Genomic DNA, 244,015 nt, shown 5'->3' on the forward strand with positions numbered 1-244,015 from the left:
TGTATGAACACTGTTACATTCACAACCCATCCCATTGCAATGACATACAGGGTAACTTTAATGTTTTAGTAGCTTGAGTATAGGGCTAACTGAAGACAATGGAGTAATTAGCCAGCACAAACAAGATCTGCCCCACAGAACAAGGTCCTGACCCACAGTCAGCTAATAGAGGCAGTGTGCAGCCGATAGTGGCTTTTATTCTCGCTGTATTTTGGCTTGTGTTGTGCATGGCCGGTTCCCTTCTGAAATAGTGTTGTTATCAAGAAACAACTTGAGTGTGTGAATTCGAATAGCAATTTTCCACACCATCAAATATTGCAAGCTCTGTATTTATCCCTGGTCTAATTTACTAAAGCATTTAGTACATGCCAGGCCTTCGAAGCTGCCGCATGCCTGGGGTAGTGAAACTGCCTCATTAACATGCTTCAATCACTGACTGTATGTGTGAAATCACATTCACAACTATGTACATACCTGTAGGTTGTATGCATGCACATAGGAGGAGTGTCATTAGAAGGCTTCAGTCGGTTTGTCACAGATTTATTCGTGTACCTGTTGCAGCTGACAGAAACACTGGGATTGCTGGATATCATTCAATAACACAGCGACTGCCAGAGGTGCCAAGCAGGGTCTGGAGCCAGCCTCCATCTCCGCTCCGCATGAGTGCCCTACTGAGGAGTGCTGGATTTGGGGGCTGAACTAAAGCCAAGCCCTGCCAGTTCATCATCTGCCCACGCTGAGGATCCATTTGAGGGCAGGGATGGAATTCCCTTGAAGTCAAATCGCAGGCTGACCGGCCCAGATGGAACCTGCTCTTTTATGCTGATGTGGAACTTCCCCTGCCTGAATTCCATTATTCTCCCTTATAACACCATGACAACTTCCACATTTTTGGTTTATATTATTGTCATATTAAACCTATAGTTTAAAGTAACTTTAAAGTTGTAGAAAGTCTATTATAATATAAGTTATCTGCAGTTCTAAAAGTGGATATGGACAAATGCTAGATTTGATCATTAATTTATTGAAGTTAAATGATCCAATATTACATATCTTTAAGGCTTAAGGTTTCCCAAACAGTGATCATGCCTAGGTTTGAACTACACAGCATTTTGAAAACATATTTTCTATTAAAAATAAAATTTGTTCTAGGACCAGGTTTAATGAACACAAAAACTCATAGTAATTTAACTTCTAAACAACTGAAGGCCATTCACACATTGATAATGTTAATGTTCATAAGTTCATGAATCCACTATCAAGAGAACACCAGACAACAATGGTATGCATGGTAGAGTTACAAGGAGAAATCTGCTTCTATCCAAAAATAACCTTGTTGCTTATCTGCATTTTGCTTAAGCACGGACAGGTCAAGTTGACTACTGGAATTCATTTGTGGACGGATGCATCCACAATATAACAATATAGCATTAAGTTTGGAGAAAGGAAGGCATTGCATTCCAGCATTAAAATCCTATCCTATCTGTAAAATATGAGTGGTTTGTGCCTGTTTGGCTGTATGTGGGCCTGGATGGCCACTTACAAATTCAAAATTATACTAGCAAATTCTGAAGGAAATTGTCAGGACAGAAGTTTAAATGGACTACACAAACTGTATGGATGCACTAAATTTATGATTTAAATTAATTTGTTTCTAAACCTTTGGTTCTCCTTATCTTTTAGTTCAAATTAAAACAGAAATATAGAAAATTCTACAGTCTTTGCAAACTTTCAAGCACCTTAAAAATACAGTGTGTTTAAAAGGTCGGTGGTCTATAAAAATATATAAAAGTATATTTAAATTTATGTGTGTAATAGATTTTTGGTGGCACAGAGTTCAATTAGCCTATTCTTCAGCTACTTAGCCACACAGCTAAAGTGTTAAATTAGACAAGCATACTTCAGACTGAGTGTGTCTTGGTTCAGTAGCTACATTTGTGGTAAAGAGGGAGATGACATACTAGTGACTTTCAAAAGATTAGAATATCATGAAAAGTTACTTTATTTCAGTAATTCAGTTCAAAATGTAAAACTCATATATTATATAGATATATATTACACAGAGAGTAAGCCTTTAAGCGTTTATTTATTTTATTATTGATTATTATGGCTTACAGCCAATGAAAACCCAAAAATCAGTGTTTTAGAAAATTTGAATATTATATAAGACCAATTGGTACTTTTGGTGGTGTGACAAATCCTGCTGGAAAATGAAATCCACATCTCCATAAAAGTTGTCAGCAGAGGGAAGCATGAAGCATATAGTAGCTCCTTAATTTCCACTCACGCACTGTTGTGTTGTGCGTCAAAATTGAATTACTGTGCATAGTAGTGGAAAAAAGAGCTATTTTAGTAAACGTGAGGTGACGAACAGGACTAAAATTACCGGAGGACCACGAAGTTTAGCGAAAAACAGGTATTTCATCCTGTAATTTAGGACGTCTGAGAAAAACACGTACATGCTCGTTCTGGAGGGGAATAAAATCACAGAGGACCCCCCCATAGAAAAAAAATACCCCATGACCTCCTGAGAAACTAATCCCATCCAGACAGGGCTTTAATACTTGTCTGGAAAACAAACTCTTAATTTCTGGTTGAAACATTCCTTTAAACTTCCACTCCCAAATTAATCCCCCACACACACAGACAGAGCGTGTTGTGGGTGTCAGGACTAGGGTATTAATCCCAGTATCCCAGTCGTGAAACTGAAATGGGAGAGAGAGAGAGTAATCATTATTTCCTCAGTGAGCGGCTGCTCCTTCAGCGTGCTCCGCGCGTCCAGCGTTTCCCGCGTAATGGAGTATCCGTGCTGAGAGCCGTACTGCGCCACGGCAGAGCCCCGCCGCTCCTCCCCCTCTGGCCTCACTGGGCGGAGGCTCCGCCCCCACGAAGCGGATCCGCGCGGCCGTCACGCGAGCGGCCCGCCCCCCCCGCCCGGCAGTCACGCCGAGGCCCCGCCCCTCCCTGCCCCGCTCACAAACAGCAGCAGAGTCGGAGAGTAAATAGAGAAAAGCCCCAAGATGGCGGAGTCGCTGAGCTTCATTCACTTCGGCGCTGCGACCAAAAGCCCGCTGCCCAAGCCTAAAGAACCGAAAGGGTCGTCCGAGAACCGGCCGCAGTCCTCCCGGGACCACCATCCCCCGCCGCCTAAGAAAGTTCGCAGCGACGAGAAGAGCCTTAAACCCAAGAAAGTGAACGGAGAAGGCGGAGGAGGAGGCGGCGCGGCGGACAAGCAGCAGAGTTATGGCAGCCCGACAACATGGAGCTTCACTCCCGTCAAGACCAGCAGCAGCAGCCCCGCGGCGCCCGTCCAGCCCCCGCTGCACAAGGTCTTCAAACAGAGCGCCTTCCTCGCCTCCCCGCCGAAACCCAAGAAGCTGAAGGAGAAGAGGGATAAGGAGAAGGAGCGGGAGAAGGAGAAGAGGAAGCACAAGCTGCCCGCGGAGAGCAGCGCTAGCGGCGGGCTCGGCGGCGCGGGGATGAAGAAGGAGAACGGGGAGGTGAAGTTGGTGCAGAAAGGTAAGCTAAATAACGCAGTTCCGCGCTTTTTAAACCAAATGTATCCCTTTATAGACCGGTTTACACACCGGAAATGCCCCTTTCAGGTTATTAAAGTGGAGTTTGGTGTGGAGTGGGCGTGTGTATCTGTGAATTTCTCTCTGAAAGTGTTGTGAGAAACATTCAGCCGCTAGCTAACCGAGCTAACTAGCTTCTCAGGCTAGCAGCGCGGCTAGCATCTGAGCTAAAGCTAACGGGTAGTTTCCCTCGTTTCACCAGAGAGTGAGAGAGTGTGAGGAGGCTGGACTGTTCAGAGCTGTTCACAATAAAAGTGAAAACATGTGGACCACGTTACTAACTAGTGTGGAGCTGAAATGACCAGTTTCTGAAACATTTTAGCCTAAAATATTAGAAGTGTAATAATTCCTTGCTAGATTAACTCAGTGCTTAAAAAACTCAATACGTGTGTGCAGGTAATTAACCTAGTGTATTTTTTTTCTTTTTTTGAAATATAGTTTCAGACAAATTCACTAGTAATAACTAGTTTACAGATTAATAAACTAGTTACCAGAATCACATACAGCTCTGAAAAAATATCAGACCACTTAAAATTGAGTTCCTTTGATTTTACCAAATTGAAAACCTCTGGAATATAATTAGAAGAAAGATGGATGATCACAAGCCATCAAACCAAGATGAACTTCCCCCAGGAGTGGGATAAAGGTGGAGGACAACATGCCAAGATGCACGAAAACCGTGATAAAAAAAAAATCACCAAATATTGATCTCAGAACTTTTAAAAACGTTTCGAATATGAACTTGTTTTCTTTGCTTTGTTTATGGTCTGAAAGATCTGCATCTATTTTGTTATTTTAGCACTTTTTCGTTTTCTGCAAATAAATGCTCTAAAGGATAATATTTTGTCCGTAGTTTATAGAATAAAACAACAATGTTCATTTTACGCAAACATATATCTATAAATAGCAAAATCAGAGAAACTGATTCAGAAGCTCTTCATTTTTTCCACAGCTGTATACTTAATATAATTTGACTAGTCATATGTTCTTATTGGTTCTCAAGGAAGTTAACACTCATTTATCCAAAATTAAATTTTATCAGTCCAGTCACATAAGGTTATTTCTAATTAGGGCTGGCAGGTTAATCAAATTAATCTGATCAATAGAAATACTGTTTTAATGTGATTTACAAAATGGGATTTTCATATTTTGCACTTTTCCATTTATTTAAGTGAAATACAACAAGGTTAAGTTTTCACCGTATTTAATATTTTAAAGGGGGCTGTTAACTGTAAAAACTATAATATTTTTAAATATATAGGAAACAGCAGGCAGCACATGGCTTTAAATGGTACTGTCTGTTTACAAATAAAATATCAGAAGTTATGTAAGAACTAAACATTGTAATAAAAAAGTATTTAGTGATTACATGTGCCGCTGGACCTTTTACTAATAAACATGTACACTGTAAAACATTTTAAGTTGGTTAAACTCAGCAACATAAGTTCCACTGCTGCCTTAAAAAGCTGAGTTAACTCAACTTGATAAACATTTGTATGAACTCAAGATGTTAAGTTAAACAAGATGTTCAAATACTCATTACTTATTGTTTCAACTTGATGCACTGAGTTAAAACAACTCAAGTGTTTAATTTGTCCTTTTTTAAAAAATGTTCTGTTTAGTCAAATAAACTAACAATTCAGCTTTATTTTAACACACACTTTCAAGTTAGTAAAACTTCAGTAATATTCACACAACTTATTATTTTAAGTTAACCATAAGTATTAGAAACATTTTTAACATTATTATTTAACTGCCAATACTGACAGTATATTGCTGGGGCAGAATTAGAGTAAACTCAGTAAAGAGTGAACTCTGTAGCTCAAAGCCAGCATACTGTGATCACTACAAACACAACAAAGTTAATGTGCTCTTACAGCTCTACAACACTGAGGCCTGGCAATCAACACATATATTATATTACTGCACGCCCAGGATCAGGTAGCTTTGTACAACAGACAACACAAAGATGGTAAGTAAGGGAGAGACCACACCCAATATGCAAATATTGGCCTGGCAATCAACGTATATATTATAATTCGTGCACGCCCAGAATAAGGTAGCTTTGGGCAACAGACAACACAAAGATGGTAAGTAAGGGAGCGGCTACACCCAATATGCAGATATATGGTACCAGGAACCAATAGGAAAGCTGCATGAACCAACACTGTAGAAAGAGCTAAAAGTTGGTTGAAATCACATTTTTTCATTGGCTCAACAAACCTTTTTAAGTTTTCCAGTTGAAAACAATGGAGTTGTACTGGCCGGTGAGTTCACTCAACTTAATAACATTAGTTCTTCTGACTAAAACACAGAATTACTTTTTGGAGTGTTGGTGACTCACGCAGCTGAAAGTAGTCCCCTTTAGTTTTTTGCTCCTTGTTATTATTAACTGCTATGCGTCGGTTAAAAAGTGTTTAGCCCAATGCGCCCACGGTTTTAAAGTTGTAAAAAGTACTCCAGTCTTTTCTAACTTGCTGCCTATCACTCTACCTCTCTGCATTTTCAAATCTTCACACTTTCATTTTTTTTAACCAATAACTTAAAAACGTAAGTTGAATAAACTTGGGTAAATTTGAATAACTCACAGGAAGTTAAGACAATATGTTATTTTAAGTTATTTTTATGTAAAACAAAGGAACTTGAGTTCAATATACTAAACTTGTCATGGCAATTGGAATTGAAGAGAACAAATAAGTTCACATAACTTAATGTGGCTGTAATGTTTTACAGTGTAATGAATGATAGAAATGAGGGTGAAAGTACACGTAAATCAGCGGTAACAGTCAGAATTACATTAAGGATGTGTGATCCTGGTAATGACTTAAATAATCTGTAGTCTAATGATATTATTATTATTATTATTATTATTATTAAAAGCATTCATAGCTAAACTCTAAAATTATAGTTTCATAAAAGCTTAGGTTATTACCACTAATATCTTTATGGGACTTCTGTCACTTGTCATTTGTGGCTAAAACGATTTCTTTTAACATTGTAACTACACAGCACATTTGCAAGTGTTAATTCAACACTGTTAATGGTAAATGACCACTGAGTGCTACGTTTTAACAAACACAGCGTTAACATAAGGTGTTGAATTAACAAGTTTGGTTGAATAACTGATAAAACACAAAAGCACACATAACAACGTGACTCCTCTCACAACTGAATTACTTTCAGACTTCTGCAGCAGTTCAGTGCACTATTAGGATAAATACATGCACAAATTGTATGAATTTTAAGTATTAAGAATGTCTCTGGGTGTCAGCAATATTATATCCCACAACAGTTTGCGTTGTTTGCCTAAAGCTTTCTTTACTACATCAGTATGACTAATGTGACCTCACATTAAGATATGATTTAATGTGTGCTAAGAACGCTGGTATGCTTGTAATGGATAGTAATGAGAAAATTTTTGGTCTTTTGACACTTTTTTGCTACAAATATTTTATTAACTTTGTAATGTCTGTGCTACACTTAACTTTTCCCACATCTCACAATAATACAAGCTATTACATATGTCCTTAAGGATACAAAAGGAGAAAAAAATACTGTTCTTCTGCTATATCTTATAATCTTTCCATTATAAAATGCAGTGTGAGGTTAAATAAAGGTAAGGTAAATGAAGTGTAAGATTGTAAGGTTCAAGTGAAGTAGGAAAATCCTCACTGTAAAGTTACTACATGTTCTGTACCAAAAAGAGCAGATTATTGGCAGCGTTAATAATGACTAAACAGAGCAAAACAATCTTGTTTAACACATTAATAAAGAGACAAATATGATCATTGAAAGTGTGCAAACCACAAATCCAACACGCTATGCTATCTTATTACTTACACTCATGGAATTTTCAAAATTTCAGTATTGAAGAGATCTTGGAATTGTGATACTTTTTTAATCCACACAGAAAAACTTACATGTTGTTGTTGTTCTTCTAATGAGAGCCTTACAGTGACCCTACATGCCTCACCACACTCTTAATTATGGAAATGTGTGTTGTCTGATTATCATGAGACCATGTGTTTTGTCAGACGATCAGTTGTGGCAGTCTGTTCAGTAGTAACAATAACTTAATTACTGTATAAACATCCTGCATTATGTCAGCATGAATGGCACATTCTTTCCTTTATATGATCATACGTTTTACAGAGTGATTATAAACTTGACTTCTACAACAAAGTGGGAAAAAAACTGAAAACAATTTAGTTAAATACAGGCTTAAATTGTACAGGTTTTCACCATCAGTATCTCTTATTTCCAAATTTCACAAAGTTTACAATACAGGTGCTGGTCAACGAATTAGAATAATTTGAAATAGTGCAATCATGAAATTCTTTGAATGCATTTTTTGTGCAGGAAGCAAATCAGGTGTTCACCGCACCTGTCCTACTCGTTAGACTAATCACAGAACTCGTTACCTGGAAAAAAATTTGCTCAGCTGAGCTTTCCAAAAGGCCCATTTAGGCCATTTAACTGTGACACTGTTGTTTTATTGAATTAGAATAATGGAGAAACCGTTTCATTGAATTAGAATAAATGCTCGAATTTTTGTTTTCTGTGAAGAGTGTTCACTGTGCAGTATAAAGTCAGGGTTGAGTAGAATTTCTAAGTTGTAAAATCAATCATGGGTAAGCAGCGCGACCTCTCAACCGGAATAGTGGCTCAAATTCAAGCCCTTCGCCAACAAGGCTTGACCCAAACTAAAATTGCTGAGCAGCTCGGCATCAGCCAGTCTTCCGTCTGCAAAGCTCTCAAGAAAAACTGCAGCAAGCGCACCAACTGTTCCGGCGTCCGAAAAACTTCTGCTCGCGACAACAAGCAGCTGAGAAAGATCGCAGTCAGCAACCGGTTCAAGTCCACTTCCGAGCTCACCGACTTGTGGAACAAGCAGACCGGCGCTGACGTCTCCAGATCAACCACTTACCGTCGTCTGCGCGAACTCGGCTTCAAATCTCGCGTTCCAGCAGTAAAACCGATGCTGAACAAGAAACAAATGGAGAAACGGCTGAAGTGGGCCAAAGAACACGGCGAGTGGACTGTTGAAGACTGGCAGAAAGTGGTCTTCAGTGACGAATCACGCTTCTGCATCTCCTTCGGTGACCAAGGTCCTCGTGTCTGGCGTCGTGGTGGCGAAACCTACAACCACGAGTGCGTGAAAAGATCCGTCAAGTTTCCCCAGAGTGTTATGGTCTGGGGATGCATGTCCGCTCGAGGTGTAGGGAAACTCTGCTTCCTCAAGAAGACTGTCAATGCTGCCGTATATCAAGATGTTCTGGAAACGTTCCTAATTCCAACTGTTGAGGAACAGTTCGGCGAAGAAGACTTCATATTTCAACAGGATCTTGCACCGGCTCATGCGGCAAAGTCGACCAAAGATTGGTTCACTAAAAAACAGCTTGAAGTTTTGGCATGGCCGGCCAACTCGCCTGACCTCAATGTCATTGAAAACCTTTGGGCCATCGTCAAGCGGAAAATTCGCGACAGAAAGCGTACTACGCTGGACCAACTGAAGCAGAACATCGCCACTGCCTGGGAAGCTGCGAGTGCGGAAACGTGCGACAAGCCGGTCAAATCGATGCCGCGGAGACTTCAGGCAGTCATACAAGCCAAGGGGGCAGCCACAAAATACTGAGAAAGTGATGATTGTAATTATAATAAAAATTATTCTAATTCAATGAAACGGTTTCTCCATTATTCTAATTCAATAAAACAACAGTGTCACAGTTAAATGGCCTAAATGGGCCTTTTGGAAAGCTCAGCTGAGCAAATTTTTTTCCAGGTAACGAGTTCTGTGATTAGTCTAACGAGTAGGACAGGTGCGGTGAACACCTGATTTGCTTTCTGCACAAAAAATGCATTCAAAGAATTTCATGATTGCACTATTTCAAATTATTCTAATTCGTTGACCAGCACCTGTAAATAGCCCTCAGCTCTTTCAGTATGTGCCTTACTCATTCTATAAGTACATCACTTCCACCTCACATAAACTCTGCTGACACTGCCAGGAGAAGCTGTATAGCCTAAATCTCCACTGTAACAAGCAGATAGACTGAAACACTAACATGTTAAACTACCAGTTAAAGTCACTGAATCCATTCAGTCTGACAGTCTATATCTGCCCGTTGAAACCTGTTTAGACTTATTATTAAGAGTTAAGCAGGCAGTAATGTGCACAGTCGGATTTCATGTATCTATTCACCGTCAACAATAATAATAGATGTGATGTGCATAAATGTTTGAATGTGCGCATGCCTGCAGTTTCAGGGAAAGATTTGCTCAAATAATAAACAGATCAACTTGTAACAGTAACTGTTTTTATGTGTTGATAAATTGGCCCAGAATGTATCGCTAAAAGATTATCAGTTATTTCATTTATCCATAAGTTGATAATGTAATTGCACCATGCCTCGGTTCAGAGCACTTTTATTTATGTACACTATTATATACTTACATTTACGTATCTGAACCTTTAAGACCTGATCTATGCAAAAAATGTATTGCCTTTTTGGAAATATGAGACTTTGTAGCAAAATATTTTAATTTCACTGTGGCTTCTCATTTTGCTCAACAATTTGGGACTTTGTTACATTCCAAGGTTTGTTGTTATTCAGTAATTACATGGTAGATGCAAACCTATGAAGTAATGCTTTCTTAGGGGTGCTGGTGTCCTAATTAAGAAAAGCCTCAAATAAAATGTTATTTTTTTATATTAAAGTATTGTGTGGTAATAGTCATACGAGTGCTGTAAGATAAGTTATATTTTGTAACAGCACCAGCACAGAACAGTCAAACTTTGGAAAAAAAAGTTAGTTTTTAAATAAATTGACCGACCTTATATATAAATTTAGTTATTTAATACCAGATATTTATATTTTGAGTAATCTTGTCCAATTTTTTAGCATGCCGGTCTGGGCAATGCTGTATATTCTGATAAAGTATTAACAAAACAAATTAACATAACAAATGAAACATTTTTAGTGTTGTTCTAGATTTTTACCCAGTGTTGAGTAGACTGAATGTTTGTTATACCTAAATGTGTTTTCTGTCAACCCAGACACTTATATTGCTGAATTAATTTGATTATATAATTTACTTCAATAAAGAGTGTCTGCACAACAATTAAAGTGGAAGCTGATTTATGTCAACACTTTGTGGATTTTACCCGTCTGACCGTGTTGTAACATGTTTTTCCCCTTTTTATATCATGAGCATACTGCTTTCCACTGTACAACGCTCTGACTGTGTGCGCTTTTTTCAGGGCTGTAAAATGATCTGTGCAGCTTCTTTCATCTTGCAGTCGTGTTTGTCATAGTGTCTACTTTGCAGGAAGCTTATCAAGCAGCTGTTCTGTAACACAGGTTTATGTCATGCTTTACAGCTTGTAGTTTACAGCTGCTGACTTACTGCCTTACCACCAAAGCTTAAAATGGTAATTAACACATGATTGATTGTGGTTAACACTGCTCCCTAACTGATCTTTTAATTTTTTTTTTTATGGAAATTAATTTAAAAAGTGAAGATATTTCACATTTTCTTGCAGACGCTCTCTTAACCCGAAAAGGACAGGATATTATCTAAGAATGTACGTAATACTGTAAAATATTTACACACACATACATAAGAATTTCCCCAGCTACTCACACGAGTCTAGATTTCTAAATTCAGGGCTAAAACTTTTTTTTACAACCTCCCAATATATATATATATAATTTTTACAATTACTGTTGTATTTTATTTTTGGATTTTTCTACAGTCATTATGTCATCATTTTGTAATTTCTTTAATATATGCCCCTCCTCTTACAGCGTTACCAGCATGAATAGACATGACTTATAAACAGACACTGCACTAAGCATTAGGAGTGCTCCCAGTCATATTTCAACCAAACTTCTCATAACCAGTTTCACCACACACAGATTGGCCATTCTGAAAGCTTCCAAAAGTTCTTTAATCTCGTCCCATGCGCTATTTTTACCGACCCCTGGGCAGTGGGACTACATTAGTCTGGAGCCTTGTAAAGGGTTTTCAGAGTGATGCCAGAGGTGGGCAATATGACAAAAATATGTATTGTGACAGTTTCTCAATGTCAAAGTATTTGTTTCAAATGACATTTGATAAGTTTTGTTAGAGAAACAAAAGTTGGTAATGCTAGAATTTAAAAATCATATCAAAACCTGAATTTGCTGGGATTTTCTTTATTTACAGTAAAGCAAGCAGTTTGTCAGTGTTCTGCAAGCACTCAAACAATATCTTACAAGGGTAGGATACTAGGAATACAACAAGAGGAATACTATGGGGAATAACGTGCATGTAGTTATACCAAAACATCATGGAACAAAAATATATTTGGCTCAGTGTATACAGTTGCATAAGAAAGTAGAGTTGCACGGTGTACCGAAGGTTCGATTCTTTTTCGATACTACGTCATCACAAACGATTCGGTTCTTTAGCGTTCGATGCTTTCGATACTGTATATAGCCCAGTCACTAGCTTCAAATGAGTCAAATTAGTAGGCGCGATTTGATTCAGTTCATAAGAAAACTGATTCACACCGCAGCAGTCGGTGTGGCAGTATTCAGATAAACTTAGTGTTCTGAACAAATGAATCGATTCACGCGCAAGCCAGCAGAGCAGCAGCGAGTGTAGAATGGCGACGGCTAAAATAACAGATGTCTCTCGTCCGCGACTTGTGGACAAAACGGGCGCGAGGAGTGAAGTGTGGGAAAATAGTCTGAGATGTAGGCATCTGTTTTTTATTTATATTTTTATTTTTAAATAAAATAACGAAAACTGAAAGTGAAACTAAACTACTTTATTAGCGCTGTTTTCACTCCCGCAGTTGTACAGCGGGGGGTGTTGTGCCGATTCTGTCCGCGAAGCGGGAGTCGGATTCAGTAGCGGATTCGGCACAAGGGCGGCGGCACCTCGCGGTCCGCGGTGTTAGTTGTAAGCGCTCGCGCTAGCCGCAAAATACGACAGAAAACACTGAGGGAGCTGCAGAATTATGTATGGGACTAGAATATGAGCACGAGGAGATCAAAGAGAACCTTTACCTGTGAGTAGCTCACATCAGAACACGCAAATCTCTCTCTCTCTCACTCTCGCTCTCTCACTCTCTCACTCTTTCTCTGCGTCTCTCTCTCGCACGTGAACGCCTCCGCGTTTGACCTGCAGCACTGTCTTTAGCTGTTCTTAAAAATCATTTTAATTAAATAATAGTTCTATGCTTCTATGTTACAGTGTTATTTAACATAATAGCAGACAAGCACCCTGATCTCTACAAAGAGCTGCGAAGTCGACAGGTTAGTGGAGTTAGTCAAGATACACTCTGTCTGTAGCTTTACTAAGATTTACTAGCGACTGCTAGTAAATCACGTTAACATGGAGAGGAGTGTGCAGGAGTTTTGTTTTGGACCCGTGGTTTTCTCTATTTCTCCATTATCCCATTGGCTGTGAAACATGAACTCAAGATGTTCACGTTTTCGCGTTTCCATCGCAAATCTGTGGTCAGGCACGTAGCCTGCTTGATCGTTACACTGAACATGGGCTTATTAAAAACGGTAAACGGTTGATTAATAAAACGGAGCAGTGAGTGTTAAAATGAACATAACATTGTAATGTTCTTCTTGTCTCTTTATTTTCCTTATTCAGAACTTAACTTCTGTCCGCCCGTCAGGTTCACATAGTCAGGCTACCATTACCTCTGGTTTTAGTTTTAGTTTTTAGGAAGTGTTTAGATAATTATGTTATAGTTAAGGTTATAATAACGAAACTTGTTTTTTGTACAAATGTTTCATTTTAGAATAAAAACGTTTGCACCGATTGTTCAGTGTTCAATCCAGTTCAGTCAAAAATAAACATTTTATGTTCAGATATTTTTATTGTTTTTTTTTCTTCCAAGTATCGTTTTGGTATCGAGAATCGTGATACTACAGTTGGTATCGGTATCGAAGTCAAAATTTTGGTATCGTGACAACCCTATAAGAAAGTGTGCATGTCCTCTGGAAGCCTTAAGGTGTAGGTTTTTGGATTTGCATGGTATTGTGGGAACTGTAGTTGTTCAAGAGTATTGCAGATAGTGATGTTTAGGTTAACTAAGAGGTGAAATGACTTTGAATGTTACCAGTTGTTTGTTATAATTACTCAGGAAAACAAAAAATGTGCCAGATGATCAGATATATTATTCAGAAAAATAAGCAGGGGAAAAGATTTTGGTCTCTACAGGTAAACCAGTACTTAAGTAAAAAAACAGCGTTATTTATGAGTTGGTATTGACAAACTGTGTTTCGGAAGTAGTAACTAATGAGTTTCTAAATTTTTAGCTCCTCAAACTTCTCATCCACTCTAAAGTGGTCAGATAAGGCAGGTAATGGAGCAAACAAGTAGACAACAAATGAATGATTTATTTTTATGGTTTGTGGGTCTGTCTAATTCCAGCTGATTTCTTATAGAATCTTGGTCTTACGTTTAAAAACACATGTTGGTCCATCTGTTTATAAAACTTGTTTTTACAAGAAACTTTGGTGCTTCGGAGGTTACAGTATTGAATCAGCTCCACTTTTTAAAAAATGTTTTTTAAAAAGTGTCTGGGTACGGCACAGATGTTGAAAGCATGTTTATCTGTCCCATACTTGCAGGTGTGGAGTTCAGAATGTTTAACACATAATCCAAAGAAAAAAAATACTCATCTGTGAAATAAGAACTGTATCTGTAACTTTCAATGCATATAATGTACACAGAGCTGAGCATGTGCATCAAGGCAAATCAATTGTTCACAAAGTTTCCAACTAACTAGTGTAAACAAACAACACGTTGATACCGTGGAACTCAGCTCTTCATAGCTACTCTATTGCAGTGTGACTTTAATTTTATACATAGAGATACTGTATGCAAAAGTCTTAGTGTTTGAATAAATAAGACACTAATGCTCTTTTTTTCCACTAACTAAACTGAATTTGTTACTTGTTAAGGGGTACTTTATGTTGGATTGAAGGAGGTGAACTGAGTAGGTGGAGTATAACAATGGAAAAAAGGGTTCTTGTAAATACATGTAAAAAATGGAAATATTTAATTGTGACTAAATTCAGCTAAATTTAGTTCCTTTCTCTGTTCCAGATCACATCATCAAAGATAAACTGAAGGAAAGAGATCGGGATAAAGAGAGAGACCGAGAGAGGGAAAAGAAGAAGGAAAGGGATAAAGAGAAAGATAAAGACCAGGAAAAAGAGAAGGAAAAGGAGAAGGAGAAGAAGAAACACAAATTGGTGAATGAGATCAAACGAGAAAATGGAGAAGTCAAGTTGTTGCAGAAAGGTGAGTGATGCCACTCTTTCTACTCATTACTTGATACAACTCCTTTAATACAAGCCACAGTACAGAACAGCGGTCTGCAGTACCAGATTACCTGTATCAGACAGAGCGATGTTTTGCTTGTGCAGAACAGCTTACTGAAGAATCATACCAGCATTTGTGATGTAATTTATTTCTGTTGTAATCAAGTGTAATCTCCCCGACTGTTTTTCGTGCTGTAAGTGGTTCGTTAAAGTATTAGCAATTTCAGACCATTAGAGTTTTTGGCATTTATGAAAGAAAAATGATAACTGTAGTTGTTTTGATGGATTGATGAAATTACCTGAATGGGTTTTATTTTAAGAGTGAATATTTCTATGTTTAGTCAGAGCGCTTTCTGGGACAACTTTTAAATTTGTCACACTGAAATATTGTGATTCAGCAGAACACTTTTAGAATATCCTGGCACAGATCCTCAGTGTTTTCTTCAGGCACTGCACACCAGTCTCTAAGAAAGTAGACAAAAACAAGTTGTGGTAGTACACAGATTAGCTAATTTAGCTAATTGTGAGAATTATTAATAATTAAAGTAATGAAGTTGGTTTATAACATGCTTATTTTGTTTTTATTTCATCTGCTAAAAAAGCTTACAAGTCAATTTGTTTATAAACTAAAAAACTAATTGTCGTGTTGCACAGACAAACTGTAAAAACTACAGGAAACCACCGAATGCTATCAGCATTATGGCATTATTTTTTACTTCAGTCATTTTTTAAACTTTCAATAGTGTGTAATATTATCACTAATATCACTTCTACTCTGTATTTTATTTTTTTCTGAGCTCTTTTTATTGCATTAGATTGACCCTCATGCAGTAGTATTAAATGATAGCTAGACCGTTTATATATTAAACATTTTTTATTACATAAAATCTTAGAATCCTTGTAGAACTCTGTTAACTTATAACAGCGACACCGGCACCTCTAACATTGCTAATCTGATCTTGGCACACCTCTAACTTCACTATGTAACTCTGGTGAAGTTACCAGGACAGAACTTGTGAGCACAGTGTTACCCAAATCATAATTGAATCACTATTAATCTACCCTCTGAGTCCACATGCTTCTTTCAGTGAATCTGCTGCTTATCTCCTGACTGTAAAGGGGGGCCCAGCATCAAGAACAATGAGTTCTCCATAAAACCGTTATGTATTTTACTCTCTAAGTAGCTTGCTACGTAATATTTGCTCCTGTAGAATCTGTTCCTGTGTGCTGGAAGATGAGATTGAGCACCTTTTTCTTCTGTAAAAGTCATAATGTTACTATGAGAAGTTTTCCAGGAAACAGTGAAGTTTTATGGAGTGTGTTAAAAGGGGGGCATTTTAAGGAGTACTAAGCAGTTTCTCTGGGCATGATGGCCCATCCAAAAACCTGAAACAAGAAACACGTCTCTGTATGTCTGTGTCTGAGGTACAGCAATTACTAGGACTTAACACTCACTAAATGTTTACATCGCTGAGCTTATGTTGAGTATGGTTTACGTATTAGATGGTAATCTGCTAGTACCAGGAGTAATGTTGTAGCTGGCTCTGAGGGCCTGCTGTCACACGTGCAAATGGGTTCCTTAAATAATCTCAGAAGTGTGGCCTTTGTTTTTTTTTGTAAAAGATTTATATAGGTTGATTTGGATGCTTACCCTACATGTTGAGTCCAAGCAATTTGAACAGTGACCTAGCTCAAGTCATGACCAGAAACTGAATGACAGTTTAGACCTGAGCTTGCTGGTTATTTTGTGATTATTTTGCATTGGAGATGAAACGAGGGCGATCAGCACAAATCAGCTGTGATGATGCAGTTATGGAGGCCTAGCAATTTTTCAGGGTTTGTTTTACAGTAATCTATTGCCACAAATTTCAAGGCACTTTATTGTTGACTTGTGTGCTGGCTTACTCAGTATTTGTTTTCATATCAATTTGGAGGCCATGTCTCTCCGGATGGATCTTTTTATTTTCCCCTGTTGTGTTCATGTACATGAATTGGGTCTGAAGCAGCGTGACGGGAGCATTTTCAGCGTTCTGTGAGTGCGCTTTTGTTTACGTCTGTGTGTGGGAGCGAGAGACAGAGAGGGAGAGAGAAGTTACAAGTGGAAATTGTCTTTGTAAATTAAATTCCTGTTTAGTAGCTCTCTTATGAGAGTGCACTAGCTCTGTTGTAACTGCATTGTTTCTGTGTTGGATCTCTGGTTTCGTTTTTGAAGGCGTGAGTTTGGAGAGTTCAGCATTTGGAGGATTTTGCTTTGCAGGGCTTCATGGTTGTGTAATTTTGCAACACTAGGTTCTTGATTATCTACTACTACATCCTGTCAGTTAGTTAAACGTACATTTTTTACTGAAATACTAAGTAAAATTACTTGTAAATTAACATCTTACTTGACCTCTTCATGATTGATCATTTGTAGTAGGGCTGTGTATTGTCAAGAATCTGGTGTTTTGATGCACATTGCAATACAAGGGGTCTGGTTCAATTAATTGGAATACTGTAATCAATTGCAATTTATTAAAATACAATTTTAAACAAAACTAGCATTGTATTAAAACACATAAAATTAACAAATTCTGACAAAAATAAAGTTAACTCTTTATGCAATCTTAACAGAGGGATCTGAAGAAAGCATGCATAACAGTAAGCAGTGGGGATTTAAACACACTACAAAATGAGCCACTGTTTAGCCCAGTCTTTACATGTGAACTGTAAACTAAAAACAATACTGTGTTTTTGAGAATTGACAAGTTATTGTAAAACATCACAATACTTCAGTACATTTATGTTTACTTACTTTTTAGGTGGATTTTTTTTTCTACAGTTTATAATCTAAATGCCAGGGCCCGCTAATTCTTGCTTAAAGGGTTTCACATGAAAACTGAGGAATAACAAAAAAGTCTTATGATCAAACACCTGCAATGGTACACACAAATAAATAACAGATTATTAAAGTGGCATAGTGCAAAGCATTGTACAATTAAATTGTCGTAATGTTGATAACTATGTTAACCAGATTTTTCTAATTGTTCCATGTGAGCTTGTATACAGCTTTTTGATTGGAGGCACTGTTTTTGTATTAACATTTCTAGAATTATTTTTTTAGTTTTTAAGAGTCCAATAACAGCACGCACATTTGGTGTGCTTCTGCTCGATCAGTACGCACAGTTTTGGAAAGTTTATCTCAGGGCAGGCCCCTGAAAACAAACTCACCTTTAATTTGACCCTCTTTTATTTGCCTTTTTTATCTCTTGTTACGTGCGTTCAGTGTCATTCATTTTCTTTCAAGTCCAAGACCTAGAGTTTGACTTGCCTGACTGCCACCAAACTGCTTGTGCACCAGGGCAGATCCCCATGTTTTAAGCCAAAGCTATTCTGACTATTTCGTGTTTTTTTTTTTTCTGTAAATGCACATTATTATTATTATTATTATTATTATTATTATTATTATTATTATTATTATTATTATTATTAAAAAAAAATAGATGCCAGTCTTTTACATAAATATATTATTTAATATATTATATAATATATTATTATATGTTTATTTATTAAGTATTAATGTGACGTGCAAAAAGAATGTCTTACTTTTTTTTACTTATATTTAAGATGTATTCATGTCAAATTCAGAATATAAATGTGAAATGTTGAGTGATTAAAAAAAAAATCTAAGATTGCAGACCATTGTACAAACCTCTAATCTCCTGTTAAAAGGACCTGTCCATTAACTGTAATCATAGAGTAAAAACACACAGTAGACCTTCATCAGCAATAGTTTCTAGGAATCGTTGTGTGTGTGTATGGCTGTGTCCTGTGGAAGCCTCCTCTCTCCTCAAATCCTCCAAGGGCATTTAAAGATTTTTTTATTTTTATTTTTATTTATTTAGCCTTTATTTAACCAGGTCGGTCCCATTGAGACACAATGATCTCTTTTTCAAGGGAAGCCTGGCCAAGACAGCAGCCTAAACATCAGTTTCAACATTTAAAACAGACAGTTCACAGTTAAGCCATAAAACAAAGAATCAAACAACAAGGAATCAAACAGTAATATACAATATACAGTCTGGATGGGTCAATATGATTGAATAACAGGACCTTCACACAAAACATGAACAGAAACAATAAGAGGCTGATTCCAGGTTTCTTACAAAATTTCTAAATGTTCTAAGGGAAATAAGTTCCTTCAGTTTCAGAGTACTCTGCAATGAATTCCAGGCAGCAGGTGCAGAATGCATAAAGGAGCGTTTGCCGAATTCAGTGCGAACTTTGGGAACATTGAGGAGATAGCAATCATTTGAGCGTAAAGAATAAGTACTCTGGACTCTCGAAATGTAACCACTTACATATTGAGGGAGTTTGTGATTCTGGGTGACGAGCTGAAGGACTGAGAGGAGAGGACTTGAGGAGGCCATAGAGACCTGAAACACAGAGCTTTAGACAATCATAATTTATTGCAAAGGAACAGAGTTTACAGTGGTGCTCTCTTTTAGTGTAGAGAAGTTCATGAAAAGTGCTTTCTAAGCTTGTTGAAGTCTTATCTGTCGGAAAAGCTGTAGCACGCTGTTTGTAGACTTTGGTCTGTTTAGTTCCTGTTAACTGAAATTCTGCCTCAGGCTTGAGCATATTGATGTGGACAAAGAAGGTGTGTTTGAAATCTGTTTGGTGGTGATGCAAAAGGCAAAATTGACCGTATAGTTTCTTCGTGTCTCAGCTGGATGTACAGAAAGCACAGATTATTAAAAATGAGATGTTTGTTTGCTGTGTAATGAAGATGAAATTATTTATGCTATTTTTCAGCTTTTTTAAGCAATAAAGTGTTTTTCTATACAGCTCTGTAACCTCTGTTTAAAATAAATAGCTAGCCTTGCAGAGTCAGTGAAAATGAGTACTCATAGTTGTGCAAAAGTGCATTCAGGTAGATTCCCTCAGCACAAGTAAAGGTGAATTTTTGTGTTATGAGGCTGTTAGTGGTCAGCCTCCCCCACATTTTACAGGATAATAGTATAAAGTAGAGATCTGCACTCCTGTGGAACTCACATGACCCGTCAGAATATCTTGCGGGACCACATATACATGTAGAAAAATCCGCAAATAAATGAATAAAAAATCAAGAAAATTATAATAATCACGCAATGATTTTAATGCATAACCAACAGAAGGAAAACAACTAATCAATCAGTAAGATTAATAATAATGCATATATTTATTAATTTCATTGAATTCAATTTTATATATTTATATTTAATTCCTGAATTAATTCCTTTATCCAGTGTACAGGCCTAAATCCACATCTAATACAAGATTCTTGATCTGATTTTAATCAGTGCATAAATCTTGATCAGTGCATTCAGTACTGAGAATAACTCAAAGAACTGTAGTTCTGAACTTGATGTGTATAACAGACGCACGATTGACATGATTTTTGTGCAACTTTTAAATTACAGGCTAATGAACAAAACCTGCAAATCAATGTTTTCAGTCTGTTTGTAATTTGATTACCGATATTAGGATTACGAATTATAATATAAATGTTTGGGAACCCCAGTTCAAATAACACATGTTGGTCATTTTCATGTGTAAAAAAAAATCCCTACATCCTCCACAAATAAAACGATTCTCCATATTTTAATGCACAAATATTGTTTGTCAGCAAAAAATGACATACCTTTAAATTTGGCATCGGCAAATCTAATGAACTGATAGTTGATGAAATACTTATTAAACTTAAGACGAGCAGAATATACAGGTGACTTATTTGGAATACTGAATACTTGCATTTTATTCATTTTCCTACAGTCCTCTTTCATTCTGTGATATTTTTTTCTGGTTCTCTATATTATATGTGTATCAGTGTATTAAAAAAATCCCTGTTTACTGTCTATATGAACAGAGATGGGTTGAGTGCATGCTTGTCATTTTAACAATAATGAATAGGAATAATGAAAGGTGTACTGCTAGTGTTTTGGGGCAAAACGAGTGAGCTGCTCTTTGGAGTGGGAAGAGCAAAAGCAATAAAAGTAAATTGTCTGTAGTTGTCTTTTGTTGCCGAGATATTTAAACAGGTGTTGACCTTGAGGCCTTCTCTTGGTCTTATTGTGTTTTCCACAGCAAGCATGTGATTTTAATGCTGTATGGATTTATGATGGGCTAGGGCTGGACAAAATGGACAAAATTAGTATCACTATATATTACCTCCTTGTGGTCGATACAGTATAATACCGGTATTTATATGAAAATTTATAAAAGCCACTGAAATACTGCCAAGAGTGCCCACAACAGATGTCGGTGCATTAATTAACAGTACTTACAAGAGTAATAATAATTGTTAAATGGCTCAACTGATTGTTAATAGACATTAGTTAGAACATTATTAAACATTGCGGCATTTTATTGTGTAAAAATATTGTACATTTTAATGAATTAGGACATTATTTAAGACATTTGTCATGATTAATAATTAATGGTGTTTAAGTGGTGTTTATGATTAAGGTTCTTTGATTGCTATACTTAACTAGAGGCACTGTAATCTGCGTTTTTCTATGAGCAGTCTTAAGCTATAATGCTAGTCTGCACATTAGCTTGGCTAAGATTAGATCAGCAGGCGTATCAGAGCCTGTGTGCTCTTTTGGATGAGAGACAGCGTGATGAGTTATGCTGTCCATCAGTTAAAATTACAGTTTCAGATGTGTGTTTTTTGCCCAGAGCTGGAAAAGAAAATGCACTCTGAAGTGGAGGGGTAGTTTTCCAGTTAACTGTAGTGTCACTGCTTCCCTCAGAACAGATCTGGAAGTGTTGCGTTTCTCTCCGCGGTCTTCCGGCAGAGGTCAGGTTCTCTTTAGTGTTCACATGCACCTTTTGTGTGTAACGTGGCTCTTTATGAGCTGTGTCTGTTTAAGCGATCGTCTGGTCTGCTGTCCCAGTTGTGAATAGGGCTAATAGGGGGATGGGTGCTGTAGAGGGCAGGATTAGCAGCTATCGCTTTGTAAAACAACCAACCATCTCTTTCTCTCCCTCCCTCTCTCTCTCTCCATTTCAAGGCTGGATGATTACAATTATTGTAGTGGCTAATTAGATGTCTGTCATTTCCATAGTTATAGTAATACATGGCTCAATGGCTGTTCAGCTCATTTTTGTGTAAAAACACAATTTTATTTTCTTATAAATTGTAAAAGTTTTTTTGGAGGTCAGCTTGTACTTTGAATGAACATTATTTATTATATTAAGCACATTTGGGAGGCACCGATGTGGGAGTTAATGAACATTTAAATAACACCTAGAAACTAGGACTGCATCTTGCTGGATCAGCATTTCAGTTATTATAATTTTTTTTTATGAGAAGACTTTCTTACAATAAATGGACATAACCTCAATAATTGCATTTATCAAAAAGAACCCATTATTGTGCATGGGCTGGTATGTCGAAATTCTTTTGTCTAATTTTTTATTATCATACCGTATCAGAGGAACTAATTGGTAAAAATTAGGGTTGCTGCGGTAACCTTTTTCACGGTATACCATGGTATTAAAATGCACGGTTATCATACCGTGTGTGTTTGTTTATTACCGGTAAAACACAAGCCAGCGGAGAAACTCACCCGCGCATGCGCAACTCTGCTCCGCTTCAGCTCCTCAGCACACAGCGGTGAGAACGGCAGAAAGTGCGTCAGACTAAACAAATCTCCGTCCGCCTAAAAAAAGGCTAAACTAAAATCAGCAGTGTGGGACTATTTCGGATACCTGCCGAACGCACCCGAGGATGGTTATCCATTTTGTAATCAATGTGGCCGTAAAGTCACAGCTAAAGGTGGACATACGTCAAACCTGTTCTCCCATCTCCAAGAACACCACCCCGCTCTGCAGCTTAAAGTATGTGTTTAGTTTATAATTTTAATCTGAACCTAAATAAAACCTCTTTGTAGTCGTGCACAACCCATGCGGTAAGCGCCCGCAAAAGCTCTGAGTTATCCGAAATTTGGGCACGCAGGTACAGGCGTGAAGTGCGTGCTACGATAGATTCACGTGTCCGTGTAAAGGTCCTGGCTGGACTGGATGTGAAAGACGCCATTCATTTACATGCGTTCGTTTTCAAATTCTGACGTGCCTGTTTTTCATATGTTAAAACCAGACTCGGTGTGAAAGCTTTAAAATAGAAATCTCTATTGTGAGGATCATGTCAGAAATAAATCCCCTTTTTCTGCAGTATCTGGTTATAAACCAACTTGGCAGTAAAACGGACGTTTGCAACAGTTGTTGATCAGACACTGACCCAGGCTCAGTTTATCAGATATCAAATCATTTAAACTTAAATAATTGTACTGATTATTTTAAAAACAGGATCTTTACTTCTTAGAGGACATGTAATGTGTGTAACGTGTGTGTATGTGTGTATATATATATATATATATATATATATTATATATATTTTTTTATATACACTCTTAATGCCCTTAAGAGTAGTGGAAAAAAACTAATTTCCTTCACCTGATGGTGTACAGCTTATTTTTTTAAGGAGACATTAAAATTATAATTGTTCCAGGTTTCTACAATAAATAGTTAATTGAACAAAAAACTTTGTTGTAATTTATTTAAGGGTCAGTTTAATAATATATGTAACAAACTGTGATACCGTGATAAACGTGATACCGCGGTATTTTCTGAGACGGTTATCATACCGTGAAAATCTCATACCGTTGCAACCCTAGTAAAAATACAAATTTTTTTTTTATCACTGTTATGCTTAGTTTAATATAAACTTTTATTTTGTATTGTAATGTCTGAATATTCTTTAAGCACCAGTCTAAAAAAACTTTGTTAAATTTAAATCAGTAGTGTCCCTGTACCTGCTTTTATTGATTCTAAGAACAGGGTCCCAGTAGCTTTTTTTTATTTATTATTTTTTTTAAATAGATATAACAGCTTTTGCTGGTTACCTGAGCAACCATTGTGCTTCTAATGATGCTGATACAAGAGCTACTGTTAACATTGAGAAGTTAAAAACAAACCCTGTCTTTGTCTGATCATTCACTTATTGTAAGCCAAAAACACACAGAATTAGCAGTAAAGAGAGCTAAGTACTTTTTATCATGCTTGACGCAGCTACTTAAGTCTCCTTAAATGTTCTTACAATGATGATAATGTTTATCACAATTTTTGGGACAGTATATTGCCACAAAAAGTTACTGTAAAAGGCCTAGTAAATTTTATCTTTTATCTATTATTTTATTATCATTTTTTACACAATTTTCAGCAGTTTCCTTACTAAATGTAGGTGCAGAAAGAAAGTGGTTTAAATTTGTGGTAATAAAAAAAGACCAACACATGTAGCCCATTTACACCTTGTCACTTTTGATTATTTTGAGTATCAGAATTACACCCGAATGCGAGTGGGCACACACCCAAAATGCATTTAAGCCAGATACAAACCTGATGGCTCAAACCAATTTAGCAGACAATTAAGCCACATGCAGCATTCTTCTCTCCAATTATTCGTCATCCATAATTGCAAAGTTAGTGTACACCGCGCTTTTCTTGCCGGCATGGTGTGCCGAAGTGTTTTCTTCCTCTTTAGTTGCATGGCGGTATAAACATTTTTTGAGGCAGCGACCAGCTTCAGCACAGGAAGATGCTGAACCTACTAACAAGTAGATTTGCATATTCTGTCCCACACACTTACTACACTTACTAACTTACTACCAAGTGCAAATGCAAGTGTTTAAAATCTTACCAGGAAGCAATCCAGACACTAGTCACATGACCTGTCTGTGAACAAGATCGAATTGTCAGTCATCCATAATTAAAGCATCTTATGTTAAATGAATGTAACCCCTGAGAACATTTTTTTACTGGCTGACTGAAAAAAGGTTGTTTTGTTTGCTTTGAATCATGTTTGAGAGTTATGCTATTGGACAAATTGTCTTTTTGTCTTCTGAATTTCTGTTTGTACTCTGCTATTTTTGTGCCTCAACAGATCATGTAGGTCTTTGTTTGCATAGATATATAGCCTTAACTATTATTACTCAGACTCAGAAAGGCTAATCAGATGCCAGTCTGTTTGTGTGTGCTTGATTAATCATGTCTGATTTAAGTGATAATGGCATAGAAAATAATTAATGCTTTGTTGTTGTCTATCTCTGGCCCTGTCTGCCCTGAGGGTTTTCTTGTTGGTAGAAAGGAGCCTGAAGTCGCACACTTAGTAGAGGAGAAAGAGATTTTAGAATTCCCAGCATGATCATAGTTTATGTATCTTTCTGTAAATACAGACTGTTTTTACACATCTATCTCTTCTGGAGATTCAGGTGGTCACCTGGCAGGTGTGATGACACTCCTTTTTTATTTTTGATTATATATTATTACATTAATTGTTCTGGTTTAAATATGAAATAGTCAATACCTTGTTTTTTTTTTTTGTAATTCTTTGCTGTTTGTGTTATTGTTAAATGTAGAGCAACAGGAAAATCATTTCTGGAAGCAGAAAGTAGGCCATGTTCTTGGATACTGTTTGCTGGAGTCTGTGCTGGGCTGTTCACATGATTGCATACGCGTACAGTTGTGAGAAACTGTAGATTAACCCTTTAGAAGGGTCTGTGTTTCTACAAAAGTGAATCTCAGATTAAGATAAAATAATTTTAAATCTTAAGGTTTTTTGCAGCTGTTAGGTGAATTTGGCAGTTTGCCTGGATGCTTCTTTTCAGGCTGTTGCTAAATCTAGTTAAAAAATCAGCTTGAATTCATTCATCTCCGAAAATGGGCCGAGCATGTTTATCTGATATCAGACTGTATATCAGATATTGTATATCTTTGAAAAATATATACTTGTCAGGGTTACCTCCTTCAATGCAGATTACCTCCTATCAGTCTGAATGGGTGAGGTTAAAATGCTTTATAGACCAAGAAGGTAGATTCATGCAGAATCCAAACATTGTTTCACTCATGGTTTGATTATATTTTAAAAACCTTTCATGCTGAAATACATATTGCATATTCACTGTATGCACAGATTTGTTTTTCTATGTTTTACACTCCATTGTGCTTCATTTTCTTTCTAGGTGAAACAGAGAAACCGAAGGTGAACTCGGAGGAGCTGTTGCTTAAGAAGGTGAAGAAAAAAAAGAAAAAGAAACACAAAGAAGGGGAGAAACGGAAGCGTCCCAAGATGTACAGCAAGTCCAGCCAGACGCTGTGTTCGGCCCTGCTGAGTCCGGACCTTCCGGGCCTGCTGTCCAAATCTGAGGCAGAATTTAAATCCCCTCTTCCTGTCTCTGATGCCCTCTCGCTCTCCTCCTCTTCTGTCAGTGCCAAGCAGGACAAGAACTGCTGTTCCGTGTCCAGTACGGGGTCCGGGGACACCGGCGCTACGCAAGCTTCCCAGTTGCACTCCAGGTTGCCAGGGCTGGACGGCCTGGAGTTTGGCCGCTTCGTTCACGTGGAGCAGCAGCCAAACGGTGGTGCTCTGGTGCTGCACGCGTACATCCGGGAGCTGTCTGTCCTGTCTCCAGAGGAGATGCAGAGGTTTGCGCAGGAGTTTGTAACGTTATCGTTCTGCGAAGACGAGAATGGTGCAGCGCACTACGTCATGGGCATCATCCATGGAGCCGCTTCCTACCTCCCTGACTTCCTGGATTATTTCTCCTTAAAGTTCCCCAGCTCACCTGTCAAAATGGAGATCTTGGGGAAGAAGGACATCGAGACAACTACTATGGCAAACTTCAATGCTCAGGTGAGGCAGCGGCTCTAGTTTTGTCTCATTTTAATCTCAGAATCGACACCGACGCCAACAGCATGTTAAAAAAAGAGTTTTCAGTATTCAGATCAGTGGTCTTTGATATGACTCAAGGCTTGGTTGCCGTTAAATTCTTTGCTGAATGGCTTACTTGATTTTGAGAACAACCTCATAATTGTCAGTTTCACTATCAGGGAAAGTCTCTGTGCAGAATGGGAGGTAGATAAATTTTCTTTTCTTTTAACTGAAATCTAATCTGTAGCTCTTGTACAGAGAACAGAGTGGGCAAAGTGCCGTATAATCAAATACCACTAGTTTCCCAGGACTGCTGACTTTGCCTCATATAGCCAAAAATGCTGGGATTCTCTTTAAGGTGGAAATATATGGTGTAATGCATTTTTTAATCAAGTTCAAAAAGTGCAAAGACCTAGACTTAAACCTACTTAAATATGATTGTACTTTTCAAACATTCGCAGTGTGTGGTCCAGTCTTTCAACCATCAACATGTATTTATTTGTCTGAGGAAGCTCATCTTGCCTTTTTGAACAGCTGCCAAAAGATTTTTGATCATGTTCTAGTGAGGTGTAGTTGTGAGCCTTTTGTGTCAATTTAGCAGCAGATCAGATAATCAAACAGCCCAGGCCAGTTTTTGGAGTAAACAATTAAAGCAGGTGCCACTGATTAAATTAGTAATCATTTGTATCATTTGTAATTACAGGACCAGGGTTTATTGTCTGTGATAAATTTAATTTAAAAATGTAGATTCAGCGAGTCGAGTACTATTTACTTCCCACACTCAATTTAGAAATACTAGGTGGACAACTATCTTCACTTGTCTTGAATAGGGAAAACAGCTTTAAATATGTATGATTAGTAGTTTCACAAGAATATATAATTAATATTAAAATACTGAGAACAGTATTTTCTCTCATTTTTTTCCTTATCAGCTGCAGCAGGTCTTAACTCTCCAACCACTCACCAGCAGATAGACATCAATAGCTTTTCATATCAGAGCTCTGTTCTACGTAGAATGCCGGCAGAGAGAGAGAATAAACACCAGGTTCAACTTTATATTTACATTTTACTCACATAAATGAAAAGTAATAAAGCATTCACCATCGCTTATCATGTTTGGTAGCTGTTAACTCAGTTTCCTACATCTTCACAAACTGGCTGTTTGCCAGCTCAAAGATATGAACTCTACAGGGCTAGGAAAGTAACTTGAGTGGAGCTTACCTAGTCTTTGCATTAAGCGTAATGAGTTTTACATTAAATTGCAAATTTAGTTTTCTGTAAAAACCTGTAGCCCTGCATTTACATAAAGTTTTAAAGTTGTGTTATGGACGTTTCATTAAATTCTGAAGCGGCAGCAGAAATATTATTTCACATTATACAGCTCTGCAGATTTTCTTTTTATTTTACCGAATTGAGAATCTCTTGAATATAATCAAGAGGAAGGTCCAACAAGCCAAGCTGAACTGCTTGAACTTGGTTTCTTTGGATTATTTGAGGTTTGAAAGCTCTGCATCTTTTTTTATTTCAGCCATTTCTCATTTACTGCAAATAAATGCTCCAAAGATAATAATTTTTTTGTTTGAATTTTTAAGAATTGTTTTCTCTAGTTTATAGAATAAAACAACAATGTTCATTTTACTCAAACATAAACCTATAAATAGTTTAATCAGAGAAACTCATTCAGAAACTGAAGTGATCTCTTAATTTTTTCCAGAGCTGTTTGTATGAGAAAAAATATATAGGAGTCTGTGTCCCCTAAATTTGTACTAGATGGTCATTAATGTTAACTAGCCTGTTACTTTCATTTTCCTTTACTGGGATCAGTACTGCTTACAGGAGCTTTACTGCCTAAAATGCACTGTAACAGTTGTGGTGCAGACTGTCAATTATATATGTACATATTTAGCACTGCTTAAAGATAAACTGCTACACTGTGGAGCGAATGCAAGATTTACACCGGAAATCCTTCCAAATTGCCAGTTATTTACTTATTTATCTGAAGTAAAAAAAAAAACTTAAATGTGTCTCAGTGAAAGTCTTACATTTAATGTTTTTATACAAACACGCATACAAACAAAACCCAGTTTGCATCATTGCTTCATTTATCCTTATATGAAAAAGGCAAATAAATACAGATGCTTAAGCACTATAATGTACTTCACAATTCAGTTTCATTTGGAGTGTTGAAGTTTTCCAGCTGCAGATTTGGGTTAAAATTGTCTGCGGCTTCCTGTCCTCTTGACCTCCATGCTGAGAGCGGACTTACCGTATTTTTCGGACTATAAGGCGCACCGTATTATAAGGCGCACGATGAGTGAACGGTCTATTTTTAGTGTTAGTCCATACACAAGGCGCACTGGATTATAAGGCGCACTAAATGAAACTTTATTTATATCAGTAACAATAACTCTGAGCAATAAATCCTTCACAATATCTGTGAAAAATAACAACATCTCTGAGCAATAAATCAACAAGCACAGCAAGTACGTATTACTCCGCGACGCTCCTGACAACGGTAGCCGCAACGCTCCGACAGACCATAATATTATGTTGAAGCACAGCAAGTACGTATTACTCCGCGACGCTCCTGACAACGGTAGCCGCAACGCTCCGACAGACCATAATATTATGTTGAAGCACAGCAAGTACGTATTACTCCGCGACGCTCCTGACAACGGTAGCCGCAACGCTCCGACAGACCATAATATTATGTTGAAGCACAGCAAGTACGTATTACTCCGCGACGCTCCTGACAACGGTAGCCGCAACGCTCCGACAGACCATAATATTATGTTGAAGCACAGCAAGTACCGCATTACTCCGCGAGGCTTCTGACTATAATAGCGTGTTGTGCCGAATTCGGTGAATAAAACGGTTTTAAAACAGAGATAAAGATTGGATAAGTTTCATTTCTGGATGAAGTGATTTCCAGCGCTGTTTGGATATAACTGTGGATTACAGGAGACTGGATTGATGGATTCTCTTTAGTCTGGACGCGTTTTGAAGGTAGGACCTGTGGCTGAGCGCGGGTGTGTGTTCGGGGGGTGGCGGCAGTGACCGGAGGTTACCCCAGGACAAAAGGAGAGCCTTTTATTACTGGAAACATGCGCTCTGACGCAGCTCTAATTCATGAAACATACATCCTACAGTAAAAGCACAGTTCTGGAATCCGGAGAGCCAGACGGTTCGAATGGTGTATGACATGACCGCATTCGATGAAATATGGACGAACGATAAACGCAAATATGAGAGTTATGAATTATTAAAATCATAACCAAGGCATATTTCGCCCTAAATGTTTATTTTCTGAAAGGATATTCCGCTAAATAGGCTAAATAGCTCAAAAGCAGAGATTCTAAGCTTTACAATGGTATATTGGATGTCTATATTGAACCTGTAACTGTTCATAACTATTCAGAAACACAGCCAGTTATGAAATATTAAATATTTCTGGCCCGCCGGTGGGCCAGCGCGTGTTAAGAGCTTAACTTTACTTAGAAGTGGGCGCTAGTTTGTGCTATTACCCCAGAACGGGTGGAAAGGAAAGTTTACCGGCACCTTGTTCTGGCCACGGAGCTACAGTGGAAACTAGCTACCCTGAGCCACAGCCGAGAGGCAGTACGGCAGTCAAAGGTAACCGCGCGCTAGCCCAAGAGGGGGGTCTTTTTCTGGCGTGGGTGAGGAATTCTGCACAACAGAGCGCCGTGTACCACATAAAAATCGAGGTCAGTAAACACAAGCAAAATCCATACACAAGGCGCACTGCATTATAAGGCGCAATGACGATTTTTGGGAAAAAATAAGTATTTTAAGTGCGCCTTATAGCCTGAAAAATACGGTAAATATTGATCAGGAGAATCCCTCTCGCTTCTGCCCTGCCACCCTCTGCTGTAAAACAGCACTCTCTCAAATACAGACAGTGTACAGTGAGTCCAATCTTATCCTCATACATTAGCTCTTTCCCTGTAGTTCCATACCCACACACCAGCCCCCCCACTCTGTGTCATTAATAGAAACTTGACCTCCATAAAACGCCAGACCAGCAGGATCTCGCTGCTCCAAGCAGATACTCCTGTGTATGTTTTTACATCTGTGTATTTGTAATTGAGTTTCTCTTAGCAGTTAATTAGCTGTTAATCTCTTAACAGTTAATTACAGTTATAGGCCGAACATAGAATACCGAACACGCTTATTTGCAGGCTTTCATTAAAGTTGCCACCATTAAATTGTATAGTCAAAAATTTATTTTTTTATTTGTTTGGTTTGCAAACAAAAAATAATTAGAAATCAACTATTTGAAAATGTTTTATTCGTCACATATAATATACATTATTTTAGTATTTTTGCATCCTTGATGTATACAAGCAAGTAATACTTAAGCAATATTACACGTTAAAGCATTAGAATTAATACAATAATTACATTAGTTTTATTAAAATTACATCCATGTAGTGTTTGCAAAAAAAAAAAAAAAAAAAAGACACATGTTGTTTATCTACTCCAGCAGGCTCCTATAGCATTGAGTGAAAAAAAAAATTAATACGAATTTACAGGGAATCTCCTTCACCCATGGCACCCATGGTTTGCCCAGGTGCTTTACTACTACATTACATTTACTTTACATTGCCCAGGTGCTTTACTACCACAGCTTTGGTTGACTTACTGCCCAACACTAGGGCATAGCAACTGCACTTATGTATAATAATATAGACTAATTGATTAATAAATTTGTTGCCAACTATTTTAATAATTGGTTTAATCAATTTGTTGTTGCTGTCCTAATTGTGTTTAATAATTTTACAGAAAACTGGGAAATTGGGAACGTGCCAATAATTTGCAAATATATTAGATATTAAAGTAGATCACAGGAATTACCTGTAAAAGACAAGACAACATTTTGTAGCAGAATTTATTTATATAAGTAAGAAAAGCTTCATGATTCACTCTGGGTACTTAGACAAGGCTGATATATTTTTGCTGGCAAATATGTAAAAAAAATGATTGTATCTTATGTATGTATGTCGCAATATTGAGCACAGTGTTTGCCCAACAGAACTGCTGATTTGCTAAACGTGTTTGTACTGTGAGTGTGATTGTGTGTGTGTGAGTGTGTGTAATTGTGTGTGTGGAGCTCATGCTCAAACGATGTAAAGCATCAGTGGATGAGTCAGCCTGCTAAGCATTTATAGCCTGGACACGACTCCAGTGATGTCATCCGGTAGCTTTGATAGTGCAGTAGCTTTGACAGTCCGACAGTGCCTTTAACTCTCGACTCGCACCGTCTGACCCTCAAGTGTGACCACACAGAGAGAGCTGCATGGTAGGAAAGCCGTGATTTTGATTCAGAAATTGTGCAGAGAGTAGACGTGTTTTAATTTTTGTTCAGATCTGTAAGCAAATGCTTTGTTAGGTCAGGTCTTCTGGAAGTTATCCCGCTCAATGATGTATTAAATGCTGCATAGATGAATGGGTAAGTGGGTGAAACGGCTCCCCCGGCAAATCTAATAATGATGCTGTGAGGTGCAACGTGTCAGTTTTGTACACGAAGGCGTTCATGCACAGCAGTGGGCTTAGGCATGAGTGTGAAAAGCGCCTCCCGTGCTGCCTGTAGAGACGTGATTCCTGACAGCCCAGAGAATAGGAATACATAACGCAGGCCTTTAGTCTAAATAGCACACGTGCCACAGTGCTGCACAGCTGTAATTCTGATCTGATCAACTGAGACAAAAACTGTCTGACTGATAGCTGTAAAATTGGTTTAGTTTGGTCATTAGCAGGATTTACAGTGTTTGTGTATTACAGTGAATGCGTTCTCTCTCACTCTCGTTTTCGCTGTCTTTGCCTCAAGTTCATACGTCCACAAAACCCGGGAAATCTGTGTTGTTTCCTAGCAACGCTTGTTTTTATCCCTGAAAATGGAGAGAGTTGGAGAGGGGGTGGGAGAGAGGAAGTGAGAAGAAACATGTGAAAATGCAGTGTTTTGAAGTTAAGCAGATGATGGCCAGACCTCTTCTTTTCTCTAAACCACACAATTTCCTTACGTTTTTTATTGCTGCATAAACAGGGAGTCTCTCTCTCTCTCTCTTTTTCTGTTATAGTGTGATTCTAAGGCTCTGAGCTTATGGTTATTCTCTCGCTGTCCTGCTTCCTAACACCGAACATCTGAATTATGAAGTGACTGGAGTAAAACAGGCGCACCAGATCATTCCCAGTCTTATCCTCCTTCTGAAACATTATTTACCAAAGGGTAGCATTCATTCTAGCCAACACAATATTCACATGCCTTTGTGGACCTGCTCTATTCTTTGGAATGTTGTGTTAATAAAAATTAAAAATAAATGAAATAGCTCTTGACTTTGAGATAATTTGTAGAGTTCAAATGGCTTAATTACTAGCAGAAGAAATGTCCATTAGCTGTTGTTTTCCCACTGGTTTATTGTGTTTTTGAATGTAGTTGGAATAATTCCTACAAGGCATATTATAGATTTTTTCATGCAAATTATAAACAAGTCTAACTAAATGATGCCGTAAAATTAGGGGTGTGACGAGACTCTAATATCACGAGACGAGACAAGACGCAATACAGGGTTCATGAGAACAAGGCGAGACGAGATTTAAAAATAATTTTTTTAAGAAAACGTCAAAAATGAAAAATGGCTTGAAAACTAGATTTTTACTTGACAAAATCATATAACGCAAACTTAACAGACTGGTTTCTCTCACTTTCTCTCACTCTCACATTATTCAGTTGTTTGAACTGAATAATAATAATAATAATAATATTAATAATAAAAATAATAAATGCGTTTCTGGACAGATTTTGTATACATTCCTCTCCTGTCTCTCTGTCGTGCTCGGCGTGACTTTAGTTTCCGCCCGTTCTCGGGCTCCCTATCTTCTTATAAAAGCGTTTTTTCATGGCCGCGTCCCAATTCAACAGCCGGAGCAGCGGGACCGCGACCCTGACAACCCGGGTTCGATCCCGCGTGAGGAGCGGTGTGTTTATTTATTTATTTTTCCCTTACCGCCTGCACAGATCTGATTGACTGAAGAGAGCGTTTGGTGACCCCACATGTGATTGGTCTGTGAGTTTACTTTGCCGCAAAGCGTGTATACAATTAAATTCTTCTCAGTAGGTTTGGGTCCGCATTGGACAACGTTTGGGTCCGGAGCCGGACCGTGGTCCACCCATTAGAGACCTCTTTTCTACGCAAATGCCAGAATTTTCCTCTTCTGCTGAGAGCTGCTCTCACTGCTCAGCCACCACACTCGCTGCTACTGGGTTGCCAGATCCCTCTTAAAAAGTCCACACTAAACTGTTTTTTTTTCCCTGCGAGACAGGTTTAAGCTTGAGAAATATCGTCATGTTTTAATCTCACGAGATCTCATCACACCCCTGCGTAAAATAGTGCCATTTAGCAAACTAAGGTGTTTGCAAGTAACATCTCCCTTACACTCTCTCAATTCCCTGCCAGGACAGGATGTAATTATGCTAATGGTTTATAGTCCACTATAAAACTTTGCAGGTAAAAGATGGCAGAATATTTATTGAGGGCAGCAGTTATCAAGAATTTTCTTTTTTTAAGAGCAAGAAACAGTTAAGTTTCACTCTAATGACTCATCGTGTAGTGTGCATGCACACACACAGTAACTAGGAAGTATTCAGCTATATTAAAGAGGCACTAAAACCTAAACAATATTTTTTTCATTAATAGCTGAAATGTGTTTCTCTAAAGTTGTGAAACGTTCCAGTCCTGCTTACATTTTCTAACATCCTTTATTGCTGTCGTATCTGCCTCTGGAGCGCCCTTGCAGGTTCAGCTGTGCTATAGGCGTGAATGATGTTTCTGTGTACTTTGGTACATGGACACTCACAATATGCAAATCAGTCAATATTCTGGTGATGAGCTACCTTGTACTGCTTTGTGCAGTGTCTGGAGGCTGGAGATTACAGGTAGAGCTGAGTATGGGGGTGAACGGGGGGCCTTTGGCACCAGGTGTGACAACATGGCAGAGTACTTGTCAATATGGGCACATTGCTAGCTCAAATGTATTTTAGGTTATACTATTTATGTAATGTATAATGCACATTTTATGTATTATATATTATTCCCAAGGAACAGCCAAAAAGCATTTTCAATGTGTCTCCAAAGTCGTGTAGAAGCTTGCTTATGTTTTAGTGTGAGGTATTTCAAATTTTTGACTGTTTTTCCATTAAACATGAATGAATGGAGGAGCAGGTGCAGAAAGAAACTAAGATTAACAGGTGCATTCATGTCTTCCCTGATAACCACAATAGGTTATATATTACTATGGGAGCACAACAGATGTACACATCATGTTTGTGGCTTTTACTGATCAATAAGGGCACTTGATCAACTTGTTGCCCAATTTAACTAGCTGTTTGAAAGTTTTTTTTTTATAAGATTAAGTTTTTCAAACAGTCTCCTAATCTTGCCTATATTTGGGTAGTGCAATAACATGGTTGATGTGGGCAGTACATATAATGTAATTGTTGATCAGAATTCTTTTATGCTAGTGCTACAAGTTAAGTTGGTATATGCACATCTGACCAGTCACACTGTATAGTATGACAATACTTGTGTGTAAAATATTTCATTGTTAAACTGGCAGCATTAAAAATGTAAAAATGTGATTATATTAAAAAAAACATGAATATTCAAAAGCTCAAGCTAGGAAAAAAATGAGTAAACAAAAATGACATGTTGTGTACAAATGTTTTTTTTTTAATGTTGTATCTAGTCCCTACATGTAGCTCTCTAATGTTGTAGCAGAAAATGGCCTCTAGCACAGTCTTCTTTTCAGCGCCAGGCTTTATGCATTGCCTGAGGTGTTAATCAGAGTCACTGTGGCAATACTGCGTTCCAGTTAATGCTGTGATTTCTGTAGGAGTCAGTGTTGGGACGCTTTCAGAGGGAAACATCTGGCCTTGTTTACTAACCATCATATCAGTAACTGAGTGCAGCAGGAAGATGACAAGTATTGTGTTAGAAACCAGCTGACGAATCGGGCAGCAGGTGGCTGCCGCCATTCAGGTTTAATAATAAAATTTATATATTGGACATTAAAGGTCTCATTCCATCGTTTTTTCATTCATTTTATAATGTCTAGTTTTTTGTTAAAGGTACTTCAGTGTTTCTGTTCAGCCCTGCTTTGGTGAACTAAATTACAGGTGTCCGAAAAAAGAAAGGATTTCGGTTCTTGCTCATACATAATCACACATGCAAACATATCGCCTCTGATTGGCTAATAGCACCTCATCAGAGAACGCGACCTGCTATCTCCGCAACATTGATAACATTTCGCTCACCTCGCAATTAGCGACTCTCCCTACTTGTGGATTTGTGCTACCTTGTCAAACTGTGCGTCCCTAGTGTTTATTTAAGGTCTCTGTAAAATGCGTAAACCACTGGAGATCCGATTTAAACCTATAGTTAATTACATAAGATACATAACTAGCTGCTGCAAACAGAGCTGTAAGCTCTTTAGCTGACAGTGTTGACCTGGTTTAGCTCTATCTGTGGGCGGTCTCAATCCAAGGTGGGCGAGTTGACGTACACGCCATACTTTTTCAGAGTATTTTCTTTAACTGAACAGGCGGGGTTGAAAAACAGTTTCAAATGTAGCATGCATACAACTCGGAGTGACCTATAGTATTTCACAAAGAACAAGAAAAAATGGATTTTAGTGGAAGGAGACCTTTAAGATATGAAATTAAGTGTGTGTTGGAACAGTTGGCCTGTGTGTACTATAGCAAAGTTCAGTTGCACCTCTGATGTTCACAGTCCAGTGTTTACAGTGTTAGGCTAGCATTTCCTGTTTCAAACTAAAGAAGCAAACATATTGTCTGATAAATTGCATCTAAAGCTTATTTTTATTTGTTACTATTTACATCAAGCTTTAAGCCTTGGCGGGGTTAGTGTTTGAGTATTTGCACATTTTTATTCCTAGCCATATAGAGGTGCATTCCAGTGGCCAAAGTTGTTCCTTACGAAGGGGAATTTATTGAAAATTGGGTTGTTAAAAGGGTAATGTCAAGGAAAGGAAAATGTCTAGTTCAAAGGAAACTCCATAGGCTGTAGTGAATAACAGCGTATCAGTTTTCAGGAAGACCAGCATGAAACTTTTTCATTCATTACTCACATGGTGTGGTTTGCCTAAAGAGACCCCTCATTCCTCACCTTTCACTACTTAGGATATTTTGTTAAACTAAAAGCTGCACATTTTTACATAATGACATTTAATGAAGGAAAAAAGAGCCATTTGTTGTGTGCGTTTGTCTCGCTCTGAATATCCAAGATAACACCAAGCTATCAATGAGTTGTATTCATATTTTATAGCATTTTGACTTGGGCAGAATCAGCAAACAGGCTGCATTCCAAGACAACCCTTCATATGCTAAATGTGCAACAAACACAGGAAAAGGAGGAGAAATCGGACAGCACTTGTATAATGTCCAGTGTGTTTATTAAACTCTCAGAGGAAACACAAATGTTCGGCCCTCAGGCTTTCCTCAGCCTGCTGACAATCTGCCAGCCAGCATTGCTAAATCGACCAAACAGGTGTATACCTCTGACCCGCCTGGCAGCATCATCAAAAAGTCTCAAGTGTAATCAATCATCCTATAAAAAAACATATTCAGAAATATAGTAAAGTAATTTACAAAATATCAAACCCACAACCCTTTTCAGTAGTTTTTTTTTCACACAAAAAAATCCAAAAACATTTATAAAATTATCAGCCACTTTGCAAATAAACTCCAATCCAAACGCAAAAATGCTGTGGTTTTGTGCCGAGCGAGAGCCATTAAGAGGCCATTGGGTAAAAAAAAAAAACATTTATTGCTTGAAAACTTTCTCCATGTAGTGTATCACAGTAGCTGCCAAGGCTCTGCAGTCAGCACAAGGCGTATGTGAGCTGATGTAGAGGAACCGAGTCGCTGCGCTTTCCTCTGAGTGCACTGGTTACCAGACAATGCTGCATCAGCAGCAGTTCGAAAAGAGGCAGTGTCTGACTTCACATGTATCAGAGGAGGCATGTGCTATTCTTTACCCTCCTTGTGCATCACCTGTGATGGGGGATATACAACTGTCCATTGAGGGAGGGTTGATTTACCTAAAGCTGGTTTTGTATCTATAAGTAGAAGCAATAGGAATGATTCAAGCAAAGAAGAAATAAAGACAATGTACTCCATCTTGTCTCCATCTGGAGAATGCACATGGTGCCATATGCCCAGAATGGTGTTTTTTTTTTCTTTTCTTTATCTGTTCATAATCAAGCCAATCAGACTGAGTTCCAAAAATACATTCTCACACAGTCGATAGCGTTCATGAAAATACTTTGTCCATGTGTTTCACCCAAATTGATTATTTCACAATGCCCATACCTGTATAAGGAAGGACCTCTGGCCTGTATGTTGAATGTGCTGCAAGGTGAATTATTGGCAGTTGGAGCAAGGCTTGATAATTCGATGCCAGATGAAAAGTCAAAAGTTTACATACACTAAAATATTTGTTAATTAGAAACACACCTGCGGACATATTTTAAGGCACACCTGAAACATACTGCTTCTTTGTGTAAGGTCATGGGAAAGAGAATTGGAAGAGAATTGTGGGCTTGCACAAGTCTGGTTCATCCTTGGGTGCAATTTCAAGATGCCTGAAGGTGCCTCTTTTTTCTGTACAAACAATTATACACAAGTACAAACAAGTTGAAATTGTCCAGCCATCATACTGCTCAGGAAGTAGATGGATACTGTGTCCCAGAGATTAATTTTGGGCTGAAATTTGCACAAAAGGTAAAGACCTTGTGAAGATGCTGCTGAAGCTGGTAAGAGTGTGTCATTATCCACTGTGAAACGAGTACTGTATCGACATGGGCTGAAAGGCCACACTGCCAGGAAGAAGTTATCACAACAAAAAAATATAATTAAAAGCCAGATTAATGTTTGCAGATGCACACAGGAACAAAGACCTTCATTTTTAGGAGACATGTCCTGTGGTCTGACAAAACTAAAATTGAACTGTTTGGTCATGATAACCATTGTTATGTTTTTGTATGAAAAATGGAGAAGCTTACAAGCCTGAGAATACCATCCCAATTGTGAAACATGGGGGTGGCAGCATCATGTGGGGTTGTTTTGCTGCAGGAGGGACTGGTGCATTTTACAAAATAGATAGCATCATGAAGAAAGAACATTATTTGGGAATACTGAAGAAACCTCTCAAAACATCAGCCTCATTTCCATGGGAAAGCTTGGGTGGAAATGGGTCTTCCAAATGGACAATTACGTGAAACATACTGCCAAACTGGTTACAAAGTGGCTTGATGACAACAGAGTCTTGTTTTGGAGTGGCCACCACAAAGCCCCGATCTCAATCCTATTGAAAATTGATAAGCGAAGCTGAAAAGGCAGGTGCGAGCATTAGGGGTGTCACGATTCTCTAAATCCTCGATTCGATTTCATTTTCGATTTGAGGGTCACGATTCGATTCGATTCTCGATTTTCTTGTTTTTTTTTCTTGTTATTATTTTATGCCTCATAAAATTTAAATAATATATTTATTATTATTATTATTATTATTATAAATATTATAAATATTATTATTATTATTTATTAAGATATATATGGTAATGCCATCTAGTGACTTTTTTTGGTAGCAACAGTGTGCACTATTAAAACAAGCAGTTTATCAGAGCTGTGTGTGGATGGCTGGTGAAACTGCTCATTACATGAAGCTGCAGTTCTTCATCCAACCACTAGCAGCAGCAGCACAAGCCCCGCTCTCTTCACTCAGTCACTACTTCAGTACAGCCCAGCCACGGGCTACAGAGCTCAGCCAGTCCGTTTTTACTGTTTCTGTAAACAAATAAAGGTTTTAACCACACTAACCGGATAATACAGCTCACTACAGTTCATCTTTCAGCCCAAGCAGCTAACAGCAGCAGGTTAGAACAGCCGACACGGAGGCACTGCTCGGATTACATTATAAACAGGTCAGTTAGCGCGCTGCTAACCTCAGGATGTTTATAACTACGGAGTTTAGTGGACACACCACGGCCGCCAGGTAAGTCTTTTAAAGGCTACTGAAGACTATTAAAGGCTATTAGAGTGTAACCCCTGGCTCCCAGGGGTTACAAGAGGTTATTGAAAGCATTATTGGGGGGCAGAAATCAGTACAGGCTGGTTAGATAAGTGATGTGGGTATTGTCTTATAAATATTTACACATAACTTATATCTCTCCTGAAAAGCTTTTATTTTAGTCAGAAACACGCTTGTGTTTACTTTATCTGAGAGAAAGATGTTTTTTTAATTCAATGGAAAGCAACAGGTGTAGTCAATTATAAGTTTAAGATTTTTAATCCACCTCACTGTGATCTATAGTCAGTGTTCTCAAGTCACACTGACACACGCATTTCAGCGAGTTCACACGCTCTCACCTGCGCGCACCCACCCCTCCGTTAGATACAGATACAAAACCTGCGCGCCCAACCCCCGCCCCCCCCTCCCCCGTTGGACAGATAAAAACAGTGATCACACTCCCGCCGACTGCGCTCATGCAGTGGCTATGCGCGCCCAACCCCCGCCCCCCCTCCCCCGTTGGACAGATAAAAACAGTGATCACACTCCCGCCGACTGCGCTCATGCAGTGGCTATCTCTATTTAAATGAATAGGATGCGCTGTGTTGGTGCCGCGCCATTTGCGTAGCGCGCTGCGCTATTTGCGTAGCGCGCGCGGGAGGGATCGTCGATCCTCTTTTTGACTTCGATACTCGAGATCGTGACCTCATTTCGATTCGATTTCGATAAAATATCGAGATCGTGACACCCCTAGCGAGCATGGCGACCTATGAACAAAGCTCAGTTACACCAGTTCTGTCAGGAGGAATGAGCCCAAATTCCTGCCATTTAATTATACAGCTCTGGAACAAATTAAGAGATCACTTCAGTTTCTGAATCAGTTTATCTGATTTTGCTATTTATAGGTATATGTTTGAGTAAAATGAGCATTGTTGTTTTATTTTATGAACTATAAACAACATTTATTCCACTTCCAAATAATTGTCATTTAGAGCTTTTATTTGCAGAAAATGAAAAATGGCTGAAATAACATAAGAGATGCAGAGCTTTCAAACCTCAAATAATGCAAAGGAAACAAGTTCATATTCATAAGTGTTTAAAGTTTAGAAATCAATATTTGCTGGAATAACCCTGGATTTTAGTCACAGTTTTTGTGCATCTTGGCTTTTTCCTCCACCAGTCTTACACACTGCTTTTGGATAACTTTATGCCAAAATGTATGGCACAAATCATACTCACAAGTATATGGTTACTCTGCGCTATTGGAAAAATTACCCCTTTCATAAGAAAGTTATTAAATTAAATATAATTAAATTGTTATGACAACTTTTTTATAAAAGAATTGCTGAGTAACCATATACTTGTGAGTATGATTTTTGCCATAAGTAAGCAGACTTAATGCTCAGTGTGTGTGATGCAAGACACATTTACATTAAAATTATTTTCTACAATGTGATATATGTACTTTTACTGCACTTTATTTAGCCTAACTGGACGTTTTTAAATCGATATTTATTAATTAAGCAAAATTCACATTAAACAGTGGTTGTAGCTTGGTGTCTTGTAGCGTAGCGTAGTGTGTGTCTGTGAAGCCTCTTCAGTGGATGCCATCTCCCCAGTTGCTTTTATTTTTATGAGTTTGCATATTCTGAACTGGGTTGTTCACGGCTTCCACCTGCCATGTAAGTTACCATATAAGCTGACGTGATCTACAGCCCTCTCGTCCTCAGCGGTAGAAAAATGCGTTTACACACACACACACACACACACACACACCTCTGTGATGGCGCTGCTGGCTGTAAATATGTAAGCTGTGCCTGTGGAAAGAAGACAGGATTACTGGCTCAGCAAGATGAGGAACAAGAGGAGGAAGGCGAAAGGGGGGAACGGAGAGGTTGAGACGGAGGGAGGGAGCGAGAGAATGAGAGCAGTGGAGTACAAAGAGGCGTCGCTCCCCTGGGAGAAGCCGCTTGCAGCTCAGAAAGAGAGAGAGAGAGAGAGGGATTCTGACCTTGAAAAGCAGTGTGCAAAACATGTCCTTCTGGTTTAGCAAGCTTTGCACGCACATGTGCACACACACAAAAGCTTTGGTTTATGGAGGTGATCTCAGCAGCAGCTTGGGAGCATTCTCTTACTCTTTGATGATTGCTCATTATCTTACTTTTTCTCACTGTCTCTTTCTGTGAGTGGATTATGATTTGTGTATTTCATTAATAAGGTCAATCAAATTCATTGATTTTAGTTCAGTCAGTGGCTTTTTCATTTCCTTCAAAGCCTACCAGAATTGTACAGTAGTTTTTAGAACAGTTAGGTACCTAGAAATGGGCTAGATGGTTATAATGGGTGCATGAGTGTGGCTGGTAGTAAAGTGAAATCGTCAGAATTTAAATGTAATAGCTTTATTTAACAATGAAAAATATCATCAGAAATGTTATCAGCAGATAAATGTTTAATACAGTGATTTCTAGATCTGATATGTCATTGATATTTTAAGATTTAAGTTTATTGAACAGCAGAATGTGATCTCTTCTGATGTCCTTCTGATCCAAGTAGATTTACTTCTAAATATTTGTGGTGTCTGCTTAAGTATCCGCAGATGCTCAATATAGGCAAAAGTGTTGGGGCACATGCATAGTCATAGTTTTTTTTTTTTTTTTTTTCGAAAATTAAGGGCATTTATCCTGCTATTGTTGGAGTACAAGTCTATACTCTCCAAAAAAGGCTTTCTATTAGATTATGCTGTGAGGATTTTATTGCGTTCCCTAACTCATCCCAACATATTAAATGGAGCACCATCATTCTAGAGAAACAGTTGTTTTTTTTCATACGTTTGAAAATGGTTCCAGCTTAATTTGCAAGTGTTTTGTAAAGGGCAGGAGCAGCATAACTGTTTCAGTTGATCACTCTCTTTAGATTTTTAAACCTTCCTTCTCAAAGGGATAAAGTTTTCCTCTGGAAAGTTATGCCAGACATTTCTGATGAGTGCTCTGGGCTGCATTTCAATGAGCTCCAACACTAGCAACAGCATTTTCAGCAGCAGATTTTCAGTGTATTCATTGTGGGCAGTTTCTGTGGCTGGGGTTTCTTTCAGAAGTCTGCTTATGTGTTAGTGTGTATGTATGTGGGTGATGGGCATTTATTGGTAACATGCTCAGGCATTATTGTGGATTACAAGTTCAGTGGTTTCCAGTAGACACTTTTTATAAATGTAGTGCAGGACTGTGTTGCCCAGTACACTATATATTGTCCCCATTACTGAAAGCAAATTTGGTCAGTGTGAGTCAAATATCAGGATAATTGGAAAACTAACAATGCTCCAAAAGATATCAGATGACCAAGGTCAATCCAGATTCCAGTTTGAGCCATGTTAGTTTTACACATTCTACAAATATGTGTTAAATATATGAGTCAGTCATCAGTCTAGAACTTCTAAACTAACTAATTTTTTAGCACATGGGTGGATTTCTACTTTGTAGGGCTGCAGCTATCACCCTTTTTTTCTTGTCTTTTCCCTCACCGCTTGCCAACTAAAAACCTCGGTCTCTTCTTCCTTTTTTGTGAGTTGGTGATGTAACACAGAAAATTACTCTATCAATTTTGTGAATCGAGTAACCGTTTTACCCCTACTACATTGGCTTAAATGGTGTTCTGCAGCCCTGGTTTGAGGTCTCTAATACCATCTAGCAATTGAATAGAGAACAGCAGCGTCTGCCTGCAGCAACTCTCAAAATAATAATGATGCTTACACTGTCTTAGTTTATTTATTTATGTACTTATTAATTATTAATTCATTTAAGCTTCATGACGAACACATTTTTTGTTTGTTTGCTTTAACCAACTTTGGATGTGTTTGTGCATCCCTGTTTAATCAGCTCATTATTAGACTGGGATGTTCAGGAGGGTCCTCTAGGATGGGGATTGGGGAGCTGTAGTTAATGCAGATGATGCTTGAAATGCATTGTTTATTTTTATATTCAACCTATAATCTGATCCCTTGGATCTATATATGATAATTGGCTTATCTTCTGTGTTGCTCAGTGTTTTACTTTATATGCACAGGCAGTTCAAGTCCATATGGTGTCTGTGTGTGGTCTTGTCATTCCAGGTCAGCCTGCTCAAGCCTATATGTAGTGTTCTGATGTGTGAAGTCAGTCATCTAAGAACACAGTAAGGAATTGGCATGTTTCAGAGAGCGTGCAGGGCCCCACAAGTAACCTGTGTATTCATCTGATTGTGTTATCAGTGCAGTGGAGCTACAGTCTTCAGCGCTCTCATGTTCAGTTTACATTTATTGAAGTGCTTGGCTGAGTTGAGCTTTGTTGATTTTATAGTTCTCAAAAATGGCCTTTCATACAGTGTCGCTTGTTACTACAAAAGAGCTTCTTTAATGAGCTGAGTCTCGTCGTCTTCTGTCGATGTCAGTCTACAGCTTCACTTGCTCATCGCAGCTCTTCCTGTTCAGAGCTCAGCGAGGGGGATGTATGTGTAGCTGCTGCAAAACAGCGTCTTTTGTTCTGGTTCACTACCAAATTACAGATCTGGGAGCTGCAGTGTGAAATTTGATAATCTTTAAAATGCGTGAAAGCCGACCCGCCTAGACAGTGTGCTGGCCTGCCGAGCTTTAAGATTAGAGGCACTCACACATGCAGTGCTTACCCAGCTGAAAGTAAAGGCTTTTAAATAAAAAGGAACAAAGAAATAAAATCATAATATGAGCAGACTTTTCTCACAATGGTTACAAAAGCATTACTAATAATAGCACTCTTATATTTAGGCCATTTTTATTTATTTATTTATTATTATTATTATTATTATTATTTTTTTTATCAGTTAGGCCTTCCACTAAGTACATTTATCAATTTATCATACAATCATTGTTGCTAACCACAATATTGGTCAAAATAAGGAGTGCCCATCAACGTGAATGCCCACCTGAAACAATAATGCTAATTATTTGATTTGTATGTTGTTTATTTAGGATATTTCAAATTGTTCTAATTAAAGTCTTTGGATATGTGCATGAAATGGCCTCAGAATGCCAATATCGCTTAGCTCAGTTACTACAGGAACAATACATTGTACAAACAAGACCAGTTATTGTGGCGGGACTAGTTTTAGTTTTAGTTTTAGTTCAGTAATTTCTAACTAGTCACACATAAACAGTTGCTGTTTTGTTAGCAGGTATGTAAACAGGAAACCAAAACAATTGTCTTAAAAGATCTTCACTAGAAGTGTTTGGCATAAGACTATGTACTTGTTAACTAGTTGTTATGTCAGAGATATTTTTAATACTGACACATCTAAAACACTGAAGCTAACACTAGGGTTATTTTTATATTTGGCCTGAATCAAGGCACCTTGGTAGCAGTATAATTCAGTCAATATTATTATAGTACTGACCTAACTAATGATAATTATCGCACACGAACACATCCGGCTCTCATAAACTTAAAGGGTCAAATGTATTAGAGACAATAATTTTATGTGTAATAAGATACTTACTTGTCTTTAAGATGGCTTTTAAGTGACTGTAAATCACTGCAAAATTGAATTTATATAGTGTTACTTTAAAATCTATATTTTTGTTGTGTTCATTCCTTAATTTACTAGTTTTTAATTGATAGCAGTTAAAAGTTTAAAAGAATTGTTCCTTTTTCTGTGAAATTTATAGTTTAGAAAAAGAAGCAATAAAATATTTATGCAATAAGAGGTTTTGTTTAAATTATGGTGGACAAAAATGGATAACTAAAAATGAATTACCAAAAATTACATATTACTCATATTTCAATCAGCAGTAGCAGTGGTGGTGATTTTTTTTATATGGAAGAGACTGTCATTTAAATATTGACAACATGGTTAAACATTAATTAATCTTAAAGGCCCTGTCCCACTGCGATTGCGTCTAAATATCCACTAAAGTGGACGCAGTTTAGTGGATATTTAGTGGATATTTAGACGCAATATGGACGTAGTTTAGTGGATATTTGGACGGCACCGTCCAAGTGGATGTAGTTTAGACGTTGCCGTCCACTTTAGACGCAAAAGTGGTTTTGGTACCTCCCAAAATTTTCGGAATAGACGGCGACTCATATGGACGTAATTTAGTGGATATTTAGACGCAGTACGGACGTATTTTAGTGGATATTTGGACGGCACGTACAGGTGGACGTCGACGTCCATAAAAATATTTTTTGCCGCCTCCTCCTCCTCCCGGTCTGGTCCAGCACATGGAGGAGTATGTTCTGCTGCTGCACCATCACTGCAAGGAATCTGTGGTCCATGGTTGTGTAGAAGAGAATAGATGTGCTCTCTCTTGTAGCTCAAGAAGAAATGATGATTCACTAGAAAAAACAACCATATATAATCTGTGCGGATTGGTGCTGGCTGTTTTTCTGTCATGCTGAGCAAATTATGTAAATAAGCATCTAACTAATTACTGCCCTCTAGTGAGGACTGTTCATCTTCAGTAGATAATACCTCCCTACTGTACTACTGCACTGCTCTCCATTTCCAACCCTGCAGTTCCTCTGCTTTTTCCCATATGATTTCACTGCTTTATTTTGCCATGGGTCTTCAGCTGAACTACTTGAATAATCACTGTTCAAGTTGGAGAGGCCCTAAACAGTGTAGTACAGGCCAGGGCTAAATGAGGACTCAGACAAACACTGTCTAAGTGAAGTCTCTTCAGAGGAATTTAGCTAGTGTTCCTTGAGCACTCTAACTGGACAGAATATATCCAGTGATGCTTTTTATTTATTGATTAACTTGTAAGGATAGGAAATTATTTTATGGTGTAAAGATCTGAAGGGTTTGGGAATATAGGAACTGAAAACTGAAAATCCAAAACACAAAATCCAAAAAAGTACATTTTTAATTCATGAGGACAAAAAAACAGAACTGATCTAAAATAGAAGCATATGGTGTTATTAGCTGTCATCAAGACTCATCATATTTGCCTGTAAATTATTGGCTTCTGTTTGCATGCAAGTCCTTCTGTTTTGTGGGATTGGGGCACGGCCTGGGTGTTTGCAAAGCCAATGGAAAAAATAATAAAGGCTGCAAAAGAGAGAATATTTTGCCATAGTAAGTGTGATTTTCAGTATTAACTTAAGTCAGTTTTTCAGACATTCTAGACAAATTTTAGACAAAAAATTTAGTTTGTCCTTAGAATGTTTTTTTCTGATTTTAATCAAATATAGTTTTTTCTATAGTTTTCTATAGTGTTTGTTTTTTCCATGTAGCTTCTAAGTTATCATCTAATCAAGATACATTCCAGATACAAAACTAGTAATATGAAGTGACCGGGTATAAATGGGGTCTACTGTAATTGCAGAGGTTTTTATTAATAGAGGCAGCTCTCAGATTTCAGTTCCTTGTGGTGGGCTTTGGTTTTTATTAAGGCTGATAATTGGCAAGAACTTTGCAATGCGATGTGATATATATTGTGATGCGGGTGTTATGATTCAATATATTGCAGTATATGGCGATACTGTAAGCATGGCGATATTTTGCGATTGTTAAAATTGATTATATCAGTATTTTCTTACACTCCTTGTTAGTAGAGATGTATTAATTTGGAAAATTCTGGGCTGTTGCTCATTACACGTATGTATATCAACCAATACAGATGCAGAGATAAATCTGATATCATTGTGCATCCCTACTTTTTAGATAGGTTGAAATTGTTCCAGCTTTACTGTTTGTTGTATTATTTTTTTTCAGTGCCGTGCCCTACTGTTGAGTTAAATTCTACAGTCCTTCTAGACACTCGGTTCACTCAGTGAACCTCATTGCATGTTCCTAGCTCTTGTAGCGATTTTTCAGCTTGGTATAGTTACTTCGCTTGCACAGATCTCCACAGTGAAGAGGGAGCTCACCTACTTGCCCATTGACCCATCTGTACTATTCACACAGCCAGCTGACTGTGTTGTTGCTATTTGTTAAAGAATGGGATTTTATTTGTAAACACATGCCATTAGGGGTGAAACAAATCCTCGAGTAATTCAAATTACTTGATTAAAAAATTGATTGATTAATTTTCTCTGACTCAAGGAATTGTTTAATTAATTTTAAAACGCAGAGCGCAGAATTTAAGATAAGATAAGATAAGATAAGATAATCCTTTATTAATCCCGCAATGGGGAAATTTACAATGTTACAGCAGTACAGAGGAAAGGACAGAGAAACAGGCCAGGAAAAAAAAGATATATAAAAACAAATAATGATAAATCTATATATACAAAAACAATTACAGGAAATATATAAAAGCTACTTTAAAAAAAATTATATATAGTAAAGGAAATATATATATATATATACATCTAGTGCATAGAGATATAATTATGGTAGGGTGTGACCAGTATTATTGCACAAAGAGTAGCAGTAAATAAATATCAAATAAATAGTAGATAAAAAGGTGAGAGAAATATTGCACGTTAAACATATTGCACAGATGGTGAAGGTAGATAAGGTGACATGTAGTGAGGTAGATATTGCACACGGTAAGCATTACAGCTATACTGAGTAGTATGTAAGTTTGTATGAAGTACTGAGATAAAAAACTAGTGTTTAGTTTGAGTGTGGTGTGTTGTAAAGTCTGATGGCGTGTGGAAGGAAGGACCTGCGGTATCTCTCCTTCACACAGCGCGGGTGCAGCAGCCGGACACTGAAGGAGCTGCTCAGTGCTTTCAGAGAGTGGTGCATGGGGTGAGACAGGTTCTTCAGCATGTTCTTAAGCTTAGTCCTCATTCTCCTGTCTCCCACCACCTCCACTGGGTCCAGAGGACACCCCAGGACAGAGCTGGACTTCCTGATGATTCTGTTCAGTCTCTTCCTGTCGGTGGTGGAGATGCTGCTGCCCCAGCAGACCACTCCATAAAAGATGGCTGATGCCACCACAGCATCAAAGAAGGTCATCAGGAGTTTCCCCTGCACGCCAAAGGACCGGAGTCTCCTCAGGAGAGGCAGTCTGCTCTGACCTTTCCTGTAGAGAGCAGCCGTGTTGTCGGTCCAGTCCAGCTTGTTGTTGAGGTGGACACCCAGGTACTTGTAGGACCTCACTATCTCAATATCCGTACCCTGGATGTTCAAAGGCACCGGAGGAGAGTGCTTGGTCCTGCGGAAGTCCACCACCAGCTCTTTGGTTTTTCCTGCGTTGATCTGCAGGCAGTTCCTCTGGCACCATTTCACAAAGTCCTGCGTCAGTTCTCTGTACTCCTGGTCATCTCCATCACTGATGAGTCCAACGATAGCAGAGTCGTCTGAGAACTTTTGCAGGTGGCAGCTGGCAGAGCTGTACTTGAAGTCCGCAGTGTAGAGGGTGAACAAGAAAGGAGCAAGAACTGTTCCCTGTGGAGCCCCCGTGCTGCAGATGACCACGTCAGACTGACAGCCCTGCGTCCTCACATACTGCGGTCTGTGTGTAAGGTAGTCCAGAATCCAGGTAGTGAGGTGATGGTCCAATCCTGTGACCTCCAGCTTGTCCTTCAGGAGCATGGGTTGGATGGTATTGAAAGCACTGGAGAAATCAAAGAACATGATTCTCACAGTACTCCCAGCATTCTCCAGGTGGGACAGAGATCTGTGTACCAGATGGATGATGGCATCCTCCACTCCAATGCCAGGTTGATAGGCAAACTGAAGTGGGTCCATTGATGAACTCACCAGGGGGCGAAGGTGGATGAGGAGCAGTCTCTCCAGGGTCTTCATCAGGTGAGATGTGAGTGCCACCGGCCTGTAGCTGTTGAGGTCTTTGGGGTGTGGGGTCTTCGGAATGGGTACCACACAGGATGTTTTCCACAGCTGTGGAACCCTCCCTAGCCTCAAGCTAAGGTTAAAAAGGTACTGGGTCACAGAGCACAACTCGTTGGCACAGGTCTTCAGAACTCTTGAGCTGATGCCATCCGGACCCGCAGCCTTTCTGACCTTGATCTTCTTTAGTGCACATCTCACCTGGGATGTTGTGAGTGTAAGACTGGAGTGGGGGGGCTGAGTGCTGTAGCGTATGTCAGCAGAAGGTCCATTTGGTGGTGACTTTGGGTTGAGAGAGGGAGTGGTGGGTGTAGAGCAGCATGCTGGTAGTGCCAGACGGGGAGATTTCTGCAGTGATGTTTGTGCAGTGGGTGAGTGATCAAACCTGTTGAAGAACAGGCTCGAACTTTTAATGTGAAATAGCACGCTTAACGTTATGTCACACTCGCACAGGAATCAGATGGAGGAGGCAGAGGTTTTTGGTGTGGAGAGCAGGTAAATTTAACTGTGGAGCGCTGATTATTATTAGTACTGTCTAATGTGTGTGGTTAGTTTATTACAACAGAGACAAGTTCTCCACTTAATACAGGCTTTATGTAATCAGTAAACACAGCGCAGTGGAGTTTATAAATAAATACATGTTAAAGTTACTCTGGCCGGAATGCACGGCCATGAACTTACTGTATTATGTCATTTAGTCTTATTTATTTAAATTAATTAGATCTGAGTAGTGTCAAATGTAAATAAATAAATAAATAAATAAACATTTTTCCACAGGTTTTTCTGAAAACATCCAAGAAGGAGAATCCACTGACTTGATTGCAGCGAGCTTATCCAACACTGGCAGCTCTGCCGTCTTTGCTGTTGAAAAGCAAAGATGCACAACATAAAGCCAATGTTTATGCCTTTACTATTGATTATTGCCCTATATTTAATACTTAGAAGAAATCCTAAGTTGAAATAATTTAACTTAATTTATTAAATTATTAATTATTAAATTATTACTTGGTATTTGTCTATTTTGTGTTTTATTTATTTCTATTTGTGTTTGCAATATGGAAATGTATGTTGTGAATTTAAAAATTAAACCAATTGGTCTTTAATTATTAAGTAAAATTTATCTTTTATGAAATCTCCTATTTTATCTTTTATCCGATTGCTCGATGAATCGAATACATTTTTCAGGAGAGTACTAAATTACTAAAATAATCGATAGCTGCAGCCCTACATGCCAGTATTAGCGTTGCGAGAAAGAGTTCTAGGCTCATTAGGCTCATTACACTACCACCCTTACCTGTTTTCTAATGCAGATGATAAACTCAACATGCACTAATCAGGTGACTACAATGCTCCACTCACACACAGCCATGCTCTTACTTTTGCTTTGTGTGGTTTGAGTAATTGTCATGTCTAAGAATAACTAGAAAGTGATCACCTTTTAAGTTAAGACTGCTGCAGTGAGTGTCGTTCAGTCCAGCTGGGAGTTAAGCTGCTTTGTCTGCGAGCAGCATGCTCTGAATTTGACTCTGAAGCACTCCCAGTGGCTCTCTGCAACTGCTGTTCAGTTTCACAAACACACAAACACTGAGACGCGGCCCACTGATGTCTACTTTTTGTCAAGTGAACACACACACACACACACACACACACACACACACTTGCTTTTGCTTGCTCTCTCTCTCTCTCTCTATGGCTCCATAGTGGTGACTCAGCCCCAGAAATGGAACAGAGTGACCAGGCCACTGGTCTAGAATTCACACACAAACACACAGTGATCATCACACACTCAGAAACACACACACACACAAACACACACAGATGGACGCCTGCCCATATCCTGCCTCATGCTGGTGTCTTGGTCCCTCAGCACAGGAAAAAAAAGCAGTAAGCCGTAGCGGACGCCACTCTTCCTCTGGGAAAAGTAGAAAAAAACTGTGACGCACATGGGCACAAATGCATGCATGATATTTTAATATACTGTTTCTACGCCTTCTGTGAATACAAATTATATGTACATTTTTGTAGCTGTTTGTTTTTTTATGCTGGTGTGAAGCAAGAACCTTTAAGTATTTCATATGGTTAAACTTTTAAATACTTTGTGTACTCATATTAATTGCATATAATAATAAGTATAGATGGACTGATCACTGTTTTTGGGGATGATATCTGTGTTGCAACTGATCAGCAGTATCACTGATTTGGGGATCTGGGTGCTACATTGACCTTTACATGTTAGCTTGTTAATCGATCATCGTGCAGGGCTTCTGTAATATTCTGTATTTTTACTTTTTTTTTCTTAATATTTGAAGTTCACTAAGGCTTTCCCCATCACTTGCAAAGCTCCTGACACTAGGAGGGTGAGGACAAGTGCATGCCTTCTCTGATACATATGTTGTCAGCCATTGTCTTTTTGTTTTTGAACTGCTGCCAGTGCAGCATCACATGGCAGCCAGTTTTCCTTAGAGGAAAGAGCCAAACCATAGCTCTAATAAAATTAGCTAACAGACACCTGAGTTATCTTGAGAGAGCAGCATCTACCCACCCAGAAAGAGCATAGCCAGTCATGCTCTCTCATTCCTGCCATCGTTGCTTCAACTGCAGAGAGAAGCAAACAAACAAACGCAAAGTATAAAAACATACAGGAGTGTTAAAACAATCACACAGGCTATGCTGTAGACAACGCTTTGTCTGAGTCTACATTGAAACATGCTTTGCTTTTTGGAATTAACCACATTTAAAGAATCTGTTGATTTCTGAACATTTGTAAATTCCTGTAGCTCAGTTTTGATAGTTATATGTGCTAGCTCTGCAGATACCCACTGTCTTTTGCACTCTTTGGAGTGATATCTGGTTAGTAGTGTATATAATGATTTAATCATACATGGAGATGATTTCTATTCTGGCGGGGTTTTTAAGTGTGAGAGTTTAGTGTTTCCATCTAGTGGTTGATTAGGGAACTACTAAAAGAGGAACATCACAGAAATGCTGCAGTAACTCACAAAATATGGATCACATGACCTTACCAGTTTTCGAAATTGATCGGCTTCATTATCTGCTGATCTCCAATTGAATATTTGGGCGGAAAATCAGCCAATACTGATGACTTTTTGCTTAATTATTTAATTGTGATAATTTTTTTATATTGTGGAAAATCAGGATTCAAAATAAGATTTCTAGTAACTTTATTAATATCATTAGGACAGAAAACAAGCACGGAAACTGTTAAGACTACAATAATTAACACTGACCTAAAGTCCTTGAGATTAACAAAACCCCACAGCTCTGACAAATCACACGCCCCTGTGATGGTGGCTCTGAGTGACTTGAATTTGGTGGGCTTTAAAATTATAATTTGAAAGAGTTTATAGCAATAATGAGAAAAAACCTGTCGCAGCTGCTGCCCATTTACAACGTAAGGACATAGGAAACAGATTGGGGCAGCAGGACTGGAAAGACCATGCCATAGCTCAGATTTTCAGCTCTGTTTTCAGTGTTTGCATTCAGGGAGGAAGTTAATAAATTAATGAATGACGAATTTACACGTTTTACACACAACCACTCATACTCAGCACTCCACACAGAGGTGAGAAGCGGCAGCCAATAGAGCACAGCGTACTCTCAACCAAAAACAACCGTCCACCTGGAGCACTGCATTGCACAACAGAGTGCCAGTCCATATCTGTGCACACAGTCATATATACATTTCATACACACAATCCTATACAATACACATACCTACAGATAAATGCATACATATACAAATCAATTTAGAGTATTTAATTTTTATGAAAAAACACAACAAAAGTTATGTGGTATGTGTGCGTTGTCTATCTTGTGTACCTTGTTTGTGTAATGTGTAAATTGCTACATTCTCATAACAGGTCACAACGGTTTGTCATGCAGTGCTATTAAACAAATCCAAGATTTGTGAAGCGTTACACATTTTATTATCCTGGGCAATCAGTTATTTTTTTTCTAATGAACTAATACTTAATATGAAGTATTAATTCTGATTGTTAGGAAAATATTTAACAATAAATCATTCTTCCTATTTATTTACCCAATATAGGTCTGTTATGTTGAGTTTTATTTCATTTTATTTACATTTGTCAGCTGTTTATTTAAAAATATCTATTAATATTTATTGCTGATGTATTGTAGTGTGTCAATTCCAAATAGGTAAAGAATAAGTGGGAGTGATACAGCTTTAGTAGTGCTAATTCCTCTTCTGTGTGACCTCTTGAGTCAGTGGATCAGATGAGCGAGAGGACTTAGCATTCTGAGGATCGACCCAGAAAGCCGTCTGAGCGCGGGCAGCCGACTTCAGACACACATTAGTCATCCTGAGTGAGCTGTGGTGTTTGTAGATGTTTGTGGAGACATTTGACAGATTTTGATTTTTTAATTTTTTCATAAATGACATCAAGCTGAGCTCTGACACAGACATACTGAGTTCTCGTGCTCGTGCTCATGTGTGCGGCAGACGTGCAGGAAATTTGCGCATTGTTGTGGTAGGAGGGGAAAGAGAGACAGAGGGAGGCTGTATTTGGCCTGCCTCTGGGGAATTAGCAGCAGGCAGGCAGTAATATCTCACACAGCAGCGTTTGATCTGTCTGTTGCCTGGAAAAGGCTTCTGTAGATCATAGTTTCACATAACCTCTCTCTCTTTCTCTCTCTCTCTCTCTCTTTCTCTCATGCATGCACACACTCTCATTCTCTTTAGCACACACACACACACACAGAATGTTTAACATAATTATCATGCTATAAAATGGGTCCACTGTTTCTAGTACACTCGATACTTCTGTTCTGACTGTGTGTTCTCTCTGTTCTTGTTGGCTCTAGGTAAAGAGAACATATTCTCATGGGACGTACCGCGCCGGAGCCATGCGCCAGATCAGTCTGGTGGGGGCTGTGGACGAGGAAGTGGGGGACTACTTCCCAGAATTCCTCACCATGTTACAGCAGTCCCCCTTCCTGGAAGTGAGTACAGTACACGTTTTTATTCACAATTATTCCTTAAGGAATCATGGATTTTAAAATTCAGGCTCAGGAAAACCACTGAAATCTAGCTGATACAATATTGATTAGTTTAAATTATTACAAACTAGCATAACCATCCCATGTTAAGAAAAAAAATGCACATTCAACGTTCTGAGTTGGTAATTATTAACTTTTTACCTTGATATCACATATTGATTTATAAATGTAAACTGCTAAGAAAGATATTTTATTGAGTTTTTTTCTATTTTTATTCATTTTAGAGACCAATTAATTGCATGAATTTGTGTTTGTGTAGCGTACATTGCCATGGGGAACATTTTCAAGTCTGAAACACATAAGTCCAACAGACAGCGATGACGGGCCCATCATGTGGGTTCGACCTGGAGAGCAGATGATTCCGGTCACTGACATGCCAAAGTCTCCCTTCAAAAGGAAAAGGTAACATTCTTTCTCTACATCTTATCAGTCTGTTTTTACCAACCTTAAAAAAGGTACAATACTTCACACATTGTTGTCCTTTAAAAATGTAATGCATTTTAATTGAAGTTTGGAGGGTGATTTTGACCCTTTTGATTTTCTTTTCTTTTTATAAACAACCAAGTGTATTTACATTTTTGTTTACATTTTGGTGTGGCTTGGCTTCATCCAAATATAAAAAAGTGTTAGTGAAAAATTGTAAATGAGGTCAAAGGGTGCTTTATCTCCTGGAATAAAAAGCTAATTTCAGCTTTGTTTTTCATGTGTGTGTACAGTGTAGAACACAAATCTCTCTCTCTGAGAACCGGAGAGCTCCTCTTGAAAACCTAAATCTCACTGAGATCTCAGTTTATCCTGAACAAAGCTAACAAATCGAAACAAACATGGCAGAGACAGATTACTTATGTAGCAGCACAAAGTTAAAGACTGCAGGGTTTTGTACATTTGTGTTTTATAAATGTTTTTGTTAATGTTTTCCATTTAGTTCAGCTTTTTGAACATTCGTGCATATTATTAACATTGTGTTTCCAATGTTTCACATGTTTTAATTCATTCATTCGATCATCCATGTCTGAATAGTAAGCAGATAACAGGGGCTAAGTTTAGGATGACTATGCCCCCCCACAGTTCTTAAGCAATCTGAGAAGAAAATAATTTAAGACCAGTTTAAAAACAGGCATTCTTTTGTCAGGACAAGGGAATTAGCCTTGAATTCAACCAGATATTCCAGCAGTGTGTGGCTGCCATTATTAAACCAAAACTGTTGATATCGGAGAAAAACATATGGCAGTAGTTTTTGCAGCTGTACTCTGGGAGTTGTTTTTCCCCATCAAGGCTAAATCATTACAGTGTCAGTAGCAGTGGGGTGTGATACAGAGTGTGTGAGAGTGTGTTGGTTAGCAGGTAGTGACAGGGATGAGTGTCGGATCACTGCTCTCTCTTCAGGTTGATGACAGCTTAAGCCCTGACCTTCTTTCTTACTGTGCAACCATCCTATGCTCTGACCTGCTCCCTCCCACCTCCCCAAATATCTTTTTAAGTCTTATTATATTAGACTTGATTTTGTATTTACTCTTTCTTTCTCTTACTCTTTAAGACGTAGTTATACCATCATGTTGCACAACACAGGCTGAAAGGCTTATTTTGGACACACACACATACGCACACATATGTATAGTAGCAGTCAAAAGTTTGGTCACTCCTTCTCATTCAGTGTTTTACTTTATTCTGGCATCCACAATCCCTTATTTAATCCTAATTGAGATGAGTGATGAGCTGGACCATTAGCATTTGCGGCTAACAGCGCTACACTGAGTAACCCTGAGTGTTCCACTAAACCAGGGTGAGCTAGCGATTCATCTCACGTAGCTTGTTTTAACACAGTGAACGTGGAGGCTACAGTCTGATATAGTCTGGAAATCTGAACAGCAAAAGGGCTAGCGCTGTAGTTGGTGGCTAATGCTAATGCTTCTCCAGCAGTGCTATCCAGGGTTAGCTGCAGGCTACAGGCTGAAATACTCACATCTGTACGTGAAGAACTAGTGCTTTGCACGGTTAGCAACTAATGCTAATACTGCTGGAGAACTAAACTGAAACTCCTGTTTTTTTGTTTTTTTTATAATACTAATTCCTGTATGTGTTCCTGTATAGCTTGAATTTCTTCAATATTAAATTTACAGTAAAAAATCATAAAAAATGATACACACAATGAGAAGAGGTGTGTCCAAACTTTTAACTGGTTCTGTATCTACATTATCCTGCCAAAAGTGTCCGATCTCCTGCTTTGCGAGGCTTGGATGCAGCTGCTCAGCCATGGAAACCTACTCCTTGAAGGACACATACAATTTGGAGGTCTGTAGTGATTAAGTGTCCAAAAAGATGGTGATCTCTGCTCACTATGCGCCTCAGTATACGCTGAGCCCGCTCCGTCGTTTTACGTTGACAGAGCGAGTTGCTTTCATTCCCAGTCGCTTTCACTTTGTTATAATAACACAGTTTAAGTAGTATGTAGTAGTGAGGAAATTTCAGGACTGGATCTGTTCTTTTATAAGCGTTTGTAGAAACCGTCTGCATGCCTAGGTGCTTGGTTTTATGTGGCCGTTAAAGTGATTCGAATAAATAATATGGAAGTGAAAATGAACAATTGAAATGACATTGAATGAGAAGGTGTATCCAAACTTTTGACTGGTACTTTATCATACGTAAGCAGATCAGATCTGTCTCAGAATTGTGTGGTTGTCTGTGTGCGAGAGTTTACACTAGCAGCAGGAGCAGCAACCTTAGTGTGAAAAATGCTGATGCTTGTGTTTGAGACTATACACTTATTTCCTGTTTTTTTTTCTCCTATTCACTCTTCTGTATTATCCTCCACTAAACATAAGGTGATATTTCATCTGCTGCTGTGCTATACACACACATACACACACACACACACTTCTTCTTGCTATTTAAGGTGTTGCCTCTGTTCGGTGGTTCCCCGAGGGTGTGAAGTTTTGCAGTTTGTGCCACAGTGAAAGCACAGACACACACACACTCACACCAACTCACACAAACACTGTTTCAGAGAAAGAGTGTTCAGAGTGTTGTGGAACTCTTGCTGTCCTGTGCTGGATGGAGGCTGAGGGGGAGTCCACTTTGACCATAGTCAGCTTATCAAGCTTTCAGCTCCAGAGTGGAAAGTTATATGATAAAACTGGGACCACGGGTCTCAGCGCTGATAAATCCAGCATGCCTACACCTGCACATTACCGCACACACACCTCCAACAAGCCTATACACACACAATGCGTGATTTATTAATGTAAGATAAGACTCTTCCTCCTTTTTCCCTCTTGTCCGTTTTGTGGTAATCCCCTCTTCCTGTGGTTTGGAGCACATGTGTTTAGAATCGGGCTCACAGCCGTGAATGAATGTTGTCTCCATCAAAATTCTGCTCTCGGTGTGTGAAAAACACAAAAATTATTGCAGTTGTAGATTAGTGTAACAATCTGCTCAGCAACATGATTACTTATACTGATTTAAAGTAAAATAGCATTTAAATGATGAACGGCCATATGCTTTATGCTGCACATTGCAGCCATCATCTGCACACTTCGCAGCTTGAATTGGGAACGTCAGTTTGTTTTCGTTATCGTAACAACAGGAAAAATACTTGTGCAGCTCTAAGCGTGAAAAAGACATGAAGTAATTATCTTAAATAATCATAGGTGCTTTTTTAGTTGTAACGTGAAAGAAACCAGTTAGTGTGCCACTTGCTATTTCCGTTAAGAGCCAGGTGCACTTTGACTTTGGCTGTGTTTCTGTGAGCGGGTCATTTATGAAAACAAAAATGTTATTTTATTCTGTTTACCGTATTTTTCGGACTATAAGGCGCACTTAAAAACTTTTAATTTTCACAAAAATTGACAGTGCGTCTTATAATACGGTGCGCCTTTTGTATGGATTTTACTCGTCAGGTTGTAAGGAGCAGTAAACACACACTCCGTGCAGCGTTATAGAGAGTTTCAGTGCTATACAGAGTCCAGAGCCGTGCAGCTCCGAGGCTGAGCAGCAATAGCATTAGCTAGATGCTAACCGCTAAGCTAGCTAGCTTATTCACTGAGATCAGTATTATCTAAATTTTACTCGTCAGGTTGTAAGGAGCAGTAAACACACACTCCGTGCAGCGTTATACAGAGTTTCAGTGCTATACAGAGTCCAGAGCCGTGCAGCTCCGAGGCTGGAGCAGCAAATAGCATTAGCTAGCTTATTCACTGTTCAGAGATCAGTATTATCTAAATTTTACCCGTCAGGTGTAAGGAGCAGTAAACACACACTCCGGTGCAGAGCCGTGCCGCTCCGAGGCTGGAGCAGCAATAGCATTAGCTAGATGCTAACCGCTTAGCTAGCTAGCTTTTTCACTGTTCAGAGATCAGTATTTTCTAAATTTAGCACTTTTAATACTGCTGGAGCAGTATTATTAGAGTTAGATGCTAATCGCTAAGCGTTCACCGTTCAGAGGTGAGTTATCGGCCTGTAAGTCTGTGCTGCTTTGCCTGGCTAGCATTAGCTAGATGCTAAGCGCTAACTCTCTCAGAGGTGAGTTTTATCAGCCTGTAATCTGCTTGTTTACCGTGTTAAAACAAGCTACGGGGGACGAATCGCTAGCTAATATCTCACTGTCTTACCAGAACACGCAGGATTACTCAGTGTAACGCTGTCGTTTAAGTTTGGGTTAACTTTACTAGTTTAGGTGACTAGCTAGCGTGCTAGCAGATAGCTATGCTAACGCTGGTGCAGCAAGCCTTAGTGGACATCTGGAAATCTAAGCTTACTGTAAATAAACTGAAGCACGTTACTCACCCAAATAAACAGTTTTCAGGAGAGGAATCTGTGTAGATTAATATCCAGCACTCGTTTGACTTTGAAAGAGCTAGATTTGTATACTGAGACGCTCCACCGGCAAGCGACCACCCCCGGTGGGGGAAGGGAAACATGGCGCCACCCCTGTTCACTTTGATATTGGCACCCTTTCTAGTGTCACTTAACGCGCCTTATAATGCGATGCGCCCTATGTATGGATAAATAGCAGAAAATAGGCGTTCTTTGATAGTGCGTCTTATAATACGGTGCGCCTTATAGTCCGAAAAATACGGTAGTTTAAAAGTTGGGTTTGTGCACTTCTGCATGTCCTTGTGTATGTAACGAGTAGGGGTGTACACACATTCAGCGTGCACTGCGCAGCTGCGTTGCCAAGCTGGAAGTGAACATCTTGACAGTTGACTGTTGTCTAGGTTCAAATTAGTCAGTCGCATATGTGATTTACCTGATCGCACCTTACTTCCAGAGAACCACACCCGTCAGTGTAGATGTATTCAAAAGCGCCTTTGGAATTTAAACAACGCATGGCATGAAAATAGACTAACGTTCTGCAGTAGTAAGATTATGAAGGGCATGTAAATCTCAGTTTTACATTCCTAATGCTTGCTTGGGATACCGTAGCAGCTTCCTAACAAATTACTCTGATCACATGCACCATCCTTGCAACTGCTTGAAATACTATAGCAATAAAATTGGCATGCTATGAATCTAGCATACACTTCGCAACATCAGAGCAGCATCAGAGCAACATCAGAGCAACATTATGCAGTGTCATAGCAACTTTTATAGCTACCACCTAGGATAACATAACAGCCACATAGGATAACATAACAACCACCTAGCAACTAGGATCTAAGATATCAAAAACATAGCAATAACATAATAACCACCTGGCATATGACAGAAACCTCTCAGCAACCATACTAAAAAATACCATAGCAACTATGGCCAAAGTCAAGTATACTCACCTCTGAACAGAAAAAGAGCTAGCGCTGCGGTTAGCGGCTAATGCTAATGCTGCTCCAGCAGTGCTAGCCGGGGTTAGCAGTAGTCTAGGAGGCCACAAATACTCTCCTCTGAACTGTTAAAACCTTGCGTTTAGCGGCCAATGCTAATACTGCTGGAGAGATAACTCAAACTCCTGTATAACGCTAATAAGAGTGGTTTTACTGATAGAAATAATTGCAGTGTTTATTTACATAATCAGATACTTCAATAAGTTAGATTAAATGATTAAGATAGTGAGAGTAGTTTAACTGCACTTGTTGTGGTGTCTGTATTCAGTGGGTTTTTGTTCACGGCTCTCGAAAGTTCAGTATAAGCAGGACAGGAGATTAGACAGCTGCTGTGTTGAGCATGGCTTTACTAATCATTACTCGTAATGAGCTTCATCACTGTATGTGAAGTTGCTGACTGAGGGCTCGGGCTGACTCTGTGGAATCCTCCGTTTCCTCTGAGGCCGTTTATTGACTCGTTCACTCACTCGCTCTGGTCACACTTCACTCTGCTGTTCCCACACTAACACTGGAAGCAGCAGTGTCTGATCCACCATCATCACACACGCTTCTGCTCAAGCTGTGTCTGTGTGTGCACGTGTGTGAGTAGATACCTCTATCTGCACAGTAAAGTGTGTGTGTGTGTGTGTGTGTGTGTGTGTGTGTGTGTGTGTCAGGGCTTTGCATTCATTACTTTATCATGGTATGCAGCTCTCCTCTGTGCTGCATACTAAGTAGGCCTGCTCTACTGTAGCCCCTCCTCTGTTTCACTGAGTGTGTTTGAAATATATGGTAAAGGCTCACGCTCACACCACTTCAGCACTGTTTCACAGTATCACCAGCACTGAATCACGATAGGGCATTATCATGCCGTCAGTGTTCTCCCACAGTCAGTAGGTCAGCTTGGCGGAAGGAATATTATTGCCTAAACATTGTGCAAATAAAGGCTGTGCTACCATACTTACCCTTACTAAAATCATTTTCAGTCTAATATTAATTTACTAGTTCAAATAAAGCATTGACTGTATGGAAATAATCTGGTTGAAATATAATATAATAAGCAGTATAATGATATTTATTGATATTGTGATTAAATCACAGAATGCCACAAAATGCTGTTCTGAGTAAATCAGGGATAGTATCAGTAATTCGAGAACACTGACTAGCCACATTTTTTATTACAAAGAGAGCAGCATTCTCAGACTTGACAAAAAAAATGCAATCCTGAAACACGAGCAGTCTGTCCATGACAGGGTTTTGCAGCAGAGAAGTGGAGCCGAGTTTTGTCGATGGGAAATTAGACACAGTATCACACTTTACTTAATAAGAAGAGAAACTGAAGGTATCCTAGTAATTTGGAGAATGGTACAGAGCGCAGTAAAGAAATGAGCAGGAGTATTAATATTTAAGCAATGTCTCTGATTTTGCTATTTATAGGTTTATGTTTGAGTAAAATTAACATTGTTTTATTCTATAAACTATGGACAACATTTCTCCCAAATTTTAAATAAAAATTTGCAGAAAATGAGAAATGACTAAAATAACAAAAAACAAGTTTGTATTCATAAAGATTTAAGAGTTCAGAAATCAATATTTGGTGGAATAACCCTGGATTTTAATCACAGTTTCCTTGGCATGTTCTCCTCCACCAGTCTTACACACTGCTTCTGGATAGCTTTATGCCACTCCTGGTGCAAAAATTCAGGCAATTTAGCTTGGTTTGATGGCTTGTGATCATCTTCCTCATGAGGTTTCATTTTGGTAAAATAAAAAAAAACTTTTAAGGGGTCTCTTATTTTTCTGAAAGCTGTATATATTCCTTTTCTCTTTTCTTAAACTGTGGGTTATATTGGACTGAACAGTGTTTGTTGTAGATAATTTGATTGGTGTAGAGCATTGCATAAAACTTTATATATATATATATATATATATATATATATATATATATATATATATATATATATATATATATATATATATATATATATTATTTGGCATGAACTTAAAATGTCAAATAATATATTTAGTTTTGCATCATTTATTGTGAAAATTAAAAGTTGTAATATGTATAACATTCGACCTAGTTTATTTACATGAATAAATGTGTATATATATTTTATAATATTCAGTCAAAAATGTTGATTCATTTTATCAATTCATAGAAAAAAAAAAGTTAAAATAGCGAAAATGCATCAGTGCCAGTTTTTTTTTAAGGAACAGAATAGCTTTATTTGTAGCTTTATGTAATAATTGCTGTATTTGCTTCTTTGTACTGCTGCATATTTTGTTCACATTATGCTGTTACTGTACACTAAAGTTTTTAGTATTTATATAGTTGTTCTGAATGTTTTAGAATCCCTTGCTCTCTCACTTTCTATCTCTCGCTGTCTCTCGCTCTCTGTGTGGACTCTCTAATGTAAATATCAGTGTTTAAAGCCCATAATTATATTCTGTTTTTAAAGGTCAACCAATGAAATCAAGAACCTGCAGTACCTACCTCGAGCGAGTGAGCCACGTGAGATGCTGTTTGAGGACCGGACACGTGCACACGCTGACCACATCGGCCAGGGCTTCGAGAGACAGACCACTGCCGCTGTAGGAGTGCTGAAAGCTGTGCGCTGTGGAGAGAGGTGGGTTTACCTGCACGTTTTCTGCTTATGTGTGTGATTTTATGAAATCCTGTTTGGATGACCCTGGTTAATAGAAAGCATGCAAATACGGATGTAATTTTGACATTTACTGACTAGGCAAATGTGCTGACAAATGTGTGTCTGTGTGTGTGCAGTGCGGAGCCTCCTCGCATTACCAAAGATGTGGTCTGCTTCCACGCTGCGGATTTCCCCGAAGTTGTGCAGCGATTACAACTGGACCTGCATGAACCGCCTCTGTCTCAGGTGAGCTCTGCTGTCCTCGGCCTTGCTGAATGCTGACTTTAACAGACTAAATTTAATTCTTCTTTGGATTTACATGTGGGCCGTGTCCAGTCGTTAAAAAACATATCCATAACTTTTTCATAAATGAGAAAAAATTATTTCTGGAGGTTTTAAAAACGGGGTAGTGATTAAAGCAGTGCAATCAGGGAAATACTCACCTTGAAAGATCAGCTTTCAGAGGACACAGTGCTGCTTGTAGTATTCAGCGGACATATTGCCTTACAGCAGAGTAACCTGGCATCGTTTTAGGAATCAATGCAGTATCAAATTCAGTCCCTGTTGCTAGCTGTTGCTAGCTGGAGATCAGATTCCCAAGTTCTTAAATGTGAGTCTCTTTTCTAAACCAAAAAACAGAGGGCTCATCCGGTTTAACTGCTAATATAAGGTTTGCTATTAGACTGTACAATATGAGTACAATATTGGCAAGTGCAGAAGGAGCTGTTCTTAGGTAGGCTTCCTTTGTATCCTGAATAACCGGAAATCCATAGATTTGTTTTCCAGTTATGTAATTACCTGAAAAATGGTAACACTGCTAAAAATGAATATTGAAGTTTTACAGCAAGATCTGCATTCTAGGAAAAGAAGTTGTTGCATAGAGTACTGATGTAATAGTACATCATAGTTTAAACTGAGAAGCGTTTAGTAATGCATTCAGTGGGCCTCATTCCCCAATACCAATTAGAAATCTTGAGAAAAGTCTTAACAAAAAGTCATTTCATACTGCAGAATTATTCTTAGCTCTAAATAATAAAAGCAACATTTAATAAATGTAAAAATCTTTGTTAAAACAAATAGGGTTTTAACAAGACATTTCTTAAAAATGGTTTGTCCCATATTATGGATTTCTTCTTCTTAATAAGAGAGGGTAGCCTGCAAGCACTTTATTAAAGTGAATTAATTGTATACACACTGTATAGCTGTGCATTTAACATTGACAAAAAAATATGTCTATCATTGCTTCTAAAATCAGCAAAATGTAGTTTGACCTGCAGTGCCCAAACTCATACACATAATACTCTTTGGATCTAAAGTCTAAAGACTTCAAGTCCTGATTTATTCTGGTGAGTCATTGCTGGCATTGCCGTTTACTCCAAGATTAGGCTTAGTGTGTGTCCGGGAAATCGGCAGATAGTATTGAAAACAGCTTATTCTGAATCACATATCAAGTCATATTCAAGTAAATCAAGCCCAATCACACACTGGAATGATGTTTATTAAAAAAGTATATATATATATATTATATTTTATTATTAGCTATTTAAACAGTATGTAAATATAATTATTCATGTTGTTGTTTGTAATCACATTAAATATGTATCTAAAAATATATAATACCTTGGATATCTTAATAAAACATCTGAATGGATAGAGCTGTGAGATCTGCACGTACTTCAGGATCTTTGGTCAGGCACATCTTGGTTGCGAACACTGACCCATGCTGGACGGATGGAGAACTGTACTGGAGTACTGTATTTTATGCTGAAAGCCCGGGGGTAGGGACTGATCTCTCAAATCTCTCTCTCATTAGCCCAGATGGACTGTTGTTTGGGGAAGGTTTAAAGAGCAGCTATGCAATGAGTACTCTCACCAACAGGGCAAATACTTTTAAATGCTGTGCAAAGAGGGACTGGCTATAGTTGAGCCTGTTAGATTGAACAGGTTTTGTAAACACTGGGGGCATCTGATGACCTTTTATGACCAAATTACAGTAACATTTGCTCTTCTCTTTGCTTTTAATAACATGGCATTTGTATTTAATTATGTTATATAAAATGACATTGGCTTGCAATATGATATAATGAGGCAGATAAGCCTAGTCTTGGACTAAACAGCATTTTGAATGAAGATTTTTAATTTATTGGTAAATTAGTCTAAAATTAATCTTAAATGCTGGGAATGTCTGGGAAATTATCTCATTATCTGTTCAATTTTAACTTGCCATTTTACTTGAGTGTAAAAGTGTATATATCGGTTTATTGCAGTAAAAATATATTGTCTAGTATTATGGGCAGCAACATAAAATCACAACATCATTCCTATGGTTTCTTAAATCTTTGTAACAAAATACCTGATTTAATAATTAATGGGGGCAGAGGCATTCCCACTAGCACGTCAACCACTCCTCCACTGCAAATTTGCTATTTTTTGTTATTCATTTACAGCTTCTCTGCAGAGGCAATATGCATGTATGTATCGGTGTGTATATGCATGCTGTTAGTGGGATGAAATATTGTACTTTTACGTACAGATACAGGTCACTAATGCTATGTTTACACAGCAGGTAAAAGTGGCACAATCACAGGTATTTGTGTGGCTGTGTAAATGCAAACGCAAAAAAAACATTGAATCTGAGATTTCCAATTCCGATTTAGGTCTTTAATATATGGTATTGACATCTAATATATATCCAATTTGCCGATATACAACAGAAGCAGTGAGTTGAGGTTTTTCAGTGGCAGGAAGAACGATGCTGATGTCTCTTCTAAACATTTTAGAAAGCTTGCGTCCTAGGTGTGTTCTCAGTAAATTACAGATTGCGGTTGCAGCCTCAAGGGAATACAAAATTTATAATAATAATAATAATAATAAAAATAAATAAATCAATAAATAAAAACCAGTCCATGCCTGTCTAACATGTCATTGTTTCACCGAGCTTGAGCAAATTCTCAGTAATAAGCCCAGCAGCAGCCTGAACTAGCTACTGAGATTCTGACATGGATTAAAGTGAAACTTTACATGAAGCTTTGTTTTGACCTGCATGTGCATCATTAAAGGCTAATTTATGTCTGCTTCAGACCTATATGCCATAGCCAATGCATCGCCGCGTAGCTTACGGCATAACTCAACGTGCACCTTCCTGTGATTGGTCCGCCAGGCCTCGCTTTTCCACCTTCACGGTTTAAACTACAGAGCACAGCAGAGCCGCTGATTGTGTAAACAGCTTTAAATACACAAGATTTGGTCACAAAAAAACTAAAAGGACGCATCTGTATTGTGTCCTAATAAAATTTTCACTACATGCATTTACATGCAATTATTACTAGTGTCTCAGTTGTACCTGAAGGGGTTATGGGCGTTGAATGCATCTTGAAAAGATGGATGTGTTTACATTGCTATAACATGTAGCTAAAATTCGTCTCAGATCACCTCCTGACATGTTTACATGTTTATGTTGCTCAGCCAGATATAATCCTGATACTCAACACTCAAGTGACCAGGTGTAAAAGAACACAGGAGTGGCCTGTGTTTGTATCTGTATGAAATGTAAACAAATCCACCCCACAGGTTTCCTTCACAGAGATGCTATAAATGAGGTCTTACATTTAAGAATGTGTCTGTTGTATTGAATTGTATAATGAAGCTTGTAGTTCTGAAATAGCTTTGCTCTAAATAGCTAGAAAAACAATTTGGAAAATGAGCTGCAAAGGGTTAGTTGTTGAAGTCAATGAGCTGAATAATTCTGCAGCCTTTACCTCTGTGTTTTTGTCTCAGAATGCAGCAGAATTTACATCTTAGTGTTAATCTAAGTGTTCTCCTCGGAGCACTGTTGCTGCAGAGATGGCCCAGGAGTTTTCTTGTCTACATGAAAGAGGCCAATAAAAGCTGACACAGCTCACATATTCCTCAGTGTCTGCTTGTTACTGTGAAATATCAAATGACAGACATTGCTAGACTTTCAGGAAAAAGGTACATATCTGTCACTGGGTCGTTCTTGATGGTTATGTAACTGAAGGGTGTTGTACCTTTAATGGTATATTTAAACTCTGGAGAACATAAAGGCAACCTACATTACCCTTTAAGCACAACAGGGGTGCTTAGTAAGTATTGACTGTAGAAGTTATGTCAGCAGTATATATGATCCCGTTATTAAGGAAGGTGTACAAATACCATAGCTGTGCTGAGTGTATGTGAGTAATTTTCACACAGCAAATCAGGTGTTGCATAACATCACATAACTAATAGCTCTGTGTGTCTGTGCTGTCCTCAGTGTGTGCAGTGGGTGGATGACGCGAAGCTGAATCAGCTGAGGCGAGAAGGGATCCGCTACGCTCGCATCCAGCTTTACGACAACGACATTTACTACATCCCCCGGAGCGTGGTCCATCAGTTCAAGACCGTCTCAGCCGTCTGCAGCCTGGCGTGGCACGTCCGGTTGAGGCAGTACCACACTGGCGCTGAGGGTGAGAAGCCAGAGGAGGAAGCTGAGGACAAAAAGCCCTCCTGTATCAAACAGGAGCCCCCCTGCGAGACCCCAAGCGCACCCACAGCTTCATTCGCCTCCACTGATGTTAAGCCGCCCAGAGATGTGCCCCACTTGCCCCAGATTAAAGTAGAGGAGGCGGAGCCCCTGCCAGAGCGGACGGCCAAAGCCCCCAGCAGCTCCAGCGCTCCGCCACCTGTGGCCCAGGCAGCCGTCTCAGAGAGCCGACCCAAAGCACACCATCATCATTCAGAATGTGGAAGCACTCCTGCACTCTCTCTCACGGCCAGGCCGTCACCCAGCCTGACTGCAGCGACACCCAAACACACGCACCACTCTGGGTCAACCAAACACGCTCACACATCAACGCCATCCAAACACACACACACCTCCTCTTCGTCAACCAAACACACACATCACTCGCACTCCAGCTCATCGTCCAAACACGGCCACTCTTCTTCTTCCACGCCCAAATCATGCCATTCAACGATGACTCCAACCAAACACGCGCACGCTACCAACACAACCAAACACACGCACACAACCCCGACAACCAAACACACGCATTCCCCCAACCCTAAGCCCAGCTCTGGACATTCGGACAGTCGGACCGCGCCTCCCCAGCACCAAGTGCTGCCTCAGGCCGTCCTGCCTCAGTCTCAATCCCAGCAACTGCCCCATCCCCAGCAGCAGCAGCAACAGCTGCACCACCAGCCCCAGCCTCGGCCGGACAGAGGCCCGGACTCTCTTCACCCAAAGCCTGCCGTCACGCCGCAGGACACGCGGCCACACCATCCACTCAACCCCCTCCTGCATGAACAGCAGAAAGACTTTTTATACTGATTTGTACATAACTGTTTTTAAAGAAATGGCTTTTCTGTTCTCTCTTTTTTTATTTTATTTTAAGGTATTCGGTTGACTTTCTGTTTGTATCAATCCGATGAGGCGAAGAGAAAAGAAACGACAAGTGTGATGCCAACAGCAGCAGAGTGTGTGTGGTGGAAGGCAGCAGTGTGGCAGACCTCCGTCAGGGCGCGAGTGCGGCTCGCTCCCTCTCCCTAACGTTACCGATGGAATACATAGCAAATGTAGCGCGTAACATTCCTCAGTGCCTGCCTGTAACTGTGAACTATCAAAGCACTTAGGGCCAGCTGCACTGCTACCCTGCAGGTCGGAAAAAACAAAATAAAACTCCCACAAACAGGTCCTTAAATAATATATTTTTAAGTTGTAGGCTATAGTTGTATTAGAGCTGACATGAACATATATATTTTTAAGATGAGATGAGGCAGAATTCTTTTAATGACTCCAGGCTTTTCCATAGAGCTTATTTATATCAAGGTTGGTTTTTTTGTTCCATTTTTATTGTCAGCACTGTAGTGTATATAACGTTTTTCTAAGAAAATGTGTAGTTTGATTTATATCTAATTAAGAACCTCGTAATAAAAAGTTCTTGATATTGGATATTGTCGTCATGTAAACAAGGGCTACACTGAACGATCATGTGCGTAAATCAGACTGGCTCGGTGTAAGGTGGGCGGCCCTGACCCACCGGCACGCTTCCACTTTCATGATTAATCCAGAAATGTTTCCACAGTTACTCTGTGTAGAATTTAAGACAACTATGTTTGGAGATGACTGAAGATTAAAAGCATAGGATCACTGAGCAGTGTGTTTCATCATTGTGTGCTGTGTGAACTGTTCCATTACTTTTTGCAGTTTTCTCTCCCCTCTCCAGAACACATGTTGGGTTCTTAAAGTGTGCATCTGTAGTTTATGAACAGGAGCCACAAGAACTGAATGCAAGTTAGCCTCAGTGTTAAGTTGTTGAATGATGTTAAAAGACTTGCTTGTGTGGTATCTGCCTTGGTTTAGCTGCTCAATCTTGTTTTGTAATTTTATTAAGATAGCAGTGGATAGAGTGTAAGGAATGCGGTAGAATGTTGTTTTGTTCGGTTATGAAGCTCTCCGTTAAACATGCATGAGTATCGAACAGTACATTCCGCTGCAAATAAAATTCTCTTTTAGATAATAGTGATTATACTGCACAAAGCCTAAAACTGGGAACAGAGCATTCATCCACTGAAAACAGCTACTCGTTACTTTAAAATGTTAGTTGTCATTTCACTAGAAACCATTTAGTACATGCTCGTTTGGAAATACAATAAAATACAATAGGTCCCTCTCAGTTGCATATTCATGCCGCATTAGCCAATAAAAGAAAACCGAATTCATGGCCTCGCCCACCTTGGCTTGGACTGCCCATTACAAAGCCATGGATGGAGTATCTCATTTCTGTTAGCCAATCAGAGGCAAGATATTTGCATGTCTTAAATAAACATGAGTAGGAGCCGAAATCCTTTAGATTTCTTACATTTTTTTAAACTTTAGCTTGTTAGAATACTTTTAATTACTTTGGGTTATTACCATTTATTTTAACTTTGGGTTGCTAGAATTTTTATTTACTTTGGGTTGCTTAAAAATGATAGATTTTTGGTTGCCAGAATTTTTTTTACCTTGGGGTTGCTAAAAATGTATTAACTTTGGGTTGCTAGAATTTTTTTTTATTTGTGGCTAACATAGTTATAAAAAATATTGTGTAAAATTGTTAATGCTCTACTAAAAATGGAAACAACATTAAGGCACACTTTTTTTAGACCTTTTTTTAGTAGTAGTTTAGTAGTATTAAAATTCATTTTAAAATCTAATTAGCTAACAAGCTAGTTAGCTGTGGAGTAGTAAAAATTTTAATAATCTACAAATTCATCTGAACAAGGAAAAGACCAGGTTACAGTAAGTGTTCAAACGGTTTTAGAAGTTATACTGTATATAGAACCACTGTATTTGCGGAAGAACGTTTTATGAGCCATTTGCAGTGTAAAGTTATACTTTTAATCTCTAGTTAAAGTTAGCAAACTTGGCTAACTAACACACCGACGAGGTCAAGTGTAGCTCAGTGGCTTAGTTTGGCGGGGAGGGGTGTGTGTAACTGTGTGTGTGTTTTCTGGGTATTTTAGTGATTTTAGAGTTGTGTGTGCTTCTGTCCAGTCAGTAGTCTGTGATAATTAAACATGAATCTGCTGGAACGGAATGAGCTGGTGCTGCAGTAGAGGCGCAGACACGGTCAGGAGTGAGGTGAATAATGAGGCTTGTCTGGGAGTTGGGGTCTCTCAGCTATACTTAGCGTGGCCGGAGGTGGATTAGTAGAGTTATATAACCCGCCGCCACCCACACCGTGCAGTGTGATAGCAGTGATGTGTATCAGCAGTACTGCTGTGTAAGCTTTTATTAGTGAGTCTGGGTGAGACAGTGAGGGAGGGGCTGTTTGAGTCTGGATTATTTTTTAGAAACTGATACATGCATCTGTTTTGCCATCAGCCTAAACAACCATTGCAGACCATTGAAAAATAAACAAGAGGCCAAATCAGTGATGCAATACTATTATACCACTTAAAGAAATGTACATGACACACTGTATTTTACAATTATTTACCTTTTCCTATATTTGAAAGATTAATGAACAAAATAACCAATTTTAGCACATGAGCTTAGAAATAAAGAGTTCTTTGACTTTATTTAATTTTATTTCATATGTTTAGTAGTTGTCAACATTTGTACATGCAGTTAATCTTGAAACTTGAATACTAATACTGTTCAACACCAGCATTTAAAAAAAATGTAATCATGGTTTTATCCATGATTTAGTCATAGAATATTGTTGTGATTTAATACAATTATATTTTTTAGGAATTTGCACCAATAATACAAATCTAAGTGTGTAACACTTAACTATTTTATTCACATTAAAAACAGATATGAAAAGCTTATTCTTATGGGGAAAAAAGGTGATTAATCATATTTTTCTATCGACTGACACCACTAATTATAACACAAGAAATGTATATGACACTGTATGTCTCACATAGTTTCCTTTTCCTTTATACTTTAATACTAATTTAATAGATAAAAATAATCAATTTTAGTACATTAAACAAAATTCTAATTTAAAAAGCATCAAAACTACCCTGAGATATTATAATAGAGTAAAACTACCCTGATATATTATATTACAGTAAATAAAAGGAACTAGTCAGCCAGGTAAAAACAAAAAAAAAATGTATTCTTGATTTTATCCACGATTTAGTCACAGAATATTGTTGTGATTAATACAATTATATTTTTAAGAAATTGGCACCAGTAATACAGTAATACAAATCTAAGTGTTTCTAACAGTGACTCTTTTATTCACATTTAAATACCCATTATCAAAAGCTTATTCTAAAGAAAGAAAAGTGTGATAATCAGATTTTTTTTTATCGATTGACACCACTAATTATAACACAAGAAATGTATATGACACACTGTAGGTCTCACATAGTTTCCTTTTCCTTTATACTTTTATACTAATTTAATAGATAAAAATAATTAATTTTAGTACATTAAACAATATTCTAGTTTAAAAAGCATCAATTATATTTACAATAATACAAATCTAAGTGTTTCTAACACTGAGTCTTTTATTCACATTTAAATACACATTATCAAAAGAAAAGTGTGATTAATCAGAATGAATCATAGAATTTTATTGTGATTAATTTGATAGTTTATTTAAATCAATTGACAACAATATATATATATATATATATATATATATATATATATATATATATATATATATATATATATATATATATATATATATTATAACACAAGAAATGTACGACACTATATATGTCTCATTTACCTTTTCCTATCTAAATTTAATAATAATTTAATGGACAAAAAATAATCAATTGTATTACTTCAACTAATCATAGGCTTATAAATAGTGGTGTTTGTTAGACTTAATTAAAACCTATTTTTATATGTTTATATAGCTACAACCATCTAGAAAACTTTCTAAAATCTTACTATAATAACTTTAGTAGATTTATTTTATTTAACATTTCACTCACCTCACTAATTCCACTGCACCATCTCTTATTTTTCTCTAATTACGGTATTTTATTGGGCTCCGAGCTGGATTTCTGATCTGAATGATCCACAGATCACCCTCACAGATCACTAACACTCCTGCACTAGTCGTTGTGCGGCTGTTGTATAATGCTGTGTTCTCAGGTGTTCTCTCAGGTGTGATGGTGCTGCTGCAGTGCTGTTGCTGGTAGTAGGATGCCATCTACCCGCAGGCAGCGGTATTACAGCTGATCTGCTGCAGGAGATCAACACTCACAGTATGTGTACTGTTCTCGCTACGTGTTTTATACACTTAGTATGTTAACGCAGTTAAACAGCCAACCAAACTCATTTTCACGGAAGCCAGGAAGCGAGCGTCTGCTGCTTTATCTTCAAGCGTGACATGAAAATTCAAGTGTAAAAATGCAAAAAAAAATACACAGAAATAAATGGCTGTAAAACACTTGCAATCCTAACATTAGCCGCGAACTCGCGGTAATAAAATAACGCTACGCGTAACTGCATGTCTACTTATTTATCTCAACTGGGCTTATAAACAATTTAACTTACGACTGTTGTTTTCGAGGGCACGAGAAAGGTGCAAGGTTTTCACATTAGCTTCTGCTGCTCTGTGCAGTGATTTTTTTTACTCTAGTTCCTCCCTTCCCATAATACACAGCATGAGCCTGTATGTCAAAATAAGAGTGCTATTGCTGATGTATTAATTACAACTACTAATGAAGTTCAGTCTTATTTTTACTGGCCGAAATTAGAGGGCAGAACAGTATTTATGTGATTAAATTCTGCATCATTCATTATCTGAGTCAGGTGAGTACTAGCAGGGAAACACACACACACACACACAATTAATGTAGAATGATGTGTATGTCTGGACATTTAAATACAAATTTGTACAAGTGTATGAGATAAAAAATAAAATAAAACAGGCTTTTGCATCATACAGTACCAGTCAAAATAACTTTGGACATACCTCTTCTCATTCGATGTATTAAATTATAAATTAAATATTCAAGACATTAAAGCTATACAGGAACACGTGTAAATATCTTCTAAATAAAAACAGAATAGTTTTTTTTTATTTAGATTCTTCTAAGTAGCACATTAAGCTTTGAGGACAAATCTGTTTTTTTTTCTCTCAGTATCTTCATGAAAAAAGTCACCTGGAATAGTTTTCTCAGTGTCTTGAAGAAGTTCCTGGAGGTGCTGAACAATAGTTACTGCTAGACCTGTCACAATTACATTTCAGGACGAAACCCTTTGCTCTGATTACTGCTTTGCACACCCTTGGCATTCTGTCAATTAGCTTCAAGAGGTGATTTTCTTGCTTTATCAGGGACCATCAGGCAAGAACCAATCAGCTAACTAAAGAAAAATGAGTGACCATCATTACTTTAAGAAATGAAGCTCAGTCAGTCTGTAAAATTGCAAAAACTTTAAATGTGTCCCCAAGTGGAGTCGCAAAAACCATCAAGCACTACAATGAAACTGGCACACGAGGACCGACCCAGGAAAGGAAGACCAAGAGTCACCTTATGGCGAAAAGCAATACAGCTGTGCCTTGAATACATTTGTGGTGTATTTCATTAAATTCTGGCACTAATTCAGCGTTTGGTTTTGAAAATGCAAATTAGTGTGCGTTGCTTTTCAATAAAGAGATTTACTGCAATGAAATGTAATGTAATAGTAGTTTTGCATTTCATTTTGGCACTTATTCTGCATGTTAGTGAAAAGGAAAAGCAATGTATTTTTTGGATTGCTTTTACATTTTTCCACCCTAGTGTTTGCTTTATAATTTGGCACTAATTCCTCTCCATAGAACTGTGCCTGTGGTCTTTCATTTCCTCACTGTGTTCCTCACAGTGGGAACTGACAGCTGAAATCTCTGAGATAGCTTTGTTTCGATGCTCCCATGTAGCCACTCTTCAGAGAAGATGCAAAGAGGAGAAAAACATGGCAATTGGCCATCAAACAAAAATTGGCTTACCAATAATAATTAGTGCTATATGTATTCAAATCACTAAAATGACAAGGGTGCCCAAATTGATGCACCTGCCTAATTTTGTTTAAAGAATTATTGCACACTTACTGCAAATCCTATAAACTTTATTTCACTTCTCAAATACCACTGTGTATATCTGCTATATTATATTTAACTGAAATTACTGATCCAAATAAGCAATTATTTTAAAGGAAAAATATCCGGGTTTTATCTCAACAGCTCTCATCAGTTGAATGAATGAGCCAATGACACAAGAGAGTAGCTCTTATGTCAGCGCCATCAGCAGCACAATGGATGCTCAGCTAAACAGTAAAAGCTGCTACAGACAGAAAAAGGTTGCGGGACCTACCAGACACCTTGTTTTTAGAATGGATTAATGTACAGTAGCTTTGAAGAAACGGTAGCAGAAACATACTGATGGTATTTATTCGAATATTTTGCTCTCTTCCCACTCAGGAACATTACTTAACATTGCTTGCTGGTGATGCAAATCTCTATCAAAGCTTGTCCCAGCAGTAAGCAGCCATGAGCTCCTCTAAGCAGCTGCCAACCACTGTGAAAATGAAAATACCAGGTGCCCACAAATTAACAGAATGCATTACAAAGATATCAATGTGTTTTTTTTTAGACAGCTGTTAATGATACAACTGAGAAACTGAGAAACGGCAGTTAACAGGAAAGGTGGATGTGATTTGTGGTCTGATACGCCAAAAACAACACTCCAACAGAACTGCTCATAACATTGCTGGGAAGTCAATTAAAACCAGTTTGACGGCAGAAGATTCTGCCGAAGTCTGACAGATGAATTCGATTCTGAGTGATCAGTGTTTTGGTATGACCTATCTGGAAGAGTCATCAGAAGAAATTATTTTGCCATTCTCTTTAACCCAAAAAAGATCATGGGGACGTACAGTCTGTGTTAGAGACTCTATAAAAGCTGTTTAAAGTTCCTCCCAGCACCTTATCTTTAACTCATGAAGTCTCAATAAATGACATAATGAACATCCTGAGAGCATCTCAGAATAGTGTGTGAATCTGTCGTCAGATAAAAACTAGCACTTTTTAAAGTGTATTGTCTGCTTCTTAGAGTCTGTTTCAATCATTTTAACAATTCAAATGCTTTAAGCCTCCTCTTATGTTACGGGTCAAATTGACCCATCTTGAAGTTTGAAGATCTAGGAGAAATAGTTAAAAGTAGTTTTTTAGTATGATCTTCTTCTGCTTGCCTTAATTAGTGTAATCGACATATAGTATGAAAATAGTTCATCTCACGTATTTGCAACCCCCTCCTGCAAAACCAAAATTAAAACAAAATTGCAATGTTACGTTTCAATGTTATGTAAAACTACTGTTTTATATGTTGGTCTAAAAAAGGTTGAACATGTATTTTTTTTATGAAAAACGAGTGAATTATCCTAACTGAACCATTACCACAGGTAAGGAAAACTACTGCACTTAATATGAATTATATTCATAACAATTAGCAATGGAGTTAGTAATTAAATATTCACACTGCTTGTTAGGATTTAATCAGATATCTTTTGGATTATTAAACAGGAGACGGGTCAATATGACCCTCAATATGACACCATTGCTGGTTCTGACAAATAAACATAATAGGAGGGTTAATAAAATGTTTTAAATTAAAAAAAAAAAATTCACTATTTCTAGAACAAATGGTTAAAATCTAGTTTTAAAATCGTTGTCATTTATGTTACATCAGGATTTTACTCTATAATATATTAACAGTCTTGTGCTCTCTTTTTTATAATAATACGAAAAAAAAAACATGAATAAGCTGCATAGTAAATTGAACTGATGTAACAGTTTTGGATTTTGTATCAATATTCAGAACTGGTCTACTTGGTCTCTTGGTTTAATGGCTGTGTTTATTTGCTTTAGCCTAAACAATTATTACCCTATTTATTTTATTGATTGATTTAGAACATGTCAGTGTGTCTTTGCTATCGTACCAACGGGAAAAGTACACTCTGTGTGGCTCAAAACAGCAAAAGGCATGAACTAATCATCAAACCTGTTCAGTTTTACCGTTCAGAGGTTTCATAAAAAAGAATGGTCCAAAATACCTTCAACCTGAAGCCAGACTCTAATTGGAAGCTATAGGAGGCATTTAGAGGCTTTTATATCTGCAAAAGGAGGATCTACTAAATATTGATGTAATTTTTTGTTGGGGTGCCCAAAAATATGTGCCTGTCTAATTTTGTTTAAAGAATTATTGCACTTTTTCTGTAAATCCTATGAACTTTATTTCACTTTTTAAATATCACTGTGTTTATCTGCTATATGATATATGTATCTGAAATTGCTGATCTGAACAAACAATGATTTATAAAGGAAAATCATGAAAATGATCAGTGGTGCCCAATTTTTTTTTCATACTACTGAATAAAATACAACTATTTATTTGTGGGCAGTGGTAGCTTAGGGGTTAGAGTAGAAGGCCATCAATGACAAGGTTTTGGGTTCGATATCTGGGTTTGGCAGGCTGCCACTTTTGGGCCCTTGAGTATAGCCCTTAACCCTTACTGCTTCCTGGGAACCCCAGGCATGGCTGCCCACCACTCCGGGATAATACAATAAAAATATTTAATTGCGTATGCGTTTAAAAAAATAATAAACACTACCATTGTTTGGGGAAATAAAAAAAAAAAATAGAATCAGAACAGAATAGCAACTGTTCATTTTTACCAAACCCTAAGAGTAACAAATGTCAAAAACAATTTTAAAAATTCTCTCGAGTTTATTAACTCCTTTATTTACACATTCAAACAGCTGCAAACTAAGAACGCAGAATAACTTACAAAGTGCATGCTCTATACACCAATATAAAAAAAGTGTGTGCAAAGTAAGGAAATGTCCTGTGGAATGATGGCACAGCATACAGGGAATCAACAATCAGCAATAAATAGACTGAACAGTTCATACAAAGCTTATGTACAGTTTAAATGAATAGTACTTTACAGAAAGACACACAAAACTCACTATTATCCAGCAAGTTTGAACAGCTTAAATATATAATGCGATGTTTGCCTATCATCTTCCTGCAGAGCCAACCCAAATCTCACATTCCTGAAGAAGAACACTGGAAAATAACAAGAATACAGGTGAAATGTGGTGATCTAAATCAAGTTCACCATCCTGGAACAAATGATCAAACTGGTGGTGATCAGTTTTATTAAGACCCTGTTTTGTCATGAATTTGCAGGAAAGGAAATGATAACCATATGATTTATGGAGCAGATGTACAGTTTTATTTTCACTTTACCAAAACAAGTGATAGGTTTAAACATTTTGGCAAATAAACTCTTATTCCCAGTCAAACACAAATACCAACAATAATACTGTATGGTATTATGATTCCATGTGCAATCTAAAAATGATCGCATTACGACTGGAAATCAGAAGTGAAATAATCTGGATGATTCTGCAGTTAAATGAGGTTTCTTGTATGATGCTTTACACTATATGATTTGGTCTCCTGTACAAAACCACAAGGTCAAACCAAAATTTAATTGTGAACCAAACTATGGTGCACTATTACACTATTAGCAGTAAATCAACATGTTAGTCAGATATTCACTGCTTATTATGTTTATGCAACATCAAAACACTGAGACAGATACACTGTAGTTTACCTCTTTTGGCTATAAAGCCTTAACAGGATCCTTTGTGACATAGAAATAAACAGAAATTTGGAATATATATATATATATATATATATAGCCACCTGGATTGGTCAGGTCTAGGTTCAGCAAAAGTATGTGCTGAAAGAATGAGGTCTGCTGACTACCTGGATATACTGAATATAGACCAGGTTATTCCATCAATGGATTTTTTTCTTCCTGATGGCATGGGTATAATCCAAGATGACAATGTCAGGATTCATGGAGCTGGAATTGTGAAAGAGTGATTCAGGGAGCATGAGATCATCATTTTCTCACATGGATTGTTCACCACAGAGTCCAGACCTTAACCTCATTGAGAATCTTCAGGATGTTTTGGAGAAGGCCTTGTGCAGCGGTCAGACTCTACCATCATCAATGCTGCAAGATCTTGGAGAAAAATTTATAAAACACTGGACTGAAATAAATCTTGTGACATTGCAGAAGCTTATTGAAATAATGCCACAGCAAATGCATCCTGCAATCAAAGCTAATAATATATATTTTTTGGTGGTGACTTTTTTAGCCAGGTAGTGTAGTTTGCTACAAATCTAAGCTGGACTAAACTCTAATTTGGTCACTTTGATGGGCACCCCCTCAAATAAATGCATTCCTCTTCTTTAAGTTGCACCCACTGCCGACATATGTGTGCAAATTTGTAGCAGATTTACTGTCTTCTCTAGACCGTAGAGACGGTCGTCTACCAAAAGCTAGAATAAACAAAAGCAAGAAAAGGGGTTTTATTCTATTGCCATTAGAATAAAACCCTTTGTAGCAGATAATCCTGCCTAGACAGACTAATAGGTCCTAGACTAATAGGAGGCAACATCTGCTTGGGAAATCAAACAAAAATGAACCTAGATAAAATTACAGACGTCCCCAATGTAAATGGAAATAAAGCTCCTCCAAAAGATAGGCCTTAAGTTATTCCATTTTCATGTCTGTTAAAAAGGCATGAGTTATAAAGGTGCTCCACAAATCTGGTCCCCATTAACACACTACAGACATTACCCCTTCAGTATACCAGACCTCCCAAGAATTAAGCCAGCTAAGCACCTACTTCAGGATCTTCAGATAGCACACAGTCTTAGACATATGAGTCGATGTGCAATCTGAAGATCACATCCTGAATATCCTGTTAAACTGACAACTTTAAAAAACAGCCAGCAGAGTGAAATGAACCTGTCAAACAGGACAGGAGAATTAAACGAGCTTCTTATAGAAGCCAGCCATTTTCTTCTGATCAATCAGTCACACAGACAGGAGACGAGAGGCGAGAACAGATTCACCTGCCTTCTTTCTGTGAGCAATGTCTCCCTGTCTTTAATTCCACAGTCAAACTGTCCCAAATCCATCACTGTGGTATCAATGATGGAACTCATTGGTGGAAAGAAAAAAAATAATACTCAGTTCATCTGAGTCCTGTATGGTCTAAGAAACACAAACTGGTCAAGTGCACGTCTGTTTGATGTCTGTACCATATTTTTTTTATCAGCTTCTCTCATAGGAGAACCATGAAGTTGCCATGTTAGCTTAATGCAAACAGCATGCTTCTGGTACAGTATATTCTACTGCAGTGGTTCTCAAACTTTTACACGCAATATGCAATGCCATAATACCCAAATGTTTTTGAATCGGCATTAATAGCAGAATAATTAATCAACAGTTAAAAGGGAAATACTATAGTAAATTTAGTACTATATAGTATAGTAGTATCTCAAATTTGCCAATTGCAAAGCAGGCAAGGCTACCACAGTAGCCCGAGCAGGTAGTACTTGGACACGCTACATTGCTCATGAATGATACAAGTATTCCAAGTTTAAAAACCACTGGTCCACTGAATAAAGAGTGTTAAATCTGATTTGATTTGATCATATGTTGGTTGGTTGCCACAGAAGCTATACATGCATTACTTCACAATAGAAAGGGGAAAAGCTGAACTTAAACTGTGAAGCTTACATTACATAATTACAACCAGCTCCCAAACAATAACACTGTACTAACTTCACTGCACATTTTTAGTATTACTAGTCTAAGAGAGGAATGCAATCTGTTTGTTGATTCTTTGAATTACTAGTACTCTAACCTGTTTAACACATACTGTAACTAATCAGCCAATAGGCTCCTTCAGTCATTTTCATTGACAATTTTAGTAAAGTGCTCACTGTAAACCTACAACATACACAGTGAAAATAATGTTCCCTAGTTGTCAGTGAAAAGCAAATAAACATGAACATGTCATGCACTAGCAAAACGCCATTCCATTTTTGCTCTTGGTGCAAATATAGTAAATGCACTTGGATGTGGACAAAAACAACCACGCAGAGACACTTGAGACCTCAATCGACCTCTGGAAAGCTAAATGGCTTTTATATCTAGGTTTAACCAGGTATATTGTCTAGATAATTACTACAGCAGCTATGAACAAAAGTCATTTCCACTGTTGCATCGTACTATATTGCACTACAATACGTGCTAGCCCAGAACACGGGACCTTCCTCCTGTATTTACTCTCTTGCTCCCATTCCAGACACATCTGACCATCATTAACTGATTATGATTAAAGAAAACAAATTGTGTCACATGCCCAGAAATCTGAGTTCACTCAGATTAGAAGCTGCATACAAATGTGGCTTGAATCTGATTAGTACACATTATAAATCATGTTGATTTTTACATCCAGACTGTCCTGCTACCAGCTATCAACTTTTCCAAATCTACATTAGCTTTGGACATCAAATATGATTACTGTGCACATGTACATCATCTAGCTTTCTGGCAAACCACTGCTCACTGCTCTCCCCAAGAATCAGTCCCTGCGCTGAGGAAAGATGTTAGCCCCCAGCTCCACCATTGCCCCGGTCAGCATGGTCCACAAGGGGATGCAGATGTAGATCAGGCGTAGGTTTGTGAGGTTCTCCAGCCGGGCACACAGCGTGACACAGAAGCCAAGCTTCAGAAGCAGAGCCATCAGGTACCACGCCTTCCTGCGCAGGCCAGGAGCCCCCTGACGCAGGTCATGACCTGCCCTGCACCGGCCGGCCATCTTCACCCCCAGCATGAGGAGGAGAATGCTGTCGAAGATCCACACAGGGAGGAAGATGAGGAACCAGTTCCAGGTCACCTTCCCATCCAGCTTCAGGACTAGCATGGTGAGGAAGACTAGTGTGAAGAGCCAGGTGAGGAGAACACGCTGGGCCAAGGACATCTTCACTGCTTAAACGTGCACACCTGCACTAAACACACACACACACACAAAGACATTTTAACTTATTCAGATGGAATGAGGATACCTAGATAATACACTACTTTTTTGGAAGATACATTGTTCCAAATAATGACTATTGTTTTATTCTTAGTCTGCTTTATGCTACTGATCAGATGATATTTATATTAATAACACTACGATTACAACTTTACAACTTTAAAAAAATCAAAAAACTTACTATTAGAAATAGTCCGATTTTGGAATTGGAATCTAAACATTTTTAAGTAATAAGTAAAACATGTTTAAACATATGTTTAAACTGTTGACATGTATTGTGTGACAATGTGATTAATTAGGGCCTGTTGTATTGGTGTGTTTGTTGTGCTCTTGTATAGGTAATGTTAGTGTGTGTTTGATGCTCTATAGTAAAGAGGGTTGTGTGTGATGCTCTAATGTAAAGAGGGTGTTGTGTGTGATGCTCTAATGTAAAGAGGTGTTGTGTGTGATGCTCTAATGTAAAGAGGTGTTGTGTGTGATGCTCTAATGTAAAGAGGGTGGTTTGTGTGTGATGCTCTAATGTAAAGAGGGTGTTTTGTGTGATGCTCTAATGTAAAGAGGGTGGTTTGTGTGTGATGCTCTAATGTAAAGAGGGTGTTGTGTGTGATGCTCTAATGTAAAGAGGGTGTTGTGTGTGATGCTCTAATGTAAAGAGGGTGGTGTGTGTAATGCTCTAATGTAAAGAGGGTGTTGTGTGTAATGCTCTAATGTAAAGAGGTGTTGTGTGTGTGATGCTCTAATGTAAAGAGGGTGGTTTGTGTGTGATGCTCTAATGTAAAGAGGGTGGTTTGTGTGTGATGCTCTAATGTAAAGAGGGTGTTGTGTGTGATGCTCTAATGTAAAAAGGGTGTTGTGTGTGATGCTCTAATGTAAAGAGGGTGTTGTGTGTAATGCTCTAATGTAAAGAGGGTGTTGTGTGTGATGTTCTAATGTAAAGAGGGTGGTGTGTGTGATGTTCTAATGTAAAGAGGGTGTTGTGTGTGATGCTCTAATGTAAAGAGGGTGGTTTGTGTGTGATGCTCTAATGTAAAGAGGGTGGTGTGTGTGATGTTCTAATGTAAAGAGGGTGTTGTGTGTGATGCTCTAATGTAAAGAGGGTGGTTTGTGTGTGATGCTCTAATGTAAAGAGGGTGGTGTGTGTGTTGGTGTGTGATGGTCTATCGTAGGGTGGTTTGTGTGTTGGTGTGTGATGGTCTATCGTAGGGTGGTTTGTGTGATGGTGTGTGATGGTCTATTGTAGGGTGGTTTGTGTGTTGGTCTATTGTAGGGTGGTTTGTGTGTTGGTGTGTGATGGTCTATCGTAGGGTGGTTTGTGTGATGGTGTGTGATGGTCTATCGTAGGTTGGTTTGTGTGATGGTGTGTGATGGTCTATTGTAGGGTGGTTTGTGTGTTGGTGTGTGTGATGGTCTATTGTAGGGTGGTTAGTGTGTTGGTGTGTGATGGTCTATTGTAGGTTGGTTTGTGTGATGGTGTGTGATGGTCTATTGTAGGGTGGTTTGTGTGTTGGTGTGTGATGGTCTATTGTAGGGTGGTTAGTGTGTTGGTGTGTGTGATGGTCTATTGTAGGGTGGTTAGTGTGTTGGTGTGTGATGGTCTATTGTAGGTTGGTTTGTGTGATGGTGTGTGATGGTCTATTGTAGGTTGGTTTGTGTGATGGTGTGTGATGGTCTATTGTAGGGTGGTTTGTGTGTTGGTCTATTGTAGGGTGGTTTGTGTGTTGGTGTGTGATGGTCTATCGTAGGGTGGTTTGTGTGATGGTGTGTGATGGTCTATTGTAGGGTGGTTTGTGTGTTGGTGTGTGATGGTCTATCGTAGGTTGGTTTGTGTGATGGTGTGTGATGGTCTATCGTAGGTTGGTTTGTGTGATGGTGTGTGATGGTCTATTGTAGGGTGGTTTGTGTGTTGGTGTGTGTGATGGTCTATTGTAGGGTGGTTAGTGTGTTGGTGTGTGATGGTCTATTGTAGGTTGGTTTGTGTGATGGTGTGTGATGGTCTATTGTAGGGTGGTTTGTGTGTTGGTGTGTGATGGTCTATTGTAGGGTGGTTAGTGTGTTGGTGTGTGATGGTCTATTGTAGGGTGGTTAGTGTGTTGGTGTGTGATGGTCTATTGTAGGTTGGTTTGTGTGATGGTGTGTGATGGTCTATTGTAGGTTGGTTTGTGTGATGGTGTGTGATGGTCTATTGTAGGGTGGTTTGTGTGATGGTGTGTGATGGTCTATTGTAGGGTGGTTTGTGTGTTGGTGTGTGATGGTCTATCGTAGGTTGGTTTGTGTGATGGTGTGTGATGGTCTATCGTAGGTTGGTTTGTGTGATGGTGTGTGATGGTCTATTGTAGGGTGGTTTGTGTGTTGGTGTGTGTGATGGTCTATTGTAGGGTGGTTAGTGTGTTGGTGTGTGATGGTCTATTGTAGGGTGGTTTGTGTGTTGGTGTGTGATGGTCTATTGTAGGGTGGTTTGTGTGTTGGTGTGTGATGGTCTATTGTAGGGTGGTTTGTGTGTGATGGTCTATTGTAGGGTGGTTTGTGTGTGATGGTCTATTGTAGGGTGGTTTGTGTGTTGGTGTGTGATGGTCTATTGTAGGGTGGTTTGTGTGTTGGTGTGTGATGGTCTATTGTAGGGTGGTTTGTGTGTTGGTGTGTGATGATCTATTGTAGGGTGTTGTGCTGACAGACCGTTAGTCGGTCAGGTCTGTGTGTGTGTGTGTGTGTGTGTGTGTGTGTGTACCTGGTCGCTGCTCGCTCGGGCTCAGTAGCGCTGCTGCTGCTGCAGTGTGTGTAGAGTCTGGGCTGAGGCTGTAGTGAGACGCGGCGGGTGAGGGTAGTGAATGGTGAGCGGTGTGAGGAACTGATACATGTTTATTCCTCACCATTTCAGGGGGGTTTATCTCCTCACATCTACCCACACAAGAACCGCTACAGCGCTGTTGTTGTATTTCCGGGTAACAAGTTGAATTTTCTACCGTCTGAACTGGATTATAAGCGCACACGCATTTTGTGTAGCGCTTTGCTCTGTGTCGTAAGGAACATTACTTTAAATACACTGCCTGATCAAAAGAAATCCCACACACTCAAATATTAGTTTGGACTGCATTTAGCTCTTTTACAATCTGAATTCTAACATTGCTGTACCTAGACCTGACCAGCTGCAGCAACCCCAGATCATAGCACTGCCCTCACAGGTCTGTACAGTAGGCATGATTAGGCCTATAGTGCATGATTAGGTCCATCACTTTATCCACTTTTCTTACCCTGATGCTCCCATCAATTTAAAACAAGGTAAATTTGGACTTATCAGACCACATAACCTTCTTCCATTGATCCAGATCAAGTCCAATTGACTCAAGCATATTAAAGCTGTTTATGCTGGTCAGCCTCACTCTTCGCATTGCAACTTTTACTATTAACATATCTCTGAGATCAAGTCTTGTTTCTCTAGGATTTGATTTTATCAAACAATTTTTTTTCAGCTTACGTTCTGAAGAGTAACTGTTTAGTATACCTTGGGTGTATTGACAAATATCTTTCAGTTATGATTACTTAACTTAGTATCTATAATTACATAATCATTGTGTGAAACCTTGTATTTTATATGCATTAACCAATACTCACATTGTATTTGATCATTTTTATTACTCACAGTGTATTTTACACGCATTTATATAGAAGATTAACCAATAATCACAATATATTCTTTACATATATAGTAAAACATTGTTTGATCAGGCATGTGACTAACACAGACATTATTATGACAAATTAACCCACATGATACATAAGGCATTTACTAACACAAAGGATTTATTGTATGGCGGACTAACCACGCGTTACTAACACATTAACATATAACATATGAAATCTATTGTGTGACTTGCGTAGCTCATGCTTGAAGCATTTCGTTCACTGCATGACCCTAACTAACGGCCATCAATCATCGGCTGGTACACTCTGTGTGATTTCGACTGGTACGCTCGGTACGGGGCTAAATTGCTACAGAAGAGGCTCTTAGATCAAAGCGGCCTTTTGGTGAGTGAGTGCCTCCCTAAAAACTGCTGCTTCAAAGCGGGGGGTGATGCACACTCACACAGATAGTGCCACGTTGTTCCATTCTGGAAGAACACAGTCAAGGTCAGACACTAGTGGTCCGGTCAGACACGTGAAACTTGAGTACTAACACGTGAAATTATGCATATTAACATGAGCTAATCGTTAGCAATGCCTCATCAGCAGGTTTCACGTCATTTGGGGTATAAAACATGGAGTCAGATCAGAGGGGGTCAGAACTTATACTGGAACGGCTGTTAGACGGTCTTTCATGTGTGGGTGCTCCTGAATATTCAGTACTTTGTAATAAATACTTGGTTTGCTTTCAACTTCACTCCACCTGTCTGCGACTCTCTATCAAACGAACACGTAGGGGAGTTGTACCCCGGATGAGGGGTGGGTGTAAACCCACCTTTCATTTCTTTTCTACAACAGTTCCTTCCTCAAAGATGATCCATCCACTTAAGCAATAATACACAAGATATATTGGCACTGCTGTGCTGTGGTCGTGCAGCCTCATGCCGTATTATTAAAAGATTTGGAGTTAAAGAAGATGAGAAAATACGATCTGTTTGGTTATAAACACAACAAACATGAGTTAAAATAGTTCCATTGCTGCTCTGTTTGTAGCTGCGCTGTTTGGCTTGCAAGCGCTGCATTGTTGCTAGGTTACCTGTATGCGACGAAGTAATACATGGAGAGCTTCGGTTACAGTGCATTACCAGGTGATAATGGCACTCATAGAATGCCTCTCAGCCAATCAAATGCAGGGTCAGAACTAACTGTGGTCTAATTTTTCATAATGCATTGGACAGTTCTTAACCTGATTTTTTTAGTCTTATTAATATCCTTAGATGTTGTTTTTGCTTTATGCATGACAATAATTTGCCCCTTCTTAAACAGATCAATAGATTATCTTTTCCACGCTAAAACCCATGCAGTAACTATCCAATAAGGAGGAGGCTTATAACCTTTTTTTTTTGTTAAACGCAGTTGGAAATATATAATATGTGAAGTGTCTCAAAATGACTAACAACCCTTGGAATGTTGTAAGTTGATGATTATGATTATCAAACCAACAGCAATCAAATCAGATTGATTTATATACCTTAAGTAGCATTATAGATCCAAAAAGCAGCACCACCATTTATTATAACAGAACAATTCAGCAGTCATAATTAGTAGCTGTAGTGGATACAGTATTTAGCTAGTGGTTTCTATGTGATTTGGGACGCGACCCATCATGTTTTTTTTGTTTTTTTTTTACCAAGGGGAATTCCAGTCTTGGTTTTCTCCTCCTTCTATGAACTATATGGAGATGTGGTCTCAGGCAGTCTGTCATTAAACTGAAGTGTGCTGTGTTTGAGCGGAGTGCGCTCGAGTTCCTGCAGTAACACAGCGGGTCTGCGGGCTGAGGGTGAGGAGAGTGAGTGCGCGTATACTCGGAGGGTGTGGGTAAGGAGAGGAGAGTCTGGAGCCGCTGCTGCCGCTGCTGCTGTAGTTCTACAGTGAGCGGACTGGAGGTCAGTCTGTAGAAGAAAAGGAAAGCAGCCCAGCTCCAGAAACCCCGCACACACACACCAGCATCTCCACACACACACACACACACCGCGCTGCAGAGAGAGAGGAGCGGTGTGGGGCTGATTCCCAGAGATCTGAAGGCCGGCGTTAAGCTGTTGATATAGAGGTAAGTTACGTGTGGGCTCTTGATGTAGACATCCCCCGTTTTCTTCCTTCAGTTAGCCCCCCCTCTATCTCTCTCTCTCTATCTCCCTCTCTATCTCTATCTCTTCTGCTCCTCCAGCAGGACTCTGAGCTCTCCCATACACACCAGCTCTGTTTCTCTTTCCTCTGCGTGTGAGTGTTTGATTGTGTAGCGTTAATGTTTACCAATATGCCCTGTCTCATGGAAACATGGTCCAAAATAAAGCTCCCTATTGGTCCCTTAAAAGGCTGCTGTAGTTAAATAACTAGCTTCCTGTTCAGAGAGCTCGACAGCTGTGAGTGAGTGAGTGAGTGAGTGAGTGTGAGTGAGTGAAAGGTGCTACAGATTTGTTTTGGCTTTGTATGGCAGCTGCTCCCCCACTGCAGCAGTAGCAGCCCTCCAACAAAACAGCTTAGCTAACGCTAGCTAACTAGCATAGGTGCTTGTGATGGTTTAAATATGCTCAATATTAGCTCATTAGCTAATCTAGCTAATGAACTAGTTACTAACATCAGCTTCAGGTAGTTGAGTAGCTATACATATTCTATATATTGTAATTGTTGGACTCTATCATGCTCTGTATTCTTTTTTTTTTTTAGCTATTATTAATTGTTTTTTAACTACATAACATAATTATGTGACTGCAAGATGGTTATGGTCATTTTCAAACAAACAAATAAAGATAAAAAATGTAAAGCTAAAGGTATGTTTAAAAAAAATAGCCTCTATATATAGCTCTGAAACCAGTTCAGTTTCTGATTTTGCTTTTTATTGGTATTTATGTTTTGAGTAAAATAAACATTGTTGTTCTATTCTATAAACTACAGACTACATTTCTCCCAAATTTCAAAGAAAAATATTGGCATTTAAAGCATTTATTTGCAAAAAATAAGAAATGGCTGACCTCAAATAATGCAAAGAAAACAGAGTTAAGAATATTTGGTGCAATAACCCTGATTTTTAATCACAGTTTTCATGCATCTTGACATGTTCTCCTCCACCAGTCTTACACACTGCTTTTGGATAACTTTATTCCACTCCTGGTGCAAAAATACAAGCAGTTCAGCTTGGTTTGATGGCTTGTGATCATCCATCCTCCTCTTGAAAATTCAGAGGTTTTTAATTTTGTAAAATCAAAGAAACTCATCATGTTAACGTGGTCACTTTTTTTTAGCTGTATATATACATATATAAACATACAATTTTTGAATATACTGATAAATTCCTTTAAAGTTATAGCTAACCCTTATTATATTTAGAGGTTTGTTTTTGTAAAGGCAGTGGTCTGTCTTGGCCCCCAGTAAGTTATAATAAGCTTAAAATAACAGCATTTACTGTTGGAGTAACTGCACATTTGTAAACTTTCATAGTTATGCAAAAAATGCAGTATTACATGCAAGCAGGGAAGCATAATAATGGCACTCCAGTCAACATTTTCTGAATCAATACATAGTATAGTTAGGGCAGGACAGTATGGCCAAAGAAAATTACAATATATTTCTTAATTTTGGTTGATATATAATTCAATATGATTCCAGTATTGATTAGAACTATTGATTATTGATAGGTAAAAAAATATATCAAGATAATTAAAGACCATTTATTGTGTTTTGTTAAGCAGGCAATATAGCAGATTCTACTATTCAAAGAGTTTGATAAATAGCACACTGATTTGTTTGACATTTTTTCAGCACATCATAAAAGTAAACAGGATTTTTTACACTCTCTGTGATTAAAAAAGCATAAAAATATTGTCGCTACAATAAAATATCAATATATTGCCCTGCTCTAGATATAGTCTTATTATACACTTGCCAATGCCAATATTGTCAGTACAGTATCAGTATTGATGCAACAGGCTACTGAGCACTACTATAAATCCTACATGTGCCAAACTACCAATAGTATTCCCTATTAAACTAAACCATTTAGCCAAGTTAGAATTCGTGACAGACCATCTGCTAAAAAATATAAAGTGTGAACTACAGTCTGACTGCAGAAACCACAGACGCTTTCACTTTTAGCGAAGTGCTGTTAAAGTTAGTGCTGGACGATATGGCCAAAATTTATATCACGATATATTCCTTAAATTTCGGTCGATACGATATAATTTCGATATCGATAAATACTTTGAAGGCCTCAGAAAAAGAATCCCTGCAATCTCTGCAGCTTGCACTGCAAATTTAAATTATTATTTAACTGTGTATTTGCACTTTTTGTATCAATCTATCTAATGAAAATCTGTACCTACTACTGTATGAAAATGTTTTTAAGTCTTTGAAACCTCCTTTCACAAAAACTTTAATACTTTAGAAATAAAAGTAGTCAAAATAAATCAATGCTCAATTTTATTTGCATATAGCAAAATAATAACATGACATCCCTGTCAAACATAAGCCTATATAACTATTACAAATAAAAATAACTTTAAATGACAACAGAGGCAGAGCTTCTTATTCATTGTAAACAAATTTAACAGATTAAAACAAAAGTGTTTTAACTAGGATATATAATACAAGAAGCCTTTATATACATAAAAGCAACAAGATTTTCCCGTCAAATAAACAAACCTATAGGATTTTTCAACTATAAATAACTTAGTGACAACATAATCTATTAAAGTGCTTCAGCCAGAATACAAGAGGTATTCAACATGATATCAACGGCAAATAAACAAACCTAAAGGATTCATAAACTTTAAATAACTTAGTTTCAACATAATCTATTAAAGTGCTTCAGTCAGTATAAGGAAAATATTGTATGTAGTGAAGATGCTTGAGGTGGTGGAACAGATTAGATGTATTAACGTTACGCTGCTTGTCGGCTCCACTCACCGGCACAATTTGCAGCAAAGCGGCAAGCGAGCGGAGCCGCGGATGAGCGAGCGGAGGCGCGGATGAGCGAGCGGACCCGCGGCTGGGCGAGCGGAGCCGCGGATGAGCGAGCGGAGGCGCGGATGAGCGAGCGGACCCGCGGCTGGGCCAGCGGAGCCGCGGATGAGCGAGCGGACGCGCGAATGGGCGAGCGAAACAGCGGCTGACCGAACCGAGTCTACCATAGCCTTGGATCCGCTCGTCCCGGCTCCGTTTCGAGACATTTTAGATGCGTAGCGGAGCGGACCTGAACCTAACCTAGCCTAGCCTAGCCTAGCCATTTTAACCTAGCCTAGCCTATCTGGCTACGTGCCTGTGTGATTGCGTCATCACGCACTGAGGTAGCACAGCTATGGGGGCTGAATATGTTTGGCTCTGCGGCGAGCTGACGCCAGTAAAAAACGCCTGTCCGTGACAGATTCTGTACATAATACATATCGATATACCACAAAAGTGATATCACCGTTATTGAAACATTTCTTATCGCGATAAATACCGATATTGAATTATTGTCCAGGCCTAGTTAAAGTAGTTCAAATTTGCACTATTTTCCTTTTTCGCACAAACATATTCTGAGGTTTTCATCTTTAGGTTAGCTCTGGACCTAAGTCGAGGTCACTGGAGGCTTGGGTGCCAGATTTCTATAACCTGTTAGTTACGTAATTCTAGTTTAAGCACCAGTTATAGAAGCAAACAGAACACTGCCTTCAGGGCAGCTTTTAGATCCACCCAGCTTTGTACATTTGGTAGTTCACTGTTTAGATTGCACTAAAGTACAACACTAGGTGTACAAAAGTAAAGCATGGGTTACGCCCGTATAAGATGTTGTAGGACGTCAGTTTGACAGTTTACACTTTCTCTTTGAGAACCTTCAGTTTGAATCTGCCTACTTCCTTGTCTGAATTTTTATACTAGCCTAGTCTATATTGCCTTAAACAGCTTAAAATAAAAAAATATATATAAATATAAATAAAATACAATATATGTAACTATGTTTTGTTATCTCAAATTATTATTATTATTATTTATTTTTGAAAAGTAGTTTGTGACTATTTGTGGGATTTTTCTTTTTTGGTTAGTTTTCTTTTCAATTGCATGTGTGCTATACCTTCTTATAATAATAAATAATAATAATAAAAAATTATAATATATAAAAAGACAGTACCTACAATGTATAGCACACACATTGGTGTCTGTAAATCCTGCATCTGTTACTGCAGATCTCAGTGCAGGCTCTTGCAGGACTGTAAATGTGCTTGGTTGCTCTGTTGGTCTAGGTCTCTTATTAGCATTTTTTTTTTTTGACCATTGTGGACAGACCATCGTTTGCACTGCTGCATAATTCTAGGTGTGGTAGACACATAACATGTTTTGAGTATAAGAAGGGAACTAGTGCTAGGCAATATGGACAAAATAAAAAGATTTCACAATATATTTCTTCATTTTTGTTGATACGATATAATTTCAGGATGGATATGAACAGTGTAAACGCCACAGCCTTTGATGTAGGTAATCACATGCTGATAGAATTGGGTGAAGTAGTTAAAAATATTATTTCACAATATTTATGGACATTTCCATGATGCACAGTATTTATCGTCTTTTGTCGATAAATACTTCAGATTCTGCTGTTTTGCTCTCTTATGTATAGTACAGATATTTTTTATTGAATTTTTACTGCACATTGTTCAATTGAACAGGATTTTATACACTGTCTTTAATTAAATGCACAGTTGGGTCAGTGTTCTTTTAAGCAAAAAAAAAAAGCATCTTGTCGATATGATAAGAAAATGTTTTACAATACGAAAAATATTGATATATTGCCCAGCTCTAAAGGCAACAGCTTATTTTACTTCTACTCATACATATATATCTGATGTTTACTTTACTTCAAGGCTGCTTTGGGGTCATTATCACCACCATATATTAGTAAACATTGATCTGCTGTCATTGCAGGACGTACTGTGTTGCCCAGCATTACGGCATGTCTGGGCACTTGGCCGGCGTCTGGCTGTCAGGTTTTGATGTTGCATGCTCTGTCTCTCTCTCTCTCTCTCTCTCTCTCTCTCTCTGGCTCACTCAAGCTGAGCTGTCCAGTCCCAAACAGACAAAACCGTGATTGTCGCTCAGGCGGCCAGCCACTGTCCTCCAACTGCTGTAGGTTACATCATCTTCCTCTGATCCAGTTCTGTGTGCAGACCTTCATCCTTCCCTAGTCTGTTTCCAGTGTCTCGCAATGATGTAATCTGCGCAGCGGCTGAAGACGCATGGTGGGTTTCGACCTTGACACGGCCATCCTGCTGTGTTCAGAGCGGTGAATCTCACGGTTCTGCTCTTATTACAGCTGCCTGTTAATCTGAATTACTGGCATCGTTCACCCACCCTCGCTATAAATGTTCGTCTATCGGTGTGTTCATTTCAGGATTCATGTAGTGGAGTGTTTATTATTGTGCTCGAGTGGTTTCACCTTGAAAAATGTCACAGGAGTGTGTAATGCGGCTGTGCCAGAGCTGGGTGGACTTGAAGGCTGCCTTGAGGGCACTGTCACCTAGAAAGTGAAATTAAGTGAGCACTTCAGTTTCTGAATAAATTTTATGATTTTGCTATTTATAGGTGTATGTTTGAGTAAAATGGAAGTTGTTTTATTCTATAAACTACTGACAATATTTTTCCCACATTTCTAATAAAAATATTGCCATTGTCATTTCATGCATCTTGGCATGTTCTCCTCCACCAGTCTTACACACTGCTTTTGGATAACTTTTGGATATTCCACTCCTGGTGCAAAGATTCAAGCAGTTCAGCTTGGTTTGATGGCTTTTAATCAATTATTTTCCTCTTGATTATATTTCAGAGGAATAAAGTTTCTTTGATTGGGTAAAATCAAAGAAACCTATTATTTTTAGTGGCCTCTTACTTTTTTCCAGAGCTGTACATAAGACCAACAATGCACAGGAATTCTTTAAGAGGCACATGTGACTGAGCATAATGCAGACTTTGTTGTCTTTTTTGGTGGCTTTGCCAGAAAAATGGGACATTTTGTTGCCAAGCTTGAGCAAAGCAAGTACTCAATATGTCAGATTTTCCAGAATGTCTAGAGAACACAGCCGTGTCATTTATTGGGCAGTTTTTCCCACTATTAACTGTGGAGGCACAAGTTTGACATTTGATGTTATTCAGAACTGATTATTACATAAAAAAGAATGTGCACTAGCCAGATGTGCTTTCTGTTCTAAATTAGAGCTTAGCGTTGGCGTTATGAAATGTCAGGTAGTAGAATGTTGCATCTCTCAGCATCATTGGTTTGTCAGAATTCTTGGTTCTAAAAAAAAAAATAACTGTCATGCAACCAGAGCCCTTGCTGCATTCAATAAAAAAAGATTTTTTCTTTCCCAATTTTCTCCCAATTTAGCTAAGCCAATTGTCCCATTCAGCGGCTAATCAGCTGTATATCCCCTATCAGTATTGATGCCAAAATTGTGCATGCCTCTTCTGATACATGTGAAGTCAGCCACCACCTTTTTTTTAAACTCCTACTGATGCAGCATTGCCGAGTAGCATCACAGCACACTCGGAAGAAAGGGCTGATGGCAGGCTGCATGATCGGGATTCAAACCAACAATCTCCCGATCATTGTGGCACCACTCAGTCCCCTACATTTAACTAATCTTGACTGGTAACCTAGCTGCTAATCTATAGGCAATAACAAACCTTTTTTGTAGCAAATAACTGTGTAGAAGAAAAAAAGAACAACTGAAGTGATGCATCAAGGCTCAAAACTGATTTTACCACATTCAAAATGCATCCTTTAGGAAAGAGATTTTCTCATCTTTAAATCTTTAAATCTAAAGCTAACTGAAGCAGCACTCTAAAATAAAAAAATAGATGTGTTTACGAGAGATGTGCTAATTGTTTTTTTTTTTTTTTTTTTAGGTAAAATAATCTCTATAGGCTGTCCTGTGACTATTCATAGTGTACTGTGCAAACTTTGAACAGTCATATGACATGCACTATAACAGTAAATATACAGGGTATATTTACTAAACTGTTCCATATACTATATGTGCAGTTGTGTGTTTGTGTGTATGGTCAGTAATATGCTTATGCATTACATAAACAGTAATGTGAAATATACACTATATGGACATATTTTACTGTGACATATACACTGCACATATGACAGTGCTGTGTAAGGCTGCACAGTTTGTCATTTAAGCATTGTCGGTTCAACAGTGGTCACTATTAGTTTTTCTGTTTTTGGGGCGGTCCTGATGAGAGCCAATTTCATCATTGTGTTTTTGATGATCTTTGAGACTGCACTTGTTCTTGATTTTTTTTTTTTTGACTAACAGCTGTCAACTGAAAGCTGATCATTCCAGGTGACACTACCTTATAAAGCTGACTGAGAAAATGCCAAGTTGTGTAAAGCTGTCATATAAGCCAGGTGTGCTACTTTGAAAAATCTAAAATTGTTGTAGTATTAATCTACAATTCAGAATACTGAATATAAGGTATGTGCAAACTTCTGTCTGGTACTGTATATTATATTAAATAGAACAGTGATGCACACTGTTTTAGACTGTATTGTATTGTAAACTATATTGAACAGTACAGTAGGGGTGGGCGATATGGCTCTCATGGTATTTTCACGATAACAATACTTTTGGTGATTAGACAAAACACAGAATTAGAAAAATTATTTAGAATTTTATTATTGCATGCAATATGATATTGTTAACTGAGATATTAATTTTTTTTTTTATCAGATTTGTAACAGAATAAATAATACTGGACAGATGTAATCTGTCTATAGCAGATATATAATGGGAAATGAGAACAGTGTGAATTTTTATTTTGCTGAAAACGGCAAAAAAGTAGTACCCTGATGTGACAATTAGGGGTGGGTGATATGGCACGATATTTCGGGGTATAATATCGTTCACGATATAAATTTTTTTTGGTGATATTATCGTGTACGATACGATATGGCACACCCCTACAGTACAGTTCTGTATATCATACTGAACAGTATGGGGATGTGTGTACAATGGACTGTACTGATGTGGATGTACATGTGTAATAGCCACTACTAATTCAGGTTGCTCTGTACGTATAGGTGTGTAATTGTAGATGCATACATTCTCCTGTCCCCAAGGCTGCATGAACGCCATCACTACTAGCTAGCAACCAGGAACCTCAGCATCAACCCACATCAACTGCCAGTTTTCAGCCTGCTCTCGTTGTGTGTTTAGAGTGCAGCTTGTGATGGATGAGCCATCAGTGGTTATTTCTGGCTGCGGTTCTTTGCATAACCTGCACTATTTGTCCTCCCCTCTCAGGCTTCTCTCTTAAACGATTCAGAGCTGAAAAGGTCACTCTATCCTTTTATCTTTGGCCTCTCGAAACCTCCCGCTCACCTGCAGCTGCTGCTCTGTTTAGAGGTAATTCTGCAAGTTCTCTGTATCTCTGCTCTGCTTGGCAGAGCGGCCTTGAAGAGGAGGACCTGAGTGTTTTTCTCCTCGTGGCATTTCAGCGAGGCTGCCTCTTTGTTTGGAGTTTTCAGCAGGGCATTATAGAGTGCCTGTGCAGTGTTTATCTTTGAGATAAGAAAAGCACCGTTAGCTGTGGGCGCTTCCTGCCTTTCTTTCCTTTCAGCTTGTAAATGGAAGTTGCATAGAGCTCGGACAGTTACTACCTGTGACTTTTGAATAATCAGAATCGAGTACAGGCACAAAAGCTGGTACTGGACCTTGGCTATTATTAGCTATTTTATGTAGTATTTCAAGCATTCTTGAAAAACAAAATTATAGTGTAATGCAATTGTCTGTTTATATTCATTTTGACTTTGTGTTTCTTTGGAAATATGTTTAATGTAATACATCAGTAGATTTATTATCAGAGATGTCTAAAGTACTAAAGACCCAGGCTTGCGTGAAAGTACATGTTCTTGACGTAAAAATCGCACAAATTGCCATGGGACACATTGCCATGAATCAAATATCTATCTTATTTCAGTGCCATATATTAAAGTGGCCCATATTGGAATTGAAAATATCAGATTTAAACTGTTTTTTGCTGTTTACTCCTGTATATAATGTAACAATTTTTGGGCCACTTTTACCTGCTGTGTGAACATAGTCTTAGTTGATCTATTCTGGACACTCTTAAGAGTTTTAAATTAGAACAAACCCATGAATGGTTTTCTTAAGGATGCATGATCTAAATCATGGTAACATTAAGTTAATATAGCTTGTGGAGTCATGTAATATATTTTTCTGGGAAACTTTCACAGTGGTTTTGTTTGAAAGAGGTGCAGCGCATCATTAAAGTAGAGGCTGGGGCCTGAAAATAAAATGTCACAAGACTCACATTCACATCCACAGGGTACTTCCTAACTGAATTTGCACCACAATAATATTGTTTCATTGGAATAATTCTGCACATGAAAATAGCTTGTTTCCGTATATGCTATTGCCCTATAGGAGAAGTACATTGTACACAATTATACAGTGAGAGATGTCAGTGTTATACATTATACAGTGAGACATGGAGTCCACAAGACTTTGGAAGATGTCTTATGATACCCGGCACAAATACTTAGCATCATGTAGTTTGATTTAGTTTTTGTCTGTGTTTCTTTGGTATCATGATGGTGCAAAATAAATATATGCCTTGCGTGGCTCGAAACACGTAAAAGGCATGTACTAATTTTTAATTAATTCATTATGGGTGTGTTTTGGGGTGTAACGTGAAATAAACCAATCAGTGTGTCACTTGCCATGCCCTTTAAGAGACAGGTGCACTCTGACTTTGGCATGTTTGTATCTTAACAGCTCGGCACATTTGCGTATCAGCAGAGGGTACTGATATGCGCGTTTATGCTCTAAAGGTACGCCATCAACTTTTTTAAGGAAACAGCAATGCTATTTTATTCTTTATTCTGTTTATTGTTGAGGTAAAAGCCGGTTTTGCGCTCTACAGCGTGCATGCCGCATCTATAAGAATGAACTCTGATGACTGACTGTTGTCTAGGTTCATTTCACCTGTGTTTTCCACTGCCAAAATAGCAATAGGCCAGAAATACCTGAACACACTTCACTTCCAGAACACCACACCCATCGGTAGATGGATAGATTTATTGCTAAAATCTGACGCCTAAAATCTGATTGCTAAAAATAGACTGTTAATGACTTATAAGATAGCAAAGAGCATCATGACGCGCCTTGTGCAGGGTGTATGATAGGGCTCATTAAATGTTATATGCTGCAAGGTTGGAGTTCCATGGATTGCATTAATGAGCCTTGGGGAAGCCATTGTTGTGTTACTGGTTACTGGTTAAACTTTCTTGGAGCATCTTTGGCCAATACTGACCACTGTATATCAGGAATCACTGCATGACCTGATGTTTTTGGGGATGCTTTGATCCTCCAGTCATCTAGCCCTCTTAATCTGGTCTTTGTAAAAGAGGCGCTTTGCCCATTTTTCTGCTTCCAACACATTGTTCTATACTTGATACCAAATAAATAGGACCCACACCTTGACAGGTGTCTTCCGAACCATAAATCAATGTTATTCACGTTACCATTGTTGTTAAGGCTGACTGGTGGAAACCTACACTACAACTGGCTGAAATTCTGTATGTTTGTTTGTAATCATTTTTGTATATTTATTTAAGTTATAGGATGATAATGAAATGATAGTGATTTAAATTTGTTTTTAAGGCTGTTGCTCACACAGGTCTAGGTCAGCTGCACTCAGCTGTATGCTACTCACATACTCACGCTCTTCCCTGATTAAACATCAAACAGTTCAGATTCTCATCAGAGCAAAGCCAAATTACGTTCGTTTTTGGACCCTGGAGGACGGCTCTTGTGAATTGTGTGATCTACTAATGAAGGTTTGCTTTGAGAAGCATGCTTGGCTGCAGGTGTTCAGAGGAACAGAGAGTTGAGTGTCTGCATCTGTGTTTGTGTGCGTGCGTGTGTGTGCGTGTGGGTTCATGTGCAGTTTGCACTGGGCTAAGATTAAGACATTCATAAATGCTATGAAAGTGCTGGATAATTATAACAGCCTAATTGAAAAATGAAACGCACCAAAAGCTTGCTTCTAAAACCTGCCACAGGAATCCTGTCTTGCTATAACTTACAGTTAAGCATGTAAAAAATCCTGAACTCAAGTACTATAGTGGGAAAGGCTAGCACATGCTTTTTTTTTCTCTGTTAAGTAATAATTCTGTTACTGTGGGTGTCAGCCAATGTACACTCATGCTGGCTAACCTCCTACCCATTTCAAAGGAGTGGGGGCAACTATGCTCTCTGGGTCACAACAAAGCTGTGCCATCACCAAGAATCGATCTCAGAGTGATGTCTTGGCTTGTTTGCACATTTTGTTGTTTGTCTTTTCATTAGAATTGCTGCCAGCTGTGTCATTTACTCTAGCTGCCTCATCACAATGAACAATAATACAGGAGAGGGAGTGCTATAACGTGTAATATTAGGGCCAGTATTAAGAAAAAATAAAAAAGATAACCTTTTGGAGGCTTTATGTTAGTAAAATGAATTGTTAGTATAGAGTCTATTTATAGATGAAATCCCAGTCTACAAAAAAAGAGTCAGTGAGCTTGTCTGAAATTGAATTTGACCATTCACATTCATGTCACATACCCTCAAATCTAAAATCTATCTGAGCTAGGACCACATATGAAAGTGACTTAAATCTAATTTTAAAAAAGATTGAATTTTAACATGTCCCCACAGGCCTAAAAAAAGTACAGATCCTTGTGTCATTAAAGCACAAAAATGAGTTTTAAGTTAACTTGCGTACAAAATGCTTTGAGTGGAAATGAGCAGTGATGAAAATAGTTTATCCTGTTGGAAACCTTTATACAGACACACAATGCACCCACAGTGTCCTTTTTTGCAGACTTAGGTTCTTGTAAGGATGAACAGAGTAATTGGGAGAGTTTTGTATGCATCTGCAGGCTTCTGTCTTAATCAAAATTTACTTCGGCTGTGTTTAGGCACTACAAGCGGGTATTACGAGTGCAAATTTGTAATTTACTTATAGCAAATACACCGACAAGAAAATCAGTGTGCTGCCTGATTTCTTCTCTGACAAATTAGATGCAAAGTCGGCTGCAATCAGATGTAAATACTTACTTGTGGGAAGAAACTTTATGTAATGTGATGTAATTTCATTTGTATGGGCTAGAGTGTTTCACAATACCAAGAATTTAAAGAAATGACTCCGATCGAGATGCTGTGTTCTTCCTGTTTTATTACATTACATTATCGTATTGTAGAGTATAAAATCCATCTTTCACTATTATCTAAAGCTAGCCAGATTAGCTAAAGCCACCACATCTATTCTGGGTTTCGGGGCAGATCAAAAACGCATAGGGGACTTTTGGTCGCTCTTGGTAAAGACGTTCTGGAATTATTGGAATTTAGGAACTTGGGCAGCAGAATAACACAAGATATTAAGAAATGGCCCTGGTTTCAGTCAATAAGATGCAAGGCTGAAAAATATAAGACTGCTGATGCTATTGTTTTGTTAGGTCTTCTTTTTAATCTCCCAAGAACCTGAAAAAGTCTGTAATGAATGGAATGGAAATCTTCCATTTATTGAAGATGCTTTGTTTTGTGGGGGGTTACTAAATGGTGCGCCTTTGTTCCATCCAGCTGCACTGATAGAGCCGGGATGCGGGGTGCAGTTTTGCTGAGTAAGCTGGAGAAGGGTCTGGCAGTGTCGGGGGAGGGGGCTTGAGTTGAAGTCGTATTTCATGCTGGCATCAGGCTCTAGCAGTGAACATAATGAACATTATGAGGTGGTTGCAGAATCTCACGCCAGGAATTGGTGAATCTGTGAAAGCAGCCAAGAAAAGCTTAAACCGGCGCCTCACTTCATAGCTTCTCGCGGCTGTTTCCTTTTTAGCACGGTGCGCTTCTCTTTTCCACTTCCTAATACGTTCACGCAGACACAGACTCACAGATGCAGAGAATAAGAGGAAAAGAGAGAAAGAGGGAGAGAAAGAGAGAACAAGGGGGGAAAATGCAGTATCTGTTTCCCTGGTAGACACACAAACACAATATATTTTTACTGCTTCTAAAAAAAAAGACACATGAGCAAGTCACTGTGTGGTTTGTGCAGCTCTGGGCTGCGATATATTTATGTCTGTTTGTTTGTGAAAGCTGCAATCTAAAGCACTAAAGCTCTTTTTGATGATCTCCACATATGCAGTATACACTCCTGACGCCACTAATCAACATGTTTTTCTTGCTTGTTTTTTGCACAAATCACTCTTTCACGCAAAAGCCTGAAACATTTTATAAGGATACATTCTTCCACATATAAATGAGACAAATTAAATATAAATGACACAATCTGATTTCAGTCCACTTCAAAATGACATTTGGATCTGATTTGAAATTTAATTTCATGTGGTTTTGGCTGTTTAGACCATTAAAAATCAATCTGTATTAGGGGTGTGACGAGACACACATCTTTTCTTTTTTCTTTTTCAAAATGCAGAACTGTAGATGAGTTTTTAAAATATTTGGTAAGTAATCATCTTGTAATATAAGTTTTTTACTATGATTAAGAGTTATATATGGTTTATCGTATGCAATAAAAGACAGGATGGTATACAAATGCTGCAGCTGGTTTTATCATAAACTTAATTGGATGATCTAACATCATTCATCTCTCACAGTTAACGAAATACAGTACAATGTTTTAAAGTCAGCATATACAGACAGATAGATAGATAGATAGATAGATAGATAGATAGATAGATAGATAGATAGATAGATAGATAGATAGACAGACAGACAGACAGACAGACAGACAGATAGATAGATACTTTATCGATCCCCGAGGGGAAATTCTACAGAGAGGCAGGTATGTGTGTGTGGGCTCACTCAAGCACTGTTTGCTGCCCAAAATGATCAAACATTTGTTTTGAATACCTGTGCAAGAGTCTAGAGAGACACATTTAACACCTGACGATACGATATTGCGCTGTTTTTATCTTGCGAGATCTTGTTGCATCTTGTCACACCCCTAATCTGGATGAAATTTAGATATCCCAAAACATCTGATTTGACATGAAAGTATAAACATACCTTAAAATCTTAGAAAACAACATAGAATGACTGGCTAAAATATTGGTGATGTTCACTCTTATGTAAACAACAAACAGTCAGATTAACACATTTGAAAGAAACAAAAAATAAAACGAATACGTAATTATGGTTACAGGCCTATTTACATTTTCAGACACTGTCTCCCTTTAAATAACTGTTCTATTTAGACTTCTTCCCAGAAACAGTTTAATCTTCACACTTCACATTTTCCACTGCCTGTAGAGCGGACCTGTCCTGCTGACCCCTTCGCCCTCCTGCCTGCTGGGCTCTGTGTTTGTGAAAAGGTGACTGCTGAGCTGGAAATAGCACACTCCTCTGAGCAGTCAGACTAGTCGTTTGTAGATTTGTTGCATTGAGAGCTTCCAGCTACACAGTGAACCAGCTAGTCGCTCAGTGTGAAATCATTCCTACTGCTCCATCACGTCTTCTTCCATTTCTTGCCTCATTCTGTTACATGGAAAGAACTTTGTGGATGTCTTTTATCCAGCACACTCAAGAAGTCTCAGTCTGGCCAGTGACGCAGGTAACCCTGTAACATGCGGAGTAGTCACATCCTTAGAGCTGGTCTGATCATATTATCCATATTTTGTTGCTGAGTTGCTGAAGTGTTAAAAGTGAGGTTAAAAGACACTGCAGTTCATAGTTAAATTGACGGACCTGACTCACGGCTGCAGAAACTCATTAAAGCCAGTGTAGAAATCGCTGTGCCAAATTGAGAAAAAAAATGCAGAGAAAAACAGTCATACTATTCAGTTCTGTTCATATCTGTAAGCTTTCAGAGTATTTGCTCAAATACAGATTAAATTATCTCAAAGTACACACAGATTAATGTTTAAATATTTAAATATTAATAAACAGTGCCCAAGACCATTTAGGTAGTTTTTTTTTTTGTTTTAATTGGCATATAAAAAAAATGGCCAATATTTTTGTTGATAATGAAAATTGATTATAGTGGTTTTCATTACAACACCCAATCCTACAGAGTTAATAACCCCTGTAACTATGCTGTACTGTCTGTAACTATATATGCTCTGTCCTAATTCCTTGAGATAAATTGCTGTGGAGCTGCACGTAACCACTCAAAGAGCCAAATAAGTATTTAGAGTAGGTATGTAGTGTGTTAAAATGCATTTTTTCTTGCATACAGAACGCGAACTACGGCTGCAACAATTAGTCAGATTAATGGACTTCGTTTATTATAAACATTATTCGACTCCAAATTTTCGCTTATACCCCTTAAGCATTTTCATATTTTATCATCTTACAACCACAAACTTAAATGTTTTTATAAACTTTAGTTCAATAAAAATATGAAAAGTGTGCCTGTAATAGTACTTACTCAATACTTTTTGCTGTAGTTACAGCTGTAAGCTGTAAGAAAAACATCACCACAGCATGATACTACCATCACCGTGTTTCACAGTGAGAATGGTGTGTTCAGGATGATTTAGATTGCATTTAGGCCAGAAAGTTCATCTTTGGTCTCATCTGACCACAGCACCTTCTTCCAAGTTTGTTGCGTCTCCTACATCCGCTTGTGGGATGTTTTTCTTCTTGCGATTCTTCCATAAAGGCCAGATTTGTGGACTGCACAATCTTTAATCTGAGCTGTGGATTTCTGCAGCTCCTTCAGAGTGACCATGGGCCTCTTTGCTGCTTTTCTGATATGTTTTTATAACCTAATCCTGCTTTAAACCCTGCTCCCCAACTTTATCTCTGAACTGTCTGGTGAGTTTTTTTTGGTCTTCATGATGTTGTTTATTCACTGGTGTTCTCTAATAAAGCACTGAGGCCTTCACAGAACAGTCATATTTATACTGAGACTAAATTACACACAGCTGAACTCTAAGTGACTTCTGAAGGCAACTGATTGTACTGGATTGTATTTAGGGGTTTCAGAGTAAAAGGGGCTGAATACTTTTGTCATGTTACACTTTTCAGATTTTTATTTGATTTAAATCTTGTAAACCATGTATCACTTTAGTTTCACCTCACAATTGTGTACTACTTTGTGTTTGTCTTTTGCAAGCCACTCTACATATGTGCTGTTACAAGTGAACTGCTAGAGGATTTCTCAGGAACAGTAGGAAGATGTAAGTAATTAGAAATGAATCGAAACTGACATTCAGACACTCTAACCGATATAATCTTGCATAATCACTAAAATGAAAAACCGGTACTGTACTGCCTGTAACTATATCTGTGCTCTCCTAGCTCCTTGAGATGTATTGCTGTGGAGCTGCACGTAACCACTCACTGAAGTGTAGGAAATCTGACACTTCGTTCTAAACTAAACATGGATATATAAATGTACTGTACACCACTGTAATTGATGATGATAATGTGTCTATGAAATGACATGATAGAATGCAGTTTGTTTTAGATTACATTCTGAGTTACTGTAAGAAATATGCATGAATTTGCTGAACAAAGGCAGGTCTGTGATCTACAAACAGTAAATGTATGCAGCGTGCAGCATGCTTCAAATATTCGATTTGTCCTGACAAAAGTGCATTCGGTCTCATTCAAAGGTTTAGTGTAGAGCTCTCTGGCAGCAGAGACTAAACACACACTGTGACTGTCTGCCTGCGCCAAAAAATAGTGCTTGAAAATAGATTATTTTCTTATGATTCCTGCTGCAAGTGTTCCTTTTAACTTATTGTCCACATACATAGTTGGGCATGGGTATAATTATACTGATCTAAAGCCCTATTCAGACAGAATTAGTTCTATAGGAGAAGGTGGAGTGGAGTAATGTATCTTTGGCTACTTGTTGTCTCTGTTGTTTCTAAAAACAATAATTGGCTGCCATTGCTTACAACTTGAAAACAAAAATAGAAAGAAGTAATAAGTCACAGTAATAATTAAATTTTAGTCAGAAAATAAAGACTGATCTTAAGAGTCCTTTGGCATGTCTTCTGGGTTGGACTGTTGACCTGAGGTTTTAGGTTTGCCACAGATTTGAGTATCTTAGTATCTGACCCACATATGACGAAAACAAATGTCTGATTGAGCATTGCCAAGCTTGATAAAAAAAATGCATATTCCACAGGATATAAAGGAATAATCATAAAAGACAGCAGTGCGACTGAAATATGGAGAATAGACAGAATATTTTACACAGCACAATGAGTGTTTTCTTTAACAGAGAAAACTAGGAGTGGGCAATTTGGCCCTAAAATAATATCACAATATTTCAGGGTATTTTTGCAATAACAATGTTCTTGGCGATTTGACCAAACAAGTCATTAAAAATATATATATATCTGAAGAGAACACTACTGCAAAAAATTGATATATTATCGAATATGATATGGCACACCCCAAATTGACTTCTGTTATAGTCTAGTGAACATCTCAATGATCCAACATGTCAGGTTACTAATAATGCACAGATTTAATCTTTCTCTAGAAGATATAAAATGGGGAAATGAGAACAGTGTACATTTTCTTTTTGCCCATATGGGCTTTAATAAAAAGTTAAAATAAACATTATATACTATAGTTAATGATAGTGCTATACAATATGACACACTGCTAGAGAAAGCATTGCTGAGCAAATTTATGACTGGAATAACACTGCTGAGGTAAATGTATTGTGCTTTGTTGGTATGTGTGATGGAATGTTAAAAAAAAGCTTCAATTAATATCGTTGAATAGTAGTTTTAGGATTTTTTTTTTAAACTTAAGAAAAAATAGATTATAGATATAGCCTATAATTATTATAAACTATAATTTATAGTTAAGTGGCAAAATAAATGAAAACCTGTGAATTCTTAAATCTTAAAGTAAGTAAAAAGGGTAAAAAGGGCCAAACTATCAGTTCTAATGACCGTACTAATAATTACTCAGGCACTTGGAAGTTCAGTTTGTTGTAGTTCAATAAATGTCCTTTCAAACCAGTTTCATGAACCTGAGTGCATGAACACTGAGGGCATTAAATGTTTGGGTGGAAAATAGGAACCAAAACTAGGGAGTGCAAACACAGTTTCCTGTTCGGTACTAAAACTGGTATAGGCCTGAAAATCACTATGTAGAACAGGTCAGTTTCAGTGAGGTGGTGCATTATTGATGGACACAATGTTTTCTGGTTCATAGCCAGGTAGTATGTCTATTTTTCACGTTGCAGTGTGTGTGTGTGTGTGTGTGTGTGTTTGTGAGGAGGCTGAGTGGGTCTATACGTCTGGAGAGATGGATGTGTGGTTTGTGCAGGGTAGCTCAGTTGTGTTTACCTGCAGTTCTGATGTCTGTATGTAACGTTAGCTGAGTGTTTCTGAGAGCCAGCAGTGCTGAGGATCTGGTGACCTTTTACCAAGCAAGGGAATCACCCTCAGAGTGTGTGATGGAAACACACGATCCCACTCCCACACACCGTTCACGCTTGATGAGTGCAGGATACCCTCTACCATCCCACTCAACACCCCTCCCCTGAACCCTTGGGTGAGAATCAGGTGTCCTCATCATCTCTCCTCTCGTCTCACTCTTAATGCACACAAATACATACACACACGCACACACACAAACACACACAGGTACAGGTACAGGTACACACACATGCACATTCTGATACTCTGAGAACTATACTGCAGTGTGACTGAAAGTGATCTGTCTTCATTAAAATGGAAGTATGTGCATTGTGCTGTGTAGTATCAGTAAAAGTGCGGTTGACATTATTCCACATTGACTGACTGGATCTTCACCTCTATTAAAGTAACACAACACTACTAAAGTAAATTAGTGTTAATAATATCTTAACTGCTATAGAGAGAGTACTCTCTCTACGCGATGCTTGCTTAACCACTTACATTTCTGCCAAAATGCTTTTGAAAAAACCTCAGAATTATTTATTTTCAATTTAATTCAATTCAACCTTTTTGACATTATATCAATTTCGGGTTATGCAGTACAACAAAAAACTATTAGGCTAAATCTCCAGTACAATAATAAAGGAAACATGTGAGACAGTAGTGCAAAGACAATAGACAAAACACTACACAAGACAAGGTGCACAGACAATGAGTACAATAGACTATATATATATACACACTATACAAAAACTATACACAAAGGCAAATGTTTGCATGAAGCTGTGCAAGCTAAAGTTAATTTATTAATAAATAAACTATACTGAATTTGTATTCCAGCAATTATTAAGTTTTTTTTTTATTGAGTGTTGCTTACTAATGTCATAGTACAGTAGTTTTTGTTTTATCATCATCTCATAATTTAAGTAATACTTAAGCTAAAACATTTTCAGATAATTACATTATCAACTTATCTTACAAAACATGGACATGACCCCATTAATATTTGATGATTTTGTATATGTGTATATTAGTATGTTAATATGCAGCTTTGGGAAAAAAATAAGAGATCACGTCAGTTTCTCTGATTTTGTTATTTCTATATGTTTGATGTTTGCGTAAAATGAACGTTGTTATTTTATTTTATAATAACTTTGACATTTTGACATTTTGTCCATAAAAAATGTTATCGTGACAGGCCTAGTGTTGATGATGCATCATATTTAAGCTGTTAACACTTTTTTTGCAGTTTGTTTTTCAAAAGAAAAAAGATAACCTATATATTTAGGTGCCAGAAGATAAATTAGAAATGTATTGCGTGCAGTTTGCAGTGTAAAGGCAGATATAATTTATTTACCAAAAAGCCATCTATATTGTATATCTTAGCTGTGGACAGTATTATTTTACACTGATGTGAATTTGAATACATATTTTCTTTTGCAACTGTAAAATATTCTAAATAAACAAAAAGTAAAATAATGTACGGGTCTTTCAGAATATTACTCAGGCTATTTAGCTTGAGTTGTTTGAATACACTTCTAGAAAGGGGACATATGTGTAAATTAAAAAAATATTCCTTTGTGTCCCTTAAAAGCACACGTTTTCGAGTTCTTGCCCATCATGCGCAGTATTTGACAGCGGTATTATCCTAGCTGAAGCCCAAACCTCCGCACAGTGTGTGAACAAACAGATAGTGCTGCTTATACTGAAAGAATAAGGTATTGTTTTTTCTATCCTTTTTTTCTATTCTCTTTTTGTGTGGCTCACTAAGCATCTCCTAATGCAGAGGAGGCTTACAGCATCCCTCCTCTGCCTGGTGCACTGTGCACTCAGTGAAGCATTTCATAATGGCTGTTTATGTAATGTTTATTTCTTCTGTTATGTAACAAACACCCCCCCATCCCCACCCCCGTGTGTTAATCCTGACAGTTCACATTCACTGCCCTCTCTTTCTCTCTCTCTCTCTTCTCTCTCTCCCTTCTCTCTCTCTCTCTCTCTCTCTCTCTCTCTCTCTTTTCTCTCTCTAGGATTATTAGGTAAGCAGTAATCCAGGTTAGTCTGTCAGTATGTTTTGCCTGCCAAGCGGTTTATCTATCTGTCTGCGAGCATTTCAGTACTGCTGTCTAATCTAACAGGAGATGATTCAGGCTCTGCCAGTGTAGAACGAGAGCCAAAGTGAAGCAAAATGTACCGATATGGAAAGTCTAGACTTGCAGACCGCTATTGTACGTGTCTGTACAATAGCAAAACAACACAACATTTATTCACTATCACACTTGTGTTGCATTCAGATAGAATTTGACCTTCCCCTTCAACCCATTGTGCAGTAAACCCCTTGAATTTTTAGACATTTTGTCACCATACACCTTTCGATTCATTTCTGATTACTTAGTCTTACTGTTTACACTCTACTACTCTAGCCATTCACTTGTAAGAGCACATTTTTTGTTGTTGTTTGTAGCCGATGTGTAATGATGATACGTGTATTCTTTACGAACTGTTATGGTACGGGGGTCATGGTTTGGTACGCACAAATGCACGCAGAATACACGGTACACAGGCAATCTATAGGAGACTTGTGGAAGTTCAGCTCTGACTGGAAGATGGAACACACAAGCAGAGAGTGCAAAAATGCAGATTATTCAAACTGTTGACTCAGTAATAAATGAGAGGCTATACAGAATGCCCAGCTTCTTTATTTTTTCCACCAAACAAACTAAAAACATGCCGCAAACGTACCAAACCATGGGATTTATACTGAGGTGTGAACTGAACCGTGAATTTTCCTAACTGTTAACCTCTAGCCAATAGCCTTCTGATTCGTTTACTAGGAGATGGCTTAAATGTGAAATGTGGAAAATGCCTTTTGGAAACATGAAACTAAAGGGGCAAGCCTGGATGTGAATCTCCTTTTTCCCTTCCCTAAACCTTGTAAAGTCTTCCAGCTTACCAGAAAAGCCATTTAGAATAATTGGTCTCATGGGGAGCAGTAGGTTGTGTGCCTCAGGTGTGCTGAGCACTTGTGCTGACTCACGCAGAGTTCAGAGGCAGTGATCTGCCGTGACTCGGCGGAGGCTACAGGAAAATGTGCACAAAATGAGTGATGTGGTTTAGCAGTGTGGGTTTTGACTCAGATATCACAAACTAAAGCAACCAATACGGCTGCTTCCTTCTTCTTCTGATGTGGAAACATAATCTGAAAAGTATTCATTCCATATTGGTTTTGATTTTGCACTGAAGCCTAACAACATATGGGTATCTCTGCTGCCATAAAGGACTATGATGCTAACCTGTTTCACTTTAAGCATAAAAAAAAAAAATACGGAAATGCAGAAAATAGCATAGCTGCGCTTATCACCTGGATCAAGATTACACAAATTGTTTCCTTATTCCTTATTTCCTTGTTCAGGAAGTTGTAAGCATTTGTATAGTGGAGGGAAACTCTGTGATCATCTATTTTAAGAACTTTATCTGTTTTTTTAAAGGAAACGAACCTGTCCTCTACAAACCTGTCCTTTTGTCTCGGACCTAACCTCATTTGGAATCATTTCTCACTGAGAGGCAGACTCTGAAATTATTGTAGAGACTGGAAGAGTCTGAGGTAACATTTATTAGAAACTAAAACTTGACCTTCAGTAATCAGTGTTATTAAGAGCACAATGTTCTGTTCTGGGATTCCTGGGCTACAGCCCTGAACATAATGTTTGTAGCAAAACCACACATTTTTTAGTTCATCAACTTTTCACTGTTTACACTTAATATATTAGCATTTACAGACCCACCCTTAATCCCTCCCTGCAGGCTGCACTACCCCTCAAAGTCTTCTTTGTGGAGATGACAACTACATGCAGCACTATAGCAAAGAGTATATAAGGCTATAGAAGGCGAGAGATGGAGTATAGAAGGCTACAGAAGGCGAGAGATGGAGTATAGAAGGCTATAGGAGGCAAGAGATGGAGTATAGAAGGCTATAGAAGGCAAGAAATGGAGTGTAGAAGGCTATAGAAGACAAGAGATGGGATATAGAAGGCTATAGAAGACAAGAGATGGAGTATAGAAGGCTATAGAAGACAAGAGACCTACAAGATGTGTGTTTTTTGGGACACAGCCATCTTCCCTACACCTTTGACTAGTGCTCGCCTACTAAATGCCTTGGTGTTGACTCTGTCCCTTATTAACTAATAAACTAAACCAGCTAGCATCTAAACAAAAAACAGAAGACAGCTAGAAGTGTGACCCACTAGGACGTGGCACCTGTTGATTAGTAACCTGCACAAGATAATAAATACAGAGCAAAGCAAACTAACAGTGGGACACATGTTTAAAAGTTTCAACTCTCATTAGCTTGCATATTTTCAATGCGTTCCCCATTAGCATGCCAGCTATCAAGACATAGAACATTTTAATGTGTCCGCTGCTAGCTTGTTTTGCTCTGTAAATCTAGGTAGCATGCAGGCGAAAACAGTTGCTCATTATCCAGTAGACTACACAAGCTGGAAGTGGGTCATATTTCTTGCAGTGGAATACATCTCAGCCAACTTGCTAGTCTGGTTTTTAGGGGGAGTTATCACAGTGCACAGAGTCAAGAGTTTCCTTCTCTCTCTCTCTTTCTCTTTTTCTTTTACTAATTGATCCTGAGAGCTGTTCAGATCATATTTGTGACTTAAGGATAACAGAATCTCTGTGTAAGTCTCCTTGTTTACAGGACACTGCAGTTCCTCATCAGAATGAACTACGGATTTTTTGCCTTAAACTTAATTATTTGTAGAAGGACCAGAGTGAAGATGTATAACACCACTAACTGGACTCCCCTCTTAAGAGTGCATCATTTAGCGTGGTCTTATCATAACAGCTTTAGTCTAGTTATAATTATTGTTGTGTTACATGGATATGATTGTACTTATGTTCACATAGAACTGCCATAGTACAATTATACAAGTGCGTGCACTTTATTCTTTATCTCTCATCGTGATAACTTTGGATTTAAAACGACTGCAAATAAGCAAGTATATCTATATTATTTGAAAACTTATATTTCAGCTCGTAAAGCAGTGCTGGATGAGAAATGAGGATGAGGATAATGTGTCAATGTTTTTGGGTATAATGGCTGTCAGACTTAAGAGTGTAATAATGTGGTATAATATTGTGATATTGCAACCCAAACATTTTTTCACTACTTTAAAATTAACCACTGATCTAGGGTTGGGCGGTATTGAAATTTTTCATACCGCCATACCGTCGTCAGATTATACGGTATTACCGGCGGGGAGGGGGGGGGTATTTTTATGGATATTATTTTATTTTTGTACCCGTGTGTACAGTATTTCGTTTTGATTTTTTGGAATTCGTTAGATTATATTTCCTTTAGCATTTTGATCTTAGTTTAGTTAATTATTTTTTTCATTTCATATCCATTTTTCAGTTTTTATTAAATGCTGTTATTAGCTTAGCTTCTAGCTTGTTGCTGCCTTCTATCTTATTTAGCATACAGAAATACTCACTGGTCTTGAATGTTGAATGAATGTTGATTTACTCATTTAATAGCTGTATCTAACTATTTTAAGCCAGACAGGCACTGTGTGATTTTTTTAATGGGTGTGGAGAGCTCATTCACATGTTTGAATGGTTTGTCCTGTAGGAAAATGCACGCGATTTATCTGCTGAAACTGCAGTCTGACTGGCAGGCTGAGAAACTGCAGGTCATGCAGCCCGTAGGCAGTAGAAGAAGCGCGAAGTAGGCACACATTAATCCACCGGCGGAGCTTTAAACGCGCGGATGAGCTCGCGTTTAAGCTCGGGATCAGGCAGACAATCTAAACTCTAGTATGCAGAACTATATTACTATTGTTATTAATTTTCCATTCTTTTAAATAGCAGGATACTTTGATTTTTATTTCTCTGCCCGGACCCGACCCGGCCAGAGGAAAGTAATGGAAAATCTCGGGTCGAGTCCAGGCTCCAGGAAATAGTAGTGATCTAATTTTTAATACTATTTTTATTTTATATAAAGCTATGGCCTGTTAATCACCATATACCTAAGTAACAAATTATTATTTTAAACGAAAACGAACGAAATAACGAAAACTGAAAGTGAAAGTTCTCCTTGACTGAAACTAATAAAAACGGTAATTGAAAGAAAAAATTAAAACGAACTGAAATTGCAGATTGAATACCCTCATTTTCGTGTTTGTTAATTTATTTATAAGTGCTGTTTCCACTACAACAGTTTAACAGCGGGTGGTGTTGTGCCGTTTCTGCTCCCAAAGGGATTCTGGGGGTCAGATTTCAGCGCGCCTCGCGGTCCGCGGAATTACTTACAGCGCCCGAGCTAGCTGCGAAATAATGACAGAAAACCCTGAGTAAACTGTAGAATTCGGTATGGGATTAGAATATGCGCGCGAAGGAGATAAAAAAAGAAGAGAAATAGAGACACAGGAGATGAGGAATATTTGAGAATCAGCTGTAACTTTACCTGTGAGTAACTCACACTGAACACCCCACGCTGCAGGATAAACTGATAAATCTGATCATTTCGGTGGTTGGTTGTTTTTTTGTTGTGGTTTTATTGCCTCTCCAGCACAAATGTGGCTATTTGTGGCGATAATTTCAGTGAAAATTAGTGAATCCTGTAGAGTTTATTGAGTTTTTTGCTGTATGATCTCCTCAGTGAGAATCCCTAACCCATAACCAATCAGTGAGCTCCAACTGCTTACCCCTCCCACTGCTCTTTCATAGTGGATGGGCGGAATGTCTTAAACGTCCTGTTTTTCAAAGTACAGATTTGGAACGTCACGTGATTAATATACCGTCACTATTTTACAGTACCGTCACCATATTTATATACCGTGGTATACCGAAATACCGTCATACCGCCCAACCCTACACTGATCCACAACCTACTAAGGCACAGACTTATCAATGCAGCGCTGGTCTTATTAGTGGATTATGTAACAACATACCCAGTGTTCACATATCAGAAGAATATTGATTCATGGACTGACAGTGTGGTCTTCATTAAAGCACATGATCAGAAGTTAACTGGATTTTCTGTCCTGCAGAAGTGAGCTATGCATGAAGTAAACTATAACAGACAAAGTAGAATTTAGCAATCTCATTATCGTACAAATACAATCTAGCAGGCCCATTCAAGTGAGTGTGGCACATTTTGCCTGACACGTTTGACACTGATCTGGACATGCTAACCATAATCATCTCCTCCTGCCCCTCCCTCTCCTCCTCCTAGCTTTCCTTCACAATCCTCAGCTCAGCATTAGAATAGGAGGATGAAAAAGAGAGGGAAAGACATGGAGATTAAGTGATTTGGTGGGCTTTTGTTTTGGAGCCGTCTGTCCGCTCTGTTAGAGTGAAGAGTGAGCTGTGGTGTAAGGCACCAAAAATAGCCTAACCACCCCTTGATGTATACACACACACACACACACGCACACACACACTCTCACACTCACAGAGCTGAGGATGGTGGGGGATGGGAGGGTTATTTTGAGCCAAATCGGCCGCCACATTCCCAGTGACGTAGTTTTAGAAATGTTGCTATGGCTGGGTTTGTGTGCCTTGACCCACATTATCTCTCTCGCTACTGTGTGAGTGAGTGAGTGTGTGTGAGTGTGTATACACTGAGGTCTCTCTGTAAAGGTCCTGAGGGTACTAGTCACCTTGGCAGGGGTGTGTGAATGTTTGTCTGTGTGTGTGTTTACATGTTGGTGCAAGACGATAGTACAGGTGAAACTTGTGTGCTGAAATCTTGCAGTGATGTGGTAATACCGTATTAGGAATACTGAGGTCACAAGCACACAACGTCTGTAATAAAAAAAAATATATATATATATATATATATTTAATGCAGTGCTATTCTTGGATTTTTTTTCAGCGGCAGTAGCAGTCCCATATTTCCTAATGGCAGAGAAAACACAAATAAATATGTTCATCACTTATTAGTCATAGTATAAGTTTACTTAGTGTACTACCCTTTTACAAACTGGCTGTTTTGGATCTGAAAACTGTGAGCTGTACAGGACTAGGACAGTAATGCTTACTAAGTGAACTTTGCGTGAAAGTTAGCATTTGCTTGTTATCAACAAATTGACGTTTCTTTAATGTAATATTTAAAAAATGCTGTGTTGTGTATGTTTATGTGTGGTGCCAGTTTCTGCCGTTTTCTATAAAAGTTAATCCTTTTGCAAAGTTTTTTTTTTTTTTTGCAATTCCATGGCATTTATTAAAATTTTAAAGCAATGGCAACAATAATTTTTCAGAAATCACTGTGATCTGGTATCCATACTATGCTAAATAGATAGATATTGCTCTGAAAGCAACATTAAAGGTTTGTTAAGTTACAGTTACTTATATGGCCATGGATGCACAGATATTTGCATGTATATACAGTGGGGAGAACAAGTATTTGATGCACTGCTGATTTTTCAGGTTTTCCCACTTGCAAAGCATGTGGAAGACTGTAATTTTTATCATAGGTACTCTTCAACTGTGAGTGATGGAATCTAAAACAAAAATCCAGAAAAATACATTGTATGATTTTTAAATAATTAATTTCCATTTTATTGTGGGAAATAAGTATTTGATACACCAGAAAAAGAAACTTAATATTTGGTACAGAAACCTTTGTTTGCAATTACAGAGATGAGACGTTTCCTGTAGTTCTTGACAAGGTTTGCACACACTGCAGCAGGGATTTTGGCCCACTCCTCCATACAGATCTTCTCCAGAGCCTTCAGGTTTCGTGGCTGTCGCTGGGCCACACGGACTTTAAGCTCCCTCCAAAGATTTTCTATTGGATTCAGGTCTGGAGACTGGCTAGGCCACTCCAGGACCTTAAGATGTTTCCTACGGAGCCACTCTTTAGTTGCCCTGGCTGTGTGTTTTGGGTCGTTATCATGCTGGAAGACCCAGCCACGACCCATCTTCAGTGCTCTTACTGAGGGAAGGAGGTTGTTGGCCAAAATCTCACGATACATGGCCCCATCCATCCTTCCCACAATATGGTGCAGTCGTCCTGTCCCCTTTGCAGAAAAGCATCCCCAAAGAATGATGTTTCCACCGCCATGCTTCGCGGTTGGGATGGTGTTCTTGGGGTTGTACTCATCATTCTTCTTCCTCCAAACATGACGAGTGGAGTTTAAACCAAAAAGTTCTATTTTTGTCTCATCAGACCACATGACCTTCTCCCATTCCACCTCTGGATCATTCAGATGGTCATTTGCAAACTTCAGACGGGCTTTGACATGCGTTGGCTTGAGGAAGGGCACCTTGCGTGCACTGCAGGATTTTAATCCTTGACGTCGTAGAGTGTTACTGATTGTTTTCTTTGAGACTGTGGTCCCAGCTCTATTCAGGTCATTGACCAGGTCCTGCCGTGTAATTCTGGGCTCATTCCTCACCTTCCTCAAGATCATTGATGCTCCACGAGGTGAGATCTTGCATGGCGCCCCAGACCGAGGGAGATTATCAGTTATTTTGCATTTCTTCCATTTTCTAATAATTGCACCAACAGTTGTTGCCTTGTGCAGGTCTACAATTTTATCCCTGATGTCCTTACACAGCTCTCTGGTCTTGGGCATTGTGGAGATGCTGGAGTCTGACTGATTGAGTGTGTGGACAGGTGTCTTTTATACAGGTAACGAGTTCAAACAGGTGCAGTTAATACAGGTAATGAGTGGAGAACAGGAGGGCTTCTTAAAGAAGAAGTAACATGTCTGTGAGAGCCAAAATTCTTACTGGTTGATAGATGATCAAATACTTATTTCCCACAATAAAATGGAAATTAATTATTTAAAAATCATACAATGTATTTTTCTGGATTTTTGTTTTAGATTCCATCACTCACAGTTGAAGAGTACCTATGATAAAAATTACATGCTTTGCAAGTGGGAAAACCTGAAAAATCAGCAGTGTATCAAATACTTGTTCTCCCCACTGTATGGTTGTAGACACAAATAAAATTAGTGCAAAAATGACACTAAACATAGTTTTTTTTAAATATATATATTTGTTGACAAAAAGTAAGTGCACATTTAACAGTATAAGTTCCTGAAAGTCATTATTACATTATACATCTTGAAGTGTCATTATTAGGCACTCCCTTGTTTTAATTGGGTCTTTAAAATGATAAAATTATGGTATTTGCGGAGCATTTTTGTACATGTCCAGTGCAATTGTTTAAACAAAAGATTTTTGAGGACCATAAATATAGAATTATTTAGACTCACCAGGCTGCTAAAGGCTATCAAATATTTCTAAAGAATTAAGCCTCCTCAGGTTCACTGTGAGACAGGTGATATGCAAATGGGGGCAATTCAGTTCTGCTGTTACTCTGTCAAGTATTGGTTAACCTGCAAAAATCACTGCAAAGATGTGGCACAAAAAAGCCAGACCAGAAGCCAGATTGTCTGAGACAGATTGAAAAAACAAAAACTGCATTACTTAAGAACCTCATTCACACTTTCAAACATGGGGGTGATAGTATCATGGTGTGGGTTTGTTTTTCTGCCCTGCCTTCACTTGCCATTATAAATAGATTTACAATTCTCTTGTAAAGAAGACCATTTCAGGGTGAACTTGCAATTATATTAGTCATTCAATCAGGAGAATTTTAAGATTACTAAAATAAGTCTAGCTCTTAAACTAAATGTGTTGGAAATACTTTATATAAATATTAGATGCTGATCAGATCATAATTCTGGTTAAATTTGTTTAGAGATACAGGGTTTTGAAACTCATTGTGCATAAAATTAGGGTATGTGTGTGTAAGTAATTTAGTTGATGGTCTGTTTACCTGGCTTTAATCCTCAGATGATTGTTCTATGTGTAAAGCCAGTTATTCCAGCTCTGTATTTTGATAATTTCTGCACTGACTGTTCTTGAATGCAGAGCAGACTGTGCTGATTCCTGTACTGTACCTGTGTCTCCACTGTGGATTGGTTTGTACACTGTGTACTGTACCTCACAACTACTGCAGGATAATATTTTGTATGGTAAGCTCTACACTACAGCTGGTGAATTTGTAAGCAATGGACTGGATTTTACAAGTTGTGTTTTAAATTTCACAGCACATGAAATATGACTGATTTACAGCAAAACATGTTTTTACAGAAACAGGCATTGGGGGAAAACTGCTGACATTACCATGCAGCTCCAAAAAAATTAATGACCAGGCATAACTGTTATTTTAATAATGTTTATATGCATTTAATCAGATTTACTTTCATGCTTGCACAACAAGTTGAGAACATGGACATTCTTATTGCGTTGCTGCCATTTTTTTTAGACCTTCTCGACCAACATGTGTTTAAACATTGTTATTTTTAGCTTGTGCTGCTAAAGAACAATGCATTTGGTGTTTACATATGAGCAAATGTCACAAATTTTACTGAAGTAAAATGTTGCTGGGGTAAATAGACTTAGCATTGTCGTGTTCAATAGATAACTCAATATTAAATCCTTTATTGTGTATTTAATTGTTGATGTATAATATTTTTAAACGCCGCAATCTGCCCCACCTATTGTGAAGATTTTTTTTTTTAAGCAGTTCACTTGTGGTGAGAACGCGATCCCTATGGAATGTATTTCTTTTTAGTTGAGCTAAACTAATATATTATCCAGATACTGCTATGAACAAATGCTTTCCTGCTTCATGCTGTTTACACTCGCGGTCTGTGCCGCATTCACTGCTCAAATTTCCAGCGTTCTGTGTTAAAGCACCTTCACACTGCAGAGATATACGCTCTAAAACACAGAATATTCTCGCTATATTTGTTTTCTTGCTCCTGCGACAGACAGCTTTGACCAATCAGAGAAGAAAACGTGTTTGCGTAGTTTATTGATGTGTATTTTGTTTAGGTTTATGCCTGTGTGAAACCAAACCAAACAGAGGGAGAAAGCGCTGCCCTTAAAACATAGAAATATATTCTAGTATTTTAATTGGCACCACTTATGTAAATATATGTAATGAAGCAGGTTACCCTACACATTACCAATAGCTATTTACACGTGTATACTTACCTGTTCTAACCTGTTACTGTTCATACTTACCTGGGTAGTCCTAAAAGAGTTCAGGTGGGCTAACCACTGAGTTTTACTTACCTGGGTGATACCATCCTCTGTAGAAGGGGAGGGGTAGAGGAGGCCCTGTGGAGACAAAGAGCGATGTTATTTATGTGCTAACAACACGTTTAGGCTGATTATAGTTATGTGTGTTCTGTTTGAAGGGTGTCTCATCATATTGATTGCGTATACTGTTTCCAGTGCAGATACTTTTATGGGTGATAATGCTCATGTTAACCTGTAATTAGATTTGGTGCATTCAGGGGCGGGGCTACCCGCATATATACCTCCCAAGAATCGGGAGAAAGGGGATCATTGAGAACTTCGGGGGGAAGGAGAGAAGGTCTTCATCCCGTAAGGGCCAGGTTAAGTTACACCTGTGCCAGAGTAAGAGCATGCTTGTATGCTTCACGTTTAAGCTCCTGTGACTTTGTAGTCATAATCTTTTTCTCTGATGAGAGACAGTTTCTTTCTGGTTTAGTTTTCTTTTTGTTTATTTGTTACTTTTCTTTTTGTAAATATATCTGCGCGCTATGTAAATATCCTTCACCGCTGTGGCTGTAAATAAAATCTGGCTGGGATAAAAGAAGAATTACTGCTTTTTGCTCTCTTTATCTGGTACTCCAGACTGCACGCCCGACACTACCCATGCAGAGTAACCTTGCTCCTACTTCTTCAGTAGTCAGGGTTTACCCTTCATCACAAATGGTGGCAGTGGATTATTTTTTTTTGTACTCACGGGCAGTGTGAAAGGCAGTGATCCAGAGAACGCAGGGGGCAACTAGGAAGGAGGCTATGGCTCCCAAGAAACCCCCAGCCACCCAAACACAGCCGGACACCTGCGGGGAGGAAGATGGCGAACTGCCCCCGGGACAAGGATTCGACCAGAGCACGACGGAGATCGTCAACCTCCGGCACATGCTCCAACGCTTTATGGAGGTCCAACAGCGCAAGGACGACGAGCTGCGGAAGGAGACAACGAGGCAGGACCAAAGGTGGCGCTCGCTACAACACCAGTTCGGGCTTCTACAGGAAGAAGTCCGGAAAGGTCAAAGGGGCGCACAGCAGGACCCGGAAGTACATAGAATGTCAACAACGACAGCAGCAGCAGCAGAAACGGACGCGCGGACGCGCATCTACAGACACGTTGCAGGAACGGGGTCTGTGAACGAGACGGAGGGAGAGCGAGTGAGGACAGCGCCGATGGCGTGGCCGAGGCTCCCACAACTGAAAGACACAGACGATATCGAGCATTACTTTGTGATGTTCGAGCGGCTAGCGCAAGCGGCTAGGTGGCCGCGAGTGGACTGGACTTTTCAACTTGTTCCTTTGCTCGAAGGAAAAGCCAGAACGGCATACGTCGCTATGAGTGCAGAGGACATAAATGACTTTGATGCTGTAAAAGAGGCTATTCTCAAAAAGTTTGAGATTAACCCTGAGACTTACAGGCAGCGTTTTCGCAAGGACAGTGTTTTAAGAGGCGAAAGCCGAAAGAGCTCTTCACACGGCTGTCGGGACTATATGCTAGGTGGATGCGTCCGGAGGGGAAAACAAAGGAGGAGATAGGACAGACCATTGTCCTCGAGCAGTTCTTGAACATGATCAACCCAGAACTGAGGAGTTGGATCATTGAACGCAGCCCTGCTTCACCCCAACAAGCTATCGAGATGGCCGAAGCCTTCATTGCAGCGAGACGGGCGGAGCGCGACTTCCATCTCGGCAAACCAGACTCCAGTAGACAGGCCGGTAAGTTTGAAAGCCGTGATTATTGCAGTGGTATGGGTCAGCATAAAACTAATACGCAGTGGCGTACTACCAATAAACCTCTAGCTGATAAACCTAAAATCAAATGCTTTAGCTGCAACCAAATAGGGCATAAATGAATGCCCAAATCCTCCTAGTAGCTCTAACAGGCTCTGCTACGTCCCTAGGAAAGAAAATCCCCTCGTTACAAGCGACCACAGTACTGAAACAATGGTACGGGTTAAAATACAAGGCAAACAATACATGGCCTTAATAGACACGGGGCGAGTCAGACACTAGTTACCCAAGCATGTCTAGAAAATCTTCACTACAACTTAACAGGGAAGCTAAAGGTTAGATGTATACATGGGGATGAACAGATCTACCCAACAACCGACATTAACCTTTGCATTAAAGGACAAACTTACCTGGTAAATGTAGGAGTAATTCAAAATGCCCCGTATGCTGTAGTACTGGGTAGGGATATTCCTATCCTAGTCGACCTACTAAACCAACAGTGTAGCACAGCTGAGGTCATGGTAGTAACAAGGCAGCAAGCTAAAAACACAGCGGAAGTGACAGCTAAACTGCTAACTGAACTACCCTATGCTGTAGATATCCAACGCAAAAAGTCTAAAATGGAAAAACGCATAGACAAAGTTAAAGGCACCAAAGTGAGTGAGGGGCTAGAGCAGCCAGCTATTAACGTTAGCTTACCCACTGACTTTGAACAGCTGCAGAGGGAGGATGAAACACTAAAGCCACTCTATGCTAAAACCATCCCCTACACCGACAGTAGTGAGGAAGGCTGTTACTTGACAGTAAAAGAGGATAAACTGTACAGAATCTCTGATCAGGGAGAACAGCTGGTACTTCCCTCGAGTTTAAGGGAGGAGGTTCTTAAACTGGGCCACGCGGATCCCTGGGCGGGTCATTTTGGCCAAGCAAAAACTTTTAGCCGAATAGCGTACCGGTTCTACTGGCCAGGCCAGTACGCAGACGTGGTTAAGTTCTGCAAAAACTGCCCAGAGTGTCAGCTTACAGCAGCTCAGAAGAAGTCAGACAGGGTACCAATGGTGAGCATGCCTATAATCGACATCCCGTTTTCACGAATAGCTATGGACATAGTAGGTCCATTGCCTAGAACCAAAAATGGCAACCGCTACATCTTAGTCATCATAGACTATGCCACAAAATACCCAGAGGCTTTTGCTCTGAAAAAAGTGAAAACTCGTCAGATCGTTAATGCGCTCATACAGCTCATCGCCAGGGTAGGCGTTCCTAAAGAGGTATTGACAGATCAGGGCACCAACTTCACCTCCAAACAAATTGCAGAAGTATATAGCTTGTTAGGTATTAAGGCTATTCATACCACTGCATGGCACCCACAAACTGATGGCTTGACGGAGCGCTTCAACAAGACCCTGAAACAGACTCTGAGAAAGCTCACAAACAGCAACGGCACAGACTGGGACACTTGGTTACCCTACGTTCTGTTTGGGTATCGTGAGGTTCCACAAGCTTCTACTGGATTCTCTCCATTCGAGCTACTTTATGGATGACAGGTGCGGGGCCCTCTGGACGTCTTAAAGGAAGCCTGGGAGGGAGACCACAGAGAACAGAAGCTCAACATTTTAACGTATGTTTTGAAAATGAGAGAAAAGCTGAGCCAGCTTACAGAGACTGTCCGTGCGAACATGGAGAAAGCACAAGAACGGCAGAAGCACTGGTATGACAAGGCAGCAAGGAAACGAGGGCTACAGCCTGGGCAGAAAGCACTAGTCCTCCTGCCTACCAGCGATACAGGACTTTTGGCAAAATGGCAGGGTCCATATGTGGTGCACAAACGCATTGGTGAGACCACATATGAACTGCACACACCAGATCGGCGGAAGAAGTACATGCGCTTCCACATTAACATGCTGAGGCTGTGGAATGAACCAGAGGTCGCTAACTCGGACCAGCTGTGGATACGAGCTGTGGGAGAGGAGGAGGAGGTGCTGGAGCAGTACTTCCCCACTGAAAGTGAGGGAGCGGTTCTTCCTGTGATGTCTCACCTCAATGTTCATCAGCAGATGGAGTTGCTACAGGTCATACCAGGAGGGCTCTTCTCTGAGGAACCGGGTCAGACAGCAGCGACTCAACACAACATCAGACTCACCAAGGAAGAGCCGATTCGACAAACCACCTGCAGGGTGCCAGCACGACTCGTTCCTGAATTAAAACGGGAAGTGGAAGAGATGCTGAGGATGGGCGTCATAGAACCGTCAGACAGTGGATGGTGCAGTCCTGTCGTTTTGGTCCCAAAGAAGGATGGTGGACTACGTTTCTGCGTGGACTTTTCAAAACTGAATGCTGTTTCAGCATTTGACCCCTACCCAATGCCGCGGATGGACGAACTGATAGAGCGGTTGGGTAAGGCCAGGGTGTTGTCTACCCTAGACCTTAGTAAGGGGTATTGGCAGGTGCCACTCAGCCAGTCGTGCAGAGAAATGACAGCATTTCGGACACCGTCCGGACTCTATCATTTTCGGACTGTGCCTTTTGGTTTGCACGATGCAGCGGCGACCTTTCAGCGAATGATGGACAAAGTCCTCAAAGGTACCGACGACTTCACGGCAGCGTATATCGACGATGTCGTCGTCTTCAGTTCGTCGTGGGAGGAGCATCTGGAACATCTGGGACTCGTCCTCAACAAGATTGCCAGTGCCGGTCTCACTGTGAATCCCAAGAAGTGTCATCTTGCTCAGACGGAGGTCTCATACCTGGGATACGTCCTGGGTGGAGGGCAAGTGCGACCTCAAGTGGACAAGGTGGAGGCGGTACGAGCAACCCCGCAGCCTACCACCAAGCGGCGAGTCAGATCCTTTTTGGGTTTGGTAGGTTGGTACCGTAGGTACATCCCCAACTTTGCTGAGAGGGCAACCCCTCTGACTGATCTGACTAGAAAGGACATGCCACAGAGGGTCAGGTGGACCGAAACCTGTGAACGTGCTTTTCAAGATCTCAAGAATGCATTGTGCAACAAACCCGTTTTGGCTAGCCCGGACTTTGCCAAACCTTTTGTTGTGCAGACGGATGCGTCAGGACTTGGGTTGGGTGCTGTGTTGTTGCAGGGCGAGGATCGTAAGCCTGTCCTGTATATCAGCAGAAAACTGTTTCCGAGGGAGGTCAAGTACTCCACAATAGAGAAGGAGGCTCTTGCCATCAAGTGGGCCCTTGACTCCCTAAGGTACTATCTACTTGGACATGACTTTGTCGTGGAGACAGATCATAGAGCTCTCCAATGGATTAAAAGAATGAAAGACTCCAACGCGCGGGTCACGAGGTGGTATCTCTCACTTCAGCCATTCCGCTTTGACATTGTCTACAGAGCAGGTTCTGAGAATGTGACTGCAGACTTTTTATCTCGTCATTGGGACGGTGTGGACCTTGTGGAGGGGGGTGTGTAATGAAGCAGGTTACCCTACACATTACCAATAGCTATTTACACGTGTATACTTACCTGTTCTAACCTGTTACTGTTCATACTTACCTGGGTAGTCCTAAAAGAGTACAGGTGGGCTAACCACTGAGTTTTACTTACCTGGGTGATACCATCCTCTGTAGAAGGGGAGGGGTAGAGGAGGCCCTGTGGAGACAAAGAGCGATGTTATTTATGTGCTAACAACACGTTTAGGCTGATTATAGTTATGTGTGTTCTGTTTGAAGGATGTCTCAACATATTGATTGCGTATACTGTTTCCAGTGCAGATACTTTTATGGGTGATAATGCTCATGTTAACCTGTAATTAGATTTGGTGCATTCAGGGGCGGGGCTACCCGCATATATACCTCCCAAGAATCGGGAGAAAGGGGATCATTGAGAACTTCGGGGGGAAGGAGAGAAGGTCTTCATCCCATAAGGGCCAGGTTAAGTTACACCTGTGCCAGAGTAAGAGCATGCTTGTATGCTTCACGTTTAAGCTCCTGTGACTTTGTAGTCATAATCTTTTTCTCTGATGAGAGACAGTTTCTTTCTGGTTTAGTTTTCTTTTTGTTTATTTGTTACTTTTCTTTTTGTAAATATATCTGCGCGCTATGTAAATATCCTTCACCGCTGTGGCTGTAAATAAAATCTGGCTGGGATAAAAGAAGAATTACTGCTTTTTGCTCTCTTTATCTGGTACTCCAGACTGCACGCCCGACACTACCCATGCAGAGTAACCTTGCTCCTACTTCTTCAGTAGTCAGGGTTTACCCTTCATCACAATATAATAATATCAATTTACATTTTACTTTTGTTCTTTTATTTACATTTAAATATCTACTATAAAAACTTGTGTCTTGAGAAGAACAAGTGTGATTAATCACAGAATATTGTTGTGATTAATCAGATTACATTTTTTAATCGATTGACCCCACTAGTTTATACTGATATAACTTGTGACTCAATTGCGATTCAGATCGCCTCCTCTAGTGGTTTGAGTGATTGGATTTGTATATGTTATTAATAAGTTTTGGGTGTTTTTACACTTGCATTTTTATGTGGCTCGGCCTTATTAATACGAATAATCCTGATACTCAAGACTTATAAAATGACTAGATGTTAATGACGCCTAAATGGACTGAAGCATGCTGTATGTTTGTTTTTAAAATGGACATTTTCTACATTTTTCTGTTGTTTTTACAGAATTTGACAATTGTATTATTTGTTTATTTTATTTTGACAACCTGCCGGTCAGTGAATGTGTGTTATTTTAGTCTGCCTTTAAAAATAGACAGACGGACACAGAGAACGTAAAGAACATCTCTGAGAGAGATTAAAGAGCCTGAGGCTGGGAAACTCCAGTGAGGACGGTGAACTAAAAACTTTAGTGAAAATAAAAACACACACACAGACACACCCACTTATTTAATCCTACTTTACTTCCTTCCAGGATATATACAGACACTAATACACAACACTGATTATATCGCTCTTTCTCTTTTACGCTCTGTCTCACTTTTGTTCTCTCTCTCCTGTTGCCTCATCTTGTCTGTTTTCCTCTCTCATATTTTAGCCATTTTTAGTCTTGCTTGTTGACTCCATTTTTCTCCACTCACTCCCTTCCTCACTCTCAACCCCTTCCCTTCTCTCTCTTTCTCTCTCTCTCAGCATGGCAGGAAGCATGGCACAGGTGGGCCAAAGGCCTGTTTTTCTTTCATGTCATTGCCAGGTGGTGTGTGTGAGTGTGTCGCAGAGCTTAGATCAAAGTGTGATAATGGCGGCCTCTCTCCAGAGTCATCCTCAAAAGGAAAAAGGAAAAAAGCAAACGTTTCCTGTCCCTAAAAATAGCGCCCTGTGAGAAATTGTGCTTGCTAACCCGTTCCTTCCTCTGTGACAGAGCAGTGTGTATGTGTGTTCGAGAAGACTCTTGAGAAGAGCTGTGGCGCACCCCCAGGGTTAGGCCATATGCTGCCTGTCAGAACCTGTCTCTCAGAGAGAATGGCAGGCAACCCACTGTGCAAAATTAAGTCCGTTTCTATCAGTTCTGATATTGGGGTATAGAACATCATAATAGTCCTGTATCCTGTTTGGTCCTATGTTAGTGTTCTAGTGTTTCAGTGTTACAGGTTGGACTTGTGTCTATGTTACCTTCTGGCTCTTATAATATCAGACTGTTATGGTGAGACCAGCTGGAGTCGTTAGACACATTCTGGTATTGTTTCACACTTTATAAATCGAATCAGACATTTTTTTTGGCATAACTCTTTAAGAAAATTTGACTATTGAGGACAACAGCAGGTTTATTGAAGCTGATGTCCGTAAGTTTTGGGATTTCGAGGATTTAGGGCTCTCTCTGGTGAGAATGGGTAACTGCACCGAGCTTGCAGAAGAATTATTTTAAACTGGACGGCTGTGATGCGGCCTCCTTTTGGAGCCAATTAATCCGATTCCAGGTTATTTTCAGTCAAAGAGAGAGAGAGAGAGAGAGAGTGCTCAGTCAGAAACTTTACTCCTTCATTTCTTTGCTTTCTCAATGAGTGAATGAGCTAGTGAGCTCTGAGATTCCCCTTCTGAAGTCTCCATTGCTCCACCAGCCGCTCGCGTTCAGTAAAACTGAGCCGCATCCTCTTTCAGAGGCTGTTAATGTGATGTAAGTATGTAAAGTTGTGTGACGTGGCCAAAAGAACTCCTGCAAAAAGTGACCCGACACCCCTGTTTTTAGAATAAATATATTAGGCTTAGCAGGGATGGTCATTCCAGTACACTGGAACCATTAAATACAATATGTTATACCTTGTTCACTCAGAAATGCTTCTGCTTTTAGTTTAGAAACAAAATAATACAGACTGCTTCTTAAAAAAAAAAGGAAATTCGATTAAGTGTACTATAATTTACTATGCCTGGTTAAAATACTTCATTTTACTCAGTTTACTCTTTATGAGTGACTGGATAGGTAGATAGATAGATACTTTATTGATCCCAAAGGAAATTGAACCCAAGTGTGATCTGTCCACCTTGTGAGTTCGGCTACTGCATTTCTCTACAAAAGATGGTGACGAAGCTATGTTAATTTCACATGTTCATATAACATTCTAGTGACCTCATATGTCACTCATGGTGCTAAGATGTTTTGTTTTGATATCTGTGTGTTAGAGCCACTCAGCCTCATGTCTCGGCATTTTTCTGAGGTCCTGAAATCATCTCCAGCATTTAAGTCTTTAGTGGTTGTAAAATAATGCTGTATGAGTTCAAATACCTTATTATTTCTTCAAAACATTTGAAACATCATTATTGCAAATGCTACATATAATTACATTGACACACAGTACAGTTACATTCACACACAGTGCAATCACATGTTTTCTTGTATTTATTCTTGGGACTTTTTTCAGCAGAGGTTATTAACATAAGTCATCAGTGTTAGTCACCAACATATGCACCTGCTTCTTGTCTTCACCACTAGACTATGAGTAATGTCTTACAGAGCAGACAAATAAACATTCTGTTGTGAAAATACACTTTACATTTTTTCAGCCTAAAATTCGGCCTATTGCAATGTTGGATGGGTTATGTCAGTTCACAAATTATAGGAGTTTAAATTGTATTGAGATGAGTTTTGGTTATCTAATACTTATACAATAACATGAAGTGTTACAGATCACCTCCTGAAGTGGTTTGAGTGACATGTTTTGTTAAATGTCCAGATATAAATAGGGTCTCATATTGTTTAAAATAACATACTAACACAACTCAGTGTTTGGTGAACCAACATACCAGTAGTATTTGTCAGTATGGATAGTTTTAGCTGAGTGTGTACTAGATCTATAGATAGTAGCTTTGTGTTGATCTAACAACACAAGACCTAAAGCATTTAGTGTTGATCAGCTGTTTTAGTATCTATCATAAAAAAGAATAAAAAAGTTGCAACAAGTTTTTGGTTACCGTATTTTTCACACTATAAGGTGCACTGGATTATAAGGCGCATTAAGTAAACAAAACTGTAATTCCTAACAATTAATTCCTGTAAAATTTTCTTTTACAATCAAATGAGTGCTGGGTATAAATCTACACAGATTTCTCTCCTGTGAACTGTTTACAGTAGGCTCAGATTTCCAATAAGGTGGGGTGCATTAGCATTAGCAGCTAACTGCTAGCTAACCGGATAATAAGGCACACAGATGATTTTTGGGAAAATGAAAGGATTTTAAGTGTGCCTAATAGTGCACACTAAATCTTAAAATATTTGAGAAACTGTAAGCATTAATAAACAGGTAGCCTACAAAGAAGAAAATAATTCACCGTCAGAAAAGTGGGACTGTCTTTGGGCTTATGTTTAGGTTAAAGGTAAAATGTTTACCAATGAAAAAGAGTTTTCCTCTGTAGAGGAACTAATGAACTGCTAGAACTAACCTGTATAGTGTTCTAGTCCTCTACACCAGGTCTTTTCTCCTCAGTGGATGATGAGCTGTGTGGTCAGTTTTTGCAAGCCCATCTAACATAAGCTAGAGAACATAACTCACAAAGCTCAGTATAAAAAAATCCACCTGCTATTTAAATGTATTATCTTCCAGAGAAAGTTTGGAAATAACCTTTGGTACCACTGTGAAACTCAGGATTTATACAGCGTTTTAAATAAAAGGTAATGGCTCCACATAAAACGTCATGTTGGTTTATTGTAGAATAAGTTGGTAGCGCAATTATTGCAACAGGCCTAATATCGGCTGTTTATTGGGTATTCGTTATTTTAGCACCAGAACTGGTATCAATACTTTGACCGCTCTGTTTTAGCAGAGCATCCTCTGGTGTTCTCTAGATGCCATTGTTCTCAGAAGATAGTTAATGGAAAGTAGAAAACAATAGAATATGTGGAATTTTACATTAAGTTGCAAAAAGTAGTTTAAAGTCCCTCAATTTCTGCCACATCTTTCTCTGCCACATCTTTCTGTTTTGAACACACTGTGTTTTAGAAAATAGACAATCGCACACAATTTAAAGAAAATCAAATCATGGCACAAGGACGGCACATCACAAGAAGTGGTTTCTCTTCAGTGTTTTAAAATAACTGGGAGCTGAAGAATCAGGGAGGAGGGTCAGAGTGTATAGAAATATATTAAATGCACTATAAAATGTATCAAAATGGTATGAAATGGTCCACAGTGTGCTGGTGTGACAGAGGTGATGGCTGCAGGCTTGCAGTGTGCTGATGAAGATTGTGCACGGGTCACAGTGTGCACTTTCCTGTGTTAACTTGCTGGCAACCGTGCATATGCTTTTGTTTTCCTGTGTATGTGTGTGTGTGTGTGTGTTTACATTCGGTGGTGCGTGTTTCCTGTAACTGGTGGTTGATGTTCTCAGCTGTCATATTAGAGTGAGCAGCAGTTGGGTTTTTCAGACACACATCTGTCAACAAAAACAAGTTAATTTATAGCTATGGGTGTGGGTTAGGGTGGAGATAGGCTAAAGTGGGTGGAGGTGTGGGTGAGTTAGTGTTACAGTAGTTGGTGCGTAAGCAGGATTTCTGAGAGTAAAAAGAGGGAAGGAGCTGCTCAGATTCCGAAGTGCTGTGCAGTCTTTCCAAATCAGTCACAGTATTCTATAAGCCTGCTAATGAGGTTTCCTTTAGAAAACTAAAGAGATGGGAGATCTGCTGATCTGGAATAAAAGAATGACAGAGATTAGTGCACACAGTCCAAGTCAGGTTTTTTTCAGTTTTAAATTGCATTGGCAATAAAATAGGTTACTATTCAATAAATTGCAGTATACAGTAGGGGTGGGCAATATTATATCGTATACAATATATCGTGACAGAAATAACATGATATTAAAAATCCATATCGTGATAATAGAGATGTTCTGTCTTAAAAGTAGTCTATTATTTACTGTCAAGCTTTAGGTGTATTTATTGTATAATTGTTTAGTTTGCAGTTTATATTCATGCACTAAATATTCTGCAATATTTTTTGCTGCATTATTATTTTTATGCTATATTATTTATTTTGCCACATTATGATTATACTCTTATACTATATTCCTGAAATTAATTAATTATTTTTCTTATTTAGGAATTAGTTTTCCTATATAGCCAAGTATATCGTTATCGCAAAAACACCCTGAAATATAGTGATATTATTTTAGAGCCATATCGCCCACCCCTAGTATATAGTGTTATATACAGTCATGGCCGAAAGTGTTAGCCTTACTGTTCTACTATATGCTATTTCTACTATATTTAAATTATATAATGTATATAAATATTTGTGTATAAGTATTTGTATATAATGTATATAAGTATTTGTGTGTATGTACAAGATACATTGTACATAATTTCGTACAAAAAATCCAAAAATGGACCAGACAGAATTATTGGCACCCTCAAATAAATATTCACTTGATTGTAGATGCATGCCAGCCACATGTTATTAGTCTTAAAGGTTATTATTTGATAATAAATGACTTTTCTAATATCCTAAACTTTTTGTTAGTCATTTTGGATATGTTGTTCTGCAAAATTCTGTATGTGTGTGTATATATATGTGAATATAAATTCCATAATAAATCAGTAAATAATAGATAAAATAATACATTTAAAGTTAAGAGGTTTTGAAACTGTATTTGAAACTCAAGGTGTCAACATCAGAATTGGTATCAATCAAAAAAAAAAAAAATATATATATATATATCATAGCATATTTATTTCTAATGTTTTCTATTATTTCAGTTAGTTTTTTCAGAACAGGAAATTCCACTCTACTGTTAATGTTGAATTATCTGAAACCAAAAATAAAATACATGATTCCATTCATATTGTTTATGTTTCCTCTAAATCTTAAAAAAAAAAAAAAAAAAAATTGTTGCGTGACCCCAATACCGGTATACTGATGCCGTGCTGTTATTTAACCCAGCACAGGGTTTCCAGGACGAGGTGCACTCTCCACTATAATGAGAGCTTGTGTGTGACGGGGTGTGTTAGACACGCCTCCCCAGCAGGTAACAGGCTGGTTTATAAGCTGAGTGAGAGGCAGTCTCTCTCAGCACACACTGACTGATGATCTCCTCCTCTCTTCCTCTCCTCTCCACTCTCCCTTCTTCTCTCTGTTTGCAGCCTAAAATGACCCATGCGGTGACTCCTGATATGTAAATGGCTTCCAAAGTGCGAGATGCAGTGGTGTGGTACCAGAAGAAGGTGAGTCAATGCTTTTGGACCTTATATATTTTTTTTTTCTTTGTGTAGTACTGTAGGGTGCTGTTGCATGAAGTGTGTATTATTAGTATTGAAATATTATCTGCAATTTTTTTAATGCTCTTGCATGGATGAAGACTGCTTAGAAGTTTTCCTTGTGTGTGTGTGTGCTCTGAAGAGTGGGTTAGGGATCAGTTGGTACTGCGCTACTGCCTTCATCTGTTTGTACATGTACTGGTTAGAGTAACTTATTACATACATTTGTCATGAGTAATGTAATAAGACAGCAGCATAACAATAAAGCCTCTGGTCGTTCAGTAACACCATCCCGTATAGCTAAAGGTGACCACAAATAATCAGCCTTGGATCTGATACATGTCCAAAATCCTGACCATGCAGCCTTTGGTGGAATGATAGCATTCAGTTTTATGCAGTATTAATGTGGTATATAATCTTTAGAGTACAAAGCATAGTTTTGTGATGCATTATGATGATTTATTACCAATTCAACTTGCACATGGTTCATTGTTGATTTGAACGTGGGCGTGTATATCAATGTAGAGGTACTAAATTGTTCACACTAAGGACTGAAACGTATCGCCCTCCCACACAAACGTCAAATGTTTTGACACAAAATGCGTCAGCAGTGTCAGATTAAAAAAAAAAAAAAGCTTTTCAATTTAACTTTCTTATTAAGCATACTACAATAATTGTACTCTGTTTTTGCTGCACATAATCCAAATACAGCCGTGGAAAAAAATAAGAGACCACTTCAGTTTCTGAATTACTGCTATTTATAGGTATATGTTTGAGTAAAATGAGCATTGTTGTTTTATTCTATAAACTACGGACAACATTTCTCCTAAATTCCAAATACAAATATTGTCATTTAGAGCATTTATTTGCAGAAAATAAGAAATGGCTGAAAAAAACAAAAAAGCTTCAGAGTGTTTAGACCTCAAATAATGCAAAGAAAACAAGTTCATATTCATATTCAGGTTTTAAGAGTTCAGAAATCAATATTTGGTGGAATAACCCTGGTTTTTAATAACAGTTTTCATGCATCATGGCATGTTCTCCTCCACCAGTCTTACACACTGCTTTTGGATAACTTTATGTCTCTCCTGGTGCAAAGATTCAAGCAGTTCAGTTTGGTTTGATGGCTTGTGATCATCCATCTTCCTCCTGATAATATTCCAGAGGTTTTCAATTTGGTAAAATTAAAGAAACTCATTATTTTTAAGTGGTCTCTTATTTTTTTTATGTATTGCGATACAGTAAAATATTGTCAGATTGCCCAGCTCTAGTTGGTTAGATAGCTGATATGTGTATACCGTATAATTGGAATGGAAATAAAGATTAGAATGACTGTGCTATGTGAAAGGTTAAACAAAGACAAAGCAATTAAAGTAAAATTATACTGCAAGTCAAAGGAAACAAAAGAGCGGTCCTGTCATTTGATAAAATAAGGTTAGATATGGGTCATTCACTCACATGTGTGACAGGTGAGAAAGGTATCTGAGTAGTAGCAGTAGGTGACAGATCACCAGTGAAACTTTAGTCCTGATGACTAATCTGTCTAATCTGTCCACACACTATTGTGTTCATCTTGGAGATTTACTTTATTATAGGTTCTGCCCCTGTTATGCTCTTGGATACGCTGTAAACATATGATCTAGATGATGGTAATTAATGCTTGCCTCATTCACAAGTGGGGGTTTACTGATGATGAGATGTAATGTAATGAGTATGTAATTTGTATCCTTTAGTCTAGACCATGTTTTTTGTCACGTTTTCTGAGTTTTAGAAAGGAAACTCTGCTTATGGTAACTCTTGTTTTTCAAAAATCTTCTAAAATGGACTGGTGAAGTAATTCTGAGCAGATGTGATGTTAGTTTTTTCCAAAAGAAGACTCAGCAGTCTTTGTTCTCCAGTCATGGTTGACTTTGGGTCAGCAGGCGTCTGCAGAGTCCTGCTTCACCCGAGCCGTGCTGTGTGCTCTTGGCTTCAGGCTTCAGATCGCTTTCGAGGCTTGAGTTACAGCGCATAGAGAAAGAGCACAGTTCAAGACCTTGAGGTATTTTTATAAGCAGTGGTTAGCATTGCCCCTGCAGAGGTTAAAGGGGCTAATCTGGATTGTGCCCACAGCTCGGTTTATAGACTACACTGGCAGAAAATGCCAGCATGCTTGGCCAGTTTCATTTTCTCTTAACCAGTTTTTCCCAACACTCTCTTGGACTTTATCCCATGTAGTCAGCCTCCTGTTTATTACTGATAACCTGCTTATGCTTTCCATTTAGGCTGCCACTGAAAGTCTTAGTGCTTATTCACACTTCATTGCTCTGTCAGATGCCCTTTACCTTGTTCAATAGTGTGTTATTTGGATAATTCTTTGGATAAAAAATGCTGTTTATGCTGTTTTCAAGGGACACACTTTTTAAAGCATACTCCTATACAGTGTATCCCCAGTTTTTTTTTCTCTGATGGTCTTAGGTTTGTCATTTGCCCTGAAGCCTGTCAACTTCAAAAAATAACAATGACTATTATTTTTAAAAACTGAAAAGTAGGGATTATTTGTTAGAAACCAAAACCTGAACAGAATAAAACATTTTGCTGAATGCCTGATGCAGAATACTTAAGTTTATTCACAGATTTTTATTTAATTTACTTTTTTCACCATTGTATGAAGGAAATATCCTAAATGTACTTATGTACTTATGTACCTAAATGTGTCTAGCTTTTCAAAGAAAAAGCATTTACAAGCATGTACTATTTAAAACGACTTTTTTGTTAAATTTTTAGTATCCCAGCCCGCAATACATTTTCAGCAGAACTATTGTAATCACAAATTTACCTCAGAAGTGCAGTTTTAGGCTAGATATATACTTGCTCATGTGCTACGTGTGTTTTTAAAGGCTTCCATGTTGGGGGCAGCTCAGGCATCTGATGACTGACATTTCCACATCGACTTTTAAAACAGTGCTGATCCTGCGAATGCAGGATACGTGAGGCAGCCACGATGTGTACACGAGTGCGTAATTAACAGCAAGTATATCTCTACCCTTAGTAATAAATGCTGCTATTTTTGCTTGCCATCAGCTGCTGGAGCCCTGAGAGAGCACAATTGCACTTGCTCTCTTTGGGTGAGTAGATGGCGCCCTCTCCACGCATCACTCCAAAGGGTGATATCACTAAGCACGAGGCGTGTAAGAGCTGATGTATCGGAACCGAGTCGCTGCGCTTTCCTCCGAGTGCTGTATGATGCTACTCAGCAGTTCGAAAAGAGGCGATGGCTGGCTTCACATGTATCGGAGGAGGCATGTGCTAGTCTTCACCCTCCTGGTCTTGGGGCACCTCTAGTGATAAGAGGAGTCCTAATGAGTGGGTTAGGTAATTGGACGTGTAAATTGAGAAGAAAATGGGAAATAAAAACTATGCATGATTTAATAGATCAACACTACAGCCATAACAATATATAACTGTAAAATATGTTCTCCTTTTCCTCATTTGAGGCTGACCAGATTAAGTGGTGGCTGGTCCCAGACTTTAGCACAGAACTGTGTTGATGTATCTTTTTAGCAGAAAGCCAGAAAGGAGGAGCTGCAGAACAGAGCTGTGGCTTTGCCTCTGGTCAGTCATACATCACAAGACAGATCTCTCCTGTTTCTGTCATCCAGCCTGTCCTCAAACCTGGAGTTAATTTGGGATGGCGACCTTGAGCCTGCTCTGTATGTGCGGGACACTGCGAACGGCAGAGCCAGGCCATTAGCTAATGGTCACCTGAGCCTTATTTTTAGCCAGCCTGGGAGGAACTCCATTCTTCAGTACTGAGTCCAATCACGGTCACACAGACCACACAAATGGAACGAGTAAGCCTGGTAAGCCAGGGTAGGGCTTTTATTTCACCTACATGGAGGTGGGGAGATCTCACACATGGGCGCGCAGTACAGACAAACGCACTGGCATTCACAGGGTGACGCGAGTGGGAAAGACATTAAGAGATTGAGAGAGGTGGAGAGTGAGAAGCAGAGAAGCAGAGAGATTTACTTATTTATTATTTTCTGCACAGTTGTCTGTTGAGAAGAGTGGGTGTGTGCATATTTGTGTGTGAAGGTGAGTGTGAGTGACGTCAGGTCATACTCCAAAACAGAGCCCCACCTAAACTAACCGGCCAACACCTTCTAATGAATGCTTTTGCATTTGATTAGCCAGAATGGAATGCACCCTTTGGTTGCCAGCTCTAAAAAAAAAAAAAAAACTCTCTGGTACTTTCCATTAAGACAGAATTTCTGTAAATATCCTTATGAACTGACTAGCAGGTTTTCTTCTTTAAGGTTTAAACCACAAAAGTAGGGTGTGTACATTTGCCCCTATCAATACAAGAGCCTGCACTGGTCAGTCTGATCAGTTAAAAGGCTGCTAATCCAAAGAAGGCATCATCTGAGAGCAATGAAAATGCAAAATCATTTCCCACCAATAACCCGTAAACACCTTATTAAGGTATAATCACTGAAGACAAACTTGATTAGCAGTAATGATGCCCAAGTGTAGTATCACAATGCTTGATACCAAATTAAACTGTGGCAAAAGAAAAAAAATATATACAAAAAAATTATTACGCCCAATTTATAGAATATATTTATCTTTACCTTGAAAATATGTGTAGTACATGATTTAGTCTTAATTCCTGTTTGGGGATTTGTCCTGAAATGTTTATTGTACTGAACCTAGCAAAATATTCTGATATATACTGTAATTATCATGCAGTTAATAATTATAATAATAAGTTATGTTTATTTTTAGCCTTTAGCCTTTATGTATTTAGTGTTTCATAAATGCTAGAATGCCTGAAATTATTTATGTCTTTTTCTTACACAAAACATTTTAAACACATACAATATTGAACTTTCCATACTTTACATACAGGAAAAATATGTATACCTTATGGCTAGAAATTCTAATACATTAATCTAATTCCTAATCAGTTTTAAATGCAAAATAAAAGCTGTGAGGCACAGAAACAGGATTATAAGGCTCTAAACTTATGTATTCAAGATGCACCACTTCAGAAGGGTATTTTAAAATGCATTTGAGTCATATGTAATAGCAGTATAAACACATCTGTCTTACCAAAACACATTTCACAACCAAAACCCATAGTACAACCAGTAATAACACCAATAAGAAAATTCTGTGCAGTGAACTTAACTGATATTTTGCACTAGAATTTGTATAAACTAGTGTTATGTACATTATACATTATACAGTACATCTAAATCAATATCCAGTCTCTTTAACCTGACCTCTGTAGCAGCAGAGAGTCAAGGGTCTTGCTCAAGTTCCCAGGAGTGGCAAAGTCACAGATGCAAGTTTCCAAACCACAACACTGTGATCAATAACCCAGAGCGCTAACCACCAAGCCACCACTGTGAGAAAATGTTTATTAGCATCATCAGATACTGCATGTACACATACAGTGAATTCCTACTGGTGCATTGGTGAGCAGCACCTTGACCTTTTGTTGAGAATGCCTGAAGTTAATTTATTCTTGGTTGTTTTTTTGCCTCGAGCACCTTGAATCCGGAACAGCCTTTAACGTAAGATTACAAAACTGATTTTAACACTGTGTTGTTTTCATGATCATCGTGATCATCAAGTTGAGCAGTGTTTGGCATCTTAACCACAAAGCCTTGTTGCTTAGACAACATGGGTGTGACTGAAGGGTGTTCCTGAGGTGGAGAGCACATTGTGAGCACATTCCGCTGAGAGTGTGATTGGAGTGGATGATCTGGGCCTTCACACAAAGATAGGCAGTTTGTTTATATATGTGAGTCAGGGAATCTCCGTATTTCATTGTCTTCTAGTGATATTATTTATCACAGAAAGCAGTGAAATTGCGTAATTTACATGTTCAAATAATAGGATGTGATCTCTCTTACTCAGGAATGCAGTCTTGGCTTGAAGTTCATGATTCTTACTCCACTCTGCACTTAATCTGGCTGTGTTTAGGCCAATTCAGCAGCACAGTGGAAGTCTGTCTTGGGGCACTTCCAATTCTGAACACACACACTCACACTCTTACACACACACTGAGTAAACATTGCATTTGTTTGTCTCTCTCTCTTTATGTTACACACTTTCTGTATTGTCTGAAGATGTCTAGTGTAGATGTTCTTATACATTTTAAAAGGACTAAATGTTTGTAGATATTACTTGTCCAGGATTTTAACCCCTCCTTTGTCCCTCCCACTAACTCTCTCTACTTTTTGGAAAGTCTTTTTTGCTGTTTTGTAACCTAGCTGTGAGGATTTGATTGAATTTGTCCACAAAAGCTATGGATGATCAGTTTTGAATCCCAAATGTCACTTCAGCTCAAACCAAAGCTACTGGATTGAGCTCCATCTCTGATCATGCCATACTGGGGGGCTTTATTTTTTTCCCCTTCAGGTCTTTGGTATGGTCTTGGCATTGGTTATAGTGCCCTCAGATTTATGTTTGCTTCTTCAGGACATCCTTTTCTGTTGGCAGTGCTTTTCACAACATCCTAAACTGTGGGACATGTTTGCATATATATGTGTTACTGTGCAGAAGTTTCAGGGAACTCAGCAACTACAATGACAATGACAATGACAGATCATATTAGAATAGTTGCAGGTAAACATAAAAAACATAAATACATAGTAAAAGTAATACAAATCTCTCATTTAAAAAAAAGTGAAATAGGATGAAGATCAAAGCTAAGTTACAGATTTTGTCTGGAATACTTCAGCCAGTGTGTGAATGTGTTTAATTTCAGCATTAGTTATTATGAACTTATTTAATGTCCTAAAGCACTGATTTACTGGAGCAGGCGTTAATACGGTTATAACTATAGCTAAATAATACTAGATTAAAGAAGCTTTAGGGAACATAGTAACAAACTTTTTTTTTATTTATTCAAATACTTCACTAAGCAAATACACACTTACATGGGTCTAATTTTGTTGTTAAGTATTTTATATTTAAGCAATAATACACTTGAGGTTCATGCTATAATGTGTAATATTGGCACTGCTGTGCTGTGGGTCGTGCCTACAACCGCAGCACAGCTGTGCCAATATTACACATTATAGCATGAACCTCAAGTGTATTATTGCGATTATACCAAAGTTCCATTATCACTGTTTATTGCAAGATTTTGAGTTAAAATAGTTTCATTGCTGCTCTGTTTGTAGCTGCTTTGTTTGGCTGGTAAGCGCCTTCACGTTACTAACATGGAGTGCATAACCGGCTGATAATGGCACTCATAGAATGCCTTTTAGCCAATCACATTGCAGTATTGGGACTAACTGTGGTGTAATAAAGCCCAATAACCTTAACTTTAAGTCTGACTTTTCTTCTGGCTTTCATCTGGCTTCATACCACCCTCTCAATTCTCATAACTATAAAAATCGAGACAGTTAGACCAGCAAATCCGGTAACATATTCATGCCTGTATTATTTATGCCTATAATCAGACCTGACTAGGGCTTTTTCACTGCTTTGAAAATGCAAATTTTCATACTCTATTTATAAATTAATTTGTAGGTCTTTACTTTAATGTTTAACTAAACAACGACAAAAAGCTGCAGTAGACAGCTGTGATCATCTGCTCAAATGGATCATGATCTGATTATGTCATCATGCCAGTGCTTAATATCCACTCAGTATTAAACTAGTAAAGGTTGATTTACTGTCGTCTCCCCCTCTCACTTTCTCTCCTCTATCTCTCTCTGTTGAGCTTATACTGTAGTACTGACGTGGGTGTCTGTCCAGTTGCATAACCCAGGCCTGGTTCCTTCAGAGTCACTAAAGCTGTTACCTCATCATTAAGCATAGCTGTCCTCTGTTTGGAAAAGAGCAGCTAGTGGAAGTGATTATCTAAGAGTTCAGGCAGGGTGGGTCAGCACAGTTAGATGAGGGCACTGAGGGCATGTTTGTTAGAAGGGACGTGTGGCTGAACTTGTGCCTGCTCATCCCTGTCCCTCCAATGCCTTTCATTATGAATAGGGATGTGGGATATTTGTTTAAAGCTTAGAGGCTGACATGCTCACTTTTTTTCTTTTTTGTTTCTGAAATATATTTTGTGATAGAAATACATGAAATTTAAGCACCACAAGTCATCAGAAGACAGTGAAGCAAACATGATTTACTTAAATAATGCACTTTATGTATCCAGAGACTAAAGTAAATAATATTGGACAGATTTCGGTAGTTTTATTATGTAATGTGAGAGCAGTAGGGATTGTCTTTTTGCATTAAGAAGCAGAAGAGATATAACATTTAATTAAATATGATTTAATTTGAATGTCTTGCAATGTGATTATGTGTCCTTTATTTAAAATGTGCTGCATTTCATCCAGATGAACAGGACTATTTTTCCTTTCTTTAATGAAGTGTGCTTTAAGTACTGATAAAATCCACAATATACCTAGAGATGCATATCATTTATCACAATGACAAATTTATCGTGATAGGAAAAATATTGTCATATTACCCAGATGTATACATTAGAGCTGGGAAATGACATTTATTTATTAATGCAAAAACAGACCGTTTATTTTCTTCCAAAAAAGCATAAAAGTGAGCACATTTACATGTAGTATGCACAATTTATACTACATCCAAAACAATGAAAGAATATAAACAGTGTTTTTGCATTAATTCTAAATATTTAAAGGAACAATCAGTATAAAATGTGAGCAAGTATGTAAAATGGCTACAAGACTCCAATTTTCCAACACTAGATAAAGTTTTTTACCACACCTGCTCCTTCTCATATGTAAAACTAAGTAAATTACCCAGTTATGGTTAGCAACCTTACTGAAGCTCAGTGATTAAATGTTCAGCAGAAAAATAGCCAGCTCGCATGTTGTCAAGGCTGAAGCACACTCTTAGTGTGCTGTTGTCTGTACCTGGCCACCCACAGTGTGGATATGGGTCTGAGGGAATAGTTGTGGGCAGATTTGGAGGCTAAAACCCACACAGATATCTGTGATGTACCGCACCGTTCAAATAAGAACATAATGTCTGAAGCTCTGTTGTCAAGAGCTGCCAGTGCTTTAAACTCAGCATATTTCCTAAATATCTGATGATATATCCTAAACATATTTTGAGCTACTACAGAAAATATAATCCTTAATAGTTCTTTAATTATTAGACATGTTCAAAAGAGGCAAAAAAATTGCCCTGAAAAGACAAGGCAGTGTGCACCTGCATCTGTGTGTGTGTGTGTGTGTGTGTGTAGTGTGCTGCATGTTTGATGAAGGTTAGGAGGGAGCTCATGAATGATGCAGACTTTTCCATTCCTGTGTATGAGTGTGCAAACGACACCCCAGAACACCGCTGATCAACACACACACACACACACGCTCACACACGCATGCCTGCACACACATGCACCAAATCACCAACTGCACCAATGAGCCTGCTGCCGCAGCTGCTGGCTATTTGTGCATGTGCACACTCGCTCGCGCACACACTCTCACACCAGGTCGCTTCCTGTGCAGAGAAGACGGGGACACGACATGAAGTCGCCGGTGGAGAGAAACCCTAACCCGAGCTAATCCACTCCACTCTGATTAACTTTTCATCAGTGCATTTATCTGACACTCAAAACTTTTTACGACTCCCCCAGAATAAACCTGCCGGCCTTCTTGAAGCTCCGTTTGCCTTTTTATTGTCCACTAAAACATTTAGAGAAGAGTAATGCATAACAGATGCTTCTTATTAAAAAGATAACTTTAATAATAATAATATGGCACTTTCCAGTAGTACCATGACATCAATCAAATTAATTTAACCCTAAAATGGATTTAGTCAGAATTACTGTTTTAATGAGATTTTCAAAATGAGGAAATCAAGATAGTACATCTTATTGTACAAACAAGATTCACATATAGATACGTATAGAATGTACCAGGGCATATCTCAAGCATGATACAATAGATTTGTAGAGCATTTGTTTCTGTCAGCAATTTTCATATTTTGCACTTTTGTTCAGTATAAAAGCTGCTTGCTTTTTTGTAATTACTTGCAATTTTCTCTTTCTTTAAAATAAATGGTAAAGTAAAAAAATATGTATTTGTAAGCATGTAGAAGATATGGTTAATTTTAAGTTGGATCAGAGCGAGTGACTCGTGGGCTGAGTGCGTCCTAAAAGATCATTTCGGTCTCACAGATTATTCAGGTCCATGCACCACTGTCTACTGTGACTGAAATCCTGCCTAAACTCTGGAGCTAAAAACTGTAAGGCAGGCTTACTGTGGCCTTAACTTTAAAACCAGTAGTCAGAAGCTGCTTGCACATTTTTGATAAAACAGTGATATTTATGATTTACGTTTGAGTTAAATTTTTCTGATTTTTTTAAAGCATCATTGTGGAGAATTGTTATATTGGGTTCCTAGTTTCCCCATAGACTCTAGTGTGTGTAATTTACACTTCGAGCCGTCGCTAAAGGACGTTCTTTTCACATGCCTTTTTTAATAAGCTCAGAGATACAGAACCTTCACTAATATTGGAGAAGCATGTGGACTGATCAAGCAGTAATAGTAATATTACAGGATTTTACACTATGATTTGTTTTGTTGCCTGCCATAGTTACATTCTGCAGGTAGCAGTGTGCAGATCAAGCTAAAATTAAAACTTTTCTGTGGTTTTGGATCTGGAAACCAAGCAGAACAGAGTTGATTTACATGCATCAGCATTTAAAGCATTGCATTAAACAGCCTGGAGTAATGGATAAAGTGGAGAGTGGGGAACAGTCATGTAAAAATGACAACTGTTATTGAAAGTAATTATTTTCCTAGGTCTTTACTTTAAGAATGTTGATTTAAATCTTTCTTTTTAGAGGGCATTAACTCGTGACGGTGTTTGTTTGGGTGTGTGCGCGTATCATTCCAGGCGAGGTCAGTGACAGACAAGAAGAGCGAGTTCGAGGGGAACATCATGGCATGTCTGTCTCACTCACTGTCATCAGTGTCGTACATCTTTAATCACATCGGTAGTTTTCACTGTCTCTTAGGTCACTAGGCGCACTCCTCTGACTCTGCTGGGACTGACGCAGTTACAGTGGGTATAGTGTTTGAACAGCCCTAGTCAGATTGAATTTGTTTATCAAATTCCTTCACTGAATAAATTGGTTTAGTTTATTATACTTTCACAGATTCAGATTCAGTGTTTAGATGTGTGTGCTTGCAGACATAATACAGGGAGTATCAGTGGGCAAAATCTCTGGAAACTACCTGAAAAGACGTAAGACATAAATCTGGACAGGACTAAATTTATCAGTATACCACTTTATCAGTTCATGGTCAAATGGTAATAAGATTGTATCAAAATATTGTAAGAACTTTTCCCAGATACAAGTTATTCACACAGAAAAAAATCATTAATTGCGACAGTTTAAAAAAAATGTAATTAAATAATAGTTATTTTAATACAGGGATCTTTTAAAATGTTTAAATGTGCTACAATTAATTCACTTAAACAGGACTAATTAGTTGTGAGATGAAATATTGTTATATTGCCTAGCGCAGCTGAGCCAGACAATTTTAAAATTAAGAAATGACCCCAAGACCCCTTGTAAGTTTAGTCGTGTCTTAATGGGACTAATGTCCAAACATTGTCATATTTTTTTTTTAACGTTAGGGTAAATAAATGGAAAATAGGTGGGCTGAGGGATGGATAATTTAAAATGGTTTTTAGACAAGATATAAAAAATGACCATGCGTGTGATTTATTTATAATTATACCACAGTTAGTTTTGACCCTGCAATGTGATTGGCTGAGAGGCGTTTTATGAGCGACATTATCAGTCAGTAATGCACTGTAACCGAAGCGCTTCATGTATTACTCCACCACATACAGGTAACTTCGCAACGATGCAGCGCTTACAAAGCAAATACAAACCAAATGCGATGGCATTATACACCACTGGGAGCCGCTGGATCCCATAGAGGCACAGTGCCCAGCAATTCAAAAATACGCATTATTACACACATTATCAGCCACCAAGTCCCTTTAACTTAAAATATTTAAATAAACAGCGATAATGGAACTGTGGTATAATAAAAAAATGATCATCCGTATGATTTGTTTATAAATATAGTGTAAATTATTACATGGAAACATTTAAATGAAAATAGCAACATGATGACTTAGTGACTTGGTAACTTTTCAAAGGTATTCATCATATCGTCATCATATGGTATATCTCCATTTTATCTCCAGTTTTTAGTCATATCACACAGGTCAAACAGACATTAATTTAAATATCAGTGTTTATCTAGTGTCTACAGAACCTACTGGATATCTGTGTTTTGTTGCTGGACTGAAAACAGATTGAGTTGTTTGTTAAAACTAACTGCATGTATTTTACTAACATGTCAAGCTGAGTTTGTTCTCTCTCTGTGCTTTTTTGCAATTATAAAGCAGTGGTTTGGCCTAAAATTAACCCCTTATTTCAAATGTAGAATGACCAACAACCCAGATAAGATGTTAACAGTGTGTTTTGTTATAAAGCTTGTGGTACAGACATTTTTAGTCTTTTACCCTACAGTATAAAGCAAATAAATACATACCCACCCACTCACTCACATGCACACACACACATACATATGTTAAACAGGAAGTGTGTAAGTATTTTGAGGTGTGAGTGAGATGAGCGGATAGGAAGAAGCTGTGTGCAGGCCTTTGCAGCCCTGTGCACATTTCCCATAAACACACTGAGAATAGATAAGGGGCAGCCCTGTTCAAGCATGCAGGCGGTGAACGAAAGCCAGAACATGCAGATCAAGAACAAGAAAATGTTAAAAGAGAGTTGCACTTCAAGCCTTCAAACTGCAGCCAATGCCTTATTAAACTGCAAAAGGCCTTTAGGTAAACTGAACAGACTCTGACCGGAGGAGGGTGCACTGTTCTACTGTGCTGCAAAACCTGCACAAATATAAGATTTATTGAAGAGTCATCAGAAGTAATTTAGTTATTCCACTAAATTTCAGAACCATGTTTTTACTGAAATATCTAAACTAAGCCTAATGCATTCTGGAAAGTTCTGTGGGCTAAATAAGTTACAAACACACACACACACACACACACACACATACATATATATATATACAATACGAGTGTTGATCTGAATAGCTTTGGTCAGTTGACATGCTTTGTTAAGTTTTTTAATAAGTTCATATTCACTACAATCCTCTACATTTACTGTTAGTTGCATCATTTAACATATTGAGCAAAATAAAGTATGAAATGAGACATGTACAAACATATGTACAATGTGTAAAATTCTGAAAATAAGTATTAAAAGAGTATATAATGTTGCAGCTGCCATATTTGTTTTGCTATAGATGATCTGCAGTCTATGAGTTGCAGTTTGTTTATTGTTAGTTCTGATATTGCGTGTTGCAGCTGCTTTTCTCTATTCTCTACACAGCCAGGGCATACTTTTTCCTGAAAGTGTGTGAAAACAGACACTTGAGTGCACACACTTACTGCTGTTCTTGCACATACACACATGCCCCCATGTTCAGCATGGCTGATCTCTCAGACCAGTGAACCCTGACAGGCTTTTGTTGTTCTGGTGGTGGTTTAAATCAGCTGGGGAGCAGCTGATTGACAGGCCTTGCTACTTTGTGCTGCAAGTGTGTGTGTGTGTGTGTGTGTGTGCGTTTAGGCCTATTTAGTAAGCCTCACATTCCAGGTGGTTATTTAATTGCTTGAGAGGAAGAAGAATACATTTATTTCTCAAGTAGTATAGTGGCTGATTATTTATTTATTTATTTTTATTCCCAAGGCCTCTTATGTTGTTTTGTTATACTGGCTTATTTGCATGTACTTTCGAGGTAGAAAAGCAATCAGTTATTTAAAGCACCAATATGTATGGATTGGTAATAAATGCTCCTGCGTGCTCCTTGGTGCCAGGTGGGAAGTGATGCTCACTTTTACACCACTGTCATACATACAAATCAAAATAAAGTTTTTTGAGAACTCATCCTCATGGAAAACTGTACACATGCATTTGCTGGCAAGCAGCTCTGGAAAAATGTAAAAGACCACTTCAGTTTCTGCATCAGTTTCTCTGATTTTACTATTTATAGGTATAAATTTGAATAAAATGAACATTGTTGTTTCATTATATAAACTACAGACAACATTCCTCCCAAATTCCAAATAAAAATATTAGCAGAAAATGAGAAATGGCTGAAATAAAAAGATGCAAAGCTTTCAGACCTCAAATAATGTAAAGAAAACAAGTTTATATTCATAAAGTTTTAAGAGTCCAGAAATCAATATTTGGTGGAATAACTCTGGTTTTTAATCACAGTTTTCACATTGGCATGTTCTCCTCCACCAGTCTTACACACTGCTTTTGGATAACTTTATGCCACTCCTGGTGCAAAAATTCAAGCAGTTCAGCTTGGTTTCATGGCTTGTGGTCATCCATCCTCCTCTTGATTATATTCCAGAGGTTTTCAATTTGGTAAAATCAAAGAAACTCATTATTTTTAAGTGGTCCTGTATTTTTTTTCCAGAGCTGTATATTGGTTTAGTGGTTTACTGATTTTTTTTTATTTTGTCCATAGTTTGTATGTCTATGTGTGTGTCTATATATTGCATTAGTCTATATAGTGCATTCATTCTGCTTTTGTAACTATAGTTAATTCTCATCATTGACCTGTTTTTTCTCTCTCTGTTGCTGTTCTCAGATTGGTGCGTACGACCAGCAGATTTGGGAGAAGTCTGTGGAACAACGAGAAATTAAGGTAAAACCTCATCTATCTATCCCTCCATCGATCCATCCTTCCTTTCTCTTTCTCTCAGTCACCCCCTCTATTTATATATCAGTCTGTCAGTCGTTTTGTCTTCACCAGGGCGTGAGATTGGGAGTGTCTATTTGTGTGCATGTGTCAGTGTTAAGATGTGCACTGACTGTGCCGTCAGCACCCTTTCTGTTTTCAGTTAAACCGTTTTCCCTCTTCTCCACCGCTCTGAATCCTCTGAACAGTTCATTAGGCTGGTGAGTACTGCAGCGGCCTGAGCTAGCCTAACACTCCCACCCCCCACCCCCCGAGGTACTAAAGCCTGTAGACTCAACTGTGTGTGGTTGTGCCCCTTCTTGGTCGTCTGAACTAGCGCTGCATTTTTAACACACCTGGGTGATTTTTTTGGTGTGCTTTGGGGTTGAGCATGTGGTAGATCTGTGTCTTATGTGTTTAAGTGTGTGATGGAGAGAGTGGAGAAGACTCAGATATCAGAGACAAATCTTCTTTTTTTGCCTCAATTCTTGGCTGTTTTCCTGGAATAACAGGTGACTCGGATATTAAAGAGGCGTTTTATGTTTCTCATTTAAATGCTCTTTGTCTTCTCCTTAACCTCTTACGTAATGGTACACAACAGCTCACTGTTTCCTCATAGATTCCTGTGTGTGATTATTACTCTCAAGTGGTGTGCCACATGCCAAATATTAATAAATCAAATAATTTACAGCAACGACAACAAACAACAGTACTTTGCCACGTGCCTTATAAAGGATCTGACCTTGAGCACACAGGCAGAGAGTGATGATTCCGGCAGATTGCCGATCCGTGTGGAAAATGTTCTGAAATATAGAGAATGTTTAGGTATTGATCAATTATTATATACAAAGAATTCTATGTTAGGCTGGCCTTACTCTAATGTTTATTCCATTATATGATTTCATTATTAGGTCCACTTACTATATTCAAACCTTTCACAACTGTATGAGTTGGGTTAGAATAGTTCATTATGTGTGTTCTACTCTGGTTAAGATTGGAGCAGATAAAGATCCTTTAGTGTGACCTTTCAATTTCAATTAGAATGAAGAAGTAACTCCTAATAAAAGTTTTGGTTAAAATTACATGTCAATCATTTGTACCCAAAAACATCTCAGATTAATGCTTAATAAAGTTTCTCAATGAGGTTTCTCATTTTCTATTTTTAAGGATTAGTTTAATTTGTTAAACATTGGACGAGGCAGGATTTACCAGGATAAAACAGTGTTTTGAAACAGTGAGACCTGAAATGCATCAAATAACTTATCTGTGAATGTGGATCAAATGTAATCATAGGTATTTATAAGAGTTTATCCTGATTTTGTTTGTGAAACTGTTTGTACTGCCCATGAATAGTTTTCTAGATTTTGGAGCATTGCTGTGAGGATTTGATTGCATTCAGATATATACTGTAAGAATAATATTAATAGGGATAGGATTTTGAATAATCACCACCCAACTCCATTCTAAACTTCTCAACTCATCCTAAAAATACTGGATAAATAATAATTATTTCAAAAAACTCTTTCCACTTCTTCACAGCTCAGTGCTGGAGCCCATGCTTGGTATTAGACTTGGTGCCAGTGGGTTCATGTTTATCTGCTCCACTGAGTTCTATGTAAAATAATGATCTGGAACCATCAATATGAGTACTGTGTGTGTGTGTATGGTTTGTTCTTTGTTGGTAATAGATCCTGTTTGAGAGCAAGAGAGAAGGGAAGCGACTGATCTGTCTGATTGAGGGCAGATAGACGGTCTCCACTCGTCTGGAGTTGGAGAGGTCTGCGTGCTCTTAATGTCATTAGACATTTAATCAGGCCTGTGTGTATCTTCTCGCTGATAGAAGGGCCACCAGCAGTGAGCCGTGTGAATACAAGTAGACCAGATCTTCGGAGTGTCTTTCAGAGGAAGTGCTCGGTTCTACCGCTGCAGGGAACGCAGCCAGAGAGGGTCGATTCATTGACAACCGGAGGGTTGCCAGTTTCGCAGCATAGCGGCGCATTAATACAACAGGCATTGACTTTACCACTGGGAGGAGGCGAATGAGTAAATATTTGTGCTGAAGCTCATTAACTCGGGCTGTAGTGCCAGGGCTGGTGTTATTAAAGCAATAGAGGCAGCCAAGTTCATAAGTTTGCTCAGTTGATTTGTTTAGTAAAGGATTGTGACTTATTGTTTTATCAGTGAAGAGAGATTATTTTGTTCAGAGCAGGACAGGTATTCTGATATCAGCCTTAGCAACAGACTTATTGCTGTTAAAAAATATTTATTGCTAAATATAATTCTAATATAACTGCAATTTGAACAGAAAAAACACAAAGCTATAAAGCATTTATAGTTGCTTATGTATAAGTTCTAACAATGTGTCTTGGCACCCTTCATAGTCTACTGCTGAACAACCCTGACATGTCAAATGTCATGGGACAGGAACTAGTATTGTGTTCCATGACTTTTTTCATGTCCCATGGAATCTAAAGAACACTGCACTGACTTGTGGGATATGTGTGTGGGGTCTCTTGCATTCAGTGTGGATGTGATTTCTGCTGAAATTACTTGTTTGTTTATATGGACAATTCTAACCAGATGCAGCCAGTTACAATCATTATCAGTACTAAAGTACTAGATACTTAGACTTAGGTAACATTTTGTACCTAAGTATTGCAAGTAGTTCATTCTAAAATGTACTACTCAAGTATTAAATGTAAAAGTACAGTACTGTGTTGATCAGTTATTACAGAAACCAGTGGCAAATTGGCAGAACTGAAGCAGCAGGTGCTTCTAATAAGATCAGCTATATCGTTTGATTCACTATTCATCCAACCCAGTGACAGTGTAGAGCATCTACCACTCTGGTAGTGATAATGTGGGTTTGGAATAATTGGTAACATTAATATAAATGTATCAGTGTAAAAATAATAAACACATTTAATCTATGTAATGAAGTAAAAGTGGAAATACAAAAAATAGATACAGAAACATCATTTTAGTACTTAAAGTTTTGTGATTGGGGGCCCTCTCTGGTGAGAATGGGTAATTGCACCGAGCGTGCGGAAAAATCGTTTTAAACTGGGCGGGTGTGATGCGGTCTCCTTTCAGAGCGGATGAATCTGATTCCAGGTTATGTTCAGTCAGAGAGAAGAGAGAGAGAGTGCACTCAGTCACAAAATGCTAAGGGAAATGTCTTCAGAGGATGAAGGAGAGTTATAATATACGGTTGTGATGTATTCCAGTGTACACATGTGACACTGTGGTTTGAGGAATGTGAGATTCTATTCAGAAATGGTATGTCCCATCCATCTGGCACCCTCTATTAGCTTCTATCACAGCTTATACAGGTGTGGGCATTCCCAAGTTCCCCCCTTTGAGGTAACTTACGATCGGCATTAGGTCAGTGGAATTCATTATATTATGTAAATTGCAAAACTCATCAGCAGGAAATTAGGTAATTGTAGCTAAAACTACCTTTAAGGGAGATATACACTCTCTTAAAGCTAAAAGCAACTAAACTGAATTTTTAAGCCAGTATAACTGATGAATGTCTGAATACTATAATAACCCCCTTTAGTAATCATATATGCATGAATCATAGATGCAGAATTTTGATAGAGATTACAGGTGACACATCAGTAATGATGAGCTGAAAAAGCAGAAATGGATATTTCTGGAGGGAGATGTGGAGGAGGAAAAATCAGTGATTTGCCTGAAATTTAACACACACACATGCGCATACCCAATTTGAGATCTGATATAGTTAGCTTTGTGTTTCTTTCTGTGGCGTAGTCGAGTATGTGAGTGGTTTGAGAATGATAGTCTGCTTTAAGATGCTCATCCGTAGTGAAGAGCCTCCGGTAAACGCAGCTTGTTTTAAAAGGAAAAGATCCAATTACTGTCTGTATTGACTGGTGCTTCCAATTTAGGATTGTTATTGGAAGAGTTAGTGTGGTATTGTGTCATCTGTACTATTTATCACTGTTTTGCAACCCATATTAATGTGTGTGTGTGTGTGTGTGTGTGTGTGTGTGGCAGCATAACCTTTACCTTTTCTGTTTCTTGTAAGTAAGTGCATATTTGTGTCATATAGGTCTGCCACAATCACTATTTTAGTTTGGACATAATGCCATATTACTGTAATTAGACATACTTTAGAGCAGGTAACGTTTAATTATTGAGAATATTAGATATTATCCTTAGAATATATTATGACATAGAGTATAGAATATATAGAACAGTGGTTCGGCCCCCTATTGTGCTTTAGAGGTACTGCACAGGGGCTGTTGGCCCTTTTTTCTTTTTTTCTGTTTTGCAAAGTAAAAAATGCCTTTCATATGTAGATAGTTTAGCATTTGTAATTTAAGATGGGACAGCTATTTAGTTATTTTATTTGAAAAAAAAAAAAATGTTTAAGTCGAGCTTGTTGATTGGTTTGATAAGCTACCTACTAGATTTACTGCATCTGAGGGATGCAGTTGTCCTGTGGTATGTGTTTAACACATCATGGATAAATGGTTAAAAATTTGATGGAGTCTTTTAACAACATAAAAACCCTGAAGCTGGACCTTGACAAGTAAAGCTGCCACTGTATCTCTGACCAAGAGGTCAGGTCTGTGCAAAAGGTTGAGAAACTCTGATATAGAATATTTTAACAATGTAAAAATCCCAAGTAAATTAAACATAAATACATTTTGAAGAAAAAAAAAACATAATAAGCAATACTGAGGTCAGCAAAAGTTCTGGAGATCACATGCATATATTGTAAGATAAGTTGATCATGTAATTATTGTGACAGGCCTATGTGTGTGTGTGTGTGTGTGTTTAGGCCACATGTGTGATTGTAAACCTGTTGCTATATTTGCGTATTTGTGTGTATATTTATGAGAGAGAGACAGAGAGGGCTTGTAGGTTACTAGCACTGCTCTTATCACTACATGTGTGTTCAGTGTCCATCAGCACTTGATTGTTGAGAAGGGGTCACTGAATTGTGTTGTTTTGGTGCTGAGTGACTGGCTCACAGTCAGAGGGGCTCATACTGGATTAATGCGCCTTGGCTCAGACTGGACCGTGTCCTTATATGCTGAAACAGGACTACAGCCAAACAGTCATCCAGTCTGTTAAACACTGCCAAACACTGCCAAAGCGTCACAGTGTTAACACTGTTGTAATATTAGAGTGTGATCTTAGCACTGTAATGCTGATCTGAGAGCAGAGTCAGGATGACCATTCAAGAACCTATTGCAAACCTATTTGCTCAAAAATTGCTCTTCTCTTCTTCAATCTGGTTAAAATACAATATGTGCACAGACAGACAGTCTTTGTGTTGTTAATGTGTGTGTGTGTGTGTGTGTGTGTTGCGTTTGTGTGTACATAGGATTTACTGGACTAGAATTTTGAGAATTCTCTTATGATGTCTAACCCTGATTTTATGCAGCCTGACTAAGCTGATTTTTACGGATTGTGCACGGATGCTTAATGTTCAGTGTGGTCACACTTTGTTACGTGGAATAGGTTCCGTCTGCAGTGTGCAAGGCACGCTTTTTGTGTGTGTGTTTGTGTGCATGTGTATGAGGGTTTTACAAGATTGCACAGATTTGCTTTGCCTGGATTATAGTCAGCATCACAAAGCTGTATGACTGGCCACATCCATCTTAATGGCTGTTAATTAGGGGTGAACAATATGATGGGATTTTATAGTTATTATAATAAAATTATATTGTAAATATTTAAAGAGCACTGACCAACTTCATGTTTCTAACCAAAGAACATGTAATTAGTATGGATGCACAACAATGTAAAATCACTAGTATTTATTACTATATAATTGTTTAAAAAAATATACAAACATAGAGTGATTGCCTATTGCTATTAATGATAATGGTTTTGCATGCAAAGTGAAAAGAGTAATGAACATATAAATAATATGATTATTCGAACATGGGAATTGGAATATAACATATATATAACATTCCGGCTCTGTTAGGTTAATGGACTTCACTTGCTTAGTAAAAACAAAAACAAAATCCAGAGGTGCTCAATAACACCTTAATAATAGTACAAGTTAATAATAAGCTTAATAATAAGCTCAATTTATATAAAGTATAAACACTTCATTTCTTACTTAAGTAAAATGTATGCTTATTTATTATTTATTGTTGGGGAAGGCCGCACTACCCTTTGCAGCGCCGTTTCCAGTGCGTTCCCCCTGAATTCTTTTAAATGGTTGAGATGAGTAGAGAAGTCAAGAGGAGTCAGGATACCAAGTTTTCAGCAAATTTAACAGTTTATTTCAGAAGATCTTCCGGGAACAATGCTCCGCTCAGAGAGTCAAGGAGAATGTTCTAACACAATAAGACATACACAAGATTATATAGATCATCCCACTATGGTGTGAATGAAGAAGGTTGACCAGCCCCCTTCGGTCCCATAAACTGTATCATATCGTGATATGACCCAGTGCCTGCCTGCCACCTAAGTCTTCGGTATAATAAATCCATTGTCCTCCTGCCTGGCTACATAAATTCAGTAGAAGTTCCCTCCTTATCTTTGGTCCCAAGGGACGGGTCAACCTCCCTCAGTCTCAAGGCCTAACTAGCCACAGATGGCTACCCATGTGTTGTGAAACATTCCTGTGCAAATTCAATTAAACTACAGTTGTTATATGATTCTAAAGAGTACTGTGTTTGTTAACATATGATCACCAACATGAATAAAGATTACAAAGTGCTAAATACTTCCCTTTTGAATACAAGTAACATATTAATTGATTAACATATTGAGTAAACCTTATTAAAATCACTAATGGATTATACTGATTGGTTTTTCATTAAGTATTTTGTATGATTATAGGACAACAATGTTTTAGCCCTTAATTGATAGTTTCCATGATTATAAGACACTGTTTTAACCTTTTAATTCTCAACAATATATATATACTTTTATATTTAAGTAGTTTTGAAACCAGTTCTTGTACTTGAGTAAAAAGCTTGAGTTACTCTACAGAAGTATTTAAACTCTAGTAAATATACTTCTACCTTCTACCTACTTTTGACACCATTGACAATTTTAAGGTCAGCAAGGTCATGCTCATATATTGTACAAGAAGTTGATCACATAGTTGTCATTACAGGGCTAATAATACGGTTATTAGATACTGTATGTATTGCACTCCAGAAGAGCTAAATATTAAGCTGAATTCTGACGTGATGCTGGACTACTGCGCTAAAATATTAGATATTTATAATACTCTACAAATACTAACACTAATCTTGGTAGATTTAGATTTTTTTTTCTGAATGTTACAAAGGTTTAATTTAGCACATGCAGATAAAAATAGATACAAGTACACAAGATCATCAGGTACAAACAGATGTATATGTACACAAGAATAAAAGTTTTTGGCATATCCAGATTATATCCAGTATTGGATTGTATTCAATCTTGTTAGTCTGGACAGCCACAAACCACATGAAATTAGATTTTTGCTAATCATTGGAGGTGGTTTGAAATGTGATTATGATTAAATAATTTCATAAAAATATAGTTAAATAAATCTGTACAGATATTTTGTTAATACAGCTTATTTTGTTACCTCAGCAACCCGTTCAAGTGAGTTTGTGATGTCCGAACACGCAAATCAGATCAGATTACTTGCAAATAACAGTGTGGAAAGTGATTTCAAGAGATCTGATTTATTAAACAAACCTGGCCGCTTACAACAAAGCCCACACTCTAACTTAAACATGAAAACAGCACTTTCTTTGTACTAATGCTATCAGTATGGCAGTGTTGGGAATGCCAGCATGTTAATACAAAATAGTAATTAATCCACTTTAGTTAAATTCAGAACAGCACAGTGTGTGAAACATTTTATCGTATCAGGTTTTTTTTTTTTTTCTGTCTCGCTGCCCACTGTGTTTTCATGTCTAACGTCATGCTGTCCTCCTGCAGGGCCTGAGGAACAAACCAAAGAAGACAGGCCATGTGAAGCCGGATCTGATTGACGTGGATCTAGTGAGAGGTAGAGTCCAACAGAGATTGTATGTGACTAGAGGAAGGTGTTTGGCATTCTAGGCTTACACTTTAGGGGGTTTAGTATGTTATCTATGGAGCGCAGTGCAATACATTATTTGTTAATCATTATCACATTTTTTTGTAAAAGCAGTATTGGTCCTTCAGCCAATCCATAAAAGCATTTTTTACTTATTATTATTTTTTTTTTATCCCATTTTCTTCTCAATTTAAATAGCCAATTACCAAACCCACTTATTAGGACTTCCCCTATCACTGGTGATGCCCCAACACCAGGAGGGTGAAGACTAGCACATGCCTCCTCCGAACTTGAACTGCTGCTGATGTAGCATTGCTGAGTAGCATCACAGCGCATTCGGAGAGAATCGCAGCGACTCGGTTCTGACACATCAGCTCACAGACGCCTTGACATCATCCTTGGAATGATGTGGGGAGAGAGCACGATCTACCCATCCAGAGAGAGCAAGGCCATTTGTGCTCTCTCAGGGCTCTGGTAGCTGATGGCAAGCTACATGAACTGGATTCGAACCGGCGATCTTCTGATCATAGTGGCAGCGCATAGCCTGCTGGACCACTAGGAGCCCCTAATTCAAGACATTTTGTTGTTATTTATGACAAATAGTGCTTTCACGTAGAACAATATGCAACAGATGATGAGTAAATATTTTTGTGTTTCTAGGTTTTTGCTGCTTTCTAGGCTTCTAGGGTTCACCATGTGTATACAAAATTTCCATTAAATCAAATCTAATCAGATATGTAGTGATAGACTTGCTGTCTAGTATATGATACCTCTTAGCCCATGCCTGCATGCCCCCCCGTGGACCCTGTTAGACTGCTGTGGACTGATTCAGTCGTGACACTCATGCTATAAATACTATAAATACCTGCCTCTCTTTACACTCTGCATTATTCAGCACAGTGTGCTCCTCACCTTCCCTCATGGCTTTTTCATGTGCACATCTCTTTCTCTCCCTCAAGCTTAAATCTCACACGTTTCACCTGTGACATAACACTGCGTTCTGTTCCAGCCTGACCTTCAAGCTGAACTCTGCAGTGTAGAGTGCTGTGATTTCCCAAACGCAGAATCAGTCTGTTTTTTTTTTTTTTTTTTAAGCTCATCTGATGTATAGTATGTTGTAGTATCTTGGCCAATAAAACCAAAGCTATGTTCACATGTTAATAGAACTGTGGTAGTTGCATGAAGATGAAAGATGCAATTTCAGTTTCTTTATTTTTACCTGTGCACCCTTTGTTTTTGGTTGTTTGTGCCATTTATTTTAATCGGTACATTTAACTTGTTATTAAACAATGCTAGTCATAGTTTAATCCATAGCAAATCTAATCTGCTATTGGAGCATTTTACCTAAGAAGCAGATGAGAATAGATCTTGCTTCCCCCGTTGCACCAACAAAATAAGAATACACATCTTGCTTGCTTGCTTTATATACATTTGGCTCTTTGCAACAAGCCGTACATTCTCACGACGCCGAGTGGTCCAGCGGTCTAAAGCGCTGCCACTATGAGCAGGAGGTCGCCGGTTCGAACCCCAGCTCATGCAGCTTTGCCATTAAGCTGCCGGCGTTAGAGGGAGCAAAATTGGCCCTGCTCCCTCTGGGTGGGTAGATGTCGCTCTCTCCCCACATCACTCCTATGGTGATGTCTGCAGCACAGGGCGTCTGTGAGCTGATGTACCGGAACCAAGCCGCTGCGCTTTCCTTCGAGCTTGCTCGCAACTCGGCAATGCTGCATCAGCAGCAGCTCGAAAAGAAGCGGTGGCTGACTTCACATGTATCGGAGGAAGCATGTGTTAGTCTTCACCCTCCTGGTGTGTTGGGGCATCACTAGTGATAGGGGGAGTCCTAATGAATGGGTTGGGTAATTGGCTGTGTAAATTGGGGAGAAAATGGGAAAAATTTGAAATAAAATTATAAAAAAAAAAAATAAATAAATAAAAAACAAGCCGTACATTCTTTTCTTTTACACTTTCCCTGTTTTAGAGTGGAAATTTCCATTACTCCACCCACTACCTATGACCTCTCACTCTTGTTTCACACAAAGACAACTAACTACTCAATGGCATTGCAAAAATTTTTTTTGATTTTGACATAATATAAACAGGTAACAATGCCTTAGAATAGGTGTGTTGATTATGATCTAATTTAATAGTTTTGTATGTACAGCAAACATTGGAAAATAATAGCAAATAAATGTAAAATTTTGGTAGTACAGTTATTTAGAATGAGTCTTAACTTATTAAAATCAGTATCAGTATCATTTTTTTGTACACACACAAGCTTTATAATAGCCTACAATGCAACAAGGGATTGCTTTTATATAGCACGTATATTTGCACATGTCCTGCAGTAATGTTCCTGCAGTACACAGATCAGCATTTTCAAGTTTCTGTTTTGTAACTTGTCTCATTTTTCTGCATTCAAGGCTCAGCATTCGCTAAAGCCAAGCCGGAGAGCCCATGGACGTCTCTAACGAGGAAGGGCATTGTTCGAGTGGTACTATTCCCCTTTTTCTTCAGATGGTGGATCCAGGTGACCTCCAAAGCCATCTTCCTGCTGCTGCTTTCACTCTACCTTCTCCAAGGTCAGTTTTATTTTCTATCACTTCTACATAGACTTGTCTAATAATAAATATAAATAAATCCAATGTTCATAGTTAGTGATGCACTAGGAAATCCACAGACCTGCCAATATGTATGCATTTTGCATAACGGGCATGCATTCTGACCTCCTAGAATGCTCTGTATAGCTCTGTATGCAACCCAGTACAGCTCTGGAAAAAAATAAGAGACCACTTCAGTTTCTAAATCATTTTCCCTAATTTTGCTATTTATAGGTGTATGTTTTAGCAAAATGAACATTGTTTTATTCTATAAACTATGGACAACATTTCTCCAAAATTCCAAATGAAAATATTGTCATTTATTTGCATAAAATGAGAAATAACAAAAAAGGTTCAGAGCTTTCAGACCTCAAATAATGCAAAGAAAACAAGTTCATATTCATAAAGTTTTAATAGTTCAGAAATCAATATTTGGTGGAATAATACTGTTTTTTTAATCACAGTTTTCATGCATCTTGGCATGTTCTCCTCCACCAGTCTTACACACTGACTTACACATAACTCTATGCCACTCCTGGTGCAAAAATTCAAGCAGCTCAGTTTGGTTTTTTGGCTTGTAATAATCTTCTTCTTGCTTATATTTTAGAGGTTTTCAATTTGGTAAAATCAAAGAAACTCAGCATTTTAAGTAGTCTCTTTATTTTTTACTTTATTTTTTAATCCAGAGCTGTATATAATCTATGATAATATTCTTAATTGCTGTGTTAACAATGCGCAATTGAATTTTATCGAGTATGCTAACCACTGGGGAAAAACAGCAGTTAAAACACTGTTACTCCATGAGTTCATTATAGACTACTGTTAATAATACTGGGTGCCCTTGGGCAGAACATGATGACCCAAAAATTCCACTGCAGTCAGAGAGGCAGAGATGAGTCAGCTGGTCTTGTCTGATTTACCTGTTAAATTGACTTCCTTTGCTTTTCTTTATGTAGACACACCCAGGTTGAGTGATGAGAAACAAGTATAATTCCTCCGTCGGGCAAATACCATAGCATTATTTTTCTGAACTACAGTCTGGACTAAATAAATGGAAGAATAGCCAAATTTACACATTATCTACCCAGTCCTGACTGAAATAAGCCTGTTATTTAAAGGAGGTGTAGCTAATCTTTTGGAATTTATCATGACTGTGGAAGTTTCACTCTGGCTTGTGTTGAGCCATTAAACTGTCTCTTTACTTTTCTCACCACTGAAAAATATTCCACTCCCTTCTTAAATTCTTGACAAACATTGACTGTATAAAAGAGACTAGCACTTTGTTCTGCTCCAGCTTGGTTATGTTTGTTTTGGATGCATCATTTAAACATGTGGTTCATCACCACTGTGACTGCTTCCATACCTAAGAACAGTCTACACTGCTGACTCACCCTTCCACTCTGTCTCCTCACTTACTGGAAGGCATGCTGTTAATACCTGTGCAAAGCTGGGCTGCAAATTGTATCATTTGTTAAGCTTTATAACAATATTAACCTTGGTAGTACTTCTTCTACAATCTGCAAACAGCTCATCAGAGAGCAACAATCTGTTAGATAGACATACACACATGTCCAACTTCACAATCTGTACTGTTCTACAACATTTTCTTATTCTTTTTCTATTTATATTTCTAATGAATTAGGCACAAACATCTAATAGTAAAGACTTTTAGTAAACATATTCTCCTTATGGAGACATTTACTATAAGGGTTTATTTATTCCATTTATGTTGTTTTATAATTATATAACATGCTCTCCATCAGCATGGTTCTGGATTTTTTCTTGAGGTGAACATTCAGGAACAGTGTGAGTAGGGGTGAACATTCTAGAACAGTGTAATAAGGGTGAAAAGCCTGAAACAGTGTGAATAGTTGTGAACATTCTAAAACAGTGTGAGTAGAGGTGAACATTCTGGAACAGTGTGAGCAGAGGTGAACATTCAGGAACAGTGTGAGCAGAGGTGAACATTCAGGAACAGTGTGAGCAGAGGTGAACATTCAGGAACAGTGTGAGTAGGTTTGAACATTCTAGAACAGTGTGAGTAGAGGTGAACATTCAGGAACAGTGTGAGTAGAGGTGAACATTCAGGAACAGTGTGAGTAGGGGTGAAGATTCTAGAACAGTGTGAGAAGGGTTGAACATTCTAGAACAGTGTGAGCAGAGGTGAACATTCAGGAACAGTGTGAGCAGAGGTGAACATTCAGGAACAGTGTGAGCAGGGGTGAAGATTCTAGAACAGTGTGAGTAGGGGTGAACATTCAGGAACAGTGTGAGCAGAGGTGAACATTCAGGAACAGTGTGAGCAGAGGTGAACATTCAGGAACAGTGTGAGTAGGTTTGAACATTCTAGAACAGTGTGAGTAGAGGTGAACATTCAGGAACAGTGTGAGTAGGTTTGAACATTCTAGAACAGTGTGAGTAGAGGTGAACATTCAGGAACAGTGTGAGTAGAGGTGAACATTCAGGAACAGTGTGAGTAGGGGTGAACATTCAGGAACAGTGTGAGTAGAGGTGAACATTCAGGAACAGTGTGAGTAGGGGTGAAGATTCTAGAACAGTGTGAGAAGGGTTGAACATTCTAGAACAGTGTGAGCAGAGGTGAACATTCAGGAACAGTGTGAGCAGAGGTGAACATTCAGGAACAGTGTGAGCAGGGGTGAAGATTCTAGAACAGTGTGAGCAGAGGTGAACATTCAGGAACAGTGTGAGTAGAGGTGAACATTCTGGAACAGTGTGAGTAGAGGTGAACATTCTGGAACAGTGTGAGTAGAGGTGAACATTTTGGAACAGTGTGAGTAGAGGTGAACATTTTGGAACAGTGTGAGCAGAGGTGAACATTCTGGAACAGTGTGAGTAGGGGTGAAGATTCTAAAACAGTGTGAGTAGAGGTTAACATTCAGGAACAGTGTGAGCAGAGGTGAACATTCTGGAACAGTGTGAGCAGGGGTGAAGATTCTAAAACAGTGTGAGCAGAGGTGAACATTTTGGAACAGTGTGAGCAGAGGTGAACATTTTGGAACAGTGTGAGCAGAGGTGAACATTTTGGAACAGTGTGAGCAGAGGTGAACATTTTGGAACAGTGTGAGTAGAGGTGAACATTCTGGAACAGTGTGAGTAGAGGTGAACATTCTGGAACAGTGTGAGTAGAGGTGAACATTCAGGAACAGTGCGAGTAGAGGTGAACATTCTGGAACAGTGTGAGTAGGGGTGAACATTTTGGAACAGTGTGAGCAGAGGTGAACATTCTAGAACCGATGAGTTGGGATGAATATTCTAGAATATTGTGCGTAAGGTGCACATTCTTAAACAATGTAAGGAGGATGAACATTCTAGAACAGTGTAAATAGGGGTAAACTTTCTAAGTGCATTAGTGATTGTAAAACATTTTGGAAGAATGTGAAAGGGGTAGAACATTCTAGAACAGTGTGAATTGGAGTGAACATTCTAGGTGCATTTGTAGAACTTTCTAGAACAGTGTAAATAAGAAGAACTATTCTAAACAGTGTGAATATTCGTTAGTTCATTGCTGGCATTGGAGTTGTGGGGTTTGTTGGCCTCTGTTGGGTCATAACTGCTGTAAATGCAGCAGTGAGTTAAGCAGTGGCAGAGAGGAAGTGTCTCACTCTTTCCGTGTGTGTTTTTTTTACAGTGGCAGCAGCGGTGTTGTTTTTCAGCATCTCTAAGCCTCATGACATCCCAGCCACTGAGGTGTTTGGTGCCATCTGGCTGATGCTGCTGCTGGGAACGGTGCACTGCCAGATCGTCTCCACCCGCACACCCAAACCAGCCGCCAGCAGCACCGGCAAGAGGAGAAGGTGAGGGGAGGGAGGGAACGGGAGGGAGGGCAGGAACGAGGCCTGGGGTTTTTGCATCTCTGTGTTTTTTTGATGTGTTGGGTGTGATTTAGCTCTTAGAGGGTTTGAATGAGGTGTGTTGGCTAACCCTTGTTCCCAGTGCCAGAGGACCTGCCTGCTGCTAGCTGCTTTCCTTTGTGACATGTGACAAGGGTTACCCACTCACTACCTGTGTGGGGTGAGAGGTGAAGGAGATTTTTCTGTAGAAAGAAAGCATGGTTTTCTAAATCTGCTGAGAAAACTGACTCATGCTGTCTGAGACGGATTAGGTGTGGAGGAGGTACTAGTGCTGAGTGTTATTCAAGTTTAATGTCACATCGTTTAAATATCTCTCAGATTGCTCTTAGTAAACCAATATGTCTTGAATGCTGCTAGCCTGTGCTGAAATAATGTCATCATAAATTAGTCTGATTAAAGAAATTGGTCTGATTTTCTCAAAATTACCCGCAACTAATAGTAAATGCAAAAAGAAAACATAATAAACAAACAGTGGGGTCACTGAAAGTTGAAGATATCAGTAATTAGTTGCATTTAGTTGATGATTAGAAAGGAAGTCAGGTATTCTGATGTACTGGTGTGGACAAAGTCCAAATTTAAATCCCATTGAGAACATCTGGTTTCACATTAACCACAAATTACCTGGACTAATGTTTCCACTGCAGACCACTTATGGGAGGTCATTAAATCCGAAAGGAACAGCACTGACGCATCCGTGTGTTAAACATGGTCTGCGAAGTTCCTCTCCAGAAGACAATAGAATGATCTGCACTCACTTTTATATTGTTTCAATATTTAAATGTTTATTTTGTATTCATTACTATACAAAAATATTACATTTCATGCATTTTTGCTAGGCCTGTTGTTTTTAGTAGGGTACATTCATGAACAGTATTTACGTTATTATTAATTAACATTAATTAAGACACTTTTATTCATTAAAACAGTTTTATTTAATGTCTCAATTAATAATTACAACATTCTTCAGCTTTACAATTTAATACAATAACTGATAAGTTGAGACATTACTTAAACCATTTTACAATGCTTATTACTGTTGTACGTACTGTTATTTATGACCCCTATTGGAAACAGTTATCGTATTTTCTTTCAAAATGACCCGGAGTATCTCGTAATTAATATATTGGAATAAAAAAAAAAGTTTAATGTCATAGTTTAAAGGTGAAATAACTGTAAATGTGGGTATATCATGGAATCTGACATATTCTACAGTCAAAATGTCATGTTGGGATACCTCATAGAAAAGCCACATTGGTTTGGGTAACAAACTAATAAGGTTCTACTCAGCAACTCTTAGATAGATCTGTTCAGCAGAGTGCAGTCCAGTCTATCAGTGGCAGGATCTGTCTGCAATTAATCAATTAATTAATTGTAAAATGTATACAATTCCTTCATCATAGCATCATAGTTCATGACTGTAAAATAAAATCACTCCTTTTTACTCCTCTATACTGCTGTATAATCAACTTTTCCTCATATTTATCTTCAGAATCTCGTTGAGGGGAATCTAGTGCAGAGGTTCTATATTTTATTTTTCTGAAGTGATTCTGTTTGGACTTCTCTTTCTAAGCGCTCTACACTTTTAATCTTTCTTACTAAAGGAAGTTAAGGAAGGCAGCTCACTTGGAGGTGCATAGGGAAGGCGATGGCTCTAGCACTACCGATAACACACAGGAGGGGGCACCACACTCCTCCGGCTCTGCTGCCACTCACAGCCTTGGCGCTTTCTTCAGAGATTTCTGGCATAATGTCTTTAAATCGGGGTGTGTATTTTTCCCTCTAAGATTACATGTTATGTCTTTATAGTTGCAACATCTCCTTCCCCATAAGTGGTGGCCGTAATTCTTGACTGCCTCCCTACAATTTATTTCATTTTACTTTGCATTTTGTTCTTTTGTTCGCCATTTTGTTTGTGTGTATTTTAGGAGCCTGAGTGTAGGAATCCCCTCACCCGCTCGCTCACACTTTATTTATGTGCATTTAATTCAGGGGTAAAAGGGAGATTTTGCAGCTACTTCTTTCCAAATTACTTATGTTACCAGTGCGTCATTCCTTGTCAAATTACTGGGAATTAACGTCTCGCCTATCAGATCTTGGCGGTAGAAAATATGTTAAGGGATGTGAAAGGCTGTCTTTAATGTTTTTTTTTTTGTGTAAAATTGTTTTTTTTCCATTTGTAGAAACCAGAATGAAATATATTTATCTTACTGATCTCTCCTTTACCTCAGTTTCATAATATTACAAATTTATGACCTTAACTGTGATTTGGGTTGATTTATTATGAAATGTTACGGTAGAAACTGTGGTAGAAAACACGGAAGAACTGTGTAACGGTAGATAATTGCATTAGAAAATTATTTTTTGTATTGTCATTTATTCTCATAAATGTCTTTTATCATTTAGACTTCTAAATATTAGAACATTTGAAAAAAGAAAACAAAAAAAGTATGTGACATTGTGTCAGTTGTGTCACATTTTAAACAAAAGTAAAAACATTTTAGTTAGGAAAAACAACTTTACTAACAGTTCTTTAATGTTAGTGTTTGTAACTAGGAATGCTGTGTGAGAAATGCTTTAATAATGTTAATACGCAAACATATTACTATGTTGCATGTCTTCAGAATGTTTCTGGAACCATATTTTTGTCACAGTTAACCATCCTGAAAGCATTTTTAACATGCTAATATAACTGCACTAATTTGCACATATTTCTTAGCATTATATGGTGCATTAAGTGACCTGTTTTCCTTCTAATTCAGCAGGTCCTGTAAAGCTAAACTAAGTTAAGTAAACAAAACTGTAATTTTTTTCAAATGATTGCTGGATGTTAATCTACACAGGGTTCTCTCCTAAAAACTGTTTATTTGGGTGAGTAAAGCTCTTCTGTTTATTTACAGTAAGCTTAGATTTCCACCGATAATACTCACCTCAGAACGGCCAAAGAGCTAGCGATTAGCTTGGTTAGCCGCTAACGCTGCTCCAGCAGTGCTACCCGAGGTTAGCAGCAGACTACAGGCCAATAATACTCACCTCTGAATAGCCAAAGAGTTAGTGCTTAGCACGGTTAGCGGCTAATGCTAATATTGATCCAGTCCCAGTGCTGGAGAACAAAACTAAAACTTGTGTCTAACACTGTACTCTAGTAGCTTTACTTCTTCTTACAACCTGACCGGTAAAGTTTACACATAAGGGGCACTAACGATATTTGGGAAAATTCTATGATTTTAGGTATGCCTTATAGTGTGAAAGATATGGTACTGCACTTAATGTAATATACAATTAATAAATATACGTTAAGTGACCTTTAACCAGCTACATGAAAAGTGCGTTTTAATAGAAATACATTCTGTGTAATGCTGAAAAAAATATTATTATGGCCCAGTACATAAATGTAAGTATATGTATCAACATTAGAGCAGCATCCAAAAAAAATATTACCATACAAATGCAGTTATTTGATCTTAAGATATCCTAGTTTGCAATGTGCTAAATGGTGGCCATTAGCTTCCATTACTTTATAGCTTCATATAATTAAAGCTAGTGGCAAACATGTCCTGGCTGAGTGACTACAGTTGGTGAGAACTATGTAGATTTGCTTTTCACGTGGATCATAATTATAAACGCTGAACATTTAAACATCTGAAGGATCTGTAGAGTTAAAATCTAAGTTGGAGTTGTTCTTTTCTCAGATGATTTAACAGGGAATGACGCAGCTGTTCCAGCTCCAGACGTTAGCATGAGCATGAATCTGTGGGCGACTGCAGAAGTACACAGAACAGAAGCTCTATGTTAGCACCTTGACTTTGTTAATTCACCTGCTTTGTGTATATTGAGTATAGAGTACTAGAATGGCCCAAGCTCTCTCTAGTGCTGTATTCTCTAGCTTCCAATGAGGTTTGGGCTTTTCTTCTGAGTGTGATTGGCTGCTTTCTTTGAAGGGGTTCTAGTCTCGCTGACTGAGAATGAAGCCCCATGTTGTGCTTTGTTGACTCTCTGTCTCCTGGTCGTGTGGTCGAATCTGCTGCTGTTCTGATCATTTCCTGCAGATCTAAGAAATCTAAGCTGTCCATTGATAAGTCCACGGAGACAGACAATGGCTACGTGTCTCTTGACGGACGTGTCACCAGTAAGAGCAGTGAAGAGGGGCTTCAACTGCATGATCCACACTGTGACCTGCTCCGCTCAGAGGAGCCAGGCTGGTGCAGCCCTCAGCACAGGAACAACCTGATACTGCCACCTCTCACCAAGGTACACACACACACACACACACACCTACCCCTACCTCACAAACCTTTAGGAGTGGATCAGATTCATTCTTTATTTTCCCTCCTATATCCAATCCAGCATGTTCTCCTGCTATCAGCTTGATACCGATACACCAATTGATACTGATATGCCATCGCTAACTGACACTTAAGCCTACTCGGTAGCAAGGTGCCTGCAAGCATGCATTCAAATGAGCGCAGACACGCAGTTACCACCTCACAAGCACGCTTCATGCTCAAACCAGGAGTATCATGATTATTAGTGTAGAGGAGGGTCCCTGAATACTTTCATAAGGGTGAAAATTATGCGGGTCATAAGATATAACATTTACAGTCACCACATCTCAACCAAGAAGTAGTAGTAGATTCTGTTGGAAATGCTCTGCCACCTTGTGACTTTGTTGTTTGCATATGCACATTAACAAAAGTAAAACTTAGTTTACCCTCACTAACATATCCATGCTCTGACTATGTACATTCTACAACCCTGAGGAACATGTAATTAATGATGTGTGTTTTATTCAGTGCATACAGGATGTGCCAGGTTTACACAGTGTGGAGAACATGTCGGATGAAGCGTCAAGTGAAGAAGACCCAGAGAACTACAGCACCCTCCGCAGGGGTGTGGAGCGCATGAACAGTGAATGCACACTGCGCAACAGAAAATCCCACCACTACAAAAAACACTTTACAGCTGAGGTATGTATACACACACGAACACACACACGCGCACACACACACATTTATTGATGAATATAAATAATATTCTTTTAAATGTGAGAATCATTCAAATTAAATAAAACCCTTTCCAAAAAAAAGCTTAAATCGGGCCCAAAAAATCCAGCCCAACCCTACCCGAGCTTTTACATGTTCTGTCCCACAAACTGTCAATATATGCCCGAGCCTGATTTAAACATTTTTTAGTAAGTAGTGCATTAAAATAGACATTTTTAAGTAAAATTATGAGTTGTATGTGCATTCTGCCTCCAAACGTTTCCATTATCTAGGCTGATGGCCGTGTCCAAGTTTGATTTGTTACATTAAAACGTAGGTCTACATCCCAGATCATTTTCTTTGTCCTGAACCTACAGAACAGAATGTTTTAGCTAATCAGCTGAACCTTGGCTATATTTGTCACCCACTTTAATGGCACATGCATGTGTATTCAGCACCCACCGCTTTGCCTCATCTTATCTTATCCTTCGTTCTGCAGGAAACACCCAAGTCAGGTACCAGCTGCAGCTCACGATGCTCCAGTCTGCGCACACAGGACTCGGAGAGCACTCGGCACGAGTCTGAGACAGAGGACGTTCTGTGGGAGGACTTCTTGCACTGCGCCGAGTGCCGATCCTCCTGCACCAGTGAGACTGAGGCGGAGGGATCTGCAGTCTGCCCCACCTCCAAAAAAGAGTACCGGGATGACCCTTTCCACCAGGTGCGGAAGCAGAGCGGTGACTGATATGTTGTGCTTCTGATATGCAAACTTAGAGGGATGGGGGTGTCAAACACTTGTCCAGGAGGGCTGTGGTTATATTGCACCAGCACTGGTTAGGAATTTAGCAGCATAAAAACACCTGTGGTGGGCTCTGGCATTGCAGGAACAGTGTGATACCGCCACCCATCAGCAAGACACAATAAAGCAATAAAGCACTCATGCACCACAGGACTGGAATTGAACAGGAATAATGTAGTAATGCTAAAATGTTCTGCACAGTCAGTGAACTTTGGCTTATCGGGTGAATTTGGGCCAGTCACAATAATTTTATTATTAGGTTATTGTACAATATATGAAGATGGCCTTAGTTTTGCCATAATAATATCTGTTGTTTTCTTGTATGGAAATAATGAAGTTTATTAAAACATACATTTGCTATATTTATTGATGGTTTATTATATGTTTATATTTCAATTCCAGTGTTTGAATATTCTTAGTAATTAAAGTTTACTCCTTATAAAAAGGGTGCAATTGCATTATCATGCTTTTATAGTATGGCCATAAACAGTGACAGTAATATTGTTTATTGCAATTATGTCTGGGACAATACATTGCCTAAAAAAACTCTCCTTTGCTCAATTAGGGTCACGCCCCATGGCTGCACAGCTCAAACCCTGGGCTTGAACGTGTGAGTGCCATTGTTTGGGAGGGAAACGAGTGTAAGAAGGCGGATATGTCGGTGCTGGAGATCAGTGGGATGATCATGAATAGGGTAAGTAGGTTATTAAAAGTGCTCTTGCATTAGAAGAAGCTAATTTTTTTTTTTTTGCTTCTAGATCATAATAACAGTTCATAAATCACCTAATCTTATCTTTCTCTGTATCTGTGTATCTGTGTCTCTGTGTTTATTTTTTCAGGTAAATCTATACACCCCTGGCATTGGATATCAGATCTTCGGCAATCTGGTGGCTGTAATGCTCGGACTCACGCCCTTTGCATATAGACTTTTCCAGTACAAAGATCTGGAGCAGCTGGCCTCTCTCTCAGCCGGTGAGATGATCTCCATTGCCTTCGGATCTTCCTCAGACTTCATGGTGATCATCATGGTGACAGTGAGCTTCATGGTGCGCGTCTGCCTCATCTGGCTCTTCTTCTTTCTGCTCAGTGTGGCTGAAAGGACGTACAAGCAGGTGCGTGATTCTTAACAAAGCAGGAAATTAAGATATATACAGTAACAGATATTTAGACCAGAGCTTCCCAAAATGTTTTACATACCACACAGTACATATAATGACTCAGCATTAGTCAGCACTATCTTGCATTACTTTACAGTCACTACTGCTCAGCATTCTCCTGCATTGCTCATCTTCTATTTTCCCTGATTAAGAAACCTGAACAATTACTGTAAACAACATATTCTTAACTGCTCTTTAGAGATAAAGAATTATTGATTTTATATATTAATAATTAACTTAACAAAAACGTATTGAACATCCTGTATAGAGGCCTGAAGCTAAGCTGTGTTTAAATCTCCTGCTGTCTGTCTGGCTTTTTGCAGAGGTTGCTCTTTGCTAAACTCTTTGGTCATCTAACTTCAGCCCGGAGAGCCAGGAAGTCTGAGGTGCCTCATTTCCGCCTGAAGAAAGTGCAGAACATTAAAATGTGGCTTTCTCTGCGCTCCTACTTGAAGGTATGGAAAAAAAAATCATTTGTAAATATTTAAAACATTAAACATTGAAATGTATGCCGACCAATTTCCTAAGTTTTGGCATTTAAAATTAAAATTATTTTTGTGTAACTGATATAAACTGTGTGGTGCTCATCTTCTGGTTATTTGTGTTCCTAATTAGTGTAATCTGTATTTGTTTGTCTGTCTGCCTGTTGTACAGAGACGTGGTCCCCAGCGTTCTGTTGACGTCATCGTCTCATCTGCCTTCCTTCTTACTCTCTCAGTGGTCTTCATCTGCTGCGCCCAGGTGTGTAGAGTTTTAAGTGAAAATAGACTGCTTTCCCAGCTGTTAAATAATTCTACTAGATTTTTTTTATTGTAAGAAATAAGGACTCTGTTGTGGCTACTGAATTAGACAGTCTAAAGTCCTTCCTTTGGATAACTTTTTTTTACAAACAGCTGTTAATTATCTTCACCCTTTTTGCAGTTGCTCCACATGCACGAGACGTTTCTGGAGTTTCACTATAACTGGGAGCTGGTGATTTGGTGCTTGTCTCTGTCTCTCTTCCTTCTGCGCTTTGTCACTCTGGGCTCTGAGACCAGCAAGAAGTACAGCAACACCTCCATTCTACTGACCGAACAGGTACAGTTTAACAAAAATGTGCACTTATTGCTCAGCTTACATTTTGTTGTTACTGTAGGAGACTTTCCCAAAGGTTCAGAGATCTAAAACCAATAAACACGATGAAAAACATGCATGTCAAAATGTCATATATAGGGCCCTATTTGCACCCTGCACAAGGTGCATTGCTATTAGCATTGTCATTTTGGTTTTCTTATTTTCATGCCCAGAGCCTGTGCCATTAAAAAAGCAATGGATTTATGAATATATGCTGATGGAAGAAGGGGTCCGGAAGTGAGGGGTGATTTTGTTAAATTTCTGGTGTATTGCTAACTTAGCAATGGAAAATACAGGTGCGCTACTGACTGAAAAAAAGCCTAGACAACAGGCAACAGTCAGACGTCCATTGCTATCTTGTCAACACACAGCAAAGAATTATTATATATCTTTTGTGTGCTTCGAGACTTGCAAGGTGTACTTTTCCTATTGTTACGATAGCAAAAAAAGACTGACATGCCTTAAATCAAGCTGTACGGTTGATGGCTTACCTATACAACGCTAAAATTTGGCCTCTAGTGTAAACAGTCATACACTGTTTTTTTTTTTTTATATACATTTACTTTTACTTTACTCAGTCTGCAAAACAGTAACTTTAATGGAGAAGATAAAACTTTTTTAACTTACTGTTAATTAAAGTCAATGTACAAATATGTTATTTCACGTCATTTTGAAGCATGTCCGTACATCATAGCAATTTTGACACAATATAAAAAGGAGTGTTTTTTGTAACACCAAAAACATTTGAGCAGGGTAATTTAGTCCTTTTTTCTTTAACCAGATTAATCTGTACTTGAAAATGGAGAAGAAACCAAACAAGAAAGAAGAGCTGACACTGGTCAACAATGTTCTAAAGCTGGCCACCAAACTGCTGAAGGTACACATTTGTCTTTATAACAATGTTTATATGTTTGTACATCATTAAACGATATGACTTAAAGTCCTCAAGGTCAAGATGCTAAAATGCAACACAAAATACAAACCCTGCAGTGCTTTTTACCAGCATTTGTACTGGTAATAATATACCTTGAGCAGCATGTAGGTACTAAAACTGTGGATCAGGAATTTGTAGAGCTGGGCGATATGGGAAAAAATCTTATCACGATATAGTTTTCCATATCAGTCGATATCGATATGTATCACGATATAAATCAAATCACTTTGTGTCACACTTAAAGGTTTGTTTTTATTAGTGAGAGAATAAGGGAGTGATGGAAGTTTTATCACAATATTTTTTTCTGTATCTCCATAATTATTAGGGCTGGCCCGAATAGCATTTTTTGAGCTCCGGATATTTGGCAGTAATTGGTAGCGAATATTCCAATATTAGTTTTTAAAAAAAACAAATTAATCATGAACGCGAGCCAGAACCCGAGCTTGAACGTCAGCCTGACTCAGGCGCTGCATGAACTCGGGCTTTTTTCCAATTTTTTCCAATTTTCCATGACTGAAAAAAAAACTTGGGCTATAAGCTCAATATTAAATATTTCGTTTGTTTAGAAATTATTTTATATTCTTAAACCATGTTAAATTATATTAGATTAGTAGGGCTGGCCCGAATAGCGTTTTTTGAGCTCAGAATATTGGGCACTGATTGGCAGCCAATATTGGAATATTTGTTTTTAAAAAGACGGATTAAAAACTGATTAAAGTAAAACAAAAATTGCAACTCGGCCCCTTTAATTCACCACAAAGTTTTCCAAGACCCAGCCGGAAAAAAAAAGATTTCCCACCTTTTCCTCAGCTGGGTCGGGCTCAAAAAATGATTTGTGATAGGCTGTTTTTTGGTTTGTTTGTTTAAGCACTTAGGCTTTTGTACTGCTGCAGTGCAATATTTAGATTTTATATTCTGAAATTCGTTAGGTTTTATTTCTTTTAGCATTTTGAACTTTTTTTCCAATTTCAAATTTATTTTTTTCTGTTCGTTATGTTCTATCGGTCCTTGCGTTTTTTGTAGTTGAAGTTGAATTTAATATTGAAGTTCAATATTTCTAATTTATATTTTGAAATTCGTTAGATTATATTTATTATTGTATTTTGAGCTCACTTTAGTTGGTTATTTTCCAAATTCATATCTATTTTTCTGTTATTATTAAATGTTATTAGCTTATTAGCTTAGCTTGTCATTTAGCATACAGAACTTCTCACGGATTTTTAATGAATGTTGATTTATTAATTTAAAAGCTGTACCTTATTAAAAGTATTTTAAGCCAGACAGACACTGTGTGATTTTTTAATGAGTTTATCTGCACTTTTAAATGGTTTGTCCTGTAGGAAACGCACACGATTTGTATGCTGACACTGTTGTCTGACTGAGGAGCTGCTTTCCGTCAAATGCAGCCTGTAGGCAGGAAAAAATCCAGCCAGAACCGACCATATCATGAGCCAGTTTTAAAGCCAGTAATTTAGTAGAGCATTAAACTACAAATCTGAGATGTACCTGCTGTACTTCTTAATCTCTGCCCCCAAAACGGTCCATTAACTTGCTTGACAGACGCGTCAAATCCCCCGCGAGCACGCGCGGCGCACAGCGCACCGATTAATTCATGCGTTGAGCTTTAAACGCGCAGCTGAGCTGTAATTGGGGAAATATCACAAAAATCACAGTGTGATTTGTTACATTAAAAAAAAGACCATTTTCTTCCGCCTAATCTGAGAGGAAAGCGGTGTTCTCGACCGGCCCGAGTTCATGCAGCGCCTGAGTCAGGCTGGCGTTCAAGCTCGGGTTCGGGCTCGCGTTCAGGCAGATAATGTAAATGATAAATGATTTTGAGTTTTTGCACTTGGGCCATAAGCTCAATATTAAAAAGTTCGTTTGTTTAGAAATTATTTTATATCCTTAAACCATGTTAAATTATATTAGATTAGAGGAAAGTCATTTAGACATCATTCTTAAGGTGTTTTTGTCCTGTTACCGCTCCGCAAAAAAACCTCTTCCTTTAATCCGCGCCCCACATACACATTTTTGCAGCACCTGCCCCGAGGTCCTAATATAAATTGAATTAATTACATTTAGTGCTTAAAATTTACTTAAAATTTATTTAAAACGTGCTGAACAGTGCGGCCGTTTATTCCCAAAGTACAAACACTATGGTTGTTTGCGTGTGTCGGGCCATACTCCACTATTCTTTAGGGTTTTTTGTTGCATGCATGAGAATAACTATTACAATTTTCTTAACTATTTATTAATTTGCTCCAGCGTCTTCTGGATTGATTACACGTTGTGTTTTCGTTGTTTGCCGCGCCACTTAGACGGAAATGGAAATGAATGTTTATCGAATTCTATTGCACAGGCTTATCATCGTCATCGAGGGAAAAATTATCGCGAAACAAATCGATATCGTTATATCGCCCAGCACTAGGAATTTGTATATTATCTGGTTGATTCCTCAGTCTGAGACGTTATTTCTCACTATGAATAAGCGGAACTGTCTGGATAACAGTCGTTTTCCCACAGTCATCTGAGGGTTTGTGAGATGTTATTAGTTGTGACTGACCTCAGACTGATAGATGGTTAAGGTGATTGCTGGATGGTAATAGTGAGATCATACATGAGCAGCCAAGCACAAAAGCACATACTGTGCTGATACCCTCTAAGGCCATGTTCACAGAGAAAGTGGCCTAAATCTTATCCTTTAATCATATTTGACACAGATGTGTTCTCTGTGTGGTAGTCAGAAATGCAGAAACACACTAAATGTAATTTTAATTCCTTCTTTGAGGCACTGTTATTTATGGCATTGAGTTCCTATTTTTTCGTTTTGTCGATGTGGGCTTCCTCTGGGGAAGGAAGTCCAAAAATCAGGTAAAATGGATACTTAAAATTGCCCTGAAGGTTGTGTCTTTGCCATAGTGCCAGATGCAGTGCTACAGGGGGACGGTTGTAAAAATTAAGTGTGAAATTATTAAGTGTTGAACGTGATTGTAAAGAATCCTTGGGTCTCTTCATTGGTTTTATTGTTTAATGGTTAAGTAATGCCTCATTAATTGTTAACAGACACTACTTAAGACATTAATAAACTTTACTCATTTTTAATGCTTAACAATGTTATAAATATTGATGAACTGGGACAGTAGTTAAAAAATATTTGAATAATAATTAATCAATTAAGGGGCTCTGACTAGTCCAGCGGTCTAAAGTGCTGCCACTATGACCGGGATTGAATCCTGTTTATGTTGTTTTCCATTGGCTACTGGAGCCCTGGGAGAGCACAATTGTTCTTGCTTTCTCTGGGCGGGTAGATGGCGCTGTCTCCCCACATCATTTCAAAGGGTGATGTCTGCAGCACAGGGCGTCTGTGATCTGATGTATGAACCGAGTCGCTGCGCTTTCCTCAAAGCACACTGTGATGCTACTCAGCAATGCTGCATCAACAGCAGCTCAAAAAGAGGCGGTGGTTCACATGTATCAAAGGAGGCATGTGCTTGTCTTCACCCTCCTGGTGTTGGGGCATCACTAGTAAGTGGATTGGGTAATTGGCCATGTAAATTAGGGAGAAAATGGGAACAAAATTGTGAAAAAAAATAAAAAAATAATGATTAGTTGAGACGTGCTTTCTTAAATACTGCTAATTAATGTACCCATATTTCAAAGTGTTACAGAGGTACTAGACCTCATAAACATTTGGTGTGATGTCTGTCTTTAAAGTAAATTAGACAACACATATCACAACTGATCTGTGTTTCTAAAGATATGAATGAATGTGGCCACAGAAGGACGCAACTGCAGAGCATAAGTAAAAATAATAAGCTTAAAAGTACATTTAAAAAGAAAGCAAGTACAGAAACCAAAGTAATGTCCATGGATGAATAAGTTTCCCTTATTACAGCAAGCTCGAATAAATTCTTGTGGAGTAAAATGCTGTTTATATTGATATATTTTTATCCTTCTGTCTCCTCTGTCAGGAGTTGGATTCTCCATTCAGATTATACGGCCTTACAATGAACCCCCTCCTGTACAACATCACGCAGGTTGTCATCCTGTCAGCAGTTTCAGGGGTCATCAGTGACCTGCTGGGCTTCAACGTGAAGGTGAGTGATGGTTCAGTACTCACAACTTCACAATAGGTAGGCATGCAGTGATGTGGAAGCTCTAGGTCCATCACAATTTTCTGTATTTTTCATGTTTTGAGAGTGGGATTTTATTGTTCATTTATACAGTACCTTGCTTACAGTACTGTAGTATATCATAGATATTATCTTGGATTGTAACTGTGATCATTGTGATCGTATCACCAGTGCCTACCCAATACACAATCTTAATGAAGGGACACTGTAAAAAGTAAAAGCCTGGAAAAGAAAAAAATCTCACCAAGAGGAATGCTTTCCAGATATCAGTTGGTCATTTTTCAAATGATTTGACTCCTTTATTAAATATACTTGTAATAATTTGCGTTTTGGAAGCAGGAGATGGGCCTGCTACTTTAAGACTAAGAACTTCAAACGACATAGCATCCAATTGTGAGTTTTGAGATATACCTAACATTGAGTCATAGATTGTGGCAACACCACCGCCACGACCAGAGCTGCGTGGGTAACTAAAATAGCTAAAACCTGGGGGGGGTAGACTCATTTAAAGCGATATATTCATCAGGTTTAACCCAGGTTTCACACAGACATAGTGCAGTAAGGTGATTATCAGTAATAATATCATTAACAATAACTGATTTTGGTGCTAGTGATCTTATATTTAATAGCCCTAGTTTCATACGGACGCTGCTGATACTCTGAGAGACGGATGCTGTTGTTTTAATTTTAATAAGATTATTAAAACAGATTTTCTGAGTTTTTCGGTTTCGAGCGACACGGGGGACAGACACAGTCTCAATCCTACAAGGTAAAAATGCACTTGTATCTGAAAAAGGCACATAATTAAAACTCACGGCCTTATGCACAGGAAAGTGGCAAGATAAATCATTAGAACGATGTATATTACTAAACTGCCCATTACTTAGACTACTAACCTGGCCGGTATGACTGGTTAGAGCCAGTCAGTCCCGGCGTAGCACCGCCTCAATGTTACCAGAGAGGACGGTGGATCCCAGGCGGCTGGGGTGAAGCCCGTCTCGGTGGAAGAGGGCTGGACGCTCCCGAAAACTCTCCCAGTTGTCCACGTAGCCAACTCCACTAGCAGAGCACCAGTCCCGCAGCCAGCAGTGGAGAGCGTAGAGGCGGCTGAACGGCTGGCTCCCGCGGCGGTAGGTGGGCATCGGACCAGAGATGAGGAGGCGGGCGCGGGTCAGTCTGCGAGCGGTGTCCAGAAGAGTGTGGAAGTGCTCCTTCAGGACCTCACTGCGCCGGGCGGACGTGTCGTTGGTACTCACATGCAGGATAACGGTGCCGGGGTCCCCGCGATGCCGAAGCACCGTAGGAAGCCGCCGGGCGACGTCCAGGACCCGAGTTCCTGGAAAACACGACACTGCAGCATTACTCTTAGCGTTAGACACCTTTAAATGCCTAACAATGGAATCTCCGACAATGAGGGTACTGCCCTTATCTGTTTTCCTCGGGGCGAAGGAGAAGGAGGCGACGGCGACGAGCTGAGGACCTCAAACCGGTTTGCGGATGCAAAATCCGGCTGAGAAGGTAGGGGGGAAACCCGCTTTCCTCGGCCGCGCTGCCGCTCCCAGGCCCCTCCCGGTGCGGGGGTGAAGTAGACGACCGCCGGGGTCCGCCGCGCCGGCAGCACCGGGTTGGAGACGGCCGCGAAGGCGGCGTCGCGGGACTCCTCCAGCCTCGTCCTCTGCCTGTGGAGCTCCGACTGCCTCTCGAGCAGGTGCTGGATCTGCTGATCCAGACGGACGAGCTCCTCGCTGAGTGTCAGGAGAGCACGATCCTCCGCACACGCCATAACCTCGAAGTAAGCACAAACACACAAAAAACAACGGCAAAAATCGAGAAATAACACAAAAATAATGGCTACCTGAGGGATTTTATAAGTTTAGGAAGGTTATAAGACGGTTAAAAGTTAATAAGTAGTAGAAAACGTAAACAAATAGCTAAAACAGAGACTAGCAACAGAGACGAGCTAAACAAACAGCAAGCAGGTACGCAAGCCGGAAGTTGCGTCACTCACCGCGTCACTCCCACAGTCACTCCCCCTAAAAAATACAAGAATTTAACAGAAGTCAATGATCCAGAATGTCATGATGCTAATTATGCACTTCAAAAATCTCTATATATACAGGATTAAAGTAAAATAAATGAAACCCCTTTAGTACAAGAGCCTGTGAACATGGAAGGACAGTCATAGTGTGAAACATGACTGGAAAAAAAAAAAGAGCTATTTAAATATTATATAAAAAGGGCTTAGATTTAACCCTTTGCTTTGTTTCTTATTAAAGGATCATTTTTACTTTTAATAATGTGATTATTTACATGATGAATGTCTCTCTTCTCTGTCTGCAGCTTTGGAAGATCAAGTCATGACAGTGAGCTGATGACTGACTCCAGCCCTCCCGGAGGGGACAGCGCACAGTTTGACCACAGGAGGGCGACGAGTCCCCGTTACGAGGGGCCACCTGACAATGGACTTTTGGCCCTTTTCTCCTCTGACATATCAGAGTTCTTATACTTCACTCGTGCAATTCAGATATTTATTTTACCCTCTCAGTGTTTTTTGGAGTTCTCACATGTTTAGCTGTTTTAATTGTTTTTAAGTATTATTGTTTTAGCTGGTAGAATTTCATTGTTACAGGAGCGGGATCTGCGAGGAGGGGAGGGATTAGTCCTGATTTTTTTTGGGGGGTGGGAGGTGGTGGGCAGGACTGTATACAGTGAACTGTGTACTGCGGGAATGCCGGCATGGTTGGGGAGCAGAGGAGCTCTGGGTGAAGAGGGACGTTCAGGAGCTCAGACTGGCAATAAGCAGTTCAGTCCCTCGCCTGGTTATTGTTACATAGATAGGTCACTCATAGCAGTGCTCCACCAAAGTTATGAGCAGATAATGATCATGCTGGACGTCTTTGGATGACTGTGTGTGTGTTTGTAAAAAAAACAGGATGTTTCTGAAGCACTGAACATTATTAGTGAAACTGACAAGACATACAGACAGACACTCACACACACTCTGTGGAGCTGGAAGACCTGAGCGTGTCTGTCTGAGCTAAAGCTCCTGTTACTGTTCTCTCTCTCTGTGTGTGCGAGTGTGTGTGGATGTGTTTATGAATGTGTGAGTGTGTGAGTATTATGATCCGTTACGTGCTGTTTTTTCACAACGTTCTTCAATAAGTAGAGGTCGAATTGCCTTGTTCACAACTGTTACTTGTGCAGCATTTGTTTTTGTCTTGATTTGACACATTATGATTTCAGCAGCGTCTCACTCTGTTTCCAGCAGTGTGTGTTGGTGAGATATTAGGGGGGGCGGGGGGTACAGGACTGAGGCCTTGACAAATTCTTTGAAAAGCTTGCGGTTTACCTTTGGTGTGGTTGTTACTTTCATTACCATTCGTCTGTCTCAGAATGTCAACTGTTTAGGCTATTGAGACTCAGTGTATGAAGGGTATTTAGGGTGTTTGTGTTAGTGCGTGCGTGTGCGTATTCAGCCTCAGTCAGAAATGCCTCAAAATGTGCACTTTAAAGCGAAGAAATTGTTACTCAATGTCAAAAGTTGGTCAGAAGAAGAGCCTTGAAGATGTGTGATTTTTGTTTTTGTATTTCTGCATGGGACAGTCAGTGAGGATGACCAAAGTGCTTTTTTTTCTTTTTGGTCTGCTGGAGAAGAATGTATTAGTTCTTGCTTTAAGCATTAGTTCCTCTGAGAGTTCTTTTAAAAAGGGCTGTGGTCACCTTTTCTCCTTTGTATCTGTTTCTCTGCATTGTGTTCCTGTGGGTTTTGTTTGGTTTTGTTATTAAACTGTCACTCATTACATTTGCTGATCTTTGATGGAAATATGTGGTGTTTACAGAGAACACTATGTCTGAGAAAGAAAAAGCGCTAGATAAAGAGCTTTGAAAACCACAACATATATTGTGTGTGTGTGCTTTCCAGGTATTTTTATTATTATTTTATTTATTGTGGTCTGGTCTGGTCTGTGTGTTAATGGTTAAGCTGTTAATGGTTTTACACAGAAACATTAAAAACTGAAACAAAGTGGACAACGGTAATTTAGTACTAAACTACAGATAGACTTGCTGTTAACTACACATTTACTTGTGCCTTGTATTCATTTGGTGTGCAGGTTAGGCTCCTCAGGAATGAACACTTAACAGTGCAGAGACTTGGCAGCTTCAAAATGGCAGAAAATAGACTCAATTTAGTTTAATTATGTTTCAGTATTAGACCATTTTTAATCAAAAAATGCCATTGGCCAATATTTATCTAATGATTTAACTGCCAGTTAGGTCATGTTAACTAGCTTCACACTACTGTGGCTCTGTGAGGGGCTTCTTGGTCACAACAATGCAGTTCCATATTTTACCAAAAGAGTTCCACACTGTTTTAAATGTGCTTAATTCCAAAAAAGTACATTTCATCCTGAGAGACGATACAGAACATTGATGAATTACCAAGTTATGTCCCTGCCCTCAATTAGTATCAGCAAATGATCGTACCTTGTTTTTAAGGTGGTATTGGGAATTTACAGGTGGCGTCACAGTGAGGTCTATTTGTGTTTAGCACCATGCTGAAGTTATCCTGTGATTATGCTGTGTTACAGTTGGTTAAATGGGAGGAAAATGTTATAAGACTAAAGTCTGCTGTGTCACACATAAAGTTATTACACCAAACGATTATTGTTAATTATCAATACACTGCCTGATGCCTAAGACACAGTTTTGAAAAGATGTTGGGTCTGTAACATGCTTATAATATGAAATATGATAAAAATAATGGAAAAATACATAGAGCTTTGTACATGTAATAGTCCCCAAAAACACAGTATTTGTTCAGGCCTGTCCACACGTATCCAGATTTTATATGTAAAAACATACAGTAGCTGGCTGTAATCAGGTCGTATTTATCAGTGCAGTCTCTGGTATCCTCGCCCAGCTCGTCTGGAGGCACCCTTCCCTGATTTTGTTTTCTGTTTCTCCAGTTTTACTGGTTTAATTTAGAGGTCTGCGCGGGAATGCTTTTTTAAACCCGCTCCCGCTTGTTTTAGTCCTTTTACTGCCTGCTCCTGCCAAATATCATTTGTTTTAATCATCAACAATATAAGAAACAAACGCTTAAAATAGATCACTCTGTCTGCAATACATCTACATAATATATAGAATTTCACATTTAGGTTTCACATTTTGAACTGAATTACTGAAATAAAGTAACTATTCAATGATATAAATTTTTTTGAGATGCACTAGTATAGAGTGCTAGTTATGCACACATCTAAAATATTTAATAAAACTGTAGTTTTAAGACCTGGTCCTGGAGTAGAGGAGATCAAGGCATGATCACATGGGATAAAATGCAACATGTAACATTTTTATATGTTGTTAAACACGTTGAAAATACTTTTTATTATATTCTTGTTTTCCTCTAATGTGTGATATTTCTCCAGATTACCATAAAGGCTATACAAACTCTCTTTTTTTATAATATTAAATTTGAATGATCAGAGTTGTGTAAGTAAACATCAACTGATTATTGTAAGTTTTTCTTTTGGTGGTGGAAGCTAGACACAGTACAGCCTCCACACCGTGAGGTTAGTTTACCAGTGGAAAAGTGGAAAAGAGTGAAATGTTATCTAATGTTCTAATGTTAATCTAAATGTCCTACAAATTTTATGTGAGGAAGTGTTTAAATTAAATCTCCACCACTCTGTGTTCAAACCAGGGCCGTTTCAAGGCATGAGGGGGCCCCAGACAAAACGAATCCCCCACTTTACCTATGATTTGAAAGTGAAACTAGTGTCAGTTAGCCAGTAGCTTTATCTGTTCTAGTGTTAAAAGATAGTGAACAGCTTGTGTGCATGGATACTGCTGAACATGTTCCAGTCTGGTTATATGCTACTACCAGCAACATGTGGGAGGAGCCTGCATTAGAGGGATTCTGATAAGTGTGGTTGTAGTTTCCTGCATTAACCACAAAATCACAGAATTTAAACAGACTTTCACACAGTTTGTTGTTGCATCCAATATATAACCAGTCATTATCAATTGCTTGCTGTGCCTGTCCTGTTGCAAAGGGCCTGGTTCAGACACAAAAACACCTGGAACCCTTAAACTTTTCACTAACATGGGTATAGTTTAAATTAGCATCTTTTCACAAGATGTTAGTGCTTACAGTTAACCTATTTTCTTAATTAACAGCTGGTGTAACATTTTCAGACGTCTAACATACACTAATTAATCTTGCTAAAAATCATAAAAAAAAAACAATTGTAATGGGTCTCTTTCCCCTGCTTTTGCTCATAATGCTGTTGTTGTCGTCATCTCTGCTTTAACACGGCCATTCCCACAAATCAGCTCATTCATAAACCCTTTCAATTTGAGATTGGTGAGGGTAAATACCAGGCAATAGCAAAATTTGGTTAAAAAATGTCTAATGACATCTACAAATGATTTTTCTAGGATAAGAGAAAATCAGTGTCTGATCCAGTGGTTCTGCCTCACCTGTCAGAAGGAATGTGACCTCCTCCTCCTCCTCCCCTCTGCAGCATTTCCTGCAGAGTTAATGTGTGCTGGTGCTGAAGGCATGCAGAGAGTCAGTCTGAGTTTAAATGCTTTACTGAAGTTAACATTAACCACACTAATCACAGTTACCACTCCCGTTAATTATTCTCAAGAATCAGCTAAACTCAAACTTCTCCAACTCCCCAACCGGCACTCAGTCAGCCAACGTACAGGTGCAACACATTTATGAATCAGTACAAAAACATGAGAACAAATTTAACATCTGTATTTAATCCTGATTATTATTATTCATGGTTTTATACAAAATTATACAAATAAATAGGCTTGTAACAATTAGAATATATTAATTTATTATTCTAAAAGGGACCCGTGATTGTCAAAATAGTTTACAAAATTCAGAGAGAACACAAATCAAAGATTCTGTAAAATATTAACATTTTCTTAGGTTTTTGTTGATTATTTTAAATGTTTATGTTTTATTATCCATAATTCTTTAGAAATGAATTCCCTAAAAATATAATCTAAGCCTTTTCCCTCACTTTCTACCAGAAAACCAACTTTTAAAATATAGATATAGGTCAGGTCAGTTTGTACCTTGTTCCACTTGGTTAGCTAAGCAGATCTGGTGGAGTGTTTCTCCTCAAACGTTCAGCATATAAAAGAACAAGGAATGTCAAATTACTGGAAATCTCCAGGAAGCATCTACAAAAGTAAATAAAATCCCATTTGTTAAACCCATTAACTCTTTGATTGTGTTAAAAAGTTTTTGAAAACTGGAGCAGCTGTGGAATGGTTTTTCAGGCTGTGGTTGTGTGGGAATGGGAGTTTCAGGCGACGCTCTGCTGCTCGCTCTCTCTGCTGAACGTGGAGGAGTCTGAGCAGCGTCGGGGGAACTCTATGAATATTCCCTCTGCGTCCGAGTCCAGAGACTCCAGGATCTGATCTACTATTGTCTCTGGGCTGGACGAGCCGCTGGGCAGCGAGGCCTCCTCCTCCTCGCCTGGGTCGGAACCCGAGTCCCGCAGGCCGCTTGGTTCAAAGGGTCCTGGGGAACATTCGGGACAGATAGAGGGGGACTCGGGCGGGGGGCTGTTATCTCTCTGCCCTGCGGAGGCGGACAGGACTGACTCTTGCTCTATGGAGGCGCTGGGCTGGCTGGTGGAGAGCGGGGAGGCGATGCCTGTCTCAGGACTGGACGGCACACTGGAGAAGGCGGGCTCTTCCAGGCAGGAAGTCATCTCGCACACCGAGTGACGACGGACCCCCACACTGCCCACTGACGCTGTCTCTGTGTCGTACTCCACCACAGGGGTCAGCATGGGGATGTTGTAGCTCTTTGAACGAACCACAGGGTTTTTAGCAGGTGGGTCACCGGGCTTGGGCCAGCGCCGCATCAGCCGTTTCTCTAAGAGACACGGAGAAATTAACAATAATAATAATATTAATAATGTCATAATAGATGCCAGCATTTTTGACGAATTTCTGCCCATATTACACAGCTATATCTTAAGGATTTCTGTTTAATAATTACATATAAAAGTTTAATGTTTACTAAGAAATATTACTGAAAATCTTAGCTGTAATTGTAATAAAAAATATTGAAAAATATTAGTCCTGCAACTTTCAAAACATAATGAATATAAATGATAAAATTGGCTATTTCCTGAACTTTTAACATTTTAAAATCAATATTTTCCTAAATACAAATAAATCCTTTCATGTCCTCCAAACCTTTAAGTTTGTTACGATTGTCTAGTTGTTATGTCTATTTTCAACCATGCAGAATTTGTGGTTGATTCCTCTTAAAAAACTGATCTAAAATTATTAAGAGTTCACAGTGAACATGCAGCTTGAAACATGCAATAATGAATTCTGAATTATATAACATCTGTATCTGCTCTGCATCTGTAAATTTAAGGATGAAATAGCAGATGGTTTGACTGAGTCTTACCCAGCACACACGAGCACTGTGCCACAGAGCCATCATCAGTGTAGAGACCATGAGTGCCCAGATACGGAGACACGACCTTCTGGATCAGAGCCTCCAGCTTCAGGTAGTCCTCAGTCACTCCTCTAGACTCATGCACTCCCTGCAGAATCAGCACAGGACACGAGTTCATCAAACAGATTCATTCAAAACCACTCTTAACTCTGGACCTTCTAATGTTTCTTAAAATGAAAATAAGCAGTTCCTTCTTTGTAATACTCTTCACTAGCCACATGGTGGTGCTAAGCTAATGTTCTGTTCCTGTCCAGTGAATGAAGAGAACCGCAGACATAAGCAAACAACTTTAAATGAGTGTTTACTCGTTTCTCTAACAGAGTTTGTCCACTCTGTAAAGCCAGGGCACAGAACTGGATCAGACACAGTGGTTTGTGCTTAATTTAGAAATGGCAATTGTACATTATTGGTCTTTTCCAGGATGTGTTGTGTTGAAGGAAAGTGTGAGCAGGAAGAACTTCATTCAATGCTTTTTCTTTACTTCAGTGCACTACTTCTCTGATGAACAATGACAAAAAAAGCAGAATATTTAGATAATGCAGAAGTAGTGCATCTGCAGTTTATTTATATTATTTTGTATTTTTAATCCTAAAAAACTAAAGTTATATTTATTTGTGTTGCTAATCCAGATACAGGTTTGGTTTATGTTTTTGTTAATGTTTATGTTTCACAATTAAAAGTACATAAAATCTACACTATATTGCCAAAAGTATCCGATCACCTGAATTAGAACTTAGATTCTCTGCCTGAGCCCGACCCAAGGCTTGAAGTGAACTCAGAAAATATTCTGTGACGTACACGTCTGTTTTTTAATGCTTTATTTATTTTATATAAAGCTATGGCATGATAATCACAATATAGCTACGTAACAAATCAAACTGTTTTTTAAAATAAAAGTTGCACAACTTTTGTTTTGTTATAATCACGCAGCTCTGGGGCCAACGCACACATGAGCTCCTTCACTTGTCCGCATTACACACTTGACTTGCAGCGCTGTTCTTAAACAAAAAAAACAAACATTTTTCTTAAATAATAATAGGTCTATGCTTTTTCAGAGATGCAGTCTTAATTAACATCAGGCTCATAATGACACGGGCAGAACGTGCACAGGCTCTGACCGGGTTGTGCTGGATTTTTTTGGGCCCGATCTAAGCTCTAACCTGAATTACGTTTGGTGATGTGAGCCTTGGATGCAGCTGCTTGGCCATAGAACCCCATTCCATAAAGCTCTCCCAGTTGTTACGATACGAACGCGCCAAAGTCAGAGCAAACCTGCCTCTTAAAGGGGATGGCAAGTGACACACTGATTGGTTCACTGATTTCATGTTATGCCCAAAACACACCTGTGATTAGTTATGAGAATTAATATATGCCTTTTGCGTGTTTTGAAATGCGCTAGGCATATTTTGTGCACCCTCACAATACTAAAAACACGTTGACACGAAATGTTTCGACTGGACTTGTTGCACAGGAGCGGCTTCTTTTTACAGCACCACACTGAAATTCTCTGAGTTCCTGAGAGCACCCTATTCTTTCACTGATGTTTGTAGAAACAGTCTGCATGCCTCTGCGCTTGCTTTTATACACTTGCGGCCAAGAAAGTGATTTGAACACATGTAGAAGTGTAGATAATTGACTGTTAGACATGCCAAAAACCTGAACTGAACAAGAAACCTGAACTGCTACAGACAGGAACCACAGTGATGAATCCAGGTTCTGTTTGGGATCCGATGATGTTTGGGTTTGAGCATGGAGACCTTACGTTAAGCGCATCATCCCTACAATAAACTGCCACTGTGGAGCCACTGCATATATGTAGGACATCATTCAGCCACACAGCATAGTCTACACACAGCAAGGGTTTCCCAGGAATGTCTCTACCACATTTAAATAATTGATTGGCCTGCCAGGTTGCCAGATTTATCTGCAATTGTGTATATATGGGACCAGCTGGGATGCGAGCTTTGGTGACCTACAAGTGTGCAGGATCTACAGACCCAGCTGCATAATCTGTCAGCAAATGTACTGTATGCCTCCATACCCAGCTGTTTCTTATTTTGTACTCAGGGTAGAGGCAACCCAGTGAGTGTGTATGGTATATGGGGGGGTGTGGCCTAGCCAAGCTGTGTTGTGTTCTTGAGGGCTGACTTGGTGAATTTCCACTGTGCAACAGAAAATCTCCTCTTCAGGCACAGCGAGGGAGCCTGACAGTGTGCACAACCAGCAGTGGAACAACTAGGCCACCCGCAAACAATAAACAGAGCCACATGAACACACACAGCTTCCTCCTGTCAGCTCAAGTACACAGAAATGGAATACTTATGAAGGAGAGGGAGGGAGGGATTGTGAAAGTGTGAGAAAGTTTATGTGCACTGAATAGTGATTGAGTGTGTATTTTAGCTCCTCTTCAGTGAGTAGCTGTGAGCTGAGGGATGTACTGTTAGTTTCACTCACTGCCCACTGATTTACTGACTCATACTGAACACACCTCTATCTGACACCTATTCGCTCCATCAAATCACTACTGACCATTCTCATCTATCAAATCCCTCCTACACACACACACACACACACACACACACGCACGCACACACATAGTGGAGAGTGTGTGAAGATGTGTTTGCTGGTGAACGTATTCGAGTGTCTGACAGTTATATAACAAAAAACATTTATAGCAAGAGCTATGGCTGAGCCACCTGTGTCTTTGATCATATGGACATGTGTGTTTTACAGCATATGCATTTATGATCAGGAAAAAAGAGTCTGCAAGTTCCTTTGTGTTATATCTAGAGTTTAAAAGATGTATTCATGTAAATGTTTCTTTCATCTATTTGTTGTTACGTATTTTTTTTTTATATGAAGGTCTGTTTAATATTAAGTGCAGTTTTTTCAGTGTAATGTTGTAATAGTATTATTATGCTAGTATACTATTACTGTGACAGACCAGCTCCTTTGGGAGCCCTGAAGCAGGAAAAAAAGCATTTTCTATAGAGACGCTTTAAAATGACAATATTATCATTTATCGCAATAATTTCTGGGACAATATATCGTCCTGAAATTTTTGTAATCGTGACAGTATAATTCAGTATATATTAAGCACATATAATCCAGACCATGTTTCCGTGCTGCTACACTGTTTAAAATACTTGTGCTTCAAATGGTGAATGATGCCATATAAGATCCACCCAGAGTTTAACAAGGAAACAAGAAGCTGTTATAAAGGTTCCATACCAACTTACAGATTCTTTACAATCTCTACACATTTTTACTACAATATTGCTCTTTATCAAGACCAAAAGGGACTTTTTCATGCCATTTTGTAGCACCTTTTTTAATCCCTTATGCTCAGTTTCTTATTACACTCATAGATCACTTTAGGGTAACTACATGTAAAAAGTGTAAACTGGCTTGTTTAAGTTGTTATTCTGTGGAACCAGTATAGAAAAAAATTAGGAATCTCCAGTGGAATCTAAGAGGTTGAGAGTGTAGGAGTAAATAACAACACAGAGAAGCTGGAAAAGCTCCAGAAAATGCTAATAGCCACCTATTTCTGTGCAGCTGCTTATAACTCCTTATCTGACTTCCGTTCTGTTAATCACTCTGTTTGTCAGGACTTCTGCAAAGTAGAAGGAATGTGAATGCTTCTGCTCTAATGTCTTAGCTGAAGGGAAGATAAATTAAATGTTCATTCAATAAATTCTTCCCAAAATCTGCTGTTATAACACTGACACAATCCAAGCTCTAATTAATGCAGTAGCTTTTTTACCGAAATCACCAGAACGGTGACTCCCGTTTTTATCTGTTTGGGATTTGTATGAAAAATCAGGGTCTAAATGTGCAGAGCTGACTCAGAAGAGGGGGCTGAGGCCCAAACGAGTGTATTTATAGCAGCATTTCCCCCTGAGTATGTGGGTTTAGGGAGCCTGAGGCCACAGATGAATGGAGAGGGGGAACATGCTGTAGTGCAGAGCACGAGAGGCCCTGTGCCTTGTGAGAACACTTCCCACACTGACACAATCGTGACTGATGGCCCCAGAGAAACACCACACTGTATAAAAGGCATCAATTGATGGAGCAGAGTAAATATAAATCTGTAAATAATTTGTATTTCAGGATGAACAAGGTTCAGTAGAGATGTGAGGATATGTACATTTGTCACAGTGCATATAGTTGTACAGAGAACATGTGGCCTGCATTTACCTATATCATCATTCATTAGCTATTTCACAATTTCAGAAGCAAAACGTCCACTTTTTCTTGTTCTTTGTGAAACAATAGGTCTCTCTGAGTTGTATATGCATACTGCACATGAAACTGTTCTACTGCCTGCAGTAGCTAGTAAAAGAAAAGCATCCGAGAAATGAGTCGATCAACGATTATACGCCAATCCGTAAAATAATTTTCATGGATTCTCCCACCTTGCTGGGCTGCAGTAGAGCTCACACTGCCTCTTGTTAAGCAACTATAGATTTAAATCGGATCTCCGGTTGATTCTGTGTTTTACTGAGACCTTAAATATACACTAGGGAAGCACGGTTTGACAAGGTAGCACAACTCGACATAACACCAGTCAAAGTTGGCGTTTTTCATGTCAGATTTTATGATATAGAAAGGACACTGGGGCTTTGAAGTGGTGAAACTGCCCAAGCATCGAATCACCATCATCAAGTCTGAGGTAAAAGTTTAGTAGCATTTAGACATTCAGCAAAGTTTAAGGGTTGACTTTACCTAGCGCTCAATGCTATATCTTTACAACTATAACTGTATCTCTTAAAATATCTTGTCCTTTGAGTTTTAGAGGCGAAGGCAGGTGAAACACGATTGCTGGCCAATCAGAGGTGATATGTTTGCAATATTCATGAGCAAGAGACGAAATCCTGTATTTTTCTCAGAGATCACTAATTCAGTGAAATAAAACAGGGCTATACAGAAACACAGGACCACTTTTTTTACTAGAGACCACAACTAGGCATGAGGAATGAGACCTTTAACCTGCAAGTCATTCAAGCCTGTAAATACATGGTTTTGTGGAAACTGTAGTGTATTTACCAGTTACCTAACCTAACCTTATCCAAACCATAGACACAAAAACAAATAAAAGGTACTTAAAAATATATATCATATACACCACAAATCTCTCTCTATACTAAAATATGTGCATTTTACACACAGATTCCCTGCAGTCATATATTAACCCCAAATACCAGACTCAATGGTAAATTCCCAGATGTCTGTGGGCTAGTGTTAGTCTGCCATCATTACTACTCATAACGATCTGATCTTGACGTCAAAAAGGAAACCCATGCAAAAGGCATTAGTCAGACAAAAGGCCAACATCTAGCGCTCAACTTCATTTTGAACACCTTTAACTGGAGATCTTGAGATAAGGCTGCAGACAATGCTTAGACAGTTCTCCTCAATCATAAGAACTGTCAACTGCACCTTTTAAATTGTTCCATTATGTTATTTCTGTTAATTCACTGATGTTCCTTTACATTATGTTACATGACTTGCAATCTAAAATGACTCCAAACCCCTCCCCACCACAGCAATATTATACAATGTAGGGTTACTAAAAGCACACAAATAGAAAATGTTAAATACAGACTTTTTTTTACATTTAATAATTTCTATATATTGCAGTATTTTAAACACTGTAAAAATAATTATGTCACATTTTCAGCTGGTGTCTCAACAGTAACTGATTACATGTCAACACAGTTTCTAAAGTAAATATCCCTCGAGTTGGAGACATTTCTAAGACCTCAGTTAAAATTCAGATGGTTGGAAAAGGGCAGCAAACCGCATTTCAAGAAATTCTCAGACATTGATGAATTGGGCAAAGCAAACAGTCATGATGAAAAAAAAAACTGATCTAAGGTCATCTTCATGACCCTACTGTACTTTCTGTATACAGTATTCAGCTCTTTCGCAGTGGGTGGTAATAATTGTGACATGTTGCATCTTACTAGAATTGTCCATGCAGGAGACTCCACACACACACACACACACACACACACACATTCCACAGGTCAATGCAGCATTCTGTAGCTTCTACCTGCCTAATGTCTTGTACACACAAAAACTATTCATACTTGCTAGAAAGGCTGATCAATATGAAGTATCCTGATATCATACATTGCCCGGCCAAAGCAAAAGCTGTGGCATCGTTAATGTCACAACATTTCTGTCTAGAGCTGCATTAATATTTCCCCAATTTTTTCCAAGTTTTCTCCTGCACATAACAATCAGATCTGGTGGCCAATACATGTATGAAAATGCTCCCTGAACCACTCTTTCCCAATCTGAACCCAATGAACCCCTGATTGTCATCTTGGAATATACAAGTTCCATCAGAAAAGAAATAATCCATTGATGGAATAACCTGGTCTATATTCAGTATATTCAGATAGTCAGCTGACCTCATTCTTTCAGCACATACTGTTGCTGAACCTAAACCTGACCAACTGCAGCAACCCCAGATCATAGCTCTACCCCCACAGATTTGTACAGTAGACACAAGGCTGATGGGTGCATCACTGCAGTCGCCTCTCTTCTTACAATGATGCTACATCACTCGAGAACAGGGTAAGTCTAGACTCATCAGACCACACGACCTTCCATTGCTCCAGAGTCTAATCTTCACGCTCCCTAACAAACTGAAGCTGTTTTTACTGGTTAGCCTCACTGATTAGTGGTTTTCTTAAGGCTACACAGCTGTTTAGCCCTTCACATTGTGAGTAGGGAAATGCTCTTACTTTCACTATTAAACATATCTCTTAAACATATCATATATTCGGTACACGTTCCATTTCTTGAAGATGATGTTTCCCCACTGTCCTTCCACTTTTTAGTAATGCGATGGAGAGTTCTTAACTCGATTTTAGTAATCTCCTAAGATGTTTTCTCTCTTCTGAAACAGATTAATAGATTATCTTTTCCACGACTACAGGATGTTCCTGTCTTTTCACATGGTTGTTTAACAGATGAGAAGCTACTCACTGCATCAGTTAGGGTATTATATCCTATTGCCAGCTGAAACATAATCATCCATGCAGTAATTATCCAATAAGGAGGAGGCTCTTACCTATTTGTTTAGCTAAATTGAGATGGTGATTTTTTTGGGCCAGGCAATGTATTTATGCCATATTGCCTAGCTGTACTTTCTCAGTGACATATCTGTGATGTCTGTTTATCAAAGCTGAATTCTCCTCAGCCCACACATAATCCACACATAACCTCATTATTAGTATCCAAATCATTTGGAAATTACTCTTGGAGTAAAACAATGACCTTTATAAAGAGTGCCCAGTTCCCCCCACAATGTTCACATTTTGCTTGTCATGTGGGATTTTACAAGCTTCCTCTTTCAGCATATGGAATTTATTGAAGTGAGTCACCTGCTGTTAGACAGACCCTTATGACCCAGACATTTCTTAGAACCAGGGCTTTAATTCAAAGCTCACAGTCATGTAGTTTCCTGGCAGTACATGACGGTAACACACACACACACAGTCTGAATCATACTTAGCAGCAGGTGAATTTAAAAAGAAGAAATATAAAAAGAACGAAACTGTAGAGAAACAGTTGACACTGTATAAAAAGCTATTTTTTCTTAGATATACATGGTTACATCTGAACGATATGAACACTAATTATATAAAGCTAAGCTAAGCAAACAAAACTGTAATAATATAGAAACATTTTGTTTTAAAGTCAAATGTGCACTGGATGTTAATCTTCACAGATTTCTCTCCTAAAAACTGTTTATTAAGTGGGAATAAAGAGATTTTCACTAAGCCTGGGTGCATCGGTTCATCCCACTTAGCTAATTTTAACATGGTAAACATGCAGTCCGCAGTCCAATATACTCACCTCAGAATGGCGAAGGAGCTAGGGCTTAGCACGGTTAGTGGCTAATGCTAATGCTGCTCCAGCAGTGCTAGCCGGGGTTAGCAACATGCTACAGGCCGATAATACTCACCTCTGACTGGCGAAAGAGCTAATGCTAATACTGCTGGAGAACTAAACTGAAACTCCTGTATAAAGCTGTACTTCAGCGGAGCGGTTTTACTGCTTCTTACAACCTAAATTGTAAAAATCATATAAAATTCATATAAAAATATAAAACTGTATAAAAAGCTCAGAATTCCCATGGCCTGCATGCATGGGACCGAACTGCAAAGAATAATAGAGAGCTTGTTATACTGTGAAAGGCAAGGAAAATTAAATGAAAGCACAGATTTTTCTCATTGCCTGTTCCAAGGACATACAATTGTGAATATTATCTAACAGTTTGGATCCTACAGTTATCCAAAGCCTTGCTGGAATTATTATCAGATGTTGTATAAACCTGTCTACTGTAAAAATAAACTGCAATCAGACAAGAAGCCAACTGCAGTACAACCAAGCAGTCAGAAAAAGGACCACTCATGTGTCCATATGTCATACAGTGATGCTTAACAGCTGCCTTTGTAGAAAACCACAACAAACGTGGGTCACTCCAATAACACAATGCAAAATACCACACTAGGGCTGTATTATATGGAGGAAAAACTGACATTGAAATATATATTTTTTCTTAGATATACATGGTTACATCTGAACGATATGAACACTAATTATATAAAGCTAAGCTAAGCAAACAAAACTGTAATAATATAGAAACATTTTGTTTTAAAGTCAAATGTGCACTGGATGTTAATCTTCACAGATTTCTCTCCTAAAAACTGTTTATTAAGTGGGAATAAAGAGATTTTCACTAAGCCTGGGTGCATCGGTTCATCCCACTTAGCTAATTTTAACATGGTAAACATGCAGTCCGCAGTCCAATATACTCACCTCAGAATGGCGAAGGAGCTAGGGCTTAGCACGGTTAGTGGCTAATGCTAATGCTGCTCCAGCAGTGCTAGCCGGGGTTAGCAACATGCTACAGGCCGATAATACTCACCTCTGACTGGCGAAAGAGCTAATGCTAATACTGCTGGAGAACTAAACTGAAACTCCTGTATAAAGCTGTACTTCAGCGGAGCGGTTTTACTGCTTCTTACAACCTAAATTGTAAAAATCATATAAAATTCATATAAAATTCAAGCGCACTGACGATTTTGGGAAAAATGAAAGTATTTTAAGTGCATCTTATAGTGTAAAAAATATGGTATGTTTTTTGTAACTATGGTATATATATATATGTCCACACATTGTTTAAAAACTCCAGCAGCACTGCTGTGTCTGATCTAGTCATACCCACCACTCAAATAATAGCTGCTCTATAGTGGTCTTGTGGGTCTCCTCCGCATTAGGAGTATAATAAAATATGCAGAAAAATAGAAGAACTAGAGTCTGTAATTTTAGAACTATGTGCTTAACGAAGCTGATAAAATAGACAGTGAGTGTTATCCTGCAATATTAAACATTCAAGAATTTACAGAGGATTTTATCAGAAGAAGTCAGTGATCCAACATGCAACATGTATTAACAATGCACTCCATTTATAAATATTTATCCAAGATTAAAGTAAAATGAATAATACTGGTCAGATATAATCAGTCAATTGTATATTAATTCTGCAATGTGCCTAATTCACATGAGCATATTGCGATAATGCTGAAATGATAAAAATTACTTATGGAACTTGTATTGGGAGAAGTGTGCAGAAGAAAACCCCAACCACTATAGGAGATCTGAGCAGTGAAAGAAGTGTGTGAAACAGTTCATCTAAATCCTTTTTAGGTTTACCTGCAGTATGAGCAGCATCTGTATGATAGAAGGGGGCACTCGGGCACGGGGCCGTGACAGAGCATCCTCTAGTTTTAGATTTAGAGTAATGATGTTCCTGAAATGCAGCAGAGCCAGCTGCCTCACCGAGGGCTCCTTACCCTGGACACACACACAAACACACACAAATAAACATCAACTGAGTTTCTAGCTTGTTAGCTATTGTTAGCATATATCATTTATGTGTATTTACAGTAAATCTAACGATTATAATTTACAGTTGTTGGAGACTTATTGACACATAATGTGGGCTGAGCTCGCTAAGATAGCCTGAAACTAAATTTTTTATTTGTTCTGCAACCTTTTTGTGCATCTATAACATCCTTTCTGAAGGTCTCAGGGAACTCTTTGGATCTCCCCATTGTGATCCATTCACTTAAACAATCAAGAGCAAATCAAACTAAAAGTTTAAATTAGACAACCTCCTACAAAATCATTTCTAACAATAGTCTATCAGTCTGAAGCTGATGTGCTGTATCTGATTATAACTGTATACATTAAAATGTAAATTATTAAACGATTTCCTCACAGGAATCCTGCTATTGTAATGTTTACAGATTATATTACTTGTATTATTTACGTATTTTAGCAATAATACACGAGAGGGAGTGTTATAATGTGTAATATTGACACTGCTGAGCTGATCTACGGCACGAACTTCCAGAGTGTTATTGCAATTTTACCACGGTTCTATTATTGCTTTTTACTAAAAGATTTTGAGTTAAAGAAGACGAGTAAATACAATCTGTTAAACAAAAAATAGTTTCATTGCTGCTCTGTTTGTAGCGGCGCTGTTTGGTTTGTAAGCGCTGCATTGTTGCTAGGTTACCTGTATGTGGTGGTGTAATACATGAAGAGCTTCGGTTACAGTGCATTACCAGCTGATAATGGCACTCATAGAACGCCTGTCAGCCAATCACATTGTGATATAATTGTATATTTGAAATGGAGATCAATAGATCAGAGGTGTCCTAATTTATTCACTTGATGATATACTGAAATACTGCTACAGAAGACAGTACCTGGACTGGGTAGAATATAGCTTGCAACATGGTGAGCACATCACAGAAGAAAAAGTCCCAGGTTTCAGCCAGAGAGTCCAGTAATTTCTGACCTGTGTGGGTAACCAGACAACCAACAACGTCTGTCACCAATCAGAAAATCCACAAAACATTTTTCTCTACATACAACAAAGGCATGCGTCATTTTGTGTCTGATTTCAAAGGTGAAAGGAAGTTGTTAAAAGCCACAGAAGAAGATAGCAGAAGGTAGGCAGACAGATCAATGTCTGTGCAGCATGGTTCTGTTAAATGCTGTCTGACACTTTTACACCAATCACAAAAATGCTTTTGGAAATCATCTGCCATAAGACCCTAATACACACAAGATTAAACTCACTTTCACACACTCTGAGGAAGTGTAAGCTGTGAGAAGTGATGTGGGTAACATTAAAAGCAGTAACTGTGCTTTGATCTAATCTATCACAATCACACAAAACATTTCTGCAGAGAACGTTTTTACCCCTTTCTAGCTCTAATTTCCACTGGAAAGCCTCTTACCCTCATAGAAGCGAATTTTGTCTCGCAGTATGACCATTCCCTTGGTTAGGAGCTGGTTCTGTAAAAACAATGGAAAAAGAACAGGTACTTAAATTGAGAACTTAAATTCTCAATACCTAATAATTCGTTTCAGTTTGAGATTTCTGCTGATCTTATAAAAAAAAACAAAATCAAAGCAGCCTTCCACATATTGTATTACTGCACTGAACTACTCTAGAACTGGGTCAATTCGTCAACATAATCAACATTATTGAAAATATGTTGATTTCAAGTAGGAGTGTTGATGCATAGGAAAGATGGCTGTGCGTATAACAAAGATGAGTGTCATGAACTGCACACTGCGGTAAATGTGTGATAAAACAGTGCAGCACCATTAAAAAGAGCATTTAGTAATGTAGTAACAGCCTGTACATCGATTTAATTTCTGTTCTTGGCCTATACAGTGGTTTAATTACCTACATATTTCAACAGATTGTTGATTAAAAAATTCCATAAACATTTTAAGATTTGGGTCTAGTATTAATATAAAAATAAATAAAACAGAGGTTACCCAGCTGGCCACCAAGGTCAACAGACATTAATTTCAGGTTGAATGTTGGTCATAATGTCAGTTAATAAAAAATTTACGTTAGAGGGCTCTGAATGGTCCAGTGGACTAAGGCGTTGCCACTTCAAGGGGTTATGTATTGAAACCAAGTTGCTGTGTGCTTGATGCTACTCTGTAATGCTGCATGAGCAGCGGTTCAAGAAGGAGTGGTGGCTGACTTCACGTGTATAGGAGGAGGCATGTGCTTGTCTTCACCCTCCTGTTGTTGAGGCATCAAAATAACACAATATTATTTTAAATACGTCAGGGTATATGTATAATATTGTCACATGCATGCAGGGTATTCATTAAATTATTTTTTGTTTGTGTTTATGTGATTTTAAGAGAATATTATAAAATAAATAACTATTATTGTATAATTATTTTGATACATTCTGGGACATTATTTTATTTGAGAAGCGCACCCCTTTTAGAATAATCAATAAATACAGTGCCCTCCATAATTATTGGCACCCCTGGTTAAGATGTGTTCTTTAGCTTCTCATAAATTGAGTTTTGTTCAAAATAATATAGGACCACGATGGAAAAAAAGAGTAAAATACAACCTTTAACTCAAGTGAATTTATTCAGTAGGAAAAAAATCCCACATTAAGAAATAATTATTTAACATCAAATCATGTGTGCCACAATTATTAGCACCCCTGATGTTAATACTTTGTACAACCCCCTTTTGCCAACAAAACAGCACCTAATCTTCTCCTGTAATGTTTCACAAGATGGGAGAATACAGAAAGAGGGATCTTTGACCATTCCTCTTTGCACATTCATGTTTAGGGTCATTATCTTGCTGAAAGACCCAGTGGCGACCCATCTTCAGCTTTCGGGCAGAAGCCACCAGATTTTGTTTTAAAATGTCCTGGTATTTTAGAGCATTCATGATGCCATGCACCCTAACAAGGTTCCCAGGGCCTTTACAAGAGAAACAGGCCCACAGCATCACTGATCCCCCGCCGTATTTCACAGTGGGCATGAGGTGCTTTTCTGCATACTCAGCTCTTGTGTTACGCCAGACCCACTTAGAGCATTTGTTGCCAAAAAGCTCTATCTTTGTTTCATCTGACCAAAGCACACGGTCCCAGTTGAAGTCCCAGTACCGCTTAGCAAACTCCAAACGTTTGCGTTTATGATTGTGAGTGAGAAATGGTTTCTTCCGTGCATGCCTCCCAAACAGCTTGTTGGCATGTAGATAGCGCCTGATGGTTGTTTTGGAGACTTTGTGACCCCAAGAAGCTACCATTTGTTGCAATTCTGTAACAGTGAGCTTTGGAGAACTTTTTATTTCTCTTATCATCCTCCTCACTGTGCGTGGTGGCAAAATAAACTTGCGTCCTCGTCCAGGCTTGTTTACCACTGTTCCAGTTGTTTTAAACTTCTTAATAATTCCTCTGACAGTAGATATGGACAGGTGTAGGCGAGTAGCGATTTTCTTGTAGCCATTGCCTGACTTGTGAAGGTCAACACACATCTGCCTCACTTGAATGGTATGTTCCTTTGTCTTTCCCATGTTGAAGATAAATGGCCTCTGTGTCACGTCATATTTATACCCCAGGGAAACAGGAAGTTGTGAATTACTAATTAAATGTTCCTACATACTCTGATCAACTTCGTAAACTACTGTAGAAGTGACAGAAATACTTTTATTAAATGTATTTCCTAAGAATTGTTAGGGGTGCCAATAATTGTGGAACAGGTGATTTTATGAAGAATAATTATTTCTTAGTCAGGGATTTTATTTCCCCCTTAAAATTTACTTGAGTTAAAGGTTGGACTTTACTTTTTGTCCCATCGTGGTCCTATATTATTTTGAACAAAACTCAATTTATGAGAAGCTAAAGAACACATCTTAACCAGGGGTGCCAATAATTATGGAGGGCACTGTAGCTAATGGAGTAATACACAAATTAAACTAAATTAAACACTAATTGTAGATGCAGCCCTAAAGTCATCTAAAAGTCCACCTCATCCTACATATCAATAGAAATGGGATGACTACAGGCCCACCGCTGACCAGATATTATCTGAGTAGTGGTGTTTTTCATCACAAGTGAAACTGACATGAAAGGGGCATGATAGATGTACCTGATAAAAGAGATACTGAGCATAGAAACTAGTTAATAAAGTATAATGTTGAAAACCTATATACACCGGTCCACACAGGTAAACACCACTACAGGTCCACAGCTGGAGTGTAGCTTGCTTTCTTCAGTTGGAGCTCATCTGAGGAATTTCTGGGCAGGAAGCACCTGTCCCCGTGCTCACTGACGACAATTCCTTCACATTAATGAGTCACCACTTACAACTGGTAGCCCCTGACAACTGCTAAACCTTTATAAAAGCAACAATATAGCCAAATAGAAAAAGTTCTTGCAGTATAATAGTTAAAACAAACTATGAAGAGTCTTTTAGTTCTGAATCTTTACGTGTAGCTAAAAGTTAACAGCTCACGGAATATTGTATATGTTTGTTTTTATGTGTGTGTCTGACTCAATATGAACAGAACCCCCTCCCCCCATATGATTTATTAAGCAGATCCTCACCTGCAGGTACTCAGTGAAGAAGGAGCCCAGCTCAGTCTTCAGCAGCTGCCTGCAACACAAGAGCACAGAGTAGATTAGTTTAATAATAAAAAAAAAACATAGGATTAACGGAATAAGTTAAAGTTACTGAGTTGCTTTTCATTCAAGGCCAAGCATGGCACTATATACAGAGACACAGCAAATGCATTACATACAACCAAACACACCTCAATGTAAAGTTTGGCAATAAGGTGAAGTTTAATTGTTGGCCAGTATTTAATGTTGCATACAATGATATAACAAAAATAATGGGTAAGCAGTACCGTATTTAAATAAATAAAAATTAACTACATTTGAGTTTTTTTATGTTCCTTTTTTATGTTCCTCTCCCCTCTCGGGAATGTGTCTAACAAACTGATATGAGGAAGGAATTTGTATTTTTAAATAAAATTACGACTTTATTCTCAAAGTGAACTGTTTTTATTTGGGCCATATTTGGGTATTTTCCGCTCATGATCTGTTACAGGGCTGCTGTGATTACCAGCAGTTATCTAAATTTTAACCTGCTGCTTATTAATGCATATTCCAGCACAACAGACTGGAATATGTTCAGAGAGGCTGCCACCCACAAGAACTCCACAGACATTCAGGAGTACACAGAAACTGTCTCTGCCTACATCACCAAGTGCACTGATGATGTAACCGACCTCAAGACCGTCACTGTTCGAGCGAATCAGAAACCATGGCTGACAGGAGAGGTCCACAAGCTCCTGAAGGCTAGAAATGCAGCCTTCAGAACAGGTGACCAGGCAGGCCTGAGGTCAGCCAGGGCCGACCTGTCCCGCGGGATCAGGAAAGCTAAGAGGCTGTACTCAAAGAGGATTTCCCAACACTTCAGTGACAGCAGAGACACACAGAACCTGTGGCAGGGTATCCAGTCTATCACAGGCTATAAACCACATCCACAGACCTGCGACAGCGACACATCTCTGCTGAACAACCTGAATAGGTTCTTCGCAAGGTTCGAGCCACTCAACAACACACCCGCCCAGAAATCCATCCTTCCTCCTGGTGACCAGGTGCTGACGCTATCCCCAGACAGTGTGAGGAGAGCATTCAGCAGGATCAATGCTCGGAAAGCTCCTGGGCCTGACAACATTCCTGGCCGTGTGCTGAGAGACTGTGCCTGGGAACTCGCAGAGGTTTATACTGACATTTATAACACCTCTCTGAGTCAGGCGGTGGTTCCCACATGCTTCAAAGCCACCACCATCATCCCTGTCCCAAAGAAGGCATCGCCATCCTGTTTCAATGACTATCGTCCAGTTGCACTCACCCCCATCCTCATGAAGTGCTTCGAACGACTAGTCATGCATCACATCAAGTCTTTGCTCCCCCCCTCCCTGGACCCCTACCAGTTTGCTTATCGGTCAAATCGCTCGACCGATGATGCCATCTCCACTGTTCTCCACTCAGCCCTCACACACCTAGACAAGAAGAACACCTACGTCAGAATGCTGTTTGTTGACTTCAGCTCAGCATTCAACACAATCGTCCCCCAACAGCTCATACACAAACTGGACAGTCTGGGGCTGAGCACTTCACTGTGCAACTGGCTGTTAGACTTCCTGACTGGAAGACCACAGGCAGTGTGGGTTGGCAGCAGCACATCCAGCATCACCACACTGAACACAGGGGCTCCCAAGGATGTGTGCTGAGCCCCCTTCTGTTCACTCTGCTGACCCACGATTGCACACCAGCACACACCTCCAACCTCTTCGTCAAGTTTGCAGATGAGACGACGGTGGTGGGTCTCATCAGCAACAACGATGAGTCACACTACAGGATCGAGGTGAGCCGCCTGGCCTCCTGGTGCAAACACAACAATCTCTCTCTGAACACAGAGAAGACCAAGGAGATTGTTGTGGACTTCAGGAGAACTCACACACTGCACAGCCCTCTGTTCATCAACGGAACTGCTGTGAAGAGGGTGAGCAGCACCAAGTTCCTGGGTGTGCACGTCACAGAGGACCTCTCCTGGAGCACCAACTCAGCGTCACTGGCCAGGAAGGCAAATCAGCGTCTCTACTTTCTCCGCAAGCTGAGAAGAGCTGGAGCCCCCACCCCCATCATGACCACCTTCTACAGAGGGGCCATCGAGAGCATCCTGACCAGCTGTTTCACCGTGTGGTACGGGGCCTGCACAGCATCCTGCCGCAGGACCCTCCAGCGCATCGTGAGAGCAGCTGAGAAGATTGTTGGCACCTCTCTCCCCTCCCTTCAGGACTTGTACAGCTCCCGCCTCACACGGAAAGCCCTCCATCTGGAAGGAGATCCCTCTCACCCACTACACAGCTTCTTCAGCCTGCTGCCATCAGGGAGGAGACTGCGGAGTCTCGGGGCGAGGACCAGCAGACTGCGAGACAGCCCCATCCATCAGGCTGTGAGGATGCTGAACTCTCTTCCTGCTCTACCCCCCATCCCAATCCTGCCCCCAGCACACACTCACTCAGCATCCTGACCCCCCCACTAATAAAGTACTGAAACTCTGCACTACAATGCACAAAGTACTGGTCCCTTCCAAACGGACTTGCACTACACAACACCTGCACTACTGATATACTTGCAATGTCAATACGCACTTTAATTCCACTTAATTAAACTGTGAACTTTAAGGACTTACGCACCCATTCACTTTACCAGCCTTAAGCTATATACCATATACCGTATTTGCACTACTGTTATTTACTATTTTTACTGTCATTCCATCTCGATCACCATCACTATTGCACTATTGTCTTACGTATGTTTATTGTGTCTTGCTGTATTGAACATATAGTGTCTCCCACTCTTTTATATTATAATTATATATCTATTTTTACTTATTTACTTATATTTATATATCTATTCCTCCCCCACACCACTGCACCTTGTTTTTGTCTCATGTATGTCTATTTGTGTCCCTGCTGTATTGTACACATAGTGTCTCCCATTCTCCTTTATTATATCTATTATCTGTACTTGCTGTAAAATTGGGAAGGAGAGTAACGTAATTTCAATTCTCTGTATGTCCTGTACATATGCAGTATTGACAATAAAACTACTTGACTTGTTACAGTTTATACAGTGTCCAGATTTTGCTGTGGTGGCACTGTAAAAAGCCTTCCATATGTGGAGAGCGTTATTTGCGGGGGTTTTCGCTGTATTTTTTGTATTTCCAGTCATGAATAAAGGAAATAAACCATTTACTGATGAAGGACGACTGTCTCTGTTACTGACGTAAGCAACTAAGGTGGAACAGAAATTCGAATAAGATACTGTTGAAAAATTATATATCAAAAAGTTCAGCTCCTGGTCCGTTTTTTTTTATTTCCTATTTTTGTTTAGATTATTAAATAAAAAACAGAAAGCACAAGCCGTTATTAGTTTTTTTTTGGCAATAAATTAAATGATTAATAGTTTTTTTTAATTTTTCAATTTTGATTTTCAATTGAACATCAGATAAACAAATGATACACATATTCTGCACAATCAAGCTTATCAAAGGATTTTCTCTAATCCACATAATTCAAAAAAGTTCGGCATTAGTTAAAAGTACGATGGCTAGCAAAAATATTTATACCCCTTGAACAGTTTTTTCACATTTTGTCAACTTAAAGTCACAAAGTACAAAGTGACAAACCAACACAAACTAGCACACAATTATGAAGTGGATTGAAACCTAATCACAAATTGTGCCTTTATGTAAGAGTGGAAAAATAGAAAATCATTGTTAAAAGAAAGACATAAAAAGTGCCATTTGCAGTTTGCCACTAGCAACCTAGGGGACACAGCAAACATGTGGAAGAAAATGCTGTGGTCAGATGAGACACACCCTGAACACACATCACCACTGTGAAACATGGTGGTGGCAGCATCATGTTGTGTGGATGCTTTTCTTCAGCAGGGACAGGGAAGCTGGTCAGAGTTATGATAAGATTTATGGATAAATACAATTCTGCAATCCTGGAGGCTGCAAAAGATTTGAGACTGGGAAGGAGTGTTCATAAAAACACTGTTATGGTCAATCCCTCCTTTATAACAGATTAATGCATGAAATACATTGTTGATCATCATATTACATTTCTGTAATATCACCCACACCAAGCTTAAAACTGAGCTTAAAACTACAGATCAGTCAGTGACCTCGCTGACCTTACGTTCATGATTTATGAACTCTCACCTATTCTATTTATTTATTTATCGTATTCTATTTAACTTGTGCCTCGTTGTAGATGTCACAGAAACCATGCAGCCCGTTCATTAATGCTTTGATCTTTGCACTTATGTAGAACCCCATGCTGGCCTTCTGATGCCAGTAGGTATTTTTTGTGGGCCGAGGGAACAGGTGCTTCCTGTTTCCTGTGCTTTTAAAACTGATGAGGTCACGTCTCTGTGATCGAACGCATAAGGGGAAATGAGACCTCAAGCCACAAAATATGCAGGTTTCCAAGAAAACCTAGTGCACGCATAGGTCCGTCATTGGCTCTGCATTTTGTACAGTGAAGCCTTTATGCTGTGTTGTGGGAGATCCGCCAGTTACACCACTTCAGGTTTCATTCATTCTCTTGTACACTGGGCTGCGAAACAGCAGATCAGGAACTGAGTCAGGTTTTCTGATAAGAAATGGTTTTATCTTGTGGTCATTTGCAGAACTATGGTAATCTGATTTAACGATTAGACTCAGCGTGGTTTCACTACTACTCAGACTTCAAAAAAAGGTGTCAGATGCCCTATGAACTACGTCCTATGAACACAGCAGCCACATGTATTTTTAACAATAAAATTTAAAGAAAAAATGGGTGTTGTAAGACTACACACCACCTCAATCCTCCGAAGCAAAAACACACAAAAAAGTTCAAAATGCTAGTGTTAATTGACAGTGAATTTATTTTTAGTGTCTGGCTAGTGGGATTTTTAGTAATATATCAGTAATAATTAAAATTTAAATTACATTTAAATTACAACTGGATTAAACATACTGTAAAATTTACAAGAAACTTTTTACTGTGTAGGATGCCTTCTGTTAAACTGAGTGAAGCATCCTCCAAGCCCCACAATTCTTTACCACCATGTTTAAAAGGCTGTGGTCAGGACTTTGGAGAGGCTATTTCAAAAGCTTAATGTTAGCCTGGTTCTTTCATTCTATAAACCCCTGTGTATTTGGGATCACTGTCCTGTTAGAACATCGAATTGTGTATAAGTTCCAACCATATTGAAAAATGTAACAGCCTTAACAGTTGGCACTTAAACTACAACGACAAAAGTATTAGGACATCTACTCATTTATTTTTTCAAAATCAAGGGTTTTAAAAAAAAGAGTTTATCCCGCTTTTGTTGTAGTACTTTTCTCTACTGTCCAGGAAAAAATTCATAACATGCATTCAGTGACATGAATGTTAGTAAGTTCAGGATATTGCACCTAAACTCTTCTCCATCTCCCCAACTACTCCCAAAAGAACTGAATGGAGCACCACAGCTCAATATTCCTCTAGCCCAAAAGTATGCTGGGCGGTATACCATATACCGGTTGAACTGGACAAGCTGAGAAATAAAGAACTGTCAATGAAAGTGAAAAAAACGTGGGTTGATGAGTAATATCACAGGATTTTATTATTTTAATTGGTAGTGATCGTAGTGGGATGGTGATATACTTGAGGCCTTATTGCTCTGCAATATATGTGTTATATACTTCAAATACATGAGCGATTCTTGATTACAATTTAAACAATTTTACATAACTTAATTTTTTTGATTTGTAACAGACAGCACCATTTAAAGTGATGCACAAGCTACTGTTTCCTTTACATTTAATTAAACTTGTTTACTTAATTTTTACTTTTATTTTATTTAGTTTTTTTTCAACCTTCTTCAAACTTATATACAGTTTTTTATATTAAACATGGTGCAAACCTTGAATGTCAGTTTAGAATATGTAAATTCCACTTTCACAGTTCTATACAGGTTTCTGACAGAAGAAAATGTCTATCAACTCAGTTTCCCTCTGGCAGCTTCTCAATTAGCTATTTTTAAAACAACAGTTTTAGTGGTAAGTCTGTTGCACCTGTGCAGACGATATCACTGTTATCAATCTATATGGTTTTTAAACTGATATGGCTGCCTGTGTGAATCATTTTACTGCTCTGCCAATGACACAGACTATCAAAATTTTAAAGTAGGTCATCTTTCTCAAATTCCTTCATTTTTACTGTTACATGCAAGAGAGTTTTGACTACAAAGAAGTCTAAGAAACTACTACTGAAAAAAATATGTTTTTTCATTTTGTCATTTTCGTGTGGTTACACTGAGAACCTTGCAATGGCAACAAAAACACCTCCGCACTTCAAAGCATCTCCATCAAGCATGATTTTATATTGTGAACTGGCTAAATGTTCTAAAAATCAAGCTCAGTTGCATCAGCAGGTGCTAAAACGCAGCATATTTCTGCAATAAAAGAAGTAGCAACAACCTGAAAGTGGACAAATATTACATTTATACCTCTTTCACCACTCTCACATCAGCTCAGTAAAATCAACATGTGGTTTTGGCTTCTTTGTTTCTGTCATTGTGTGTGCGTGGTGGAGTGGGTGGAGTGGAGAGTATCAGTTTCCATTACTCAGCAGGAGTATGGTTTTAGATTATCAACCTCAGACATCAGCCTGTGTTTGTCGGATGTTTCATCTGCACTGAAAGGCATTTAGATCACTCTTCACACATTTCTACTCTGTAATGCATTTGTTATGGGTTCTAATGCATCAATAAAAGGGCTTTAAATGGACTAGTGTGTAGATGGGCAGTCAATGGACAGATGCTGGAAGAATAAGCACCTGTGCATTTGGCTTACCTGACCCCTTCATTTAGGGAGTACAGCTCATTATCTCCCAGGTCTTTCTTCTGGAACACGGAGATTACTGCATTGTGGATGCTGTGGATAAAACAAACACACATTAACGAGACATAGCAGTAAAGTCTTCAACTACTAAATTTTAGTTATTTTTGTTGTTTATTTTATTTTATTTTTACATCATGTTCTCCTCAATTTGGAGAGCTAATTATCCAAACCCAATTTATATAAACTACCAGTACCCTATCATTGGTAATGCCCCCAACACTAGAGGGATGAAGACTAGCATATGCTTCCTTTGACATATGTGAATTTAGACTCTGCCTTTTTTCCAGCTGCCACTGATGCAGCATCAGTGAGCAGCCACTGCATTCGGAGGAAAGTGTTGCTCCTCAGGTCTGATACAACAGCTAACACATGTCCGTGCCGACTGAAATTACAATATAAGTGAGGGGAGAGAGCGCCATCTACACACCTAGAGAGAAAGCATGATAATTGTGGTCTTTTGGACTCTGCTGATGGCAAGCAACATGATCCGGGATTAGATATCATCAGTACTGGTAGAATTACAATACGGGCACAGACATGCTCAATTTTACCTCTGATTTAACGTAACCCTACGCATTTAATTGCGATTGATTAAAAGATTGAACAAAAATATATTAATTAAATAATCTAAAGTATGACTTACATTAGGAGCCTTAGGGTTTAAGTAGTTAAAGAAACATTCACTAAGCAACACATTGATTAGTTAAATCAGGTCTTTGATGATAACTAGAAATTATTGTTTTCGTCACAAATTCATACTTAAAGTACAGATTTGTAGCTTTATAATTAAATTTTCTAAATACTAGGTGTCAGGTGTCTATAACTATCATACAGTACTCTGCATTGAGGCAAGGCAATTAATCTTTTTTTATATACTTTTATAACTACTGTTGCTCATATACTGTCCTTTTAAACCATACTACTGCATGTGCAATCATTTAACTCCATATATTTCCATATACTCTGCAACATGCAAGCAAGGTGAAAGAGATCTGGAACACTGAAACAACTAAGCAACTTGAGCAGGTTACACCAAAGATAGATGCAGTGTGTGTCATTCACTTAAATAATTTATCATTAATCATAATTAAGGTGAAATGTTTCAATTATCACCATACAAATTCATCCATGTCATATAAGCGATAATATCTTGATTTTTTAGACAACACATTTATGGAAATGAAATATTAAATGTTAAAATATCAAAATATATGCAAATTAAAATTAAAAACACTTTTTAAATAAAGTCAGAATACTGTCTCATTCACAATAATCGGCTCTTCTTGCTAAGTACAGAGAATGGGCAATATCAAGGTCAGCAAAAATGATTGAGGTTATGTCCATATATTGTGCGATAAGTGGATAATGTGATTATTGTGACAGGCCGACTAATCTGTACTGTAATTAGATCTGGAGTACAATGGATGCCTGCATGTGTCATGCTGTATTTCAGAGAAGATCTAAAGAGATTTTTTTTGGTGAAACAGATCTCATGAAGTAAAAGCCTCAATGCAATTCTGCAATATACAAACGTATATTGATTATATAAAACGTGTACAGATGTGTATAAAGATGGATTATTACTGAGTATTAGGCCTGTCAGTATAACCAATTTATATTTTTGTATTTATACATAGTCCAGGAAATTATGTGATAGAAAATATTTTCATGTGAATTACATGTTACTGATATAATGACAATAGCATAATAATGCATTTCCACATTGCTCACTACTTGAACACAAGGAGCAAAATTGCAATATTGCAAAAATGATTTAGGCTATGTCCACATTAGGAGTGGGCAATATGGACCTAAAATAATATCACAATATTTTATGGTATTTTCGCAATAGCGATACTCTTGGCAATATAAAAGGAATTTTTTTAAAAAATATTTCAAGAATACACTACTGCAGCAAAATGAAAATTAAATAGTATTAATGCATACGAAATTATATGGCAAAAATACAAGAATTTTATCAGATTTGTAACAGAAGTCAATGATCCAGAATGTCATAATACTAATAATGCACTACAAATCCAAATCTCCATATATCCAGGATTAAAGTAAAATAAATGATACTGGACAGATATAATCTGTCTATAGTAGATATATAATGGGAAATGAGAACAGTGTGAATTTTTCTTTTGCTAAAAACATGCAAAAAGTAAAAAAAGTTGTACCTTGATGTGATAATTTGGGGGTATGTAAAAATGATCAAATATAAAATGTCAATGAATTTAATGTTAATGTTAATAATTAAATACATTGAGAGTAGAACAAGGTGTAAGAACAACGCTAAATGGTCTTTCCTACTTCCTCCTTTCCTCTCTCTCTCTTTCTGTGTCTCACACACACATACACACACACACACACACAAACTCACAATCTTCATCAGGGGCCAATTGTATTAACAGCACGAAAGCCACCCATGTGCTGCTCTCGGTGTGTGTGTGTGTGAGAGGAAGAGTTTGTGAGGAAACAAAGGCCTCTCTTCTCTGAGTGACCTCTTTGTGTTCGCCTCTGCATCTCAACCAGCTGATGGAGACGAGGGCCGGAACGTTTAGTGCCACCAAACACCAACCCTGTACTGACCACTGAGTCCTACTGCTGCTGCTGCTTATATGCAGCTTATGAGCTGCTTACGCATACATGCAGACCAACAGCATGCAGCAGACTGGTGCCGACTGCAGAGTACAGTGTATATATAGTCTATGCCTGACAGCATCCTCTCAGTGTATGGAAAAGAAGAGAAGGATGTGGCAGAAGTAACACAAACACTTTCATTGCACACACACACAAACACATACACACACACACAAACACAAGCACAAATAGCAAAACAACTTAATAGTCTCTGTATTAACCACACACTTTCTCTCTCTCTAACTATCTTTTTTAAATAAATACAAAAGCATAAAAGTTCTAAATTATAAAGTTTCGTTATCATTGCAGTGTCTGTCTTGTTTTTCGCAGCATGAAAAGTGCTGTATAGTATTAATAAACATTATTATAATTATTGGTACTATGATGTGCACGTGTGTATTACCTGTTCCAGGTGGCGTTGGCCCCCGCCCTGCGCTGCTGGGTGCCTCTCTCCTCCAAGGCTGCCTTCTCACTCTTGCCCAGTTCGCTGAGGCTCGGAGAACTCATCAACTTCAGCCTGTGGAGAGTCCTCATGGTCAGTGAGAGAGAACAGGCCACAACAATAAAACCAACAACAATAACAACAGAGTGCAGACAACACCACAGAGGAGGAAAGAGACAAGGCAGCAGCACTCTTGCAAGGTGCAGGATGGTGTAGTCTCCTCCCACTCTTCTTTCCTTCCTCTCTCTCTCACTCACTCACTCTCTCTCTCTCTGCAGGCCGGGGAGGGGCGGCGTGACCCAGCTACAGCCACAGCCGCCACTCTACTACTGTTCAGTGACCTCCTCTCTTACTCTCTCTTCCTCTGTTTCGTTCACTACTTTGACATTGCCTTCATCTTATCTTTATCTTTCTGATCTCTATTTCTGTGTCTGTCACTCTCTCCTCTAATTACTCTTTCTGACTTTCTATTTTTCCATCTTTCTCTCTCTCTCTCTCTCTCTCTCTCTCTCTCTCTCTCTCTCTCTCTCTCATGCTCTTCCACTTATTTCTGTTCCATTCTATATCCTCTCATTCATTTCTATCTCTCCCACAAGTTTATTTATCTGTCCCTATCTTTTCTTTTCTTTTTTTTTATTTTAATTCCCTATATATCTGTCCCATTTCCACTCATTGTTTCTCTTTCTCTCTCTCACTTCTCTTAATGTATATCTCTCTGCATCAAATTTGTGTCCCTCTCGTCTCTTATCATTATACAGACCACTTAAAAATGATGAGTTTCTTTGATTTTACCAAATTGAAAACCTCTGGAATATAATCAAGAGGAAGATGGATGATCACAAGCCATCAAACCTTAAATTTCTGCACCAGAAGTGGCATAATATTATTATTATCCAAAAGCAGTGTGTAAAACTGGTGGAGGAGAACATGCCAAGATGCATGAAAACTGTGATTAAAAACCAGGGTTATTCCACCAAATATGATTTTGTAAACTCTTAAAACTTCATGAATATGAACTTGTTTTCTTTGCATTACTTGAGGTCTGAAAGCTCTGGATATTTTTTTGTTATTTCAGCCATTTTTCATTTTCTGCAAATAAATGCTCTAAATGACAATATTTTTATTTGTAATTTGGGAGAAATGTTGTCGGTAGTTTATAGAATAAAACAACAGTGTTCATTTTACTCAAACATTTACCTATAAATAGCAAAATCAGAGAAACTGAAGTGGTCTCTTATTTATTTTACACAGCTGTATATTATTATATCACTATCTTATGCATTATTTTTCCTTTTTTCTGTCCCCCTTGTCACTTCATTTTTCTTTCTCCCTACTCTTTATCTATCTCTTTTTCCTCTCTCTTCTCACTGTCTCTTTCTTCCTCTCTTTTTATTATACAGTGCCCTCCATAATTATTGGCACCCCTGGTTAAGATGTGTTCTTTAGCTTCTCATAAATTGAGTTTTGTTCAAAATAATATAGGACCACGATGGAAAAAAAGAGAAAAATACAACCTTTAACTCAAGTAAATTTATTCAGTAGGAAAAAAATCCCACATTAAGAAATAATTATTTAACATCAAATCATGTGTGCCACAATTATTAGCACCCCTGATGTTAATACTTTGTACAACCCCCTTTTGCCAACAAAACAGCACCTAATCTTCTCCTGTAATGTTTCACAAGATGGGAGAATACAGAAAGAGGGATCTTTGACCATTCCTCTTTGCACATTCTCTCTAAATCATCCAACGACCTGGGTCCTCTCCTCTGCACTCTCCTCTTCAGCTCACCCCACAGGTTTTCAATGGGGTTGAGGTCTGGGGACTGAGATGGCCATGGGAGGAGCTTGATTCTGTGTGCGGTGAACCATTTCTGTGTAGATTTGGCCACATGTTTAGGGTCATTATCTTGCTGAAAGACCCAGTGACGACCCATCTTCAGCTTTCGGGCAGAAGCCACCAGATTTAGTTTTAAAATGTCCTGGTATTTTAGAGCATTCATGATGCCATGCACCCTAACAAGGTTCCCAGGGCCTTTACAAGAGAAACAGGCCCACAGCATCACTGATCCCCCGCCGTATTTCACAGTGGGCATGAGGTGCTTTTCTGCATACTCAGCTCTTGTGTTACGCCAGACCCACTTAGAGCATTTGTTGCCAAAAAGCTCTATCTTTGTTTCATCTGACCAAAGCACACGGTCCCAGTTGAAGTCCCAGTACCGCTTAGCAAACTCCAAACGTTTGCGTTTATGATTGTGAGTGAGAAATGGTTTCTTCCGTGCATGCCTCCCAAACAGCTTGTTGGCATGTAGATAGCGCCTGATGGTTGTTTTGGAGACTTTGTGACCCCAAGAAGCTACCATTTGTTGCAATTCTGTAACAGTGAGCTTTGGAGAACTTTTTATTTCTCTTATCATCCTCCTCACTGTGTGTGGTGGCAAAATAAACTTGCGTCCTCGTCCAGGCTTGTTTACCACTGTTCCAGTTGTTTTAAACTTCTTAATAATTCCTCTGACAGTAGATATGGACAGGTGTAGGCGAGTAGCGCTTTTCTTGTAGCCATTGCCTGACTTGTGAAGGTCAACACACATCTGCCTCACTTGAATGGTATGTTCCTTTGTCTTTCCCATGTTGAAGATAAATGGCCTCTGTGTCACATATCATGTCATATTTATACCCCAGGGAAACAGGAAGTTGTGAATTACTAATTAAATGTTCCCACATACTCTGATCAACTTCGTAAACTACTGTAGAAGTGACAGAAATACTTTTATTAAATTTATTTCCTAAGAATTGTTAGGGGTGCCAATAATTGTGGAACAGGTGATTTTATGAAGAATAATTATTTCTTAGTTTTTATTTCCCCCTTAAAATTTACTTGAGTTAAAGGTTGGACTTTACTTTTTTTCCCCATCGTGGTCCTATATTATTTTGAACAAAACTCAATTTATGAGAAGCTAAAGAACACATCTTAACCAGGGGTGCCAATAATTATGGAGGGCACTGTATCTTATTCTCTAACTAACTGTTGCATGCTCTTCCCATTCTTTCTGTGTCCCCTCTTTTCTTTATTTCTCTCTCTTCCTTCTTTCGCTCCTTTCTGATGTTTTCCTCTAAATTTCTTATTCTCTTCATTTCTCTTTTGCAATATTCTCCCCATTTCACTTTTTGTCCCTCCTTCTCTTCTCTTAATTTCTCTCATTGTTTGTTTCTTTCCATCAGTCAATCTTTGTGTTTTTTATTCTGTTGCTATCCTTCCTTTCTGTCTTTCACTTTGTCTTACTGTTTCTCACTCTCTTCACATTTTTCTCACTCTCTGTGTTCTTCCCCTTTCTCTTACACTCAGTACAGGATATGTCCCTCAAGAACATATGAGAAAAGCACTCTGTTCCAGTAGTGTGAACACACACACACACAAACACACACACGCACACACAGTGAATTTCTCTTGCATAAATAAGGGTAAAGGCAACAGAGCTTCAGAATCTTTGTGAAACATTAATAAGACAACCGTAGAGAAGGTTGGGAATAAAGTGTGTGTATTTGTGTGTGTGTGTGTGTGTGTGTGTGTGTGTAGCTCAGAGCAGACAACCATGAACCTACTGACACCATGTTGAATATCAGGCATGATAGTGGGATATAAAGCCCCCAGCATTGAGCTGTGGAGCAGCTGTGGATGGTTCCCCATCCAATACTTTGGAGGAGATGAGGGGTTGAGGTGGGTGTTAATCATCCAACATCCTGACATCACTAAAACTCTAGATACTGACTGCAAACAAAAACTTACAGCAATGATGCAAAATATAGTACAGTAGAGACAGTTACTACAAAAACAGGATATTGATTTAAGACAAAATAATGAATACTCAGGTGTCCCAATATTTTTGTCCATATAGTGTATAAAAAAAACAAGAGAAAGGTTCTGTTCTCACACCAGTTCAGAGCAGGCAAGAGGAACTGAGTGGTTTCACACTCCAGTAATCAGAGACAAAGTGCACAGCAATGCTGGCACACATGGCCAGAACAGATACAGCCAACACAACACACACACCCACACACACCACACACACACACACACACACACACAGCTCAGCAGCACACGTCCATGCCAAACAGACCAACACAGTACTGCAAACACATTAGACTAGGGTTCGGCAATATATACAAGTAAATATTGATATATTCAAAACTATTTGATACAAGATATAAAAAAGAACATAGCACAGAGATGTCACTCAACAGAATACAGTCTTGTGCAAAGTATTTGGCAAAAATATATATTTTTTTAAATTAAAAATAATAAGGAGCAGCATGCAGCATGACCACTTTATTTCATTATCGCAAACAATGTAAACAATTGCCATTTGAAATATCACAGTACAATTGCTTTATGTTTATTGTTAAAGATAAGAAAAAAAAAAATATATATATATATATATATATATATGTTATACAAATATATAATGTATATATTAATTATGCTGCATTTGCTGCATGCCGTAAATTTCTACTTATGAGTATGGACTTTTAACTGAAACACTCTTACAGGTTTGATTTCTTATTAGCAAAGCCTCACCAACCCTGAGTTGAGAATCCAATATGGCTGCTCCACACATCAACAGTAGTAAAAGCAGTAGTATTATAAAGATTATTAGCACTTCCATTTGTTTGTGTCTCATTAAATCATAAAGTTGTACACACAGTACTCTCCAACTTCTATTTGTGGACATGTTTACATGATGTTTGCAAGTGAAAAATACTGTATAATGCATAAATTGAGACAGTTCTAACAATGATATCTGATATCTGAGTGTTAAACAGAAGTGCAAGTGTAACTTCATTTATAGTTCTGTCTCGGACGTCCAAGGTAAATGAATGCAGAAGTGATTCTCTGTTCAGACTGCTAACAGTTGATATTGGAAGTTTCAGACACACACAGTGAAACTCTGCCCCACATGTGTGATATAGGCTGGTATGAAAATGGCTGTGATTAGAGGGGCTAATGCGCTGTTCAGACCGATGTTATGTGTAAACTGACTTGAGTAAGTCAAATTTCTAATAAAATTTAAATAAATTATACACAATGGTTTTGAAAAACTTGCTTCATTTGTACATTTGCTGATAATTTTGTTTATAAAATAAACAAAACAAATAGCGTTTCTTTTCATAAATGTGATTTTACAAAGGTAAAAGAAACAAATTTCACGTGTTGTTTATGTTCACGTGTTGTTTATAAAATCTGCTGATTATTTTAACAAAAAAAGGTTATTTTTTATGATTATTTTTAACTAAAAGCCCCAAAATGCAATAAGTCCACAAGTTCTATCGGGACACCTTGTGTAACAAAAAATTAAGACATTATGAGGGTTGAATACTGACATTCGAACATTATACTTATACTTTACTGTTAAAGTTTTTATAACAGCATTTATCTATACTTGACTTTTTAGTCACATCGCCCAGATCTACATTAGAAACTGTCATAGTGTGAAATTTGCACAATAATGCTCAAATTGAGCACATACAACACTGTTCAGCACCTGCACACACACACACTCAGCTCAGCACTGCCTACCAAACACATAGCAGAAACTTTCTACTTACTCCAGGAAGTGGATCTGTGCATAGCAACTCAGCTCCATGGATACGTTCAGAGGAACAGGTTCAGACAGATGTTGTGAGAACAGAGAGCAAAGCGGCATTCACCCCAAAACCAGAACCCCAGCGGAGCAGACAGCTCAACTCCAGACGTTACTGCCACACTCAGACCTCGTCTGACGCGCCGCACACCGGCTCATCCACACTTCAGCGAGCAGTGTCGTGATTTAGGAGCACAGAGAAGTGAGAGAGAGCCGAAGAGGAAGGCTCCATTTCCCCTGCGCGAGACAACCCTCTCTTATAGCCACACACACTCCAACAAAGTACAAATTCAGCTCCACATCGACCAATACAGGAAGTGCTTTTTAAGGTGAATTACTGAGAATTTAGAGCAAAAGAGTGAAAGAGAGGCAGAGTGAAAGAAAGAGAAAAAGAAAGAGAGAACGTGTGTGTGTGTTGACACTCATGGCAGCCTGTGTTTCTAAGTAAGCAAGGGGGACTGCCATGATGCAAGAAAGCAGTGCAGCATGCAGATTCGGGTTCAACCAGTGCACAGGGTATATTTAAACTCGCCTCACAATTTTATAATAAAATCAAAGCACCAAAACTAGTGTAGCAGTCTCTACATTACACACTAGCACAAAGGAAAGAAAAGAGCTTCACTTGTTTACAGTGGTTTGTGCTCTCAAAACTCAATCGGCTGTACAATCATAAGACAATTTCTACTTTAAACGCCAGATTGCAGGGCACCCTTGTATTTCAGAAAGGAAAGGTAAATGAAACAAAAGAGAAAATGACATATCTGAATACACCAGCAATGGGTTTGGGGGTCTATCTTTTAGGCTAAGCCCAGAATGTGGCCACCATCTTGAAAGCAGCCATATTTCATTTCTTATAAATTTATTTCAGTTTTTTTCCCATTTTCTCCCAATTTGGCTATCCAATCGTCCCACCCCTTTGTGCGTCCCCATCACCAGTGGCACTTGCAACCCTAGGAGGGTGCGGACGAGCACACGCCTCCTCCGACACGTGTGAAGTCAGTCACCCCTTTTTTCGAGCTGCTGGTGCTGCATTGTTGCCTGAGCGGCTAGCACGCTCGGAGGAAAGCGCAGCGACTAGGTTCCCATACATCAGCTTTGAGCGTGATGTCATGCCTTTCATTGGGGTTAAACATTGCTCGCTTATTTCTGGGTCTCTTCTACATTGAAATCACAGACTGAGAAATCTGAGAATATCATGATTAAGAGTATACATAGACTACATGGGCTAAAATACAGATATATTTATCTGATTACTTCCATCTAAGAAATCAGAGTATGGTGTTTAAATGGAGACTTGAATAATTAGATAACTGCAGTAATCGAATTATGATCATGCAATCATGTAAATGCATTCAGGACGTGTGTCCCTTTATTTGTCTCTGTCTTTAACCCTCCTTTTCATTAATGTTTTAACTGTAGCCAAGTGTAGCCCCTCCCACTTGTTACCTCTTTCAGGTGTGTCTTGTCCGTTTCAATGGTCATCTATCCTGTGTTTGTGTCGAATATTGACTGTGTCCCAATTCGGTTATAAAAGTTCTACTAATAGACTCAATTGATACAAATGCACTGCCCATAGACATGGGCTGATGAAATGGTCTTTTAATTAATTTTTTTATGTTTAAATATCTTTTGTAAAATGTTTGAGATTAAATATTTCTTTCACACTCTTGCCTCTGGAGTCGTTTTGGTACATTCCGTTTCGACTGGCTACAACAACACTGTCCAGCTCAGTAGTATCAGTTCTTAAACTGAACAACTCAGCACTTTGTAACCACTACAGTTCCCCTTTAGTTTGAATGCAATATATACCAGTTGCATTATACAAATCGTACATTGCACAAGTCATTTTACATCATCAGTGCAGCAAGCGGCCTCTGTGTTGCACTAGCACACAGGCTCAGATGTGCTCTGGGTCTGAGATCCTCAGACAGTGTCGGGAACAAGCAGACAGAGGGCAGCCCTGGCACACTTCCAGACCAAAAGCAGATCTGTCTGCTACTACATCCTCAGTCGAATGGCAAACAGGGCAGTCAGGAGGATCTGATCTCTAGGTATATAGGACAGAGAGCAAGAGGGAGAAAGATTGACATATATATATATATGTCAAAAATGAGGTTTTGTTAACAGTAAAGCCAACAGTCTCTGCAGTGCTGTAAGTATGGTAATAATGATGCCCTTTCTGCTGTTTGCTGCTGCAGAAACAGTGACCCACATCCAGCACATATAAAGCTAATCTATGGGGACGTGCACTAAAGCCCCCGTGACCCAGAGCATCAGTGAATGCCACAGCTTTCACATTAACCCTCAGTGCTCTTCTCATCGTAACAGGAGTCAGGAAGCCGTGAGTTTTCGGCTCTTGTTTGTTCTTTGTCTGTCATTTTCCTTCTTGCTTCCTCTTGGGTGCTGTTTTCTCTCTCATTTTCGTCACTCTTTCATCTCTTTTTCACTTCAGACTCACGCCGGCCTTAACAGCTGGAGGATGTGTTGAGGCCCTTTCAGGCAAACGAGAGCTGTGCCTTTTTTTAGGTAGTTGTTCAAGAATGTTACCAGTTACCAGGCATGGTCACTCACTCATCTCATTCCCGTTCACTACAGAGGGTTTACTCTACTATGAAGGGAATTTTCATATAAATTATGGAAATTACTATGAAATTAACCTAAAAATAGCTTGTTTGTATGTGTGTATAGAAGCTGACTGATAATCAGTGCACAGGAGATAAACAGGGAGATAAACATTGATAAACATCTTGTTGTCCTGCCTATCAAAAATAGTATTTGTTTATTTAATCGAAGAAACAACAGCAAAAGCTCTACTGTATTAATCTCTCGTGATAGTTTGGTCATCCTCCTAAATCTGTAATCAGTGCTGGTGTAACATATTGCAAAACTCATGTTTTGGAACTTATCAGGGTTTTGGCATCCTAAATCAGATCGTGTGTTATTTGTAAAAAAAAAAATGGAAAAAAGTGAGAACGTTTTTTTTTCGGCTTATTTTTGTATTAAGGACTTTTAGTTTGACACAGTCGGCTTGTCAGTGACCTTTAATAATTTTGATTAAATATTTTAAAATATGCTTATGCAAAATTAAAGCATCCAATGTAATTATAAATGTACTGTATGTATGTGAATGATTTTGGGGGTTATTTGTTTAATTACATGTTTTCTTTAGAAATCCTTTCACATTTTACTGCTCCTTTTTATGTACTAATGTTTAAATGTTCAGTTGTTGTATTTAAAAAAATATTATGTTTTGTTAATGTTTGTTTTATGCAGGAATTGTATTTATGTAATTTTTCACACTATACAGCTCTGGAAAAGATTAAGAGACCACTTCAGTTTCTGAATCAGTTTCTCTGATTTTGCTATTTATAGGTATATTTTTAAGTAAACTGAACATAATATAACAATATTGTCATTTATAGCATTTATTTGCTGAAAATGAGAAATGGCTGAAATTACAAAAAAAGCAGAGCTTTTAGACCTCAAATAATGCAAAGAAAACAAGTTCATATTCATAAAGTTTTAAGAGTTCAGAAATCAATATTTGGTGGAATACCCCTGGTTTTTAATCACAGTTTTCAAGCATCTTGGTATGTTCTCCTCCACCAGTCTTACACACTGCTTTTGGATAACTTTATGCCACTCCTGGTGCAACAATTCATGCAGTTCAGCTTGCTTTGATGGCTTGTGATCATCCATCTTCCTCTTGATTATATTCCAGAGGTTTTCAATTTAATAAAATCCATTTTTTAAGTGGTCTTTTATTTATTCCAGAGCTGTTTATATCAAATGAATAGTCAATATTATCAGCCAAAATATACATAATAATCAGCCTCCTCGTTTACCAATAATTGAAATCAGTTTTGGCCCCAAAAATATCTAGTATTATGCAGTTTTACACTATATAGCCACTTCTCTTTCATTGTTTTAAAGTATCAAGGGTTTTAAAAAATATCTCTACTGTCGAAGAAATAATTTCCACTAGTTTCTGAAGCACTGATTTAAAGATTTGATTGCATTCAGCTACAAAAAGTGAGGTCAGGATGTTGGATGACTACCATCAGAGAACACAGTTCCACTGCTTCACAGCCTAATGCTGGGGGCTTTATACCCCTCTAGCCCACACCTAGCATTAAGCCTGGAGCCAACAACTGTTCATCTGCTCCAGAGAGTTCTAATGTATGTGGGCATTTACACATCTGTATCAGCAACGAATTCATTCTAAAGCAGCTAAATGCTTCTATTAAAAAAGGTGTCAAATGTCATATGGACGTATAAGTGTTATTTGCCAACTGTGGCCTTAATTCACTTCTAGCTTTTACCAGTCACCTTTTGTAGCAGTGGGTTAGCTACACTGAAAAACGTGATCCAAATGTGTTCATCGTTTCCATGTGACTGAACTATATTATATCAACACAGCGAGTGTTAAAAGAAATGAAAAGACACGACTATTCATGTGGAAATGGTGTACACACTAGGATAAAGTAATCTGAATGCAGCTCTTTTTTCAGTGTGCATGTGTTCTTTCTACTGAAATGTAGCCCCCAGCCCCTAGAAAACCACTTAGTGGACCACCAATTCGACACACAATAAACATGGTGTCCAATGTATTCTCATACCTTAGGCTAACAGACTGTAAATGGGAGCACGAGGACACTGTGTTACACTGCTACTGTCCTCATTCAACCCCATAAGAAGAGGGGGAGGGCATCAATGTCCTCACTTACACTGTATGGGCAAAGGTATTAGGACATGTACACATTACACCCACACTCTTCTCGGAAAGTTTCCATAAGATTTAGCAGAGGTGTCTGGAATTTTTTGCTAATTCATCTAAAAGAGCATTTGTAAGGTCAGCACTGATGTTGGATGAGGGGACCTAGCTTGCCAGCTTAATTCAAATTCATTTTAAAGGTATTTGATGGGGTTAAGTTTTGAGTTTGAAGTTCCTCCACAACAAACTCACCCAAGCACACTTTTATGGACCGTGTTTTGTGGCCTGGGGCACAGAAAAGATCTGTGTATTGACAAGAATTTGGCGATCACGATACAAGGCCTATATATTGCGATACATGTTGTATTAATGTTTGTTTTGTGCAGGTATTGTATTCCAGTTTCCCATTTTTTTCCATTCCATTTTTCACACTATGCAGGCTCTGAGTGGTCCAGTGGGTTAAGCGCTGCCACTATCGCTGCCACTATCAGGAGATCACCGGTTTAAATCCTGTTCATGTAGCTTGCCATTGGCTACCAGAGTCCTGAGAGGTCACATTTGGCCTTGCTCTCTCTCTTGCTCTCCCCACATCACTCGAAGAATGGTGATTACGATCAGCACAAGGCGTCTGGGGGCTGATGTTCTGAAACCGAGTCGCTGCGCTTTCCTCAGAGTGCGCTGTCTACTCTGAAATGTTTAAAAAGAGGCAATGGCTGAGTTCACATGTATTATTACTTCACATAAATCTGATAACAGATTACTGATTACTCCTTTAAAAAGTACCTTTATGGATTACTTGATTTTAAAAGTAACTAAGTTACTTACAAGCTACTTTATTAGTTACCCATTCTGGGGTAATACCGAAACTTTGGTTCTTTTTTAGCAGAAAGATGAGAAACTAAATTAAAGCAAAGTACTGGGCATTCATTGTAGCCTGCTTGGTCATGAAACAAAAATAAAAAGAGTGGATGTGCTAAAACAAGAAAAATGAGTGAGAGAGAAAACTTAACAAGCTGCTGCAGCACTGAGGTGACTACACACCCACACTACAATTTTCAGAATATATTACGTTTCAACGCGTCCAGCCAGATGCTACAATATCTTTTTACTAAGGAAAATTACAAAAAAGTAATGCACAGTGACTTGGAAAAGTAATTTTAATCTGATTACTGAATTGGAAATAGTAACGCAATAGATTACTTGTTACTGAAAAAAATGGGGAGGGGGCTAAAACTGATATTAATTATTGGTAAACATTGAGTTACTATGAGTTAAAAAATATCTTTAATTCAATGCAATGTTACACTATAGGTAAAGGCAAAAGGTATTGAGATATCTTCTCTTTCATTGTTCATGTATCAAGGGTTTTTATAAAAAATATAGATTCTATTTCTGTTGGACTAAATGTCTCTTCTGTCTAGGCTGCGAATTGACAAGAACTTGGCGATTCAATACATATCATTATATAAGGCAATATTGCAATATAGTAAGCAAAGCAATATATTTTGACTGTTTAAATCAAGTTTTAAAAACAGACCTGTCTTACGAAACACACTATTATATTTACAACATAACAGAATATAGAGTAAAGAAAAGTTTGATCTTTTTTCAAACAGGTGGCTCCTAATGACAGAGTGCAGCCCTGCTATCTAGTGTGTGGGGTTTAAAAACAACAGAAAACAAACCACTGTGTTTGAAAGTTTTCTATATATTTCTATGTAGACTTCCTTCTGTATTCTTTGGTACAGGCTCACTTCAAGCACTACATACAGACACCAACACCAACAATACATAACCTCATATAATTAACCTTTTTACCTGGCCCACACTACAGAATAATCACCATACTGTTTATTCTATCAACTGCATTATGTATGGGGTTTCTAAAATATTTACCATCAGTTAGAATATTAAAAGCCTGTAGTGGGCTAAGCTTAAGAAGAACTGGAGTGAATCTACAAAATACAGATGCCAAAAGCTAGCCCTTACACTATAGCACTAATACTCACACACTTTAAATCATATGCATAAGTAACGGAGTAAAGATGCCAACTTTTTACTTCTACTCCTTACATTTTACTATCAGCCTTTTTACTTCTATTTCATTTCTGCTTGTTTTCAGTCTGGCTTATCATCATCAAAAAAACCCAGTCCAGATAAATCTCTCCATCCAGATGTGAATCTGTTTGTGGTTGAATGAGAAGTTTAAACATATACCATTCCCACACCCTATTGGTTTATAAGCGATTTATCGTATATGCACACGCCATGTCCCACTCCAGCAAGAACATGGCAGACATATGTAGCCTAGTGATTCAAGAGAACTCAAGATCTCAAAATGTCCCAATTAAGCTTCTTTAATATATTTGCATTGTACTAAAATACATTCATTTTCAATCATAATATATGCAGCTGAAACAGGAAGCTTAGTGCATTCCAAAATTATCAACATTTACATTTTAATATAACATTACAGTCATTAAAGTGTTTGAGGAAAGGGTTGTGCACTATAGGCTCCTGTGCCGTGGCCTAAGCTTTTGTTCTGTCTGCATTTTTCCCTCTTATGTTATCTTATGTAGTTTTGAAACCAGAACTTTTACAATTTTACTTGAGTAAAAAGCAGTTGATACTCCAACTTCTATAAAAGTATTTTAAATCCATTTAAATCCAATCCTTTATGTCAACCTGAGAAATGAATATGAATACTTTTCACACATTAATTATATGCACTTACAGTATATGAGCTCACACTCCACACACCAGCTGCACCTGAGATTTGTGCAAATCAAGAGGTTTTCTGTCTCAACCAGCTGTGCTCTTGTCAGTGTGGGAAAGCCAAAATGAAACCAAGCATTTCACCACAGCTCTACCTTCCGCTGCCTGTCTGCCTCTCTCTTTTTTTTCCTCCCATCCTGCCACAGATTTACTCCCTTCCCACATTCCTCTCTTCCTGTAGATTCTGATCTATGCTGTGAAAATTCAGAGAGAGAGAGTGACTGCAGTCTGAAGAGACAGAGAGAGGGATAGAGAGAGAGAGAGAGAGAGAGAGAGAGAGGAAAGGAGAGAGAGAGTGACTGCAGTCTGAAGTTTTACACTTCTCACATGTAAGCTATTACAGGCTTTTCATGCTCTAGCTATAAAGTGGAGAGCTGCAGACCGGGCGGTCATTGGGTGCTCTGTGGTCAGAGTAGATTTCTGCACTTGAGTAAGGCAGAAATGAGGCTCAGATTTCTCTGCTGCTCCGAGTTCGCTGGTGTTAATCTTTTAAATTACCATTTATGCTCTCAGCCAGGAAGCTTTTGGGAATAAAGTGCAGGCCGGCAGAGGCACTTCATTTATGAGAGAGGAAATGAAACCTACTGCTTTATAGAGACGTGCAGAAAGCAACCTCACCACTTACACACCACCATCTGGGTCAATTAGACTCATGTGGAGTTCTTAAAGAGAATAAAAGCCTCTGTCTCTGTCTGATGGGATAGAGTCTGAGGAGGTACACTACTTGTGTCGGCAGCTTGTTGATTCAGACGCTCACACTCTCTAAAAATACAGAACCAAAGCCAAAGCTTTCAAGCCAATGGAACCTGAATGTTCTTAAATCTATATAAAGACAATCATATTCTGACAAATATTTCTAGATATCACCCACATTACTGCATATACATTAGAGACGCACTGCATTTTTGGCAACCAAAATTATTCAGTCTAAGATAGCAAAGAAAACACTTCCAGTGTTTCTCCAAATAGGTAAAAATACCAAATAGTTTGTTCCAAATATTTTTTTTCTTTGAAAACTAGACAAAAACACATTGAGACATGCACTGGTAAAATATTGACAAAATAAATTAAAACCTGTGAAAAAAACATGTTTCAGCCAACTATTTTTACTGCATTTTTGTTCATTCCTAGTGTACATCATGCCTAAGGCTGGGCAAATATTAAAAAATTAGTCGAAAGTGACATTGAGAACAAAAAAACGACATAATTTTACCCATGTCGATTAAAAAAAACTTCTATTAGTACTTTCCCCACTGCATTTGTCCATGTACTTTTCACTTTTCACAAATTACAATACATGTGTATTTACATATACATATATGTATATATTTACATATATATATATATATATATATATATATATATTGTAGTACATATATATACATATACATATATATATAAATATATTACATATATATATATATATGTGTAGTTTCATGACATGACATATTTGTCTAGTTTTCGAAGAAAACTAACAATTTGAACACACAAGTAAACTTGTGGGACACCTAAGCTCTATTTGGTGTTGATCTTTCTCAAATAAATAAAAGTTATGTAAAGAATGGATAAAATATGGACACTACAAAAGCTACGATGGCCAGCAATTAAAATCACACGACTCCTAAATTTCCAATCTCAGATTAGAGAAGAACAATCTTTACACAGGAAGCACCCTCGTCCAATTATATCAAAATCTCAGATATTACATTGCTTTGCCTTGAGCACAGTGGCCAGTGTTGAACTGTTTAAAATCTTCAGTAGTAAAAAAAAACTCTTTTGGAAGTTAAACTTGTATCCCATCTAGAGTAAATTGCACCTCCCAACTAATTTAGTCCTTCACTAAAAGGTTTACTTAACACCCTAACTGAGCAATCACTGACTCTACAGTGAACAACGCATATTCAATAAATATGATGACATAACTAGAAAATTATTAATACACACATAAACAGAAGTAATGGAAATAATATATACATTTATTATGTTAAGTGTTACAAGTACAATGGTGGCCTCACCTGCCTTACATGGGTCAAGTGAAATGTGATTGGTTGTGAAAACAAAGCAGTAAAGTTGAACCAACAACAGGAGAGCTGAATCACGCTCCTTGACAAAAATAACATCACCAAAGTGTATCTACCCCTGAACTCAAGTTGTAAAAATCCAACACACATTTCATACATTTATGTCTGACTATAGATTTTCCAACTCTGGAAATATACTGTGCATTTATTTAGGCCTACTTAAGATTTTATTCTCATTTTTATTGAGATATTAGGCACCACATATCAATAATGCATTGCAAACCAAAATGATACGATATATCACAATATCAATATCTTGCCCCATCCATAATATGAAGTTATAACAAGCTATTTGTAGTTTATGTTTATATGTATTTTTTATTTGACTCAGCAGTGAAAGGTGCTTTTTGTAATTTAGTACCTTTGCTATTTGCTATTACATCTTCATTGAACACTGCAATGAATGCCCAATAAAAAGCAGCCCTAACACAAAAACACACACAACCCCACAATCCTCAGGTGCTGTACCACACCTGGGCCTGGGAGAGTACTTTGGCTCCCAATTAAAGTTTCACAACCATGAAGGAGTATTAAAAATACACTCTGGTGAATAATTGATGAGGAGTTTGGTGAGGGACTGCAGAAAGGTCTGTGCAGTGAGCGTGTCTGTCCTCACAAAGTCAAGAAAACAACGCAATGCTTTCACATTAGCATCAGTGCAAGGATTCAAATGACAAATCCAGCCGACTGAAACGAGAACTTGCTGTGCTTTTCAGAAGTTTCAGAGATGAGGACAGAGAGGGGGGATTTCAAAAGGTTTCCAGTCTGCTCCTGGAGACACAGCAGCCTGTGTGTGCTCAGGCAGGGACCTCAGCGCTGCTGGGCAAACTACACTTTCGGGTATCTCTCAGTGGAGAGGAAAAACAGGCAAACAATAACTGAGTAGTGAGCTGCCGCTTATCTGAATCCTGACAGATGGTGGAGTTTTGAAAATTTGAGGCAGAAATGATTAAGAACTGATTTATTACCCAGCTTATTGTGATGTAAAATTACTGTGATTTGCCTAAAAACAAGTGCCAGTCAGCATGGCTTCAACTGGCCCATTCTGAACATTAAACTTCAACAATATCCCTTTAGTATCTAGGCCACATGAAGATAAGATCAACAAACAAATGCTACACATGTTTTACCTCAGATAATATTACTAACCATATATTCCATATTTTTTTGGAAATTACAGATTATCAATGGAACATCTGCCTAGCAAACAAAATTTAGTTTTAAAGAAAACTGAGTTTAGCATCTGTATTCCAACTTCCTGCTTCCAAACAGTATTCAACATTCAAATAGTATGATCTATGGTGTTAACTGAATGTGACATTGAAAAGGGTACATAGACTAGTCATCGTTTTCCCCACACGCTAGCGTTCGCTTAGCAGCAGGCACAGAACAGAACCCCGCCAGAGACACCGTTACAGTACATGCAGCAGAATGAAACAGATTACCCTGTGATTTATTTTATTTCTGTTAATAAATAAGGGTTAACTTACAGTTACTGTATATACAGAACTCACAAACCCAATTTTTTAAAAGCACAATGCTGCTGTGTGACACATGCATTATTTTATTTTAAAGGTGACATTAGTCGGCCTCTACTTCTGAAATTGGTCCAAAGGTCCAAACCATCCAAAATAAGTTTACAAAGGTTTACAAACAAACCCACTGTTCAGTTTATCTGGACCAAGACCACCTTTTTAGGTCTGACCAAATTTTGGACCTTTCACAGCTACTTTTTAATTCAGATAAAACTGAAGGTCTGGACCAAACAAGAAAAGACACAGATAGAGTAGCCTAGCTGCTCTAGCTGATGTTACCTGAATATGAGCTACACTAAAAAACACTCTTTGAATCTTATATGCATGTTACAGTATAGCAACACATCTTTTTTCTTTAAAGCAGCATCATGCAACATTTTACCTTAAAATACCAGCATTAAAATCATTGTGTTTCTTCACTGACTAGGAGCATAGCATAATAGAAACGTAATAGGGAGACAAGTGTCCCCATTGTTGCTGCCCTGGGCATACTGCTAATTGCATAATATAATGTAATCTGGTAAAAAGGTGGTGGTCTGGAAGTAAGGTGTGGTCAGGTAAATATCTGTCGTGTTCTTATTTTGGTGGCAGAAAACACAGGTGCGCCACTGATTAATTTAGAACCCTGACAACAGTCAACCGTCAGATATTCATACCTATTTTATCTACACAGGTGCGCTGTGCGAAAGACTCTTAAGATCTATTGTGAAGCTCTATTGTGAAGATCTACTGTGAAGTTCTACTGTGAAGATGACGTCCTCATCTGCAACAACCACTACTGGTTAGTAGTGTAAAGTTCATTAGCTTGTCTGAGAAGCCAGACTCTGTTACTCATCTGACACAAAAATCCAGGCAGCCGCTTCCCCGAGCAATTACGCAAGCTGGAGTCAAAACACAAGTTACACACTCACTGCTGAAAAGACTCAACTCAGAGATGACGTTCCATGCAGAGACACACACTTCTGTACTCACTCATACAACACACCACAATATTAAGAGGTATGTTCATTCATTAATTCATGCAGGAACAAAATAGCACAGTAGTGCTGTGTATTCTTCCCAGTGTGATACGATGGTTATGATTCAGTACATTCCAATATGCAATACTAAGCAAGGCGACATATTGTGATTGTGTAAATAGCGTTTTACAGTACCAATATACATCAGTACTCACATTATTACTGACTGCAAAGCACAAATTGTGGGGGTTTATAGATATCTGATGTTTTTCATAAATATAACTGCTTATGCTAACACAAAACATTAATATAATATAGAAACCAGAACTACTAACTGGACAAAATTCAGACATTTAAGCAGAATCTCTGTGTTGCATAGAAATTTGTATAGGTTTACTATTATTTAAAACAATAATCAGTTTTAAACACAAGTCAAATCTAAACATCTGTCTGAAAACATTGTTTGTATTTAATAGCCCATCTGAATGGGCAGAGCTATTCGCTGAATGTCTGTAGGTCAATGTTTTAACTTACAGTAATGCATTTTCACAGAACTAGAAAAAAACAGGGCTTTTTAAAGCTTAACATCTACACGAACTAGGGATGGCCAATATGGCCCTAAAATAAAATCATGATATTTCAGCATACTTTGGCGAAACATTGTTTTTTTTTTTTTTTCAATTATATTTAATAATATTCTACAGCAACCAAATAAATATAAATGTTTTCTTTAACAAATAGAACACTGTTTTTATACCTTTAGCAGAAAAAATTAAATTTTATTAATATTTGTCCATTTTGTAAACAGTAACTCACCACTCTGATATTGTATAAAATAATGATAGTGTAGCAAAATAAAAAATGTAACAAAAACTGCAGCATATGTATTGCGTGCATATAAATTGTACAAACTAATGAAAGAAAATACAGTAATACAAAAATAGGCTTTTTTTATTATATTGTGTTATCACAATAAGGAAGTTTTTTTATTGTGTCAAAAAGTTAGATATGACAGGGCATACCCCTAATATGAACTGTATGAACCCATTTTTAAATTTTAAGATGCACTGACTGTATCCTCTTTTATTTTGGAAAAATTAAATAAATTAATAAAGAAAATTTCTTCACAAAATGTTCACAAAAACAAAAAAAATACTCTTATTCTTGTATGTATATGCAGTTATAAGAGAGAGGAATAGAGGGATTAACACATTAGTAAGCCCATAAATTAAGCCCATCCTAATGCTCTATCCTAAAGTGTAGTTAAATGCAGAATTTATATCAGTAACATGATACATTCCTACAGGTAACACAATAAAAACTTCAGTTTTAAAAGGCACTGAACTCTGATGCCGTCTAGTGGCTAAAACGTGTGACTAGCTAAACATTTTAACCCACTGACTGACTGGCACAACCTTCTGACATACACCCTTTAGTTCTCCATCACACCACTCAATTTACCCAAAAGGTTCTTCACCTTAAGAAAGAAAGCACAGATAAAGAGACATGCTGGAATAAAGAACTGCAGCCCTCCGTGGGTTTAGATGAGCTCCAGTGTGTCAGTTAACCACACCTCAGTCTAAGCTGATATCATACAATTACAATTACAGTACTGACCCAAATTAAGTGTGTGGCAGTCTCAGATTCACAAGTACTTAGTGGAAAGCGCTGCTTTTATGAATGGCCTGGAAGAGTTATAAATGGGTTGTAACAACACTCTGAGATGATTTCTGGGACATACAGATTTATGGAAGTACAGTAAGGAATGCAACAGGAAGTAAAGTGTTCCCACATGTAATACTGCCATTCTCTTTTTTCTCCTATTTTAACTTATTTTGTTTGAAGTCAAACTCAATATCCATAGTAGTAGTAATTTCCAAAGTATTATATGCCGAGCAATATAAACAAAGTAAAATGTGGTAGCATAATGGCTAACAACACCGCCCTCCCCTTTAGCAGACTAGGACTTAGTCCCCTTGGTCGACCAAACAAATCACACTACACACTACACACTACAAAAGAAGTCATTGGGCAAGACTACATTGGGTAAGACTACATTCTCTTATCTGTGAAACATAATTCAAATGTAAGACACTCTGGATGAAACTGTCACACAAAAAATGAATGATAGAGTGCCCTTATGTCTGTGTGTTACCTTCTGGCTCTCTTCTTTTAGTTTGGCTGTAATCATTTGATATGTCGGAGTCGCTAGCCACAGTGTGACCATCTATTCACTTTATAAATCTACACATAAATAATTCTGTAACTCTTTGAAAGTAAATGACTGTCCACTTGTCCAGCCTGCCAATGACAGCGATGTGCTTTAGACCATATCTACCAGTTCACCAATCTTTAAAAAATAAAGAAATAAGAGAGGATCTGGTTTGATGTGTGTATTGCATATGTAACCCTATGTCAACATACTGTAAGTTGCTTAAATTATTAAGGAAGGTAAGAGATATGTCACCAATTTCATCAACTAAGAGGTTTCATCACTTTTCATTACTAGTGTGTCTGTTTGTTTAAATTGAAGTTAAAAAAGTTCAAATAAGTGTGTGTGTTTGTGGGTGGTGTTAAAAAACAGTGTTGCAGAAACCTTCCGATATACAGAGATAATTATGTACAAGTACTATATTTAGCATAACAGCAAGTTTTTTCTGCTAAAAATGTCAAATAGGTGTTGAACTACACTGTAAGTTTGACTAATATTCATTGCATTTCCTTCCTATTAATCCCTAATGAATAACCCAGCAGTGAATGCTGTATCCTCTTACAAAAAGGAAGCCATATGCATAATTAATAAGGTTGGTTACTATAAACATACTAATACACTGTTTATGAAATATCTTGTTATGAGATTTGATGATTTGGTTCACTATAAAATAATACAAATAATAAAGGTTTTTTTAAATATATGAGTCCAAATATGATTTACAATGTTTGTAAATTTGTTATACAAAAAGCTAGAAAAGAGACTAAAAGGAGATACTATTAATACTACTGCTTTTCATTGACTTGTACTTCTCTTGTATTTCCTCCGTGTCAGTAAAGTTGAATCTAATCTAGTTTAATCTCTGAGTGACATTAAAAACAACAACAATACACCCCCCCCCCCCCCCCCTTTATCTTCACATTAAACTTAACCATAAATTACATGCCTAACTACTTGCCTCCAATCTGAATATAAACACTCTTCAGTTTCTTCTACCCAGCAGTTCTCACCTACATTCACCCACTTAAGTGGTTTTTCTCAACCGCTGAGCATGAGGCCCATATCTTTTCTCAACCACCCACAACCTTCAAAACTTCTGGTTTATTGACCTTCACCTCAGGAGCCGCCCCTCTCACAGAGCTGTGCCCCCTTCACTACCTGTCAGCTTCTCTTGAGTCTTCTAACAGGATGTTTCTGAAAGCAAAACCGAGACCCCCATCCCCTCAAACACACACACACACACGCAGCCATGGCGCACATTCACACACTGTTTACAGCCCTACAGAAACTAGAGCACCTGAGCTCGAGCTCCAGAGGTAAGATGTGCTCGAGCATCATCAGCTCCAGACACCCACCGTGTGCAGTCTCTCCCCTGAGCCCAGCCGTGTCTACATGTCCCCCGTCAGCGGTGCTCCGGCGTCTCGCTGCCCCCGGTCCGCGGCTTCACCAGCAGCAGGAACAGCCTCAGCTCAGCGAGGGGCGCGCTCCAAATTTACCACAAACAGCCCGAACAGCCGAGCACGAAGCACGCAGCCCGCGCGCAGTGTGTGTGTGTGTGTGAGTGTGTAGATAGCGCTGTCCTGATTGTATCTCCTCGTGTGTGTGTGTTTTTCACAGATACCCAGATGCTCGTCTAGCCTGCGTTATTTTATCCCACCCGTATTCAGACAAACCCCGCCCTAAGCGCTAGCTGATTGGCCAGTAGTGCCCCGCATCTCTCACTGCGGTTGGTTATTTGTTGGCGGACCCCTTTTGATGTGAACGCTCAGCCAATGCTAGTGCAGGAGGGCGGGGCTTGTGGGACTATGGGCGGGAAAACCAACGCGTCTGTTCTCGACAGTGTGCAGTGTGTGTCGTGAGCGTGTTTTCTGCTCTGCAGCCAAAAACTACTGTTTTTGCTCAGACTGCAGTGGCGTCCTTTTCACAGGTAGACAAACCAGTTCAGGTTAATGCAAATATGAATACAGAATGAGGGATAACACATAAAAAGATCTCACCAACTCACCAATTTTTGCCGGTTTCAGTCCATTTCACAATGAGCGTTTAACAAACTGTTGCTGAGGGTTTACCACAGCTAAATGACAAAATACTAACTGTTATAGAAGCACAAAACTCATCATTTGAAAGTCATACTTACATCTCTTTCATTTGCTGACATTGTGTTCTGTCTGAGGTTCTCAACCAGCAGACCGAAATGTTTTTTTTTTTCGACTGATCTATAGGTGAGGCTCTGGTGGTGGGTGATGGTGAGGGAGAGGGAGTGCGATAACTTCTAATATTCACACTGCAAGCTTTGGTTACAGTGCATTACCGGCTGATAATGGCCCTCATAGAATGCCTCACAGCCAATCACACAACAGGTACAGAAACTAACTGTGGTATAATAGACGTTATCCTGACATAAAAGTTTCGTCATCTGATGTCAGGACCAACAATCAACCTGGAATTAATGTCTACTGACCTTGGTCCCCAGCTGGGGTGGTTCTATGCAGATTTCCTTGTGAAGTCACAACGAGTGAGGAATCAAAACGGCTAATAGAAACATATGATTCCAGACACCAAACTCTTTCAACTGATTCCCAAATAACAGATGGATGGATTTTTTCACGCTTACAGTGCATATCCATTATCACTTAAGCCTTAAACGCATCCTATTCATTGTAATGGAGAGAGCTGCCACGTGCCGCGGTGCATGCTGGGTTGCGTTATGTTGAAAAATACAGATAAATTGAAATATAAGTTACATCATTTGAATTAAAAAAACACACCCACACGGGAAGCCGAGAGATTCGGCATGGTGGAATGCATTGTAGAACCTTTAAAGTGTTTACAGGAGCCGTCAAGAGCTAAGTGGAAATACAAAAGCACATAAAAGTTTTTGCATAAATATGTCCCCTTTCAGATCCAATCTGTAGACACAACATATTTAAGTATTCTGTATAGTTGGTTTCCCACTGTGGCAAGTATATATGTGATTTGGTAACTGCAATGTAATTTCAGAGTTTGAAAAAACTCATTAATTATATAAAGAAACCAACCGAGATTAATTCACTGTGGTGGTAAAATGAACCAGGGACTGCAATGTCCACAATGTACATGTAGCCAATTTATTAGCCTACCAAAACTGCTGCTTTTGGATTTTGGAGGAGCCTGCTTTATATAGGGCTGGATCTTCTTAAACCTATTGGCTGTGCAAGCAAGAATGTTCTAAAACAACCCATATCTGTAAAAATTTTCTATGAATTAATGGGAAATCTTTCTCCCAGTCGAGAACAGAGAAAGGTAGATGGTTATTGGAAACGTTTAACTGATGATAGTTCAGTCAGTGAGGTAAATACCAGAATATATTTTTTGTTGGTTTTATGAAAATATGGCATTTCTACTAATTACATTTACTAATTATTTTTAGAAAGCAAATTATTTAGTTTTGTTTATTGAATTTGATCACATATATCTCTCAATATAGTTGAAATTAAGAACAACCGTTCATATGTTTAAACATGTTAAAGGTCCTCATAGTATATTCTAATTTTATCACACTCTTCTTAGTACAAAAACATTTTCTAAGCTTAAATCCAAATTCTAATATCAAAACTATTGTAAAACAAATATCTCAGACAACTTGTCCCTTAACTCTTTATGTAATTATCATCTGTGATGTAGCTGTTCAAATTGTTTCCATCTGTTTCCACCGTGAACAATGGTGACTCCTTCTCTAAATGGAGATTTTTCATCAAAACGCTCTGAATGACTCTGTTTATATCTCACTGATTTCATTATGAGGAATGTTTAGAAAGATTGGTGGATTTCCCCTTCAACAGTCTCCATCTATTTATCTAAAACGCCTCCTACACAAACACATTTCTCATCTATTTGGATTTAAACAAACCAGCATGGCTCCATTGTGAGAATCAGGTCACGGTAAAACAACATGAGTTCATTAATTAAACTTTTAACATCATCATCAGTGCAGGCGTGGGTGAGGACCTACCTCTGTTGTCTCATTTAATTGAGATGAGAAGGATTTATAGGATTTATACTGTTTAAAAGGCAGTGATTCCAAAGTCTAACATTCAAGGCCAAAGATACCTCACTTTACAGCACACAAGAACAATAAAATACAATCAGGCCACACACACAAACACAGTCACTGAGCTCACAGCTTCCTCTTAGCCAATCATTAATAGAGGTTTCTACATGCTGTGTTTTATGAGTGAGTTGGAGATGAAAAACCAAAGCCTTATATATACGTGATATCATAAACTATATTTGTGGAGGGTGCTGAAGCAAGACGAGTTTCACCATGCCCACGCTTAATGATCTCTTTTGTATAAACCATCTGGGCTGGCAAACATTTACACATAGGGGAGAGTGGGGTGAGTTGTGCCAGTTTTTACTTAAAGTGACTTTAAAGCGAGACCATGACAGTACTGCTTCCACTAAAATATGTACATATATTTCAGGATGTGGTGCATCCCTGGAAACAGTCACTTTGGATCTGAAATATATTATTTAAGAAATACAGCTTTTTGAAAAAAGGTGTTCTCCTGGCACAACTTGCCCCGACTGCGGGGTAAGTTGTGCCTTTGGAAAGAATACATTGGTAAAATGTTCCATTAATTACTGAAATAAAACAGTATATATTGATCTCAGAAACTGTAATACTATATAAAAGCTAGACAAATTCAATACAAAATTACTAATTTAAAGTTTATTTAACGTAACTTTACAACATCAAAAGCCAATTTGAGCATATCGCTTTATTCCTTCCTGACACACCTTAATTCCTTTGGACACATCTTCTCAATAAATGTTTTTTCTTTATGTATTTATTTAATTGATTTTCTAAATTGTAGATTAATATTAAAGAGATGAAAAAGATTAAGAGACACATATAGAATTCCGTAGTCAACAGTAAAAAGAGTTAGTCTTCCTAAAGGTCACACATGAGCACACCAAAGGTCAATTGTCTTAATCAAGGCCTAGCAAACCAATCACGTCCTAGCAGAGATTAAAAGTTTATTAACATAATTAGCCTATCTCTTAATTCCTTCCTGAAGAATGGACTTCATGTCTTCCTCTTATAACTCCACGGCATGATGGTCTATTTCTGTTTTGGGTCTAAAATTAAGAATGTCACATAGTTTTAGTGATAAAATGTAATAATACAATGTACAATTACAAAAAAATATATTTAAAATATTCATGAGCTGTGACACAACTTACCCCAGGCCCACAAATCACCCCAATCCTACTATTTTGAAGAAAATGCATCGTCCAGTAGTTTTGGGCTAACATTATGTTAGATGTATAGACTCATAGTGTTGCAAAAAAACAGTTTTTTGAACTTAAATGTGCTTACATCTCATGCAATGAGGCTCTATTCTTTGCAGGATGAGTAAACTGGCTGACTTTTCAAACTTTGTGGTCACATTCACAATTTCTTCTGTGGTTCCCTAGAAACAGGTGGTGGCAGAACTTCCCCCACTGACAGAAATCACCCCACTTTCCCCTACACAAATTGTTCACAACCCAAAAACACTTTTTTCTTTAATCATCCAAAAGTTCTTTAAAATCTGAGTGAAAATGGTTGTTGGTTGGGTGGTTTATATGGTAAAATACAGCTTATCTTTAATGAAAGGGGAGTTCACCTGTGAGGAGAACACTGGGCTAATTGAGCGGCTGTAAGTAATTTATCACTAACAGTAAAATAATTGCATTAATAGTAAAGATGGTTCCCTGGGCTGAACAGCGCTACCACTGGAGTATCTAAACATTTAAGGCATTTTAAAACTTGTACAATTATTTTGTAGCTATATATAACTATTCCTTCTGTTTTCTGTGTTATTATAATGTATAAAAAATTGAACTGAAAAAACCAACAGCTGAAATTGACTTGATGGTAGCTGATGACTGTTCTCTAAATACATACTAATGTTAAGATAGTCCAAACTGGCCGAGAGAGAGAAAGAGAGAGAGTTGATGCTCTGTCAGCCATTTAAAGGAGAAATCCTGTGTGAAATGGGCTTGGGGAGAAGTAAAATCTGATAACAAGTACAACCCCCCCCCCCCCCCCCCCCCTAGAATTCCTAAATACCGAGCTTTTAGTTGATGCTCCCAATTGGCTTACAATGCTAGAGATAGGGGCATTGTTGCCCATGCAGAGAAAACGTTTTTGTACACCAATAACAAGCTCAAAGTATTTAATACATTTAAAATGAGGCACTGGGAACTTTAAAAGTCTTCATTAAAAAACACTGTTTATACACACAGTACCTTGATCACAATAAGTTGACTGATGAGCACAAATGAGTAAGTAGGACAGGGAAACAGATTGCAAAATTTATTATGTGGAAATGCAATCATCTATTCTACCTATTCGTTCATGCTCGTCAGTCGACTGAATAGTAATTTCCTTTGCATAGGTAACGCTATGCCCCTATCTCTAGCAGGGTAAGCCTGTTGGGAGCTTCGACTGAAAGTGCTGTATTTTGGAATGCTGGAGATTAACAGAGGTGGGCTATTTAACAAAAGTTTGTACTCGTTATCATGTTTCACTAAACTACAAGTTCATTTCACACTGGATTTCTCCATTAGCCTATGGTTGCCGAGAGACACTATGAGGATTTGATCTGTGTTTACATATGGAAACAGTGCTGCAGAAACTCTACAGACTAAAAGTATTCAAAATGCCTTTGAACAAAGAGCACAAAAGCAGTCATACCTGTATTGTCCTCAATGATGAATATAAACTACATACAAGAAGATATGTGTAAGCTATGTTAACCTTGTAGTGCTAAGCTAAATAAGATGCACAGCAGGTAAAAATGTCCCAGAGTAAAATACGAAAATATATTTAAAGTACAATTACAATTAGACACAATTAGAACAATTAGTACTAAATGAAAACTGTCGTGTGAAATGGCTACATGAGTCAAAATTCAAAACACTGGAGAGAGTTGTCTGACTAACCCACCCCTCCCCAGACAGAAAGCTCAGGTGGGTTGCCAGATTGACTCACAGTGGCAAGCTATGGTGAGTCATACTCTGTAAGCTCATGGCCGAATGTAGACGTTTGATGTACCCTGGGCTGCGTTAGCCAAAGCTAAATCCATTACTATCCGTACACAAAAACAAAAAAACACTGCTGTGAAAATACACACTACTTAATATACAGTGGAACTTTTTTTCTCATTTCTGACATATTTTTCTGTCACACTGGTTGCTGCTGAGGTTGCTCCAATGCTGCACTCAAATCCTGACATGACTTAACATGCTCATAGCATTTTAGCCTAAACTAGCTTAAACTTTCCTTAATATCTGATAATACAACCTAATCATGTTATGAGGTACTACAGAAAATATAGTCCTGAACGGTGCTTTAATGTGACCTTTTCCATTTTGATGTGGGTCACTTTCATATGTGATATTGAAGTACAGTACATATCTGCAATATGACTTAAATGCTGACTTTGTGAAACAAACGATTAGACATTAGTGACAGGATGATGTGGCAGCAGTGTTAAACTAAAAAAAAAAATTAACCGAAACCAAAAAATACAGTGGTGTGAAAAAGTGTTTGCCCCCTTCCTGATTTCATGATTTTTTGTATGTTTCTCACACTTAAATGTTTCGGAAACAAAATTAAATATTAGTCAAAGACAACACAGGTAAACACAAAATGCTATTTTTAAATAAAGGTGTTTATTTTTAAAGGAGAAAAAACATCCAAACCTACATGGCCCTGTGTGAAAAAGTGATTGCCCCCTTGTTAAAACATACCGTCACTGTGTTTTTTGACACCTGAGTACACTGTCTCTAGCCTGTCTCAGGCCTGATTATTGCCACACCTGTTCTCAATCAAGACATCACTTAAACAGAACCTGCCTGACAAAGTGAAGTCCACCAAAAGATCCTTTGAAGCTACACATCATGCCGAGATCCAAAGAAATTCAGGAACAATTGAGAAAGAAGGTAATTGAGATATATCAGTCTGGAAAGGGTTATAAAGCCATTTCCAAAGCTTTGGGATCCAGCGAACCACAGTGAGAGCCATTGTCCACAAATGGCGAAGACATGGAACAGTGGTAAACCTTCCCAGGAGTGGCCGGCAGGCCAAAATTACCCCAAGAAAGCAGCGATGACTGGAAGACTTGCTGTGATAAATGGAACTATGATCCAATAGACACCAGCAATGATCCAAAACACACCAGCAAGTCCACCTCTGAATGGTTAAAGAAAAACAAAATGAAGACTTTGGAGTGGCCTAGTCAAAGTCCTGACCTGAATACTATTGAGATCATGTGGCATGACCTTAAAAAGGCCGTTCATGCTGGAAAACCCTCCAATGTGGCTGAATTACAACAATGAGTGGAGCCAAAATTCCTCCACAACGCTGTGAAAGACTCGTTGCAAGTTATCACAAACGCTTGGTTGCAGTTGTTGCTGCTAAGGGTGGTCCGACCAGCTATTAGGTTTAGCTAGGTGTGGTTAGAGACAGTGTACTCAGGTGTCAAAAACCACAGTGATGGTATGTTTTAACAAGAGGGCAATCACTTTTTCACACAGGGCCATGTAGATTTGGATTTTTTTCTCCCTTAATAATAAACATCTTCATTTAAAAATAGCATTTTGTTTCATTGCTATATGAAAATAGTTCCATTGCTGCTCTGTTTGTAGCTGCATTGTTTGGCTGGTAAGCGCTGCCTCATTGCTTGGTTACCTGTATGTGACGAGTAATACATGGAGAGCTTCAGTTAAAGTGCATTACCAGCTGATAATGTCACTCATAAAACGCCTCTCAGCCAATCAAATTGCAGGGTCAGAACTAACTGTGGTATCATTTGTTGTAATTCTTCTAGAAATACTGAATAAACTACCTGTAATCTTATACATTTTTAAGAGTATATTAATGCTTTCACATAAAGTTGTTAGAGTCCCAATGAAGCTCAGGGTTTTATACTGGGCATCCAATTTCAGAGCCCAATTTTCTCAAAAAACAGCAAAACAGGACTCACCCAAAATGCATGCTGTTTGTGGGTAAACATTTCAGAGAGAGTGGCATGTTTACCCTCAAACATTATTTGTGCTGGAGGTGTTTTGGTGTTCTGCAGCGAAGCTCTTGGAGTGGGGTTCAGATACCAGAGAGAGCTGACAAATCTGAGGAAATGCTGCACAGATGGGTATGAGAGGGGTAAGGGTGAAGAAGCTTTCCCACATTTAAACTTCATGTCCCCAAATCCCTGGTTTAGAATGTGTGTCGCCACAAGTTTCTGACCAAAAAGTGTGGCTGACCGTTTTCTTACTCTGCTTTATTGCTTAGAGACATTTACATTCCCTCTATGATCTGGTATGGCCACAGCCACAACACATTTCTTGGCCACTTGTTTGTGGCTTGAGAGTCCATTACTGGGGCATGGTTATTAACTTGTTACATAACATAAAATTACATTGTTTTGTGTTGTCCCAAAAATACTTTTTTTAGAAAACACAATTCAGTTATGCAGAACCACTGTGCATTATGAAATTACATTCATTATTGTTGCCCATTGCAAAATGTGTGTTTTTCGTAAAAACTTTGTTAATGTCTGTTTTTTTGGCCATTAAGAATGAATGGGGAGAAATTTGCACACTCATGTACAAATACAAATTTTGAGCTATATGCCTAACTTATCATGTTCTTTCTGGATCAATACGATGTATGGTTTTCGTACAATTGTTGAGCAAATTTGCCCCATAGGAATGAAATTTCCGTCTTACAAGCCAACTCTGCACACAGGAGTGCCTTCTGTCTCCTGCTCTCCAGTACTGTATGTGTGTATGGAGGAGCTATTGGATAAAGCAGCTATTCGTCAAAGGTTTGGACAAACCACACGTCCAAAGCAACCTAGCTTCCATAGCCATGGCATGTTATAACCTGATTTATGCAAATACTTTAGCAATCACCGTGCAACACCTTAGAAATTACTTAGAAACTACATAGCAACAATATAGCAACCAACCATCCTGTGTTTCCTTCAGGAAATGCACCTTTCTAGTTTAAAGTGTTATTTTTTTAAATGTACTCAGGAGTCACTGCTTTTATCAATCTGTCAGAATTTCTTCTTATTTCTTCTTTATTTTTAATGATGTAGTTTTTCTAAACTGTCCACTCAAACTAACAAGTTCACATGTCTGTTGTTTCCTAGGTACAAAGACACATGTACAATGAATAGGAACGCCACAGTTCATAACCTCTTAGTTGGTAAAACCCACCATAACGTATGTTCTGCTTTCATTATCTATCTGTATTCAAGTCATGTGTTAAAGTCATGCCTGCAAAATGTGATAAACATATCTTAATAAATATGTTTAGTTATAAGAGGAAAAATGGCACATTGTTTTATGACTAGTAGAAACCTACACAAGTAACTGACATTATATGAAACCTTTGAAACTGTATATGTGTTGGAAATGTCAAATATGGTGGGGGTGGGGGGGTGGGGGTCTTAGGAGCTCATGAGGAAGCTCCCAGAATGCTTGGTGGTCAACTGTTTGTTGAGGTTAACAAGGGGGGAGGGTGATTATGTTGTGTTGTATGGGGTTTTGTGAGTGTAATTGTGTGTGTGTCTGTGTTATTAAATTTAGTTGTGGCAGACCTGGTCAATGATATATTTGTCCCCACATTAGAGAACTCTATACCCTACTATCTAAGTGTGTTGCTATTCTTTAATGCAAGTATTATTTTCACCATTTCTATTTTTAAAGTCATAAAAACGTATTTGTTTCCTATACTTTTACCTCAATTCAAAGGCCAATTGCCCTATCTACATATAAACGTCATATAAACTCCCCCTAGCACTATTTGCTGTTTAGTCCAACCCAAGCATCATGTGTTTGCTACATTTATGTGTTTGTACATTTGGTCCGGTTAGTCTTTTACTTAATTTATCTTAGCTTTACAGGTCTTGCCACTCAGCAGCAAGACCTGCTGAATTGGAAGGAAAACATGGCAACACCCCTGTTCTTTACTAGTATCACATAATGCGCCTTATAATCCAGTGTGCCTTGTGTATGAAAATAGACCAGAAAATAGACGTTTATTTATAGTGTGCCTTATAATTCGGTGTGGCTAAGAGTGTGAAAATATGATACATGTGCATGTGAAGAGGAATTAGATTTCAGCACAACACTATTATTATTATTATTATTATTGTTCTTATGTTTGGTTTAGAGGTTGCTGATGGCCAACCTCAGTTTCTCTAACTGGTCTGAAAGACCAAACCATCTAGAAAAGTGTTTTAACACTGCAGAAGAACACAACCATTGCTCAGTAGATCCTGAAGAAAACCACCTATTTTGGTCAGACCAAATTTTCCTGCTTTACCAGTACAATATTCCACTTATTTAAGTGATTTAATCTCAGCTTTTCACCCAACTCCTGATAAGCCTCCAAGTCATTCCAATCAGTCACTCATGACACCTTCAAAAGACTCCCAAAATACAAAGACCAACCCTGGACATTGTAAATGAAACCAGTCTCTGTCTTTATAATTTAATAGATGTTTCCTTATTTCCACCAATCCTGTAACTGCCTGTCTGTGTACAAAACACAGGTACTGTGTCTACCACCATTACCTGCTGCTAATGACTGTACACACATACATTACATGCACACATACATAAGCAAGGTGCCCTGATTGTGAAGTCATGCTGTGTCTCACCAATGATTACCCCTGTTTTCAATGATGTAATGTTTCTAAAGCTAAAAAAGTGGAGGTTAATGGTTAAACCTCTGCAATTAAGTAGGAGGTAAAGTTTGAAACCCTGTTAACTTGCTGGAAGATGGATAACGAGTGATACTTTGCTAAACTGAGAGCAGTGTTTACATTCACTCAAGGTCCACTGATGTTTCCCTCGTTTCTAGTAATGAATTGAACATGCCAGACATGCAAACATCAGCCTCAGGCATTCCAGACAGGTGTTAACACTGAAGCATGTTTAGAATGGTTCAGAGAACTATCAGCTCATTTCAACATCAACTCACCATAATTATGAAGCTCAGTGACGTTTTTATAGTCTGAACTGTATATCTCCCAACATCCACAACTGAGCTTTACATAACATAAGTGCAAGCAGCACTGATCTGACCAGTCACATATTTATAAAACATCTCAGAGACAGAAAACTGACCTTAGATCAGATTTCCTCAGTTGTACACTATTCTTCACTTTAATGAAGAAGGAATAAACTGGTCCTAGAACAGCAGGCTTACTCTGAGCCCTAAAAATAAATATGGGCCTAGGAGTGATTCACCTACATGTGGTCTTGTATGGACCATTTTCTGGCTTGGCAAACGTGCACTGTTTTGTTCCAAAGAAACAAATGGTTCACTGATTGCATTCCAGAAGATTCTGTTTGAAATGGAAGAATAATGCAGAATAATGCAGAACTAACATAGTCTCAACATAGGCTGTTCCTGTAAAGCAGGGGTCAGCAATAGATGGCCCAAGCATGAAATATCTGGCCCGTGAGGTTTGTCTGAAATATATAATGGAAAAAATAAATAAAATGCTACTCTGTAAAAAATCATTATTATATTTTCAATGTATTTAACAATTCTAAAGCTAAATAGTCTCTCACAGTTAACTATATTTTGTTATTTTGACATACAACATGCTTTTTAGGGCATATTTTGGATAATTGGGGCTTGAAGGTCCCTAACCAACTGTACATTTCATTACACAGAGGCTAATTACTCTTGTTTAACTGGATAAAGCACAGCACAAGAAAAATGAACATACCCTATAACCCATTCCCCCACCTCAATACCCAAACCCCTACCCTATAACCCATTCTCCCACCTCAATACCCAAAACCCTACCCTATAACCCACTTTCCCACCTCAATACCCAAACCCCTACCCTATAACCCATTCTCCCACCTCAATACCCAAACCCCTACCCTATAACCACTTTCCCACCTCAATACCCAAACCCCTACCCTATAACCCATTCTCCCACCTCAATACCCAAACCCCTACCCTATAACCCACTTTCCCACCTCAATACCCAAACCCCTACCCTATAACCCATTCTCCCACCTCAATACCCAAAACCCTACCCTATAACCCACTTTCCCACCTCAATACCCAAACCCCTACCCTATAACCCATTCTCCCACCTCAATACCCAAAACCCTACCCTATAACCCACTTTCCCACCTCAATACCCAAACCCCTACCCTATAACCCATTCTCCCACCTCAATACCCAAACCCCTACCCTATAACCACTTTCCCACCTCAATACCCAAACCCCTACCCTATAACCCATTCTCCCACCTCAATACCCAAACCCCTACCCTATAACCCACTTTCCCACCTCAATACCCAAACCCCTACCCTATAACCCATTCTCCCACCTCAATACCCAAAACCCTACCCTATAACCCACTTTCCCACCTCAATACCCAAACCCCTACCCTATAACCCATTCTCCCACCTCAATACCCAAAACCCTACCCTATAACCCACTTTCCCACCTCAATACCCAAACCCCTACCCTATAACCCATTCTCCCACCTCAATACCCAAAACCCTACCCTATAACCCACTTTCCCACCTCAATACCCAAACCCCTACCCTATAACCCATTCTCCCACCTCAATACCCAAACCCCTACCCTATAACCTATTCCCCCACCTTAATACCCAAACCCCTACCCTATAACCCATTCTCCCACCTCAATACCCAAACTCCTACCCTATCACGCATACCCATCACCGATACACATACCACTGCCCCATCACCTATACCCATCTTATCATCCATATCCCTACCCTGTCACCCATAAAAAATGCAATTTTCTTAAGTAACACACTTGCTAATGCAATGCTTGCTAATAACAGAGGGTATTTGGACTTGGCTTCCTGAAAACTAAAGCTGTGGGGCCAACATTTTCCCATTCTGGCATCAAGCATGAGAAAAGCCACAGTAGTAACTTCTAGAACAGTCTGAAAACAGTGTGTTGAAACAGAAGGGATTTTATGATGCAAGGTTGCTTAAGCAACCAGAAACTGTTCTGTAGTGTCTGACCTACTGGTTCTTTTCATTAGGTTTACCAGATGTCCCATCAAACAGGATTATTTTATAAATGTAAAAAAATAATGAATAAAAAGATAAACAGATTACAAGTTTGTGTTGGTTCTAGTGTTGAAGTTTTTGTCCTTAAAATCATTATAAAATATGTGTACATATTATACAAATATGTACACAATTGTTACTGACATTTACCGGTAGTAATGCAGATGTAAACAGAGCATTGGTGTCCAGGAACTTTTAATTTCCTTGTGCACCAAAATGTTACATATAAAAAGTAACTATGTCTTGTAAATGGATGGATTGTTACATAAAACATTAAATCCATAGACAATTATTGCACTGGTTTTGAATAGTTATATATATGTGTTATTAGATTCAGAGTTGAAAAAATATTTTAAAAAGTTTAATTTGGAAGAGTTACAACAAGCAAATGGCACACATTTGGTGGAATGGCCCATTTATTTGCATCTAAGGGCAGTGTATACCTACCATTTGTTTTTGAGAGGAAATAATAAATAAATAAACCAGGGGAAAATACTCATCCTTTTACTAGAACTCACTCATGTTACTGGCCCTCATTCCTGTTACTGGAACTCACTCCTGTTACTGGAACTCATTCGTGTTACTGGCACTCATTCCTGGTATTTTTTTACAATTAGATCAAATATACATAAAAAAACAAATGAAGGAACTTAATTTTGGTCTTCCAATGGTCTTCAGAAAAATTACTACACTGTTTCAGGCCAAATTATGCTTATGTGTCAAATCTATGCCATAGCCTACACCTGCCCTATGTATATTGTACTCAACACTGTATCCTATGCTGTAACCTATACCATAGCCTAACATGTGCATCCTTTACAACAGCAACAGTGATTGGTCCTTGCTAAGCATTGTATTCCCACTGTCAAATTTTCACCTTTGCTCTTTACTGAAAAACAATGCAGACACAATAATGCACAAGTATAAAGCCTTACAAAGGTGTAGGCTACTTGTGCACGTTATGACATAGACTCTGATTTGATTCTATGCAAAAGTACACATTTGCCGTCTGTCAACATATGTCAATCATAATCTGTGACATTTTTGTGTCTCTCAGCTTGTCCAGAAATACAAAGGTGTGTCATTAAGGGTGAATCAAAGTACAAATTCCACTTCCTGTCTGTAGAAGGCGCCTAGGAGCAAGAACTACACATTCTCATCTAACTCTGTTTTAATACAGAGGAGCCCCAGAAGAGCTTAGTCTCTGAACAAAATCTTTTTGTTAACGGCACATTACTCTCCATCATCTCTATAAAATATGTTTGTGCTTTGAGTATAAAACTACTGTTCTTGCACGCATAAAACAGGTGGGAATAAAAATGCTGATCAAAAACAGTTTCCTTTCCTGTCATCATCGTGTTCTACTTCCATTACCTCATATTCTAAACACGGGACATTTTACTTGCTCTTGAAAATCTAGCAGTGAAAAAACGACTCGTTCTCTTGCAATACGAAAAGTGTCTCTGCCTTCCCAAGTGTTTCTCTTCAGTGTTCCTCTACTCTTTCTTGTCTTCCAAATCAGCTAGAGGACTAATGATGAGCTCAACAATGGGCACACATCCTCTTTGCATACAGAACAAAAGGCCAAACAGGTTCTCATGACAACCGGGTGCTGTTTGTAGAGGAGATGGGTCTGCTCAAGAAGCTTGTTCGCTATTTTCCCCATCCGCCAATGCCTCCCACTCCTCGGTGCCCAGCTGAAAAGGGCATCCATCCGATACACAGCTAATTGGTCACGACAGAGAGACGACAGTACTGTGGCCTCCGCAGAGACGTGCCCCAGTTTAAGAGCCCAGTTTTGACAAATTTGCTTTCATAATTATCGGTGGTGGCTTGTAGGTAGTTACATTTACTTGGTTACATTTTCTTAAATTAAACATTTATGGATTTGTACTTTTCCTAGTATTTGCAAATATACTCTGGTATATCTGTGAGAAAAGTAGCATGTTATCTACATACAAGAAGAATTACATGGAAAATTCAGTTTCTTACAGGATTTGATGGAGAAAAAAAACACTAATTTTAGTTCATTTTATTCATTTCAGTTTATGAGGCCATTATCATTTTTTGGGGCAGTGGAGGCTTAGTGGTTAGAGCAGTGAGATATTAGATACTGATGACAACTGCCATTGTTGGCTAAGGCCCTTAACCTTCACTGCTTTCTGAGCACCTCAGTAATGGCTGCCCACCACTTATGGCATGTGTTCTCACAAGCGTGTATTTTTGTTTTAGTGTATAGTTGGGCAAAAGAGGTGGCCACATTCCAGCACAAGAATAATATATGGTTGTCACTGTCAGCATATCCATCCAGGTGAGAACAAGTCACTATGTTACAAGTAAAAAAAAAGTTTTAAGCCTTGACATTCAAGTCCCAAGTCAATGCAGGCACGTTTCATATCAAATCCAAAGTCTTAAATTGAAATCCCCTTTCAAGTCACCAAATGTGATGTCATTTCAACATTTAACACCAATGACATAGTTGATTATTGGTGTGTCAGACTAACCTAAATAATCATTTAGGTTAATAATCATTTCAAAGCTGTTACTTTCACGTCATTGTGTGAGTCACATTACTGCTGTGTGTTAATTGAAGTGGTTCTACACTGTGTGGCTGCCTTTACAGTGATACAGTACCATGCAATCAATACAAAATGCTCCAGTTATCTGATTTAGTATTATTTATTTACCAATTGGAAATAAATTATGTTTAAAAAAAATTGGGTTGTCAAGTCTTTCTGAGTCATAAAGCCTAAGTCTGATTCCAGGTCAGTGAAGTCAAAGTCAAGTCATTTTTGATTTGGTTGAGTCATGTCACAGGTCATCAAATTTGTGACTCAAATCTGATGTCACCCAACAGCTATACAGAAATCTGCCAATTAGACAAATGACAAAATATAGACAAAACACAAAGTCCATCATGAGTAAGCTGAAGCAACAGTTTTAAGGAAAACCTCAAAACTGAAGGAAAACCCTTGGGACTCACAGGGGTGTCCCATCCTCCTCTGGTCAGTTACCAATTATAAAGATGTCACTATACAGTTTGATATATCATAACAGCCAATATATCATAACAGTACTGCTAAGAACAATAAAAGTAAGGATGATGGTTATAAGAAGAAGAAGAAGAAGAAGAAGAAGAAGAAGAAGAAGAAGAAGAACGATAACAATGATAGTCTGTAGTGGAGGGCGGGCAACTAGTCCAAGGCAGGTGACAGTAAAACAATTATTGAAATTATGGACTCCACCCACTGGTTACTGAGGTAATTTTAGTATTCAAAAAACACACACTTTCTAAATGTTATTATAGTGAATGTAGAGAAAGAAGACAAATTCATAGTATGCCCACAAGTCTGAAACCAAAATGATGCCCTTGAACAGAACACACAGTGCTGCCAATGGGACTCTGGTAAATACGCTATATTTGGGCCCAGATTGGGGTCAGTTCAGCCAGGTTGCACTTCCATTTATTCTGAAGTGTGCAAATAGGAGACAGCATGACAGTGATTAGCAAAACACAAGCAAAATCATTTTGCAACCTCATTATATCACTATAATCATCTCTAGCACACTACCATTCATTAGTATAGAATCACCATTCACAATTACTGTGTTTAATTACATAATGTATAGTTTCCAATAAAATGCAACAAAAAATATTATATATTATATATATATTATATATTATATTATATATTATATATATTATATTTAAATATTTTATAGAATGGACAGAGCTGCAGATGTTATATTACATTTTAAATCCAGAATGACTCAAACTTGGGAAGAAAAAAATTGTTAGGGCAGGGCAGGACTGAGGTTTGTCACAATTCACATTTAAACAGGTGAATCTAGTGGATTAAGGGTGTAGTGAACCATGATAACAAGTACAAACTTTTGTCAAATATCCCACCTTCGTTCACCCCAGCATTCCAAAATACAAATACAAAATTACAATGCTAATGATAGGGGCATATCACCATTTATGCTATTTAAGAAATCACTCATTTTACACCATTAACCAACTCAAAGTAGCTCCAAACGTCATTGTTAGAATTTTGAGGGCACTGACATTTAAAAGAATGCACTGAAAACTTTGAAAGTGCACATATAGTTAATTTTAAAACACTGTTTACATATATAGTACTTTCAAGTAGTCCATCTTGAAACTAAGGCATGATAAGTCAGCTGACGAGCATGAATGAATAAGTAGGATAGGGAAACAGACAGCAAATTTAATTCTGTAAAAATGCATGAATTTTGAGTTTAAGTCTATTTTTTTTTTACTGTTTTAACAATAACGATTTTCAATCATTAGTACACCTGCATTAACATGACTTTTTTGGTTGGGTGAGCTTTTGCAAAAGCTGAGCTGACAAAGTCTTCTAAGTCTGCTGTCTGATCAAACCTCTCATTACCACGGTATTATCACTGCTTTATTCGTGTTTGCTTTGGGCTAAGGTGCTTACCCTGTTCATAAAGAGAGGAAGAGAGATTTTCCTCTATAAGTTCTATCAGGAAAGCACAGGCAAATTACTGTTATTCATATTATTTAATTTCCTTCCTGCACAATGAAGCTTCCTATAGGCCTCATAATTTCCATTCTAGCCATGGTGACCAAGAACAGAACAGTAATGCTAG

General features: G+C 38.5%; 4 protein-coding genes and 2 long non-coding RNA genes across 19 annotated transcripts; 4 read left to right on the forward strand and 2 right to left on the reverse strand.

Moving 5' to 3' along the window:
• Positions 1–2,967: 2,967 nt before the first annotated feature.
• On the forward strand, positions 2,968–69,127 carry LOC103037480 (lysine-specific demethylase RSBN1L). Its single transcript, XM_007244994.4, has 8 exons — positions 2,968–3,519; positions 14,694–14,891; positions 25,951–26,621; positions 54,338–54,475; positions 54,792–54,934; positions 62,790–62,957; positions 63,113–63,221; positions 67,249–69,127. Exons 1-8 carry the CDS (start codon positions 3,021–3,023, stop codon positions 68,302–68,304), a joined length of 2,982 nt encoding a protein of 993 aa, XP_007245056.3. The 5' UTR covers positions 2,968–3,020; the 3' UTR covers positions 68,305–69,127.
• An 8,048-nt stretch (positions 69,128–77,175) lies between these two features.
• On the reverse strand, positions 77,176–84,324 carry LOC103036955 (transmembrane protein 60). Of its 2 annotated transcripts, none has more exons than XM_007244993.4 (2): positions 84,108–84,324; positions 77,176–81,348 (listed from the first exon to the last, which is right to left on the reverse strand). In XM_007244993.4, the coding sequence occupies exon 2, from the start codon at positions 81,323–81,325 to the stop codon at positions 80,927–80,929; it is 399 nt and encodes a 132-aa protein (XP_007245055.2). In that variant the 5' UTR covers positions 81,326–81,348; positions 84,108–84,324; the 3' UTR covers positions 77,176–80,926. The 2 variants fall into 2 exon arrangements, with proteins under 2 accessions (XP_007245055.2, XP_007245054.2); XM_007244992.4 differs by having other exon boundaries at positions 77,176–81,353.
• LOC125798972 (uncharacterized) lies at positions 82,671–83,443 on the forward strand. Its single transcript, XR_007437762.1, has 3 exons — positions 82,671–82,723; positions 83,125–83,198; positions 83,386–83,443. It is a non-coding gene; the product is annotated as an uncharacterized LOC125798972 (long non-coding RNA).
• A 2,576-nt stretch (positions 84,325–86,900) lies between the features above and the next one.
• On the forward strand, positions 86,901–176,252 carry LOC103025055 (protein PHTF2). 3 transcript variants are annotated; one of them, XM_049474295.1, is made up of 19 exons: positions 86,901–87,110; positions 129,836–129,916; positions 144,646–144,702; positions 144,945–144,956; positions 152,674–152,743; positions 155,194–155,352; positions 159,020–159,185; positions 160,844–161,005; positions 163,289–163,490; positions 164,033–164,206; positions 164,721–164,942; positions 165,586–165,714; positions 165,860–166,132; positions 166,501–166,632; positions 166,832–166,918; positions 167,099–167,254; positions 168,072–168,167; positions 172,196–172,321; positions 174,698–176,252. In XM_049474295.1, the coding sequence occupies exons 2-19, from the start codon at positions 129,872–129,874 to the stop codon at positions 174,716–174,718; spliced, it is 2,289 nt and encodes a 762-aa protein (XP_049330252.1). In that variant the 5' UTR covers positions 86,901–87,110; positions 129,836–129,871; the 3' UTR covers positions 174,719–176,252. The 3 variants fall into 3 exon arrangements, with proteins under 3 accessions (XP_049330252.1, XP_049330254.1, XP_049330253.1); XM_049474297.1 differs by lacking the exon at positions 160,844–161,005; XM_049474296.1 differs by lacking the exon at positions 144,945–144,956 and having other exon boundaries at positions 86,902–87,110.
• Positions 155,360–159,008, forward strand: LOC125798969 (uncharacterized). 10 transcript variants are annotated; one of them, XR_007437757.1, is made up of 4 exons: positions 155,360–157,968; positions 158,085–158,142; positions 158,462–158,490; positions 158,549–159,008. It is a non-coding gene; the product is annotated as an uncharacterized LOC125798969 (long non-coding RNA). The 10 variants fall into 10 exon arrangements; XR_007437751.1 differs by having other exon boundaries at positions 158,085–158,490; XR_007437756.1 differs by lacking the exon at positions 158,462–158,490.
• Positions 176,253–178,938: 2,686 nt separating the features above from the next.
• Positions 178,939–226,869, reverse strand: LOC107197522 (proline-rich protein 5). Of its 2 annotated transcripts, none has more exons than XM_022671658.2 (9): positions 226,612–226,869; positions 205,303–205,416; positions 202,206–202,286; positions 195,344–195,392; positions 192,200–192,257; positions 191,663–191,754; positions 190,602–190,742; positions 180,813–180,951; positions 178,939–180,266 (listed from the first exon to the last, which is right to left on the reverse strand). In XM_022671658.2, the coding sequence occupies exons 2-9, from the start codon at positions 205,404–205,406 to the stop codon at positions 179,689–179,691; spliced, it is 1,242 nt and encodes a 413-aa protein (XP_022527379.2). In that variant the 5' UTR covers positions 205,407–205,416; positions 226,612–226,869; the 3' UTR covers positions 178,939–179,688. The 2 variants fall into 2 exon arrangements, with proteins under 2 accessions (XP_022527379.2, XP_022527378.2); XM_022671657.2 differs by lacking the exon at positions 226,612–226,869 and adding an exon at positions 210,946–211,338.
• Between the last annotated feature and the right edge of the window lie 17,146 nt (positions 226,870–244,015).

The sequence above is a fragment of the Astyanax mexicanus genome, chromosome 2 (assembly GCF_023375975.1).
Source record: "Astyanax mexicanus isolate ESR-SI-001 chromosome 2, AstMex3_surface, whole genome shotgun sequence".
Taxonomy (NCBI): domain Eukaryota; kingdom Metazoa; phylum Chordata; class Actinopteri; order Characiformes; family Acestrorhamphidae; genus Astyanax; species Astyanax mexicanus.

What these genes read in the sequence shown, in the direction of transcription:
- LOC103037480 (XM_007244994.4), top strand. Translation starts at nt 3,021, where the DNA reads ATGGCGGAGTCGCTGAGCTTCATTCACTTCGGCGCTGCGACCAAAAGC. An exon ending in GGTGAAGTTGGTGCAGAAAG is followed by an intron (nt 3,520 to 14,693) that starts GTAAGCTAAATA and finishes TCTCTGTTCCAG; the next exon opens with ATCACATCATCAAAGATAAA. An exon ending in GCTGTGCGCTGTGGAGAGAG is followed by an intron (nt 62,958 to 63,112) that starts GTGGGTTTACCT and finishes GTGTGTGTGCAG; the next exon opens with TGCGGAGCCTCCTCGCATTA.
- LOC103036955 (XM_007244993.4), bottom strand. Translation starts at nt 81,325, where the DNA reads ATGTCCTTGGCCCAGCGTGTTCTCCTCACCTGGCTCTTCACACTAGTC.
- LOC103025055 (XM_049474295.1), top strand. Translation starts at nt 129,872, where the DNA reads ATGGCTTCCAAAGTGCGAGATGCAGTGGTGTGGTACCAGAAGAAG. An exon ending in TGACGTGGATCTAGTGAGAG is followed by an intron (nt 152,744 to 155,193) that starts GTAGAGTCCAAC and finishes TCTGCATTCAAG; the next exon opens with GCTCAGCATTCGCTAAAGCC. An exon ending in GGGATGACCCTTTCCACCAG is followed by an intron (nt 164,943 to 165,585) that starts GTGCGGAAGCAG and finishes TTGCTCAATTAG; the next exon opens with GGTCACGCCCCATGGCTGCA.
- LOC107197522 (XM_022671657.2), bottom strand. Translation starts at nt 211,043, where the DNA reads ATGCCGCTTTGCTCTCTGTTCTCACAACATCTGTCTGAACCTGTTCCT. An exon ending in CAAAATTCGCTTCTATGAGG is followed by an intron (nt 191,755 to 192,199) that starts GTAAGAGGCTTT and finishes TTACCCACACAG; the next exon opens with GTCAGAAATTACTGGACTCT. An exon ending in AGATGCTGCTCATACTGCAG is followed by an intron (nt 180,952 to 190,601) that starts GTAAACCTAAAA and finishes CTGATTCTGCAG; the next exon opens with GGAGTGCATGAGTCTAGAGG.